The sequence below is a fragment of the Natator depressus genome, chromosome 13, assembly GCF_965152275.1.
Source record: "Natator depressus isolate rNatDep1 chromosome 13, rNatDep2.hap1, whole genome shotgun sequence".
Lineage (NCBI taxonomy): Eukaryota > Metazoa > Chordata > Testudines > Cheloniidae > Natator > Natator depressus.
In genome coordinates, this window is record NC_134246.1 from 17,650,837 (window position 1) to 17,939,194 (window position 288,358).

Here is a 288,358-nt window from a genome sequence, read left to right on the forward strand (position 1 = left end):
AGTCTTGTGTAAAGAGCCCACATCCATAAACAAACAGACACTAAGATTACCAGTCAGTAAAAAGCCCTGGATCTTCAGCTCAAAAATCACCAGCCTAGCTATGCTACTTGCATGAAAGGACTAACTCAGGCCTTCTCTACTTTAAATACATCAGTTGATTATGTTCCTCGGTTGATTAAGATGCACCTTGCAAAAGTATGTCCCTTGACTAATAGGGAAGCCATGATGGAGTTGAAGTACCCGATAACTTGTAGAGATAATTGATGGAGGCTCAATAGACAGAACATGCTGGCACAATCTGTTCACTGAACTCCGACAGTCGTCATCTGATTGATACCAGTGGTACCAGCAGTGTAGATCCCTTCATGACATAGCAGTAAAATCACCTGGGCCATCATGGCTACACGAGCACTTTCACCATTCCTGTCAGTTGCACCAGTGGTGAAAAATGGGCACCAAATTTGTAGCCTGGAACACAATCCGGGTCTCCTGAATCCCAACTACTGGCTCTAACGAGTAGATCATATTCCTTCCCTGTGAACCATTCAGTCCCTGCAGTGCAGCTAACCATATGAAATGTAACTCTCTCCCAAAACTTTAACATGAACATCTCATAAGAAATCCTCTAGAAGTGACTAAAAATTCCAGAATGAAAGCATTTTATTAGCACTTTGAGTTTTCCAGACACGGGTAACATCCCTTTAGCAACTGTAATACCTTTGTAAGGACACAGTCACAGCACTGCTCCCCATGTTAGCATCTAAATCAGGAAAGCCTTTGAAGCTGGGTAGTTCATCAGCAGCATCAACAAAAAAGGTAGCCACATTAAATAGTAGTTTAAATATTACTCAGCATTGCATCGATTGCATGACTTTCTCCTGCATCAGCATTTGCTAAAGGGAAATGAAATTCACTTTTGAGGTGAACACAGGAGACAAAATTGGCAAACTACCAACTTTCAAGCTACCAACTTTCTGGTTCAGCCACAGGGTGGGGGCGCAGCTTTGGGGATTTTGAGCTCCCAGGCAGAAGAAGCAGAGGGAAGCAATGTGATTGTAATTATGTCAGGAATCAGTGACTAGGTCCTGTCATTTGCCTGGAACAGAAAAAGTATCTGAGAGTATTTAACTTATGCAACAGGAAAATAAATAAATAAATGCCGCAGTGACTTTGAGACAGAAACATAAGGTTAAATTAAATCAGACTTGAAGAAAAGAGCAATTAACTTGAGGGTCTTATCAGATCCGTTCTACAGTGCTTGCTCTACACCTCCACATTCAGGCCTGCACTGCAGTTGTTCTCCCATCTCCTACTGTGCTCTTCTTCACAATGGCTTAGACCTGTATTGCAGTGTTACTTCCCTTGCTTTCCCATCTACCCTACTGCTCCTCTCTCAGACGGCCTGCCTATAGAGTTACAGGAGCTCTCCATCTTTCTTTCCGCTTTGAGCACTGACACTTGGGGGCGATGCACTTCAGAAAAGCCTGGTCTCTTAATATTACTATTATGGAGGCAGATTGTGGTGTCGCAGTGTATCAAGACATAAAACGTGTGTGTCTGTCTGTTTCCCTATAGACAGTCTAAAGCAGGTTGGCAAAATCCTGACAAAACATTTTTGGTAGGAATTTGCCAATTGGTGAAAATCAAAATGATTTGTGGAAACAGTTCTTTTTCAATGGTCTTCTGGTGGACGCCAGTCAGAGTTCCATAGAACCTGCCTGGTTTCCTTCCAGCTTGCCCACCTGGTTCCTTGGCAGCCCTCTGAGCCAGGAACCTTCCATTTGGGAGCTGGCACTTACAAGGCTTTCCCCACTGCCAAACACTAAATAGCAGTCATGAAACTGACCAGATTGTTATTAACTTGACAATGAGAGTCTCCACAGTTTCATGGCTGCTATTCAGTGGTGGACTGTGGTGAAAACATCAAAGATCATGTCATTCTCAACCAGTAGCTGCCACAGCTTCCTGGGTCCCTGGCTCCACTGCAGGCTACCAGGAGGGCAGCTGAGGGGTCCAAGAGAGCTCAAAATCCCCAAAGCTGTGCCCCTACCCTGTTGCTGTTCAGAAACTACATGTCCAAAATTAAATATTGTAGGGTTTCAGTGTTGCAAACATTTTTGAGTTTTGGGCCTTTTGTTATTATTCAGAATGAAAAATATGTCTGAATACGTGAAAATTTTAACAGAATTAAAATTCAGTTTCCTGGCTAACTCTAATGCACACTCTGGGCTCCATTTTCAATTGCACCAGAGCTCGTACACCTGAGGAAGAGCATGGGACACACCGGACTTTTTACCACGTTCCTGCCTTCTCCAGTCCCGGGGACAGCCATGTGTCAGATTGGCTGCTGGAACAAGTTAGAGAAGTTGCAGGGCTGCTCTAACTTACACTGGGCATAAAGGCCCCTGTAGGAGCCATTACATCTGACCAGGATTAGCAAGTACAGAAGCACTCTAGACAAACCTCCTGGGACAGCCCCTATGGTGGTGGACTATGAGCAGGTGGTGTAGTCCTTAGGGCTCACTTTACTTTGCTTGGGGATTTACTTTGCTGTTAGCACAGCCTTAAATCCATTTGTGGCACCATGATGGCACAAGGGGACTTACAGCATTTAAGGATTTGGCCTTCTGTTGTGTGCATCTGTGCATGTGTGTGTTTGATATTAAACTAAAACAAATGTTTTCATACTGTGCAGGCAACTTCTCAAACCAACATATCCCCCTATTCTCCCTGAACAATCCCCACCTCCTTACAATGGACATTGCCATCCAGCTAGGAATGAAAACAACAGAGATCTCTCCGTTATACCAGAAATCTGCTGCCAACTTCAACTGTATCTTTATTGGATAGATGTTTTTTTATTTCATGAAATATGATATGGACCCTAAATCAACCTCAGGATGACAATGTGTATCTTTCATTGGCATCATTTTTTGCAGCTAAACAGAAAATGTTCCTAAAGATTAGAATAAAGGAGCTCTAGAAAGAATAAAGCTTATTGTTAAAATTAAGAAGATAATGTCCATTTTGGTTCACCTGTAGATAAGCTAGATGGATTCTAAATATGTATCTAGTAAGTTTTCCTCCATTCTTCTGGTGGTAATATAAAGATAAATAATAATAAATAATACGACTACTAATAATGAATAATAGCTCAAATGAACATTTCTTCATTCTTTCATAATTTGTCCCTTGAGATGTTAAAATATTTTTAAATGGGGAATAAATATGTATTAACATGGGCAGCCCAGAGAATGCCTGGCTGTTACTCTGTTTTGTTATGGTTCAATAGCCATTTGAGACATTGAATCAACATAACTCCGTTAAAGTCAATGGGAATGATGCCAATTTGCACCCGCTCAGGGTGTGTCCCATTTGTGTGTGCTGTGTATGACCTGGCTCAACTGCCCAGTTCCACTCTGCACATACAATCACCTGACCAACTGTTTTTTTTAAAGAGTCAAATTTTGTTTGGTTCACATTAAGAAAGTATTTCCCCTGTGTACTGTGCTCTGCGATGGTAAAAGTGTGTGTCCACACCACAAACACGCCAAAAGTCGCAATTTTAAATGGATGATCTCTCCATGCGTGTATGTTTGTATATGTGTTTATCTGTTTGCATATATATATATATATATATGGGGAGGGGGTAGTTGTGTCTATCAGCGTGTCAGCTCAGCATTAGCTCTCTCTTCAAGCATGTGTATGTGTACGTGTACTCTAAGTGCTGCCTTTTGTGTTTCTGTGTTTGTATTTGCTTGTCTGCGTGTATTTTTGTTGTAATCTGTGTGTGTGCATATATTTATCCCTCTCTTCATATTTGTGTCCTCTCGGTGTGTATATTTCTTTGTGTGTGTGTTTATCTCGGCGTGTGTTTGTCGGTACAGATTTCTTTGGGTGTGTGTATGTATATTTCTCTGAGCACGAACACATTCCTTTACCTATGAGTATTTCTCTCTGTAGCTGCGTACATCGGTGTGCCCCCGTGTATTTGTGTGTAGTTCTCTGTTTGCGTGTTTGTCTCGCTGTACGTCTCTGTGGATGTACTGGTTAGTCTGTGTGTCGCTCCATGTGTATCTATGGGGATACTGACTTGTCTGTGGCTCTAGTTGTGTGAATTGCAGTCTCTGTGTGTCTGTCTCCCTCGCCCCTGCACTTGCACCATCGGCTGCGCCTTGCCCCCTCTCTCCCCCCTCCTGCGTGCAGCCCTCGCCTCGGGAGCTGGGCTCAGGCCCCCTCCCTCTCCCCTCCTCCGCCCGCCTCCCTCCCTCGGCGCTGGGGCTTCCCGTTCCCAGCTCCATTCAGTGCTGCTCGCGCCGCGCGCTGCTGCCGCTGTCCCCGCCATGTCCCGGAGCCGAGCTCCCCCGGGCAGCCGGACCTTGTAGCCGGACAGAGCGCCCCCTTCCCGGGGCGGCTGCACTGGGGGCTCTGTGCCCAGCAGCGCCAGGCACCGCACGGGGATGGAGGGAGCCTGAGCCGGCCACGGAGCAGGAAGAGCAGGCGGCACCAGCACTCGCAGCCGGCTAGGGAGGCGACAGCACCATGGAAGCGCAGCCACCGGGGGGCCCCACGGCCCCGGACCCCTCCGGCTTCCCTAAGGACTCCGACCGCCAGCTGCGCCTCCGCCTCTGTGTCCTCAGCGAGATCCTGGGCACCGAGCGGGACTATGTGGGCACCCTGCGCTTCCTGCAGTCGGTGAGTGCTGGGGTGCAGGGCGGGGGGCGCGGTCTCCAATGGGCACCGGCGCGGGGCAGCTGGAGCGCACGGCGCGTCCGGCCTGGGGGTTCCCAAGGCACCGGCGCGGGGCAGCTGGAGCGCACGGCGCGTCCGGCCTGGGGGTCCCCAAGGCACCGGCGCGGGGCAGCTGGAGCGCACGGCGCGTCCGGTCCCCAAGGCACCGGCGCGGGGCAGCTGGGAGGACACAGTAGTTCCAAGCTGGGGTCTGCCATGGGGCACGTGGGTGGGCGCCCCCTATGCAGCCCTGCTGTGCGGCGTCCACGATGTATGCACTCGCCTCCGGGGGGCAGCGAGGCGGCGAGTGGGTCCCCAGGATAGGGGGGCACTTGGCCCAGTGGACGCTGCCGCTTTCCGGTGTGTTTTTTACAGGATGCCGGTCGAGATGTTTACGCAGAGGCGCGTTCACAATACTTGAGCGGCTTGCGCAGTTAAGGGGGTGTGTGTGTGGGTGTGTGGTGAGGGGCGGCGAGATGTGTGTGTGGCGGGGCCGGGTGTGTGTGTGTGTGTGTGTGGTGGGGGGCGGCGAGGTGTGTGTGTGGTGGGGCCGGGTGTGTGTGTGTGGGTGTGTGGTGGGGGGCGGCGAGGTGTGTGTGTGGCGGGGCCGGGTGTGTGTGTGTGGTGTATGTGTTTGGTGGGGGGCGGCGAGGTGTGTGTGAGGGGGCGTGGGGGGGGCGAGTGTGGGTGTGTGTGGTGCGGGGGAAGGGGGGAGGCATGCGAGCGCTTCGGAAAAGCATTGCTATTAGCAGCAGAATTTTCTTTTAAACTAAGAAAACCCTTTAACGCAAAGTGATCTAAATGCCTCCTTCTGTAGCCCACAGTCACAGGATCTGTGAGCGCAGCTCTCCAGCCTGGGGTGGAGCGGGAGGGGGATTCACGTCTGGTGTCTTGTAGGATAATGACGGGGACCTGTAGAAAAATGAGTCGTGTCCCTTTCGCTGTTGTTGAGAAGTGACTGTCTGTTACACCCAGATGGAAATTCTCCCCCTGTTGCCTGGTTTTTACTGTAACGCTAAACATAACTAGAGGAGTGGGGCAGGGTGTGTCTGTCCATGCAGGGGCAATTACACCCTTCCTCTGAAATTATCCACCGACAAGTTCAGAAGTAAAAGCTCCATTTCTTTCTGTGTACGTTATTCCCTGATAACCAGAAACTTCTACGCTGTGCCGTTTTCTTTTTATTTTAACATCATCTTAATAAAATTTTTAAATCTGGACTTGGAATTCATCAGCATGCCACCACACTCCTGTGTAACTTAGTTAAAGGGTTTAATCGGTTCATGTAAATAACCAAAGAGAGAGAGAGACTAAATACACTGATTGCAGTAGATCTAGATGCAAAGCTGGAGGAAGAATCCCTGCAGAGACCTCTAACAGATTGGAGAGGGCAGAAATTTTCTGTCTGGTGGATTGCTAGCCAGGTCCTAAATCCTGGACTCATCTGACTTATACTCTGAACCCTTTCTCAGTTGTCCTTTCTGGCAAGCTTGGCGTTGTTTTTTTTTAATCAGTTTGGCTGCAGGGTTTTTCGGCATCTCCTAAGTGGCAAATTGCCTAACATAAAAGATAAATGAAAAGACTGTGGTTGCTTTATGAGCTAGTACCTACTTAAATCCTACTTTTCTCTCACAAGTGGTTGAACACAGGAAGAGTCTGTACATTTTGAAAGCTCCCAATTACAGTGTCAGTTTGCTTCATTTAAAAACACAATTCGATTTCAGTTTGATGAGCTTCTCTAAAATGCTACAAGTAGCAAAACTGCCCCCAGACCCAGACATAACAAAACAAAACATTTAGAGAAAAACTCCTCTGTCCTAAGTACTGAATTTGCGATTTTGTCATCTGCAGGCTGGAATGTCAGTCACTGGCACGATCCAGCTGAGTGTATTTTAGCTTCAACATGTACAGTCCAATGCCTGTTCAGTCTCATTAGTGGGATTTTCATTTATTTTTAAAAAATAGCAAATTTATTTATTGTCATTAGTTTTCAGGACAGCAGTAGTGATTACTATGACTTATGTAATGGAAGGGGGAAAACACTGACAAAGGCACTTTATTTAATGTCCACATTTCAGAACAGAGCAGCAGGCAGTCTCTGTCTTTCACCATCGTTCTGTGCCGTACAGGCTGCTGGGTGTTGATTGGCTTGGGTATTATCTTGGGAGGTTTGGTTGTTACAATATAATCTTACCCCACTGAAAAGTTTGAGTTGCAGTAATGATATTTGAATCCAGGCCTGGAGGATGGATTGGATGACCTAACAGGTCTTTTCCACCTGTAGGCCCTGATTCAGGAAAGCACTTAAGCATGTTCTTAACTTTAAGCATGTGTTTAAGTGCTTAAGTTCTATCCCGAGTAAGGATGATTTCCTGAATCATGGGCCTAGTTTTTATGGGTCAGATTCTGCCCTGGCTACCCCCTATGCAGCCCCCTACAAATATTTGAATGGTATGAGCACCTATAAGGGAGAAGAATTATGTAGTGTGGAGCATGAGGGTAAAACTAGGAGTAATGGGGTGAAACATTAAGAGGATGATTAGGAATGAATATCCTATTAGGCTGTGGAATATCCTCTCCAGGGAAGTTGTGGAAGTTCCATGACTTGGTACTTTCAAAACTTGACTGCACAAGCTCTAAAAATACAAGAGCTGTAATACTCTAATTCTGGTTGTGGGGCTTGGAGTGGAGGTGAGTGGGAAGTGTTTAGTGGCCTGTGATATGCAAGAGGTCAGACTAAATGATCTGATGTTCCCTTCTGGCCTTAAACTCTGTGACTGTGACTCTAGTGCAGGGAACAATCTGCACTGGTTCCCAGGGGATGGACGAGTGACCCATTCGGTCTTTTCCATCTTTAACATCTAGGATAATATGATCTGTGGAGTCAGTGGGATTGCATGGGGTTGTCGGGCAAGGATTGTGTTCTGTGGCTCTAATAAAAACAAGAGATGACCCTGTGCTCCCAAGTACAAATGCCTTGGTCCACTTTTTATTCCTTTTTTTTCTTAGCCCTTTGATAGTATTGCTTAAGAACTGCTACTTCCCATCTGTGGATCTGATCCTCCACTGCCTGGCACTTTGTGTGACCAGTCATTTACCCCTGTGTAAAGTGAGCATAAACTGCTCCCATTCTGAGGGACATACCCAGTAAACATTCAAGTATTGTTGAGGAAAATGTTAGGCTTCACTGGATGCTGCGAATTTTATTGCCATCAAGTGGATTTCTATATGCATTAGAAGTTATTGGCCCAATTGGAACAAAAGTCTGTGCAGTATTTTCACTGTGCAAACCCACAGAAACTCATTTCCCTTGTCTGAGGCCAACTTGTTCCCGTCAGTGCTTAAGAGGAGAGACACAAGGGCAGGGGGAGCACAGTTCTCTTGGTTAATGACATTAAATATTAGTTTGATAAATACAAGAGGGCTAAATCCTACCATCTTTATTCAGGCAAAATTATCAGTGGGAGTTTTTCCTAAATAAGGACAACACAGATGGGCCTAGAAGGAGGTTAGGCAGAGGGAGTCGGTGCCCCCTGTTAAACATTCGCCATTCAAGCCCTAGTTCTCATTTAGTATTCTCAATAAACAATGTTTTAAAAAGCAAACAACACAATTCTATGGGTTTATTCACAGTGTTGACACAGCCATCTACCAGCAACCTCCTTGTCTTCCCTGGTAATGTAAAGGAATCTCATGGGTATTTGATGTTATGGATTTTCCAATAAATCAAAGTAACTAAGAGCATTTTTATCTCTTTTAGAAAGACTTGTATATGGTCATGTAGCAGTAAAGGGAAAGGATTTTTGTTTTTTTGGTGCTTCGAGACCTTTTCCCCCTAAGCTAAGTGGGGGTCCCTATGCACACAGAGGCCCAGCCTTTATTTGTTTTGTATGAAAGATTCTATGGCCTTTATTTTGCTTCCATGGCTCAGTCAAGTGGACATCAAGGAAGTTATAGAATGGAGCGTCTTTTAGGTTCCCAACAAAAACTGTGACAGTCACCACAGAAAACTGTTGTATTTTTTTCTCCTGGGGAATAAGAAGATGTACGTTGAAAGGGGCATTTGATTTAAGTTGTCAAGCTTCAGCTATTTATGTATCTAAATAAAATATATTTAATATTTAAAGTAACTGACCCAAAATAATCATATACATGAAATGCCAATGTCCTGTGTTATTGATAATACTTTAGAATCTAAGATTATTCAATTTGGCAAGATATAAAATATTTAATGAATTTTTCACCAGTTAGCCATTGCTTAACTTTTTGCCTTTCATTGAGCTTTGGACAATGAAAAGAGTCTCTAGCCAGTTTTGTCCCTGTCTTGTCTTGTTTCTGGAACTCCTGTAGAAGGTAGCATTATGTTATGTTTCAGAATCCTGGAGGGGGAGATTTATATAAAACCAGCGACTTATCACATTTTTTTCAAGGTCTCACCAAAATGCTCCTATTCACTTTAATTCCAGCAATTTTTTAAAACAATATCTAGATTTTCAACCTATCCTAAATCAATAGCACCCCTTTAATGTCCTTTTAACTATCCTTCTGAGCCTGCAAAGCCTATAATTTCCTTAAACTAAGGGCTACCACCCCGAATAAAAAGTCAAAGTTTTCTTCTGGGCAATCCACCACTAATGAACTATGGCAACGGATTTTATCATGAATGTGGATATGTATCATTGTACCACCTTTCTTATCTGCCTATCTGCTCCTTACTCCTAAGCAGGCATGGCACTGCAATGTACAAGAATCCTGCTATGTAAGGCTACATCTGCACTACAAGCTAGAGGTGTGATTCCCAGTTTGCCTAGACATATTTGTGCTAGCGCTCACCAGGGCTAGCACACTGAAAGTAGTAGTGTAGCTGGGGTAGCCTGGGTGGTGGTAGCAGCAGCAAAGGCTAGCCATGCTGCATAGATACCCCTGGAGTTCAGGCAGGTTTGTACTCAGTAAGGCTAGTCCCATGCTGCTTCTACCCATGCCATCCCGGCTACTGTGCTATTTTTAGTGCGCTAGCTCAGAGGAGAACTAGCATGATTATGTCTACACAAGCTGGGAATCACATTAGTTCATAGAATAGATGTAGCCATAAGGGTAAAGCATTAGACGATCAGGACCCTACCCTGCAAATACCTACATGCATGAGTAACTTAACTTTACTTACACAAGTATAAGTTCATTGAAGCCATTTGTGGTGCAGATGGGATCAAAAGTTTCCATCAACAACTCTTTAAACGATCAGTGAGGGAGAAGGTGAAAATCTGAGGATGCCAATGTAGTTAAAGGAATATTGACCAACTAGGAGATAAAATGGAAAACATGTCAAAGGCTAATGGAACTTTACTGAAAGTTACCGATGGCAGAAGATGGGCTTCAGAGAGAGAATTTTATCCTGGGTGTCTGCTGAGATTGTAAACTCTAAGAATTTTCAGAGTCTCCAGAACCTAAAGATTTAATTAATTTGTTCTATCACTGCTGCCCGTTTTAACGTTCTTCACTGTGATTTGGAAAGGCTTCTCGAGGTCCTTTGCTCTGTGTGACAAAATAAGAAGCTGTGATCAAGGGTTTGTGTGAAAATCCAATGACAATCTCAATCCATTGCCCAGCTGGGTACATTCCAAACCCACCATCTCAGTTGACACTATGGCAGCCTTGCTGGCATTCCCACCAGAGAGGCCAAGAATGGAATAGATAATTTAGAATGGGCCATTGTCTTTGAGGCTGAGGCATGTTGGCTGGGCACTGCTATTGCCCATAGAATCATAGGACTGGAAGGGACCTCATCTAGTCCAATCCCCTGCACTCGTGGCAGGACTAAGTATTATCTAGACCGTCCCTGACAAGTGTTTGTCTAGCCTGCTCTTAAAAATCTCCAATGATGGTGATTCCACAACCTCCCTAGACAATTCGTTCCAGTGCTTAACCATCCAGATGGTTAGAAAGCTTTTCCTAATGTCCAACCTAAACCTCCCTTGCTGCAATTTAAGTCCCTTGCTTCTTGTCCTATCCTCAGAGGTTAAGAAGAACAATTTTTCTCCCTCCTTGTAACAACAACCTTTTATGTACTTGAAAATTGTTATCATGTCCCCTCTCAGTCTTCTCTTTTCCAGATTAAACAAACCCATTTTTTTCAATCTTCCTTCATAGGTCATATTTTCTAGACCTTTAATCATTTTTATTGCTCTTCTCTGGACATTCTCCAATTTGTCTACATCTTTCCTGAAATGTGGTACCCAGAACTGGACACAATACTTCAGTGGAGACCTAATCAGCACAGAGTAGAGTGTCTCATGTCTTGCTTACAACACTTCTGCTAATACATCCCAGAACGATGTTTGCTTTTTTTGCAACAGTGTTACACTGTTGATTCATATGTAGCTTGTGATCCACTATGACCCCCAGATCCCTTTCTGCAGTACTCCTTAATAGGCAGTCATTTCCCATTTTGTATGTGTGCAACTGATTGTTCATGCTGTATCTAGTCTGTGGATAAAGATAATGCTTCATTTGCCAGCATTGTCCATCTTAAAGCAGCGCTAAAATTCACTACCAAATTAAAAGAAAACGAGAAAGCTGTGTTTGTTAGAGTTCTGTATATTCACTTCCAAAAATCCGTAATCAAAGCTGCAGCATTGCAATTATGAAGGGCCAGATATTTGGTAAGGGAGACCTGAAAGCCGGCTTAGAAATGCATTTGCAATTCCATGCATGCTCATTTACTATGACTCCAAGAGCAAACCAAATATTGCCCACAAATAGTTAGCTAGACATCGTTATTTACATGTTCATTCGGCCAGTTTGCCAGTGTAAACATCTGATCTCCAGGTGGAACTGTGGTAACTACATGAACCCCATCTCCCACTGCAAATGTAGGTACCCTATTGTATGCACATTTCTGTACACACCTTGAACTTTGCTGAACATTGAGCCCTCACTTATGCTTTTAACTACCACAATTGTGCCTGAAATCAGGAAATTGCAAGGATATATGGCTAAGTTGTGCCCAACTTGTATGAAAATCTGGCTCCATGTTTCATCTTTGTAAAGTCAAATCACTAACTTGTAACATTTGACAGAATATACTTTCTGGTCATTATGAGCAACTGTTGTGTGTATTGCAGTGGCATGAGAATAATTTTTAATTTATACTGTCCCTATCTAAGGCAGGTTTCATGTAGGGTAGGTATTTGCACCTGGCCTATTTTTAGATCAAAGTATTACATAATCTTTTTTGATAGAATCTAGACGTCTTTCTCCATCTTATCATATCTTATCATTTGTGTAAACGTGATATGTTACGACATGTGCCATCGCATAAATTAGCCCACATCCTACAGACTCAAAATATTTTTGTTCCGTACCCTGCAGAATTTTCTGTTTGCTTTGCATTGTAATTGATCTGGTATCTCTGAATTCTGCACTCCACCCATCTCGAGATGTAACAGGCAGAGGTGTTTTTCATATTTTCACCAACTTGTTTGCATTCAGGATCAGTGCTTTGGGGTTCAGAGTCAAGAAAACAGGACATTTGTCTCAGAGGTGTGGTATGGTTTCCTGTCCTGCCCTTTCTACGCCTGTTTCAGGTTCAGTAGATGGAGATAAGCTCTGCTTGCAGGAAAGTGTACTCTGTGGTTTAGGTAACTGTTGTTTCTTTGCTCTGAGGCAGCTAAAGGAGTAACTGGGGAGCGGAAGGGAGTGAGGAAAGGAACTCACTGGGAAAAGATCTAAATTAGCATTGCTGGCCTCTAGTTTCTGGGGATCAGCGCCATGTGCTTCTGTATTGCTACACTGTGTGTGAGAGGCACTCAGGTTTATTTATTTTCCTTTCAAAAATCATTACCATTCTCAATATTGCTAACTCTTATGTTTTTTTTCTGAGTCATATTCAGCATTGTTTTTAAAGCTCCAGCTCCTGGAGCTGTATAAATACATGGGAATCTCCACTTTCATTAAAAAAAAAAAGTTTCTAGCCCTCCAGGTTGCGGAGAAAAGCTTGAAAATGTGAAGCGATAGCCCCCTTCCAGAAGGCAAAAGAAAAAACTCCCAAGTGTATTATTCTTTCTTAAATCCCATGATTTTTTTAGGGGCCTGACTCATGGTGCTTGAACGTTTGGGGTTGGCAACACTTCATTCTGTTAGTTAAAGAGATTTCCCTTCTCAGAAGAGTCCTCCCTTCCAGTCTGGGTAAGTTCCCAGCAAAACTGACTGTTAAGGACTAGGGCTTAAAATGCTACGGTGGTGACCACTGTAGTGGTTCACTATAGACACTGTAGACAGTATAATCCACTTTCCTGAGAGACGGTAGCTAGGTTGATGGAAGAATTCTTCCATCGATTTTGCATTGTCTACATGAGAACTTAGGTCAGCTCAGTTATGCTGCTCGGGGTGTGGATTTTTCACACCCCATGACTGATGTAGTTAAACCAACAGATAGAGAATCAGGGAGAGATTCAGGGCTGGTCTACACTGAAAACTTGGGGCGTGAGAAATCCACACCTCTGACAGGCATAGCTGTGCAGACCTAACCCCCGGTGTAGACAATGCTAGTTACCACCTGCTGGGGAGGTGGATTAACTACAGTGATGGGAGAATCCCTCCTGTTGCTGTAGGGAGTGTCTACACTGAAGCACTGCAGCTGTGCTGCTGTAGTGTTTTAGAGGTAGACATCCCCTCAGATCACTCTGGGTATGCAGAGAGAATATCTGTAGGCAGCAGCCGAGCCATGGGAGGCAGTTTGCATTTTCCACTGCAGAAAGCAACCTGAATGTAGGGAATGAAACAAAAGCAATTAAAACCTGACAAACCAACCCCAGTGCAAACCCCTGTTTCTTCTTCAGTCAGTATCTTAGCTGATGTAAATCAGTGTAGCTCAGTTGAAGTCAGTGGAGCTCCAGCAGTTTTCTCCTGCTGAGGATCTGGCTCATAATGTCCTGGCAGCGATGAAAGGGTTATTAGGCAAAAGGATAGGGTAAACCCTTCCCCTCCGCCCTGCTGAATTGGGGTACCAAAGATAAAAGAGGTGTACTTCCGAAGTGTGCACTAGCATGTCTGAAAGGGAGGAGAAAGAGAATGGAAGGGATTAGCTTTTCCCTTGGTATCTTCATGCCTTTCAGATGTTCCCAGTGCCTCCTGTGGAACTCATCTTTTGTAGTTCAGAGCATGGTACTCCAGAGGCTGAATTGTGTGGATGTTAATGACACTGAGCTCTCTCTATGTGTCGTGGAGCTGAGAGATCCCTACAGTTTTTACTTGTTTCGATGTGCCAGTAAGCAGCTTCCTCTCACCCTCCTTCTACAGCATAGATTAGAAGGCAACAGCATATAGTCTAAAGGAGAGGTAGTCAATTATTTTTTGTCTAGATCCAAATTTCTTGGTCAAGGTATAGGCAAAGTGCAGACTCCAGGGAAACATTTTTCATACAGCAATAGCAATAATAATAATAATAATGAGTAAATAAATAAAAAGATTTTGCAGTCCGTTCAAAAGCATCTGGGTCCGGATTTGGCCCGCAGTCTGCCTACTGACTACCCCTGGTCTAAAGGGTTAGAACAGGAGATTGTGAACCAGGAATCCAGGGTTCTCTTTTTGATTCTGCTAATGACTTGTTCTGAGGTCTTGGTAAGGGTGTCTCCATCTGCAAAATGGGGTGAATAATACCGACCTCGTGGGGTGCTGTGAGACTTTGTTAATTAAGAGGAGTAAAGGTGCTGCAGATGTCTTGGATGAAGGGAGCCGTGTAATTACCATGTATTATTACTGCTTTCTAATAAAGTCTCCTTTACTGCATAGACATGATGGATAGAATAGCAGAGCCCTGCCTACCGCAGAGCATAGATTTGACCAGCTACATCCTATCCTGTTCACTATAATCTGCCCAGAACTGATCTCAGACTGCTCAGCTCATGGCACTGGGGACTGCGGATTGGTCCATAAGGAACCAAAAAGTCAGCCAAAGGGACATTTAAACTGGGATGGGGGTTATTTCACAGAATGCAGCTTGGAAATCTCTCTTCTTTTTTTTATTTGCTGTTATAAACAGTAGATGGCACATGGATGGAGCCCTAAGAGCTTACTCAGGGTCTGATTGGTAGAAGCACTAAGCACCCAGAACTCCAGTTGAAGGCAAGGTGAACTATAGGTGCTCAGCACCTCTGAAGACCAGGCCATCATCTGTTAATCTGAGTAACCAAACGGAGCAGGCCCTGCACTTGAGATGCCATCTCAAGTGTGATGCAAGGGGGTGTGCCCAGCTCACCCTGCCCTACCACACCTTCCTGCATGAACAGGACTCAAGGGAAGAGAACTGGAACCCCTAATTCTACTGAGCTGCATACAGCCCATGGGACCATTGCATGCTAAAAACACCCCTGAACTAATTGTTGTGTACAGCTCATTTGTCACCAGTTTGCTACCAGACATGCTAGTTTGGTGGGGATTAACCCGTCATTTCTCTTGTTCTTGGTTCATTCCAGCCCAATGCAGGAATGACCCTTGTTGTGGTTTATCTCAACCCCACTGTCCTTGTGCTAGCCACCTCAACAGATCAAGGTGTCTCAGCTGAATATAGTTCTGCTGTGTGCCCGAAGACCATTATTTATCTCTCCCCTGAATTGCAGTAACCAGCAATCTGCCCTTTTGCCATTCAATCCTTCCCCTTGCTACAAGGATGCCAGTGGTTTGACCATGTGTCATTATAAGGGGGCAGGGAGCAGAGAATTGTTCTATGGTTTCCCAGCCACTCTGGTGCCTCTGCAACGAATCTCCTTTTCAGAAGCAGCACAGCAGCTGGGTGAGCGCAAGTGAGGGGCAGAGACCCTGGGCTCTGACAGGAAAGGACCTGTGGATAGAAAAATAAAACAAACCACTAATAGTGAAGATGTTTCTGGCTCCCTTCCCTGGCACATGATTTGAGTGAACCCTCTGCCTATATGGCTGAAGGCAGGGAACATCCAATCCCTGGCTTTGCATGATGGGAAACTGGTTGTTATCCATTAAGAATATTTTGCTTTCTATAGATAACGAGAGGGATTACATTTTTCCTACGCTTTCAAATGTGCTTATTATTGTTCATCTCCTGCCCTAAACTGGTTACGGTTGCTGTGTGCTATGAGCAGAGGTGATGCATATTGGGTGAGCTATGTGATCCTGTAATTTCAATCTCTCTGGGCACTCGATTACAGACCTAAAAGTGGCAATTCTTCAACAAAAAAACTTCAAAAACAGACTCCAACGAGAGACTGCTGAATTGGAATTAATTTGCAAACTGGATACAATTAATTTAGGCTTGAATCGAGACTGGGAGTGGATGGGTCATTACACAAAGTAAAACTATTTCCCCATGTTTATCCCCACCCCCCACCGTTACTCAAACGTTCTTGTCAACTGCTGGAAATGGCCCACCGTGATTATCACTACCCCGCTCTCCTGCTGGTAATAGCTCACCTTAAGTGATCACTCTGGTTACAGTGTGTATGGTAACACCCATTGTTTCATGTTCTCTATGTATATAAATCTCCCCACTGTATTTTCCACTGAATGCATCCGATGAAGTGAGCTGTAGCTCACAAAAGCTTGTGCTCAAATAAATTTGTTAGTCTCTAAGGTGCCACAAGTCCTCCTTTTCTTTTTGTAATTTTTATAGATATCATAGCAAATCACTCATGTTTTTAAAAGGCCTACTCTGTTTTTGTGGGCACAGATTTTGCATCTACAATTTTAAGACAGTTTATTGCTTGTGCCAGTGCTAGCATTGTAGATGTGTGAGTGTCTGGTTTGCAGCAGCATTCCAGTACTTAGACATACAGGGTGAGATTCTGTGTTGTGCTGCTAGGTACAACATAGATCTCACAGCTCCGGGGGAAGGGGCTAAGGCAACTTTAAGCCACTTTTGTTCTCTCCTGATCCAGAGGTTGGAGGGGCCCTGGTGTAACTTAGTCTGGGGGTTGTCCATATTACAGCAGCCTCCCGGGGGCTGCCCTATGGGCTGTCGCCGAGTGCAGAATGTGTGCAGCACTGTGGGCTGTAGCCTGTAATGGAGGAATCGTCCCCTGACTTTTAAGACCTTTTTATGCTGCTCCAGCCCTTCCATCTGGCATGAAGGGGCCAGAGTGGGGAGGAAGATTTCATCCTGAACTGGGAGAATTTGCAGCCACAGTGAAATGTGGTCAGAAAAGCACATCTGCAAAAGTTGGGTTCCCTTTTCAAGGTCATCATCACCTGCCCTCAGTACTATCTGCAAAACCTAGCATTTGACGTTTTAAGGCAGGAGTGGCCAACCTGAGCCTGAGAAGGAGCCAGAATTTACCAATGTACGTTGCCGAAGAGCCATAGTAATACGTCAGCAGCCCCCCATCAGCTCCCCCCTGCTCCCAGTGCCTCCCAACCACTGGCAGCCGACCAGCGCCTCCCCATCCCTCCCCGCACCTCCCGATCAGCTGTTTCATGGTGTGCAGGAGGCTCGGAGTGAGAGGGGAGGAGAAAGGCATAGCAGGCTCAGGGGAAGGAGTGGAGTGGCGGCAGAGCCAGGGGTTGAGCAGTGAGCACCCCCCGGCACATTGGAAAGTTGGGGCCTGTAGCTCCAGCCCCGGAGTCGGTGCCTATACATGGAGCGGCATATTAACTTCTGAAGAGCCGCATGTGGGTCCGGAGCCACAGGTTGGCCACCCCTGTTGTAAGGAGTAGAGTGCTCCCCAGTGAAGTGAGTCTGAACTCATCCAAATGAGTCTGGGTGAAAGGTGAAACCTGTCAAAGTAGCAGCTAAAAAATAAACAATTTCTGTTGTTTCCCTTCAGGCAGTTGGAAGAAAATACAAGAGAACTGAAAACAAGGATAGTTTCTGAAATTCCCTGCTCCTCCTGACATCTTGGGTTTTTCTCTTCATCCTGGGAGCTGGGTTCTTTATCTGAGCTCAGTTTTTTCTTGGCAGATGCCTTACAGCAGCCGTCACAACCATTTTTCAAATGTGAGATGTAACTGCTGTGGCTCTTGGAATTTGTTGTCCAGTGTCAGAAGGTCTATGTGGGTTGCCAGTTGAGAAATTAGCTGAAATGCATTGATGGCCCAGATATGTTCTGCTACTCCCCATAGCTTTGACCTCCACCAAGGACCATCACCACCTTCACCACCGCAAAAATTAAATCCAGTAACGGAGAAGAGCAGAAGTTTTGCAGAGACCTCATTTGACCTCTGAGTTCTTGCCTGATCCAGGCCCTGCCGATGGCAGTGACCTGGCTCATTTGCTCCTCATATTCTTCCAGTTCCTTGTGTAAGAGCCTTAGCAGATAAAACCATAGGTGCCGGCTTCCAACTTTCCCTGAGGGTGCTCAACCCCCACTCAGTCCCAGGCCCTGCCCCCACTCCACCTTTCCCCCAAACCCTCACCCCTGCCACGCCTCTTCCTGTCCAGTTCCACCCCTTCCTCCGAGTGTGCCCCGTCCCCACTCCTCCTCCTCCCTCCCGAACAGCGCGGGCGGGAGGTACTAGGAGAGAAGGGGAGGAGTTGATCAGTGGGCCTCCCCACCCCCGATGAGTGGGAGGTGCTGGAGGGAAGGGGAGGAGCATGGCTGCTGGTGGCTTCCACAGACTCTGCTATTTTGGAGAGACTTTTGATTTGCAAGTAACAGTTTTCATGATGGCAAAAAAAATCTGTCTTGTCAGGGAAATCTCTGTAATCGTCACAGGCTGTTCTCTCTCTTCATCCCTCTCTGGCTACATGGCATGATGGTTCCTCTGCAGCTGACTTTCAGCTGTGAAAAAGCCAGAGCCTTTTGTTTTGTGCTTTGGATGACAGGAAAGAATGTGCAGTTCATTAGTGCTGCCCGCTTACTCCCAACCTCTTTGTATTGTGGTGGGACACTTAATCCATGTTTACACAGCAGTATTTCTGTTAAATGCCCTGAATTGACAGAATTGTTAAATGCCTTCATTAATATAATCAGTTAGGTGGTGCTGGTTTAGGGCACATGAAGGCCAGTTGGATTAAAGAGCTAAAAAGCAGGGGCAGGGCACAGTCATCATCTTGGATTTTCACTGTTGTTTTCATCCTCTGGGGCTGGGGTGGTTCCTGTCCATCCATTTCCAGTTTCCCCCTGTAATTTACATTCTGTGCTCCAGCTCACACTAAAGCAGCTATCCTTCTGTCCACAGAGCATGGGCTGGGACTATGATCCCCTTCTGGAGCTCCCTTCATTTCAATCCTTACTTATTTGCAAGGGTTGCCTTTTAGTATCTGAAGTGTTCCTGGGGATGAGTGCAACATTCCCAGCCCCTACGAGTCAGAGGCTGGGGCAGGGGATTGAAATGCCCAACAATGTCAGTTCTTAATCAGCCACAAAGCCAGGAGCAGTGCCACGTGGTCTCTCTTATGTAGGGGTTGAGTTTGCTGTCTCTGCAGCTCTCCCATTCCCTGCTGGACCATAAGCTGAGGCCTGGTCTCTGGAGTGCATCCAGCATTGTAGTTGCAACCTGAGCAGAATCGTGAACTTGCATCTAGCTGCAGATCAAAGGCCTGACTGGGACCTCAGCCTTGCCTCCTGTGGACGTGAGTGAGTCACGCTGCTAGGGAGAGTCAGACTGGTGGCAGAACTGGATGGCGAAAGAACTCCCAGGAGGTGTCATTGTTCAAAATGCCTTGCTGATGATCATTCCCTCCTTCTCCTGCTGTAGAAGCCACTTTCTTGGTGAGGCCTCAGGAACCCTTTGAACTGCAGATGCCAACACCAGAGTGAGAGAAAACAGCTCTGTGGCTGTGGTTCTTCCCTCTTCCGCTGGGAAATGCAGAGCCCTCCTCATTAGGAGAATAACCCCCTGCTTACACAGCTGATAGCCAGATGTCAGGCCATAAGATAGTGATTGCCAGCGGCTGACTGGCAGCTCTGATAGGCCACTGGAAGCCTGATGAGAGAAAGACAGGGTCTGACCCCTCTTCCCCAGCACCACTGTGCAGCACAGGGACTTATGAACTGGTTGGCAGCCTGACTGTGCAATGCAGAGCACAGCTGCAGCCCTCCACTTCCTTTATTGCTTTGATTGTGGAAGAGGCAGTCGATTTCTGCACCTCAGGCATTTTTGGATTAGGCCAGGTTTCCCAAGGCGATGTTGGAGAGGGCGTGGAGTGTTGAGCTGTGGAACCATTTATGTTCATTTAAGCCTTTGGTTGCTTAGTGGACTGGAGCTTATCAACTTCCTGCAGCAGGTCATTACTGAGGGACCATATCAACTACACAGAGGAGAATGATTCATCCTTGCTGTAACTCCACTGACTTCAGTGGCGCAGAGGGTAAAATTTCAGCCAGTCTCAAGCTGGCCTCCATTTTTGCACTCCCAGTTTTGCATGGGCAGATCCCTGATCTGTGCAGACAGGTTGTGTTGTGCTTCCCAAAGTGCCTAGTTTGCCTGTGTAAAATGGATGCACATCCATTTTTTCAGGCACTGTCATTTATCCCTGCAAAAACAGAGGCTAATTGCTGTTCAGCTGGCCCCAAAAGCAGCATTCAGCAAAGAGAGGGGCTATGCTTTACATCCGGAGAATTGAACTTTTTTTTTCCCCTGTGAGTCACCAGTTGTTCAGTTGCCAGTGTTTAGGGACACATTTTCCAAGGCTCCATATAGGCCACTTTAGGTGCACAGCTATCTGATTTGGGCATGCAATTAGATGCATGAGTAAATGTTTTGCTTGCACTAATCAGAGTGCTGGAGGAAGTGTAACCCACACACCTCCTGGGTGTGGTGTTCTGTCCCGTCTAGTGGCACCGAGACCACTTAGAGAGATAAAATGAGTCTGCTCTGCAGCCTTAGCTAACAAGCAGTTGGCTTTTAGCTTGTGCAGTATCGTCTCATGCACTAAGCTCCAGAGGCCCCAGGTTCAATCTCGCCCGCTGACAACCGGGGTCTGTTGGCATTACAGAAGCACTTGATATTGCAGGACCGCATGGGTTGAGTGGCACAGGCCCACCTCCTTCCAGTTGCTATATCCTGCACATAAGTGCTACTTCTGAGAGTGTTCTGCCAGTGTGCCTCAGGCCCGCCCAAGAGGGACTACTTCTACATAGAAGAGGATAGCTCAGTCTTTATGCCTATTGATCCTCACTGCTGAGACTGCCAACATGATGCGGACATGAAACAGACTGAAACCAAACCCATTTTACAGAGGGGCCCCTGAATGGCCAGCAGATGTTAACTACAGAACTGGGTTTGAACCAGGGTCCTATAGATAAACTCTAAATCCCCTGAGACATTGCTTTGGGAAACGCTTGTGGTACCTCTTGGTGACCCCTGATAGGATATAGGAGGGAAATGCTTGTCTGGAAAGACAGAGAGTGGCATGAACAGTTGTGCTGTGGCTTTTCCAGCAGCCTGGATAAGGAAACATGAAGGGTCTCCAGAATGGGTTGTGAGGGTGAGGGGAGTGGATAATGAGGGCAGTTCCCTGTTCTTGAGAGAGGACTCTAATTGGTAGGTGCCAAGGCTTAGGAATGGAGTGCTAATAAGGGGTCTGCACTTTACTGCCTTCTTATCTCAGCTAGGTGGGTTAGTTTCAGTGATGCAGCAAAGAGCCTCTGGCCCTATGAGATTCGCTGCCTAATCTGACTACTTTGAATTCATCACCTCACTGGAGCCATTTGCTCCGAGTGTTGTTACTGGGTGGTGAGGGTAGCCCCCCTCCTTTCCTTTGGAGGGGCAGATACAGAAGGTTGTAAAACTTTTGATCTTGCAAAAATGCTGCGTTCTCTGTGGGATGTAGCTAGCAAAAATCTCGTCAAAGTTGTTGGTGGCATTCATGGAGCAGCTGCAGACAGTGGAGCACTGCCTCTCAGACCAAGAAACAAGCACTGAATGGTGGGATCGTATCATAAGCAGGTTTGGCGTGACGAGTAGCGGCTGCAGTACTTTCAGATGCAAAATGCCACATTCCTGGATCTGTGTGCCAACCTCAGCCCAGCCCTCCAGAGCAGGGACCCCAGAATGAGAGTCGTACTGACAGTAGAGCAGTGAATGGTGATTGCACGTGGAACATTGCAATGCTGGACTGCTGCCAGTCAGTTGGACATCAATTTGGAGTTGAAAAATCCACAGTGGATCGGGCTGTTGTAACGCAGGTGTGCAGGGCCATTAATCATCTCCTGCCAGGCAGGACTGAGGTGGAGCAGCTGTCTGATGCATTTTAACAGCCAGGCACAAGGGCTATTAGAAGAGCTCAATACGGCACTCTGCAGCCAGCAGCCACAGTAATGTGGTGTAGTGGGCTGTGCTCTACCCAGGCCTGAAGTTATGGGGTCTGCTAGGAATTGTGTGATGCTTGTTTAGTTGCATGAAACAAGCATTGGGCAATGGCACCGAATGCTGGCACTGCTTTCCACAGGCTGTGGTGGCTTTGGCTGAAATCTCCCTCTTGAGGGTAACAAAGCCACAGAGAGCACAGCTGCTGCTGGCATCCCAAAGCCACCTGGGCCCATATGTCGCTAGCCTGTTTACTGCAATGGTGCCTGCCGAAGTGATCCCAGAGTGGCATGGGAAAGTGTCCTACTGCGGCGGAAGAAATAAGACAGCCCTCCCCAGAAACCTTTGGCGCCGGATTGCAGAGTACCTCCATGAATGTTTCATCGAGATCTCTCAGGAGGATTCATGGGACATCCCTGTGTACATAAACAAGCTACACAGCATGCCCCTTCCCCCGTCTAACTCTACAAGGGAATGGAAAGCAGATAACAGCTCCACCTCTCTTTGTTGTACCCGCTGCCTCTTCTAGTAGGAGTACATTACTGGAAAGTTGATAGCTGTGTCCTGCTGAGTTGGCGTCGGGCGCCATCAGTACATTTAACGTTGTAATGAGAAATGCCTTCACACATTTACCCGAGATCCCTTCTCCTGCATCAGGCTCACCTGTGCTTGACTGACTGGACGGCAGTGGAGTCTCAGACAGGTCCTGACTCACATCATAGCTGGACTCCCCCAATCGCATGACCCCCCCCCCCCCGCTGTTCATGGCAGAGGCCTGGGAGGTATCCATGGGGGGGGTGATGGGGTCTCCGCCAAGTATGGCAGGAAGCTTGTTGTAAAAGTGGCAGATCTGCAGCTCAGCACCGGATTGACTGATGGCCTCCCTGGTTTTCTGCTATGCCTGCTGCAGTTCCTTCACTTTCATGAGGAACTGCTGCTGATCCCTGTCATACTCTTATGCCATCTGCTCATAGATATGACTGCTTTGTAGCTGTGCCTGCCCAGCCTCTTCTCCCCACAGGCCCAGGAGAGCCAATACACAGGCAGGACCACATCTGGAGCATGTAGCTGGCATAGTCCACTGGGAAGTTGCACAAAACAAGGGAGAGCTCCTAGGTGTGCTCACCAAGCTGGGCAATCAGGAAAAAGCATTTCAAAAATTCATTGGTTTTTTTTTAAGGGGGTGTGTGGCTTCCGGTCTCCATAACCCCTGGGCAGTGTAGTTCACAACTGTGACCAGAGCGGTCAGTGTCGGGCATTGTGGGACAGCTGCTGGAGGACTGTTAGGGTTGACATAAGTCACACCCTGTCTACACTCGCACTGTGTCGACCTAAGTATATCAACCCTGGCTTGATGCCATTCAAGGAGGTGGTGTTACTGAGTTGCCATAATGGGGTGCTTTCATCGGCGGGAGACATACTGAAATGTAGACATATGCACAGCTAGCTTTATGCAACACAGCTTACATTGACCTAATTTTGTAGTGTCAACCAGGCCTGAAACAAGATTGGGATAAACAGACAGGTCTGCTTTGCCTTCATGGTTCATAATTCTTCCCCTGTGTGACCTAGAAGTGAAATAGTCAAGGTCCTTTGATAAACTACATTGGGCTCATCCATTGTGTCCAATCTGCCCCCCACAAAAGCATCATGTTCCCTGCTGCGGTGGTTCTTCTTGTGTCTCTGCAAGTACTGGCAGATCATGCGCCCTGTGTTTGCAATTCTCATGACAATAGTGCAGAGCTGTGCAGACTCCACTCTCCTGTCAGGGATGCCTGACAGCGAGAAGGGCCATGTGGGTTTGTGGGATTTTTAAAAAAGGTGCAAAAATTATGGGATAGGGAAAGTTGCATGTCGGAAACTTAACCCCTCTGTCCCAGTCACTCCTGCACAACTTGTTTCTGCCTCACCATGCATTGCCCAAATTTCCCAACAGACTGTGTACTGGGTGAGGGTGATACTTACCCATGGTGCAGCACACTGGCATTGACACAAGCACCCCTGGTGAGTACAGTGCTGGCAGAAGGAGTCAAGTGTGCACACACACAAGTGATAGACTGACTGTGGCGGCTTTATGCCAATGTAACTTGTGTCAACCAAAGTTTGTAGGGTAGACATGACCTTTTGTAGCAGTGGTTAATGCTCTGTATTGCTGAGTAAGAGGCATAAGTTCCTTTCCCAGCCTTGGGGTGTTTTGTGAACATAGGACGAGCAGGACTGGGATTATTTCTCAGAGCCCTATCTTCCATAACTAGTCCTGATCTCCGCTTGTTCTGCGGCTGGTATTATTTCCATGGCTGTGTTGCCATGTGGGAATTTTGGGTTTGAGTTCTGGTCCCCGGCTGGAGGGTTAGGTTTTTCCTGGCTTCCATAGCTAATTTCTGGCATTACTAACACTACCACCTTCCTCCTCCCAGGGGCCAGGTCTCTTATTGATATGCCTGGGTGAGAGGAGATGGGAAGAGAATGCAGATGATCTGGGCCAGGGCTAGATCAGGACAGAGTGAGAGGGACCAGATTCTTCTTTCAGAGAGTTCAGATTGACTGTGGTTGGCTCGTTCTGAAAGTCATTACCAGTGTCTGTGAGCTGGGATGTGGGTCCTTCACATCAAACTCTGCCTGGGAACATCTGTCAATTCCCCATCCCTTTTATTTTATCAAGGGAAATCAGAGGCTTTGAATGATCATTGCTGGGCATCCACATGTTGTCACTTGAGCTGGATGCCCGAATGGGGGCTCTGTGTGTCATCTCACCAGCTGTCTGTGCTCAGACGTAGGGTGAGCCTGGGAGTGGCTTGGGGTGAGGAAGGGGTTATGTCAAGATGCTTACAGAAAAAGGAAAGAACAACAAGGGAACATTTCCCAAGAAAGCTTCAGAGTTGTGCCTGATGTGAACTTGCAACGGATGGAGGCGTGATCCTTCAAGAGAAACAGAAAAGGGGTGGATCAGAAATCCCAGGACTTGGCCCCTATGCTGCCTTCAGATATAAACAAGGCACTGCATGTGCAAACATTCCTATAGTGCACCCTATCTGCGCCTGTGCCTGGCTATTGGCCAAATGAAGCTGAGAGGCCAAGTGGCCCGAACAGCTGAACTGCATTGAACAGAGCAAATCAGTGTTGCAGGCCATTTGGGCAGGAAGGTGCTCTCCTCTCTAGACACTTTGCCTGGGTGGTGGAATTCACTGCAGGGCACAGGGTTTGTACAAAGCCCTTTTGGACCATTTAAGTCCTATTAAGCCCTTAATGTGGATCTTCAGTGTTGCACTGAGACTTATGCAGGCCCTGTACACAGGGCTGAATTTCTGCCGTGGGGTACAGATTAAGCACAGCTCACCTTTATATTTAGAATCTTCACAAGCTGTGTCCGGGGAAAATCGCAGCAGGTGTCATCAGTCACTGCAGCCTGGAGGGTGAGGTGAACTGTGCTGATACTGCACTGCAGGACACAAAACCAAATGCAGAATTTCATGTCACAGGCTCTGGTTTAAAATGCATCTGGACTTGTAACTGGGCCAGACCTACAGCTTTGCCTCTAGGCTGAGAGTCTGAGCTTTCCAGTGCATCCAAACTCCAGGCTTACCATTGCCTCTCCAGTAGCCTGCAAAGACTTTGCACAAGTTCTGAAGGAAGAAAGTCCCACCCCACACATTTTTTACATCTTCTTACATTTCTCCTTTTCTATGCTTGCCATCAGTACCAACACTATACGCAGGACATTCCAAAGTAACCATCGTTCAGAGATAGAGGGCAGGGGGAAGAGAGATTTTGAAAGAAAAATGAACCGATGAAGCTGCAACAGAGGAGAAAGCTCTGGTACTAAGAGTAACCAGAAAGGAGGTTGATTCTGGATGAATGGAAGGAGTAGGAAGGGAGAGAGGAGATCTGTGAGATTACTGGAGTAAGTAGATGGATGGCAACGGAAGCATTTAATAAAGCCTTTTGCTATTCACTTATTATTATTGTGCCCTATAAAAACTCAGCTGTGAGCAAGTTCAGGTATTACAATCTTAGAAGTTGCATATGGTTTTTCTATTTTATTACTTTATTTTTTGTACGTTTGCCAAGCCGGATAAAGCTCTGTATAGTTTTACACAGTGAACAAAACATTCCCTGAAGAAAGACAATTTTTTTTCAGCTGTCAAATATTTAAAGGAAGACAGTCTTAACGTGATCAGCTGCAGGTTGATTCTGAGCTGGTGAGCAGCTCAGGTTGACAAAGCTTTTCCTTGTGGGAGGGTCTGTGTTGGAGTGAAGGGTCTCAGAAATCTACTGAGGCTACATTAGAAGCAGCAAAAGAAACAAACAAACAAACCCCCCAACAATGTTTTGGATAAAATCCATCTCTGAGACCAGCATGGTAGAACTTATCCCCATATTCTGGTCTCCCTATGGGCTCAATCCTGAGCAGTGTGAAAGCCAGTGGGAGTTGAGGGAGCTCAGCCCCTGTCAAGAGGTGCCTAGCACCCTTCAGAATCATGTGTGCAGATGGCAAGCACTGTAATCTGCAAGGCACATCAGACACTTTTGCTTTGAACTGTGTTTCCTTCCGCCATTTAAAAACAGCTTAATAAGTATTTTGACATAAAATACGGCCAGAAGCAACAACTATTTGTCTGACTGTGCCTGTTGTGGGTGTCATGGAGGGTTTCTTTTGCACAACAAAGGAACACTACATCTTTCGTAAGCGATTGCACAAGAAAAAAGCCACAATATTTGGAAAGTAAAGTATGAATCAAAATTTTACTTCAGTACAGCCAGAGGAACTGAAATTTGCAACCCAGCAGCAAGAATTAAATTGCAGTGGCAGCAGTTGCTGGGTCCAGGTGGTGTGTGTTTGGAGACAGTGCTTTATGACGTCGGTTTTCCTTTAATGTGGTTCTGGGTGTGCTGTCAGGCAGAGTGATACCAGGAAACAGTTTAGCCCAGTGGAAAAAAAAAATCCCAGAAAAGTCACTTAGAGAAGAACATTTGGCTTTGAAGTACATTAAAGACAGAATATTGCTATTTTGCATTTATGCAGCACTTTTCATCTGTACCCCCTCCATGGTGCAAAAGCATTGAGGAACAGATAGAGAGACTGAGGCCCAGACAGGTGAAGGGATTTGCCCAAGAGCCACACAGGCAGGCAGTGGCAGAGTTGGGAATAGAACCCAAGTCTCCTGGCCCCTTGTTCCTGGACCCTTTATAGGAAACTAAGCAGAACAAACAGCAGAACACAAACTTTTGCCCCATTGATTGAAAAAGGGTGAAGAAGGAACTTTAACTCACTATTCTGACAACCATCTGACAGCTCTTTGGCAGCCCATGCAAAATGAGCTGGTGTTCCCAGAGGAAGTGTCTGCATCACATTGACCTTAATTGGCCAGTTTATTGACATTCTCAGTGGAGACACCAAGAATTGATGGGGCCAGAGAGATTAACTCCTTTCTCACTTCAGGAATTGTCTGCCCGGTAGAATTAAGGCACTGTTGTTAGGGTGAAGTGGAAAGTTTACCTTGCTGCAACCCTGTGGAGTGCTCTTTGGATGGTTGAAGGAGGACTTCATTCTCCAGGGCTGTCAGTTGCTGCCGCCTTCTTGCTCTTAAGTGAATAATAAAATAAAGTTATGTCTCAAATTAGCAGAATTGCTTGATCACAGTTGTGTGAGCAATTGTTGTGATTAAAGTGCAATCCTAGCAAATGCTCACACAACCAAGCAGTTGGACATCTGGATCTTTACCTGTTTGCGTACTCACACGTGTTGCGGAAACGATCTGACCTCAGTGCTAGAGGGAATTGCTTATTCTTACTAAGAGGTGAGCACACTCCTGAAGTCTGTAACCAAGTCTGACTTGCAGAATGCCAGTTGCAAACTGCACATGTCAGTGGCTTGCCTTGTCAGGAGATCTGACCAGGATGCCCTCTGTGTCCCTTGGGGATGGGCAGAGCTGTTCTAGTAAAATATGAGCTGACTTGGACCTGAACTGAACCTTCTGTGAAAAAATCTGGGGAGATTTAAATTTAAAAATAGAGAATGCTTCATTTGTGTGGCTTCCTCTGCACTTCCTGGTTTTGGCTAGTGATGTAAATGCTGAGATGCCACAAAACAGAAGCCTCTTCTGAGGAGATTTCCAGCCTAGAGGTACAGGCTCGGGAAGTTTGGATGAGGAGTGGAGAAGTAGTTGAGCTTTTCAGAAACAAACGCTGGACTCTGCTGTGAGTCTCTCATCTCCGGTGTGTTTATGAATCTCTCTCAACTTCTCTGTTCCTCTCAAGGGTGCATCCTGTTCCTGTTCTCTTTTGCATTGTTCTAAGGGTATGTCTTCACTTCAGAGTTCATTCAAGCTTTGACTCAGGTGTTACCTCTAACCCACCTCCTGTCCACACACTCACATCACTCTTAACCGTGTTTGGTGGCGTTTTCAACCTCTCTGACCTGGCTGGACTCAGGTCCACTTTCACTTGAGGCTGGTAACTCACTTTTGAGTGAGGGTGCACTCAAGTGTCGATAGTCCTCCAGTGCCGTCCCACAGTTCCCCTCATGTGCCCAGGACAGACAAGTTCTCCCAGAATTCATTGCGAAAGAATCAGAGTGGCTCAGCTTACTGCAGCACATTGGCTATGCCCCCAAAAGCCTTAGTCACACACATGGTAGACTCCAACAGCAGTGAGAACACGGTAACTTGGGTCGGGCTTTGTGGTGTGGATGCTCACACCTGGACTAAGTTAACCTGGACGCTCATGCTCAGATTTGGGTGCTGGTTACCTGGGCTAACTCTGCAGTGCAGACGTACCCTAGTACAGTGCTTGCTTTCTGGGACCCAAGCCCTTAGCTTTTTCTTTTTTCAAAGGTGAGTGCAGAAGATACTTGAGAGATGGCTTCAAAAGAAACAAATATGGGGGGGGGGGAGAGAAATCTTGCTGCCTTTTACTTCTGTTTTATGAACTCATGATGACATTGGTTACGTTTGCTGTGTAAACAGCAGTTCCAGCTGAACTGATGAAATATGGTCAAATGGTTGAGGCTTTAACAAGAAACAGGAACAAATGCCCCAGGGTTGTAAATGTGAAGCAGGATTTGGGGGTGGGCCTATTCTCTCTCTGACCATAATAAGACTCAAATGTATACCAGCCCTAGCAGCGGTGAGACAGGGGTCTCTTGGTTTTTCCATTGCAAATCTTCTTCTTTAGGGATTGATAACCCAGCCATTTTCATATGCGTTAATCTTAAATTGCACAAAGTGAATCATTTCCAACCTCCCTCCTCCTTGGACAAAGCTGTCTTTTCCTTTTATATTTTTTCAAAGGGGAAAGGTCTCTTGTGCATTGAAAGAGGCCTCTTTCCCCCAGCATTTTACACATCAATCAATTGTCTTGAGCCTTTTACAGTTCTCCTAATCCTGTTATCTCCCTTGATGTTATCCTCCTCTCAACCTTTCCTGCCCCTCCCTGGATACATCTGAGGATGCCCTTTGAGACTGTTGGGTAGTTTGCATAATGACATCCATCAAGACCATCCCTAGGCCTAGAACCCATGGAGCCCTGATATTGTTATCAAATCACATCTCATTTGAAGTTCTATGAGAGCTGCAAGGAATCTCGGGTGCATCTGTGCAAGAATGGCTGACTTTAGTATGGCAGGAAGAAAAAGGATTGAGACCTCCTGATATATGGCTCCCTCTGAAGATGAGGGCTCTGTTTGTTCGGGCATGATGAATCCGTGCTGGTTCTTCACTCTCTTTTTCCTTGTTGATGGAGATGTTTTTTTTCTTTCTTTCTTTCTCTTAGAGCAGGGGAGAAGGAGAAGCTACATATCAGTTTCAGGTTAGTTTTAAATATGGACTCCAAGTTGTGACAAGGAGCGAAATCCTATAGCAAGGTCTCTCTCCACATCTTTCTTTAATCAGCACTGAAATGAGATCTACATTAGGTGTGCAACATTCTGCATACCATTGAAGAGGCTTTCATTGGTTTCTGGAAGAACATATTTCAGTTGAGAGACTGTGAAGCCAGAAAATGCCAGTTTCGCCACATGTTTTCATTTCTTGTTCTGGAAGAGTGTGGGGGTTTTAGTCTAAGACATTAAAACATGCAACTATTTCAGCTTATAAACTGACCCTTTTGTAGAGCAGACACGTTTTCATAGGGTCAAAAATGAAGGCAAATAACTGTTTAAAGATCCACTGATGTTTCGTGGGGAACTCAAAAAAACAGCCCATTTGGAGACAAATTCTGCTGTTACATAAAATGGGAATTTTTCTGCCTCTGTGTTACTGTTTTTTGTTATTGCTGGAGATATCAGCATGAAAGCAGGTTCCTTATTCCTGACTTCATTTGCTTCTTCTGCTTATTCCCTAGCAGCAGCCAGAATCCTGTGTGTGTTGACACGTGTTCCGGAGTGGTGGATAGGGGAGCAGGTGCTTTGGCAATGACTGTGGTGCCATGCAGGGTTTCAATCTCAGGGGAGGTAGACAGGAGAAGCAGATGAACTGCTAGGAAATAGAATATTCCCCGCACCCCCTCTGTATACGTCCCCAGTGATACAAAATAAAGTATTACAGTAAATACTCTAGAAAGTAAAGGACCTGGGGATAGAGTGGATTCTAAAACGAATAGGTTTCAGATGTTTCTATGTGGCTTCAGCTCCAGTTGGAGGATACATTTGTGTTCATATTAACCAAGGGATACAAAAGCAGGAGCGATACATTTCTAAAACGTGGATTTTCTATGCAATATATAGCATATGCAGATTACACAAGAGATATAAAAGGATAAGGGATAAAATCTGACTCCGTCTGTGCACCAACACAGGGAAGGAAGACTGTCCCATAGACACCTGCTGCTGGACTACCTGGACTTTAGGTCCAGGCACATAGGCGTAAGGGGTGCTCCATGTCTGCTTACTCCTCCGTCCCAGAGACAGGTGGATGGGGAAGGGTGAGGAATGGGCAGAGCTGAGCCAGAGATGATAGGAGGTGTAATTTGCTCCTGGTATAGGGCAACAACAATGACCACCTTCCTGAAGTAAGAGGGGAGCAGAGAAGAAATTGGGTGTAACTTAGACATCTCATATGCATGCCACAAAAGCTTACGTACCACACCACGCCATCGTATATTTCATAGTTTGTTATGTTTATTTGGTATTTCTAAATGCATTCTAATACATCAGTAACTCTGAATATTCTTTCCATCTATCTATCCTTATCTCCTTGACAATGACAGAATTATGGTATTCATCATCGTGCTGGACAGTGAATGCTCGGATGTTACTGAAGATTAATGTAGAGCTCTGATGAGTTTACATAGCAGTCATAACTCCAAATGCATAATCTATTGATGTGTGGCACCAACTGTTAAAGCATGCACCAGCTGCAAATCTAAGCAGAGTCTGGAGTGAGTTATGAGGCGCATTCATGCATGGAGTGTGTGAAGTTAGTATTATGTGATGCTGCTCCTGCCCAGTGGTTCACATGAAGCACATGGGCTTGCCAGGTCTCCAGCTGTTTGCTTGCGCAATGGCTAGCTTTTAAACAACAACAATAACATCACCAAATGCATTTTTATTCATAATAGAATTGTGTTTCATTGACTAAGAAGTCAGAGGGAGATAAGTTACTGCTGTTTCCCTTCTCTACCCTCTAGGAGCTTGGATTAAGAATTAATTTGGGACGGGGGGGGAGTTTTCTGACGGTCCCTTTAAAACGAACAGTGAAGCAGTGATGGTGGAGCCTGGTTTGGATTTTATTAAGGAAAAATGAAAGATACAAATGCAATGGTGGAAACTGAGGCAACAATCTTGCAGAGGGCGGGAGTAATTAGAACAGGGCAGCATGCTCAGGCCTGGGGGAAGGACGAGGAAGCCCCTCCTCGCATGTCTGAGTGACCAGCACACATGTGCCTTGGCTGGAGAGCAGCTTGGCCTGAAGCACAGCCTACAGCAGGGAGAGTCAAGCACGGAAATGTCACTGGACTGCCTCTCCCCTGAAATAAAATGGGAAGAAAGGATTCAAGAAAGAGGGAACAAAGACTAAACGCTCCAATCCCAGGAATGGAGAGTTGAGGGTTGTTGGTTTTTTAAGGCAGGTAATCAACGGGCTGAAGAAGAAATGCCAGTTGGCCAACACATTTCCTGCTGCCCCCATCCCACTGCTGCCTCTGTCCTGAACACTCACTTCAGCATGAAGCAAACTCAAGGCTCCCCATCTGGGCACCTGATTTGGAACGCACTAATTCGGGGCTGTGCCTGAAGGTGAAAGCTGCCCTCTTTTTTTCTGGGAGAAGCACGAAAGGAGATGACCCCAACTGTGCCCAGTGATTCCTTGAGTGAACAGGTGAATGGCTCTGTCTGGTTTTTGTTTGGCTGGATTGGGGACAGAAGTAATCAGTCACTCTTTAAGGGTATGGATACGCTGCGATTAGACACCTGTGGCTGGCCTGTGCCCACTGACTTGGGCTTGGGCTACGGGCTGTTTAAATGCAGCATAGAGTTGCAGCCCCAACTCTGGGACCCCCCCCTCTTCATAGGGTCCTAAAGCCTGGGCTCCATCTGAGCCCGAACGTCGATACCACAACTAAACAGCCCTTTAGCCTGAGTCAGCTGGCACAGGCCAGACATGGGTTTTTAATTGCAGTGTAGACATACCCTAAGAGGACAACACAGACAGAGCATGTTGCTGGGAGACAGACAGCACAAACGAGTGGAGAAAAGCCCTATGGGTCATAAAGCAAGGCTAATATATAAGACCTCTTATGAATGAATGGGACAGGAAGTGCCTGCTTAAAAATCACACACCGTTAATAAAACAAATTCCCTCATCTGTGTGCAGCTAATATGCTATTAAAACGGAAAGAGTTTTAAAGTCTGATTTGCATTTTGTCATTGAAGCTCTTTGTTTATACATTTCACTCAGCATGGACATTCCTTCTAGGCAGCTTCCCTTTCTGGTTACCTGATCTGATCTTATCCTATCCCTGTAGTCTCACTGAAAGTCAATGGGACTTAGGTGCTTTTGAAAACTTTACCCTGTCTTTTCTAAATCAAAAAAGCATATTTTTAAAAAATACCCAAATGTAGAAAGGCTTGGCCTTTTGATGTTGGGAAATCTCAGGGTAAAGCAAGTGGAATGAAGGAAAGTTTTTAACTGGAAGTTTCCCTTAAGTTTGTGTCAAATGTTGGACTGCAGTTTTAAAAATACCACCACTAGCCACAGGTGCAGAAACAATCTTGTGTGTCACATGCTGTGACACTGGAAGGATATTTCCACATCTTGAGGTGATTAACTGGGTAAATATTTTGCCCAAGTTTTTCTGGAGAGTGAGTGTTTTCTGCTAAAGTGATACCCAGAAGTGATACCCACCTAGATAAATTGCAGGTATTTCCTGCAAATACTATGTCTTAATAATTCATTAGCAACCCCTATGTGAGTCTGTTTGGTTCAGGGAACCCTTGCCTCTTAGATACATTTGGTTGGCATTGGTTATTATTATGACACTTACTTTTTAAAAATGTGAATGTCCCAGACAGTTCTCTCCCTTTCTGTCTTGGTCTTACTGACAGATGCTTCGTTTACAGCATCGCCATGTGTCTTTGCTTTTTATCAATGAATTTGTTGCTGTTTCTTGGGTGAGGCACAGGGAAAGCTTGCCCCACACAGCTTTCCTAGTGCAGTTTAATCTAGACCCTGCTGTTCTGTGTCTGGGATCCCCCACGTAGCTCTGCCAGTTCACTTCAGCTGTGTGCTATGCTACAGCTGCCCCAGCTATTCCAGCCTTCCTCCTAGCTCTGCCAGTGCATTTCAACCCCAATCTCTAACTTGCTACTCCAGGCTTGAACTTCTCCTCAGCAGAGACCGTGAGTGAATTTGCCAGTTGTAACGAATTGTGTGATGTTACTGTGTAGTCTAGTTACTAGATAGCAAGTGCCTATATCACAATTAGCACTCCTGCCCCATGGCATATGAGAGGTTTCCTGTGTTGCTACTGCAGATGCTTCAGCTATTCTGTGCACAAACAGAGGAGTTGCCCTACCTCCAGCACCTTCAATGAGAACTAAGTTCACTTTGGGCCAGACTCTGCCACTCTTATGCCGAGTAATTCCCCCTCCAAGTCGTCTCATTAAACAGTAAAGTGCTACTCAGTGCAAGGGTTCTGGCACGATGGGTGCTGGTGTGCAGCAGCACCCCCTGGCTTGAACTAATAATAGCAATGGACTGCATGGCTACCGTCATCTACAGGGTTTACAGTTTGGTTCAACGGCTTTTAGCAGCCGCCACTGTAAAAATTGTCCCAGCTCCCCTGACTAAGTGTGAGTAAGGATGCCAGAATCAGCCCCTTAGAGAATATAAGTTATTTAAAAGAATCATCTGACAATCCATGCACGCGAACTTGTGACTCTCGTTCCCTGGGATGGTTAAATGCCCACGTCTGTCTCCGACCCATTCATCCTCCCACCCATCCAGCTTCCTGAACACTTGTCATTCAGTTCCCTTTCACTTCTATGCCTGGGAAAGATCATAGCAGAGAGATAACTCGAGAGAAAAGTGTTCAGAACCGTTTCCCTAGGTTGTCAGATGTTGTTTAAGGAAAAATTCAACTTGCTGCTGAAAGGTGAATCCACATTCGGAATCAATACTCCAGAGAGGTAGCTGCGGCACTGGCACAGGAGAGAGTCAAGACAAGATTAGCTAAAACACTATGGGGACTATTGGAGGTCAAAGTCTGATATCATTCACTCAGGATCAGATGAGGTGAGATCTGAGAGGTGTCCTGGTTTGACTGTCTATGATTTTAAAGGCAGGTTTCAGAGTAGCAGCCATGTTAGTCTGTATCCTCAAAAAGAAAAGGAGTACTTGTGGCACCTTAGAAATAAATTTGTTAGTCTCTAAGGTGCCACAAGTACTTCTTTTCTTTTTATGATTTTAAAGAATTTCCAATGAACGTGCTATAGATTATAAACGCCTTGTGATAGGGATTTGCCACTTGGAGTGTTTTTGTACAGCACCTTGTATAGCCATGATACTGAATACATTAATAATTACAAATCATTCATGGTAATCTTCAGGTTCGTTTATGAAGGTTTCCTTCCTTCCTGGCATTCTGTGAACCTTTACTATACTTGGAACATTTTCACCTCCCAAATTCAACATGGTTTTTGACCTGGATTTTCAAAGTTGCGCATTCATATAAACTGGTCATTGGCATGTGCAGGGATGGTAATTCTGTGCACAAATTAGGCTTGACATTCTGAAAAGTTGGGCTCTGGTTTACAACGTTGTGCCCTTGTACTGCACTGTTCACAGTGTCTTTGGAATCAGTGTAACGGTTACTCAGTCTACAGTCAGTGGCCCAGCCTTTGTTAAAAGTCTGTTTGGGTAGGGGTGCCACCACGAACGATTTCTCCTCGGGGATAAAAGAATGATTCATGCTGTTGCACATTGTGGTGCAAGGCTGGGGGTGATGTCATTGTGCTGGGTCTGGAAGAAGTTCCAAGCACACTTTGGCATGTAGCTGACCTGGTTTAAAGGCTGTGGAAATGTCCCATCAGAACTGGGACAATCTTACTAAAGTTGGGACAGGTGGCAAAGTGACAGCCTGTGCTCAGTAAACAAATCAGTGAATGGCTCAGAGATTTATTACATCAGGCAAAACTATGCAACGCAGCTCTCTACATCTGCTAAACTGATGAGGCTGGAAACATACCGAAGTTACACTGGAATCCTCTTTGCACTCACCCTGCAGTCATTTTTGCTAAGGCTGGGATCTAATTTAGAAATGCATTAAAGGCCCAACTCCTCATGGCAGAGCTGGACTCTTCTATTGTGCTCTCCTTACATGCCTGGGTCTCTGAGATCTGCACAAGTAGGAGGAGAAGCAGATCAGAGTGAAGCTTTGATGGGCAGATCCCAGAGAATTTTGCCCATAGTTTGTAAATAACTCTGGATCCAGAACTTGGGTTTTGTCTTTGCTCAGTGTTCTTGGCATCCCTCTGCAGCATTTCCAGTATTCTTTATCCTGATCAGTATCACTACTCTTTGGAAGTGACTTCCACACACAATGGTATAGCTGTATTTTTCACTCCCATAGACAGTCCCCCCCCCCCTTAGTGCTCTTCCTCGTCAGCCTGGTATTCCCACACTTTATAAATACACTTGCAGAAGTGCTATAAGCCAACCCTCCTTATTTATGGACAGAGTTGCAAATTCAATCCAGATGGTGCTGTTTTCCAAAGTCTGCTTCTGAAATCTGTTTGCAAGATATGATCTGCACGAGCATATGCCCCATCGGCTGCTTTCAGGAGATCTCATTTCAGGTTTCATGGTTAATTGTGCAGTATCAAAATCACCCTTCCATAAATGCCCAGAGTAGGTGGGATTGGATCCTTTTTGGTTGCCACAGCAGCTCAGTGTCTAAAAGTTGCTTAGACTCAATTGTTATTTTAAAAAGAGCTCTGGTGATGACGTACCAGACATAACCATTTCCAGGAAATTCTTGGGCCTTTTATCTTGGTAAGAATAAAATGTTTTTAATGCTAAAACAGCAATTAATGACACAATTAATAATAATGATTAGCTTTGCACCAAGAAGCATATGATTCTCGTGCACGCTAGAGACACATAGGGGATGTGGTTTCTCAAAATGCCAGCCACAAAGAGACAGTCACATTTATTTAACAGTGCATGTTCTGGAGAGCTTGTGTTCAAACTACTCACAAATTTTTTGTTCTGGACTCAGTCCCTGCTATCAGCTCACATCATATCCATTTCAGTTTCCCAGGCTGATCTCTCTTCATATTCATCTCCCTCTCTCTTCTCCCTCTTTCATAAGAACTGCCATACTGTGTCAGACCAATGGTCCACCTAGCCCAGCGTCCTGTCTTCTGACAGTGGCCAGTGCCAGATGCTTCAAAGGGAGTGAACAGAACAGGGCAATTTATTGAGTGATCCACTCATCGTCCAGTCGCAGCTCCTAGCAGTCAGAGGTTTAGGGACACCCAGAGCATGGAGTTGCATCCCTGACCTTCTTGGCTAATAGCCATTAATGAACTTATCTAATTCTTTTTTGAACCCAGTTATACTTTTGCCCTTCACAGCATCCCTGGACAATGAGTTCCACAGGTTAACCGTGCATTGTGGTAAAGACGTTCTTCCTTATGATTGTTTAAAACCTGCTGCTTAGTAATTTCATTGCGTAACCCCTGGTTCCAGTTATATAAAGGAGTAAATAACACTTCCTTATTCACTTTTTCCACACTATTCATGATTTTTTAGAATCTATCATATCTGCCCTCAGTCATCTCTTTTAAAAATTGAACAGTCCCAGTCTTTTTAATCTCTCCTCATATGGAAGCTGTTCCTTACCCTTAATCATTTTTGTTGCCCTTCTCTGTACTTTTTCCAATATCTGTTTTGACATGGGGCAACCAGAACTGCACACAGTATTCAAAGTGAGGGCATGCAATGGATTTATATTGTGACATTATGATATTTTCAATCTTATTATCTATCCCTTTTCTAATGCTTCCTAACATTCTGTTGGCTTTTTTGACTGCTGCTGCACATATTGAGATGTTTTCAGAGAACTATCCATGATGACTCCAAGATCTCTTTCTTGAGCGGTAACAGCTAATTTAGACCATATCATTTTGTATGTATAGTTGGAATTAGGTTTTCCAATGTGCATTACTGTGTGTTTATCAACACTGAATTTCATCTTGCCCAGTCACACAGTTTTGTGAGATCCTTTTGTAATTCTTCGCAGTCAGCTTTGGATGGAACTATCTTGATAAACCTCACAGTTTATCCCCTTTTCAAGATCATTTATGAATATGTTGAATAGCATTGGTCCCAGTACAGATCCATGGGAGACCCTGCTGTTTACCTCTCCCCACTGTGAAAACTGACAGTTTATTCCTTCCCTTTGTTTCCTATCTTTTAACCAGTAACTGATCCATGAGAGGACCTTCCCTCTTATTCCATTACTGCTGACTTGCTTAAGAGCCTTTGGTGAGAGTCCTTATCAAAGGCTTGCTGAAAGTTCAAGTATGTTATATCCACTGAATCTCCCTTGACCACATGTTTGTAGATTTGTGAAGCATAATTTTCCTTTACAAACATAGTGTTGACTCTTCCCCCAACATATTGTGTTCATCTGTGTGACTGAAAATTCAATTCTTTACTTAGTTTGAAGCAGTTTGCCTGGTACTGAAGTTACGCTTACCAGTCTGGAATTGACTGGATCACCTCTGGAACCCCTTTAAAAAAATTGGTGTCACATTAACTATCCGCTAGTCATCTGGTACAGAGGCTGATTTAAGTGATAGGTTACATACCACAGTTAGTAGTTCTGCAATTTCATATTTAAGTTCCTTCAGAACTCTTGGGTGAATACCATCTGGTCCTGCTGACTTATTACTGTTTAATTTATCAATTTGTTCCAAAACCTCCTCCACTGACACCTCAATCTGGGACAGTTCCTCAGATTTGTCACCTAAAAGACTGGCTCAGGTGTGGGAATTACCCTCACATCCTCTGCAGTGAAGACCAATGTAAAGAATTCATGTAGCCTCTCTGCACTAGCCTTGCCTTCCTCGAGTGCTCCTGCAGCGCCTCCATCATCCAGTGGCCCCACTGATCGTTTGGGAGGCTTCCTGCTTCTAATGTACTTGAAAATATTTTGCTGTTAGTTTTTGTGTCTTTTGCTAGTTGCTTTTCAAATTCTTTTTTGGTCTGCCAAGTTATACTTTTATGCTTGACTTACTAGAGTTTATGCTCCTTTCTATTTTCCTCAGTAGGATTTGACTTCCCTGTTTTAAAAGACGCCTTTTTTGCCTCTAACCGTCTCTTTTATTCTGTTGTGTAGCCATGGTGGCATTTTTTGGTCCTCTTACTATTTTTTGAATATGAAGAATACATGTAGTTTGAGCCTCTTTGTGGTGTTTTAAAAAGTTTCCATGCAGCTCGCAGGCATTTCACAATTGTAACTGTGCCTTTTAATTTCCATTTAACTGGCCACCTCACTTTTGTGTAGTTTCTCTTTTTGAAGTTAAATGCTACTGTGGTGGCGTTCTTTGGTATCCCCCCCCACCACCCCCGAGAATGTTAAGTTTAATTACTTTATGGTCACTATTATTGACCAGTTCATCCATATTCACCTCTTGGACCAGATCTTATGCGCCACTTAGGAGTAAATCAAGAATTGCTTTCTCCCTTGTGGGTTCCAGGACTAGCTACTCCAAGAAGCAGTTATTAACGGTATCTAGAACTTCTATCTCTGCATCCCATCCTATGGTGACATGTTCCCAGTCAATATGGGGATAGCTGAAACCCCCCATTATTATTGGGTTTTCTGTTTTTGTAGCCTCTCTAATATCCTTGAGCATTTCACAGTCATTGTCACTGTCCTGGTCAGGCGGTGTGTAGTATATTCCTACTGCTATACTCTTCAAGTATGGAATTTCTGTCCTCAGACATTCTGTGGTACAGTTTGATTCATGTAAGATTTTTACTATATTTGACTCTATAGTAAAAATCTTCAGTGAATCAAACAGTACTACAGAAGCTCTGTGGATAGAAATTCCATGCTCTCAACACCCACCTCTTTCTCTCTGCACCTCTTCCCCCTCTCCCCGCAGCCATCTCTCTCTCCTTGCTCCTTCCTTCAGTCGCCAAGCTAGATGAGGACCATCATCAGGACTAGCCTTAGCAGTTTTTTGCCAGGCCTGCAACCATCCCAGAGGAGCTCAAGGGTTCTTGAACAGTTTAAGTTTCCGAAAGTTATAATCTCCGGAAGACACAGTCCGGAAAACGTGCAGTGTAGCAGCACAGGGGTGTGAGTAAGTCTATCGCAGCCCAGGCTTCATAATATGATTCAGACAGGCTAGTGGGGATGAAGGTTTAAGTATCAGTGTTGCCAACTCTTGCGATTTTATGGTGCGTCTCGCCGTATTTGGTGTTTCCCTTAAAGCCCGAGCTCATGTGATTACAGGAAAATCTCAGCTTTCATTTCTAGGAAAAGCTTGAAAATGTGAAGTCAGGGCACCCTAACAGCTCAGAAACTGTAAGGCAAGTAACGGGAACTCAAAGGGGCTGGCAGTAGTGTAGCCCATATCATTTGTCTTGCAGCGCATTGGTCAGTCCCTAATGGTCAAAGTCAGGGGGATTATTTGTTTCAGCCATTGGTATGAAAGCTCTACAATAGGACAAGCCCTAGCATTTAGGGGTGGGTCTGAAAAACACTCCCCCCCCCTCCCCCAAAGCCTTTCCCCCCTTCCCTCCATTTTGTAAAGTTTCTTGTCTACCGTGATTGCACTGCTAGGCACAGTGCCAGCCTGAGAATTTGGAGGTGGCTTAAGGAGAGGGTTCTTTGGCATACACCTGAGTCCCTTGCTCAGTTCACTACACCATATGGCCCCTCATGCTATTGAGCTGTCTCTCCGTGTGGCCAGAGGTCATGATGGCTGCTGTGCAGCAAGCGCTTGAGATGTCCCAGTGCCATTAACGGTAGCCTGGGAGGCATTGCCTCTACAGCTGTAAACCTGAATTGAGGCCTTCCCAAAGGTCAAGGGACCCATAGCTCTGTCTTGTCCAGACATAGGTGGCTGTGACTGGACAGCAGATAACTTGTGATCATTAGGAAAAATCTACGAGACGCCTTCAAGCCTAGTGTTCATCTGGCACTGGCTACCTTTCCAAAGCACCACAAAGGGCTGCAGAACTGCGATTTCCCTTTACGCTTCTTGGTCCCCCACATTCAGGGTGGGAAACTTGGCAAAAGCTGGTTTTGACCATTGGTACCAAACAGATCAGAGTCTGACCTCAAAGTCCATGTTGGATAACAGCCTCCCTAAAAATCCTGCTTTTTCAGGGAACTCCCAGTGGTTGCTATTTACATCTGCCGAACAAAAACATGCTTTGATGGGATGAACTATTGAGGTGATCTGGCTTCCCTGCTCCAGTACCTACAAAACCTTCGTACTGCATTTAACAGGTGTGGGAAGAAAGAGAGTGGGCAGAGGGGTGTGTGAGCTGACTAACATAGGTAAAGAGCAGGAGAGATTCTACTGTCTTCTGCTGGTGCCACAGACTTTTGACAGTTTTTGACACGTTTAACTTGCCCTTAGCCATTTGCTCCAAGCTGGAGATTTGCATAGTTCTTTTCAGGCAACCAGGGAATAAGAGCAGCTTCTGAAAGAGATGGTGGAATCAAAATTCTTTGAAAGACTTGAGTCACATCTTGAGGATCAATTACTGGAGTTAGTGCAGGGCAATGACACGCAACCTTCAACAAGGGCAAAAGCTACCTGTGTGTCAACGAGTCGCACAGTGAGTCACAGTCCCTACTCCGTCTGCAACAATGCACGTAACAAGCTGGTGAGAGTTCACCCACCAAAACAGCAAAATAAAGGTCACAGAGTTATTTAGGGCTCAGGGAGAGATTTAGCATTCACAGCCTGTCATCAGAGGAGTTTGGCTTTCTCATTGTTATGACCCCCTATATGTGTCTGTGGGTGTGCATCTCTGTGTCTGTCTGCCAGTCTCAGTGTTTTTGTTCTAAATAGCCATTGTGTGGACTGACTCAACCTGGAGAATGAGCCACATGCTGAGCTATGAAAGATCACATGCACCTCATGAGTATTCCCGGTCTAGAGATATGAAAGGGTTGTGGAAATAGCAGCGGGATAGACCGGATCTTTTCCTGTGCCTCCTCTTTCTGCCTGCAGTTCTGTCTATGATCTGGGAGCTTTTTCACAGCTCAGAGTGGAACACTGAGGCGGGTAGCTCAGAATGTGGACTTGGGCTTCCTTTTCTGAGTGTGCGTCAATGTAAAACAACCAATTGATGAGCACACAAATCTTTTCACTATTTTAAAAAATGCATGTATTTGTACAACGGCTTTGGGCTATGCATTTCCATAAGCGGGAGAGTGAACTCACTCCATGGTAGTCGTGGCTTGTAAACAGAGAGATCCACCATTACAAAATATGGCAAGCTCTGTTTTCACACAATGGGTCATTCTCTGCCATGCTGACTACTGGATACATTTGAAAAGAGGAATTTTCTCCCGTTGCTTTTATTTTGCATAATCATAATGCAGCCAATAATTGAATAAATAAAATGAATAAATTAAGAAAACTCCCCCCCCGCCCCGTTTCCCGAATTCATATGATTATCCAGGCACTTAATCCTCACTGCCCCTAGCACATTTTTTCTGCTGTCTTCCTGGAAGTCACCACTTTGTTGAGCCTTCTGGGAGGAAGGGCTGAATATTTTGCAAGAAAAATCCCCCTTTCGAAACTTTTCAACCAAAAAATTTGGGGAATTTTTGAAACAAACTGTGTTCTGTTTCAAAATGTTGATTCCAAGCAAAATCTTTTGTTTCAGACTTCCCAGTTGGAAAATCAAAACATTTTCATCAATATTGACATTTTCCTGTGGAAAATTTCAGCTTTCCAATAGGAAACTTTCAACCATCTCTGTGTGATATGTCCTCTGTCAGGTGACCCTGTGACCCTGGCAGAGGGAGGAGTGAGTAGGTCCTTTTCCTCCCTAATTCTGTCACGGAGCAGACATTGGCTAGTGCAGGGTATTGGGATTGCAAAGACTGAAGGGGAAATCCTGGTCCCATTGAAGTTAATGGGAGTTTTGCCATTGTCTTAATAGGGCCAATATTTCACTGTAGGATTCTGTTCCCAGCCCTCTCAGTGACTTGGTGCATGACCTGGACAAGTCAGCTTACCTCTCTGTGCCTGTTTCTATAAAAAGGAGATAATTATAGCTAGCGAACACAAGGAATTTGAAGCTTAATTCATTAATGTCTGTAGAACGCTTTGATGCCATTGGAAGGTACTGGAGGACAGTAAGTATTTATCTTAGTATTATCATCCTATAACAAATAACATGAGTTGTGAGCCAGGAACTCAGTGAGCAGAGATCATCATTTACAGAGTGCCTGCAGAATAGGGCAGTAACGATACATGGAGTCAGGCTTTTAGGTTTTGAAGTATGAATTTTGCTTGCACCGTAAGTTTGGCTGCATGAACCCAGCCGGTGGAATCATGACTCCATGGATGACTGCAGATGGGGGAAGAGGAAGATTGATGTGAGGTTTTTGGTTAACATATGTCACAATTAGCTCTTGGAGTCTATGTCCCAGGTGTCAGCCCCCCTTCCCTGGGCTCAGGCTGCTGTTTAGCTGTGGCTTTTGGTTTTGGCACCAGCTCTTTGCTTTTCCCCTGTCTGAGACAGTAGCTGAAGTGTGTTGAGTCCAGCACACACTTCAGCTCCTTCCAGTCAGGCACCTGTTGCCCTGTTCATTCCTTTGCGGAGACTCCACAAAGTCAGTTCATCCCAGTGGGCGAGGGACGGTAAGTCAGAGCCTCACCATGGTCGGTACCATGCGTGTGACTGGGAACGCTCAGTGCTGGTGGAGTTTTACACTTTAAATCTCTGTGAGTTGGTATGTAACTTGCCATATGTATGTATGTGTGTGAGTGCGTATCTGTATGTGAGTGAAGCCTTCCTTACTGCAACTTCTCTAAAGAGCAGACTATAAGATGAGGTAACCTTCACAGAAGTCACACCCAGGCCCATACATCTTCCTTTCAGGATTTGGTCTATACTCAGGGTGTAACCCCACCTCTGCAGATGGACATTATGCATCTTGCTGATCTCAGTTGCTTGCCATCTAGCCATTCACATCTGTTAAACCAAAGTAGTGATTTAGCATGTGTTAGACCAATGTTTTGTTTTGTTACGAACATTGATGCAGACGGGAAATTCCAGCAGAAATCTGGGAACAGGGAATTCAGGAAACAGGTAGTCGGTGTTCTAAGAGTGCCATCCTCCCCCCACCTTCAAATTCAGCTTCCTCTTGAGCAGTGTGAATTAGACGTATAGGGAGAGTCAGAGGAAGAAAGGGAGAACAGGGAAAGGATTGGGGGAGAGAGAAAGAATTGGAGGGGAGGGACAGAGAAGGGGAAAAGTAAGCAGAGAAAGGAAAAGGAGGGAAAGAAGAGAGGGAGGGAAGGAGAACAGAGAAAGAGCTCTTTCTTTTTTTTGAGGAAAGGGAGCCTTCAAATCAAGATGACTTCGTTCAGCTGTATAGGCCACTTAATACCCATGAACTTGCAATTAAAGGCGGAAGTGGCAGACAAGAGACGAGCTAAAAGAAGATATTGTTAAATGCTCAGCCGCGAAGGATGCAGGGAGAAACTCGGAAAGCCCGACAGAGCCCAAGTCATGAATAAACACTCAGTTTCCTGGGATCTGCTGTGGGTGGGAGGGGTGCTGGAGGCCCCTGTCATTCAGAAACGCTGCAGTGGCAGAGGCCCTTTGTCCTTCTCTGCTGGATGCTGCCACAAAGGGAGGTTTTATTCAGTTTCACAGCGCTGAGCCGCCAGGCCCCTTTCTAGCAGAAGGGTTTCTTCCCCAGGCCAAGCTCTCAGAGAGCTTTGCAGAGAAACTCTGTGAGCCTCAATTGATGTTTGCCTTGGAAATGCATTGTTTGCAGCTTGAATTTTTCTTGATCTTTTGCCCAGATAACCTCAACTGGTTCCTATTTTGCTATGGGAAATGACACGTACCCAGTGAGGGTTTTTTTTCTGGATTATTTTACAGAACGGAGACACCAGAAAGAATCAGGATTGTTACTTTGTGGGTTTGCCTCAGGGCTCCTGGAGTGCCCTTGTTTTTGTTCAGGTCAGAGGGTGAAAGCTCAGCTTCTCTCCTAATGATAGTCTGCTCATAATTGTGTGTGTCCATAGTAACCTTTGCTGGCTGGTAAGAGAGAACACCCCCGCCCAGTGCTCTAAGCCGTCTGCCCACCTCTCAGTCGCTAGCCAGACTGGACTCTCTCATAGTTTGGACATCAGCTAAAGTTTGCAACACATACTAGAATTCTTTGGAGTGAAAGATCCTGTATGTGTCTCAGATCATTCTCAGCAGAGTCCCATCTTTCCTGAAAACCTGGACTGATTATATACAGCCTTGCGCCTCAGAGAGCTCCAGCATGTTTTACATGTGCCTTTCATAATTATGACCATTTGCAAGCACAGTTACCAGATTTGCATGTTTCAGAGTAACAGCCGTGTTAGTCTGTATTCGCAAAAAGAAAAGGAGGACTTGTGGCACCTTAGAGACTAACCAATTTATTTGAGCATGAGCTTTCGTAAGCTACAGCTCACTTCATCGGATTTGCATGTGAAGTTGTGGTAACTGCACTCACAAATTACATGCACAATCATGCATGAATTTTGCCCAGGCAATTGTGCACCCAATTTTTAGGAAAATCTGGGTCTAGAGAGGAGGTGTTCACTAGTGGTCTAGGAGACAAGACTTCAGACTCCTATTCCCAACTTCACTGTTTATTTTCAGTACAACCTACAAGTCACTCTTCTTCTCTGTCCTTCAGTTTGTCCATCTGTAACGCTATAATTTTACCACTGTAAGCCTAGTTCTGATGTCTCTACCAAGGGCTCTCTACACACAAACGTTGCACTGGTATAGCATTTATTGGTATAGTGCAACTTAGGCTAGGTATTCCAGTATCCTTTGCACTGCTGCAGGCTCACTGTCTTGTTGGAAATGTTTTCAGTGTGTTATGGGGTACCTGCTGGCGTTGTGGGAGCTGGGGGTCAAATGCCCAGATTTCTCTTTGATCTGTCCCAAATTCCATCACTCACCCACATGGCATTCTGAACTGCTTACCACCAACACGGATGAGGCATAGAAGAATGTAGCGCTCTTGTCCATCATTGGGACAGGGCGTACGATCCTAGTGTACTGGAAAGGACCCTGTGAGCAGATGGACTTGACAAGATAACTCGCACATGAAGGCGGTGGATGGACTCCTGTTTGATCTGGTTGCGGAGCAACTGCACTCGATGCAGTGATGTTTAGGGTTGTGTCCAACAAGCACTGAATAGTGGGACCTGATTGTTATACAAACCCAGGAGGACAAGCATTGACTCCAGACCTTCAAGATGCAGAAGGCCATGATCCTGGACCTGTGTGCTGAGCTAGCCTCTGCTCTGCTAGTGCAGAAACCACCGGGATGAGCAAGCTGCCTTTAATGGGGAGAAGCGAGTGATGATTCAATATAGAAGGTTGCATGCACAGATTGCTGCCAGTCAGTGAGGAACCACTTCAGCATGGGAAAACTGACGGGCAGTTGTCATGGAGGCCTGCAAAGCAATAAAGTGTGTGCTGCTGCACAGAGTGGTCAGGCTGGGCAATGTGCAGGAAATAACAGATGGGTCTAACTAAGCAGTTAACTGTGATGGAGCTATAGATAGCATGAATATACCAATTTTATGTCCCCCTCCCCTAGAGAGACTCAGAGAAGTTGAACTGAAAGGGGCATTTCTTGATGGTTCTGCAGGCCTTTGTGGATCACCAGGGACGCTTTGCTGACTATAACAGTAAAAGCCCAGGACAGCAGAATATTCAGAAATTCAGGACCCTTTGGCAGGCTGAAAGCAGGATTTCTCCCCCAGACCATCAATCCTCATTCTGGAAAAACTCACTGAAATCAGTGGAAATTTTGCTGGCATAAAAATTCAGTGGAAACTGAGTAAGGTCTTCAGGACCTGGCTCTCTGTCATTGATCTGTGAAAAGCTTTCTGAAATGCATGTGCGTTAAACTTGCTCGGTAAACGAGCTGTTTTTTATTACTCTGATTAGAGCTGGGGCTGGGTTCAGAGTAGGGCACATCTAGTTAAACTGAAGTGATTCCATTAATAACGGGAGTAGGATGTGCCCCTGCTTCTGCATCCAGGCTCCCCTGTGCTGTTACAATTCAGCACCAGGCTTTCTCCACATATGAACATTGGAGGGAAGCTACAGAAGGGCTATTCCATTAGCCTCTTAGGCTGATACACTGATTTGATGCTCCCAATCTTCCTTAACCAACTTTATGATTCTGATTCCTTTCCTTGTTTCTTCTTAAATGAAGCACCGTAGCAAGTGTAAGCGGGGGAATAGTCCCGCTATTGTGGGGAACTTTCCTGGCTTCTGCACTACCCCGGTGAAGTGGGGTAGCGAAAGGATCTGAGTCCTCGCTCCCACTTCCTTTACCCAGTGGCCTCCCTGCCCTTGAGTACTCCCCTTCCACTCTCCTGTCTGGCAGAGTCCTCGTAACCCCAACAAGGCTGGGCCCAGGATTCCTGAGGTGCTCGACCCCCAACCCTGCTGTGGTCACCTAGGACAGGGGCTAGTGTCCCCACTCCGGGGTACTCTCTCTGCAATCGGCACTTCTCTGACCCACTGACCATTACGTACTAGTTAAAGCAAATGCAAGTTATTTAATCAACAATTAATTTTAAAAAGAATAAGGAAAAATGGGAAAGGTTAAAGGAAACACATCAACCCGCTCTGTGGCAGGGAACATCACAAACAGTGTCTCTGGAATGTCCGGACAGTTCACAGTCTGTTCCTTGTAAGTCCCAGGCCTTCTTCTCAGGCCCTGGCTGTGCTGCAGGGATGCTGTGGGTTGGACACTTGCTCTGGTGGTGGCCACACGCTCTCAGGCTCTAAGTGGTAGGACCCTTCTTCCCAGTGTCGCCCCCACCCTGTTGGGGTTATGATCCAAGCCTGGCCTGCAGAGCCTCTTGGCTGAGGCGTCTCCCTGTGCTGGTCTGCTGCCCAGGGTCCCCCTCGGTCTTCCCAGCTGCTCACCGCACCCAGCTCCAGACTGCTCCAGCCCCAGCTCCACCACTCTGTCTCTGCACTGCTCTGCCTCCAGCTCCCTGGGCTGCTTCTTTGGCCCCTCTGGCTCTGGTTGCTGCAGCTCTGCTCCCAGGACAGGTCTGCTCTGCAGGCTGCTTCTGTGACTCTGCTCCCAGCACTGACCTGCTTCCTGGGCTGCTTCTCTGGCCCCTCTGGCTCTGGTTGCTGCAGCTCTGCTCCCAGGGCAAGTCTGCTCTCTCTGGGCTGTGCCTCTGGCTTTGGGGCTGCAGCTGTGCTCCCAGGACAGGGTCTACTCTCTCTGGGCTGCTTTTCTGGTCCTTCTGGATCTGGCCCAGCTCTGCTCCCCAGCTTAGCTTGGGCCCCACTCTGTCTGACCCAGGCAAATCCAGCTCACACGGAGGACAGGACCTCCCTGGCCTCCTGACTCCCTGATTAGCCTGCTCGTCCTGTCATTCAGGCTGACCTGGAGCAGTGGCCTCTCCCCATTGTTCTGGGGGCTGTCAGTCTCAGGGTCCTGATTCCCCATCGACCCTTCCCCCTTTTTAGTACTGGGAGCTAGCAACTAAAACACCCCCACTGAATGTTAGTAAGGGGGCAAGAGTCCCCTTACACAAGTTACATTAGTTCTTCTGTATGTGTTTGCAGCTGTGTCTCAGGGGATGATCTGAGCTGGTGGCAGGGGTAACAAACACACCATTCTGCTATCATTGAGCAGGGAGGAGACCCAGAAAGCTGCTGCAAAGCCAATGGTTTTTTGTTATTACAACCCTGTGTGAATTAGTCATCGTTTAAAGGAGACATTTGGCTGCCTGATAGCAATTGTCTGCAAATTATCTCCACAATGTAAATGTAGATGTTAAATAACTCTCTGACATGCATTTGTGACTTTGCTCCAACCAAACATTCCTATTGATTAAAAAAATATACAGGGGCAGGCTTTTAAATGGGTCTCTGACTAACATCCACAAATATCAGGCTTGTGCACACCGTGTATGTGGACATGCTGGGAAGCTGTGCATGCATTTATCCACAATAACAGGTGCTGAGGTGCACCCATAAATTTTGCAGGTGCATTTTGGGAGGCCTGGTGGAAATTTGACCTGCTATGTCAACGTAAGGCTCTGCTTTGATCACTGGCCTTGGAGTGGCTGGAAGTCTGGGGATCACACACAGGCCAAAAGGGTCTTTAATGAGAGGATTCCATGATGCACTGAATGTTTTCTGATGAAAGCTCACTACAGTCTGCGAGTTTTCCCTGCCTCTGTGATTTGCCAGAATTGCCATCTCTCATGATTTTATCATGCGTCGAGCTGTGCGACATGTTTTCGACAAATAGCAAATTTAACAAAAGATGTATTGGCGGGGGGCGGGCATCAAAACCATACAATGAGAAAAACCTCCCCAAAAAATTAGTCAAACTGAAGGAAGTCAGAATGTGTTACTTTTAAGACAATCTCATGATATTTTGGGACCTGAATCATGATTTTTGAACACTTGGGGTTGTCAATAGAGTTTCTCAGAAGCATGGCTCTGTATGCATCAGTGGGTCTAGGTGGGAATCAGTGCTCTGGCCTTCGTAAATTGCAGCTCTGTGTCGGCTGTCCCACTTTGGAAGGGGCTCATTGAAGTTACCCCAGGGATGTATTCGGCCTACAGTCTGATAGATGCCAGGTATGTGAAGGGCTTGAGGGCCCAGTTCAAAGTGGAGCCCTGGTGACGAGACACTGCTTAAGGTTTAGTTTTAAAAGTCTTGGGCTACTTGGTTGAGCTATACACCTCTTTGGAATATTAGGTCTTGGCAATATATCCCGTCACTTTTTCATGAATAAGAGCCACATCCTGTTCTACTTTGCCTGGACATGTGGAAAGAAAGGTGGCCAGAATGCTGCTTCTCTCACCCCAGCGACTCTATGCAGCAGAAGGGTAGGATACCTACCTACACTCAGGAGAACACTTCTGGGAGCCAGTCGTACATACTGGCACAGCACCTCATCAGTGACTATGCTCTGCTGGTTAGAGGTGCATGAAGACACCCAGGCAACTGGATTGTGCAGCACACATAGCTGGGAATGCAGGATGTTTCTTTTAACAGCAGCTCTGTGCATCCTATCATGCAAGTCTCATTCACATCCTTGAGTCACCTTGCACAGGTAGGATAGCTCCAGTGCCTTCCAAGCATAGCTTCTGCAGGTCAGGGCAGAATTCAGCCATGAATGGCTAAGATTTAGTGCTGGGTTAATGTCAGAAGGTTGTGAAGTTTCATTTGGTTTAGAGAAGCATAAATTCTTCTCTGAACCCCCTGAAATGCTTCGGTCTGCAAAAAAACCTGCCCTGGAAATCTGTTGAGAAGAGGATGGGTCAGAAATACCCCACACAAAGCTCTTCTCGGTGTATTTTACTGCTTGTTGCCAGCACCAGGCTGCTCAGAGGGACTCAAAAGTTAAAAAAACAAACAAGCAATCCTGAACTGCTTGTGAGTCTCCAAAAAGTTTCCATTTGTGTTTGAGCAAAGAGTTGTTGGGCATTTTACCTAAAGCGGCTCATCCCATTGCTGCTCAGACCATTCGTCTGGCTGCTCCGGCTGGTGTTTTGGCCTCAGGCAAAGCTTGCTGCTCAAAGGGAGGTTTTCTCTGTTTATAATTTTTGTTCCTTTCCTCCTTGTTTATGGTGACGTGTTTTTTCATCTGCAGGAAAACAGTGTGGAAGAGGTTTGCTTCATACAGCCATCTCCGTACCTTAATCACAAAATAACTGGGGCTGTGTTGTCCTTTGCCTGGCTGAGCCTTTTATCTTGCAAGGCCTTTCAGGCGGCTGCAGGAATTGTCTTTGCAGCCTAAAACAAACCTCTGGAACAGATTATTACCCTGTGGCATCCAGCCATTTGAGAGTTAGCTTTTTTTAAAGTAGCCAATCCTAATGGCTGTGTTAAAAGTGTCACATAAGCTCAGGGCTCCAGCACTGTCATTCTATGGCTTTTGTAAGTGTGGGACAAGTCTGGTTTCTCTTTACTAAACGACCTCATGCTCGTGTGCTTTGTCTCCAATACACAGCATAGCCATGATTACAGCCAGACTGGGGCTGGCCCCTGTGTGGCGGCATTAGGGACGGGTGGGAAGGCACAAAGAGACCCGCTCTTTGCAGTCCCTGTTCACTTGCAGTTTCCATGCTCCCCTAAGTGCAAGCACAAGGCTAGCACCCTAACAGGAGCGAGGAGGAGGCAAGGCTAGGTAGAGGCTGACTGGCCATGGAAAGGAGCACCCATTGCACTCCGTTAAGAAGTGGGCCCATTCCCCTCTGAGCTCCAGTGAGCGTTTTGCATCTTCGAGGTCCTGTGTCTCGCAAAGTCCCTGCTGGGATGGGGTGGCTCGGTTCTGCACCCTCCTTCCCCAGTGTTTCATGTACTGCAGGCTGGGTAACAACACAAGGGCACTCCATGCTTATAATACTAAACTGGACCTTTATTAAGAGAACTATTTACAGTGGTGCAGCCTGCAGCTGCTGTTACTATTCTAACCATGTGCCCACAGATTGACTTTATGATGCCTTCCCCAAACTCTTCCCTCTTGCAACCTGTCCTCCTTCATCCAAGTTCCAGGTAGGTTGCTACACCCAATTGCAACTGAGCCCGCAACTGGGACTGTTACCAGGGATTAGTATCAGTGAAATCCACATAAGTGACTGTACACTGGAGATATGGCACCCCAAGCTTGTGTAAGTAGTGTGTAGCCTATTCAGAGCTGTGAACTGGTGTTTCCAAGCGTCCATTTCCCACTGGGCAGCCCGTTGTCACTTTATACTGCTTTCCTGCTTTTTGTGACTGTTCCATGACTTGGTTTTATCTTACTCTGGGGCAATATCTTCAGGCAAAACTCCCATCAAACTCAGTGAGTGAGGATGATGATAAGTGGTAGGTTGGTCCCTATTTATTTAACAGTTTACTTTACATTGTGCTAACGTTTAAAGTAAAATTGAATTTCTCACAGCTCATTGCCTCCCTCTTGGCCTCCAACTATCAAAATGCCCCTTAATGGTGCTTTTGCCAGGCTCTGAATTGGGCCTCTGGTGCTTAATTCAGGCCACACAGAGAAGCCATCCTCTCGCCCTGCAAGAGCAGAATGTCCTTCTGCAGAATTTTTACCTGTAATCCTTATGTCCAGCTTTGGAAAAGACTTCCATAAACCTAAGCTAAATTCAGCCCTGGTGCTGCTCCTCTGAATCTGACAGAGTTACACCAGGGATAGATTTGGCACATTGCATCCGGACAGTGACAGGTGGCTGTGAAACCTCAGGAACAAAGACGCTATCATTTTACCTTCGGTGGTGGTTTTCAGTTCAGAAACTGCTAATCAGACATCACATCACTCCTGTGTTGAATGGATTAGTGGTTTGTGCGTATTGGTAGGGTTGGGGCAATTAGCAGAGTCTCCTGGATGCAATCACCATCCCTATTCAATGGTCCCAGGTTGTTGCGAGCTGTCCTATGCGAGGTTAAGTTGCTGTCACAGAAGGCAGAGATGTCAAAGGCTGCTCTCAAAGTGCTAATTATCTTGTTCAGCTTTTAGAAGCCACTGGAACAATTGTTGTTTATAAGACAAATCCTCTTCGGGGGGTGGGGGTGGAGAATGAGGGATTTAATCAAAAATCTATTTCTTTGCAGATTAGAAAATGAAATAAATGAGATGACTGTTCAGTGATGTACCTCTGGGTATTGCCGGTGCCCAGCAGGTGCCCTGTAGTGCTCTGCTTGGGCACAAACTGAGACCGATGGGGACGGGTGCAGTTTATTGACATGGGGATGAGGCTTTAGAGTCACGTGGGAATCGAACAGGGGCAGGGGAAAAACAGATTGATTGCATGTTAACAGCTGGAATTTACATGCATCAAAGCCCACCTTTATGGCTTTCCCACGCCAGCAGCCATATGGTGGTACCAAAGAGGAGTGATATGTCAGACACACTCCAGCTGGGCTCTCATTCTCTTCCCCCTCGTCCAACCAAATGCTCCTTTCCGCTCTTTTTCACGTTTTATTCAGATTTGAAATAAACAGTGGGGGTGACCCCTCCTGGCTTGGGTAGAGTCTTAGGTTCTTGTTGAACATGAAGGTGATAGGGACTCAATGGGAATAAATAATTACACAATAACAACTTGCTGTATATTAACAGCTCCTTGCGAACAGGCCACTGTGGCTCACACAAATGGAAACAACTACACCACCACAAAAACCTAATACCTTCCCCCCATGCCACCATCACCACCGAAAATACCAACACACTAAAACAAAGGAGGGGCAATTTATAAAGGAAAGACCAAGGGTGGAAAGACAGATTAATTAATATGGCCCAACACCATGGAGAAAGTTAGGGGGAAGCATTAAAGTTGGAAGGGATAAAATGACATGGGGCCAGATCATTAGCTGGTGTAAACTGTCATCGCTCTTTCTATTGGCTTCAGTGGAGCCAACTGAGTATCTGGCCCAAGGTTTTCAGGAGGGAGCAAGTTCTTCACTGTGAGAACAAAGCATAGTTGTCTGGTGGAAGCCATAAATAGCATGTGGTATGTGAGTGGAGATACATGGCACTACAGGATCAGGTATCCAATGTAGCCAGAAGCAATGATGTTGGAAGGAAGATGCTGTCTGCTCACTGAACACAGTATAAGGGGCATGCTTGCCTCTTGGGTTGGGTATCTCAGAGCCTGTATAAGCTGTGTATTGGGCTTTGCACTTAGCTCAGATGTGGATTTGTTGGGGGTGAATGGAACCACGAGTCTGTATGTGTGTTATACATTTTGTGTGTTACTCATGTTTCATATCCAGCAAGTTCTCCATACTTCTTCCTGGCATCCAGGGGTTTTGCATCCCTTTGGGTTGATAAGTGAGATGAAGGCGCACCCAAATAGGGTACATCGATGAAAACTATCCGCCCAGGTCATTAGTGGTCGATAGCTGTTACCATCTGATGCCTGCTCAGATGTAGCCCCATGTGTAGCATTGAGCTTAGCTGTCTTAGTCCAGTTCTCTGGGAAGAGGTGGCCATCTTATCAGACCTCCATCATAAATGGCCCTGATTGTCTCCCTTGTTGGCAGTTGCACCCGAGAGGCCAGGCATGTTGTGGGCATGGAAACGAGTAGCCTCCCTTCATCCTGAAGTTCTGATCAGGGTTGCTGCAGATTGGCTGGGCAATCTGCAGGGTGCATGCCATGGGTATGCTTATAACAATGCTGCCCTGGCTATATGGCCCCTGTTATATGGGCAATTAGAAGACGTAGTCTCCAGAGTTGTGAATCCAGCTCCTTTCATCGACACTAGAATTCACTCAAGAAAAAATAATTGGTGAAAACTGTCTGTGCAGCAGCTGACTTGATCGGGTACAAAACAACAGAGCAGAGAGTGGACCATGAAAGCAGTCCTGAAATCAGGGAAGTTACTCTGGACTTTTGCTGGGGTAGTGGGAGCAGAATTTGGCTTGGAGAATTAGCTCTGTTCCAGTCCTTTCGGAGCCATCTGACATTCTTGGCTTTTATGACACATGCGGTTTTTTTTAAAAATGATCTGAGCCTTTCATGTCTAAATCTGTGTAGTTCTAATATCTCAAATCCACTTCTGAAAACTGAAGCCAGGCAGAGGGTTCATTTAGCCACTGTCAGATGGAGCTCCCCTGGCACCCACTGTCGCTCATCTGTTATCAAATGTTATTCAGCGGCAGCGCAGGGAGATGCTTTCATAGAAATTCACAGGAATAAAATGGGAGCAAATCTCCAAGAGAGAGTTCTGGCGGATAGTCAGTTCTCTCTACATGGACCAGGTGCAGTGCAGAGCTGCTAAAAGGCTTGGACTCTCCTCAGGTTTCTTTTGTCATGGACACCATATCACAGTGCATTCAGGAACACAAGGGGGGGATTTTTTTAGGAACTTGTTCTGTAGCGGGCTTGGGTAACACACACAAAGCTGGAAGCTGTGTCGGCAAAGATATTATTGTTTACTGAGCCCCCACAGCTTAGTGCTCAACTCCTGCCCATCGCAGTTAACAATCTATGCGAAATATAGACAAAAAGGACAAAGGGCTTACCCCTGATCCCACACTGAAGTCACTAGGATTTTTGCTGTTGACTTCAGTGGGAGCAGTAACAAGTTTGAAGGTGATACATACAGTGAAATCCTTCTGTTGTTATTTATTTCTGTACTTATAGATTTCTGTTTCTCTTTATGTTTTACACACACACACCCTGTCAATGTGCCTCAGGTCCATGGCTTATTCAGTACTTCGCCTCTATGAAGGAGCTTTGGTCACTATCCAAGTAGGCTTTGGTCCTTAATAGAAAAAGGAAGATTACAGCTGAGTGCAGTGAGTGACCTAATCCAACACCCACTGAAATCAGTGGGAATCTTTCTATTACAGTGTGCTGGACAAGACCTTAAATGTGTCCCAGCTTCTCTTTAGACTGTAAGTTAGGGCAGGGAATGCCTTCATACTCCATGCTGTACAGCGTCAGGCACATCGTAGGTGCTAAACAAACAAAGAATGATGATGACGTAACTGGCAGACGGACACACAGCACTAACCTAACATGTCATTGTCATTTTCTTACAAAACTTCTTTGATTTTTACACTTAAAAATTGCTTTTAGTGGGAGAAAAATGGGACAATCACATTTCCCCCGTCATTAACCTGTCAGTTCACCGACTATCATTTCACTGTTTTCCTAGGGTTAAATGAAATCCCTGATAAATGGGAGGTTGCCCGTACATCCTAAAGAGCCCTCTTTCCCCTTTTCTCATCCCATTGCTCATGTACATGGATGATGGATCCCAGGTTTTCATGAGCAGTTTCAGCGCTGACCAGTACAAAGAAGGTGTTTTGGATTTCCAGTAGCCTCGCAGCCTGCAGAATGATTTTGTAGATAGCCTCAATTCCAAGCGTGCTGACATTCAGCACTTCTCTGGCTGGTGTTTGTTGATGGTAGGAATGAATAATTAATATTCCTTGGTATCGTGGAGCTGTACTGGCCACGACACTGGGGGAGGAAGAAGGTAACCTATTAGACCTTTCCTGTCTATAATCTCTATGATAAAGCCACTAGGTAGTTAGAAAGGCGTGGGGTCTTGTGGCTAATTTAGTGAGACTGGCAGCCAAAAACTCCCGGGTTCTGTTCTCAACTCTGCCAGGGAGTCACTAGGCATCTTGAGGCCAGTTATGGTCCCTCACCATGCCTCAGTTTCCCCCTCTGTGTAGGGAGGATAATAATGCCCCCTCCCCCCCAGAAGGGGCATTTGAGAGTTCATCAATCAGTGTGTCTAGAGGAAAGTGATTTGAGCTCTCTATGAGGAAAAGCAAGCTAGACGTGCAAAGGATAATTTTACAGCCCTTGGTGTTTAACCCTTTTTGGTTAAATGTTTATTTTCTCCTCTGCCTCCTTCTTGGAGCAGCCTGTCCATCCTGCTGAGGAGGACTGGATATTGCTCCCTAAGAAGCCTGTAAATGGGGCTTAGAGCATTGAGCGGTCTAAAGCTTTTCTGGCACTCTCTTTCTCCACACTGGGTTTTTCTCTCCCCATCTCACCTCTGCTGATGAACCTAGTGTCCCTGGAAAGGAGCTGCCAAAGATATGCTGCTCCTCATTGGCATTGTAGATTTCCCATTGAGCCTCCTAGGTCAGAGTTCACAAGGGGGTGGGGTAAGATACACACGGCCACCATCAGATGGCTCAGCACCTTATCAAGCAGGCCAGAGTGGCCTGATTGCTGAAGCAGATGTGGTGGGTGGTGCTGTCCTCAAAGTGCCTATGCTTTAGACTCACATATGCATATTTAATGCCACATCACAAGCGAGATAGAAATAGAAGGAGTTCTGGTGCCAGAGCATCCTAAGCAGCTAACCCTAAATTAGAGGTGTGGTTCCTAAGGGCTGCAAAGCAGTTCCCAAGGGTGTAGAGTGCAGGAGGGAAGGGGGGACATCTGCAGTGCTTATTCAACTGATTAACCCTGGAAATGCTGGTCAAGTTTGTTTTGTTCGAGTAAATTAGGCACAGAATACAAGGGATTTTTGTCAGATTTACTTTTGAGGGGGGTTAAAAAGACATTGATGAGTGGGCTATAGGCCCTAGATATCAAACTCTCGTCTACATAAAACCTTTGAGAGAGAGGATCAGGGACAATCCTGAGGTAGTGCAGAGGGAGAAATCAGCAGGCCAGACAACCACCTCTCTCTATAAGATGGGAGCCTTTGAAAGGTGTTCAGGGCCTAAACTACTCTTTATCCTTCGGTTGTAGAGGCTAAATTTTAAAGAGTCAGATTTAGTTCTCAGTTGTAATTGGAATTACTCAGATTTACTCCAGCATAGGTGAGAGTAGAATCTGGCTCAAAACATTTAGCCCAACCAGCGTTTGTCCTTTTGTGGTGGGAGAATATGTATTATTGTCCCTCCCTGTATTTCTAATGGAGCAAGAGCCGACGTGGCTGCTTTATGTTTACTATTAGTCTGTCAGTGATCATGGTCTGCATGGGGAACAGAATATGCAAGACATGACTGACCACTGCATTACTCCAGTGTGACTCCCCTGGGTCAACAGAGCTTCACTCGTGTAACCTGGAGCGACCTGGTGAGGAATCAAGCCAATTAGATTTTTGAGTAGTACATGACAGTGGAGGTGATTTTTGACTTGCTTGGCTGTAAAGAATGCTGAAAGCAGAGGTGAGACCAGAGCAGTTGTGTTGCAATGTGTGCATGGTTGCTATTCACTCTGGCGATGCTTCTCCACTCCATGCTGTCTGCTTGTGCGCTTAGGGCTGTGATGCCCGGTGGGCTGAATGCCTGGCTTGGTTTTTACAGGTGTCACTAGAGTGACAGCTTTTCCAGAAGTGTTAAATTCCACAAAATATTGTAATTCTAGCTGGGCCTGGAAACTTAACTCTACAGCACCATTAAGGATCAGCATGAGCTTCCTTCCCTCTGTTTGTATATGGCTTGAAAGCAAACACATTGCTGAAATTGCAGCGGCTTTAAGAGGTGTAGTATTAACTGCAGGAGTTAGGCAGTTCTTTAATAACTCTACGGGAGTGTGTCAGGCCCAGCTCAGAAAACATCTCCCTAAACAGACAGTTACGGGTTGTTGCTAACTTCACCATTTCATATCCCTGTATTCAGTGTGGGTGGAGGTGATAGATTGACAGCCTTGGAGATGGAGGTCCTCTATCCCCACACCAAGCACAGCACAGACAGTTTAGCAGAACAAGCTTCCCCTCACCCTACCAGACCAATATACCTGAACTCTGACCTCCAGGGGTGATCTCTAAGGATGACTCACTTTCCATAAAAAAAACAGCGAGTAGTCCTTGTGGCACCTTAGAGGCTAACAAATTTATTTGGGCATAAGCTTTCGTGGTCTAGAACCCACTTCATCGGATGCATGGAGTGAAAACACAGGAGCAGGTATAAATACATGAAAGGATGGGGGGCTGCTTTACCAAGTGTGAGGTCAGTCTAACGAGTTAAATCAATTAACAGCAGGATACCAAGGGAGGAAAAATAACTTTTGAAGTGGTAAGAGCGTGGCCACTCCATGCATCCGATGAAGTGGGTTCTAGCCCACGAAAGTTTATGCCCAAATAAATTTGTTAGTCTCTACGGTTGTTTTTGCTGATACAGACTAACACGGGTACCACTCTGAAACCTGGCACTTTCCATGGCTCGTCCAATCCTTGGTCTCTCTGCTGAGACTACCAACACAATTGCTAATTAGTGCCAACTGCGGTGGTGGCTTTGGAGGAACTGGGTTGAGACCCACTCCTCTCTTTTCACACAGGACACCAGTTAGCTGTCAGACAATAAGTTTCGGGCACTACCAATCTGAGCTGGATTCAAATTGGTGACCAGTTGTAGAGTTGTCTACCATCACCAGTCCCCTGAACCATCCAGGCCCCTCTTTTGTGTACTCTAATTGATTCACAGATGTAGCAACATACTTTGTATGAATGGTAAATAGCAGGATGTATCCGCCCGTATTTGTTACTTGCATCGTGTGTAGCCTCAGGTGAGTATTATAACTGCTCTGCAGATAAGAATGGAACGTGACAGGAAATCAACCAACCCTTGTTTCAGAACAATGCATGCCTCAAAGTACAATATGTGAAGGTGAGACGCTATAAAGCAACACTGAATGTTCAGCCAATCGGCGCAGTTCCAAACTGATCAGCTGGTCATTCTGATACGATACTCCTTGTCTTCGCCTGCGGGATGAGCCCTCTTTGGAGATCTGACTGTTATCTGTGTCTCTGTCCTATCAGAGAGAGCTGCTCTTCACTCTACCTCCCGCTCATTTTGGTCTTGCTGCTGGGGAAATTCTAATCCAAAATGAGGCACCTGACATTGTCTCATTCCCATTTCTCCATGTAATGGGGTTCTCCCATGTGTTCTTAAAGCAACAGGAGCATGAAGCAAAGCTGGGCACTTTTGTGTGCAGATCCCTGTCAAGAATGCGATTATGTGTGATATCGCATGAGGGTAGATACTTTCTGAGGACTGCATCTGCTCCTCGGTGGGTCTCTGATGCTCTCCGATTTCCTCTGGAAACGAGGTCCCAGGAGTTGAGTCTGATTTTGCTAAACCAGTGGCAATGTTCACAATGGACAGTGATTTGAATGAGACCGTTTGTATGGGTGCAACATGAACAAAGCAAAATGATAAAGTGACATGAGCACATCTGGCTTCTTCAAAGGATAACTCGCAATCTTAATTACTAACCGATTTGGAGGATATATATATAACATTCGTATTGTGTGTCCAGCAGCCCTTTATGGCAAGTCACAAGAACGGAGCTTGGAAGAGTATCATCACCCTTTTACTCTATGTTCTACCCTTGCTAGGCAGTGTATGAAAGGGATACTGCCAGGTAAAAAATCCAGAACCTTATTCTGACCTCGCATACACCAGCATAAATCAGAAATATCTGCTGAAGTCAGTGGAGTTATACAATGTAAACCCAGTATAAGTGAGACCAGAATCAGGTCCCATGTTTTAAAAAACAAAAACCAAACCAAACCCCAGCCACGATTTAAATCCATATTTGGGTACCTGCCTGATCTTCAGAAGTGCCCAACACCCGTCAGCTCCCATGCTAAGTTGCTGGTTGCTCAGTACATTTGAAAATCAGGTAGGTGTTTAAATAAGGTCTTGGCAACCTTAAATTAGGCTTCTGTTTTTGAAAGTCTTCACATCACTTTCTATCCTATGTAATTATTATTTGCTTAGCTGTTAATTAATTGTAGATTATTAAAACTTAAAGACTATTAAAATATAATGTACCTGTCACTGTTTATACTTATTGTTTATTTTTAGCATTTCCCTGATCTTTGCAATGAGGTTAGCATATTGAAAATAACCTAGTCAGTTTTACTCTCTGGCTGTCATGCACCTGGAAAATAATTAATAAATAATAATAATAATAAATTGAACATTGGGATTGTATTGCTTTCCAGTCTGGTATAGACTTAAACTATTTTCAACTAAATAAAAAAAATATGGAAAAGTTTCTACTGGTCTTAGATTTAGTGAAAACCTGGTTTTTCTCTTTAAAAAAACCTACCTATTTTGAGGCCTGACAATGTTTCTTTAGACATGGAAGTCTTCTCTTGCAGATATGCTGAGCGTGCATTCATGCAGAGCACTACAAGGCAGCGTGTCTTCCTCTGCTTGTTTTACAGAATTCAAGTTTCATTCCAGACTAACCTCATTAACCTCACTATACAAGCCTCTCCTCTCCCACAGAGACCTGTCGGCCATTGTCAAGGGCAGCTGTATTTGTTTATTACAAGAACCTCAGTCATTAGTAACATCAATACAAAGCTCTCATCAGAACCCCAGATTACAATTATAAATCAATCTAAATCTCTTTTCAAGTGCAGTTACAATATATATTGCCAGTCATCATTCACCTAAAGGACTGCTGCAAGTTTCAGTCAATACACACATTTTTAACAGAGATTTTTTTACCAACAGATTCTTGGACACTAAACTCAATTGGTCTCCACCATTAGATGGCAGGTTGAAGAATGGGCAGTATTTCATGTTTGACAAACCCTGTATCCAACAGCCTTGCAGGTTTCCCTGAATGAATGAACAAATCTGAGAGAGCCGCATCTCTTTCTAGTTCAAAAACATGCAATAGAGTATTGTGATTGTGCAGACTGAGGGGCTTCCCCTTTCTGCGGGACATTCCGACAGTTCAAAATTTCCTTTTGTCCCAAACCAGAATGAAAAAAATCAATTTTTTAAAGTTTCTCAGAAATGTCAAAATGACCATATCGAAACACGTCTTTCCAGTAAGGTTGACGTACTTTGTTTCTATATTATATTATATCAGAATAAGGTCAAAATGCAATACTTTGACTTATTGAAACAATTCAATAAAGTTTCATCAAAAATGGTGACAAAAATCAATATGTTCCTGTGAAATGTTTTCGTTTAGTTGAATCACCATTTTCTGATGAAAAAACTTTTTGTCGGAAAATTTCCAACCAGCTCTGCTTATGAGCCTGGGGAGATTTGGATTCTAACGATAATGGTGAGTCAGAACTCCTTTTCGCTCAGTGTGGGGATAGCGGCCCTGACCTGAAGGCTCTGCAGGGGCAGGCATTGGACACAATGGCCTTTGCATCATAATTCTATGTTGGTTTTTAGGGCACAGTTCTGTTTTTATTTGTTTTTATTTTTCACAAAGCCAGATCTATTGCCATAGATAACTGATGCGCAAATATAAATAAGTTTTGGGGCAGACGGTGTGACTACAACAGCTGAGTTTCAGAAACAAGCAGCACAATATAGACAGTTGGCCTAACTCCTGGACTGTGAATTATTGTGCTAAGGCAAATATATGAAGTATGTGGTTATTACACCATCAGTCTGGGCCTAAGGGACTTAGCTTCTTGCCCATTGTGGCTAGTGGTGGCATGGTTTCTTCCACCCACATCCCTCAAGTCTTCCCATGGATTTATATTCCTAGCATGGTGATTGAATTTTCGATAGCCAAGCAAATCTCAGTTCCCTGGAGATGGAGTCTCCCCCCTCCTTCTCAGCACTGGTTACAAGCCTTCTAGGCAAGCTTCCAATGCTTGAGAGTCCCTGAATGCTTTGGGAAGGATTCAGAGCTGACATCTCTCAGGGAGATGTTAATGAAAGGAAGGGGATGAAGGGGTGGTTTCCTTAGGAACAAAGACCTTGATCATTGCAATTCTGAAATCTTTGCATCGGCTGCCTGTAACATTTCAGATTGATTTCAAGGTTCTTTTAATTACACCAGGCTGCAATGACTTAAGAGCCTCATATGCATCTGACAAGCATTTTTTTAGCTGATGTACCTTCTTGTGCATTGTGATTAGAATCACCAGGTTGTTCTGTAGTAGGTTATAACCTTGGGACATTTTGTAATCATGCCTCTTGAGAGCAGAAATTCATTTCCCATTGACATCTGTGCTGTCCAATTTTGTGTCCCATTTAAAATGAAATTTAAATATACATAATACATCTGCTTCTGCTTTTAACTGCTCTGATCTGCTGCAAATTTTGCTTGTGTTTAATTGTCAGGCATCCTGTGGCTTTTATGTCAGGGCTGATCTGTAAGTACTTTTTGGTTGATATGCCTTTAAAAATAAAGTGAAGCATGTGAGCCGCCAAAAGAAGTTTCCTATGTGCAGACACGCTGCTAAGAATAACGCCTGCACTAGGAGACCTGCCTAGCCGTTCTATAGTTACTGTAATGTAAAATTGATGCTTCTGGGTCAGTGAAAGCTAATGCTGCTGGGTGACACTTTGGTAATGGAGCTTTTCTTTCTTTGTGAAGGAGACTTACAACTGCTGGTGTTCCCTTTAGCTGATGAATACTTCTCAGGAGGAGATTGGGGAAGTAAGCTCTGATAGCATTGTTTAATGTGGCAGCTTCTTTAGAAGCAATCAGAAATCCCAGAGTACCAGTCTGATCTTGTCATTATTTCTCCGTCAGCAGGAAGAGAGAGAGATACAGTGTCTTTAAGAGCATCCAAACAACTGGCAAGGCCCCCTCTTAAAACAGTTTTGGGGAGTTTGATTCCAGATACAAGCCCAAGGTCCAACCCTGTATCTCTGACAATATTATTCTGCAAGTGAAATGAATGAGAACAAAGCTTTGGGTGCCCTACAGATTCCAGGAGTGAGGCAAACTTGCACTTCATTGCTTACAAGAGGATGGATCCTCAGCTGGTGTAAGTGGAGCAACAGCTGGCCCTAAATGAATAACAAAACAGCACTGGGAAGAAAGGAGGAAACAGAACTGTATTTTTATTGAGAGAGTTTGTGGGTTGCGTCAATTAGGGTGACTGCTGTTCAAGAGCAAGGATTTGCGTTGCTCTGCCTATGTTGACGTTTTTGACACTGAAGCATTAAAATCATGTACCCTGGCGGTTTAAAATACCTTCCCAGATTTCACCCCATGCACAGAGCAAGCCAGTGTCTGAGTCAGTGCCCTTTAGGAGTCAGTGTCAATGCAGTCAGTACAGGAGAATAGGTTAATGCAATCATTGAAAGGGCGCCTAAAGCAGGATCCTGAATCAAAAGAGCTGTAGGTAATGTTATGCAAATGTCAGAGAGTCTAACAAAGGTTCAAAGGAGCTGGCACTCTGACTGAGACTTGCAGCACAGATTGACAGGATGAGCTGGGGGTGGACCTAGTCTGGTTTTTTGCTCATTCCTATGACCCTGAAAGAAAATGGTATACGTTTCCCTCCTGAATTGTTTCCCTCCTCCCTGTTTCACAGCCTCTGGGTCACTGCTGACTCCCTCTCCACCTCCTCACACATTCACAGAGTTGCACTGGTCTAACCTTAGGTGTGACTTTAACCAGAATCAGTTAAATTGGTGCAATCCCTTTTGTGGACATGTTGAGGGCAGGTCTACCCTAGAAGTGCTACAGCGGCACAGCTGGTGAAGACACTCTACGCCGACAGGAGAGCGTCTCCCGCCAACATAATTATTCCACCTCTGTGGGAGGCGGAAGCTATGTTGGCAGGAGAATGTCTCCCGCCAACATAGGGCTGGTGTGGATAGTGCTTAGGTCGCTGTAACTTGCATTGCTCAGAGGGTGTCTTTTTCACACCTCTGAGGCTAGTCTACACTACCGCCAGATCGATATTCTGGTGATTGATGCACCAGGGATTGATTTAGCGAGTCTAGTGAAGACGTTATTCATGTAGCTGGAGTTGTGTAACTTAGGTCGACTTACCCTGGTAGTGTACACATAAGCTGCAGTGTAGACCTGCCCTTAGTTTGCTCTGATTTCGGTTTAGCTTAAGTCTACCAGGGACAAGTCTATGAGCATCCACTCAGAGGTTTGCACCTATTTAATTAAATCAGTTTAACTTCATCCCTTAGGTTAAACTGGTGTGACTTTCCTGGGTAGACCAGGCCTAACTAAAAAAAGTTAAAAAATCCATGCCCCTGTGTGACATAGTTAAGCAGGCCTAGCCCCAAGAGGTAAAGGTGGATTACCTACACTGACAGGAGATCCCCTCCTGTCAGCATAGCTACTGTCTACACTGAAATGCTCCGGTTGCACAGCCATGCCCCTGTAGCATTTCAAGTGTAGACAGACCCTAAATCTTGTCCCTTTCTTTCTCCACATTTGAAAAATCTGACCCTTCCTCTTCATCCTCAGGGTCAAAACACGTGTCCTTACCTTGATTACTGTAACTGCCTCATCTCTGGCCTCTTTGATCTTCTCATCACTATGCACCAGTTGTCCAAAATTATCCCCCTTGCTCATCATTCAGACCTCGTCACCCACCCCCTTTGTCTACTCACACACACTTTTAATCACTCCACTCCCTTCCTCTGCCTACTGGATTAAGTTTAAATGTCTTGTTTTCATGTATGACTGTATGACCGCTTCCCATCTCACCTCCTCTTGTGTCTCTCCTCATCTTGCCACTCCCCCAATGCCAGCCTCGGACCTTTCTTCTGTCCCTTCTCCAAATTATCAAAACAGTGGCTTTAGCTCACAGTCAGGGAGTACAACTGGGATGGAAACCTTCTATCACCCTAAATGTACAGTACAAGGAGCTTCTCCACGGCCAGCCAAATCCCAGCCATTGAGCCTGTCGTATTTTCTTCAGTGATATCCTTCTTCACCAGCCATCACCACACTAGCCACACCTGACACTCTTGCTGGACAGCAGGATTGACAATCTCCGGTATAAATCCACTTTTCAACCATAGCTACTCCAGTGCTTTGAAGGGGGTGCACCCTTCCCTGCACTGTGAGACGTCAAAGTTTAACCACAACTCTGTGTTTCCTGTAGTTGTGAAATCTACTGAGCTCTGGGGTCAGTCCAAATAGATTAGCTGGCAAATCTTCATTTTTATGTTTAATGGGTTTCTAAAGGCTTGTCTAAATGCAGAGATACACTGATTTAATTTAGGGTGTGATTTTAAAACAATTTAGTTAAAGTGGTGTGAGGGTCTGCATGAACACTCTGAATTAGTTGTACCACTTTAACTGTACTATAATTAAAGCAGTACATAATAATACAGTTAAAGCAGGATAATCTCCTACAGTCAGGGTTCAAGGCCAGAAGGGACCACCAGATCATCTAGGCTGACCTTCTGTATGTCACAGGCCACTAAACCCTACCCAGTTACTCCTGTAATGCTTTTCTGGCTGGAAATTGTATGAAATCTGTTATTTCTTGTGGTATTGCCATGTCCTTTCACTTCTATTTGGAACCCCAAAGAGCAGAGATGTGTGAACATGAAAAATAATGAGAAAAAAATTAACTAAATGCAGTACAGAAGAAAGTTTCAGCTCAGGTTTTGGCCAAAGGATCAGGTTGTTGGTGGTGTGGTTTTATTTTTACCAAGCCCTGGTTTCAGTGTTTCTCTGTGTTGCTTACTGAGAAATCTGCACTGTAGCTGTGGCTAATACTTGGCAAAGAAGCAGTTATAAGCAAAGTTTGCTTTCCTGATATGCTGGTCTCTTCTTGGCATTATTAAAGTTAAATCAGACTCTTCTGAGATTATCAAAGGGATTGTAAGCCTTTAAATGCTTCTCACAAAGCTGTTCCAACAAGGCATTGAAGCCCTTTGTAAAGGCTGTAATTTTTTTTTTTTTAAAGCAGCATCTTTTTGGAAAGTTTAATACTCTGGGACCGATCTGTCCATCAGACCACCCTGTAAAAGTGTTGGACTTGAAATCTACCCAGCAGGTAAATTACTCTCTGCATTTATCTTTGCAAAAGAACAACCAACAGCTTTCAGTAACTTTCACCTCTCCTATAAAACTTTTCCTTGGCAGTCTAAGCATCTGCTTGAGTATTATAGGGGGACTAATTGGCTGTGCAGCTGTTGGTTTTGGAAGATGGCAGTTGATTGCATTGTGTGTGTGTTTGTGTGTTCACTCCACAAATGAAACCAAGAAAAATATTGAGGTTTGCACACACAAACACTCACACTCACCCGTTACACTAAATAGTGAAGAGAAATGATTTAGAATTTGACTTTCTCCATCTTTCTATTGTTTTCCACTTTTAAAAATATCTAAGCACGGATTTTGGTTTTGGTTTAAAAGGGAGAGCCAGAGAACCCTAATGACAGGTTTCAGAGTAACAGCCGTGTTAGTCTGTATTCGCAAAAAGAAAAGGAGTACTTGTGGCACCTTAGAGACTAACCAATTTATTTGAGCATAAGCTTTCGTGAGCTACAGCTCACTTCAGAAAACCTGGATTAGTGCTGGAAATGACCCACCTTGATTATCATGCGCATTATAAAGAGAGGTTTCAAAGAGGGATGGGCTATTACCAGCAGGAGAGTGAGTTTGTATGTGTGTCTGTGGGGGGGGGGGGGAAGGGTGAGAAAACCTGGATTTGTGCTGGAAATGGCCCTCCTTGATGATCACTTTAGATAAGCTGTTACCAGCGGGAGAGTGGGGTGGGAGGAAGTTTTGTTTCATGGTCTCTGTGTGTATATAATGTCTTCTGCAGTTTCCACGATATGCTATGCATCCGATGAAGTGAGCTGTAGCTCACGAAAGCTCATGCTCAAATAAACTGGTTAGTCTCTAAGGTGCCACAAGTACTCCTTTTCTTTTTTCTTTTTACGAATACAGACTAACACGGCTGTTACTCTGAAACCTGTTCTTTAGATCAGTGGTTCTCAACCAGGGGTCCAGGATGCCCTGTGGGGCCACGAGCAGATTTCAGGGGGGCCACCAAGCAGGGCCGGCATTAGATTTGCTGGGTCCCAGGCCAGAAAGCTAAAGCCCCACCACAGAGGGCTGAAGCCCATGGCCCCGAATCCCACCACCTGAGGCTGAGGCTGAAGCCTGAGCAACTTAGCTTTGTGGGGCTCTGTGTGGCAGGGGCCCAGGCAATTGCCTTGCGTGCTCCCCCTAACGCTGGCCCTGGCTTATATATGCAGAAAAACATTTGTTGTGGCACAGGTGGGTAGTGGAGTTTTTATAGCATGTTGGGGGGGGGGGAGGGTGCTCAGAAGGAAAAAGGTTGAGAACTCCTGCTTTCGACAGCACTAAGGTGCTGAACAAATGGACTTGCAACTGTGCAGGCTGAAAGGTTTGAGTCCAAGATTTCTAAGATTTTTGTAATCCATTAATATTATCAGCATTTTTCTGCACTGGGATCTGTTGATGTACCTGTAGAATACTGAAAGAGCAGGTTAACGGGAGTCTTTCCTAATGGTTATATCAGGGGACAGAGAGATGAGACTCCTGGGTTCAATGTTTAGCTTTGTCACTGACTTGGTATGTTGCTTTGGGCAAGTTGCTTAACTTTTCTGTACCTTATTTCAATCGTATCACTTACCTATTATTACTGTTTATATTCCAGTAGCACCAATCCTGGCCCAGGTTCTCACTGTGCTAGTTTCTGTACAAACAGAGTTGGATCTACATCACAAAATTGTTGTGAGATTTAATTAAATGCTTGTGAGATGCTTTGATGAAAGATATAATATAAATGCAACTTTTTTTTGGTAGTGCCATCAAATTTGAAATCTCTTCTGGAAGTGTCAACACAGGGTACAAAGTCCCAGTAGCTGGTATCACCTCTGAGTCATCATTCTATCTTGTTCCCTCCACATCCACTTAGTATGCAGTCAGGATATTTCCATCTTCATTACAGTGAACAGGATGTGAACTAAGTTAAATAGGACATTCCCCTCCCACTGACAAACCTTTAGCAGGAGAAGACACAGTCGGCTCATCCTTTCAGTAGTCAATGATCTGAAGGTCATAGTATGAACAATGGGCCAGAGGGTGAATATGGAACCGGTGATTGTAATAGCCTTTGCTTGACATGGTGAGAGGAGCCATAAATCTCTACCATCTTTGATGACATTGTCTAATTATTTTTTTCTGTTCCTGGAATGTGACTTGCCAAGTCCCTGACAGCAGAGCCATCTCAGAAGCATGGCAACAGCTCTCACTATTGGGGGGTAGTTCATGCAGGCCAACTGCTGAGCAGTTCCTATCAAAATGGTGAAAAAGATCAGCTGTTAGAGAATGCGGTCCATGTAAAATATCAGGCATCACATACCCGCAGCGAGACATCCACAGCCTCTTTTTTAGAACCTCTTTTAATCAGGACAGAACATTTTGAGATGGCTGAAGATCCATGCAATGAGAGTCTGAACGCTTAGCAGGCCACTGGCATGACTGGTTGGCATTGCCCGGCATAAACACGTTCATGGTTAGCGGTCAGCTAGGCTTGGGACACAGGGTACCTCTCTTATTATTTTGGTTGGGACTACACTCTAGAACTACAGAATAAACATAAGTCCTTCCTCCCGTCAAGGCAGATTTCCATGCTGTTTACTCCGTGGGGGTGCGATAGGATTGCGGCAAAACGTTCCCTCAGCGAAGGAGTTTGCCTTTAGTGTCCTTGGACAAAATATCCACATATGTCAGTGGTGGATCATCTGCCTTCCATTGGTTGGCTGCTGCCTCTTGCCCTAAAGGTAGCTGCATAAACAGCCCTGTATGTATACAGTGTGTGAGGTTGGTTCCCTTCAGGTTTTAAGGCATAAAGGAAATTCAAATGATTATTTATTATGAATTCTTGGTCCCCTCACTTTAATGAGAACCACATTCACCGGTGAAAAAGAAGGAAAGGAGCAAAGAGCTGTTTCCAGGTTCAGTCCAGCACGAAACCTGCTCCTCATGTCATGAGTAAGCAGCTTTCTCCAACGGCATCTGCCTGCAGAAGGGCTAGTTGTGTTTCTCATTTAAAAGTATGTAGTAAATCCCAGGAATGGAAGGATCGTCATGCCTAAGCTTTTATATCTCCACCAGCAGTCAGCTGGCAATTGAGGGATGTATCTGTCCGTTTCTAGGGATCTGTGAGTTAAAAGGACTTGTGCCCCCCCCACACAGCACTTGCCTTGATTTAGTGCCTATTTGATAAAATTTGCAACACATTTCTCTCATCGTTAGCAGGTAACAGGAGGTATGATAGCCTCTGTTTTCCTATGACAGACTCATTTTCTCTCTTCCCAGATACTTCCTTTACTTTCCCCATACAGAGTTCCCTTTCATACCAGCAGTAATGAGTTACTGAATGTAAAGGATGTGTAGTTTTAGTTTATTCCCAAACCAAAACCCTTCACCATCCAGTCATGCAAGAATACAAGTCATTCAATCAGGGAGCACGACCTAGTGATTGGAGCAGGCTTCTAATAAGAACTCGAAGGTTCTTAACCCAGCTCTGCCCAAATTTACAAAAGTGGCCTTTACATTTGGGTGCCTTCATTTTTAATTATTCGGTGTTAGCTAAACAGGGCTTGATTTTCAGAGATGATGAGTGTTCATAATTTCAGTTCAAGTCAATCTGAATTTCGCCCAAGTAAGGACTGCAGGATTGGGCCCACCCTTGGTACGCTCAGCATACTCTGTCAGTCAGAATGTAAAAAACAACATGGTTTGAGGATATTTTCTGCTTAGGATTCATTTTTGGCCTACCATGCTCTCTCCAGCCTTGAAGGCCTCAGATGGCTCACATACTGTTACACTAATTATATTAGTCCGTTTGACGACTCCACCCTAAAAGCTGTCTGAAATGTAAACATTTCTCAACTTATATCCAAATATTTATATATCATTTTAAAATTCATAAAATGCATCTAATGTGGATACTCAAGGTGCTTGGTAGTAAGTGGGAAAAACTACTAAAAATTTGATATGTTCACTAGAAAGAAAAAGGCATTGAAACAAAGTGGAAAAAAAATCCATCAGTGTGTTATAGTTGATTGCACAAAGGGGGCATGGTCAGAATACTAGAAGCTTCTCAGAGCTTGGGCTGCCTGTTTAATGCTCAATAACACATATGTGGTGAAATCTTGGCCCCATCTAAGTCAATGGCCCCACTGACTTCAGTGGAGCCAGGATTTCACCCAGAATTTTGCTCTCAAAATCAACTAATGCATCCTCACAGTGAAGACACAGGCAAATTATATTGTTCCCATTTTACAGATGGAGAAGTAAAGGCTGAGAAGTTATGTGATTTGCTCCAGGTTACTGATAATGTCCTTATAAGGATAGAATTAGATCTCAGGAGTTTCTGGCTCTTCATCCTAGGTTTAAGGCAAACAAAAATAAAATAGATTTTGACTTGAGAACAATGAAAGCTAATCCTTGACATCAAAAGAGAATGATTTCTAATCAAACCAAAAATACTTCTCCCTAAACAATTCTTTGTGCCCTGGCCCAGAGTGAGTAATTGCCATGGTGGGCTGGGTGTGTTGTTTTATGTAGCTGTAGGAGACGGTCTCTGGAAACAATGTACAAAAGAGACAGAGTGTAAAAATAAGCAGGATTCTCTAGAGAGAGGCAAGGGAGAGAAAAGTCTCCTGACATTTCCTGTGCAATTCTTTTCCCAAAGCAAAACTATTGTATTGGGTTGGACAACTGAAGAGAGGGGAAGGCTGGGAGGATTATTGTGTATAGCGTACGTGTGTGTGCATGTGCGCACACACATGCAGATGTGGGTGATTAAGGTACATAACAAGTAACAATGCAGAAGACCCTTCTTTATCAGCCATAGGACATCTTTACTTAGCTGAACAATGTTGCCTGCCAGCCTTTTGGGTTGCTGTTCATTGACATATCTGACCTACCTGTGCTGTTTCCAAATACATTGGCTTCAACTTGTAGTTAACTAAAAAAACACCCTCAGCTGATCCAAGACAAACTTGGCTGTGACAGTTTCTTAGGAAGCCATGTGGCCACTGATCACATGGGTCAATGCTGGGTCATTCCAGGAGCTTCACTGATGGCCTCTAGAATGAGCTACATCCAGCCTCCCTTGCTAATGGGGAGCCCGTGTAATGTGGGTCTTTGGAGAAGCAAGTATCAAGGGGAAAGTTGGGGGGCTCCTCCAAGCTCTGGATGGGCATCAAAGAACCTATGGGTTGTTGGGGAGAAGGGAAAGTGCAAGGGGATCCTGCCAAAATTTGAACCTGTGGCTCCAGAGAATCTAGTATTATTATAGTAGACTAGTAGGGAGAAAAGGCACCTGAAGTGTCAAATACTAGAAACACAGGCATCTCAATAATGCAGACATTCAAATTCCTATCCTGAAGGACTTCTGAGTCAGCCTTGTGTTGTATAGGGTGCACCTGGGAGCAATGCAAAGCAAAGGAGTACAGCAGTCAAATGCCTCAGCTGCCTGCAGAGACCTCCCTGAACTGACTGTGTGGAAGCGGTCTGGGGTGCTCTCTGTGTGAGGTCTGTGTAGAGACACTCCCAGCAAGAAAGCAATTTGCTCCTGACTTCCCAGTGCCTTGTTAACATTACCAGATCCAGGAGCCGTATAGGCCTACTTCTCCCCACCATACAGCAGGGGGATAAGATCATACCACACAGTGGGAGTACACAAGTGAGACCTTTCAGAACTGGGACAATCAAAGAGAGAGATGACGACGATGAAATACAGAAATCTTGGCAAAGATGTGTGATTGTGTATTCCACACAGTACAGATCCGTATTGCTGTAGTACCTTTCAGACCATGGCCAAGATCTCACTTAGCCCAGATTTAGGAAAACATCCCTCTACAGGACAGTACTTAAACATATATTTAACTTTAAGCTAGTGCTTAATTACTATTGAAGCTAATGAGATTTATGCTTAAAGTTATGCATGTCCTTTAGTGCCTTCCTGATCCTTGGCCTACATAATATGTGAAGCTGTTCCTCTTTCTTCCCCTACCTTTTCCCTCTAACCCTTCTGCTATTCCCGGAGGAGGCAGAGGACAAAAGAAGGCTTGAATGTCACGATAGACCTTATATATCATCTTGCTTGGCTGTTGACAGACCATCTTGACGAGTTGCCATTGTCCCCAGAGTAAGCCATTTAAGTGGGAACATTTAGGTAGGATATGATCAGACCAGTTTTTGGTGGTGGTGGTGGGGGGGGCGGTAATGGGCTACAGCCTCCCTTACAGTCCCCTCCCTTTGTTCTGCCAACTATCTGTACAGTGATCTGTAACTTAGTTTGCTAACAATGTATGGATGCATTGCAATCGATTTTCTGATCAAGGTTCCTCTCAAAATTCCACTTCAAAAGTGAACTAACTGCAGACCTTTTTAATATGAACCATAACTGTAAACATTTGGTTTACAATGGTGCTTGGAAATATTCTAGCACTGTTTAGATAGGTTGCTCGAGCCCATCAAATCCCTTCACATCTAGCAGGATTTCAGACATTCCCTCCCCCACCATGTTGCAGAATTATTAAGGGTTATTTATGAAGGATTTGCAGGAAAAATAACAAACCCAAGGAGCACTGGAGACTGGTTTTCCCCAAATCCAGGTTATTTCTGTGGCTTGAGTGTTCAGATCTCAAAAATGAATTAGCCAAGCAAAATGAAAATGATTATTATATAAAGTACAACAATGGAATATTTAATCATTTCCCATGGAGGAAGAAGGATCTATCTTTGAAGGAGCTGATTAATTAATGCCATACGGTAAGAAGAATTGTGGTCTATTTTCTTTTAATTAAAAAAACAAAGCAAAAAAACTTAGCCCCTTTTTAAAACAAGTGAATACAGTGATAATGGGAAGAGGTTCTAGGTACACACAGTGTAATTCATTACCCAGGCTGAAATTTGGCTAGACAGCAGGATTAGCACACTGACTCTTGCAGAATGTGCCAGGGGATCTGTAAGTAATAACTACAAATGATCAGGACTGTGAATTCTGTCTCATCAGATTTCTGACATTCCTCGCTTCTTGGTGTATGCCTTTTAAGAATTCTGCCCTAAAGAAGAAGTTTGGTTCGTGACAATCCCTCTGTAATTAGAAGCATTGCTGACAGCTCCAGCATAAGGGATACAATGAAGGAGAGGTAACAGTCTGTCTGAACATTCAATAATTGACAAGGCATCAGAAACAGCACGATTAAAGCTGTGTAAATTAACACTATGATAACGAGCCTCTGACACTGTCAAAGGCAACGGAGCTGTCACCTTAGGGATGGAGATCTGCATTTTTTACATCTTTAAAATTATCTCAGTTCAATCAACATGCACATTTCAAATAAAGATCGATCATCTATTGTACAATGCATGGAGCCAAGGAGGGGAAAAACAACAGATAGCAGGTCTAGTGTAATTAGGGTGATTAGCTGGGATTGTGCTGCTGGTTTGTTACTGTCTCTGATATGCTAACTCAGCCCAAACCACTTGGCTTTTACAGATAAATAATATTTTAGATTTCTGTGACACCCCTTCTCTCTAAAGGGGCCCCACAAAAATGTGTGTGCACCACTGACATGCAGAAACACCTGAGGAAGGAGAACATCAGTGTGGTCGAGAGTTAGCACCCCGCACATCTCACATCCTGTAGAGAAGGGAAACTCTGGCTGGGGAATCTGGGAAAAGAGCCTGCTCTGATGAAAGGTGCAAAGGGATCTCTGTCATCCATACATCACAGACAGAACCTTGTTTTTTACATTATCTGAAAGACACGCCCAAGCAGTAAGCTGTGCAGAACTCCCATTTATCTATCTCTAAATGCTGAAGGGCTAAGAAACCTTAGTGAGATTAGAAACTGGGAGTTTGCAGATTCTACAACTCAGAAAATATTGATCAGGTGTCTTCACGTTCCTCCAAAGTGTTCTCCCGCTCTGTGTCCCTATTTTTCTCCCCTGATCTCCTTATTTATTACTTCCAGATGTTGGTAGGATAGACTAAGCTCTCCCCTTCAGGACATCCACTGCAGATCCCTAATGGGAGCTGGTCCACCCGCACTGACCTTTAAAGCATTTCATAACTTAGGAGACCCAAGGTTTTTTAATAAATAAAGAGGTACTAGAGTGTACGTGCATCTGGCATACAATAGCAAAATGCTTTGGCTTTTCAAGTGTTCTTTCTGCTCCAGTTGCTAAAATTCATACAGTGAGAGGTTTCACAGGGACGTCTCCTATGCGCTATTGCTTTTTTCCTACATCTTGCTTTTAAACATGGCTAAGCTGACCAGCAAGCCTTTTGGATTCCCTGGTGGAAAAGACCCAAGATAAGCCGGTAGAGCAGTCATTAGGGAGTCTGTGGAAGGCTTTTTAGCAGGTTAGTGCTGGCATACCAACTGTCAGGCCTGTCTCCCTGGAGTCTTGCCCCTTTACCCAGGCCCATCACGGGGATTCACACTTCTCCTGTAACCCTTCTAAGTTTTTCCTGCTCTTGCCAGACCTCCTTCCTAGGAGAGGATCCCCAAGGCCTATTTTCCCCTGACACCTCCTTCCATAAGAGACAGAATCAGGACTCCCAACCCCTCAATCCCCTTTTTCCTTCTGTCTGGAAGCCCTTTCTTTATATTAGCCACCCAGCTCTTCCCCACTTGGGGCTTATCTTTAATTGAGCCTGACACTCCCTGTAGTTGCCACCAGGTGCCCCATTAGAGGGAGGGTTAAATAATAATTATTGACTCACTTGTGGCATCACATTATTGTTCTTCCCTAGTTCTTGTTCCTGGTTTCCTCTGAGCTTTGGGTCTCCTATTTTCTGTGGTCACTGATTAGGGTTGCCAGCTTTCCACTCACATAAAACCGAACACCCTTGTCCCGCCCCCGCCCGCAACCCCACCCCTCCTCTGAGGCCCTGCCCTTCTCCAAGACCCCGCCCCTGCTCACTCCATCCACCCCCCTCTGTTTCTCGCTCTCCTCACCCTAACTCGCTCAGGGGGTTGGGGTGCGGGGCGGGGGAGGAGGGAGGGCTCTGGCTGAGAGTGCGGGCTCTGGTGTGGGGCCAGGGATGAGGGATTTGGAGTGCAGAAGGTGGCTCTGGGATGGGGCTGAGGGGTTCGGAGGGCAGGAGGGGGATCAGGGCTGGGGCAGGGGATTGGGGCTCAGGGTGTATGTGAGGGCTCTGGCTGAGGGTGCGGGCTCTGGGGTGGGACTGGGGATGAGAGGTTTGAGGTGCGGGAGGGTGCTCTGGGCTGGGATTGAGGGGTTCAGAGTATGGGAGGGGGATCAGGGCTGGGGCAGGGGGTTGGGGCACGGGAGGGGGTGAGGGGTGCAAGCTCTGGGTGGCACTTACCTTAAGCAGCTCCCAGAAGCAGTGCCATGTCCCCCCCTCCAGCTCCTATGTGGAGGTTCAGCCAGGCGGCTCTGCACACTGCCCCGTCCACAGGTGCCACACCCGCAGCTCCCATTGGCAGTGATTTCCAGCCAATGGGAGCTGGTGCTTGGGGCAGGGCAGCGTGCAGAGCCCCCTGGCTGCCCATACGTGTAGGAGTTGGAGGGGGGACATACCACTGCTTCCAGGAGCTGCATGGAACCACAGCAGGTAGTAAGCCTGCCTTATCCCCACAGTGCCACCGACCACACTTTAATGGCCCCGTCAGCACCGCTGCCAGGATCCCTTTTTGACTGGGTGTTCCAGTCAAAAACCAGACACCTGGCAGCCCTACCACTGATAATGTTACAGATAAGAGCTTGTCTATGTTTCCTGCATGTCACTACAGTTGGAGCTGGGAGGCAGAGGCCCAACCAGGTCTCTTTCCACAGGACAGTATATTGTCTAATCTAGGTTTTGTTCAGTGTCTTCAGGGCTCTTCACTCAGCTTTCCAGATGCTTCCCCCCTCTGTCAGATGGCCCAAGAACTTCTTTGCTAAATGCACCTGACTGAGTCCCTGACCTCTCACTTTCAACAGAAGCCTATGGCCTTGCTTATGCTGGGGCTTTGTCTTAGTTACAGCCTTTCCTGACGAGTCATTGGTGAAGCTGCACCTGTGCAAACTCCTAGTCAAAGCCACTAGTTGCACCAGTACAGCTTACAAAAGCGCAAGCACATTGGTGCCATTTGAGGCTTATAACAGTTTTCCCTGTGTACATGAGAAATTTACACTGGTACAGCCACACTGGTGACTTGTGCCTAGCCACTGATGGCTGTAGTCAAAGCCAATCACTGTGTAGGCCAGGCCTTAATTATGTCTCCAGAATTTTCCTATGGGGGAAGTGGGAAGAATGAATTGGGCATTATTGACCCTTTGCATGCTGTCCTCTGTTCTTGCTCATGCAATTCTAAAGTGGGACTCTTTCTAAATTCCAGTAGTCCCGTGTACACTATGAACAGGGTGTGGGGGAGAATAGGGAATAAAACAGGGCATAAATAGTAGGGAAGCCCCAGTAATTAGAGGCAAACAACAGTTTGTCAGGAATTCTAGAATTCTATCTTCTTGTCTGTAAAGCCACTTAACTGCCCTTTAAAAAATTCAGTTTAAAAACAAACAGGCTGCCATTGTGACAGGAAGTCATACAGAGTTGGCCTGAAGTGAATAGGGAATTCTTGAGTGAATAGGGAAACCTGGGACCAGAAGGCAGTTTTCAGGCAAGTTTCCATGCTTGCAACATATTTTCTAAGTGTAGGCTTAGCCCCCAGCCCTTAGGTTGCCCTTGGACAAGTCCGTTACTTAGGCCTAGTCGTCACTGGCAACGCTAAAGGGCTGCCTCGGCAGCGCTTTAACATGGCTTGTGTGGTCACAGCGCAGCGCTGGGAGAGAGCTCTTCCAGCGCTCTAAAAAACCCACTTCAACGAGAGGCATAGCACCCAGCGCTGGTGCACGGTTTACACTGGCTCTTTACTGCACTGAAACTTGCTGCGCTCAGGGGGGGTGTTTTTGCACACACCTGAGCAAGAAGGTTGCAGTGCTGTAAATTGCTAGTGTAGACAAACCCTTATGTGCACTTACCACTCAGTTAACACTTTTTCCCTGCACACACCAGCAGTGGTTGGATGCAGGATGTTATAGTAAAACCATTATGCCTCTGCATTTACATTACAGTCCAAAGGCTGGTCTACACTACAGTAAACAAATGCAGACAAACCATGAGGCCTTATCTATATGGACTGGCCAAATCATTTTACTTTATCCAGACTAGGATTTAAAGGTGTGATGTTATCTAATTACCACCTTCTAAGCTCTAGTCAAGACAAACCTTTCTAAACTCCCCCCTTCCCCTTTAAACTTGAATAGTTTAACATGTTCTGAAGTAGAATTGCTTTGTATTGACTTGTGTTTTAGAAGGTGTTAGAAGAACTAATTCAATCTACTGTCACTCTTTAAATCCTAATCTAGACAAGGCTTTAGAACTGTGTTTAGCTGCAGCAGTGGTAAGAGCAGGTTGAAACAGAAGTAGGTTTCTCACCACATTAGACAAGTGTGGGGAGGAATTGTGTAGAAGCACTGCTTCTCCATGCAAGGGAATGGAGGAGGCCATTAAATTGACCTGCATGATAATTGTGGTTGGAGAGGCAAATTGGGTGTGTTGTGTGCCCCGTAACCCTGTGCAAATGCACCCAATAGCAGAATCTATTTCTTACAAATCATTAGGGTGACCAGACGTCCCGTTTTTATAGGGACAGTCCCGTTTTTTGGGACTTTTTCTTATATAGGTGCCTATTACCCCCCACCCCCTGTCCCGTTTTTTTACAGTTGCTATCCGGTCACCCTACAAATCAGGATCTCACACTTAACAGCCAGTCTTATTTATTTTATTATATTATATTTTTATAGTAAAATTGGTTACTGTTTCAATTCAAAATGCTGATGAAAAGAAGGAGAATTAATTAAACTGGCAGGCCTTGAAAGTCCATTTTTATATAGGGAATTCTGACCATCTCAGCAGATGCACCACAAGTCACTGGCAATCTCTGAGTGTTGCTTTTATTAAATTCTGGGGTCTTTTTTCCACTCTCAGCATCTTATTGCAAATAAAGTCTCTGCTCTGTTCTGTGTGAGCCCTCAGTGACTGGCACTCAGCTGAATTTACAGATGCCGTTAGGACTCTTGCAAAGACTAAATTCAATCCAGTGTGTAAACTTGGTGGATGAAGTGTTAAATGAGCTATTTGCCTTGGCCCAGGACACTGTGGTGGGAGACCTGGGCTTTGGCAGCACATTCATGAGTTTGTTCTGTGGGCTGGTAAGGAAGGAGCATGTGGGGAATGTAGTGCAGGCAGCATTTGGGGTGGCTGAGGATGCTTGATAGTCTTGGATGGAGAGCTCCCACAGTGACAGATAGGATGAATGGCAGGGGTGTCAGCTCCAAAGGGAACTCCTTGTGTGCATTTCTTGGCCAGAAATTAGGTGCTACTATTCAGCAGCTAATGAAAGGGCAGCTCAGGCGGGAAAATGGCAGCCTGAATGAATGGGCTGCTTAGTACAGCCAGTCAGTTCATTGGCACATAGGCTGAATGGTCAATGTGCCTTTCTTAGCAGGGGCCATTCTTAAGGCTTCATATTTTGGGGTCCCAAAGCCCTGGATAATCCTACCTTCAAATCTAGGTTGTCAAATAGTCTGTTTTCATAGTGGCTGTCCCAATTTCAGAGGCCTGTCCTGGCAATAGGTGCCTTGAACCGCTGCTGAGCTATTCCTACCAGCAACGTGGATAGTACAGAGGCGGATACAGCCAGCACCACTGCTGGGAAGAGCACTGGCTGCAGAAACGCTAGCCCAGGGAGGAATCTCAGGCCCTGATTCTCATCTTACACTGGTGAAACTCAGTTGCCATCACATGAAGGAAAGAAAACTTGGTGTGTGTGAGATCAGAATCTGCCATTGGGGCTTTACTGAAGTATTTTATGAGTAGCATGCAATGTAATATAAATATGGAAAATAAGGTTATAGGGAAGGGGGGGAAAGAGGTCACTCTGGAATGTAGGAAGGCCTGGAAATATTAGGAAAACCCCTCTTCCCCATCCCCCCTGGAACCTGATCATATTCAGATTCACATCATAGCATAGCCCTCATGCCAAGGGCAGTGGAGGAAAATGCCCATGATGGGGCACTAAACACAAAAGGCCCTTAATCACCCTGACTGAACAATAAATAACCACCATCAGAGCCAGCTAAGTTTTTTCCATAGAGCTGGTTGAAAACTGAAAACTGCCAATTATATTGCACAGGACATACTGTAAAAACATTTTTTCCCCAAAATATCCAGTGCAAATTTGTTAGTTTGCCCATGAAAGACCAAAACTGAAAACCAAAAATATTTAACTTTTCAAAATGATTTTGGTTTCTTCTGTTCAGAAGATTTTGACCCAAATAAAAATGTTCTGGGAAAATTTCCATTTTGGTCAAAAAGCCATTTTTTGTCAATAAAATTTGACCAGCTCTTTTAATATATTTATTGACCTCTTTCTATCCGCAGTACAGAAAGTACACACAAATACCTTGGGGGCATGGTTAGAGCTGCATTTGAGGGTGCATTTACTGCAGTAGCAAGCCACATGTGTAGTATGTTCTCATAAATTAGGCACACAAATGCTTGCACATTTTTAACACATGCCTATGCATACACAGCACAAGGCCTTTAAGCTGTGGATTCTAGACTGCCTGGGGTGAGGGTGACCTCTTCATACAGTCTGTATAATGGCAGATGGAACCCCAAACGTCCTGTGGGATACCAAGGGTGGAACTAATACGCCCTGCTAAATGTTTGAATGTAGTCTGAGGCGACGGGAATGCTGGGGAGGGCAGCCGACTTGCTGGTGCATTTCAGGTAGTGGTGTGCATTGCATGCCCAGGGAAGCCCTGAATATGATTTCCAACTGGCTGTGCCTTCAGGACGATTCTGTCCGGTCCCCAAATGCACATGTAGAATTGCATGCCTTATTACAAGTGTCCCGGCCCGCCACTGCTTTCAGGTCAGGTTACGCTAGCAAGCTTCTTAACTTCCCCATTATGTTTAAAACATAATGGTGTGATTCTTTGCCCTGATTCAGAGGAAGTGGGCATTGGAGGCTGTGTGTGATATGATTGTGTTCTGCAAGAACATGTATGCAGGGAAGAAATGCTGCAATGAGAAGGAATCAGCAAGACAAAACAAATATGGTAAGGGGAACTATGAAACCTAGCTTTTTGTGGGTTTGGGGGAGTGGGGCAGCAGATATTTAGATTGTGCTCTTGTCTAGCTCTCTGATCAGGCAAAATGACACATTGTTTCCTGTTTTTTTTGGGAGGCACGGGACAGCTTTCTGAATTTGGGTCTCGGTAAGCACCCCAAATTGTACATGATTCTCTGAACAATCCAGACTTCTTAAATCTGTAAAACTGGGCAGGAAATCTCACAGGAACAAGCTTTCTTGTGAGATATGCTGGTGTGTTCTGTGATCTGGAGAACCTTGTAGATGAGCTTGTCTCTCACAGCATTTTGATGCTTGCTTTTTTATATGGAATTTAGGGATGCAAAGGCAGCTGTGAAAAGAGGAAAAAACCAATCTGCGCAATTCACCCCCAGGAAGATTTTTGGATTGGTTCAGAATTTGGGGCCACATTTCACAGTGTTGTGAGGATTTTATGCTGTCTGTTTGTCCAACTCTGCATTATTTTCATTGACCACATTATTCTTGTGGAAGTGCAGGCTGCTGACATGCACAGGCATCTTCCAGTCTGTGGTGCAGGGACCTTGTGCCAAGAGGTAAATAAAGGGCTGACTTTTGTGATAGTGATTTCCACATCACTGTGCCCCAGTGCACTCAAATGGCTAACTGTTCCCCCGAAGGCGAGATCTGAGACACTGCTGTGTTGGGCTCAGTAAAGAATGCAGCTCAGTTCAGTGACTGCACTAGCATCAGGCAGTTTTTCATTAGTGAACTGTTTGTTCCTGCTAATGACATCAAATGTGGCTTTGAGGCTTGTGAGGCTTGTTCTTTTAATTCCTTTTTTAAAACCTGCATATAAAGAAACTTATTTGCTGGAAAACTAAACCACCTCCAGGCCAGATTTTGAGAGGTGCAATTTTGCATGTGGCCTGAGTCACATGCATGCAAGTCCCAGGATCTGTATGCACAACTCACAACTTGGGTGCGAGCTTCAGAAGTTATGAGTATGCAAAACAGAGCCTTTCAAAATCTGGCCCTTTATTTTCTAACTCTGAAACTATAAAGAGATTATGTTTCTTTTAAAGATGATTTACATAAACAGCTTTATTGACAATTGAGTTTTAGTTAAACACAGAAGACTTCCTGTCTTCATTCTCTAGAAATGGAAGTACCAGTCCTGAACCCTACCTCCGTTGCAATCAATGACAAAACTCCCAATTGACTTCAGAGGAGCCAGGCTCACCGTGGGTGTGTTGGAATAGTGAGTGGAGTGAGGAGGCATCAGTGTTTGAAGAAGGGAAAGGGCTTGTTTAACTCTACCTAAGTTTTTACCTTATTTAGAGACAAAGATGTGATTTGATGGTCTTATCACAAGCCTGGGAATCAGAAACTTCCTATCTCTGGTACTAACTCCATGTGTGGCCTTGAGCAAGTCCATTAAGCTTTCCTCGTTTGCAAAATGGAGATTACTACTACTTGCCTCACAGGGGTGTTGTAGGGCTTACTGAAGTCAATATTTGTAAAGCACTCCATTATGTATATCTGCCCTTGGCTCCTACAGGCTTTGATTATTTGTCAATGACCTGCCTATCGCAGCTTGTAATTCAGGGTTGATCTTCCCTAGAGAAAAAGAAACAGTCCCACATAAATATATTGATAATTTCAGGTGAACACACTTACTGTACAAGGCACAAGCAAGGCTGGACATTTCTATGACAGGATATACTATATCCTATTTCTAGAAGTAGCTTAGAAATTAGTTCTATGTTGACTGGTGACATCTGATCACAGCAATGGATGGGTGAGACCCTGTAGCAGTAGTTGTGCTGCTTGTGAGCACCTCCTGCTGGCTAGATGTTGGGACAAGAACAACAAATGAGTGCTGTCCTTAGTGCCAGGCCTAGGAGGAATGGTGGGGAACTTCAGCTGAAGTTTGCCACAGTAATTGCCATGGAAGTGAGCAAATCTGTGTTGGGATTGAGAGCCGAGAACCCTGCCACAGGGACCAGTGGTTTGCAAAATAAATATGAAAAAGCAAATAAAACAGAAATATTTCACTGTACATTGAAATCTTTCAGACTAGCTGTTTGACTTGGCCAAAGTTGCACCTTAAGAAAAAACAACAACACAGTTAACTCTTTCTGTCCTCATTTCCAGCCAAATAAAGGGAGGGGGAAGCGGGAACTTTCAGACAAATTGTTGCATTTGTAAGCAAGCTGTAGAAGGGAGTATTAATTTAAACTCAGACACTCCTCCCTCCCTGAAAACCCTAACTAAGGATCCGATGTTGGGTTTCTTGAGTTCAGTGGGAGCAGGATCAGCCCCTATATTCTTAGCTCTTAGGGGGATTTTGATACGTGTCTTCCTCTGGATTCAGTTTCTTTTCCATTTATCCTGAGCAGGTTAATCCTGCAGCTGACAGACACACATGCACTGACTGCTTGTTTTATTTCAGAGTAACAGCCGTGTTAGTCTGTATTTGCAAAAAGAAAAGGAGTACTTGTGGCACCTTGGTTAGTCTCTAAGGTGCCACAAGTATTGCTTGTTTTATGAGCTGGAAGAATCCACAGCAGGGAAAGCTCAACATGCATTTTGCTTTTTGAAAGCAGCCCAAAGTGTATTAACTGCACACTCTCGGGGGCATAGAAGTGGAGGGGAGAGAGTTTATCTCCCAGATGCCAGGGGAGGCAGCCTATCCTGCCTTCCATATAGGTAGTTTGGGACTGTTCTAATCCCATCACACCTCCTGGGACTCTGTGGCATCACTCCTGCTTTTGCCCTTTTCACCAGATCACAGATTTTTCCATATGTCTGCACTTCTTGGAAATTGCTCACAGGCCGCAGAGAAACAGCTTCTCGTGTTAGGCTCTGATGGTGAGAATCCCAGCTTGTCATAGCCCTTTGTGGGGTTTGTGCTGCTTCCAAAGAAAGCTGAGCTCCCTGCTGTCACATCACGGCCGCTTAGCAAAGTTCTCCTGGCAGGATATTTGAAGCGCCGAAGACCAGAAGTTATAACATTTGTGTTCAGCACTGGAACTCCGGTCGCCAGCTTTGAAGGGACTTTTCAAATATCCCAGAAGTCTTTATAACCCTTGGTAGTGAACTGACAGATGCTGTGCCATGCTGACATGATTCTGAGGAGAACTAACTAGAGGGGCTGCTGTTACTGAAGAGATTTATGTTAGGATGGGCTAGTTCAGAAACATTAACTCCACCAATGTAAGTCCCATAGATACATTCCTGCACCACTGTTCAGAGTGTATACGGGGAGCAGAGGGTTGTTAACTTCAGTCATTAACACTTGCTATTTAAACTCTGGTGCCCCATATACCTTCATTGGAATTCAGCAGATTGTTTGAAGTGGATTCGTGGCAACTGTTGCCAAATTCTAAGACCAGCTCTCTGGCTGTAGAGGGCATGTACAGACTCCGAGGCTATCCTCTCTATATCAACACTAAAGTTTGACTAACAAGAACCCCTTGCACGGGTAATTGTGTCCTGGGGGAAATCCCTCCAGATGGAAATGTCTGCTCCAGTTTAAAATTTTACTTAGTTCCTTTTTAGCTTTGTAATACAGCAGCTCAAAAAATACAACAGAAACCGCGCTCTGTGTTCCATCATTTTATCTTTCTGGGTCCTTTTAAAATCTAGTACAAAGATCAAAGTACAGAACTGGTGGCCTGGTTTTTTTGTGTACCATAAAGGTGACCTTAGAACAGTACAGTAGTTGCACATGCAAAGTAGATGCACAAATGCATATGCATTTTGTGTGGGCAATTGGGTGCCTGACTCATAAATGTTACCATTTGGGCTTGCAAATGATAGAGCACACAAAACTGTGAATGCAGCTCATTACATATTTGCATACACACAAATAGAGACCAGGGTGAGGCCTCCTTGAAAAAATGGCTCATAGAGAGTATGCCCCACAGCAGGATCTCAATATTAAGATCCAGTTTGGAACCTAAGCTACTTCAGTGACCCTCTAACCATATGATAATTAGATTTGAGCAATATGTTCCTAATGAAATACAAAACCAGGTGAATGTGCTCCGTTTAGGATTTTGTTACATGCTTAAAGCATAGAGCTGGTTTGTGGGTCACCCAGGTTCATGAGACTCTGGAGCAAGCCTGCATTGAACGATGACTGTGCATGGAAACTGTGTAAACTTGGTGGTAAAACTGGTGGAAACATACAGAATCTCACCTGTTTCAACTAACTCTGAGCTTTCCTCTGCATTTGAAAATCAAAGTGAAACTTGGGGTGTGGGAATCTGAAGACCGATGGCCAGAGTCTCAGCTGTGTAATTTGGTTTTGCTGAAGTGGGGCTACAGTTAATTACCTCAGCTGCGCATCTGGCCCTTATGTTTGCATGAACCCCTGAACAACTTCTCTTCAGCTTTGAAATGATCAGGGAGTGCTTCTTGGAGCCAGAGCACAATGTCTGCAAGGATAGGCTGGGCTCTTTCACGGATTTCTGCAGGTTTTCATCTGGCCCACTGGTTTATTTCTGTTCAGCAGAAATGACCCTTCCACATTGTGGGAACACCCAGGAGGGTGAAATCCTGCCCCCACTGAAATCAATGTGAAAACCCCATTGACTTCAATGAGATAGGATTTTACCCTAAAAAAATTTCAGACTTCCCTGTGAAGTATTTGATATTCTGACTAAGAAAGAATCACTAGGAAGAGAAAGAGCAGAGGGGGAGAGAGAGAGAGAGAGAGATGTTGGAGACAGTCATCTCCCCATCATCTCAGTTCTTTAGTTAGGTCAGAAGTCAGCAACAGCTTTGCAATCAGAACATAAACTCAAGAGGGTCCAACAGTTTGGTATGCGTCAGTTTAACATCTGGACACTGCTGTGTGTGTGGGTCCTCCTCCAAACCTGACTTTAGCACCTTTTGATGTTTGTGGACACTCTGATGCTTGAACCTTCCCCTGGAGAATGGAGTAATGTAACATATACTGGAAAATGGTTCAGAATTTCTTGGTACCGATGGGCTCTGTTTAACTGAACAAACTTCAGTGGGCTAGAATTGGCTTTAGTCTGCAGCCCCCTTTCAGGTATGGGTTCAGTGAGAGTTTAGGTAATATGGGTCACCTCCTGAGATCTTTACGCAGTATTTACTCAGCCCTTACTCCCACTGAAGTCAGAGTAAAGGCTGAATAAACACCGAGTAAGGCCTTCAGGATTTGGCAAACTCCCACTGAAGTCAGAGTAAAGGCTGAATAAACCCCGAGTAAGGTCCTCAGGATCTGGCCCTATGGTGTCATAAACCACCTAAAAGAGGGACAGAATACAATGCACCTTTCATGTAAACGGCACCCTAAAGCACTTTGCCGAGTTAAGTGATGCAGCAAAAACATCAAAATAAACCAATGATAGAAGCATAGGGAGAGAGAAATTAAGAGGCCTTGGAAAGGGACAGCAGTTGTATGGAATTTTCAAAGGAGCCTAGGGAAGTTAGGCACACAGCCTCCTTTGAAAATACCAGCTGGTATGTTTTCACGTGAGATCAGAAATGAGCTGGAGTAGCAATGAGATGGAAATATATAGGAAGGCTAACCCAGATGGCAGGAGAAGGAGAAGACTCTTTCACCAAAGTGGTGAGATTACGTGTAGGGGTTTGAGTGAGTGATGTTAGATTGGTGGGGAGGGGAGGGACATGAGGTATGCTGGAGCATGTCCATGAAGGGTTTTAAAAATGAAGGTGGCAATTTTCAAAATGAATGGAAAGCCCTTAGTGCTGCCTGAGGATGGGATTGCTCTGGCCTCGCTTCTTTGTACATTGAAGAACATGGGCAGCAGCAGCAGTCTACAGACACAGCAGCCTGTGGAGCTGGGACTTGGAGAAGCCAGGTGGAAGCTGCAGTGCAAAGGCAGGAGGTGGTGACAGCCAAGAGGATTTCAGTAGAGGTCACGGCAAAGGTACAGAAGTGGCAATAAGCCGGTTTGCAGCAACAACTGTCTGTCACTTCAAGAAGTAGTCTTTATCATTTAAATGAAAACAAACTCTCCATAAGAAAGGAATCTCTCCCTCTCTCTGCAGTGTCAGACAGGCCACATGTTGCTCTCACTCCCCATTTTTTTCCTACCAAGGCATGAATGGCTTTTGTTCACTTTTTGCAGTTTTCAGGTGTAAACATTAGTATAATGGAAATGTAGACACACGCTGGGTCCTTTTCAAACCTGCTCTGTAAATGATTTTCCCCAGGAAGCTATGCTAGGTGAGATAACAAAAATTCACATGTCCTAGATCCAGAGCAGGGCTCTACAGAGAATGTCCATGTGTATGCATATTCATGTTGCAGGCATCACACTCCCAGTTGCTACTTCCAGAGCCACAGTGCTGTCACCCATACATGCTGAGAGACAGTGGATCATGGGTTGAGCTGATTCTCTTACATTTCACTAGTTGCCCTGGAATTTTGTACATGCACAAACTATGAGATTGGTACCATCCAGGCAAGCCAGCATTGGGTACTTAATGACTTGCTGACACAATCCAGACACGTCAGCTGAGATTTACAACTGAGCCTAAGGGAGTAAAATGGGATTTGAGTGCCTAACTCCCCTGAGCTCCACTGAAAATTCCAGCCCTATGCAATACTTATATTTTGCAATCCTTTTTATTATCTTCTGTTTTAGAGTAGCAGCCGTGTTAGTCTGTATTCGCAAAAAGAAAAGGAGTACTTGTGGCACCTTAGAGACTAACAAATTTATTTGAGCATAAGCTTTCATGAGCTACTGACTCACGTGACTCATTCGTGACTGAATGCATCCAATGAAGTGAGCTGTAGCTCACGAAAGCTTATGCTCAGATAAATTTGTTAGTCTCTAAGGTGCCACAAGTACTCCTTTTCTTTTTGCGATTACCTTCTGTGTTATACAGCATGATACCCACTTACAGTTAGACATGTTAGACAAGTCAGTCGTCCATTTTAATATTCGGGTGGTCCTGTTGATGCAGGATTAGTTAAGTGAAAGGATAAATGCCATGCTATCAAGGATTTGGCTTGTGTAAGCAGCAGCCACTTCTCACTTCCAAAATATAAAGAAATAACCCTTCAATTTATTCATACACTTCTGGATTTTAAACAGCTGTTCTTTTCCACAGTGCACACAGCCCTCATTGGGATTCCCCATATATTGCGTTAAAAAGTGGAAGCACAAGGTTTTTTGTAGCCAGTGTCTGGGCTTAATTCATATTTATCAGATTGTAGGTACCAGTGTGTGTTTTGTAATACATATAGACACAGTTATTTTTTACCGATCTGAGGAGGTAAGCCTGACTTGACAGGTCTCCGGGGAACCCTAGCAGTATTTACTTTACTTCTCCCTGTGTTTGTTCGGAGAGGCAGCTGTTGCCTCTGTTGCCTCTGGCGTTTGTTTTCTAGTGGTCTATCCAGTTCCACAGGAGGGCTACCTTTTAAAAATGTTCACACAGCCTTTCATAGGAGCAGATGATTTGTTCCTTAGGTTGCTCTTAGGGTTGCCAACTTTCTACTCAACACAAAAGCGAACACCATTGCCCTGCTCCCTCCTCACCCCTTCTCCAAGGCCCTGCCCCTACTCACTCCATCCACCCTCCCTCTGTTGCTCTATCTTCCCACCCTCACTCACTTGCTCATTTTCACTGGGCTGGCTCAGGAGGTTGGGATGCAGTAGGTGGTGAGGGCTCCAGCTGGGGGTGCAGGCTCTGAAGTGGGGCCAGAAATGAGGAGTTCAGGGTGCGGGAGGGGGCTTTGGTTTGGGATGCGGGAGGGGGCTTTGGCTCCAGCTGGGGGTGCAGGCTGAGACCAGGGATGAGGGGTTTGGAGTATGGGAGGGGGCTCTGGGCTGAGGCAGGGAGTTGGGATGCAGGGGGTGGGGAGGTGATGGCTCCAGCTGGGGGTGCAGACTCTGGGGTGGGGCTGGGGATGAGGGGTTTTGGGTGCAGGATGGTGCTCCGGGCTGGGATCGAGGGGTTTGGTGGGTGGGAGGGGGATCAGGACTGGGGCAGGTGGTTGGGGTACAGGAGGGGGTCAGAGGTACAGGCTGTGGGTGATGCTTACCTCAAGCAGCTCCCAAAAGCAGTAGCATGTCCCCACTCCAGCTCCTACAGGAAGATACAGCCAGGCGGCAATGTGCACTGCGTCGTCCGCATGTACCGCCCCCGCAGCTCCCATTGGCTGCGGTTCTCAGCTAATGGGAGCTGCAAAGCTGGCGCTTGCAGTGGGGGCAGCATGCCAGAGCCCCCTGCCTGCCCCTATGCATAGAAGTTGGAGGGGAGACATGCTGCTGCTTCCGGGAGCTGCGCAGAGCCATGGCAGGCACAGAGCCTGCCTTAGACCCACTGCGCTGCCGACCAGAGTTTTAACAGCCTGGTCAGCAGTGCTGACGGGAGCTGCCAGGGTCTCTTTTTGACCTGGCATTCCGGTCGAAAACCAGAAACCTGGTAACCCTATTTGTGCTAACGTCCATGTTCTTAAAATGTGCAAGAGGTTCATAATAGAGGAGACAAAGAGTGTACGTTAGCAAGAAAGAGACAATGTCCTTCTGGGTAGAATTCTGCACATAACACAGAGATCTTCTTACATGCCTGCAAAGGATGGTGAAATGTACAGCACAAAGCACAAGTGATTATTACTATTAATCCGCCTCATCACATGTCTAACAAAGCCCAGTGTTATGCAGGTGCTTTTACATTTGAAGAAAAAGTGCCCTTTTGAAAACACTGTATAGAAAAGCTGATTTGATATTCTACTGAGAAAAAAGCAGTAATGCCGGTCCTCAGTTCAGAGATCCAGGCACTGACTGGGCTATTGCAGGGTTTTTTTTAAATAATACATAGCTTTTATTCTACTTCTCCTTCTTTATCATTTCCAGGTCATTAGCATTTCAGTTCCTCTTCAGAGATTAGGTCAAAATATAAATATGTGCCAGTGAGGTTTGAGAGTTTGAAGCCAACGTAATACACAGGAAGCACACAATTAGGGCAATAGAGAACATTGTGAAGTTATTTCCTGTCACTAAACACCTCTGCCTCATTTAGCTGTTTGCAGATGAATTAATTAGATCTGAACCCTTTCTTAAAGCTTCATTCTTCCTTTCAGCTGTGACTGTTCATTGTTTCAAAAAGAGATGGAAAATGGTCTTCATATGGGCAAATGCTGCACATAAGTATTTCTTGACAATATGCTTGTATGATGGTACTTAAGTTCTTTTCTTCCTTTACCAGAAATTGCTGATTTTAATTTTCTCATGATGAAAGCCTAAATATCAGCAGTCAGTAATTCTGCAATTAACACAATAAATCGCTGCAGTATTATCTGCAATATAAGAGGCATGATAGTAAATTATAATAATAAATAGTTTTGATCTCACACCAGTTTTACATTGGCGTAATTTCATTGACATCAGTGGAGTTGCTCCTGATTTACACCGGTGTAAATGGAGTTGCACCATGTAAAACCTGTATATGTGAAAATTGAATAAAGCCCAATATCTTACATTGATATTCTGGCTTTCATCCTGAAGTAGCCCAAATAGTTTTACAAACCATACTGTCTATATATAGACAGGAATCACTTTATTCATTACTAAAATCCAGCTTCCTCTTGGGTGGAACTCAGTAGCTTTTTAACAGCACATAACACTATGGAAAAGTTTAGAAGTGACCAAGAGGAGAACAATTCCATCTCCAATTGTAATTACTTGATTTCTGATTGAATATGACTGGGAACTGTAGCAGAGTTTCTTTCATCAAAGTTCTTTCTTTAGGTTGTTTTCAATATGCTTAGAAAGAAGTACCCAAAGACCTGGTTTTCCTTAGACCTATATATTTAGTTTGAATGTGCTAATATGAAAATATGTCTCATATCAGATTGAAATATTTGGAAATAGCCCCAGTGCAGTCATTGTTTAAATTATCCTGAGATTATTTACTATGTTGTGGTTGAGACTTAAGCACAGATCTGTATATCACAGAGTGTTTGTCACATGGAGGATGAAGGATGTTCATGTTTCCTGTAATTTCTGCAGGGTGATTGGTTATGATTTGTGCATCTAATCCACACTAGAAGAATGTGAGCACTCTGCTGAGGCTGAGGGCTAGCAGTTAAGCAGCTTGAACTAGGATGCACCTGAATTCAAAGCCCAGATTTCACCAAATGTTCATTTGAAACCATCCAAATATTTTAATATATCCATGTTCCCAAAAAGGTTGTGAGCAACTGCATTGAAGACAATTGAGTTATAACAGTGTCAATTTGGTGTCCCAGTTGATCCGAAGCGCAGACCCAAGGGCAGTGGCAGTGCTCACCGAAGCAATGAGAAGAGAAAGGAGGTGTTGTACATTCAAATACAGGGTTTTTATGGGAATGAGAAGTTATTCCCAGCATTGCCAGGGCCAGATTAAGGTATAGAAACTGCAGGCCTGTGATGAGGGCTCCACTTTCTGAAAGCACATGATGAGATCAGAATCTCAACTTTCATTTGAAAAATGTGTTTCTGTTTCCTCATAGATGCAAAGAAAAGCTTGAAATGTGACCTGCACCAGAGGGGATATGTGGGGGGAGGGGTGGGCAGGGTCGCACCCCCGCCAGCCGCCTCCTCCCCTCCCAATTTGCTGCTTGGCTTGTACTGAGCATGCTCACATGGACTGAGCATGCTCAGTAGCACTGCTGAAGCCGGCTGCCCTCACTCCGCCCCCTCACTATTGGCAGGGCATGGGTCGCCCCTGCCTGAGTGTAACTGATGCATGTCTGAGTTTGCAGAAGCCTGAAACAATAGCTCCAGGAAGTGTGAATTTGCCCCTTTATCTTAACTCTGAAACTTGCTCATCTCCCCCCACCCCCATAGCTGGAGTGGGGCCATGAGGAGGCATAAGGAGTTGGCTAGGATGCTGGGTTGCCTTAATTCAAACCTGAGTATTACCAAAGTTAAAAAATAGTCTGTCAAATATCAATCCAAGCCAATATATGGCATCAGCTACCTGTCTAGGGAACAGGCTTCATAATACTGCACTTTCAGATACTGTTTATTGCTGATTTGGTCGTGGGCTGTCCCATGCCGTTTGGCTGTTTCTGTTCCCTTTTTCATTTCTCCCTGAGTTATGCACAGCTTCTCTTCCTTGTATTTACTTGGAAATCTCTTTCTATTCCTGAACATTTGAGGAAGTATGTTTTGAATTTTGGGTAGGGAAGTTGAGCATGTGTCTCGTTGCAATCTCTGCTCTGTTGTTTTGATTACAGAGTCATTCCCACTTTGTTTTCGACTGTGTCGTCCACTCCTTGTTTTTATTTCTAGTTTGCGATCACTGAGTTTAGAGTGGGTGAGAGCCTGTCCTTGCTTTGTATATTTCATGTAGTCATGTAACACTTGTTGTCACTGCATTATTAGCTAGAGCTATAACTCAAGTTTGACCTCTAACCTGACTCCCATCCACACACAAAAATCTGTAGTGTCATGTCTACACTACAGAGCCTATGTCGGCCTAGCTGTGTAGTTGCGTCTACCGTGGGGGTTCTGCCAGCATAATTATGTCTCCTATGGGGGTGTGAAGTTTTTACCTCCCTAGCCAACATAGCTGTGCTGGCAGAACTTTGTAGTGTAGATCAGTCCTAGCTCGAAGGAAGTGGTGCTTCAAACTGGAGCTAGCTGGCCCATCAGGTGTGGAGGGGTTGACATTCGAGTGCAGCTGACACTTGAGCTGCTAATGCAAGGGATGCAGCATCTGCTAATCCAGGTACTCTGCTAACTCCAAACACTGTGCTGTTCTTTTTAGGATAGGGCTAGTTTCTTAAGTGTTACTCAGTTTTGAATGTGGTTGCAATGATACTTTGTCTGGAAGTTAGTATTGTTGAGGGCTGGGAGTGAAAAGTTCGTGGAGTGTGGTTTTAACAAGCCTTCTTAGTGGTTTGTGGGGGAAAACGGGGAGATGGGAAGATAGCTGAGTATAAGGGCATGTACACACTAGGAAAATAAGTGTCCTTTTACCATGTTAGCTAACACCTTTTAACTAAACACTAAGGTATGTTTAACTTGACGTACTAATACATGTTAAAACTACAACAGCCTTGTCCACACTAGAATTTTACCATGTGTTAGTTAACACATTCACTAACAAGTGGTAAAAACACACCTTGTTTCCTAGGGGAGACAAAGACTAAGTATTTAAGCCCCAACAAGAACCCCTCAGAACCCATTTCAGAGGGAATCCAATGTGATTATCCATCTGTGAAAGACTCCTGTCTGCCAAATTCATGCCTTAAACTGAATGCCACATGCAGTGGAAGTTCTGAGTTGCACAATTCAAGGTAAATGACTTGCCGTTGTGACAGTAGACTGTCAGTGTAGTAGACTGAATGGCGTAAGACTTGCATGCAAAGGGAGGCATTAAAAAAATCTGGCCTGGTGAAAAGAAAATATCCATGTAACTATTGTTTGCATATTCCAAGAGTGTGTGTGCATTTCCCTGTGAGTCTGTGTAAGGATGGAGAGGACCTTATTTTTCCTATCCTTATGAAGATGCATGATGCAGCTTGCCCTGTGATGTAGTACAGAAAGGAAACATTTCACTTCATAGTCTCTTCTGCTTAATATAGCTTTTCACGAATCCTGCGAGGCATTTGCACCTTGAGTAAACATGCGTGATGTGTGGTGAATGAGACATGGCCTACTGTGTTTGGGGAGCGAGCATACCTTTAAGGCAACGAGTCACAGACTCATAGTGCACAAATAAATATTATGTTGATGCAGCAGCAGAATTTTAAACAAAAACAAATCCTCCATGGGCTGTTTTTCTGCCATGGGCTGTTTTCCGAGCAATTAGCACGCACACAGGGAAGAAGGAACCCTGAGTTTCAAGAAAAGCAGGAGGGGAAGGAAAATCTGCCCTACTGATCTGGCTTGTGCTATTGACTTGAGTGATTCTCCATTTGCTTCTAGACGTTGTGTAGTCCTAGTGTTCTGAGCTAGGCTCTACCTCTCTGTGCTGGTGTGCTACTATTTCCTCTCTCTTTTCTGTTGTGCATGCAGCAATCCACCACTGAGCTTGAGCTGTTCTAAAACCCAGCCTAATGATTGCACAAGACCAAGGTATATGGGCAGATAGAATAGGAACAGTATCTATCTACTGTCTGTCCATCCATCCCAGGCTCACTGCCATGGGACCTGAGCATCTTCACGGTTTAACTTTTGATTATACCGAGGGCTGCAGATTTATCACAGAATTTTTTAATCAAAAATCACAGAGCAGTCATGGGAAATTTAGTAGAAGTGATTTTTTATTTAAAAAAGTGCAATAACAAATGAGGAGGAGGGTTCTGGGTCTGGGGAGGGCTGGATAATGATCCCACCCTGCATGCACCCCGCAGTGATTGTTCCTGCAGCTCCTGTCCTGCAAGGTTGGGCCCAGATCCCCACTCCAGGTGTTTCAACCTGGCACATGGGGTCACAGCGCTGCTCAGATTTGGCCTGGCCAGCCCTCCATCATGACAGTGGAGAGGCAGCCAGGCCAAACCTGAGCAGCACTGTGACTTCACGCACCAGTGGCAAGGCACAGAGCAGGGAGCCAAAGGCATGGAACAAAAACCTCAGGAGCTGTTGCTGCAGGGTGAGTTTATTAAAATCATAGACACAAAGATGAGTCATGGACAAATGGGAAAATCACAGTATCTGTGACATGTTTTCCACCATGACAAATCTGCAGCCCTACTTATAACTTTCTTATACTGTATGTCTTAAGCTGCTCTCCCTTCCCCCACCATCCCATCGTTTTCTTTATAATTTGGGGAAGGCTAAAACAAGTCAAATAAGTGAGTTTTGCCTTTGATTCTGAAAGGGTGAGTTTCCTGGCCATCCTAGTGTGAATGAATTCCATCACCATGGAAAGCTCAGTTCCCTATGTTTATGAGTCTTGCCCTTGTGATTGATGGTTCTGCTATCCCAGAGAAGCACATCTATTATAGGTGAACATGACTGTGCTGAGGGAGACAGTTCCTCTGACAATCTGTCTAAGGCATCAGGACCAAACCCTTGAATTCACGGTGCAGCCAGTGCAGAGTGTGGAGCCGGGGCTCTTTGCAGCCTTGGATTCTGAGTAGCCAGTGGCTGACTTCAGAACCAACTGAATCTTTTTTAATTAAGTGAAGGGGTCACTAATGTTTGGCTCTTTGTGGCCAAATCAGAGTTGGATGGGATACGGACTCCCGGCCAGTCAGAGATGGAAGAGGCCATTTTTTGCATTCCCAGATCTTTAGGAATCTAGAAGGACGCCACAGCAGAAGTCTATTTGGATGCTGAGAGAGCGGATGCCCTTAATGGAGGGTGAGGTTATGGACATGGCAGGTTGTTCAAAGTGCTCCCTTCTTCCCACCAGCATCACCTTTGTCATGCCAGGGCTCAACTTCAGCCAGTTATTCTTCATCTCCAGGTACCAGGGTGATGGTACTGTTGATGATGTTGGATGCTAAAGAAGATATGTAGAACTGGCTGCCATCAGTGTATTGCGGGCACTTGAGCCTATGCCAACTGCTGAATGGGAGACGATGCTGGTGCAGATGTGGTCTAAGCCAGGTAAAAACTGGTAAGAGTTACCTGCAAAGGATGGGAAACGTTGACTCAAAGCATTTAACAAAATGTCTCTAGAGAAGGACTTATTTTCCCAAGCATATTTGGGAGCAGGTTGGAAGGAAGGCAGCATTGTCATGTGAACACAGCACGGAACATTAGCTGTTGGGCTGTTCTTTAACCACTTGGATTGTTTTCTTTAGTCTGAGTGACTGTTGCAAAAGACTTTGATTTCAGAAGAAAAGGGATTTAAAACCAGGGAACAGATAGTTTTGCATCCAGTAAGTCCAGATTTTTATGGTTACATTTTGAAAAGTTGGCTATTAGGTTTCTAGGACAAAAAACAACAACAATCTCATTTAACAACTGTCTTGTTTCAGAGACACTAGAGAGATTGTTGTTTATACGCATCAAGATGATCAGAAGGTTGGAACAGACTAGACAGTCTGTCTACAAAGCTGATTCTCTCTCTTCCCCCTAGCATGCCTTTCCCTCTTTCTTTTCTCTCTCTCTCCTTCTGTGTCTCGCTATTTTTTCATCTCACTTTCTCTGTGTGTGCCCCTCGCTCTCTCAGTCTCACACTCATATTAAATGATCTTTTCAGACAGGCGTCACAGAAAAGCTGTTTTTTAAATTAACACAGGCTCTGCTTTTTACTGACTAGACTGTAACAGCTAATGTGATTTGCACCTTCTTCTTACCAGCTTTCTATTATTAGAAATATACATTGCTGGGACTTAGATGTTGGTAAATATTAGTCACCAGTGGAGCTCGCTAATTGTGTAGATTAATTAATTATTCCAATTGGATTTGTTATTTCCAAACAGCGAGAGGAGCCTGTATTAAAGCAAGCCAAGAGTCCCTGCTTGGCTTATCGTTTTAGAATTAGGGGAACAGCTTTTCTGTCTCATATAAATCTGACGCCTATTAATTAGTGCTCAGATATCACACCCAGTGCTGGAGATGGGGAGGGGGGCATCATACTCCCCCTTTCCCCCCATACTTCCTGTCGATCCTGGTGCCGTTGCTCATCATGTTGAACAGTTCATCTCAAACAGTGCCAGTGGCTTCCCCAGTTGCTGCCAGGACATCTGGAAGCACATGAACATTTTGGGTGACTTCAGCAAACTTACTGGTTAAGGTTATTGGCTGGGTTCTTATAAACTGGCTCCTGGGTCATGTGGAAAAAAACGTTCTGTCCCCTAAAAATAATGGTTCTCAAAAACTTTCCCATCCTGGGACTCTGCTCCCAACTCCCCACAGCTAGCTGGGATCTAGCCAGGATCCTCTTCTCATGTAGCCATATGGGAAAATGTGACCCCTGACATTTCTTTGTGAACCCCAGCTTGAGAATCCATACTCTGGGAATTATATATATATGATGGGCCTAATCTGTCTCTCCATCCATCTAATTGTCAGTTGTGTACTGGGATCCATCCCTGTAGTGTCTGAACACCTTCTGATTCTCTTCTCCCTTGTGGTCCAGCAGTAACAAATGAGAGAGGGCCAGGGCTGAGCAGGAATATAGTGGTGCCCATGCAGTACTGAAGGGCAAATAAATGGCTCACGCTCACACTCTTCAAGCCAAGAAACTAGAGGCAGAGACAGTCACAGGCCACAGGTTTGATTCAGCAACACAGCTCCCTGTGGTGTTATGGGCAGTTGCCAGCTCCACATGAAGCCGAATCAATAATTAGCTGGGTCTGCATCAGTTGACATAGATGCTGCTCAGAAGGAGTCCAGCTTTTAAAGGCTTTTTATCGTTCAGTAACAGGACAGCTTTGTACCATACATACAAAGGAATGACACAAATCCCCCTCCGTCTCAGGAGGGTAAGAAAAGCCTCTTCTTCCCCTGCTTGCAACACTCCCCAGGGCTCAGCCCCTTGCATAGGAGGTGAGTATAGAAACCACTAACAAGGACAGACAGGCAAAACCCTCTCCCCTTTTATGTCTTGATTGCTTTAATTGATCCCAGCAGATTCCCTCCTCTGGGTTCCCCCTCAGTCAGCCTCCCCTGCAGGTGCTTGTCTGTGTCTGCCAGGATGCCTTGGAGGGGAAGGGTAAAATTCTCTTCTCCTCACCTTAAGGGAGGCTTTTAACCCCATCACTGCATCGCCAATGTCCTCTGCTAAATCCTTACAACTGGATCAAACATGTTGTGGTCATATATATTCAGTGTAAATACAGACGGTCCCTCACTAGCAGTAGCCTGAACAGAACTCTAAAGACAGGTATTGGAATCATTGTCCATTTGTATCTGGACCTGAGCTTTTTATTGGATTGGGACTTTTACAGCCAAAGATGTACTGAGTCGGGGGGCCTAGGCAAGGGTGAAAAGTTCTGACGTTGTTTTGACTGCACCTTTAAACTAGTCCAAGTAAAATGAAATGGAAATGAAAATGCAATCCAGGCACTATTTGCAGGTTTCCATTTCCCTTCCCCAAGTTGTGGGTATACTGAGATTGTCCATAGCCCAAGTTCCTAGCTCTGACATGCGCTCAGCTTCTGCAACATGAACATCCTTTGTTGTTCCTTGCAGTCCTTTTCCTTCCATATATCTTGATGGGAGACAGGCATTTTGCCTCCCAAAGTCAAGTCAGAGGAGAGAGAGGAAGCCTTCAAGAGAATAAACAAACAGTTCCTCAAGTTGGTCTGCCGGTGCTAACAGATATTTAAGTCAAAAAGAGTCAGTGGAACTTCTGAGGAAAGACATTTGCCACAGGGCAAAAACCAAACATCTTTAAGGAAATGCCTTTTACGTACCTGAAATGCTAAGCTCAGTCTAAGAGTCCTAGTAATGACATGAGGTAGGTTTAGATTCAAGTCTCAGAAGTGATGGGTTCGTTGTGTTAGAACATCGTACTTGTGTGGCTGGATGCTCGGGAAAAGCCAGAAGGCACAAGCAGTGAACTCAACCAGTATTAAGCCATTTGAAAATAATCCCTTTTTCTCTTCCTTCAGGCATTTTTGCACAGAATCAGACAGAATGCTGTGGACAAAGCCGAGAAATACATAACAGAGGAGAATATCAAGGTACTTCTCTCAGCTTTCTCATTTTATTGGCAGTTTTATTCATTTATGTTAAGTACTCATAATTAGCCGCATTAGAGAATCCTGGGGAAAATTATTCATGAACATTTCAATGAATGAGAAACCAAACATGCATAGGTCATATTCACATTTGTTTTTCATTTGTTCTTCATGAACATTTTGTGAGTGACATTTGTCTTGTAGGAATTTTAGTTAAAAACAATTTTTGGGACCCATAGGCAAGTGAAATTTGTGGCAGGCAGAAATGGAAGTACTTGAGCTTCAGCCATTAATCTAAGGTTTATAAACTGAATGGGGGCTTGCTCCTGTAGCAGTGAAATCAATGAAAGCTTTGCCATGAGGTTTAATGGGCAGAGGATCTGACAGTAATAGAACAAGGGGACAGCAGCAGCATCCTCATCATGACATGAACAAGGAGGTTAACACCCCCTGTTTTCCCCAGAGTTGGTTCCTCCCTTTCATATGTTAGTATTACTGTAATGTCTAGATACCCTAATCAATGATTTAGGCCTCTGTTGAGCTATTCGGTGTGCAGTCAGTAACTGTAGGCCTTGCTGCAGACAACTCACTATCTACATGTCAGACAGGACAGACGGGTGGCACAAACCAAGCCAGATGATGTGGGGGTGGGTTGGCAAGATGAGATAACAATAAAATGAACAGAATTTATCCAAAAAGTAGAAGTCACAGCTCATCACTTAGTCCACCTATGCCACATGGGAATGATTGAGAGGCATCAGGGTGGGTTTGAAGGAGGGATTTTAAAGAATAAGAGCACAGATTTTACCAGGGAGTTTTTCCTGTGCATCGGGGGGTCGGGGGGAGAAAGCACGGAGAGGCTTGAGAGAGAAGCGGACAGGTGGGCAACTGAGGCTGCCACTGTTGGCAGAGTGAAGGCAAGAGTTATCTGGAGTCCCTAAGCATTCCCTGTGCAGTCTAGCGTGGCCTATTGGCAAGGCAGAAGTGTCACCCATCAGCGGAGAGCGTGTGTTCAGGGGAATAACACATGCAGTGACTAGTGACTACAGATCCTGTGTGCTGCAAAATATGTAAAAAACTAATAAACCCACACACCAATTTGCAGATCTGACGAATGAACAAAGATGCTGCTGAATGTTATTCTTGCTGCTATTATTCATTTAGTACTAAAACATGTGCTAATTATGACTGTTCCATAATCAAATGCAACAACCACTGGCCCATCCAGAAAACTCCTCATTTTCTCTGCTGATTAAATGGATTTGTGCTTGAAGTTCCATTGCACCTCTCTGGAGATGCACCATTATATTTTTGGTTTATTCTTTCGCTAGGTGTCCAGAGGGCTTTCATGATGCAGTTTTTAAAGGCTCTTCCTTATTAATATCTTAACCAGCTTGCAGTAAAAGAGCTTCCCTTTGGAAATGAAAGGCCTGTTTACGTTACAGTGGAGGCCGGTTCATGGCAGCACAGTATGAACATCATTTCCTCCTTTCTGTTCCCACCAGAAGCAGTTTCAGTGTCTTTCCTGCAGCCAAGATCTTTTCCTTCGTGGCCTCCCCATGGTGTTCCTCGCTGGTGCCCTCTACAGGCACGTGCCCATTTGTGCTCTGTATCTCTGGTTACCAGGGAGCTGTGAGCTAGCTGGCTGGCTGGTGGCACGAACTGTGGAGAGTGTATAAATGGTTTGGAAGCCTTTTTAAAGATGAATCTCTCTCCTCCTCTCCCTCTTCCTGCAGTGGGAATGTCTAGAGGGAAGCTTAGAGTATTTTGACTGTTATTCACTGCAAAGCAAAGGAAGAAAATGTCTTTTAGGACCAGCTGGGGTAACACTGTCAGTACTGGCCCTGTAGATTTCTCCTACAGCTGGCATTTTAGGTGGTTGGAGAGTTCAGGGAACCTTGGGCACCAGTTGTGTCACCTCTAAAATGACCAGTCCCAGGCCTGGTTTACACACAGTTTTTGTACTAATATAACTATTTTGGTTCGAGGGATGATGTTTTACTGAAATAATTAGATTGATACAACCCCTAGTCTGGATGCAGTTATAGCACCATAAAGGTGCCTCAAATACATACAGCTTATTCACCTTTCCATATGGGAATAGCTATCCCAGTATAAAACACTGGGTATATGGCTATAACTGCAGCCACACTATGATGGTTGTCCCACTTTTACTGTACTCATCTAACTAAAGTGATACAACCGTCGTGTGTAGACAGGTCCCCAGCTGCAGATACCTGACATAGTGCTGGGAAATAGAAACTTCATATCAAACAAACAGACTTTTTAGCAAAGTTAGGGAAGGTCCCTCTGCCCCCTTTAGCCTCAGATGACCTTTGTTACCTAAGGCGCCTGGATCCCATTGACCATCACAGAACACAGTATATTACACAGCAGATATTCCTTGGATCATAAAATACCCCCTTGAAGACTGCTCCTTGTAGGGTAAAGTCATGCCTAACAGATGTTTTCCTCTTCCTTGCTAATCTCCTTCTGGCATAGCTTTCCTCCTGGCCATGCAACAGAGGCTAATATATCATAACATCAGTCACAGCTGAGCTGGAGAGCTGTGGTATGTTCTGCTAGGATTTGCACTGGGAATTTTCTGCAAGCAAACAAACAGTCCCTCTGTGGAGCGAGAAGCTTGTGTTCCTCTCCTTCTTCCTCTGCTTTCTTTGGTTGAGCACAGAGAACTGTTCAAAGGCCAACAGTGCAAATTCGCCATGTTGGACTGCTTGATTCTTTTTGAGCCAAATTGTGGCTTTAAGCCACAGGCCTGCATTGGGTATGGTGCAGGGCTACAGTGTTCTAAGTCAGTGGTTCTCAACTGGGGTCCGGGGCCCCTTGGGGGGCCGTGAGCAGGTTTCAGGGGGTCCATCAAGCAAGGTCAGGGTTAGACTCCCTGGGGCCAAGGGCAGAAAGCCGAAGCCCCTCCGCATGGGGCTGAAGCTTGGGGCCTTGAGCCCCACCACCCGGGGCTGAAGATGAAGCCTGAGAAATGTAGCTTTCCCAGGCAATTGTCCTGCTTGCTGCCCCCTAACACTGGCCCTGGCTTTTATATGCAGAAACCCAGTTGTTGTGGCACGGGTGGGCCATGGAGTTTTTATAGCACGTTGAGGGGGCCTCAGAAAGAAAAGGGTTGAGAACCCCTGTTCTAAGGCAAGCGCTGAGCCTCCTGCAGTGAAAGGGGAAAGCATGTACAATGCTGTTCCGAGAGGAGGATGTAGCGTGCTTTTCTCTGCACATCCAGCCAGCAAGTGTGGAGCGGGAGAGGACTATGGCACTGCCCCCTTGAGAACCTTACAGCACTGGTGGGCAACATGCGGCCCATCAGGGTAACCGCTGGCGGGCCGTGAGACAGTTTATTTACATTGAGCATCCACAGGCAGGGCTGCCCGCAGCTCCCAGTGGCTGTGGTTTGATGTTCCCAGCCAATGGGAGCTGTGGGAAGTGGCAGCCAACACATCCCTGAGGCCCGCGCCACTTCCTGCAGCTCCCATTGGCCGGGAATGGCGAACCACGGCCACTCGGAGTTGCAGGCGGCCGAGCCTGTGGATGCTCAATGTAAACAAACTGTCTTGTGGCCCGTCAGCGGATTACCCTGACGGGCCGCGTGTGGCCCGCGGGCCGCAGGTTGTCCACCAGTGCCTTAGAGGGACACAGTTGTGTCTATCCTTAATGTAGAGTGGAAGGCTCTTTGAATCCTCAATCTTGCACATGCTGGCAGGGGCCAGACACAAACTGGCTATAGGAGGAAATGGACTTCATACCTGTCCTGGGGAGAGTTAGGACTTGAGCTCAAGGTGGTTCCTCCTGTGAGTGGCTAATATCACATTAACTCAGGCTGAAGCATGTGATTTCATAGCCAATGGGTAAAATCCAATGCACAATATTGCAACTGAGAGCATGCCTGATAGCTAAAATGTGGGGTGGGAAGTGCTAGAACCTTCTGAGTCTCCTGCACTTCACCCAGTGAATGTTTGGAAACTGGAAGCCATTTCTCCTTGGTATTGTTTACATCACAAGAGTGTCACTTATTGATGAAGCCAGAGCTAGGAGGCTGTTTGCAGTGTGAGAAATGGCTTGACTTCACCGCATACCTTCCGTTTGACACTGGCCTGGTTAGAAGAAAGGATTGGAAAATATAGTGTAACACATATATCCCAGCTGAGGCTCTTGTATACAGCCTGCCTGCTAAGCCTGTCCTCTAGTGACTGCCAGTGCTTACAGTCTAGCTGGGTCACTTGTTTGTCGGGATTCCTTTCTCTTTATGGCAGCATTCCAGCCCTGCACTTCCACTCCTGGTTTCTCTTCCTTTTTCATATGGTGATTACTAAATATTATACAGCTTGCATGTTTGTAGCACCTTTCACCCAGAGAACTGTGTCAGCACACTACACCCCAGGGGATTTTTTTCAGACCTGAACTGAATGTGTGTTTGCACATCAGCAGTTGTGCATGCTCACTATCATAGATGCTCACACAAAGTCAGAAATTATGTTCACACATGGCTAGCAAGATACTTATCAAGTAAAAGAGTGCACAGATGCCCAACTTGCACCGACACACAGTAGTGCATATGCAAATTAGGGGGCTAATTCTCCATTACCCTGCAGCTTGTATGGCCATTTACATCTGTGCAAAATGCTACTATTCTGATTTGGCAGCATTGTTATATTGATTTTGCTCTCGTGTAAATGGCAACAAAAGGAGCAAGGTAATAGAGAACTGAGCCCCTTTATCTACACATGCACTTCTGTGTGTGTATGTGTATGTGCAAGTTGGGAATCAGGCCCTTAATGTGCAATTGTGAATATGTAAATACATGCCTAATTTTGGTCTGAAAAATTAGGTCCTGTGTTTGAAGAAAATGCTTTGTCCACTAGTAAAATACACTAAAGGTGTGGAACATGGCTGCTATTTCACAGCACACAGCAACATTGCATTGCAGGGTCAGACAAAATGGTATACATAAGTGAATAGTATCATAATTATTTAAAGGATAAGAATAATAACTCCTTCCAGTTTGCCTAGAAAATTATTGGTAGCCCCTCATGTTGTGCAAAAAGTACCACAGGATCCTTAATGACCACAAGTGCTGACGTGTTCAAATGACCTCTTACAGCTGTTTCCTCCAAAGATTGATTTGTCATGAGTGGGAGGGGAAGGCAGAAGACTTTTTTTGCCCTGTCTCCTTTAATGTGAGTTTGGCCTTTGTGAGCCCACATGGTATTTCCATTTACCTTCTCGAGAGTTTGTGAGAAACCTTCTATAGAACTGACAAAGGCCGATGATGATTATCAGGCCTAGATACTTGGAAAGTTCATCTTTATTTACATAGGTCAATGGCACAAGCAAAACTAAGATCCTCCCTGGGGGAATGCCGAGAGTGTGAAAGACACATAATCATTCATACCCCAGAGACATTTTAAAATGATTACTTCCTGGCAGCAGTAGATAGGCACCGTATTTAGGCACTTCTACTTTAATAAGACACCCCAACCTTCATCAACGGTTAACACTGGATTTCTCTTGGTATTTCAGATCTTGTTTTCCAACATCGAAGACATTCTTGACGTTCACAAGGAGTTCTTGGCTGCCCTGGAATTTTGTTTACAACCAGAACCTCAATCTCAGCATGAACTGGGAAATGTTTTCTTAAAATTTGTGAGTACAATGACTTAATGCTATCTGTAAATGCAGCTTCCTGTCACATGCTCCCACGTCCTAATCTCTTAGCTTTGGTAACGGTACCACGACAATGTGTATCTTTTATGAACGTACTATGTGGGGTGGGAAAAACCTTTGTGAATGAGACTGGAACAATGGAAACCAGATCAAACCCAGCAAAACAAGGAGGTATTTTTAGAAATTCTTCCTTTTCCTCTTGCATAGAATTTCTTTTTTCTTTTCTTCTCATCCAGCTGATCACATTTTACTGCTAAGAGTTTATTTCTTTGGTTCTAAAAATTTCAAAAGAACATCTCCATTCTAAATAGAATCAATGCAAAAATCTCTATGTTTTAATGCAAAATAAGATGGAGATTTTAAACCCACAAAAAACAGGAAATTCAAAACCAAGGCACCTACTGTAGCAGTTCTCCTTAATAACTTGGTTACACAATGAAGGCCCGATTTTCAAACATTTAGGTGTGCAATCCCATGACTAATTTGTGCATAAAATACACTAATTGTGCATGCAAGACAAGTAATTATGAATGTGTACAACTTGATTAGCATCTCACTCATGTGCCATTTGCATGCAGTCACCTGATTTGCGTACAATAACACACAATTGCATGGACATTTTGTGTGTGCAACTGCACTCCCAAGGCATTTGAAAATCAGAAACCTCCCACATAACATCTTTGCTGAGAACTCTAATAACTATATTCAACAGCAGCAACTCTCCATTCAAATCTATTCCATCATGCTTCAATAATCTGTGGTGATCCAGACTTTATAGCGTACCTGGGTTTGTCTGAGTGCACATAATTTATACAGCCATTCATTACATTCATAGAACCACAGCACCTTCTCCCTTTGCATATGTTTGTTTATTTATGATAAAAGAAAAGGAGTACTTGTGGCACCTTAGAGATTAACCAATTTATTTGAGCATAAGCTTTCGTGAGCTACAGCTTACTTCATCGGATGCATTTATTTGAGCATAAGCTTTCATGAGCTACAGCTCACTTCATCGGATGCATACAGTATGCATTCGATGAAGTGAGCTGTAGCTCACGAAAGCTTATGCTCAAATAAATTGGTTAGTCTCTAAGGTGCCACAAGTACTCCTTTTCTTTTTGTGAATACAGACTAACACGGCTGTTACTCTGAAACCTTTATTTATGATGTGACAATCATGTAAATATTATTACTAGTAGTATAATGTATTATTTATATTGTAGTAGTGCCCAGAGGCAATAGTGAGGAGTGGGGCCGCACCATGTTAAGGCTGTGCAAACACAGAGGAGAACAACAAATCATAGAAATGTAGGGCTGGACTGGACTTCAAGGGGTCATCTAGTCCACCCCCCTGTGTTGAGGCAGGATTAAGATAAAGCGGCTAGCACATCCCTCGGCCCATGCTGCTTCCTGCAGCCCCCATTGGCCTGGAGCAGTGAACCGTGGCCAGTGGGAGCTGCGATCGGCCGAACCTGCGGACGCTGCAGGTAGACAAACCGTCCCGGCCCACCAGCGGATTTCCCAGATGGGCCATGTGCCAAAGGTTGCCGATCCCTGGTATAGAGAGACAAGGTGGGTGAGGTAATATCTTTTATTAGGCCAACTTCTGTTGGTAAGAGAGACAAGCTTTTGAGCCACACAGAGCTCTTCTTCCAGACCTTACCCACTTTGTCTCTCTCTAATATCCTGGGACCGACACGGCCACAACTACACTTCAAGTAATATAATATAACAGTTGTTTTCAACCTGCTGTCTGCAGGCCCCTGGGGGTCGGCAGACTATGTCTAAGATTTCCAAAGGGGTCTGCACCTCCATTCAAAATTTTTGAGGGGTCCGCAAATGAAAAAGGGTTGAAAACCGCTGATGTATAATTTGTTAATGAAATGTTTAGTAATTAATTCTTAATCGAATACCCCTTAAAATATACATAAATGTGTAACAGAGAAATTATTAGACTAGGGCTTCTCAACCATTTTCTTTCCGAGCTCCCCCCCGGCTATAAAAACTTCACGGCCCAGGTGTGCCACAACAACTGTTTTTCTGCATATAAAAGCCAGGGCCGGCATTAGAGGGTAGCAAGCAGAGCGATTGCCTGGGGCCCCGCCGCACGGGGCACCACAAAGCTAAGTTCTTCAGGCTTTGGCTTCAGCCCCCGCTGGTGGAGCTTGGTGCCCCAGGTTGCAGTCCCATGCGGCAGGACTTTGGCTTTCTGCTCTGGGCCCTAGCGAGTCTAACACTGGCCATGCTTGGCAGATCCCCTGAAACCTGCTTGTGGCCTCCCAAGAGGCCCCGGACCCCTGGTTGAGAGCCACTGATTAGACAGTAATGCCAGATGGATGCGTGCTACTGCAAATTTCTCTTCTATTGGAGTCTAATGGACTGGCACCTTCTGCATCAGTTTGCACTGAAGCCTGTACAGTGCATTGCTCATAATGTCTACATGATTCTGTCCCACAGTCCCGCAAGAGACAAAAGCCTGCAGTCCATACACTGCAGTGAGGCAAACTCCTTCCATTTCAGAATATACAGTCAAGACTGGTCATAACCATAATTGCTATGTGTGTCCACCTAGGGCTCCAGATCGAAGGAGATGCAGAAATAATGCTGGGAGGCACTATAGCCACTTAGTTCCAGGCAAGCAAGGACCACGAGAAGGTTAGCAAAGGAGGAGAAAGCAATCTCTTAGTATGTGGAGTCCTGCTGGAGCTCAGAAGATAATATACAGCCTGAAGTGCAGCAATGTGGAAGACAGAAAGGGCTAATTCTCAGGGGTCTGTGTCTTGCCACAATGCAGATTTAAATAATGAGCCCCTGGCAACTGGCAGAGAGATTTCTAATGCAGTGGCCTGGGTTTAAAGCAGATCTCCAGTTCCCCTCTTTGCTTAGGGTACCAGTGTCCCATGTCTGTAATTGGTACTGTTCTAGTGAAGTGGTGGCGCATGCGAGCAAGCTGTACTGTGGAGCTACTGTTGTTCTCAGCAGTTTTCCATGGAGTCGTTGCATAGTTTCAGCAAAATGGTGGGCAGTATTTTGTCACAAGGAGAATAAAGGATGGAACACTCTGGGCTTTGAAGGGAAAAAGCCAACAGTGATTTCCAAGAGATGTAGTTCTGGGACATAGCTGTGGAGCTGATACTTTTGCCATAGCACATGTTGTTAGCCAGTCTGACAAGTGAGCAAACAACCTAGATGCAGGGAGGGAGGAAACCTTGAGCTAACAAATATTCTAAAAATAAATCTTGCAAGTCTCTGAGTCCCCCTAGCAAATAGAGTAGAATGGATAGATGGATTTCCCACCCTGGACTGCATATGAAAATCACTAAAGATTTTGTGGCTCCAAACATCACTCTCACCACATTGTTTTTCATTATGGTCAAGTCACAGCATTACCCAAAAGGGGTTAGTGGTGAGGAAATTAGATAAAGCCTCTGACCTGAATGTGCCCGTGTATCTTCATGATCACCTGACTTACTAGCAAGATCATCATTGTTCCTGATTACAAGTGCCACTTCCGTGTCACCTGCCAGATGTTAGCACAGATGTCCCCCTGCAGCAGATACCTATTTAAAAAAAATGCTCCTAAATTCAGCAAATAGAGTGAGAATCCCAGGACTCAAGGGCCCTCTTTCTGACATTTGCCTTGAATTTCTAAGCTCTAAACGTTTTCCCTGAGTTTCCTTGTCATAAAGGCTCTTTTGTGCAGGCCATGGAAACATCAGGCTGTCTGCGGACCAGAAATGCACAGAGCTGGCCAGAGCTTGGTCTCTCTGTTATTGCCAGAGCTGATTCATGTCGGGTGGAAGCAGTACAGGAAGTCTGTGTGCAGATTCCTGGATCACAGTGAACTACCTGCTGACAGTGATATAACCTCAGAGGCCAAGCAGCATCTGCCTCCATGTAACTTATGGTCTGAACAAAACACAGAACTCCCCTTCCCCACCCCAAAAAACCCCCCACAACAACCAGGTACTTTCATAGGACTTTAAGTTCTCTGTTTTTTTACTTGACTCCTCCCTGCTGGAACAATGGGGCTTCCCATCAATGACACAACAGTTAGGCACAAGTCAGCCAAGCAACATCTATTGCTGTATATCTGTGGCAACTGACCTGCACTGTAGGCCAGCCTTAGCCTTCATTCCACCTTGGATCAGGAGTGATGAGGACAAGACAGGTTGCTGACTAAGCGAGCCACTAGGTCTATGTAGGAGCCTTACTGGCTGACGGAAAGGAAGAGTATCAAAAATAGATGCACCACATGTAGCTCCAACCTCCAGTTCAGCAGTGCTGGTTTATTTGGTTCCATCAGCTTTCTGAGCTCTTATTAATTTGAATTAGATACATCTGCTGATTGCCTGGTGCTGTGTGAATATGATCAGACAATGCTGTCTCAAGGATGAGGCAAGTTAATGCAGGATCTCCCCAGTACACTGGAGTCAAGCAATCTCGAAGCATTTAAGAATGTGCTTAAGTTCCTGAATAAGGATGGAAAGGATCGCATGGTTAAAATTAAATGTGTGCTTAAATGCTTTGATGAATTGGGGCCAAAAACTGAGGGGCTCCTTTGAGGAGAATTTCTTTCTCTTCCCACTCCAAGGATTCCATGCAAGGCACAGAGAGAATATGGGGGAACAAGGCTTTTAGGAATATTCCAATTTAGAGCAGTAAAACTTTATTTTTGTCACTACAGCATCTCTGGTTCTGGAAGCACATGGGGAGCAGATCTGCTGAGTAAGAAGGTGCCATTTTTACATGGTCCCTTTTCTGACCATAATTGCACTTTAAGGTAGTGGTAACTGTTGGCTCAGCATTCCAGGGGATAACATCTCTAATTATGGAACTGATCATTTCTTCATCGATGGGGAGGAGGGAAACCTCAGCGTCACCCAGAGAGGAAATTAAACACTTCAGATACTGAGTAATTTAAAGCATAGCTCTCATACTTGTGGGTCTTATGCATGAAAGGCAGCTGGAAAGGACTGGATGAAAGCACTCTGCTGTGTGTATAATTATTATATTGAGTCAAGTTTAGCAGGGTGATTTTGTCATGATACAAATATAACCTCTCAGAATGTTGAACGCATGACGCTGCAGTCAGTAACCTGAGCAATGACATTTGCTCGTGTTGCATCGATACAAGCTCTTCTGATCTGAAACAGATGCTGTCATGTTAATGGACGCTATTTCTAGGAAGCTAGTTTTCAAGCATGCTGCTCCTGTGCATCTGGAGCTGCATGAGGGAGTCAAGAAGAGCAAATATTTGAGGAACTCACATGCCCAGCTTCTCCTTCTTTAACTTGCTCTTTTAAAGACACAATCAGCATGATTCCCAGTTCCCTCCATCCATGTGTGTCATGCACCCAGCCTGCCTTTTCCTGTGTCTGGTGGTCTGGAGCCTCCCTTTCTATTGAACTCCCCAGGATTAAAGCCATATACTGATGTGAGCCATGCAGCTGAGAGATAAAGGTCCAGAGCATCTACTTGCCAGCTTCTCACTGCAATTTCTTTGTGGCTGCTGCTTTGTTTGCCTTATGCCATTGGTATTATTGTGTTTGGGGAGAAATCAGTTTAGTCTTAGCTCTACACCCATCAATAAAAGGAGAAACAAATGCCCCATCAGATCAGTGATCCTTTGGAATAAAAACAAGCAGCACTTTACTCAGTTCATGAGCACGTGTCCAGCCCTGAAGCTGTTGACCTGAATGCTGAGTTAGCCTCCTGTATCAGTATGTAAACACAGTTTCTCTTCCATGAAGTCATAGGAAATGCAGCTGTATTTCTCCGGATCCATGTTACTTAACTGTTTCAATCAGCCACAGTTTGTACATGGATCTGTGCATATCTACATAAATAAAGCTGTTAAAGTCTGCAAGTATCTAATCTGCAGCTTGCACAGGAAGATCTATATGGACTAATACCTGCAAGATACTGCTTCTAAAAGTGCCCTTCTCATAGTTTGGGGCAGATTTTGTCTGGTCCCTGGATATGGGAGGGTGCATGGAGCTTTCGTCCCCCTAGGGCACAAGGGCCTTTAAACTGCAAGGTGCTGGAAATGGTTTTTATTGCTTTTCTGTAAAATATTCCATGTTGTTCTCCAAATAAGAGATGTTTGCGGTGTACTCAGCATCTCTAATCTATTACACTGGAAAAAATTCTACCGTCACTCTCACCCTGTGGTTTAAATAAAGTAGAACGTGGTACTACCAGCTGCTTCTTGTACTTTAACAAGGAGATTTCATTTCAGTTTGTGGGCGTGACATCATGTGTACGGCCAGAGGGATTGTGTATATTTACAGCACAGTAGATGAGAAATTAAAGGAGCACCTCCATTTATTGTTAATGTTGTGCCTAAACTCCGACTCCTTTGTAAAGTATTTAATTTGTATTATTCTGAGAGAAAATATGCAAACCAGCTCTGTCCACGCAATCACACTCTGAGTCAACATGTGTTACTTTTTTCTTGCAGAAAGACAAGTTCTTTGTATATGAGGAATATTGCAGCAACCATGAGAAAGCACTCAGGCTCCTAATGGAACTGAACAAGATTCCAGCAGTGAGAACATTCCTCCTGGTGAGCATCTTCTCTAGCATCTTGCACTGAACAATCCAACTTTGTACTGTACTTACAAGTAACCTTTCATGTCCCAGGGGCTCAAAGCACTTTACAGACACGAACCATTCAAGCCTTACAGCTGCTGGTAAGGTAGATATTAATATGCCCATTGTTTTGATTGGCAAACTGAGTCGCAGAACTAAATTCAGCCCTGGAACGAGCAATTTCAATAGGAGGTTGTTCCTATTTAGGCCAAAGATGTGTTGACCCACAGATGATTAAATGAGTTGCCTAGCAAGTCAGTGGAAGAGTTAGGAGTGGAACCCCAGTGGATCTGATTTCCCACTCCATGCTCTAGCCAATAGACAGAGCTCCCTCCCAAAAAAGTGAACTACACTTCTTGATTATTTTCTGTTTCTTTGGTGGCATTTCTTCCCTCCAACATCCTCCTCCCTTCTTCCTTGGTTTTAGGTCATCTCTCCTTTGTTCCCAACCATGGGCACAGACATTGGGAGTGGGAGTTGCCACCAGCTGATAGGGTGATTCAGGATGTTAGGCCAAGTTCTTACTGCATGCCTTGAGGTAGAAAGGAGGCTGCCATTTTGAAAATGTGGCCCTTCATATGGGGGCTTCATTCCCTTCCACTCCTGACTTGTCTCCTGCCTGCCAAAAGCCTAGTCCTTCCTGATTACATAGAGAAGCAGAAGCCCCTTATGAATGAATATCCCTTCCAGGTAGGCCCTTATCCTTTGGGCACTTTTCAGCCACAATTCCTAGACCTAACAGGAAGCATGGAGAACAAGAGTTAATTCCCTTAAATATTCAGGCCCTATTCACTCTTGTGAGTTTGAGTTAGTCCCATAATGTCACTGTGTTTTTGAAGCACTGAAGTGTCGTCTTCTAGCCTGTTTGCTCCTCTGTGTGTCACTGCAAAGGAAAAATTATTTGGGAGAAGGTCTAGACCAGGGGTCAGCAACCTTCGGCACGTGGCTCATCAGGGTAATCTGCTGGTGGGCCACGAGACATTTTGTTTACGTTGACTGTCCGCAGGCACGGCCCCCTGCAGCTCCCAGTGGCCGCGGTTCGCTGTTCCCAGCCAATGTTTTAGAGTGTTCTCTGCACCTACTAATTGTGCCAACAGAGAAAAAGCATTAGCTAGGTTGTTGGCCTCAACTGGCAAACTGGGCAGGAGGCCCAGAGTAAGAGATAATGTGCTGCCAACTGTCGTTTTCTGTAGCACCTGAATTCAAAAGATTCTTAAAATAGCTGTAAGTATGGGGAAAGCACTAAAGCCTGTGCTTTGCTGTGGCTGCTGTAATTCCTTCCACCCTCAATCTCCTATGAAAGCCCACGTTATAATGTCACTCTGCAACGAGGGCTACATTAGAATACAAAGCATTGCTTGTGTGAATGGATTTGGCCTGGGTGCCCCCTCACAGCTGGTGAAATATAGAGCCCAGCCTCAGAAGATCTGGGAATATATCTGAAAACTCAGTAAGAGTTAAATGGCAATTTTGATCTAGTGTTGGAGCGATGGGCGGAGAAGAGGCATGGGAAGGACTGAATCAGACGAGACTCTTGGAAAATTGAACTGAGAGCTTTGTGAGCTGGTAGCAAGCACCACAGATATAGAGTAGCCTGGAGAGTGGTTGTTGTGCAGGAGACTGTACATAAAAATATCATTCAGGGCTGTTGATGAATGGTGTCTGTGAGGGCTGTTTGAAAATAGAGAGATGATTAAACCTACAGCCAAAAAAGCACCAGTGCTCAGAGTGCTTCTGGGCCACTAGAATGAATGATGCACTGGGAAAATGTTCTCAATGAACAAAGCAGGTGAAGCTTGGCTTGTTTGGGGCTTCGTTACAAACTCAGTGGTTTGAGCATTGGCGTGCTAAACCCAGGGTTGTGAGTTCCATCCTTGAGGGGGCCATTTAGGGATCTGGGGCAAAAATTGGGGATTAGTCCTGCTTTGAGCAGGGGGTTGGACTAGATGACCTCTTGAGGACCCTTCCAACCCTAATATTTAATAAATAAATAAATAAATAAAACTTAGCTTTGGTTGACTGGAGGGTTTTGTGAGTCTTTCAAATACACTTCGAATGAGTTATAGAACAACTCTGACCCTTTTACCTGGACTTGGTTGGGTTTGGATTTACTTCTCTTACTTCTTGTATCAGCAATAACTATACTGACTCTAGAGTTTGTGTAGTGTTTATATTGTCCCTTTCATTTAACTATGTCTAACCAAAACTGGGTGGGTTTGCCCTATCCTCAGTACAGACATGCTCATGCACGCTTTTCTGTTTGGAAACTGCGGGGTCTCACACAGGGTAGACGAAACATACCCTGGAACCAAACGATGGGTTCACACATGATGCTTAGGCTGTGAGACTGTCTATGGAATGCAGTGGACTTTGATTTCCTGCACTCAAACTTTGGCCATAACTTTATTATACTGTTCCTAATAAGTGCATCCTATTTTCGCCCTTTGGGTTGGATATTTTTGGAGCCCAGTGGTGGAAGCCTTATATAGGTGAGCACTAACTCACATAAGAGGTCACATTAAGTTCAACAGGACTATTGAGTAATGACAGTAATGAGCTATTTGGGTTCCTTCTGTTGATTGCACATTTTTCCCTTCACATTGTTTGACATTTTCTGAACTTCAGGCAGTATAATGTTTAGCTTTGGATTCAGAACCCTCCACACTACCATCTTTACCCATAATGGCTCATCTCCTATTGGTGCCTGGAGAGCTTTGAGCATCGAACTCCCTCCTTTGTGTCATCAGCACTTGCACATATAAATCTCCCACCACGGATAGTAGCATCTTCATGGAGCATTTCCCATCCTTTCACATTCCATCCACTGAGTTTCAGCAAGACTTGCATGTTGGGGGTTTTTCCTGGTGTTGTCAGTGCGCCAACTGTGCAGGTAGTTTTAGGAGGTGAAGACCAATTCTTGGTTTCCAGAAGGAGCTGGGCTCCAACGCCCAAAAGGAAAACACTGGATAAAGGATATAAAATATGGCAGAACCCCCCCACCCCCATAATTGCAGAGGGCTGATGGGACCTGTTATGCAGGATTCACTCCCACTCAGTTGCTATTAGTATCATTGTTTCTTTTGGGTCAGGAACAATTTTTCATTCTTTGTTTGTAGAGCACTTAGCACAATGGGGTCCTAGTCCATGACTGGGGCTCTTAGGCACTACCACAATACAATTTACAATCGACTGGCCCCCAGCTCTGACTTGTCCTGAAAATTTATCAGAATTCCTCCGGCAACTCTTGACCGCTGTTTGGGAATGACATTCTGTCTCCCTGGATTTGTGCATGCAGTGTTCGTAGGGTGCAGCATTCCTCTGCATTCCTTGTTCTGAAATGCTATTGAGTGTTACAGCAGCAGAAAACCAGTTGCTGCCTTTCAGGGGGTGGCTGCTTTTCAATGGTGATGAAGTGCTTCTATTTCCTGTACAATATGGTGAGGGATCCTAATGTGTGAACAGTGCTATGGAACTATAAAGTCATTATCCAAGAATGTATAGGAGCTTTCTATCAATGATGATGTTTCTTTACCTTTCTGTTTACAGAGCTGCATGCTTTTGGGAGGCAGAAAGACGACAGACATTCCACTAGAGGGTTATCTGCTGACACCAATTCAGAGAATTTGCAAATATCCACTTCTCCTAAAGGTACCATTTAGCATAGAATTTCCCCAGCTGGCTGCTTTGTTCCTGGGTTGCTTCTGCAGATTTTCAGCCTTGGCTTGTGTGCACTCACTTCTGCCCTCCCAGTTTGCATATCTAAAAGTTAACTTCCACCCTGTGTGCTTGAATGACTTTTGTAGGTGTAGTCAAAGGCTGGCTCAAGTCTTAACAGACGAGTGATTACTGCAGTGGTTTGGGTAGGTGTGAAAAGGAGATGTACGGACTATGTAATGCTGTTCTGCTTGAGAGTCTCTTATGCTTACTCAGAAGAGTCAGTGCTATTTTAGCCACTTCCTGAAAAGCTGTGTTCAAACACAGGGTGTGTCTACACTACCCACGTGACAGCACGGCTGCGGCAGCGCGGTGACGTGGGCAGTATAGACACGCTTTATCGCCGGGGGACAACTCTCTCGGCGATAAAAAACCCCCACCCCTAATGAGCGGTAGTAGCTTTATCGCTGGGAGTGTGGCTCCCGGAGATAAAGCTCTGTCTATACTGGTGCTTTTCAGCGCTCAAACTTTTGTTGCTCAGGGGGATGTTTTTTCACACCTCTGAACAACAAAAGTTTTAGTGCTGAAAGTGCCAGTGTAGACACAGCCACACCATTATTCTGAGGGTGTTGGATGGTCTCAGGGGACAAGTAATGGGCTACCCAGCCTTTCATCTCTAGGTCACTGGTTTGAATCTACGTGTGTCTATAGGGATTACAGCCTCTTGTTGTTTGGCAGCTTGTCTGAAATGTGTTCAGTTGTCTCAGCTCAGTTCCCAATTGACAGGTATCACTGCAAATACCACCCCTGCTGTTAGCACTAATTGGCCTCCTTGTTGGCAATCCTAGCAGATGAGCCAAGGAACAAATGGGCAATGAGAACTGCACTTACTTCTCATCCCTAGCAGTGGCCCCTCTAGGTCAGGACTGAGGCACATAGGCAAAGCAGGCCGGCGTGGGAGAACTTGCACTGCCTGTGATGTACCTGTTTTTTTGGTTAAAACAGAAGTCGTGAGTCTCCTGGGCTGCCAGTCTCATGCCTTCTACTGGAATCACATTCATTTATTAATACAAAAAATAAAAGACACAACTGCCTTCCATCTCTAAAGAAAGGTCCCTTCGTGGGGAGTGAAGTAAGAAAATATATGTCCCAATCAGGGCTGGGGAAGCTGCCTTTGCCAGGCATAATGTTGTAGCGCCACTGTATGCCACAGAATGCTACTGTACTACTGTGTCCATTAATCCCAAATGCGTGAAAACTATCACTACCTAGGTGTGGACTCCTTGCCTTTTTTCTCCTTTTATTAAACCTCTGTTTGTTTATTTAATCCTATTGTATTTTCTCTACTTCACCTCCCCTCCAGACACTTGATTGGAGTTTTCAGTGTCAAGTGTTTCAAACACGCTTTCCATTTGTGCTTGTGCAACTTTGCACACGCCCAATCACGTGTACATGCTGGTTTTCACACACTATCATTTGTGGACACAACCGTTAGGATTTACACACACTGAACCAGTTTTGTGTGCAAACCAAGTGCGGGCTGAGTTCACATCAGGTTTGCATACACAAGAGAGTGTGAGCATAAATGCAGAAATGGAAGCCAATGAAGACTGCTACGAACATTTCTTCCTTACTAAAACAACGGGGAGTCCGGACTCCTCGTTGTTTTTGTGGATACAGACTAACATGGCTACCCCTCTGATACTTTCTTCCTTACTGCTAGCAATGGTTGGGAGAAGACAATAGCTTTTGTCCTACAGTGCCACCAGCTCTGGTGTATCTTTGGACATAATACTGGTCACATCTAAACCTTGTGAAGCCTGGTTTGAATGGTGTCTCAGCTCCTGCATATATATATATATATTTGTTCATGTGGGATACTTTAGGGAGGAATGGATGTCTGTTCAGTCTTTGAATTTACACTGGGACTGTGAGCAACATTACTGTGCATAGAAGGATGATTGCTGTGGTATCTGATAGGGTAAACAGAGCAGAGGAAGTGGGGATCTAAAAATGTGGTTGCTTTGCATTCCTGATCAAGGACCTTAGTAATATTTATGCTTCCTTGTTTCCACATTGTGGCTAGTTGCTTTATTGGTTCCCAGCTGTGTTTATCAGAGAGTTAAAATGCAGAGTGGTGGAGACTGAAAATCTGAGGTTTCTTGGATTCACTGGAGTTTCCAAAGGATTCAAAACACTGGCCACACACAGGAGAGTAGTGACCGGATTCTTGCTCCTGCTCCACTCTCTTTGCACTGCTCAGGAAAGTTCCTGCAGGTTGCCTGTATGGGGGAGTCCCCAGCAGGTGCAGAGCTTGTGGAGCTGGCTCCTACACCTGCCTTTGCATAGCATGGTGGGCATGTTGGGGACATGCTGGATGTGGATGGCCAGAGTGGCTAGTGTATGATATCGTCTAACTATCCCCAATTGGAGAATGATCTCTGGGCTGTTTTCACCTGTGACAGAGAATCAGTGATCTCCTCTACTGCACTTAGTGGAAGCTGGACATAGCAGAGAATCGAGCCTTAAAAGAGAATGAAAGATATTGCTTCTGGAAGGCCATTGGTTTTCTATGCCTAGATTTGTCCTGCTGTCTTCCTCCTCCCCCCCATTGACCTTTTCTTTCACTCAGACCACATGCTTGAAGTTTCTCTCAGACAGTTTAGAGCAGAGGTGAGCAAACTACGGCCCGCGGGCTACATCCGGCCTGCAGGACCGTCCTGCCCGGCCCTTGAGCTCCAGGCAGGGAGGCTAGCCCCCAGCCCCTCTCCTGCTGTCCCTCCTTCCCCACAGCCACAGCTCGCCGTGCCACCAATGCTCTGGGCAGCAGGGCTGCGAGCTCCTGCAGGGCAGCCTGGCGGCATGGCTGGCTCCAGCCGGGTGACGTGACTGCCAGGTCTGCTGCTCTGAGCGGCATGGTAAGGGGGCAGGGAGTGGCGGGGTTGGATAAGGTGCAAGGGGTTCCCGGGGGCAGTCAGGAGACAGGGAGCGGAGGTGGTCAGGAGACGGGGAACGGGGGGGGGGGGGTTGGATAGGCGTGGGAGTCCTGGGGGGCCTGTCAGGGGGCGGGGGTGTGGATAGGGGTCGGGGCAGCCAGGGGACGGGGAGGAGGGGGGGTTGGATGGGTGGGGGGGTTCTGAGGGGGCAGTCAGGGGGCAGAAAGTGGGAGGGGGCGGATAGGGGGCGGGGGCCAGGCTGTTTGGGGAGGCAAAGCCTTCCCTACCCGACTCTCCATACAGTTTTGGAACCCTGATGTGGCCCTCAGGCCAAAAAGTTTGCCCACCCCTGGTTTCGTGCCTTCTGCTTTTCCATCCATGTCTGGTAAGTCTCGCCTGCTGAGTCAGCCTGTGCTGACTGGGGGTTGGTGAATTCCTAAGTCTTTGGAAAATATGATACTTTAACGTGGATTTCTACTAGTCTGTGTTGATCTATGGAGATACTTATCCATTGGCTGCAAGTTAATGACATGCGAATAGAAGTCTGTGTTCTATTTTAAAAGCCCATCAATATATTAGAACAGCATATTCTGCAAATATTAAAGCGAATCCTGAAACCTCAGTGCCTTCATTCAAAGACAGATGGGATATGTGCCACTATTTAAATACCTTCGTTGCTATGGCAACATCTCAGACAGAGACAGACATTTTTGATTGTCAGATAGCAGTTCTAGTGATATGATGGAATTTTAGCACCCTCTCATTTCTGTTTCTCTTCTCTTCCATAGCTTTTGGTGCATGGCATTGAGTGCTAGTGATGGGTTCTATGCCAAGAGATGGCAGTGCCTATGAATGGAATTTCCATAGGGCCAGTTTTTCCTGCTTTGCTTTAATAAAGAATGTGTTGCTTTATAAATGGAGAAAAGCGAAAAGACATTTGAATAAATGCCTCTAAGCCACAAGTTCAAATCTAACCCAGCTCAGCTGCAACCCAAGTCATTATTATCTATTGACCATTTATTGGCCTTTTTTGAAATGGTCTGGTGGTTTCAATTCCTTCCCTCATACTCAGGTGTGTATGTGATAAAAATCCTAGTTGGCACTAATCTCCATTCTCTGAAGGCAGACTAAATACTGACTAGGCCTGGAGACTGAAATAGCCTCTCCTACCTAGAAATGGTCCCTCCAGGTCAATAGGAAGGCACACTGGAAGAATGGGGTCAAGCATGCACTGTTGATGTCCCTGTTATGCCTGACTTCTGGATAGAGGACACCAGTGTTGCCAATCTAGAACTCTTCACCAGTATTAAATCTACTTATGAAACAGTAGTAGAGTGCACTGTCACGCATTATCGGGAAAGATGTTCTGGGTGGAAATTCTTATTTGTTGCATGTCATTACTTTATGGGGTTCCTTTCACATCCCAGTTAAATCACTGTTCATTTCTTAAACTTTCATGGACATGAAATAGATCTACTGGAAAATGCTGAAGGCAATTCAGCGTCCGTCCAGCAACATGTCAGCCTCATCAAGAGAGTCTATGTCATTAGTGGAAATGTCTTTCAGCTCAGAAAATGTTCTTAATCTTCAGAAGCTACACGTGTTGATAGTTTCTCAGGGGATGAGTTTATGATGGATACATTGTGTGCCTTCCAAATCTCAGTTAATGCTACTGAGAAAAAATAAAATAAAAATGGAAAGTTTTAATACCAGTTCCTCAGAATTCAGAGTAACAGCCGTGTTAGTCTGTATTCGCAAAAAGAAAAGGAGTACTTGTGGCACCTTAGAGACTAACCAATTTATTTGAGCATAAGCTTTCGTGAGCTACAGCTCACTTCATCGGATGCATACTGTGGAAAATACAGAAGATGTTCTTATACGTACAAACCATGAAAAAATGGGCGTTTACCACTACAAAAGGTTTTCTCTCCCCCCACAAACCCACTCTCCTGTTGGTAATAGCTTATCTAAAGCGATCACTCTCCTTACAATGTGTATGATAATCAAGGTGGGCCATTTCCAGCACAAATCCAGGTTTTCTCCCCCCCCTCCACACACACAAACCCACTCTCCTGTTGGTAATAGATAAGCTATTACCTATTTGAGTGATTTGAGTGATTATAAAAAAGCTGACTGAGTAAAACCAACTCTTCAAACCCAAAAATAAAGTTGGTGTTAATGCAACTTCCAAATAAAATGAAAGTTGCTGAACTGCAGTGATTGGAGATCGGGCTCTGTTTTCTCTTACTCCGAGGCCATTCTGACACAAGTGTATTCCTGATGATTAGCAAAATCATAGGCCAAGAGTTATTCCTCCTTTCTCTTTTATTTTGTCTTTAACAAGAGCTTGTGAATTTCAGGATTTTCAGATAACCTAGACATGATCTTGGTATGGTCAGGTTTTACCCAATATTCTGTCCTCTCATTAGTCTGAGAGGCATTTTTGTCTTCTGATTAGATTTACAAACTGGGAATCAGGACTTCTGGGTTCTCTTTTCAGTTCTACCACCAGGAGAATCATCTTCATCACAGGAGGGTGCTGTGAAGTTAATAAATTATTTGCAAATTGCTTTAAGCTCCTTAGGTGTACGGTGCTATAGATGTTTTTGTAAGAACAGGAAAATAAAACCACTGAAGATGCTGAGCCTCTCCTGAGGTACTTGGCTATAGATAAGTAGTTAGTGTTGATAAGATGCTATGGAAATAGTAAGTAAGCAGATATCGCCAATATTTTCTATGATTCCCTATGTGTAGTAGGATATCTAGTGGTGGATCCTCCTATAGTTTCTCATCTGATGAGGCCACTTGGTGTCTGAACCAATGCATGATAGAAATAGAGATGGAAAAATGAATTCAAATGTTGATGATTGTTGCTATTTTAATGATAATTTAAAATTTCCTAGTTTGTCCATCAAATGCAGCAGCTCTAGAGATAAGTGTGAGCAGTTTTTTAATGTTTGTGTTGCTTTTCTTTTGAACTCTCCCCAGTTTGCCTATCCCAGGTGTGGAAAGGTACTCAAACCTCAACACAGATTTCCAGCTTCAGTGTATAGGTTAATGGCCCCCTTCCTCCCAATACTGCTTTTGCCTAACGTATAAGGGACTAAGCACAGAATTTGTTGGCTTGCACATTAATGATCCTCAATATAAAGTCTTTCTAATCTTACTTTCTATTCTTCTCTTTCTTGTTGGTCCTGCATTTTGGCAAAGGATTTAGAGTCTCTATTTGGGAGGTTGGCATTCAGACTATCCCACTATTCATCTGTCTGTTGACAATGAGTTTCATCATGTACATGAAATAACAGGGATCGTCTTTTAAGCATGGGATTGGGCTCAGTGAAGGCTTAAATTAAACAGGGAGAAATGTGCTGTCTATGGCAAGCGTTCTGATCCTTTAAGAGGAGAAGAAACAAAGACCCACACCACAGACCTTGGTAGCGCACACTCTGCCAATGAGGTGGAGTCCAGCATGGATGTGTCAGCTGGAAATCTCACTGAGTAAATATTAGTAGAAGATCTGTATTAAAGCAGCACTCTATCTGGCTGATAACAATCCTATAACTCTACATTAATTAGTGGGAACTGCTACACTTCTTAGGAGTAGAAGCAGCTCTTGTGCTAGCTAATCCCAGCGCAAAAATAGCCATTTCCCTCTAAGAAAGTGCATTTATATCAGTGAGAAGAGAACCTGGGGAAGTGGTGACCATGAGATAATCACACCCTTAGGAGGTGGGATTAGAGGCATTAACCCCCTTCTCCCCTACTTCATACTATATCAGGAATGTATAGCACATGATAACCACACCCCTGGAATCATCTGATCTCTGAAGGCATGTCACAGAGGTTATGAATGTTTCCTGTTTTATGCATATTCTGCTTAGGAGTTACTAAGTACCCAGCCAGACATTTACACTCAAGTCCCTGTCTATTTGTTTCTGATACGCCCCATAATATGCATAGCTATACAGAAAAGCCAGGGCAGTAATTATCTGTTGCCTCATGTGATGGAAGAGTTCTAGGTCCTGAGAGAGAAAGAAGGACCTGGAGGCAAAAGCTGAGCTGCCAGATTCATAATCCATTTGAAAGATAAAGCAGAACAATAAGGCATATGTGAACCCTAATGAATATGGTGCCTGAATTTTGAAATGGAGAATAATGAGGCCAATGATGCAGATACAGAGTGGGATGGAGCTAACTTCCCCTCTATTCCCCTCAGAGTTGTTTAAAAGACAGGACACCTCTAATTAGCCAGCATTTAATGTGTTACCATCTAACTTTCCCACTTTGGAGAGACAATGGGGTTGTATTTGGGTTCATAACATTGCATCAGACGTTTAAATTAATTCCCCTGTCCAGAATGAATTGAAATTTTAAAAACATGTGTTCATAAATGAATGATATACTGTTGTTCAGGGATGCTGTTCAATTTAAGAATCCCACCTATGCACGAAGTAATTTTTATCTGCTATTTTCACAAGTGATAACTAAGATTCCTATCAATGAAAAAGAGAAAAATTACTTCTCATGGTTAATGATTGTTCACTTTGTGGATTTTACAGCACTTCGTGTATAATCAGTGATATTGTTTCTCCCACTGTTTGTGAGAGTCTTTCACAGAGCAGAAGGGGGGAAAATACATTTAAAAAATAGGATTATAAAATCACATACATTGGCAGGCAGACTCAGGGACAGAAATGCAACCTGAAGTGACTTTTAACTTAATTAAAAAGAGACTAAATTTCAAGTTGACTGAGTGCAATATTATTATTATTATTATTTATTATTTATTATTATTTGAGTTACTTTAAGGAAAATAATACTGAATCACACAAACATTAAAATCATGGAATCGTTTCTATTCATATTAGGTTCTGCTGCAAACATACAGTTTGGAGCTGAATTGTTTATTAATGCGCCTTTCCAAGTAGATTAGATCAGGAAATCTGGTGTCTTTGTTATCTTTATCTGTTGCCCTAAGCTTTTCAATATGTAGCCCACAGGATTCCCACCTAAAGCTATATTTTACATGTGCACTAGTGGGTTGTGCAAATCTAGGCAACGATTTGCATCTGCAATGAATGTGCAGACTGGACATTCCAGTGTGGAAAATGTAGTGTATGGCCGTAAATGTGTGTGTTCTCGAACATATGGAGGAGGAAGCATGGGAATATTTTTATGTGGATACTTGTAATTTTCAGTTGCAAAATATGTGCTCAGCTTTCAGTTTACAGTATACAACTAGAGATAATCATTTTGAGGGTGGTGGAGAAAAGGCTGGCAGAGACCTAATAGTTAAAAAAAACAAAACAAGAGAGAACAGTTTAGCCGAATAACATCCTTTCTGCTAGGAAGTGTTACAGCTGGGCTTATATTTGAAAACCCCCATACTTCCTCTGTCTAAATAATCTACATTGTTCTTCCCCTCAGGGTTTGTACCTTCCTTTAAAACACACATTACACTGAGTCCTCGCCACCCTGTTTTCGTTTTAAGGTTATGGGGGCACGCACAATTAGCAGCGCATGCTTTTTCTGCTGCCCGATGTTACGGTTTTCATCCTGAGTGATTCAGTTTTTACCCTTGGATTCTATCGGATGTTTGCAAATCTTTTAGCTTTGAGCTATGTGACTGGCATTCATGACTGAAATGCTTGACTTAAGTCGGAAATCCTTTTGCGGTGTTGCATGGTCCATGATTGGCATCTCTGCTTGTCGGGCATAGAGCTCTCTGTTTTCTGGGGCAAACCGCTGCACTGAGCATGTGAAGAATATTCAGAGTACAATCTCACCGAAAGAATGGTACAGTTCAAAAGAAAATGCGTGTTGGGCAGCACGGGCTTTCCCTGTGTGCACATTTCTTAGGCTTTCTTCGGGTTGCCAACTTTCTACTTGCACAAAACCCGAGCGCCCTTGCCCCCGCCCCCTGCCCCACCCCTCCTCCGAGGCTCCACCCCATCTCCCTCCATTCCCCCCTCCCTCTGTCGCTCGCTCTCCCCACCCTCACTCACTCTCTCATTTTCACCGGGCTGGGGCAGGGGATTGCAGTGTGTGTGTGGGGGGGGTGAGGGCTCCGGCTGGGGGTGGGGGCTCTGGTGTGGGGCTGGGGATGAGTGATTTGGGGTGCAGGAGGGGGCTCTGGGCTGGGGTAGGGGGGCTAGGGAGTGGGGGGGCGTGAGGGTTGGCTGGGGTTACAGACTCTGGGGATGAGGGGTTTGGAGTGTAGGAAGGTGCTCTGGCTGGGACTGAGGGGTTCGGAGGGCATGAGGGAGATCAGGGCTGGGGCAGGGGGCTGTGGTGCGTGGGGGTGAGGACTCTGACTGGGGGTGCAAGCTCTGGGGTGGGGTTGGAGATGAGGGGTTTGGGGTGCAGGAGGATGATCGGGGCTGGGTTCAAGGGGTTTGGAGGGCAGGAGGGGGATCAGGGCTTGGGCAGAGGATTGGGGTGCAGGAGGTGGTCGGGGTGCAGGCTCTGGGTGGCGCTTACCTCAAGCAGCTCCCGGAAACAGCAGCACGTCCCACCTCCTGCTCCTATGTGGAGGCGGGCCAGGCAGCTCTGCGTGCTGCCCCATCCACAGGCAGTGCCCCCACAGATCTCACTGGCATAGGCGCCGACTCCATGGGAGCTCCGAGGCTGGAGCACCCATGGGGAAAAACTGGTGGGTGCTCTGCACCCACCGGAAGCTCCCTGCCCCGCCCCGCCCTTCCGCCCCAGCTGATCTCCGCCTCCGCCTCCTCCCCTGAGCGGCCACCGCGTCCTGCTTCTCCTCCCTCCCTCCCAGCACTTGTGCCACGAAACAGCTGTTTTGCGCAGCAAGCACTGGGAGGGAGGGGGGAAGGAGGAGGAACGCGGCGCGCTGGGGGAAGAGGCGGGGCCGGGGCGTGGATTTGGGGAAGGGCCCAATAGGGGCAGGGAAGGGGTGGAGTTGGGGCGGGGCCGGGGGATGGGGGGCACGAGCACCCACTGGCACCAACGAAAGTTGATGCCTGTGCCCATTGGCCGTGGTTCCCAGCCAATGGGAGCTGCAGAGCCTGCTCCTGGGAAGGGGGCAGCGTGCGGAGTCCCCTGGCTGCTCCTATGCATAGGAGCCAGAGTGGGGACATGCTGCTGCTTCTGGGAGCCACAGGGAGCCTGCCTTAGCCCTGCTGTGTCTCCAACTGGACTTTTAACGGAAATGCTATCCGGAGCCGCCAGGGTCCCTTTTCGACTGGACATTCCGGTCGAAAACCAGACTCCTGGCAATCCTACTTAGGCTCTGATATGTTTGCATGGAAATCACAAGCAAAAATAAGCTTTTAGAATCCAAGTACAGAAGCTGCAGATGCATCTGTTAACATGGCGCTTTTATGTTGTTTAAATAAGCACACAAATTGCCATTTCCAAATGAAGTGGTGCATATGTGCAGCAAAATAGGTTTGATTTCAGTTACATTGGGATCCAGTCCTGCTTGCATTGAATTCATGGAAGTTGTTAAATAGATTTCAATGAGCATCTGATCAGACCCTAACTCTTTTGGGGAGGTGGTTTTCAAGCATGGTGCATGGAGGAATGAGATTATACCCATGCACCACAAGCAGAATTCATTGCTTTGTTTATTTAGATATCTAACATTTGTTGCATGTACTAGCTTACACTTACAGTTCAGTAAATACATGGAGTGGCTAATCATTGTTTCCTCAGTGAGTTTTAAAGCAGTCTTCTGTCTCCACTGCTGTGTAGTCAGAACATGGTGGGCTGCTATGGGTGGCATATCTGTAGGGCCGTGCAACTGTGAAAGTGATGTTGGAGTATAGTGGAGGAGTGCCAGAGAGGGCCTGTCCTGACAGACCCAAGGGAAACAGTCCCCTCTGTCATCTCAATTCCCTTAAAGAGGGGAGGGGTTCTTTTCTTAATTTAAATTAAAATAATGCATTTGAAATGATAGTTACTTTTCAAATGGAAGACAGAAACCCAAGGTCTGTGACTCAGACAACAGTGGCTGTTGGAAAAGCTCGGGCTTTTCAGTTCCCCAGTGAAGGCAGGTTTGGGAGAAAGTTGGTGTATTTTTTTACTTTGTTTAAGGACTCCTGTGTGGCTGCATGCTTACTGCAAGCAGCAGCCTTACTTTCCCCATGCAAGGCCAGTAGTGCATAAATGATAATACGCAGGGCATTTGGCAGTCCTGACTCAGGCCAGGCAAAACATATATGGGATTTATGGAGGGCAGGACAGTCTATCCATGGTCGGACATCTGGTCACTGTCTCTAGAGTGCTTTTCAGCATGCTGGCAAACGTTTACTCTGTGCATTCATAAATCTGTTGCTAAAATAAAAAAGCACCTAGCTGCTTTTCAGAAGTCCTGGGCACTGCCTTTCCAGGGGAGGGGTATCTCAGAGCACAGGCTCAGGAGGCTCTCTCAGCTCTGTGCCAAGCTTGAGCGGGAGTTGCCTTTCTGTCAGTCTGTGGCAAGCCATTCCTTTTTACGCATATGCCGGCTGTGGAGATTGATCTAGCACACAGGCAGGCGTTCTGTTGGAAGAAGCTGAATTCCTGTTTCTGTTTAGTGTGATGGGAGTGGAGGGCCATTTTCTCCACCTCTCAATGGTATTTCGGAAGGTATATAGCCAGCACTAATGTATACGTATACATTTCCAAAGCAGCACTTGGGACTTTGAGCTGCAGAACACCTTTTATTAACTTTAATGAGAGTCATGCAACAAAAATGTCGTGCACCCCTTTGAATATGTGAGGCTGAGACAGATGACTGTAATGTATGCCCGTATTATCCTTTCCTTTCTTTTTGAACACTCATCTCCTGCCTTACGTGGAGCCTACAGGGAGTAAGAACAGCCCTCTCGTGGGATCTCCTTCTGTGAGTTTTGATTGACAGTTATAGGCAGGGTGAAAACTGGGGAGCCAGCTCCTTTCCCTGTTGCATATGTTACCCAGTCTGGAAATCACCCTGGAGCCTAGGATAATTAACTCTGCTCCCCTAATGGGACTCCTGGTTGTCAGCACAATATGCTTCCGCTCCATCATCCACCTGACAACAGCCATTACCAATCACCACTTATAATTTTCAGGAAGGAAAATTGGTAGCCGAGTGTAAGTTCCTAGAATAGCTTGTTCCATACATGATGCAAAAAGGGGCCCTGGCGAAAGGGCAATACGGGGTTTGATAAACTGAAAAAAATAATCCAAGGGAGTGAAATTTCTGACTTTGTTCTTTAAAACTATCAGTTTTGAATTTGATGGTCAATTATTATTGCAAATCTGTATAGCCCTGTAAATTTACCTTCTACTGTACAAAGATGAATAGTCTCATTATACAGCACCCAACATGTGAGCGTGAGAGAGAGCCCAGAAAATGCAATACCAATGCATCATGATTCTCATGAGAACAGTAGTTTAGCCTCAAGATGTGGATTTCATTTTAAAAGGTTACACAAAACTGATTAGTTAGTAAATAAGTAATGACAGTACTTTGCACTTCTGTAGCATCGGCTCTTAAACAATTTCACAGAAATCAACAAATTAAGCGTCTCAGCATCCCATGTGAGGTAGATACTATTATCTTCATTTTACAGCAGGGGAAAACGGGGCGCATCGGTTAAGTAATTTACCCATGGTCACATGGGGAATTTTGGGGCAAAGAAAGAAATGGAAGCCAGATTTCCCAAATCCCAGCCTCCTGCTTTATAATATCGTTATTAAATCCTTAGCAGTTTTTGAGAATCTTTTTTTAAATCTTGACATTATGCCCCTTGTTTAATTATTTTCTTTCATGTGCAGTTATCCAAATCTTTTAAACATCTCCAAACATTGACTCATGAACTTCCATATTCTGTCTCAGGTTCTTATCTGGCCCCCTTCCCATGTATCCGTATACCTCATACTCTTTAATGTATTTTTCCTCACAACAGCCCTGTGGAGTAGAGAGTGCTCTTATCCCCGTTTTACAGATGGGGAACTTAGGCACAGAAAAGACTAAGGGTATGTCAAAAAACCAACCAACAAACCAACCAGCCCTCACGGTGCTCGTGCTACAGGGCTAAAAAAAGCAATGTAGATGCTCCTACTTGGGCTGGTGCCAGGGCTCTGAGACGCAGCTTCCTCACCAGGTTCCAGAGCCTGAAAAGGAACATCTACACTGCTGTTTTTAGCCCAGCAGCATGAGCTCTGTGAGCCTGAGTCAGTGGGCTCTGAGACTCACTTCTGTTTTTTTTTGCAGTGTAGACATACCTTATATGACTTGTCCCTAGGTCATACAAGAAATCTGGAGGAGCAAGGAATTGAACCCAGGTCTCCTAGCCAATCTTCTACCCTAGATGGAAGACCATCAGTCTGGGTGTTGTAGCCCTGAAGTGACAGTTCTTAGCTCTGTTTGCAGCCCGCCCTGCTGCGCTTAAGCTCACTCCAGCTTCCTTTCTGGAAATGTGGAATGAGGCAGCTCAGCAGCAGTTTACCATGCAGTCACAGAACTTAAAAACAACCAACGTCATGTGAAAAAGAAAAAGAATATTGAGAGAACGTGAAATATTCCAGCTGGGCTCAAAATGTGGCTCTTAAACACCATATTATGTATCAAGAGGAAACAGTGAATCTCACTAAGGTTTTTTTAATTTTTAGTCTTTTATCCAATTGAGGCTGGCAATAAAATAATATTGGTCTGAAAAATGATGAATTATGATTTGACAGTGGTTACACTATTTGCCAAACCCTAATCACTGGTGATTATCATCAGGTTCCAAAGTATCCCCATGGCTGTGCCCCAGCAGGCAGTGGCTAGCTGGGCTGCTCTGATCTGAACCATGTGAGTTGGAGTCTCTCAGGAATTCTTTACAGGTGACAGTTTGTTCATATTTATGTTAATCAGTCCAGACAACACACGCCCATTGACTACACTTCATCCAGAGAAGAACTGCTGAGCTCTTGCTGTTATCTGGACCTCTCTCATTGCCACCCTAGGTTCTTTGGTAGGGTTTTCCTTTCTGGGACCTCTCTGCGATCACTGTGTGGTTGTCCGGGGGCCACTAAGGCCTTTGGCTCATCAGGGATTGTCTAGGGGTTATAGCAACGTTGTAAGAGTCAGGACTTTTTGGTTGTGCCACTGGTTGGCTCTATGACCATTGGTCAAGTCATTTAATCTTCTGTGCCTTGAATTCCCCTATGGTATAATGAGCACCTGCCACCCAGAAATGTTGGAAGGATGAATTAATGCTGTGTTCTTGTACAATGCCTTGCAACCCAGGATTTCCAAAGTGTTACTATCACTGTTATTTATAGTATTGCACATGGGGATACCCAACCTATTACCTGCATGTACAGGGCTAGATTTTTCAAAAGAATGCAGCTTCTGTCGGCTGCTGAGGGCAGAGCTGTTTTGAAAATCTGGACTATAGGTTGTTATCTCACACCACGGGAGGTGCACCACTGACTTCAGTGGGAACAGGATCAAGCCCATAGATAGGGCTATTGTGAGAACATGTCTGTTTGCATATGTGCAGCAGAAAATAATTTATTTTTTATGTAATTATTTAACGCAATTTAGCGTGGTTCTTGTTAGCACCAAACATGTGACACAGCACAATACGCTTTGTATGTCTTTCCTCTTTTGACATATGTGATAAATGAAGGTGGGGGGGGGTAGCTCCCTTTTAACGAGCCAGCCAGTTAGCTATAAAATCCTTCTTAGTAGCTGCTCTCTACTTGCTTTACCTGTAAAGGGCTAAAAGTCACTGCGATGCATAGGTAAAAGGAAGTGTGTGGGCACCTGGCCAAAAGAGCCAATGGGAAGGCTATAACTTTTAAAAATTGAAACAAGACTCCCCTTTTGTCTGTCTGTTGTTGTTCTCGGGAAGAAGGGGAGACAGGGCTGAAACTATGCTGTAAGAAGCTTGGTGCCAAGTATGAAAAATCATCTGAATCATACCTAGAAACTGTTCACTTGAAACCCCCAGATATGTAAATAGATCAGGAAATGTTGAGGAAGATGCCGTTAGGTTTATTTCTTTTTATTGCTTTATGGCTTGTGGACTCCTCTGTGCTAACCCCAAATGCTTTTGTTTTGCTTGTAACCTTTAAGCTGGACCTCAAGAAGGTTATTCTTGATGCTTAATTCTTGTAAATGGGGTTTTTTTTTTAATCTAGCAGTAGCCTGAGTTTTCAAATGTATTTTCTTTTTTTTTTGTTTTTAATAAAATTTACCTTTTTTAAGAGCAAGATTAGATTTTTTGTCCTAAGAGATTTGTGCACATGTTGTTTAATTAGCTGGTGGCAACAGCTGATTTCCTTTGTTTTCTTTCTCAGCTCTTCCTGGGAAGTGGGGTGAAAGGTCTTGAGGGTACCCCACAGGAAGGAATTCCCAAGTGCCCCTTCCTGGGTTCTCAAAGGAGTTTTGCACTTGGGTGGTGGCAGCATCTACTCACCCGTCAGAGAAAAACTGTAACCTTGGGAGTTTAATACAAGCCTGGAGTGGCCAGTATTAATTTTTAGAATCCTTGTGGGCCCCCACCTTCTGCACTCGAAGGGCCAGAGTGGGGAATCAGCCTTGACAACATATTTATCAGCATGCAATGGCTGCACTCATTTAGCAACATAGCAATATAACAATAACCCTGCACTGGCTAACAGCCTTTCAGAGACCAGCATTTACAGCAACAGACATATGATTTTCTTCAATTGAACAAGCTCCTGAGTGCTTTTCTTATGCCACTGCACTCGAATCCCATGCTAGTGACACGGCCTCACACATGTTTACAATTTTCCTTTTTTAGGAACTAGCTAAGAGGACACCTTCTAAGCATCCCGATCACCAAGCGGTCCAGAATGCATTGCAGGCGATGAAGACCGTCTGCACCAATATCAATGAAACCAAGAGGCAGATGGAGAAGCTGGAAGCCCTTGAGCAGCTGCAGTCCCACATTGAAGGATGGGAGGTACGGTGGCAGCTCAGTGGGGCTGCTAAATCCCCTGTAGGCAGTTAATTACGCTGCATAGCACAAAGGACTGGAGCGCAATGACTCACATTGTATACAGGTATCTCTGCATGTCTTATGTGGTATATATATATATGAGGAACTTGGAAGTCTAGAGGTTGAACTCGAAGGTGTTCTAAATTCCTCTTCCTACAAGTCTTGACTTTTCCTGGGAGCTTTAAGCCACCTGCCTTAATAAAAATTTTCTGTCTCCCCTGCCCTCTTCCCCCAAAACAACGAAGAGCTAGGGCTGCTATGTCTATATTTGCTGTGGTTAGGTAATTCAGGGAAGGGATTCTAGTGAAGTATTTATTAGTTGATGCTGGGGAAGAGACGGCGAGAGAGAGAGTGAGAGAGAGAGAATGAGAAATTTGGGGGGAAAGGCAGTCTGGAAAGGAGCCATCCAGTGGTAGATTCTGGCAGTAGATTTAATCCAAAAAAGTTTGTCAGTTTTGTAATTTGATGTCTTTAGCCGAGGCCATGGGATTAGCAGTGCTGCAAACCCGAGGGAGATGTACAATTTATTTTTACTCCACCATAGGGAGTTAGTGGTGTGAAATGGCTTCATGGAGAGATAGGCGTCAGGAGTTTCGTGTGCCAGACATTTAAAATATCCAGGCTGAGTGCTGCCAGCTAAGGATTCCTTCGCTGATGACATCTATCCAGAGGTCATGTAAACTTCCTCATGTTCGGACTTTTGGGTGTGCTCCAGGACTGTTTGTTTGTTTTAAACCTTGCTCATTTTCCCCCCGAAGGATGTTCTTGGCATCCAGCTGAAGACCTGAGAGCAACACAGATATCCAGCTGTGTGGTTTTTGGATAGCAAGCTCAGCAAACAAAGCCAGATAAAGTTCAGTACAGCAAGACTCTCAGAAGCAGTTAAAATCTTTACAGCGTTGATGTGATTTGGGGGTCAGTTAGTCCAGAGGCATGTCTTGAACTTTGAAGCCTCACTGGTGACTCTGCAAGTGTCCATGATGTCATATATAAAACAATATCTAAACCGCACATATTTTTTTAGGGTTTAAATAACCCACAGCAACATTGTAGGGAGGAGAACAGTTTGAGATCTGTTTATCTGCACTGTTGTACAAGAATGCTACCTAGGTCACTCAGCCCATCAGTTCGAAAGTTCAGAAGGCTCCTGAGGCTCCTACTGGTGGTTTGAAGGTTGCAGTACCTTCACATATTGTAGAAAGAAATCAGTATTGACCATGTCATTTCTTCTGATGTACATTTAAGCAAGTTGGAAACTGGTTTGTAGTCCCTTACCCTGGGCTTCCACACTGCCAGGGTCTCACAAATGATGTCACATTTGAGCAACATAGCCATCCCTAGAAGTGATAGGGACTCAGATACCATTTGCAGTTCAGAACCATGTCTTCAGTTACATTTCACAGTTTATTCCCAGTGAGAAGGGCTCTCAACCTGTGGCAACTTCCAACTTCTGGACTAAGCAAAATGTTTTCCTTTAACAATGCAGTGATATCAGCTCCAGGGTTGGGTGTGGAAAGAGAAAAAACATGGACAGGTTTTCCCCTTCATTTTCAGTTAACCTTTTAATCACAGTCTCATCTTTAAAATAGGAATTCTTCCCTTTCCAATGGTGTTGATGTGGCCCCTGAAATGTTAGCATCATGTATATAAGCTCCCTGCATCACTCATTCTAGATCGGGGTGGGCAAACTATGGCCTGCGGGACCGTCCTGCTCGGCCCCTGAGTTCCTGGCCAGGGAGTCTTGCCCCCGCACGGCTTGCACCCGCCCACCTCCCAGGCTTTCAAAAAAGCCTGGAAGGGGGCGGTCAGGGGACAAGGAGTGGGGGAGGAATGGATGGGTCGGGTGTCCTAAGGGGCCTGTCAGGGGGCAGGGGTGTGGATAGGGGTCGGGGCAGTAGGGGACAGGGAGCAGGGGGGGTTGGATAGGGTGTGGGGTCCTGGGGGGGGCCGTTAGGGGCAGGGGGTCCCGGAAGGGGGTGGTCAGGGGACAAAGAGGAGGGGGGGTTGGATGGTTCGGAGGTTCTGAGGAGAGCAGTCAGGGGGCAGATAGGGGGCGGGGGCCAGGCTATTTGAGGAGGCACAGCCTTCCCTACCCGGCCCTCCATTCTGTTTTGCAACCCCGATGTGGCCCTCGGGCTAAAAGGTTTGCCCACCCCTGTTCCAGATCAACAATGGCCTTTGCTTCTAGCAGGCTTAATCCACAGCACGTACATTGTCAAAAAGCCAGCAAATATCACCTTGATATACTAGATAGGCTTTTTATGATTACCAAGAAAGCTGCATGGCTCTCTGGAGAATCTGAGAGGAGCTCAGTTTAAATTTGTTCAGTTCAGTTTAAATCTGCACACCTAATTTGGGAGGAGCTCCACTTTTTCGATTGTTTCTAATTAAATAAACCAGGGCAGTTTTACTGGCATCCCTGACTCTGCCTGCCCTGCTGGATGTCCAAGTGGGGTCTCCAGTCTTCATCCCACTTGCAGTCTGCGCTGCCATTATTATTTCCAGCAGGGTGACATCTTGCTGCTCCTGTACTCTCTCTTCCTTTTCCTTCTAAGAGTATGGGTACCCACGCTATGAAATGCCTTCTTTGCTGTAGTTATACTGTAACCCTCATGTAACTTCAATCCAGGTTATCATTGGGTACTGTTTTCATTTTTTAAAAGCCTTTTCTCCCTTATGCCTCTATTTGCAACATATTCACCAAGTATTCTATGTTTCCACCACAGCCGTGCTCAGTTCCATGCACAGGACAGAGTCCTGGCCTAATGTTGTTTCAATCCATTTCCGAGACCTAATGTAATGATGGGATGCACTATACTATGTCAGGGACAGGGAAACAGCTGCACTTTGAGGGCAGGGTCTGTTTGCCAGGATTCCGCTCACATTCATTTCTCAGTGGGAACTGTGCTAAATCATGGGCAGTATAATTTATAATTTACATGGGGCTTTTGTTTAGCACAGAACCAGTTCATACACTGTTTCAATTTACTACATTCTGACAATTCTGTGGGGGAGAGATGAGGTGGGTGAGCTTTTTATCTTTTATTGGACCCACCTTGTCTCTCTAATATCCTGGCACCAACATGGCTGCAACAACACTGCAAAGAACAATGGAAGATATTCTACAGTAATCAGTTAGGGACACCCCATATAGACTGTTTTCCCTGTGCAATCACTACATGCTGATACCCTAGGTTCCCCCCAAATCTGATATGTGCAGAGAAGCAAAATTCCCATCTTAAAAGAACAGCAGGAATCGTAAGAGATGCGTTAATGCTGAGGCAGATCAATCATTTTATAATTGGCTCTAATTTGAATTCAGTGGGTTTTTTCATATTTTTGAGAGATAATATCAATGTTTATTTTTAAGCATTTTCTTCTGTTTTTATCATTTTACATTTTCACAGTTGCAGGAAATTATGAGGGGTGGGGTTAGACAATGGGAGGTTCAGACAATAATTATTTCATGACAGTAGGCATTGAGATTCAAAAAGTTAAAGGTTTACAACTGTTAAAACACAAATTGCCAACATCACGTCAGAATATACAAAGTAAATAACCGTAAATCAAACTAATAAATTCTCAAGCAGCATTTTTCTTACTTTGATTATTTGCAAATTTCAATTATCTATAGTAATATTTTTGATCAGTTTGTGTGTGTATGGTGAAATCGATGTTTACCCACATCTTACTGATAAAAATAGAATACTTCCAAGCCTATCGGTGCCTGTGAAATAATGCTAAACATAGGAACATAGGGCGAGACCCTAGGGAGTGGCCAAACTGCCCTTGGTGCAGGCTTAGGGGGAAGAAAAGGGAGTTATACCCCCTGATCATGGAGCTGGCTGGAACTGGTTCAGCCCCCAGTGCAACTTAGAACATTCCTACCACTTAATTTGTGCCAAATGCAGTGGTCCTCAAGGGTCTGTTTCACTAGGTGGGAATTAACCAAGTACAATGACACTCCAGCCATACTCTGTACAATGGTAGAAGGAGAGGATGGCCAGGAACCAGCTACAGTGGCCCTGTGTCTCCTAGGGACTCCACTGTGCTGGGGAATCCTTGAGCAGCCACCTCAGCCAGCTTTGTGATTGCTTTTTGTACACATAGACTGTCGCAGAGCACAATCTGGCCCATGTAACACACAACCATATGATTTTCACGGGTTTGTTTCTAACTTGGACATGTTTATTGAGAACTTGAGGAAGGAGAGCAGCTATCTATACTACTGACAGCAGGACTGAGGAGATGGATCTCTGGTAAGTTCATCTTCTAGAAAGATGGTTAACAGAGAACATGACAAAGCTGCAATATCAGGGAGGCTCCGTTGCCCATTCTTAAGGCTACAACTTGTAGTATTTGCATGCTGGGCACAGAGTCTGACTGATGTTCTGGAGAGAGTACACAGGTGCCAATACAACAGTCTTGGGACTCAAAGGGATTTCTTATGAAGAAAGGATCATTGATTTGAACAGGGAAATCTTATCATGGTATATAGGGTTTTCAATAAGGACATGTTTTAAACTCCAGGGAGAGGACAGTACAAATAGTCACATTCCAAATTAAGAAAGAGGAGATTTACCATCTCACTTATGATAAGTTCACCATTCAGTAGTTGTGATTAGAGCTGAGTAAATAATTAGTTTTTCAGTTCAGTGGCAAAACCAAATATCACAGAGCTGTATGCGTTACTCTCCCTTCTTTCTTTCTTTGCCAAAACTATTAGCCAAATCTGACTCTGATTCAGAAATAGTTTCAGTCAACCCGAAACTGCATTTTTGGGGCAATAAACTGTCTGAAAAATGTTGCCCAGCTCTAGTTGTGACAGATGTGATAAACAAATGCATAGATTATTAGTAACGATGTTTGAACCCTCGGAATAGAAAAGGTAAAATAAATAAAATGGTCTCTCTCTGCTCTAGGGGTCCAATCTGACTGATATCTGCACACAACTCCTGCTCCAAGGGACTTTGTTGAAAATCTCAGCAGGAAACATCCAGGAGAGAACATTTTTTCTGTTCGATAACCTTCTGGTCTACTGCAAGCGGAAATCCAGGTGAGCCCCATAGGCATTAACAGGCTTATGGGATAATTCTTAAATGTACCTCTTCCACCAGGGGAAAAACAGCAACAGCCTATGCTATCTCCCATCAGCCTCTAGGACTGAGTCACAGGTTTATTATCTGTTCCTTTCATCTGCTTTTACTACTGTTGTTCATTCAGTCGGGTGGACATACAAAGTGCTATACACCAGGATAAGTGTGCAGACCAGTAACAGAGTCCCTGCCCTGAAAAATGTACAGTCTAAAGGCATGAGTTGATACAGCACAGAAGAAACAGAGTAAGGTGTGGCCCTTACAGCTGAAAAGCTTCATAGAGCAGGTGAGTCTTCAGGAATGCTGTAAAGAAGGGCAATTCGCCACTATTCATTGGCAAGTTGTTCCAAGCAGAAGAGGGGCCAGGTGAAAGATGTGAAATCGGGAGAGGGCAGAGGAGACAAGAGGAGGAGTCCAGAGAGAATGGAAGGAGAAGACAGGCCACAGGAGTAGAGCTGGTCAGGAAATTTCTGATGGAACAGAGGTTTTTTTTGACGGAAAACGCAGATTCACTGAAACTGGAATATTCTCTAGAAATGTGTCGGTTTTGACGAATTTCCGCTGAAACATAGGCTTGGTGTCCATGGAACCCTGCCTGGTGGGTTGTTGGGGAGCATGGGCCTCAGATTTAGGGACCCCAGGGCTTCCATGGTCTATGGCTGTGGGGCAACATCCCTATGAGGACTGCCCCAGGGTCTGGGATCCCAGGGTTTCCAGGCTCCCAGCCACAGAACTGTATGCATTATTTTCCCTTCTTTTCCTGGTAACACTAACTCTCCCATCTTGCCACCTTATAGCCCTATTAGTATAAACTATTATTACTAATGTAGCATTGACAGTGTGCAAGGCTCTTCACAGATATAGCTACTACAGTAATTAGTCCACATTGTATTGATTTAACTCTCCTTTCAACTTTTATTTCTTCCTTCATGGCTCATATCTCATCCCCACACCTTCCCCTTTCCCTACTTTTCCCTTCATTCTTCGTTCCTTGCTTCCTATTATATCCCCTCTCATAACCCTCACCGATTTCTTCTCCTCTCCTCTCCTCTCTCTGTTAAAGGTGCTCCTTTTCCCCCTTTACAAATCATTCCTGAAGGAAGCCTCACACTCAGAATGTTGGATCTGACCTTTTACTGCTCAGTTTTGGCCTGCCTAAGAGCTTTCTCGCTCTCTGGTTCTCTTTGTAGTTTAGGTTGGTACAACCCGTCCCCTTTTGCACTCTTCCTGGAACACTAAGTTTTAGGAAACAAAATGTTCCACTGCCTTTTAAGCAAGTGTCTGTGTTTTTGCACAGCAGACATTACTGAGCTACTCTGTACTCTGGCGTGGGATCGGACCAGGCTGCTCCAACGCTTTGAGTTCCCCCAAAGGATCAGTGTTGTTTCTCTTTCTTCAATAACGTAACATGGACTGTCCAAATCTCCAGAATATGATTTCCATTAAAAAGCAGAGTATTCAAAGAAGCCTTTGGGCATTGCATAATATGAAAGATATATTTAGGGACTAAAAGGCTACTTTAATTTTGGATATTTCCCTTGTCTAGCTGCTATTTATAATTTGGTCCTGAGTGGAAATGAAAGTCTATGCAAAAGTGATAGCATTGTCTGTCAGCCAGCTGCATGAAAAACAACTGACACATTAATGGGATGCAGATTTTGTGAAAGTTAACACTTTCTACAGTGGTGCCTGGCTTAAAGCCTAATCACCTGATTCTGATCTCACGCTGATTTTAACTGGTCTAACTCCATTGGCATTACTCCTGATTTACTCCAGGGTAACTGAGATCAGAATCAGGCCCACAACTTTCAGTAAAATGTCAACAATAAGACAAAATGCTGCTGCTCTGTTTTGGAAAATATGGACTCTCACTCTGGTGTAAATCAGAAGTCGATCTGTTAAGCTCAGTGGAGTTACACCACCGTAAAATGGGTTTGGGATCAGAGTCCGGACCCAGATTTTTAAACACAGGTTTGCTGTTTGATCTTTTACAGAGGCCTAGCAAAGTCTGACAAACTGATGACACAGATTTTCAGGGCTGAGTATTGTTTTGTTACGCTAGAAGCTGCTTTGATTGCTGTTCAAATTGCGTCCTGATGTCAGGAACAATATGCCTCATTTGGGGAAATTGGCTGTCTATCCGAAGGTCTTCATCAGGGCTGTCTGGAGAGCTTCTCTTTTGAATCAACTCAGTCCCCTTGAGGAAATGATCTAATGACTCTAAGATTTCAACCCTTGTCAATCTGATTGCATGTAAATATCTGATCATCACCAACTTGTATTTATCACCAGTGCTAGCTGGAAAACAAAAGATAATGTTCACAAAAGTTTTTTGATTCTCTACTCCCCCGACCTCTGACACCTGTTTTTCATTTCAACAGAAATTCTATGACTAGCTCTTTTTATCGCAACATTATTTATGTCCCTTGGACTCCTGGCATGTCACGACGGCTGCCCCTTAATGTCACAGAGTTTGAACACCAGCCATCTTAAACGATGCTCATTTGGCCAGTTTTGTGCTGGTTCATATAGTGGGGTTGTTTTTAAATATGAGAGCCAATTAAAGCACAGCAGGTGCCAGCTGGATAGTTTTAAACATCTTCTATGCATAAAGGCCCAGGACATAACAGTGAAAAGGCCTTTCCTAGGTTTTTTAACAAGACACTTTAACAGAGATTCTTCTGTAAATTGAATGATCAGGGTACAAACTCTGATGCAAAGGTTGCATCAATGGGGCTGTTATACCAAACAATGATGGTATGAATGCAACATGCAAAGACTTTCAAAATGCATATAGCAAACCATGTAACACTAGCCTCTGTGTGTTTCACTGGCAGCTAGGAACTCAGAATGGAGGTTCTGAAAGTTTCCAAAAACTGTCAACCAAACAGAGGCCAAATTTAACATTTTACCTCAAAATCATGCGAAACTGGAGGTTTCATCAAATAACATGTGGAATTCAGCTGTGTCCACTGAAATCTGTGCTGACATTTCTGGTTGGTTCAAACCCACAACAAAGCAAAACTCAGAGAGGTCAAAGTGCTCATTAAACCTTGCAAAATGCAGCTGTTAGATCTTTTTGCTACGCTGACAACATGGCATGGTTATCATTGACATGTTGTGCAGTAGAATAATTGAATTACTATATTAAGTGGTCAGATCCCCATGAAAAGTGAAATTGGAATAATGTGGATGCAGTTGGCATGGTGGTTTTTTTTAGTCTTAATATATCTCAAACGGAGTGGAACTATTGTTTCTAGTGTTCACTAGATTTAAAGCAAGATATTTGTTATCAGCTACACTTGTTTATTCACATGTAGAATTGGTAACAATATAAATCCATCAGCCCCAGGTTTTCATTGCATTTAGTATATTATTTTACTGCCTTATTAATAGTTACTTTCCCAGCTCCTAATAAAGTAAATTGAAAACAGGATTACTACAAATTATTTTAAAGATATTTAAAAGAAAGCCAACACATTTACAAACTCCAGTCTCTTCCTCTGGGCAAAGATAAAGGAGAGCTATTAACTGCATTTCTGATTCCTAATTGCAGAGTTGCCGGGAAAAAGGCATCTAAACGTACCAAGTCAATCAACGGATCCCTCTATATCTTCAGGGGCCGAATAAACACAGAGGTCATGGAAGTGGAGAATGTGGAAGATGGGACAGGTAAGAGATCAGATTTCTCCCTCTAAGGACAGAGCAGGTCCATAGCCTCTCTTGGTAAACTGCAAAGTACAAAAGTACTGCAACTGGTTGCAGTTTGGGTCCTTCCCTGGGCCTTTGACTCAGGCCCCATGTGAGCAGCAAAAAGTATTATATACTCTTGTCATTTGAAATATTGTCAATTGTTACCCTGAGAATCAAGCCATTTATAAAGGATTTGCTGCCATGAATGAAATATGATCAGATATTATTGTCCTTGTGGGCTGGCACTGGAATTTGGCGTTGATAGAAAAGAACTAGTGGGTTTCATTTCAAATCCTCAGTGGCCCACCTCTTGCTATTGCACTGGGTCATGGGGTTGGTATTCTGTCCTTGAGGCCAAGGGCAGGCTAAGGGGACAATGCAAGAGTCCCTATGTTCTTAATGCAAAAATCCTCCCAATGTAAGTTGTGGAGGAGCTAGTGGATTCCCAGGAGGCTCAGAATGGAGAATCTTGACAAAGAGCAGATTCTTTTTCACTCAACATTTTAGATCCAGATATTTTCTTGAAAGGATTTTCATTTGAAAGCTTTTAGTACGATGAGGCCAAGCTATAAGGCATCACTAATTAGGCCCCTTTTGGGGCTGAGGCCATGGACATGGAGTATGGAGACTGAAAAGGATTCACACTATGGGTTGCTGTAGGTCTGGGTTGTAGCAGAGAAACCAGGGGATGGTTCATGGATTCATAGCTTCCAATGCCAGAAGGGACCACTGTGATCAGGCATTCAGACCTCCTATATAACACAGGCCATAAGGAGTGCACTGAATGAATCACTGTTTGAACTAGAGGAGATCTCTTGGGAAAACACGGTGTGTATATGTGTCCATGTGTGAGGGAGTGTGTGTCACTTCCAGGTGTGCACTGCCACTCCCTGCCATATGTCATTTATGCTGGGGTGATGAGAGAATTTCAGCCTCTAAAGCTGTACTTTGACACTTTTCACTTTCCTTGGCAGGACCTTGCACTAAGGGATTTGTCTAATACAAAACATAAATGCATCAGTGTGTTTTCACTGGAACTCAAGCCATCGGTGAGCCCACTGCGGACTTCCACTGTTAACATGGCTCTTGGAATGAGACTTGTTCAGACTCTTGCTGACTGAGGGACTGCTCCTCAGGCATGGAACTCCCACTGCCATCAGTGGGATTTCTGATTGTTGAGCAGTCACAATTTCAGGCCCATAATGTACAAGAAACCAAGTTTCAAACTTAGCACACTAAAGATAGGTACCTACATGAGTATTAGATTTTCAGAGAAGCTAAGCACCTTCAGTTTCCATTGACTTCCATAAGAGAGCTGCAAGTGTCCAGCACCTGTGAAATTCAGGGCATTTAAATATGGAAATTGTGGCCAAAGTTGTCCAAGGTTAATTTGTTTTCATTAAAGGGCCAGGCCTTCCATTCACTGTCTGGGCTGTGCTTTGTGTTTTTGCAGCAGATTACCACAGCAATGGCTACACGGTGACTAATGGCTGGAAGATACACAACACTGCCAAAAACAAATGGTTTGTCTGTATGGCCAAGACTCCAGAGGACAAACAGAAATGGCTGGATGCTATAATCAAGGAAAGGGAACAGAGAGAGAGTAAGTGAATGGCATATATTCTAACAGCACTGAGTGACTCACACAGGAGAGACACTGTGTATGTGAACACATGTGTAGGCATACATGGATGTGTGCGTACATGTTTGGGTGACTGTGAATGTGTCAGAGGGAGAGAGAAGCTGTTGTAGTTTCTTAAAGGTTTCAGAGTAACAGCCGCGTTAGTCTGTATTCGCAAAAAGAAAAGGAGTACTTGTGGCACCTTAGAGACTAACCAATTTATTTGAGCATAAGCTTTCGTGAGCTACAGCTTGCATCCAATGAAGTGAGCTGTAGCTCACGAAAGCTTATGCTCAAATAAATTGGTTAGTCTCTAAGGTGCCACAAGTACTCCTTTTCTTTTTAGTTTCTTAAAGTTTTCCTCCATATGACAGTGGCTTTTTAATGGCCAACTTTAATGACAAGAGAATCAAGTGACTGGAAGCATCTACTTCTTAATTTACCCCATGGCATTTTAATCCCCATGCATCATTATATTTACAGGAATCAAATTGTCAGTTTCTTTTATGCATTGAAGCACTTTGAAACGTCTATACTTAATCGATTTTTAAGTCTTTTATTTGTAAATAGAGTCTGCAAGATGGAAAAAACCAGCCTTTTGCCAGGCGGTGCTACAAACTCATCCTCACAAGGAGTCAACCTAAATGTTTCTGGGCTGTGCATTGAAATAAAACAATTCAGGGAGAACATCTTTGGGACTGTTTGGACTTCGCAGACTAGGAATGCTGACAAATCTGTGCAAATGTTTGTGTCGCTTTTATCTTTCTGGAACTGAATGAAACACATGATTGTCTGATCGAACTGTTCTGTAAGAGAGCGGTAAGGTCGATGGAGCCTAAACACAGGATGGGGAGCCAGGAATCCTTGAGTGAAAAGGTTCTGACACCAACTCCCTCTGTAGGCTCAGACAAGTTATTTGACTACTCAGCCTGTTTCCCTATCTTCAGAATGGGAACAATAACTCATTGGCAGAGGTGTAGCCAGTTAACGTTTCCAAAGCACTTTGGAGATTAGGAGCCTGACCTATAGAAGTGTCCTCCCATTTTGCAGGCACTGTTTTGTGGGTGCAGTTGGCCTCATTTGCAGCTGTAACTACCTACTTCTGCCAGGACAAACTGAGGTCAGTCTGAGACCCCTTTTTTACCTAAGCCGTATAAATGTTAAGTGATCCTGGTTTTCACTAGGAATTTCAAAGGATTTTAAGGAAGATGGACACCAAAATCCCACTGAAATTTAATTGGAGTTAGGTGCCTAAATCCCTCAGGCTGCTTTGGAAATCCCAGCTCTAATTATTATAATACAGTACTTTACGGCATGATAAAATGCAGTACAGAGTAGTGTAATACAATACAAATTCCAATATGGGCTGTTATCTTGGAATACAAGAATCATTGATAGCATGCCTTGTCATAGCTGAATGCCAAGGTACCTGCCAATAATAGGGAAACCACTTCAGAATACTGTCCAGCCATAGCATAAATGAAAGTGAACTCCTAACCTCAGGCCAAAATCAATACGAGAAGGAATATCTCTGAAGGCCAGTGAGAGAGTTCTACCTTTTTAAAGAATGTTTCTAACCATTGGAGGCTGGGAGGTCTCTTCTCACTAATCAATTCTGCATCACATTCTAACAGAGGGATCCTGCTGTGCTACTTTAGCATTTTTCATTCAAATGAAGTTCCTGGCTCCTAGGCCTATGCTCAGAACACTAGCCCAAGTCACTCCAAATCTTCATTGCAGTTGAAATTCTTGTTTTATGGCAGCTTGATGTTTTGTGCAATCAGGTTAAAAATAAAAAAGAGAGAAAGGTTTAATAAGAAACAAAAGAGAAAGGGTGAGACAAACAGAACCATGGTTAAATAAACGGTTGGGCAGGGGAGAGAAGAGACAACCATCGGTATGGTTGGGGACAAAGCAGAACCACAAGAACACTTAAAAATTAGAGTATTGTAATGATACAGGCTCTTTGCTGGTATACATAGGCGCGGGAACTACGGGTGCGGGGGGTGCTGCAGCACCCCCGGGCTCCCGGCTACCACCCCACGCCCAAGGTCTTTGTTGCCGCCCCACACCTAGGGTCCTGGCTGCCACCCCATGCTCTGCTGCTGTCCGGCGCCCGGGGTCCGTTCTGCTTAGACACGGACTCCAATTCTACAGCCTTGATTCAAAATTGTTGGTTACTTTTTGATAATTATGACCTCATCCACTGTGTGCCACGGTGTGTGCTCTGTAAAGCAGGGGAAACAATACTTTCCTACTTTGGGGCCATAGTATGAAATGTAATATTTGTAGGAATGCTTTTAGAGCCTCAGGTGGAAAGTTATAGAGAAATATCAATTATTATTATTGTGCCTTTCAAACAGAGAGTTCTGACTCAGGTGAGGAACCATCTGTTGGGATAGCTGAACTCTTAACAACAACAACAACAACAATAAAAATACACAACAAAATCCTTAGGAAAAAAATACAGAAAATCTTGGTGAAGGAAGCGAAATTATATTTAAACGGGAAATTTCTCAAAATTTTATGTGCAGCATCAGCCACTGTCTTTTTTTTTCCGGCTGCTTTTCATCATCCTGGTTTATGATGTGGCAGTCGATGACAGGAACTCTGGATAAACACGACTATCATGTCAGACATTCCAGACCTTATTGGAAAGCTTCATTTGACTCAGTACTTGCAAGGTCACAGAGCTATCAGTGTTTGGATTAGAAACCTTGGTGAGCTTCCCAATTCTGTGTGATCCTGGAATGAGCTGTGTAGAATGTTCATTCTAGTCTGCTGTTTACATCGGAGCTTGGGGAATTCGGTCATGTCAGACCAGAATGAAACATGTGTACTATTAGACTGGCTGTTTTCTATCACAGGTTCACATTGCAGATTAGCTTTGGCTACACATAACAGCATACATATTTGAATCAGATCATAGGATAGGGGAGGTAATACTAAGTCAGGAGGTCTGCAGAACCAAAACCTTTAGACAGATATTGGATACATGAAACATGCTACCTTTACAGAATGAAATATTGCATAAGACTCTCACTTCTTAAGCACATGTACCAAACCTATGAAACAAATGCAATAACCATTTGAAAAAACTCAAAGGCACTGTGGTGAATAATTGGTGGCTATCAGAGGTGTTAATTTTTGTTCAACTTTATTTCTTCAAGCATAAAATAAGGCTAGAAGGGGTCTTTAGAGATAATTATGTATCTCTCTATCTAACTAGCCTTTCAGGCTGTTGCTTTAGTCTATAAAGAGAATGTATTGCTGGTGAAAGGTGCCAGAACAAAATAACTGGAAAACGAAGTCCTCTGTTCATTTGCCAGACGGGTACAGCACAGACAACAGCAGTGTGTGCTACCTCCATGCTCTGTCCCACCCAAGTGCCTTAACCCTCAATGGCAGGGGCAAAAAGTTAAGTTAGTTTCCAGGGTCTTTCATAAGATAAGAAAGGCCAGCTGTGACATGAATGCATGTTCACTAGGAGCTGGAGTCAGACCAATAGGCTGATTTCAGACTAGCCATCTGGTTGTTGCAGCTTTCAGTCATGATTAAATTGGGCCACATGCAAACTGAGAGCTGGAAGGTGACACCCTTCCTATATCCCATCACCACTCGCCTAAGTCATCCAGTATCTCTCCAGCTGGCTGCTTGATATGGTAGCCACAGTGTATCGTCTAGCACAGGGGCATTTATAAACAGCTTATTTACTGGCGGTAAGCCGAGGAATCAGCGTTCATATCTAGATTGGGTTTAAGTCAGGGTCTGGATTTAGTGTCAACAGAATTTTGGCCCCAGTGATGGAAGTCTCTTAAAATCATCTGTTCTGACAAAATTTCTGTCATCTTGAACTAATGCTTGTGAAGGTTACAGCGGCACCAGGAGTGAATGGGGAATGATTTGTTTGTTTGTTTGTTTGTTCGTTCCAACTCGCGCATGTTCTCAGTGCATGTTTCTGAGAACATTCCACTATGTGAGATGTGATGGAAGCCTCGTGTTTGCGGTCCTTTGTTTCTGAGCTGATCTCCATGGGAAACTCAGAAGAAAGGCTGCAAGCTTCACCTGCGCACTGAACCACCCGTCAATTTTGCATCCAGATTGTGAAGGGGCCCACTTTCCCAATGCTTGTAAAATAAGACACTGCCATAAACTCTTATTGTCCCGTGTGGCTGCTGCTGCTCTGTGTATGCACCTGGCCTCAACTTTTGGCTTTGAGCGAATGCTTTGATGGCCAGGATCTGAGGGAACCCCTGCTTTGTATTCCAGGTCTGAAACTGGGGATGGAGCGGGATGCGTACGTCATGATTGCGGAGAAAGGAGAGAAGCTGTATCACATGATGATGACCAAGAAAGTGAACCTTATCAAAGACAGGAGGAGAAAATTAAGCACTGTTCCCAAGTGCTTTCTTGGCAAGTAAGTGGTGTTTGGTTTGAAAAGGCCCTTTCATGCCAATTAACCGAAGGGACTGGGTTTTCTGTGGATGGTATTGTGAGGGCAGATCAGCTGTGCTTTGCCAGGGCTTAATCAGAAAGGCCATAACCCCCATTACAGCTGCAGTTCATTAAAATTAATCATTAATTTCTATTCAGTGCTCTGTGCAGGCTGTACAATAGCAGCACATTCCACTGTGGAATATTTCACAACAATTATTTCAGATCGGCAGCAGGAGTAAGGAAAAGAGCCTAACCCCCTGATAGCCCACCTGTAGGGGATGCTTTATGAGCAACGTTTGAACCCAGTAGAGCTACGCCAGCCTCAGTATCAAATCTAGAGTGTGCTCATTTAGTTATTGCTCACCAGAGACAACGTAAATTGAACAGGAGACCTCATGTCTTGTAGAAGTAAGGGATAAAAATGACTTTTCTATGGGAGAAAACTCTCTCAGTCAGGCTAGACATTAGGAAATAATTCTTAACCGTCACAGAGATTATGTCTTGGAAGAGACACTGTGGAGCTGCCAGAGCGCCATTACAAGAGGCGGTCAAGGAGAGATTAGATAAGGCACTAGTGGGACTATTGTAGGGAAATGTCCTGCACAGCTCACAGGGAGTCAGAGTTGGTGACCTGAGAAGACTTTTCCACCTCGGCTGCCTATAGTTGAAATTATCAGCTGGGAAAAAATAATTTTGAGAGACAGCTTATCCAGATACTTCCCCTCCCTCCTGTTCCCAATCACTGTAGCGAGGTGGTTTGCATGCAGCAGCCTTTGGGTGTATGTGAAGTGGAAGTGATGCACTGTCTTTATGCCTGACAGACAGCAGTCTTGATGGACAGATTGGTATTCCTGGTAGAGTGAAAGTGCTTGACTCCTTTTTATTTTGCTACATTCACATGGAAAGCTTGGGCTCTGGACGTGAGGCAAGTTCTAGTATTTCCCAGTTTATGCACAACCAGAAGTGCCAGACCAAAAGGCTGTGTTCTCACAATAGAATATAAGGGTTGGAAGGGACCTCAGGAGATCATCTAGTCCAACTCCCTGCTCAAAGCAGGGCCAATCCCCAATTTGTGCCCCAGATCCCCCTAAATGGTCCCCTCAAGGATTGAACTCACAACCTTGGGTTTAGAAGGCTAATGCTCAAACCACTGTGCCATGCCTCCCTCCTCTGCTGAGTCCCTCTATTTTATCTAGTTTCAAGAGTCATGGAATTTCCTGGTCAAGCTCTTTCTTTTTAAACATACTCTTTTTGGTATTGTAAATGTTTCACACTTTCTTCTGCTCATTGCCCTCAGTCCTGCCTGGCAACAAGCCTGATATTCCAGTCTTGGAAACCTGATGCAGCTCTGCCAATGCCCCACAATCCTGATCCCTCCTAGGACCCATGACCTACCAAAGCACCTTAATCCTGAACTATTGTGTCCCTGCTATTTCATCCAGAATGCCACTCTTCTCCATAAAAAGTAGCTTTGCCAGTGCACTTCAGCCTTTACCTAAAGCAACTTTGCTATTCTAGTCCTGGGTCCCCAGTACAGCTCAGCCAATGCATTTCAATCTTAGCCTTTTTGCAGACTTGCCATTCCATTCCTGGGCTTGTCCTGAACAATTCATTTCAGTGGTGACCTGCACATTTGTGGGCTATTCCAGCCCAGGATCTCAAAGAAGAAGTTACTGTCGTGTTGAATTGTGTACATAGGCGCCAACTTCCCTGTTTTCCCCTGGGTGCCCCACCCCCTCTCTGCCCCTGGCCCTGCCCCCACTCCACCCCTTCCATGTGGCCCTGCCCCACCTCCATTCCAACCCCTTCCCCAAAGTCCCCACTCCAACTCCGCCCCCTCCCTGCCCCTATTCCAACCCTTTCCCCAAATCTCCGGCCCCGCCTCCTCCCCTGAGCGTGCCACGTTCCCGCTCCTCCCCCTCCCTCCCTCCCTCCTTCCCAGCACGCCACCAAACAGCTGTTTGGCAGCGGCCGGGGGGAAGTGCTGGGAGGTAGGCGGAGGAGCGGAGACGCGGCATGCTCGGGGGGGGAAGAGAAGGTGGCGGAGGAGGAGGTGGGGCGGAGAGGAGGGGGTCTTGGCTGCCAGTGGGTGCAGATCACCCACTAATTTTTCCCAGTGGGTGCTTGGTGGTTTTGAGGTACAGGCATGTGTCAGCTGAGAATAAGATTGAGGCTGCTAAACTCATTTCACTCTTGCCCTTAGACTATCTCGCAGGATCCTACTGCACTAGAGCAATAGCTCTAAATGAGTCAAGGGAGAAAGTGTGGCTGTGGAGGGAAAAGCTAACACGATGTGCTGTGAACTAGCCATAACTGCCTCCCACACTCTGATGTTATGAGTTATAGAAATATCAAGTGTATTTATTTTTTGGACTCTCTCTCTAATTGGATTCCAAGGAATGATTTATTAGAGAGTAAATTCACCTTGCTAAGTTCTCTTCAGGTGCACTGGCAGACCATCCAGGTATGCAAATAATCATACTCTGTGAAAGGGATGCTTTAGTGCCAAGAATGCATTTGCCACAAGGGTTGCTTTTTGTACTTTTTTTCCTGAGTTTTGCAATGTAGAGGGGTTAGCAACCCTAGAAAGTTTCAAATGTGTCTGGGCAGATTGGAGCAACCTAAATGGGTTGGAAAGATTTTTCTGTGTATTTCTTGAGGAGCAGAAACCCAGTAACTTCAGGAGTTGGGAGAAGTGATGTGGCTGTCAGAATTTAGAATTAAGACTAATCTAAATTATGCTGGGTACAAACCAGGGATCCGACAAGTGCCAAGGGGGCTTATGACAAACTTTACCCCATCTCCCAACCCCACCTGAGCCGAGCAGAGCTGAGTATTTGCCCGTGGTCCCTATTTAAGCTAAGGCAAAAGTGTCCAAGCACCTTCTTGCCCCCAGGACCTAAATTGGCCATCTATACCACTTTCCACCTATTGAAGTGACAAGTGAAATGAATGACCATATATTTAGGGCTTTAAAGTGCATTTTATTGAAATAGAAAGGCAGGATTATAGACAATTCCTCAGAGAGATTATGTTTAAATACCAAGGGCTAAATTCTTCCCTCACACAGGTGCATACAGCTAACACTGAAATCATGTATGTAGTAGAATGTGACTCTAAGGACATTCCCAAATAGCACCAAATTAACTAACACATTTGTGGTAGGCACTGGTTACCAACTTTCTAATTGCAGAAAACCAAACAACCCTGCCCTGCCCCTTCCCCGAGGCCCTGCCCGTATTCTGCCTGCTTTTTGAGGCCCCGCCCCTGCTCATTCCATCCCCCTCCCTCCATTGCTCGCTCTCCCCCATCCTCGCTCACCAAGCTGGAGCAAGAGGTTGGGGTGTGGGAGGGGTGAGGGCGCTGGCTGGGGGTGTGGGCTCTGGGGTAGGGCCGGGCATGAGTGTTTTGGAATGCAGACGGGGGCTCCAGGCTGGGGCCGAATGCTGGGAGGGAGTTTGGGTGCAGGAGGGGGTGCAGGGTATGGGCTCTGGGAGAGAGTTTGAGTGAGAGAAGGGGCTCAGGGCTGGGTTTGGGGTGCAGGAGATGGTGCAGGGTGAGGGCTCCGGGAGGGGGCAGGGGTTGGGGTGTGGGAAGGGGTGCAGAGTGCATGCTCCGGGAGCGGGCTCAGGGCTGGAGCAGGGGTTGGAGTGCAGGAGGGGGTTCGGGATGCAAGCTCTGGACAGCGGTTACCTCAGGTGGCTCCCAGAAGCGGATGGTATGTCCCTGTGGTTCCTAGGCACATGGGTGGCCAGGGGGCTCTGCACGCTGCCCGCACCCGCATGCACCACCCCCACAGCTCCCATTGGATGCGGTTCCTGGACAATGGGAGATGCGGAGCTGGCGCTCAGGGTAGGGGCAGCATGCATAGCCTCTCTGGCTGCCCCTGTGCCTAGGAGCTGCAGGGACATACCAACCACTTCTGGGAACTGCACAGAGCCATAGCAGGCAGGGAGCCTGCCTTAGCCCCTCTCCACTGCTGACCAGACTTTTAATGGCCCAGTCAGCAGTGCTGACCAGAGCCACCAGGGTCCCTTTTTGACCAGGTGTTCTGGTCAAAAACCGGACGCCTAGCAACCCTACCTTTAGGGGAAATTTTGCTGTGTGCTGGGCCTCTGGCTGAGCTCTAGAGTGGTGTACCCCATTCCAGACATACAGACCAGGGAGTGAAACCGTGTTTAGACACCAGGGGGCAGACCCTCAGTTGGTACAAATTGTTCATTGATTTGCGCTATGAAAATTTATACCCTCTGCGGATCTGCCCCCAGATCTGAGAGGGAGGCTACAGCCCTTCCAGCTCTTGCTTTTTTTGTGTAGAACTAGATCCCTGGAGTTTGCTGGGACTCCCCAATATAAAACAGTTCTCTTTAAGTATAAAACTAAGAACTGATGGAGAAAAATAACTGAATGCTGCTCCAAAGACCCTAAAGCCTTTAGCAAGTGAGATGGTTTTCTTAAGTGCTACTTTAAGATTTCTATGGCATTTGGTTCTCAAGCAAAATTAGTGCAGACTTAATAAACTCTGAGAAGTATGTGACCCAGAAATATTGGCAGCTGCTGGACTGTTGCCAAAAAAAATCTGTTTGAAGCCAAAGAAGGACAATTAGGGAGTTTACAGGATGATGGAATTTTAACCTCATGCATTTGTTAAGCAGGAGGGGGTGGGCATGCAAATTGCCAGGTAGACAGCTGAGTGATCATTTGCACACACAGTTACTTGATTTTCATGACTTCCAGGCACAAAGATAATAATATTGCAGGTAACTTCGCCTACAATTTAATTGCATGTTAATTTTTGAACTAAATGTGTTTTAACATCAGACCCTGAGTGTCTAATTCGGTCTCCCATGAGTCCCTGCGGCTTAGTTCCTCATTTCATTTGCTAATGACCCCTTCTGGCAGACAAGGAGTAGCATTGACTGGCTCAAAGAAAAGACATATCCTACCTTCTTCACCTTTAATCCATGGGGGAAAGCAAAGGATCGCCGGGCTACAAGAGGAGTTCATAGTGTTTGCCATAGTGGGGAAGAGGGATAGCTCAGTGGTTTGAGCATTAGCCTGCTAAACCCAGGGTTGTGAGCTCAGTCCTTGAGGGGGCCATTTAGGGATTGGGGGCAAAAATTGGGGATTAGTTCTGCTTTGAGCAGCAGGTTGGACTAGATGACCTCCGGAGGTTCCTTTCAACCCTATGATTCTATGTCTCTCCATACAGGAGTTATTTCACATACTCTTTCCCTAAAGTATTAGGTGCCAGTCTTCCAACCCTCAGCTTTTACTTGTGCACACACAAAATCATGCATTGGCAAGTATGCACCTGTACTTTGCAGCTGCAAACACCTCTGCACATTCTCATGTTTGTACATGCCCACTAAATAACCTAACACCTGTTAGCACACAAGTGTATCGTTTGCACCTGCAAAGCCTATTGGGAGCTATGTCAGAGAGATACAATGGAACATGCATGCGATTCTGCAGGCACATAATTAGGTAGCACAACTCCTATTCCCAGTAATGGGAGTGGAGCATCTGATTCCCACCCATCTCTCCGATAGTTTATTTCCTTATTCAGAATCACTGGGAGACCCTTCTAAGATGTTGGGCTTGATACATCCCTGTTTTACTCTGGTCTTTTTACAAACTGTTGGTTTCTATGAGATGACGCTGGTGTAACGAAGCAGTTCTGCCGCTTTCTTTTTGCCGTTACAATTCCATGGTAGTCCCTCAACAAGCTGAAGCTGTTTTTTATTGTTGTTGTTCTAAAAGCAAAACAGTTACACTACCTGGGCTGGGATGAGTCAGCCTGTGAAAACACAGAAAGACTAAAAATGCTGCATTAAAAGCCCATAATTGGAGGCATGGATGCTGGTTTTGATAAGCAACAGCCCTACACAAATTGGCAGGCACCCAACTGGTTTATTGAACTCAGAGTTCCCATATGTTGCTCTGCTTTCAAATATTCCTTTTGTTCTTTTCGATGAATTTTACACATTCTGGTGTAGTCCCTGATTAAACTGACAAACTTGCTAGGTCCCCCAACGGCACTGCCCGTGTCCCATTCATCAGGCTGGCAATGTTTATATTTTCTATACATACTGTCACTCTTGAGTCACACACAACATAGCTAACTGTATTCAGAAGTTTTCCTCTGCCCTGTTTGCAGCTCTGCCTTCATCATAGAAACAAGCTATGTGTCAAAGCACTGTGATTCACCTGCTCATTCAGAATTAGTATCCCACATACCACCAACTTTTAGTAGGGTAGGAGGGATTGATAATCATTTAATTATAAGACAGGCACCAGTTTTAATGCAGTGACCTTAAATTAGCCTATCAACAGGACCTGAACTCAGTCTGAGTCTACTCTAATTTACAATAATGTAACTCTATTAAAGATGATGGAGTTACCCCAGTGCAAAACCAGTGAGGGAGGCGAATCAGACCCAGTGAAGTAAGATGAATATATCTTTCAATTCAAGCCATGTATGTTGCTTTGATGGATACCAGGGTAAAAATATCATTTCCCTGTCTGTGATTTATTGTTTTTTAAGGGCATCAGTACACCTTCCTTTCCTGCTCTCATTTGGGAGTCTGGAGCGCTCATTAAAATAAGTCTCTGTTGTAGCCCTTTTTGAACCAATTGGACCTTCTTTCCCTCCAAGTCTGCTAGTTTTGGAGAATTAAGGGAAATGTTTCCCACAGGAAACATGCTTCATCTGCAGACCATTTCCCACAGAAATGTAGGAAATCCAGCTGTCTAGAAGAGGCGCCGTCATTCCCTTCTGTGTACTGTAGCCGAAATGTCGTGTAGCTGTTAATGCGGTGCTTCAAGAAGAGAGTCACCAGTGGTTGGTTAATGTCTGGCAGAGACATGTTTGCTTGCCCTTAGGGAGAGAGAGCTAATTGCTTTTGCTATTCTACTTCCCCTTGCAGTGAGTTTGTATCCTGGCTCATGGAGATTGGGGAGATAAGCAAGCCAGAGGAAGGGGTCAACTTGGGACAAGCTCTCTTGGAAAATGGCATCATTCATCATGGTGAGTGCTCTGTGTCATAGCAAGGTGCCAGATCTTAGTAAGACACTGGAGACATTGGTGTAAGGGCACTTGCAGTTGTTCACATTGTTACCTGCACACATTAGCTGTAACCACATGACATTCAAACAGCTTCCCTCACCGTTTGCTTCAAATCCTCATTGTCCCACTGTGAGAGGGCATTTAACTCCAGCTAGCATTAATGGGAGTTATTCCCATGAGGGGGCCACCTTTGTGGTAGCTGTGTCATCACAGTGACTCAGCATCCATCCTAAGGCAAGCCCGCATCTCTCCAATGACAGGCTATGTGACGGTCTTGTGAAAATCAAGGCCGTTTCTGAATCTAGGACTGGGTAACAACCCTAAGTGGCATATGGAGGAAAAGTGACTCTTGAGTTTGAGACAAATGCATTACAGAGTAAGTGGGTCCTTTCTCCATGCCTCTTAGCTGTTTTACTGAGCAAGGGAGTAGAAGGACAGTATTCCAGGTGCAGTGCCCTCATCTATGACAATCCAGGCACATGTCTTCTCTGAGGGCCAGATTTTCAGACTTTAGATGCACAAACACACCTAGTCGGCCATTTATGCCTGTAATTACTTGACTTGCGTGTACCATCTCAGTAGTTGCGCGCATGCGCGCACACACACACACACAGGCCTAAAAACGGTGTGTTCATTTGCACTTAGTATTTTTAAAAACCCAGCCTTGAGCAACACTTTCAGTCTTGATGTCTGCCATGGAACGCGAGCGAGGAGAGCCGAGTTGTGCAAGTCAGGAAAGGGCCAGAGACTTGAGTAACAGGGAGGGCTGTGGCTGACTGAGTGTAGAGACATTTGACAATTTCCCTTCAAAAATGAGGGTCAGCCTTAGGACCTGCAGAAGTTAGGAGTGTTTTCTGGTAGACATACAGTATTCTCCTTACGCCGTGAGATTCCTAGCCATAGAGTGAGGTAGTAAAGGGGGCGGGAGACTATTTGTCCCCTCCAGCTCACTTTCCAAGAGCATATCTTTTTAAAAGTGTCATGTGACTTTGCTGATGAAGCCCAGGAAATGTCCCTTCTACATGAAATCCTAGGGCAGATTTTTAAGGCTCTGAGGCCTCTTTGTATGAGCGGTTGCGTGAGCATTTGCACACCTGACTTGTTTGAAAATCTGACCCACTCCCCATATTTCTAGTCAAGCATGATTTTTCTCCTGCTTTTTGTGCCCTTCAAAACCCAGATTTCTCCTGTTCTTTCCCATTCTTTTTCCGTTTCAGAAAGCAGAATAACTCAGTCATGTGCAATTTAAACATCAGGTGCTCCGTTTCTAGCCATTAGGTGTATGTGGCTGGAAAATGCTCATCAAGGGAATAAGAATTTTTTTCCTTAAGGTCTTAAGTCACCAGTTGTCCATAAATCTGTGCAATCTCTAATCCAGTTTAAATAGGGGAGCTATTTAATTAGACTTGTATTGCTTTAGCACTAATCTGTTGGCATTACAGCTCCACAAGGGCTTTTTCCAGGTGATTATAACAGTGTTAAGAAATGAGGTCTGTTGTCTTCTCTTAATCAAAACACAGGGAAGCCTTTCCTTGCTGTGTGCTAATACCAGCAGCACCAGATTTCCCCATGCACATGCACTTCCACCACCAACGTGCAGACACAGTAATTCGTTTGCACTCACACGATGGGCCAGGCTTTCAAAAATGCTCAACTCCCATTTAGGCAACAAAATAAGTGGCCAAATTTTCAAAAGTGCTCAGTACCCAGGAGCTCCCGTTGTGACACCGATGTCTTATTTACTTGCCTAAATAGAAATGGAGCCCTAATTGTGGGTTCTGAGACCTTGAAACTATGGCCCCATGTGCATGTGCATACAGATATCGCATACTCTGCACACACACTCAATCACTTGCACAGCACAAGAAGCTCTTCTGAGGCTGCATGATCCAGTATTGATATTTTATTACAGCTATCCAAGCTGCTATAGCTGACCACCCTGGCATTGGTCTGGATGTTCTTAGATGTGATTTAGCAACTATCCCAACAAAATCTCCCAGCACAGAGAAACAAAAATAGTTAAATATTACATTCCACCAGAGGCCCCTGACAAAGAGCAGATCCCTAGAGTTTAAAATATTGCCTGTATCTAGAGCTCCTATTGTCACTGTCTCCTGGTGACAATTGGTATACTTTAGAAGGCACCTTGAACCCTATTTTTAGCTGAGGAAACATCCCGTGTAATTAGGCTATGAGTTTTACTGACATGAAAAGAGTCACAATATCCATCTCCTTATCTTGAATTGAGTTAAAACCAAAACACCACAATGTGGCCCCACATTAGGCAATGTGTCTTATCTTTTGTTTTTCACTTGGTATAATGTGACTGTTGGGAGAAAACTGCTGATTCTCCCAGCCTGCCTGACCTTCTCTGGGAACAGGGCTCTGTGCAAGGCAGAACAGACCCTGGCAGATCACAGACTTGCAGGAGTGCTGAGCTTTGTGCATTTTATCACTTTGCTTCCTCATCTCCTTTAATCCTGGCTCCTTTATCTGAGGCTGCTGATGTGTAAGTGACAGCATGGTACGCATAGCAGCGAGCTAAAGGAGTTTCATCAGAACTTTGTCCTAACCTGTGCCAGGCACAAAGGATCAAAGGGATCTCCCCGCAGGACCAGTTCTCAGTCAGATTCAGAAGTATCAGACCCAGAGCATTCAGACTCTCAATGAAGGAAGAGTCAGCAGCCATTACAGAGGGCATCAAAAATTCCCCATGTATGAAAGGACTTGAGAAACTTCTGAACAGGATTATATGATGAGTTTGCCTTCAGTACCAGGCAACTGGACTTGATGAGCCTACAGGTCTCTTCCGGTCCTATGTCCTGTGTTCCTATGTCAAAATGGTGATTAGATTCTGCAACATGGAACCAGCTTCACCCTTTGAAATTTTATACAATCTTTCCTCCCTGCCAAAGAGAGGAAGCAGCATTAGACACCCACAGGACAGGAGGTAGATTATAGGTAGTTCTGCCCCATCCCCAAATATCCACAAAAGAACAATCTTTGCCTTCTAAGGGTGGGGCCCGTCCACTATGCAGCTCAGACAAAAACCCGGGACTAAACTGGCTCAGGCTAACTCAGTTTAAACAGCTTTGGCCAGCCAATGAATCCCCATTCTTGTAGGTTGGCCAAATTGCATCTAAATTGAGCTAGTCTCAAGCAGTTTTAAACCACATTTTAAGTCAATTCATCAAGCACGGTTCCCAGCCCAGAATATAGGGCTTCAGAAAAAGGCATGGGGCTACCAGCTAGTTTTGGTCAGACATATGCAGGGGTGAAAGTAACATTCCACACTTACCGGTACGGGGGCCAGTTCCGGCCCCTGGAAGGGGCCGGGCCTCGGGCGGAAGGGGTGGGACTGGGGGTCAGCGTCCCCCAGCCAGCCCATCCACACTGCCTGGCCCGTGCCACCCAGGGTTCCATCAGCAATTTAAAGGGCCCGGGGCTCTGGCTGCAGCAGCCGGAGCCTCGGGCCCTTTTAAATCGTGGCCCTGGGGCAGCTGCTCCTTTTGCCTCCCACATCGGTGGCCCGGGGGGGTGGGGCACAAAAGGGGTGGCGATGTTAAAGCGCTGCCGCAGTAGCGCTTTAATGTCAGCTGACTACGGGCCAGTACCGGTGGCTACTTTTTACCGGTACGCTGTCCCGGCCTGTACCAGCTTACGTTCAACCCTGGTCATATGACTCATTAGAGATGACAAGGATGATTGGAACTGCTCACTCCCCTCCTTTATCTCTACCTGATGCTTTGGTTGCTCTGTTCCCTTGCCCTTCTCCTTCCTCTGTATTTGCTTTCAGTTTTGGACTCATCTTTCCATTTGGGGTGTGTCCCTATCCCCAATGAATCATATTCCGCTTCCTATGCTCGCCTCGAGTCACCATTATAATACAGCCAGGACCAATCAGATCTCACCTGCACCATTGCAGAACGGCCATTTTAGCAAAGTAAGTAGTGTCTGGAGAGCACCATTTAATTATATCAGTGAGCCCATTAACACCTTATTAAAAACAAGTGCTCTGGTGGAAGAATCCATCCAACATCTGTAGTTCATCTCACCAGCATGCTCTCTCCTTTAGGAATTGCAGCAGATCCCTATGTCAGAGCCTTGGGCAGCTGCAAAAATCATTTCATTCATGTTAGAATGACTGTTGTAGGGTTACAGAATCTGCAAGGGCGTGATTCAAAGCTGATTGGAAAGACTCCCATTGACTTCAGTGGAGCTGGTTCGAAAGCTGTAAACAACTGAAACAGGTTTGATGGAAGAGAACAGCATTTTGCAGGGTATTTCACTTGACTGAAATTGCAACATTTTGAAGAACCATCCCTTTGCGGCCAGACATTCAGAAATGTATCTGTGCAAGGTATGCACAACAGCAGGACTGGTAATTGTGTGTGGGCAAACCTGAGAATGTGAGCGTTTGTCATCAGAGGGACTGTAGAAAATGGTAGATTCTTTGCGTGGAGAAATACTGTGCTGTCATAATGCATGGCATGGGAGGAGGCATTGACTGATTATTAATTGCTGTGCTGGTGGTTTCAGTTTCAGATAAGCACCACTTTAAGAATGAGCAGGTGATGTACAGGTTTCGGTATGATGATGGAACGTATAAACCAAGGAGCGAACTGGAAGATATCATGTCCAAGGTACTCGATCTCCCTTCCAGGTTGGAGTCTGATAATAACTCTGAATAATAGTTATAAAAGTGTCTTTTTTACATATGTTTGGCTGTGACCAGCACTACAGCATACTCTCCGAAGCTAGTAAATCAATCTGCCACCATGGTAGTGTAGGAGACATTCTCCCTCTCGTTCCCCATCTTGCCAACTTATTTATTATGTATTTATTTATTATAAATAAATTATTTAATTACATTATTTATTTATTACTTATTTATTATTGTTATTTATTATTCTATTGATTAGGAGAGAAAGGGAGGCCTCGTGATAAATTATTATTATTATGTACGTTATGGTTGCACCCAAAGCCCCCAGTCAGGATAAGGGTGTTGAATTCTGTAAAAACACAATAGACTAATTTATACTAGCCGAGGCCTCCTTCCAGTTTAAGAAGAGAGGTGATGTAGCAATGGTGTGTAGCTATTTAGGTTTTTTTCCAGATACTTACATATATCTAAGGTGAGTTCCAGTGATCCCCATGTGCCCCTCAATCCATTATTAATTGGCTGATTTCTCATGGCTATCACTTCAGAGGTGGTTCTTGAGGAGAGATCAGGAGGAGGAGAAGAGGGGTAATTCCATGGGTAAGAAGCAGCATAGAAGAAGCTGAGGTGTTTGTGTGAGAAGCTGACAAGCTGATGTACAAGGCTGCTGTTGTTGGCAGAGCAAAGGAGGTGGGGTGACACAGTAAGAGACAAGAGTGGAAAAGCTGGGAGAGAGGTGAGGAGGTACTTGAAGGTGAAGGCAAGAAGCTCACACTTGGTAAAATGATACTGGGGGGCCAGTGAAGGGGGACTCAAACAGGGGTTTGATTCAGTCAGAGTGATCTTAGCAGCTGCAGTTTGCATGGGTTGGAATGGGGGTGGATGCTGGAAAGGAGGATATTAGAGGTAGAGAGCAGAAGTGAAACCTCAGTGCCAGGGATGGGAGAGAGATGGTTGGAAGTGGAAGGGGAAAAAGAGGAGAAGGAAAAGAGTTTCTAGAAATATTTGATCAGTCTAATTCCTGATGAGAAGATGTCCAAGGCCATGCTACTGTAGTTCCAGAGCTGCTATAGAGTATGGTTTTTAAAAAAACACTGGATCTGGTGCATAATTATAAAGCCACATTTGTTTTGTTCCTTAGGGTGTGAGGCTCTATTGCCGACTGCATAGTCTTTACACTCCAGTGATAAAGTAAGTTCCGCTTGTCTGTCTTTCTTAAGGGGATAACATGCTGCCATTTGAAACCTTCTCTCTTTCTCCCTATAACCTGTAATGAAACAGTTGGCTCAGTTTATCCGGGCTCCTTTGCTACCATCCTATCTCCACAGCTGGGAATAGCAGAGGTGCTTCTGCTGAAGGACTGTAGAACTGAATTCTGGAGGGCTGGTTTCAGGGCCATTCTGGAGTCTGCTCTCTCTACCCATTCATCACAACCCTTAGCTTCAGAGCATTTATTTACCCCAGGTATATTCCTGAGTTTGGGGTTAGAGTGGGCATATTAATAAGTGATGCCTGAACCAGAAGAGATCACGGAGGTGCATCTGTAGCTGTTGCTTGTTGCAGGCAGTACTGTTTGTTTTGTTAAGTTAAAGGGCTCATAAAAAACCACGAAGGGATAAATCCTGACTTTGGCAAAAAACTCCTACTGACTTTGGCAGGAGGATAGCTTGGCTAGGGGCTTTGGAATTTGACCCTGTGTAAATAAATATCAGCTCAAGGCATAGAACTAATCGAGGTGCACTAGTTAACCTGATTCCAAGACATGGGATTTTTAAACCTTAATGCCTTAATGGAACGTCCAGATTCGCAATTACTGAAGCCTGTGTCATGAGCCTATTTGAGGTTTGGAATGAAGCGTTTGGATGTCCTGTTCAGCTGCCCATGGTTGAGAATGTGACATTTTCACTCACAGGAACTTTCTGTTTTAAGGTTCATACAATTTTGATGACAAAGACTAACCCCTGGAAAAAATAAATATGGGGCCCGGTTGGAGTCCCAATTTGATCAGAGTTGACCTCCTGTCCCTGAGGTGCTCAGGAGATGTTCCAAGGCGAAAGATACTTTTGGCATGACAATGGTCTATCTGCAGAATGGACACACTTAATCAATCATAATTCTGCCTAACTGAAAAGACAATTACCCTGGAGGGTGATGCAGCTTTGAGTAGGCAAAGTGGCAATGTGTGTGTGCCTAATCCATTAAGAAAGTAATTCATATGTAAAGCAGAAAAAGCTAATAGTAACTTGAGCTGAGAAAAAAATGTCCCTTACCTCGGGGTCCCTACAACATCAGATGGACTGTGCTGGATGCAGCAGTCTCATGAGATAAGGATCAGCAAGGACGAAATAACCACTGTGGGTCTATTTTATGGCATTTTAACAATGCACCATTTTTGCTACCAGGAGATTCTCTAGCCATTCTTTTATTTCAAGATTAATCTACGTTTATGACAGGGATGGATTTAAACGGAGTATAACCTGGTACTGTGAAAAATTAGAGTCACTGAAAACTTTGGGCTCTCCATGAATAGACTTAGACCTTCAGCACTCTCAGATTCTTCTTTGAAACCCATTGTCCTTCAAACAAACTCTTCCTACCATCTGCCCAAGGTGGACTGATGTCTTCCACTCCTGAATCTCTGATCTTCCTGCTCAATGACAAGTCTCAGCCTGTCCCAGCAGGCAGCAGCCTGGCACTATTCAGCTGTTCGTTGCCCCAATACCCAACTGTTCTGCCTTTCGATCACTGTTCTGTCTGGCAACATCTGAGCCTACCGTTCCTGCTGTCATAAGCTCCTGGTTGAGGAAGCCCACTTTTCAGAGCATGCTTAGCATTCTAATAAGCTGGGAAACCTGCTGAAATTGGAATACTTGGGTGTAAATGCCAAGAAGTATTGGGGGGGGAAAACAGGAAGTCCCTGATTTTATGACTCTGTGGATATTCCCTCCATCACAATCCTAATCCATTCCCTTTACTGAAAACACAGTGGCCTCAACACAGCATCTGCCTGTGCAGTTTGTTCCCATCCACCAATGGTTTTACGAAGCCTTGGGGCAAAATATGATGGTGGCCCACTGGCAGCAGAGCATGTCATATTTTGGAGGGCATTGCCTCAACAGCAAAGTATGTGAGGAGGGCGTCTAAACAGAAAATTATTAGATTTGTGGAAGACCGGGAACAGGTGATTGACTGGCTAATGATGGTAAGGGGCATAGCAGGAGCATTTGTTTATTCCCCTGGCACGAATGTGTGAGTGGTAGAAAACACTTCCCTGTGTTATGAGGGCGGCAGGCATCGTGCTACTTTAATTTGTCGGAGGCAGGGCGACTGGCTGCGATTCAGACGTCACACAGATATGTTTCCATGTCGTGGCATCACCTGCAGCTGATGGGTCAGTGAGTTTAGGTCCAGATCTCCTTCCTGAGAAGTATTTAACTGGCAGCAGTGAGCAACTGGGCCTTGGACCAAGAGCCCAAAGCCAATGAAATGTTAGCCCTTTCATCCCAGTGTCAAAGCTGTCCCTGTACGCTGCCGGCCAACATTAAAATGCGAGGAGCCACCTCTGACAATCTGGAAAACCCTATTCATTAGAGCTCAATATTTTCATGCTCTGCTTTATTATTCTGACATTTCCAAAGCACATTTGCTCATGATAAGTGTGTGAGGGGGGAAGGTGCCCTCAGAACTCCCACAGCTTTGTGCTGGACTTAGTGCATTACTGGAAGCCAGGCCAAAAAATGTGTGTAAGCACTATGGGGAAAGCTTTTGCTCTGAGGACACACATTTCTGGAAATGTTACGTTGTGTTTTCAAGTTCTGGAAGTGCTACTTCCCCTTCTAATTTCTTACTCTCTGGGTTATGCAAACATGCAGGTTGAAGTTATTTAAAACAGCCAGACACAGCACAATCGCAGCTGTAGGTGACCAGTAAAGGAAAAATGTGGGTAGGGTGAATTTTAATTTTAGATTTTTCTTCTTTGTCTTCAAAAAAAACTTTTGTATAGTTTGGTGCTAATGAAAGGGGCTGAGTTGATAGCACCAGAGAGTAAAATCTTCTCTTGAGCTACAGAATAGGTACATCCTGGCAGTGATTGTGAAAGTTTCTCCCACAAAGCTGTGCCAGTGGACCTCAAACCTGAATTGGAAGGACCACCTCTGGGTTGAGAGGGGAATTCATCCTACATGGTCCATTCAGCAATTGGCCTCTCTGCTGAGACTGCCAACGAGAGCGAGCCAATTAATGCAAATTAATTGCAGTAATGGCTTTTGCAATGTGGGATTAGGAATTGGATCAAGTTCACCAAACTCATTTCACCCAGGCCAGTGAATTTCCATAAAATGGAAACAGCTTTCATTCACTGCTGCCCTGGGATGTATTCGATCCAGTGACCTAAAGGTAAAAGGCTTTATATCCCAATGACCTGAGCCACCTAATCCCCTTTGCTTTAGAGACTCAAGACAAATTTATTTTCATAAAGACCCAAAACATCAATTATTTCCATGATCTTGAACTGGAATGGACAAAGCCTCTAAGGACCATTGAGTTATAAATGTATCTTTTCTTTGTCTCAAGAATGGTGCTGGTCCATATTAGAAGACCTAAGTACTAGCAATTAAAAAGAACACACTGTATTTGACCTCTTCTCCCTGGGTATGGTGGGAAACAAAATCTAAATGCCAAGTTTTTAGAAAAATGTGGATCTGAATCTGGACATTTTGTTGATCTGGAATATGTTTCTCATCCAGGCTGTGAGATCTTCCCTAGTTTAAATCTCAGTCCTTTCTTCTAGAAGAGCAGAGTACCTTCTACTATTTTTTTTCTTCTTTTATTTCGTTACAATGCTACACAAAACAGGGATGGTCTAGTTGACCCCATAGGTCTTTCCCATCTATAATTCCTCTTCCTGCATAAAATACAGATTGCAATAATTTACTTATTTATCCAGCCTAATTGAAATGTGTATGTTTTTATACTGATGTTTCTTATTTTCTTTGACCTAAGAGACCGAGACTACCACTTGAAGACCTACAAATCAGTCATCCCTGCCAGTAAACTAGTGGATTGGCTGATTGCACAGGTAGGAAAATGTAGATAAATAGTACTTACATATATTGCTGTCATGATATCATTGACAGCTTCTGAGTAATGGCACTACAAAAGTGCCATGCAAATGCCTGTCCTCACTTCCTGATGACATAAATAAGAACAGGGCAGCATTATCTCCTGTAAGTGTAAACAAACTTGTTTGTCTTAGTGATTGGCTGACCAAGAAGTAGGACTTAGTGGACTTGTAAGCTCTGAAGTTTTACATTGTATTGTTTTTGAGTGCAGTTATGTAAAAAAAAATCTGCATTTGTAAATTGCACTTTCACGACAAAGATTGCACTACAGTACTTGTATGAGGTGAATTGAAATATACTATTTCTTTTGTTTCTCATTTTTACAGTACAAATATTTATAATAAAAAATATATACACTTTGATTTCAATTACAACACAGAATACAATATATATGAACATGTAGAAAAACATCCAAAATATTTAATAAATTTCAATTGGTATTCTGTTGTTTAACAGTGTGATTAAAACTGCAATTAATCACAATTAATTTTTTTAATCACAATTTATTTTTTTCAGTTAATCACCTGAGTTAACTGCGATTAATCGACAGCCCTAGAACCTGACTCTCCCTTACATAAAGACCCCTTTATTTTAAGTTCTCATTGATGAAAAGCACTATATAAGAGCTAGGTATCATGATATTGCCAAAGTGACGTAAAAGGGCCTTTGTGTAAATGAGCATTAGGCCTGGAATGTTCTTCTTCGGAAAGGTTCTCTTCAGTTGCATTTGACATCTTTTTATGTTAAGGAAACAAATGTGATTGAAGAGACACTGTGGGACCCCATTTATCAAATGAAACAGCTGAAAGAGGGGCTACCTATTCCCGCCTTTGCTAGGCGGGAGGAAAACAGGCAGTTTAGAGCTCAGGTTGTTGAATCTGTTCCATGTGGCTTAACAGGGTCCATGGAGAACGGGGGGGGAAAGAAGCTGCTGTGGCCAAAAGGGAGCAATTTAATCAATCTAATGCAGCCATGATTGTAGTTCATCACAGTCCTGCAGGCAAGAGGTTGACTCAGAGGTCAAAATAAAAGATCAGTCTTAGGTCTGGAGAAAGTGAACTCATTTTTTTCCTCCTTTTCCTCATTCTCTTCGGTTAATCCAGCCTGCAGGTTTGCTGTTCACTGAATTTTCCTTTATGCTTCATGCATTAGGCTTGAATCATCTGTGTATAGAGGCTAAATTGGTGTGTGTGTGTGTTATATGAGAAAAAATGTCTGATGTATTCAGTTAGTTAATAGGAACATTGTCAACATTTAACTTCTGCATCTTGGCTTGGGCCCAATTCCCATTCATGTCATTGGGAGATATTCCTTTGACTCTAGTGGGAGTTGGATTGAGTCCCAAATTTGCTAAATTAAAAATCAAAAATATGATTTTTTTTCTAACTGGTGGCACTACAAATTCTTCCATGGATATCAAAATCCATCAGGATTCTTCCTGCTACTTATGTCATTCCTTGCTTTACCAATAGGTCCTATGGAACTTCATAGTAAATTATCACTTTTCTATAGTTTTTTTTTTTTTTAACTTTCTCATAAAATTTAACAGAAAATTGCTTCCATGCTATGGAAACCTGTAGTGTTGTCTTCACTTTCAAAGCCCTCCATGGACTATCCCAAATCTACCTTTCATCTCTTACTCACTACTGAGATGTAGACTCCCACCTCTGATCATAGGTGCTGGAACTAGGGATGCGGGGAGGGGGTGCTGCAGCACCCCCTAACTTGAAGTGGTTTCAATTATATCCAGAGTTTACAGTTTGGTTCAATTGCTCTCAGCGCCCCCACTATAAAAATTGTTCCAGCACCCCACCTCCAATTGGCTCATGATGCCAACATCCATCACCCCCTTGTCAAATTTCCAAACAGGTACCTTTGTGCTCTCTCCCATGATGCCCCTCATGCTTGGGAGGAGCTCCCTGTGAACATCCCCAGAACTAACTCCTCCTTCAAAACCCTCCTGAAAACTCTCCTTTAGAGTGATGTCTACAAAAAAAACTTAGCCATGGTTTGGCCACTAGTGTATTGAGAACACTGCCTAACATGCTGGCCAACAGTGTCTCATTGTCTCCTTGTACTCTTGTCTGTCTGCATCTGTTGTCTCTTGATTTAGACTTAGATTGCAAGCTCTTTGGAATGTCTTTTTGCTCTGTGTTTGTACAGTGCCTAGCACTGTGCGGTTCTGGTCCATGACTGGGGCTCCTAGGTGCTACTGCAATACAAATAATAATAAAGGGATATTGGGCCTTATTCACCGCTATGTTAGCTCATTGTTTCCCGGGGTGTAGCTCCATTGAGGGCAATCTATTGATTACACTGGCATAAAACCAGAGTAACATGGTGGGGTGTTGAGTTTCATGTGCAGTTTCTGCAAGAGATGCATCTAAAATTATATGTAGAATGTTCAATGATGTCTCGCTTTAAGGTTTTTTTATTACTGCTCTTCTTGCAGTTGGAGGGATTACTATTTGGAAATATGCACAGAGGATCTGCAATGCTCTATTTTCAGTTGCCTCCTAAATTTAAAAGATGCTGGTTTTCAAGGGATGTGATCTGAGGCCACACTAACGTCAGCAGGAGTAGCCAAGTTTGCTTTAGAATCCCCACACTTGGAGATTTTAATGTGCAGTTGCCTGGAAGAGAACCAGATCCCAAAGGCTAATTTAAGAACGGTGTCAGAAGGCATTTCCCCTTCAATTTATTCACAATTACAGAATTAAATTAGATTTTAAATCCCAGCCCCTATGCAGAATGAACTATCCATTTAGCCTAAAAAATAAGTCATAGTGGTAGCTGGGAGTTGTCACATGGCAGGATGTTGAAACTGAGAAGAGCATTGTAAAGCCTTGAAATTAGTTTACAGTTAAAAAATGAGTTTAATGTTTATTAATACCTACTGCTTGTGTATCCTTGGGGGATTATGAAATAGACTCAGGCAACCCCTGGAGCAGTTGCACTGCATCCTGGCAGGGATACAGCCATTGCTTTTTGTTTTGCAGATACCATGGGTTTTTGTCTTGCTGTCAGATAGTGGCAGTCATACCATCTCACAGTGAGCAGCATATGCAGAAGATCAGGAAGTAGAAGGGAGGGAGCCTAAATGAAAATGAGTCAGGCAGGGTAATAGGAATCTACCCCTAAGCATGTCAGTCATTCTTAGCCAACTGCAGGGTGTGGGCTTGGGGAGGTTGGGACCTGTGCTCAAACAGTGAGCTTAATCTGAGTGCTAAATCCCAGGCTGCATGGGTAAAGTCTGCAGGGTGGAGACTCGTCATTCTTCATACATTTTTCATTTTTTGTTTCTTTGTATTTTTTCTTGAGAACAACCTCAAATGGCTGCAATTGTGGCCTTTATTTTGGCACCTCAATAGGGTCTGATCCTGAGAGATGCTGAGCACCCAGAATTCAGTGGGATGTCACTCAGAGCTGTGAACCATACTCGGCACCTTGCAAGGTCTGGCAGTGAGCAAGAGAGGGTGCAGCAGGCACACCTGCAAAAATCTTCCTTTCTGCATGCCAAATAAGCTATTGCAATGCAGAATTTGGGTATTTATTGCAAATAACCAATTTTCTGCATGCAAATTACTTTTTAATGATTTGTAACAGGCACATTTGCAGACTCACCTCTTGCACCCTACTTTGAAATGTTGGCTTGAGGGCTTCAAATGATATTTAACTGAGCAAGTCGTTTTTTTGCAGGTTTGGCTGTATGAGAACACAGAGTACCATAGAAGTTTAATTAAATGCAACCTTTGGGAGTTCACTTGAACTGATTATGCAGAGAGCGTTTTCCCTTTCTTGGTTTAGATATAGATAAAAATCTCTCTCTCCTTCTAAGAATGAGTGGTATTGTCTGTGGCTAATGGGTACTGAACTCAATCTTTATCATGATTGCCAGTAATAAAGAAAAATGTCTCCACACTGAGGTAATATTATGCGTCTGTGCTGGTAAAATAGCTGCTTTCCAGAGGCCTGGTCTTTTGTCCTCCCAATTCCTGTGGGAGGGAAGGGGTGCTATATATAGGAATGAATGGGATTTGGGCAAAGGGAGGCCTATTTTAATTGCTTGCTATTGTTCTCTGCCAGTCTGCTAATTTCAGAGCTGCAAGCACAGGGAGGGGAAATTGTTTAGATTAGGAAGTAGTCTGAGGTGTAACATTTATCCTCCTGTTTCTAGGGAGACTGTCAGACTCGGGAGGAAGCGGTCGCACTGGGTGTTGGACTGTGCAATAATGGCTTCATGCATCATGGTAATGTATCAATAACCCATCTCATAGCTAGTTAACAGAGCTCTCTCATTCAGTCTCATTAACTGGGGAGATCTGCAAATCCCTCTCCTATAGGCTGTGCCACACATGCTGATATACAAACAGCTGCAGAGGTCCCAGCAGGATCCAGCTGAAATGCAGCCATGGGGAATACTGCAGGCACTGAGCCTATACTGGGGTAATAGCTCCCCAACAGGGTCCCCATGTTGATGATGTTCTTGGTAAGCACTGCAGCACCTAGCCAGTTTAGAGGGGAGATGTTTTTCTCGCCATGTGTTTCAGTGCCATGACTGGGCCATCGGAAATGCTGCACATGCTAAGTACTGTCCTGAAATGTACCTCAGTGGGTCTCAGGAATAACATGGCATGCACTGGTCTAACCTGTGCTGAATCTCCAAACACTAGGCTGAGCTATTCTAAAGGAATTGCCAAATTGCTCAGTCCAGTTTCTGCCTCTTGGATCTGCCTTGGCAGCCCTCAGAGCTGAGCGGCTGGAGCTGCCAGATTCTCAAGCTCAGCCCTGTGTTTTGAGGTCTGCCCTGCTCTTTAATTTCTCGTGGCTATTTTAGATTGTTTTTGCACCCCTCCAGCAGTGAAGATTTGCTCTAAAATAAAAGCGCCGGCTATTTAATGACCCCATATTCTGCCATCTCCCATGTCCTCATAGTAATCAAGATGTGGCATGTGGGAAACCCAGCGGAAATATCCAAAAACCCTAGTGCAATATAGGAGTAGCAATTAGTGAGGGGATGTGAAGGAGCATCATTATAATTTGTGCCCCAAAATGAAAAGGTACCATCTCTCCAATGGGCATTTTAGATGGGCAAAGCCAATGGAAAAATCACATCGGTGGTAAAAGCATGGATTCTGAGAATTTGTGGCCATTTGGGGCTTTAGAGTTTGAATTAAATTCTCTGCCCCCATTGCCCATCCCTGAACAGACATTGTAACAAGTACAGCCTGTTCCCAGAGTCTAACTGTTAACCTCAGTTTATGGAACTGGGGGAACTCACCATATGGAAACTCACTAGCATGTTCGTTCTCTTTCAATTCAGCTGGCAGCTTTGGCCCCAGTCAGGAAACCTGGAGGAAGAGGGATGGGAGTGTCAGACTGTGATCCCCTTATTCACATTGCGTAGTCCCTTACTTCTCAAAGAGCCGCAATGATCCTTTCAGAGCAAGGTCCTACTCAACATGAGCAAGTGTCTCAGAATATGGCCCATCATGAAAAGGAGACAAGTGATGAGCAATCCCCAGGGAAGCAGAGGGTCCAAACTTTCATCCCTTCCCTCCAGCCTGGTGATTGGGTGATGGAGACCTGAGCTCAGAACTGGAAAATGTGCCTTGTAGAGCCCCCATCTCTGGCAGACCCTCAGGTAGTGCCCCAGCCATTGCCTAGATTTTGGGATACATTGCCTGTGACAACTGCAGGCTTTTAACTATATAGATATATTTTATACATATATAAATGAAATGGCTGCAAAAATTTTAATGAAATGTTCCTGGAAAAGGTGAGTCAGGGACTGGAGAGGAGGAGTGTGGCGAGCACCCAGTATTGCTGCTCTGGGCCAGATCAGAGGCTATCTGTAGATTTCTCTGCAGTGTTTACCCATAGGCTTTAATCAGAACCACCCTTGACCTGGCCCCAGAAGATGAAAGAGACATTAGGAAACAGACACCACGGCCAAACTGGTTCTGCAAGTCCCTGCCAGACAAGTGATTAACTTCTCAAGAAAGTCTCTTTCCTTCAGCAGCTTTTTAAATTTTCTTCTGAGGCCATTTTTTGTTGTGTGGAGCTGACTGGCCTTTGGAAGCCTCACAATGGGCCTGTGTTTATAGATGGGAATTTCTCCAGCTAGTGGCTGAAAAAGCAGCCACTGCATCCTCCCTTGAGTATTTCAGATTCTGCACCAAAGCATGAAAAGGTGTCCCATATCTGACTGCAGGGAGAGGCACACTGAAAATGAGTAAGGATTGGGCATGGTCTTAAAACTGTAAGGATAGGGATCATGGGGCCCAGCATGGAACTCTTTGGGCACTAGCACCCAAATTTACTCTGGTTTATAAAGCTATTGTTACACACATACAACAGCCTTCCTCTCTCAGAGCCATATGGTGGAACTCCACTTCCATTTTCAGCTCTCCTATCCATTCTTAATACCTTCATTCCACATACACGCTGAACCGTTACGTGTGGACTCCCTTGCTGTCCCTCTAACAAGCAGTTCAAGAGCAATATTGTTCCCAGAGCTGTGAATCTGCCCATTGTCTTCCTCCATGATGCTGGTGCCAAGACAGGGAAGTAAACAAATCACATCCATATGTGTTTCAGCTCCATTAGACAAACTGTCAAAGATAAATCAGCATTTGACCAATGAAGAAATGCTGATTCAGTGGGGAAGTAATATTTACTTTCCAGGTTCCAAGTGGTGTTTCCAGAGATGAGACCTCTTAATACATAGTTGTCTAATGCTTGATAATATACTACATAGCACTTTCTTCTAAGAGGACCCGATGGGCATTCCACATGCATCAGAAGCACGGGTGTAGTTTAGGGGTGTCAGAGAGGGCATTGCCCTCCCAAACTACAAGCCTCAGGCAAGCATGGAATTTTTTCCCCGCCCCCCCCCCCCCCCCCCACAGCCCTGTTGGCCTGACTCGAGCTGACCCCCAAATATAGAAGTCAAACTATGCCTATGATCAGAAGAACTGAAGATCAGACCACGAACCACCATGCAGCTTGGAGAGGTGTGCCCAAAGTGTGCTAAATAAATGATTGGCTGGAATTGGTGGTCAGGATTTTGTTTGGTCTCTGGTTTTCTAAAGGTTGGACAGATATTTTTAGATTTCCTTCTAACTCGCTCTCTCTCTGTCCACGTGTGTGTGTCTTCCACCTTTGGTTTTCAGTCCTGGAGAAGAGCGAATTCAAGGATGAATCCCAATATTTCCGTTTTTATGCTGATGAGGAGATGGAGGGTACAAGTTTCAAGAGCAAGCAGCTGCGTAATGACTTCAAGCTTGTTGAAAACATCCTAGCAAAGCGCCTGCTGGTAAGACAGAGCTGGTCTGGTGTTCGTTTCACATAAGGCATTGTGATCTTTCGCTTTCTAAGAGACTAAATTTATACTACAGTGTAGTAGAAAAAAACCAGGGTGGGAAATTACAGACAGTAGCCAGATATTGCAGCTGACTGATTCACTGCGAGACTTCTTTTTCTTGAGAGACAAGATGGGGGAGGTAGATTCAAAAGGAGGCCTTGCATCAAACGGACTGAAGTTAAACACTGAGTGACATAAATAGCATGGTAGATGTACTTAGGTAAAAGTCAGGTAACTCCCCAAGTTTCATATGTTTTTGGGAGTCACTGTGAGAGTGATTCCAAATACAGTAGATTCAGATAGGCTGGATTCCTATACAGAACATACCCAGTTCAAGTCTCAGTTCCAATATCATGGCTGGGATCCAAGAAAACCATTTTCCAGGCAATAGTATTGTTCTCCATGTTGATTCAAATAGTTATTTCCCATGATCCCCAGTCTGTTAAATACCATCACACTCTTGATTACATGTGGACTGCTTTACCCTTGTTTGGACTTGGATGCCATTTGTCCAGAAAACCTCATTAGTACCAGTGGCCCAGAGCCCAAACTCCTCTCCTGTTGAGCACTGGCAGAATGCAGGAGCAGGAAGAAAGCCCACATCATTAACAACAAAAAACAGCTTTGCTGGAAAGGATCCTGAGGCCCATTAAAGGAGGAAAGAGTTTTCCTGGTGGATGGCCAAAATTGCACCCTCCTGCTGCTATTCTACCTCCAGGGAGATCACTATTTGTCTTAATGGTTAATTGTGATATTTAAAGCACCATACAATGATGTCCCTCCCTCCTTCTCCATAAAAATCGTTCACCTGCGCATCCAGTGCTAGTGACATGTGTGTCTATGTTCATCCTCCTTTAAAATCATTTGATACAAAGAAGCTGCTAAAGGAATAATTTACTTAACTGCCAAGAACTTACATTCTGGGCTTGATTCCTGCATTTTGCAAAGCACTCAGAGATCATCTTCATATTCACTCATAGGGCACTGTCATCACTCAAGCTACTTTGATTTTCTTCCCTGTGGACAGAGGTCCCTTTTTGGGGGAAACAGATTAACCAGCATACATCGTCCACTTTTCTTCCCCCTTATTTAAAATTTCAAGTGTCTAACGACAGCATTATTTCTACCCCTGAAATAAGGTAGCCTTTTAAAGGTCAGCAGTAGACCTGGTTGATCCTACCTTCTGCTAATGCGTTGGATGTTTATTAGCATTCACCAAAGAGTTTATGTGAATAAATTTCAACCTCTTGGGTTGTTCACTTTGTCTTTTTGCTATTGATTACGAGTAGTTTATGACAGAGCACCTAAGTCACATCTACTCTCTGACTCTGGGTAACTGAAAGATTTAAAACAGAAGAAATATTTATTATATTATATAATATATATATTATATTATATTTATTATATTACTGTTATTGTAGTTCCTAAACAAACACAATCCCCTCCCAAAGAGCAAAAATGAATAACAAACGATGCATAGCAAATAACAAACAGCATGCTTCTTGATACAGATTTTCAAATGAATAATTAATTATTTGTGCTAAAATTCTGGGCTTCACTGCTATTTCCACAAACAAACCAAGAGCTACCTAAATACTTGTGAAGTAGACAATCCCACAAATACAAGCACTGGAAATGCATCACATTTATTCATGACAACATTCATGCCTCCCTTTTTTGGTTAGCAATAAGGAGCTGCTGGAATCCTTGTGCTTCCCTGTCTGCAGAACAACCCCGCCTTGCTCCTCTTAAACTGGGCCTTTGTACATCACTCCATTCCTTAGGGCTCCCTGTAAGCCACATTGTAGTTAGGGTAACATAACTTCCACTCTGCTGGATTTTGTATTGTATCGCTACAGTGTAATCTGCGTTGCCTAAGGGGAAAAAAACTCAACTCACTCACCAACTGGTGCTAGGTTTTTCCCCCTTTCCCTATCTTGGACAACCTTGCACTGTAAGGAGGGAAACAACAAGAGCTTTCTGGCCAATGAAAATCACAAATGCCAAAGGAAAGTGATTCCAGGCTGGAAAAAAATGCACTTCAAACAAAGTTTGATATTCATTTATTTATGCAGTTGTTTTTGATTTATGGACATAAATCTTGATGTGCTGAAAACATACACAAAATTCTTTGCATAGTTCAGAAAGAATTAGGGCTTCTGACTGCCTCCAGCTACAGGGATTGTATCCGTGTTGCAGCATTCCCCTGTTAACTTTTGTTCTACACTTCAGCTCATCAGACCCAACACTTAAAGAATCAAATCTCAGACAGACAAATGTGCTTGTGGAGATGGGCATCCATGAAGGATCCACCAGAAGTTTCCCACACTCTCAGTTCTGTCTATCAGTAGGGGACACCAACCAAGTCAGGATCATTTGTCTGATCTTAAATGGAAGGTGTCAGAGCTTTTCCCATCACTATGGAGATACTGCCTGCAAACATCTTGGGGAACAGCTTCTAAAGCACCTTAGGCTCTTGTAGGAGCTCAGGAGCCTAGCCACCATTGAAAGTCAATACCAACATGGCTGCCTTCTGGCATTGTAGGTGTTTTGGAGAAAGGTGGCATCTAGTGGTCTGAGCACAAGAATGAGGAATGTACCTGGGTCCTAATCCAGTTTCTGAAATAAGCTCACTGTATAGCTTTAAGCAAGTCACTTAACCACTCTGCGCCTCAGTTTTCCCATCCGCAAAATGAGGATAATATTTACCTGCTATCTCTATCATATTTAGAAGGGGCTTTGAAGATGAAAGGCACTAAATCAAATAATAATTAATAATAATAGCACTTTGAACTTACTCTGTATAGTGTAGCACCCTCCCATCCCAGGGTCTCAAGTGTGTAGATATTAGGTAGCATTATAACTCATTCATGTTTCTCACTACAGTTTTAAAAGAGCCATTTCAATTAATAAGGCAACCCCCTTAAATGTGCTGATAAAACTGTGGCATTGCAAAACACATTTCTCTTATTCAGAGCTTAAATAGAGACTTGCATTGTTAAAATAAAGTCCTGCTCACTCCCTAATAAAATCTCTTCACTGTTTACTCATTTCAGGGGAATTATTCTTGTGTCTTGTGCTAATATAAAATGATCTCATTCTTCACAGCTTCTGCAAAAGAGAGGCTGCCTCATTGCCTTTCATTAATCTAGCCTCCCAAAGTCTATTCAGGTTTCAGAGTAACAGCCGTGTTAGTCTGTATTCGCAAAAAGAAAAGGAGTACTTGTGGCACCTTAGAGACTAACCAATTTATTTGAGCATAAGCTTTCGTTAGCTACAGCTCACTTCCTATTCCTATTCAGGCTTGAGAATTCAAAATCATTGATTAAAAATACCCTCAGGAACAGAATCACGAATGAGAGTCTGTCCCAGAGGGATCTCTGAACTCCCAAGGAGTTGGGCTGGCAAGTCAATAACAAGAGGCATCTGTCATCCAGGTGTAGCCAGACGCCATAATAAGGGTATTTTTGAGTGGATTTGGCCACTAAAAACCCCAGCAAACACTGAAGTGAAAATAAGTCTCTCTTATACTGTAAATCTTTCATTGTTAAGTTATTCAGAATGTTCAGTTCACTGTGGAGGTCATGGATCAAAAGGATCTTGATTTTTGTTGTGTTTTATTTTTTGTGTTTAGTGGTTGGCGAAATGTAACACCAAAGACTTTAGTGGCTCAAAGGCTTCCTTGTCAAGGCTTACAGCAGAGATGGGTTTATGCTGCAAACATTTTCCCCACTAGTGTATGTTTCACATTTTCAATTAATTCAGTTCAACCATGTTCACACTCTCTGTTGAGTTGGATTTCCAATCATGCAATCAAGTTTTACTGATGTGTATCCTTAGGGGGATTGAATTTAAGATCACACACTTAAGTCAGGTTTCAGAGTAACAGCCGTGTTAGTCTGTATTCGCAAAAAGAAAAGGAGTACTTGTGGCACCTTAGAGACTAACCAATTTATTTGAGCATAAGCTTTCGTGAGCTACAGCTCACTTCATCGGATGCATACTGTGGAAAATACAGAAGATGTTTTTATACACACAGACCATGAAAAAATGGGTGTTTATCACTACAAAAGGTTTTCTCTCCCCGCACCCCACTCTCCTGCTGATAATAGCTTATCTAAAGTGATCACTCTCCTTATAATGTGTATGATAATCAAGGTGGGCCATTTCCAGCACAAATCCAGGTTTTCTCCCCCCCCCCCCCCACTCTCCTGTTGGCAATAGCTTATCTAAAGTGATCACTCTCCTTACAATGTGTGTGATAATCAAGGTGAGCCATTTCCAGCATAAATCCAGGGTTTAACAAGAACGTCTGAGGAACAGTAGGGGCGGAGGGGGGGAGGAATAAACAAGGGGAAATAGGTTACTTTTTATAATGAATCAACCATTCCCAGTCTCTATTCAAGCCTAAGTTAATTGTATCCAATTTGCAAATTAATTCCAATTCAGCAGTCTCTCGTTGGAGTCTGTTTTTGAAGTCTTTTTGTTGAAGGATAGTCACTTTGAGATCAGAAATCGAGTGACCAGAGAGATTGAAGTGTTCTCTGACTGGTTTATGAATGTTATAATTCTTGACATCTGATTTGTGTCCATTTATTCTTTTACGTAGAGACTGTCCAGTTTGACCAATGTACATGGCAGAGGGGCATTGCTGGCACATGATGGCATATATCACATTGGTGGATGTGCAGGTGAATGAGCCTCTGATAGTGTGGCTGATGTGATTAGGCCCTGTGATGGTGTCCCCTGAATAGATATGTGGGCACAATTGACAACGGGCTTTGTTGCAAGGATAGGTTCCTGGGTTAGTGGTTCTGTTGTGTGGTATGTGGTTGCTGGTGAGTATTCGCTTCAGGTTGGGGGGCTGTCTGTAGGCAAGGACTGGCCTGTCTCCCAAGATTTGTGAGAGTATTGGGTCGTCCTTCAGGATAGGTTGTAGATCCTTGATAATGCATTGAAGGGGTTTTAGTTGGGGGCTGAAGGTGATGGCTAGTGGCGTTCTGTTATTTTCTTTGTTAGGCCTGTCCTGCATGCAAGGAGCACAATGAATACATCTAAGGCACACCTAAAAATACAGTTTTTGGGCCAAATTCTGAAAACTGGAACAAAGTCTCAGTGAAAGTGATTTGCCCGAAGAAAACTGAGCTGAAGCGAAAACATAGCAGATGTGAGGGGAGAAATCTTCAGCCTTCTGCGTGCTTTCAAGCCTTCTGAATGCATAGCCACCATCAGCCAGCGACTGGAAAGCATGTGAGGGGAGTAGCAGATATAACGTTGCTTCCCTCCCAACACTGGTTTGGCCCATGTGCATTTGTGTACGGAAGATGGCTGAAATAGAGGTTAACTTGGGACAAAGGAAGCCACAAGCTATCCATTTGGTGTTACTGTTTATTCAGACAGACCATACTGCACTCTAATGTGCTGGCAACTGACAATGGTTTAACATGTGTTTTCCATGTTGGAGGAAAGTCCCTTACCAGATGATTGGGCAATTTCATAGTGCAGTAGGGATATAGTTCCGTGTTCACTGAGTCATCTCACTTGTTGTTGTCACCATTTTTTAATGTTGGCTTGTGGCCAAGTTCTGCTGGTCCATCGTGGCACCCAGACCCCTTTGATTTCAGTGGGGAGCTATCCATGGAAATCTGAGGGCAGAAACTGATCATTAATGACTTAAATTCTCCTTAGCTTAAAGCTTATACTTTCTGCCTCTCTATCATAACCCAAATAGCCATCTTCCCTTCTGCCAAGAGCCATCCATTAAATAGCGTGGCTTTGTCTGGAAAGATCAGCCCTTAAAGGCACAGTCCCTTATACATATTTACTATACTGATTACATTAAGTAGAGGGTCTACAATTTTTTCAGAGCCTGGACCATCTTTTAATAGACATTGTATCATGGACATCGCTCCACCATTCACAGTCATATGACTTCCCTGTGGCACTACAACAATTGCTTATGTGGGAAAGTGTCACACAAGAAATATTTAATTCAGTATTTTTAGCTGCCTTTTAATAGGATTTAGCAGCTAGGAATGAAAGAGGAGCCAGCATCATGTGACCAGCCTGCTCAGCATGGACTACTCTGCAGACCATAGTTGTAAACCTGTGTGCTAGAGTGACTAGCAAAACAAAGAACTATATAACTGTTACGATGGACATTGTGGTGGTAACAAGCTGTTATTGGGAAAGAGTTCAGTCACTAATAAATGGCGATACATGCGCTGGAACTCAGATCTCACTTGTTGCAAACAAAGCAGATGTGATAGAAACAAATATAATGGGCTATTTTTAGGATATTTCTTCTCCCTGTGTCCTGGCCAAATTCTATTTGAGGATGTTCTGCCTGTCTAAACTTCCCCTGCAATTTCAATTGAATATTCTTCTTTACATCCTGGACTGTATAATTGTGTGATGCTGCTGTTCAATATTAAGCAGCTGCCGTTTTATATTCCCAAAGTGGCTGCATTTCAGGGGTGACAGAAATGATTGCTGTATATGGAAAGTCTCTTAATTGCTTTGGGATCCTTTGGGATGAAAGGCTGTACTGTACTGAAATGCAAGGTATTACTGTTTCATTATGTGGAAAACACATCACCGCTTTCTCAAAGTGTTGCATAGCAGCAGATGAAATGAACACTGACTATAGTTTGCATAAACGTTTATAAAAGGGCTTTGGGATTCTTTGGCTTGAAAAGTGGCACAGAAATGTAGGACTGTTAGTTACATCACCATCACTTTCATTGAAAACAACCCACATTAAAAACTTTACAAACAATTCCGTTTGCCCTCAGTTTTAGAACTGAGAAGGGCAGGAAGGTCATTAGGAAATGACTGGGCATGAAAGAGATTTCCATGTGCAGTCATGGTATTTGCACACAAACTAGACATTCAATGGTGTGTAGCCCTTGGCGTCTCAGGTTTTGCAAATCAAGACCTCTGTGTACATCTACACAGTGAGCAGCAGCCCACAGCAGTGAGTCTCAGAGCCTGGACGGATGGGCTTGGGCTACAGCGCAAAAAATAGCAGTGTAGACATTATAGCTTGGGCTGTGAAACCTACACTTCTCCCTAGGCTTCAGAGCCCAAACTCCAGCCTAAGCTGCAATATCTACACAATTATTTTTAGCACCATGGTGCAAGCTCCATGAGCCCGAGTCTGATGATCTGGGCTTGACACTTGTGGCCACAGGCTGCTGCTCACTGTGTAGATGTGCCCTGAATGTTTAAGATACTGTATCATTTTGTTTTGCCATCCACAGCTGTCTGAAAGCTGAATATGGTCTTGTCATGCCACATGTGAATGTTCAGAAGCACCCAAGGTTTTGTTCAGAGTAGTGGTCATGGGTCATATAGAGTGGCAACTTTACCGTGTTATCAGGGAATACAAGGATGGTGAGTTCGTGTTGTTTCCAGTAGAGCTATCTGAAATACCACTATTCCCCAACAACCTGTCTCAGCGCTGTTGGTTGATTTTTTTCTCAAAAGGTTAACACTGCATTTGCCTTTAGCCGCGTGACTCCCATTAAAATAAATGGGAATTTTAAGGCTAACTCCCCAGTTGGTGCTTTGAAAATGTAGCCCTGAGCATGTTTCTCCAGCAGGAGAGGAACTGCACAGCCTCCTTGCATGGAAAATGACAAGTTGAATGGGAGAGCTGCCCAAGTAGTTTTCAATTGAATCCCAAACTTGAGGCGATAAAGTACGCATTGTGTTGGGCTGAAACTCATGCCACTTGTAACAATGCAAGGCCAAAATCTAACTAGCACTGTGCTCATTTTCTAATGAACTTTTTGTACTGAGTATGCTTGAGTAGCATTGTTCTCAAAGCATTTCGTTAGACAGAACCACCGCACATTTTCCACTGAATCTTCCCCCCTTGGTGTTTCCCTTTTTATCTGAACATCTCGTGAACAGGTGGTTGTTGGTTTTTTTTTTCTCTTGTAGGTGTCTTAGAGTAGTGAGTTATTTTGCACCTGAAGATTTTGGCTCCTTCAGGGAAGGAAGGTTCTATTTTCATAATCTTCTGCAGTGATGAACCACTAACAGGAGGAAATTGATACGTTAATGGCATTGACTGTAATAGAAAAAGACTAGTGCTTTTCAGCAGTGTAGAAGTCGGAAGGCTCAAGGGAGTAATCTTCTATAATTTTCTTGTCATAGTGGCACGTGTTAGATTATGGGCAGCTTTTCTTTTCATCTGATTTATTAGATTTATTTCTCTTATTAGATGTGTATTAAATGTGTTAAGTTCACGAAATGAGGCTTCTCTGATGGAACTCAGTACAATTAGAGGCTGAAATCACAAGTTATTAAGTTCAATACACTACAGGAGTAACTGGATACAATTTTAGAATCTGTGTTATGCAGGAGATTACATTAGATGATCTAATGGTCCCTACTGACTTTCAGATCCATGAATCTATGACAACAATGACTTAAGAAGTGAAAAGCCCAGCTCTGTCTCCTTTCAGCTCACCAGTTCCTCCAAAACACACTTCCATATCTGTAAGACGTTACCCTGTGCTCTTTTTATTTTTAAGATCTTACCTGGAGACGACGACTATGGGTTTGACATTGAAGAAAAGAACAAAGCAATCGTGGTCAAGTCTGTTGAGCGAGGATCTCATGCAGAGGTGAGACCTTCTGACAATTATAAACATTTCCCTTTTTGCAGTGGGAAGAAGCTTCTTCTTTGAAAAGGCACAGCAATATCCTTTATAAGCCTGTTTCATGTTAGTGGCAGCTAATAGGAAATTGGGGATTGTCTGCAGTTCCTCTGGTCATAAACTGCCTCTGTACATTGATACGTTTTTGGCTGCTTTGCATAAAACATTCTTGCTGAACATTTTTATTAAGTGAGAAGACAACAGACAGCTCCTTTTTGTGATGATCGCAAAGCTTGGACAGTGTCAGGAGATGCAAAGCTGAGAGCAGGGAGACAGTAGTTAGATTTACAGAGTGGGCATATTTGAATTCTGTTTCTTTCAAACATATATAAACTGATTTCTTCCTTGATCCCTGGTGTTTTCTAAAAGCACTAATCAGCTTTATTGGATTCTCACATATATTAATGAATCTATCTGAAGTAGTTATATTACCACAGTATCGGAGCACTTCACAACCTTTTGATGTATTTATCCTTACAAACCTCCCCCCCTCCCCATAGGGAAGTGCTATTGTCCCCATTCTGCAGAACGAAGGCATGGAGAGACTTGCCCAGCGTCACACAGGAAGCTTGTGGGAGAGCAGGGACTGGAACGCTAATCTCCCAAGTCCAAGCCTAACCTCTATCCGTGGGCTATCTTTCCTGGCGATCCTGCAGATTGCTTGGATGTGTACTGTTCTGGGCTACCTATGCTTCCTTAATGATCTAAGGAGAGGAAGCAACCAGATTGATTTCAACATGTTGAGAGAATCCCAAATAGGAACTTTAAGAGGCAGTTTAATATTAGAATTAAATGATCTTATTCTCCCTTGTTTTGTAGCCGCCAGCAAAGCTGGGCCCATGCCTAAAATCAAACTCAAATTAACATAAATTGGCCAATTTTTTATTAATGCAAACCTCTAGGGTAAACCATTGCCTGACAGATAATCCCTCGGTCATTTCTTTGGCCAGCTGCTTGTAGAACATTCTGCATTGAAAATCTGTTTGTGTTTTGAGACAACAGGAGCACACAATTTTCTAAGGAATCTTTTTCTTGACTGTCCAAGACAAACAAGCTGTGACCATCTGCCCATCTTTTCAACTTGGCTTTAAAATCTTGAAGGAACCAAATCAAGATCTCACTGAACTGGAAAGCTGTCAACTCCATTTACCAAGATTTGAAGCCTAGCAGTAATGCATTTCATTAATTGCTTTTTGATACTACATAGCGATATAGCATATGGTTCTGTGCCAGCTCAGCAGCTTTAGGCCATTTGGAAATCCTCTGCCTGTTTTAACACTCCAGGGACAAAACCAGGGCAAGGAGTTTCACTTCATTGTGCCCAACCACACTTCATTGGATTTTATTACCGATCTTTAGGCCAGGTTAGGATTTCAGATATACTAGTGTGAATCTGGAATAACTCCATCAACTTCAGTGGGGAATTACTCCAGATTAAAGGGGACAGGTGATAAAAGCCCACAGCTAAGTGTAAAAAAAGGTGACCTTAACATAGGGCTAGATATTGGGGGGGGGGGGGGCGGGGGAATGGAAAATTACAGTAGGGTCATAGGAGCAATAAGATGGATAATAATGGGTGGATCTACTCAGCATCTAAGATGTCTGTATACAAATGCAAGGCATATGGGGAGTAAACAAGAAGAACTGGAAGTATTAGTACATAAACTAAATTATTACTTAACTGGCATCTCAGAAATGCGGTGGGATAAATTCATGACTGGAATATTGCTATAGAGGGATATAACTTGTTCAGGAAGGCAGGCAGGGGAAAAAGGGAGGTGGTGTTGCATTATGCATCAAGAATATATACACTTGCTCTGAGGTCCAGAAGGAGGTGAGAGGCAGACCAGTTGACAGTCAGTTGGTGAAGATAAAAAGGGAAAATGAACAGGGGTGATGTCACGGTAGGGGGCTACTGTAGCTCACCAAATCAGAAGGAGGAGTTGGATGAGGCATTTCTAGAACAAACAACAGAAATATCCAAAACACAAGACCTGGTAACTGGGACTTTAACTACCCAGTCATGTGCTGGAAAAATGATACAGCAAAACACAAAATGTCCAGTGAGTTCTTGAAATGTACTTGGGACATTCCTTGTTTCAGAAGGTGGAGCAAGTAACTGGGAAAGTAACTTGATTCTAACTAACAGGGAGGAACTGGTTGTGAATCTGAAGGTTGAAGGCAATTTGGGTGAAAGTGATCATGAAATGATAGATTTCATGATTCTAAAGAAAAGGAAGGCATGAGAGTAGCAGAATAAGGCCAGATGGATGTAAAAAAAGCAGACTTTCACAAAATCACACAACTGGTAGGTAAGATCCCACCTAAAGAAAATCTAAGGGAAAAGGGAGTTCAGGAGAGCTGGGAGTTCAGGAGGGCTGGAAGTTTCTCAAAGAGACAATACTAAAGGCATAAAGAAAAGGAGTACTTGTGGCACCTTAGAGACTAACCAGTTTATTTGAGCATATGCTTTCGTGAGCTACAGCTCACTTCATTGGATGCATGTAGCTCACGAAAGCTTATGCTCAAATAAATTTGTAAGTCTCTAAGGTGCCACAGGTACTCCTTTTCTTTTTGCGAATACAGACTAATACGGCTGCTACTCTAAAACCTATTAAAGGCATAACTCTCCCAATGTAAGGAAAGATAGGAAGAATAGTAAGGGGCCAATATGGATGAATCAGGAGCTCTCTGATGATTTGAAAATCAAAAAGGAATCCTACAAAAGGTAAAAACATGGACAAATTACTAATAATGAATACTCAAGAATAGTACAATCATGTAGGGACAAAATCAGAAAGGCTAAGGCACAAAATGAGTTACATCTAAGCTAGTGATATAAAAGGCAATCAGAAGAGGTTCAATAAATATATTAGTAGCAAGAGAAAGATGAAGGAAAGTGTAGGTCCTCCACCTAGCGTGGAGGGAGAGCTACTGATGACATCAAGAAGGCTGAGGTATTTAGTGCCTATTTTGCTTCAGTGTTCACTAAAAAGGTTAATTGTGACCAGATACTTAAAACAATTAATATTAACAACATGGAGGAAGGAACACAAGCTAAAACAGGGAAAGAACAGGTTAAAGAACATTTAGATAAGTCTGATGTATTCAAGTCATCAGGGCCTGATCAGATTCATCCTAGGATGCTTAAGGAACTAGCTGAAGCAATCTTGGAACCATTAGAGATTATATTTGAGAACTCATGGAGAGGGGGTGAGATCCCAGAGGACTGGAGAAGGGCAAACACAGTATTTATCTTTAAAAGGGGGAATAAAGAGGACCTGGGGAATTATAAATCGGTCAGCCTAACTTCCATAGATGGAAAGATACTGGAAGAGATTATTAAACAATCAGTTTGTAAGCACCTAGAGGATAATAGGGTAATAGCCAACCTGGATTTGTCAAGAACAAATCATGCCAAACCAACCTCATTTCCTTCTTTGACAGGGTTACTGGCCTAGTGGATGTGGGGAAGCTGTAGATGTGATATATCTTGATTTTAGTAATGCACGATCCCATCTGACATTCTCATGAGCAAACTAGAGAAATGGGGTCTAGACTGAATTACTATACAGTGGTTGCAAAACTGCTAGAAAGACCATACTTAAAGAGTTGCTGTCAATGGTTCTGTCAAACTGGGAGGACGGATCTAACTGGGGTCCCACAAGAATCTGCTCTGGGTCAATGTTTTCATTGATGACTTGGATAATGGAGTGGAGAGTATGCTTATAGAATGTGCGGATGACACTGAGCTGGGAGGGGTTGCAAGCACTTGGAGAAGAGGATTAGACATCAAAATGACAAATTGGAGAATCTATCTAAAACAAACAAGATGAAATTCAATAAAAGACGAGTGCAAAATACTAAACTTAGGAAGAAAATATCAAATGCACAGCTGCAAAATCGGGAATACTAGCTAGATGGTAGTACTGATTAAAAGGAACTTGGGAGTATAATGGATCACAAATTGAATATGAGTCAATAATGTGATGCAATTGTCAAAAGGCTAATATCATTCTGGGTTGTATTAACAGGAGTGTCATATGTAAGACATGGGAGGTAATTGTCCTGCTCTACTTGGCTCTGGTGAGGCCTCCACCAGAGTACTGTGTCCAGTTCTAGGTGCCACACTTTAGGAAAGATGTGGACAAATTGGAGAGACTCCAGAGGAGAGCAACAAAAATGATAAAAGGTTAAAAAAACTGGGCATGTTTCATCTTGAGGAAAGAAGGTTGAGGGGAAACCTGATAAACAGTCTTCAAATATGTTATGGGCTGTTATCCAAAGGACAGCGATCAATTGTTTTCCATGTCCACTGAAGGTAGGAGAATTTGTTAGATATTAGGAAAACCTTTCTAACTATAAGAATAGTTAACCTGGAATAGGCTTCCAAGAGAGGTTGTGGAATCTCCATCACTGGAATTTTCTAAGAACAGGTGAGACTAACATCTGTCAGGGATAGTCTAGGTATACTTGGTCCTGCCTCAGCACTACGGGCTGGACTAAATGACCTCTTAAGTCCCTTCCAGCCCTACAGTTCTATCATTCTGTGATTAAAATCTGTGAAACTGATTCCAGCATGTGGCACTTTGCCTTCTGTATGTATCTCCTGTGTGCCTCATTATACCCATTCCATGTTTAGTATATTTCCAGCAACACTTGTTTCCACATGTTTGATCCTGGAGTTTGTTTGTAAACAGTACATTCAGACACATAGGAAGGAAACAACAGGGAAAAAATTACCCCATTGAGAGTTGTGCTTGCTATCCGACTTCGAACAGCCAACTGACAAGCAGATGTATGATATTTGAACAAACCATGTCTAACATACAACCATTTGGCCAGAGGCCATCTGATGGATAGCAACCAGTGGGCTCTCGCTCTTCAGAAAAACCAGAGGCCCATATCCAGACAACTGTACGGAGTTATCATAAGGAACATCCATGATTCAGGAAATGCAAGAGCCATTACAATGTAGAATTTTACTCTTAAAGAAACACGACTCCAAATTTTAATCTGCTTGAATTGTTATAATCCATGGAAGAAAATATCTTTTCCTAGTTTGTTCAATTTGGCATGAAACTTTGCACCTAATTTGTACATGGATTTACCATGATTGTCTAAATTGGTCTGTTGTGTGTATAAACAGACAATTAGAAATTTAAAGTAGTCATTTGCACATGGAATTAGCGCGGTTATGCATGAATTTGAAGTAACTGTGCAAACATTAAATGCAAAGGCACAATTCTGAAAATCTGAATTTATTTGTCTAACTCCTCCATCCCCTGTTGCAAACTTGTCAGTATAAATAGCTACTAATGACACAAACTTTTCCATTTAACTATAAATCAAAATATTAACAAAATCTGTCCTCCTCACTTTAGTCACAGAACTCTCATAGTTGATAATGATGATACACCAGTCGCAAAGGAGGTCAAAAGAGTCGTGTTCATTTCAGCTGTGTTAGAAACTGGGGGCAGGTGGAGGATTAGGCTGAATTAAAATTTGCCACATGGAAAGAAAAAGAGGAGAGGGGAATGAAATGCCATTTACAGGTTTCTAAAGAGATGTTATGAACAGAAAGTGCAAGTAATATAGAGAGCATTTGATGGTTTCTCCCTTTAATAATTTGGTTGAAAAAAATATATAGTAGGCAATAGGCTGCACCAGCTCCTGTTGTCTCTGTGATAAAAATGAACAAAACCAAGCACTTGTACTTCCTAAATTCTAATGAAAAAAATCAATGAACCCTAGACTATAAACTGAGCTCTGATTTCCAAAATCGCAGTGCTAATTTAAGATGAGCCAAACCATTCATAAGCTAAGGCAAATCAGGGCTTCCAACTTCCCTCATGCCAGAGGTTAAGTTTCACACCTGAAAGTGGATTTGTGAAGTAATGTGTATACCTCCTTTATTGTAAGTCAGTGAAACCATCTGTAGATTTCAAATGGAACATCGAAGCGCTCGCGGTCAGGGCAGCATAGCCAAGGTCTTATAGAGCCCAATTCTAGAATTAAAATTTGCCAGATGGAAAGATACAAAAGGAGAGGGGAATGAAATGCCATTTACAGGTTTCTAAAGGGATGTTATGAACAGAAAGTGCAAGTAATATAAAGAGCAATACACTTAAGCTGAGAACAGCAACCCAGTACAATCCCTAAGAGATTTTGCCTAAGAGAGTAAAACCATCTTCAGGTGTTGGAAATTTTTAACTGGCTGAGTTCAAAAGCATTGAACCTCATCAGCTTCAATTACGTTTTCAGTCAGAGAAGATATAGAACAAGACAGATGTTAAAATCAGTGGGAGTTACTCATAACCTGGGGGCTGAGTGGTAAATTGTACCCGTAGCATGTTGTTTTTCTTTAACTTCATTAGGGGGATTCTGGTTTTTGTGATTCTCAGTCTAGGTCCGGGGTAGGCAACCTATGGCACGCGTGCTGAAGGCGGCATGCGAATTGATTTTCAGTGGCACTCACACTGCCTGGGTCCTGGTCACCAGTCCGGGGGGTCTCTGCATTTTAATTTAATTTTAAAGGAAGTTTCTTAAACATTTTAAAAACCTTATTTACTTTACATACAACAATAGTTTAGTTATATATTAGACTTATAGAAAGAGACCTTCTAAAAACGTTAAAATGTATTTCTGGCACACAAAACCTTAAATTAGAGTGAATAAATGAAGACTCAGCACACCACTTCTGAAAGGTTGCCAACCCCTGGTATCTCACTTATTTAAAACGAGCTGATATGTGGATGGATTAGTAAGTGAATTGTTAAGGGTTATTATCTAATAGAGAATGAGGTTCTGCATTCTTTTTCTTGTTCTGCCTCTGACTTACTATGTGACCTTGGCCAAGTCACTAAGGACAAAAGTTTCAAACTTGGAGGACTAAAGTTTGGCACCTGAATAAAAATGGCCTGATTTTCAGAGATGTTGAGCAACCAAATCTCCTTTTGAAGTCCATGGCAAGATCTCTGCACAACTTAAAATCAGGCTACATTTATTTAGGTAGGTAACTATAGATTATATGCTTAAATTCAGTCATTCAAGTTTGAAAATGTTGGTCTCTGTGCCTCAGTTTCCCCACCTGTCAACTATGGATAGCAATACTTCCCTATCTCACAGGGGTTAGTGAGGCTCAATCTGCAATCCTCCAACAAAAAGTGCAGTAGAAATGCAAAGTCTTCGGAAGTAAGTTTATTCTTGGTATCCCCTATCAGTTCATGTTACTGTTGTTGGATAGAGATTCTTTTATTAGTTGTGGAAGTCGTAGGGTCTCTAAATGTAACTGACAAATGATTTGGTGACCTGGGGAAAGAAAAAAAAAACTTTGTGTATATCTTCTGGACATTAATAATCCTAGTAGCTTGCAAACTAAGGAGTATTCGAAGCTATCAATCCATACCTGTCAACTGCAATGTTTAGTGTAGACAGCACCACCAGCAAGAGGTGGCACTATATCTGTATCTTACTATTAAGTTGTTGTCTTGTATGTTGTTGATCTCACCTGTGGTGTTGGCAGGACATTCAGTTGTGTCTGTGTGTATTGGTGTTGATACTTGCAGTGTCCCCATAAATCTCTGTGACTATCAGTGAGTATCACAAGAGCCAACCCTCCCTGCATCCTGAACTGTTAAAGACCTTTCAAATGACCTAAAGCTTTGTGTGGTATTTATGTTTCATTTGCAGATGGCCAGCCTCCAGGTTGGAAGAAAGATCTACTCCATTAATGAGGACCTGGTATTCCTGCGTCCATTTCAAGAAGTGGAGGCCATCTTAAACCAATCTTTCTGCTCTCGGAGGCCACTTAGACTTCTGGTGGCCACCAAGTCTAAAGAGTAAGTGCCCAGAGGGACAGACATAGAAGGTTATCCGGAGACATTAACTTTTTTTACTACCTGTGGTTAAGGTAACTACATAAACATGTTACCCATCAGAAGTTGCAGTTCAATACGCTGTTAAAAGAGGTAGAAGTTGTGAATCATGCTTGTTAGTGATCCTTACATCTCTTAAAGCAGCTGTGGATTATCCTTTGTGCATCAGAGTTAACTTTTGGCCCTCATGTGCACAAATGAAATTGAGTTACAAGGAGTATAACTTTGTCAGCAGCAGAAAGCTTCTCAGCAGTAGGTCTTTGCTTGAGAGAAAGCACCTCAGTCTACGGTATCACTCTGCTTGTTGTTGGACTGGTCTTTCCATCTGAGTTCATACAGTTTTGTGCTCCATAATGAGAGCGTAGGCTGCTGGTCTTTCTCCCTAGTCCAGAAAGGATTGACACCACACCCAGACTCTTGGGTCAGGCCCTTCTTATCAGGGCCTCAAACTTTATTTCTTCTACACAAAAGACTAGTAACTCAAATTTCTTCCCGCGCAATCCAGGGTCTTCTTTAGGAGCTCTCTCTTCTCTGCAGATTCCCCTCTATATCCAGCTGTCTGAGAATCATCCACAACATGTGCCCTTTCCCCTTGTGACCCAAGGGCTTCCTGCCAAAGCCCCCTCTGCTCTTGGCAGCTCTTTTTCAATCCTCCTGCAAGCGATTTGCCTAGGAGTCAAGGGCCTGCCACAGGAGCAAATCCAATTCCTGCAGCTCTGCCCCTTGGGTTCCCTGCAGGAACCTTCCTACTCCCTGCAGGTTTGCAGCTCAGCTGAGGTACTTGCTGGTTGTATATTTAGCTGACTCCTAGCTAATCAGTCTCAGCTAAGAGATAGCTAATAAGTCACTGCTGGGCCCCAACTCCCCTTAAAGGGTCAGATACCCCGTGAAAGAGGGCCCATAGTGAATCAGGGTCCCGTGTATTATTGGATTACATAGCCACAGACTTTGCCATGTAATCTACCCCTTGATGTGGAATTATGGTCCAGAGTCTAAGCTTTTATTTAAAACAATTGGCCAGAACCTCAGCTGATGTAAATCAGAACAGCTGCATTGAAGTCATCCTGGAAATGGAATTTAATATAAAAATAAACAACATGGAGGTTTCTGTACTGACTGTATCATTCACTTTCAAGCTAAATACATTAAACACACCAATTTTTAATTAGCAAGACATAATTTTTATCTCCCAGACCAAATTGCTACAGAACCCAGGCTGGATGTTGGTCCAGCCCAATTAGTTGTGGGGTACATATTGATAACGCCATCTGTCTTTGTTTCTGGGGTATACAACCTGCAACTTCATTTTGAGCAACAGGGACGTGAGCCAACAAAACCTGTTAGTATCTGGCTCCTAGGAAAACCTCAGCAGAATTCATTTCTTTGAACTGAGAATAATAGGGGTTATGTCCTGTGTGCTCCCCCTGCACACTATGCTTAGCTGTAGCCTTCGTTAGACCTGGGTTTTGAGTCTGTCTCCATGCAGGGGGGCTGACCCACCATATGTTCAGCTTTCCTACGCTTTGCATTCAGACATGTGCAGCAGCTGTCTTTAGTTTTTAATTTGCATAGACTGTGATGACGTTCCAGAAAGAAACACAATCTGCAAAACTACTTAGTGACAGTCACTTCTGTGCTCACAAGAGCTTAACTACTAGGTGGTTTAGTGTTTGTTTCTTCTTCACTTTTACTGTCGCTTTAATAAATGGCATGTCCATACGGAGAGTTAATGAACAGCAAGCTGGGAAGTAAATCTACAGTGCTGTAGCACACCATGCATTAATTGACCATGTGGGCCCTACTACTGCACACTAAAAGTTCCATAGTGGACTTTGACCTACTGCTGTTTGAAACAGTTAGCGATGAGCATGCGAGGATGCTGTAGGTTTACATTCCAGCTTGCCATGCACTGGCTCTCCGTATGGACCAGCCCAACAAGAAACACAGACTAGAGTGGGTTATATTGTATTCCATTCAGGTCCTATGAAGCACACGCTCCTAGAATTAGCCTAATCAGTTGCAAAATAACGTTGTCCTGCATATGAGGATTAGCTGGTTCATCACAGGCCTCATTATTGCATACGGTACATATTACCACAAGGCCACTGATTCAAATCCAGTTCAGGGTCAAAAGTTGTTACCATCAGAGACTGTTTGGTGGCCTCCTATGTGAGCGTGGTGGGTCTCAATCCAGTTCCAAGAGCACAGATGTCCACAGCATAAAATCTACCCCCACCCCCGTTGGCACTAACTGCGACCTCTGTTGTCAAGTGACTGGGCTTGCCAGCTAATCTATCCCCTCAGCTCTAGAGAAGGTTCCTTCTAAGTCGGGCAGCATGGAGGAAGCTTGCACTGGTGCTGCCTAGACTGCACAAGTTCTGTGGGTACTGGGAAGACATCTTCATTCTCCAGGGTTGTCAGTCCGGCCATAACCCACATTAAAATAAAATAAAGGTCAAATTATCATCTGACAGAAGGACAGCTGAGGTGGTAAAATAAGTTACTGCTATGTGACAAGAGCTACTGCATGGTGTTAACTCATCTCTTATTAAACTTTTAGGGTATATTTAAAGCTGTTTGCAAACAGTCTAGGAATTTTATTGAGCCCCAAACACACAGAGGTATGATCTTACGCAAGAACTGATAGCAGTACACATGGGTCTAGCAGTCTAATTTGACATGCTGCTTTCTTTCTTTCATGTTTTCTGCAGAATTATAAAAATACCAGATTGTCACGAAGCTCTTTGCTTCCAGATACGGGGAACAGCGCCACCCTATGTCCGTGCTGTGGGCAGAGGTAAGCAAGGGGTGTGTGATGTAGCTATGGCGTGAAATATTGAAATATAGACAGCCAGGTACATCCCTCTGACAGAACAAGAGCCACATTATATTGTCCCAAGGTCCTAAAAAAACTCTGTGGAAGTCTCTAAGTTCCACAATCACAGAGCAGGACCCCTTGTGCTAGGTGCTATACAAACACAGAGCAAAAAAAGAGTGCCCTTCCCAAAGAGTTTGCAATCTGAATTCAGTATAAGTATTGCTTCACTATTAAAGCTGGGTGTTGGGTGGCTGTTCCCACCTACAGGAAGCAAAAAGTGACTTGGCTCAATGCCAGGAGAAATGTGTTGTTAGATTTGGAAGGGATGTTGAGGAAGCATCATCACTTGAGCCATTGCAGGCTGGATAAAGCACTTGAGAATGTACAATAGGAATCACTCTGATGCTCTCAGGTGGATGGATCATCTTTTCAATGATCATGAACTTTGCAATGCATTATATCAGATTTGGGGACTGCTTTTCCTTCACACCAGTTTGTACTGCTGTAACTCCATTGGCTTTAATGGAGTTATGCCTAATTTACACTAGAATGAGTAAGAGGAGAATTGGGTCCTTCGGTTCTTTTAAATGGAGAAAGCATAAGGTGTGACACAGAGATATTCATTAGTGCTGTGACTGCAATGTGACATACTCCTGGGAGAATTCTGTGCCACTGCGCATGCGCAGAATTTATGTCCCTCACAGATTTCTTTGCTTCCACACAGAAAAATGACTTTCTGACAGGGAAGCAAAGGGAAGCCACAGGAGCGGTCATGCGACCCTCCCCAGCAGTATATTTTGGAGGCCCAGAGCAGCCAGCAGAGAGGTAAATCACTGTGGGGCAGGAGGCAGGACTGGAGAAGATCTGCTGGTGGCTCCTAACCAGCTCCAGGCTCAGCTGCTAGTCCCGGCTGGGCTGGGGAGGATGGGACTTCCTCTTCCCTTGCACAGCATCCAGGGCTGGGTCAGACCCGCCCCCAGATTTCTCCCCTGGCTGAGGGAAGCTCTGCAAACTCCCCCTTCCCACTGCCCCCCAGCTTCCTGCACCCATCGCTCCTCAGCTGCAGGAGGAGGGATCCCTGTACAGGGAGCTGCTCCTCCACTGAGATACACAGTGATCTCCTACCTTTGTGCAGCCAGTGGCCTGTGCCTCCGCATTTCTCTGACCAATAAAATTTGCAGAATTTTGCAGAATTTTAATTTTTTGGCACAGAATGCCTTCAGGAGTAAATGTCAAATGAGCCACAAATGAAGCATTGCTCCTACCTTTATCTTTGGCAGTTACAAAGGGTAAGACCTTTCAACTGTATATGGTTTCCTTCCTTCAGTAGGATTGTGTGTATGTACAAATATATAATGTCAGTATTTAGAAACAATACAAAGACTTATCATCCCATATACAGGCAACAATACCCTACTTCAAAGCACCTTTTCATTACATACCTTCAAACAAGCACAAAATATAATTTTTAAGACAAAGTACAAATGCATTTCCTTAATGTGCTAGCTAGCATTTCTGAAGCCTTTACTAGAAAAGGGACTAATTACACTGACTAAAATTGTTTGTATCTTAGATAATTGAGCTTAAAAAGTAATTATGACTTTAATGTAGACTCATAGGGACTAAATTCTGATCTGAATTTCATTCATGTAAATCTACTCAACATGGTTGAATTACTCTGGATTTACTCTGGTGTAACTGACATTAGAATGCTGTTCCTAAACTCTGGCAAATTGCCTAATGGGGAAATATTCAGCTTCTTTCAATTAACACGCGACAGTCTGCAAACTGTATAGTTATGCAAATTTAAACAACATCTTAGCCAATTAAGACTAGAAAGAAAAGATCGTCAAAGATTCCCAAAAGATAAGTTTCCCCCCGTAAGAATTTCATTAGCTTTCTGCTGTGACTGTATCCAGGTTTATATAAGAACGGCCATACTGAGTCAAACAAATTGTCCATCTAGCCCAGTATCCTCTCTTCTGACAGTGGCCAATGCCAGATGCTTCAGAGGGAATGAACAGATCTGGGCAATTATCAAGCGATCCATCCCCTCTCGTCCAGACCTGGCTTCTGGCAGCTGGAGGTTCAGGGACACCCTGACCATCTTGGCTAATAGCCATTGATGGACCATGAACTTGTCTTATTCTTTTTTGAACCCAGTTATAGTTTTGGCATTCTCAACATCCCCTGACAATGAGTTTTACAGGTTGACTGTGCGTTGTGTAAAGAGGTACTTCCTTTTGTTTGTTTTAAATGTGCTGGCTATTAATTTCATTGGGTAACCTCTAGTTTTTGTGTTATATGAAGGGGTAAACCTTAAATTCATATTGATTTAAAAGTGGTCCTTAAATAAAAAGACATTTGTCTTTCAGTCAAAGAGAGAAGGACTCTACATTGTTAAATGGGCCTGATTCCCCTCTCTCACTTAACTAGGACATTTTCCAAAGGTCACTGAAGTGAATAGCAGATTTTCCATTGGTTTCTAAGAATTTTGAATCAGTAAATCAGGATTAACTCCACTGAGGCCAGAGGCAAATCATACCTTATATGTCCACATGTGTGAGTTAGAGGGAGCTACCTGTAGCTGATCTGAATTTTCTGTAATTTTGGAATGAATTACTTTAGACAATGATCCAAAGTGCATCGATAACATGAAACAATTGTTACATACTTGCTGCCTGCCTATAATTTTTATTATGAAAACCTGGTTTGATAGCTAAAACCACTAACTTGCAGTGATAAGTGAGGGGGCGGGTTAAAATAAACGTTTAAAATGACTTGTGGAATTCTTATAATTTGCAAAATAAGATTGAAAGTCCCAATTTCAGTACAGTTGATAAAATACTGTGTTTGACAGAAAATCTGCATAAAGTAACCAACCGTTCATGCATTGTAACATCAATATTTTCTTTGTACTAATTCATTGCTTTATTATGGATTCTGTTTTCACTGTAGAACATTGAAAATTGGGAAACAGGCTTGGCAAAACAGGGACTCTATGGGTAGGTCTACACTGCAATTAAACACCCGCGACTGACCCGGATCAGCTGACTCGGACTGTTTAATTGTGGTGTGGACATTCAGGCTTGGGCTGGAGCCTGGCCTCTGGGACCCTCACCCCTTGCAGGTATTTAATTGCTGCATAGACATACCCTACAAGTCTTAACATATATTCTGTGAATCACTGTGTTTTAGGCAGACACAAAGGGCCTGAATCTCTTCTTTCAACAGTGTATATCAGAAATCACTCCAGTGAAATCTGTAGGACTTTTCCAGAGTATAACACTCCAGTCTAGCCCTTTGATGTATACTTTGTGCCCTCTAGAATGAAGCTAGACACTCTGGACTCAATGTGTAAATGAGGGCAGGGGACCTATTTTTCTGTTCTCTTGATCCTGGGCCAGCCAGTGCTTGATAAGTTTATGAATGGTATTAGATGATGTAGGTGCCTGTGATAGCAGGGGACTGGACTCAATGACTCAGTAGGTCCCTTCCAGTCCTAAATTCTTAGTATCCACATATGCATGTGCACTGGAATAACTGACTAGACAAAGTGCAAAGTACTAGAGAATCAGACAGACACACAGCAACTTACCAGAGTGTAATTTACAACCTCATCTTGCACATCACCTACGATGTAATAATGTGTGCACTGAGGGCCCAAAAGAAAGGCTCTGTCTGAAGGTTATATACATTTGCCTCACATGACAAAGCTCTTCCAGAGCTCTTTCACCAAAGCCAGCAAAACCACAAGATAGCTCCCAAATATCCTGACTCCCCACACATCTCAGCCAGAAATGCTTTTCACTCCCTCTGTTCTCTTAATCTGCTCCATAGTTGGGCTGCTGAGCTGTTTGAACTCCCCTCTGGTCTGTCTCTGTTTCAGGCTCCAAGGCTGCGGCTGTGGGACTCCACTCAGGGCAGTGCATTTTGAAAGTTAATGGGAATAATATGATGAATGAAAATTACACAGAAGTTCTGGAGCACTTTACAGCGTACAGGAACAGGCAGCAGGAATTGCTGGTAAGTACACAGATGTGAGGCCTGGATGGAACTTAACATAACGTTTTGAGAGGGAAAAATAATGTAATAGTCTTATACACACGTGCTCCTTAAAAAGTGTGTTTTAACTTATCCGCCCGCCGCCATGGGACCCTACTGTCATTAATGGAGATGCTTGGAGTGAAACCCTGAATAGAATTTACCCCTTAGTTGTAAAATGTGTATGAATCACAAGTATTCCAGTCCATAGACTTCTAAAGATTGCTTCCCAGCTAATAGCAGAGGTAGATTTGCACTACAAAATTTAAACCCAGATTCATATTTCATACACCTAAATTTCAGGGGGGATCGGACCTGGATTCTACTCCAGCCCACTTTGGAGATAGGGATGAGCTGCAAAATTCACATATACATCCAGGTTTATACTCCAAACCTACACCCCTTCTTCAGAGTGTTCAGGTGTTTGTATCTAAGTTATTAATTCTTAGGTTATGGTTGCAACAAGGTTCCAGTTGCCAGTAGACTAAACTCAGCTCTCACATACATGACACAGAACCCCTGACTAGAGGACAAAAACTTTTCACAGCCATCATCAAAAGGCTTAAAATCCATGCGAGAAGAGAGTGTGAAATCCAGGTGTATCCCTGATGAAGTTGAGGCAGCTCTTCATAATGTTCCTGTTCTTTTGAAAGGGATTGTACCAGTGGGTGTACCGAACACACGAAGACGCTGAAGAGGATAGAGCTCAGCAGCCAACATTTAACTCGTACCTGAACGGCAGCCATCTTGAGTCAAGCGAAGGACAGCTCTCAATGGAAGGAAGTACAGAACTGGATCCCCTTTATAAAAGCCAACAGGAAGCAGGTAAAGGAAAGCCCATCCAATTTCATGAAGGAAGGAAATGTAGGCAGGCAAGCCAGACACTTTCTGATTACTCAGGAGAAAAGGGGTGATGGAACTGTGAAATGTAATTATTGCTGTAGAAAATCTCTCATTCTAGCAAAATGTGCAACAAGCTGCAGCTTCCCAGGTGAAATATTATCATGCTCCAGTTTATTTGGGAGGAACATGAAATTGGGATGTAACATGGAAATCTTGCTGTTGTGGCTCTCAACAGAGAGGAATGTCCCCTGCTCTGAACAGAAGAGACAGCATTAATTAATTGTGGAGTTTTAGAGCCTGTTTCTTGCTGGCGCCTTCGGGAATCTCTATAAGTACGAATGTCACAAAGCTAGGTAGGGAGAAAACCCTCCTCTTTTCAGTACATCTGCTTAGTATTCTCTCTTGCATGCCATGCCCTACAGTCAATGACTGGGGCCCCACGTGCTGAGAGAGTATGTACTAATAGGAGTTGTATAGTCGGTAGCTGTGACGTCAAGCCACAGCCCAGCATAATTACACGGTGTCTGAATTTTGGGTCAAGATGCATCACATTGGAAAACACTTTTCATGAAGTGAGCCCCGCCCCTGTGCCACGTGTAGCTCAACTTCTTTGGATAGTTCTCCTAGCTCTTGCTCAGTAGAAAGCAGGGACTGATTCACTCTTGAAATATGGGATACTCAACAAGCCCTGTAAGGGGTCGGGTCTCAACTAGAGTAAGGGACCATGGGATATGGTTTACTGGCCTCCATAGGGTGAGCTAAAGCTGAGAGATGAAAATGAAAGGCTAAAATGACAGGAGAGGAGGTTCTTCCTCTGAGACATCTGGCCCCCATTTGGCATTTTGGCCACATGGCTCCCATCGTGGGCATTAGATTATGACTAAAATAAATATGGTATTTATACTTAACAGAAAACTTAATCCAAATGTAACAGAGCTCTGGGCATGATTCTTTGGCATGGTACAATCTAACCTTTAGGGGCAGATTCTGATAGCCCCATTCACACTGAGCAGCCATCTATGCCATATTGGCTTCAGAGGTACTCCTGACATGCATACAGTGAAGGATGTGCACAAATCATTTGCAAGACTAGGGCTTAAGCAAGACTCAGGCCCACCATGTTTATCTCTTCCACATATTGTCTGTGTTTCTTAGCCTGCTATGCCAAATGAAACCAGATGGCAATATCCCCCGTCTTACCCCTCCAGGACAATTGCTCATTATTAAAGTTTCTGGAGTGAGCACTTCTGATAGCTGTGTGGTATCATCTCCCACAAAGGAAGGGCTGGGTGATGGCAGCAGCAGGAGGAGGGAGAAGTGTTCCCTGGAGCTGTGTGGATGACATGGCTGCAAACTAAAGATCTGCAAATAACTCCAGCTAGAATAATGTCTTTTTTTTGTAATTCAAGTGACTTTGATATTCCGGACCAAATTTTCAGAGGGTGTGCAAATTGTGTCAGCAACATTTCTGGGCACATCACTTTCTACAGGCAACCCTCCCCTTAGTCTAAGTATAAGTAAAAAGACTGACTTACTTCATATTAAGATATTGATAGAGAAAATTAATTGATGTGGGAGGACATTCCCAAAGAACACTCCAAGGGGTATGCAAGTTGAATCCAGACTCACTGGACCCCTATTAACAATAGATCTGGGATCACGTGTACAGCAATGCAAGTTGCATGCAGACCCTAATGCACCAGGGGATCTGAAGCCAAACACTGTATCTCCTAAACAGGGGTGTGTGCAAGGGGGGGCAAGCAGGGGCATGCCCCCCACCCCAATAATTGTTGCAGGCACAGAACTTCTCCAGCTCCAGGGCTGCAGAAGCAGGGAAGATTGAGCTGCTGCTGGGGCTGGGTGGGGAGGGGGGACAGCAAGTTCCTCCTGGGGCTGGGTTGGGAGGGGGGGCAGCAAGCTCCTCCCCGGGGGTGGGAGAGCAGTGAGCTCCGGCTGTATGGGGGATGGGGGAGCAAGCTCCTCCCAGGGAGGGGGGGCTGAGAGTTCCTCCTGGGGCCAGGGAGAGAGGGGAGGCAGCGAGCTCTGGCTGGGTGGAGGGGGGGCAGCGAGCTCCTCTCGGGGGTGAAAGGGGGGCAGCGAGCTCCGGCCTGGGAGGAAGGGGGGAAGTGACCTCCTCCTGGGGCCAGGTGGGGAGGGGGGGCAGCAAGCTCCTCCCAGGACCGGGAGGGGAGGGAGGGTAGCAAGCTCCTCCCGGGGCCAGTGGGGAGCGGGGAGAGAGATCTTCTGTGCCCCCCCCCCCCCCAGAAGGGGTCAAATTTAAATTCCTGCGCATGTCCCTGCTCCTAAAAGGTAGGGGCTGGTCCAGAAAAAACCAAGGATAGGCCACTGCAAGACGCACTGCAGCACCTCTGGACTGCCTCTGCTGGTGAAGTTCGTGCTGAGTGGCATTGACAGCTGCCTTGGAGAGGAGGTGGTGATAGCACTGACTGCCCTTCCCTGGGACGACGCTCCCTCTGGCACAGCTGCATGTGAAGTGCACTCACCAGGGTGAACCTGTAGCACTAACTGCAGTTTGGAGTACAGTGGTGACAGGGCTTCAAGGGAAGTCAGTTAGGAACAGTAAACTGCTTCGTGTTTCATCAAGGACGTTGAGAGCTAATGTAATTTACCTCCCATTTGAGAGTCCCTGCCAGGTACCATGATCTGTGCCATAAATGTATGCTGGGCATACGTGTCTCCTGAGCGTGTGTGTGCACATGCACACCTGCGTTTGTGCGTGTGTGTGTTTCTGAGTGTTGGTTCCCTAACGGCTTGCCTTTGGTTCCAGACTCTCCATTGATCATGAGCGAAGACATGCATCTCATTAGCTTGACTGTGGACAATGTCCATCTGGAACACGCGGTGGTGTATGAATACGTCAGCACTGCTGGGATCAAGTGTTATGTCTTGGAGAAAACCGTAGAGCCAAAGGGTTGTTTCAATCTGACTGCAAAGGTACCCGCCACCATACATTGCCAGCTTCCTTCCCAAGCACAATAAGGGAAACCAATGAGCCAGGCTTACCCACTTTGTCTGTTTGGTGACACGGCATGTTATGCTATTGGCCCTGCCTGGAGCTTAGGCTAGTTCATTAGAATGCACCAGTGTAGAGTAACTAACTCCTGTTTGGTACAGGCAAGTTGCACTGACTCTCCCTTCATTTCAACTCTTGAGGACTTGAGTCAAGACACTCTTGCAGGAGGGTCCTCAGCTGGGAAACTCTCCCAGTGAAACTCTCCCATTTTTGTCTGTCCACTAGAGCAGGAGTTTGCTGCTTCTCAGGGCAAATGTGAGGTTCATCCTTTCAGGCAAACATTTGCTGCCCCTTGGGGTAAGACTATGGAGGTTTTCCCCATCAGATGCGTTGGGTTGGTTGATATGAAGCATGGGTTTGATTGCTGCCTAGTGTGGGCAGGAATGATTGGTATTATGTTTTGGTGTGCACTACAATGGACAAATAATAAATGTCTGCATCAAGTAACAATAACATTATTGGCATGTCCATGCTGGGACAAAGCAGAAATAACAAGACAGAGCAAATGTGCCAGAGACTGAACATTCCCTGTGGCAAAATGACTGTTTTGAGCACATCCAATATATTTTAAAAACTTCTGGCTGAAGTTTTGAAGTGTTGAGATTAGGCATGACAATGATTCAGAAGGGCTAATTAGGGAAGAAAGAGGGCTGGATGTGTGCTGAATGCCACTTTCCTGAAACATGCCAAAATGTGGGGTGTATACTGCAGTGGAAGGATATTGCAGTATTCCTGGCTCTCAGCCTTTACCATTGGAATTTTGTTTCCTTTTTCAGATTTTAGAAGCCTTTGCTGCAGATGACAGTCACTTTGTGAAGAACTGCAAGAAGCTCATCTCCCAAAGCAGAGCTGTGGAGACCATGCCAGAGTATGATTTCCGGCAAACCTGTGACACTAAGCTGGAGAGCATCTGCAAAAGATTCACCAACTACCACAAGGTGCAGCGTTATTAGATCTCAGTGACGTATCTAGACAGTCCTATACTGTCAAGATAGTGGGGTCTGAGTATTCTTTGCTGTGTTTTCTCCATTAATTGCTTTAGAGAGAAGTGTTCTACTGAGCTGAGCACAGAACTAGAAGTTATGTAGATTGCAAGCTCTGTGGGGTAAGGACTTGTCTCTAGAGCATCTACACACTGTTGTCTCTATGGGCTGGAATGCATGCCTCTGCTGACAGATCCATCCTGCCCATCCAAATGAGGAGCCCAACCCCGTTCTCCATCAATGACAAGAGCTGTCACATGTCTGTGTTGTGCACACAAGTTACTATGATTGCTTGAGCACATTGTATACCTGTATGCACAAACTAAGTATGCTTTCGGTACAGTTATCTGATATGTTTGAAATCTGACCCTCAGAAGAACTTTTTAAAATAATTCTCAAGGAAATTAAAATGTCATTTTTTCCAGTGATATTTTTGGAACAGTACCTTCCAGGATAGCAGAGATGATATGGCTGTGGAAATGGGAGGCTGGCAGGGAAAAATAAGGATCTTCTGTGTTGCATCATCTTTTTTGCAAATGAAATCTCACAAACTTGCTTTATCCCCCAGTTTGCAGATGAGCTCAAAATGAAGGTGAGCCCAGCCTTCAAACAAGCCACATCGGAGCCTCACCCCCTCAACAGCATGGATTTCTGCCCCACCAACTGCCACATTAATCTCATGGAGGTATCCTACCCCAAAAATACTACCTCAACAGGAAGGTCATTCAGCATTCGCATTGGACGGAAGCCATCTATAATTGGTCTTGATCCGGAACAAGGTGCTCATGAGTGCTCCAGTGGCATTATTTTAGTAAAAACAGGAGTTGTATTTTCAGTGAGTTCAAGACAAATCCAAAGAAATGTTGCCTTGACAATATACTTTTTTTCTTCTTTTTAAAATGCTCATAGTAAGATGGCAGGCAGTATGCAGTTACTGTAAAATAACTCAATGCCTTGGGCACAGAGTATGGCTTCAAGTCAAACATCTTTAACTGCGAAGTAATGTGGCTTTCTCATCACACCTAAAATGCCCTGGGGTGTTTTTTCCACTTAGAAGAGTTGTCTTATTGAGTGGAAGAAAAAAGTGATGGGGCTAAGTGGTTCCATAATGTGAAGTTGTATCATAATCGCAAGGGTGAGAAACCTCAAGTAGCCAATCAGATAGTAGTGCTCTTCTCTCTGAGCCGTTACTAAACTAATCCCCCACATTGGCACTAGGCGGCTCTGTAATGTTGGAGGTGCTATCTTTCAGATATATGGCTACTACTTAGGATTTCCTTGCCAGGCAAATCCTTGTGCTGCAATGTTTCACTGTTGTACCTCTCACAATATACTTCTGAGTCATTCAGTGTCCAACAAAATGAGTGTGCAAGAGGACTTGGGACAGCCCCTTGGAAATCTGGACTATCCCAAATATTGAAGAATGGTTGGAGACCCTGTTCAAATTAGGCCAACGAGAGAAGCCCTGCCCACTAGTACTTTTTAAAGATCCCACGGCACTTTTCATGAGAGTAGGAGGGGATAATCACAGTATCACAGTCATGTTCCAGCTCTGCTGTCGATATTCTCCTTGCCACCATTTGTAAATGAAAATAATTATTCTTTACTTTTCCTGACAATGATAGTTATTTTCCCAGGGGTCAGTTTTCCCATCTGTAAAGCTGGGATAATACTGACCTAACAGGTTTGTTTCAATCTTAAATTCGTTAGCATTTTAAAAATGCATCGAGCTCCTCAGATGGTCAGTGCTATGAATGGGCAATGTACTATTATTAGTTATATGAGTTACCATGATCATGAACTACAGTAATGGCAAAAAACTTAGTTTGCATGCCATGGAGAAGTCCTATAGAATAAATAGAAAGTTATATTTTTGCCACAGTGTTTTAAAGAAGGTTCAAGATTCCTATAGGGAAGCGCACATTCTCTATTAAACACTGTAGGATTTTAGAGCAATTTCTATAGACTAACCTATTTAAATTTCTGTATGAGCCTATTGTTTTAATTCCTATTAAATTCCATAGAAACCTGCTCTAAGTATTGAGAGGTAATACATACAGTCACTAGAGCCATACTAACTACTTCCTTCAATGTTTAGTAGGTACTCTGAATCCAGTCTCATACACTCAGCATTGCATCACCACCATGGCTGCACCATCATGGAAGTGCCTAACCCCAGAAGATGGAGAACTCAACCCACATGAACAATATGAGGGTAGCTTTGGCCAGCAGAATGGGGGAACAAACCAGGAGGAAAGGGGACTCAGCTTTCTGCTGAAAGAAGAAGACCGGGAGATACAGGACTCGTACCTTCAACTTTTTAATAAACTAGATATTGCAGTGAAGGAAATGAAGCAATACGTCTTTCAGATAAATAAGTGAGTAAAGAGACCCCTGTGTGTGCGCTGCTGAGGGCACGTCCTAAATAAAGGGACACACTATCTGAGAAAATGGAAATATGCAACCACAGAAATATATTCTGTGTCCATTAGCACAAATTATAATATGTTAGTATTTGTGTGCATACCCCCGCCCCCCGCACTGCAACACGGCCTTTTGCTGGATGGAGGCGGCCGGAGTTGCTCAAATGCAGATCCATCTACCTATATGTCATTTCCACTTACATAATGAGCTAGTGTAGCTGCTCTTTGCACTCTCTGGCTTGAAGTCTATGTTAGAACTAAAGGTTGTCCATTCTGGTTCTGATTCCTATTATTTGTTAAACTCCAAGAGTGGGCTAAGTGCTGTACAAGACACAGACACTGGGAAAATCCCTGCCCCGAAGAGTTTGTCTATAAGACTGACATAAAAATACACTGGGAGGCCCAGATGAGGGAGCTATTTTAGATCGGAAGTCAGTAGTCAAAAGGGATTTGAATAAGAAGGGCCTGGCAGACTAGGACTGAGAGTTCATTCCATGGAGAGGGGAAGCATGGGAGAAGGTACAGAAATTGGAACAGGAGAAGAAAGGAACAATGAGGCTGACATTGTTAGTGGAATGAAGAGGGAAGGTGGGATATGGCAGGAGTTGGATCAATTACAAAGGCCACTGTTTATGCCCCATGTGTGTGCATTTAACTCGTGACCGTGGTGGTTGTGTGTGTGGGTCAGGCCATAGACTGTTATGATACATGCCCTACTTGGGTTGTGGGGGATAATGTTTTCTTATTCTAAGATGAACAGCAGAAGGGGCTCAGTCTTTGCCTTCTATCCTTCTTTTTCTGGCTTTAACCATGGGAGTCAGCTTAATAGGTCAAGTAAAAAGGACTCTTTATAAATGTGATTGCAGTTTGGCAGACTCAGCACACAGGAAAATCTGCAAGGCTTTGGGCCAGTCTCAGCAGGATGAGATCTCCTGAAAGAGTTAGCACATACTGACTAGAATTCTTCCTCCACTGGCCAATAAAAGGCAAATTTATGATGTATACTCTGTGGTTTTTGGAGTGCCAGTTAGTGTCTAGAGGAAAAATCCAGCAGGAAAAAGGATGCAAACGTGGGGACGTTTCTTCACTCTTGATGGAAGTGAGACTATTTGTGCAGAATAATTTATTTTAGCAAATAATTACACTTTAAAATGTGCCTAAGAGTCTCACAGTATTTTGCAGAAAATCGGGTGGATGACTATTCCTAGCATACTGCCACAGTTCTGTGTTGCTGTCTTTTTTTATTATAAACACTGTATTAATGAGGAGGGGATCATCTACACCTGCACAAAACTTTCATAACCAAAACTCACCTGGTTTTGAGAGTTCTTGCAGGGCATGTTTGATTAGGTTTTTGAACCTGGGTTGATATTTTTGTACAAGCTATCTGAAAGTCAGTGCTTTTAACCTTAAACTAGTCAGAACTTGGCAGTTTTAGCCAAGTTTCATGTTGCACTTTAGGTTCTGAATGAATGCAAAATTCACCTATTGTGAGTTCACATGAACTAAAACCAAAAAAAATTTGCATGCGAATCAAACTGAGTGAGTTTCGTGTAGCTCCCGTCTACATATAGCTGAAGTAATAGAAATGTTGCTTTTGATTTCAAGTGCACTTGAGTTCAGATCACAGTAGTGAATGCATAACTCACAAGATTACTCACCAGTCACTGAGAGCAATGTGTTTTACCTTTCTAGGCTTCTGTCCACCATAACAGAACCCACTGGCACATGTGAACATCTGTCCAGTGAGGAGACATCCCCACCTTCCTTGGGGGCTGAAGAGAGCGACACTGACAAAGCTGAGCATGGTGGGAGTAAGAAGGTTTGTTTCAAAGTTTCTGAGGAGGACCAGGAAGACTCAGGACATGACACAATGAGTTTCAGAGACTCCTACAGGTGTGTTCAAAGATATACATGGCTCTCCATTCTGGTCGGCAGAGTACTTTGAGGCTATTTAATCTTAATATTACAGTGCTGGATGGTAGTTAGACAGATCAAGACAGATTAATAATCAGAAAGTCAAGTAACTGATACATAGGATAATGCTGTTGAAATTCATAATACTAATGAATTAGTACCTCGTACCATATTAGTACTAATATGTGGTAGTTATACATTATGCTTACACTTTAAAAGTGCCGTACAAACTGTAGCATATATCCTGAAATCCTTACTGCTTACTTAGCAAAACTGTCCTTGAAGTAACTTCAATTTTTATTATTGAGTAAATGCTTCAGTGTTCCCCCCATTACCTAATTAATGGGCCTATAGGTCTGGACACTTAGGACTTGATTCCATTCCCACAGAAGCCTGTGGCAAGACTCCCATCAGCATCAGGGAATGTAAGAATGGGCCCCAGTTCCTGCTCATATGGTATGCATTTAAGTGTATCCAGTACAGGATTCACAACGTCTCATCCATTTGACATGGCTCACATGTCACACAGGCTACCACAGGATCCATTTACTGCAGGGTCAAAAGATCAGACAGTCATCTAAGGTCAGAGAGAAGGCTGTTCTCCAATGAAGTGCAGCAGCTGCAGGAGGGAATTCTCCAGGGTTTCAGGAGGTGTAGCCCATTGCTTTAAGACCTACTCAGCAGCTTCTGTATCTGATCCTGATGGTTCAGTGCCTCATGTGTACAAACACATTGTCCACAGAAAATGCAGACTAATTAGGGTTTGGGAGTGATTATGCTGATGGTTGTATCTTGGCTCCAGTCTGAGGTTTCTAGGCTAAACAATGTTAATGTAGCACCAGTTGTCAGGAGAGCTCACCAGCAGGATTGTAATGATGCTGTATTGTTCTCTGTGATTTTAGGTCTTAAGCAGAACAGTTTCTAGGCAATACATTGAATGATAAGGAAGCAAAGGAAAAGCATGTACGGGACTGTAATTCCTGATATTAATATGGGTGTGGTGATTTGCTACAAGGATAACCACTCTTAGTATAGTTACCCACTGTGGGCTGATTAACCACCATGGGATTTCCCCTGGTAAACACAGACATCCAGATTTATCCCTGGTGTATCTCCAGTCATGTCTGTAGAATTACACCAGGGATGGTTCTGGTCCCAAGAGTGTTTCTATTCTTGGGAAAGTTATAAGACCTGTATAGCATTTAAAGTGGAATGGTATTGGAATATTCCCCATCAAATTACTCCATTGAGGATCCTCCAATAATGCTAATTTTTGCCTGCCTCAGGTTCCCAAATACCTTGGGGTTCACTCTAGAGTTTATCATCTATTAGGACAAAGCAATAAGACCTACTATGGGCACCAGAAGATCTTGCAGGGGTCCTCACTTCAAGCAAATATTAAAGTAGTGTGTTTCTCATGGACTTTCAGCAGGTGCAAGGGCTCCCATATGATTTCTTGCAGGAAGTCCTGTGAAGCCTCTGGCCAGCTCTTGGGAGTCCCCTTTCAGGTTTTCAGAATAGAATGAAGAGAGACAGGGTTTTTCTCAGGTGTTAGCACTCTGAACCAGCTTCTGGTCTGAGGTGTACAGCCCAGCATAATTACCAGTGCCACAGTGAGTGCCCCTAGAGAGAGACAGCAATGCCCACTACTGCTAGGATTTTTAAAGGTGCCTAAAGAAATTAGGCACCCAACTCCCTTAGGTCCTTTGAAAATCCCAGTCCATGTGTTTTGGGATTAGAACCCAGCTGTGCAGCTCAAGGTTAGAACTAGGTTCTCTGGGGCTTATTTCTCTTAGGAAATAAACAGCATTATTTTCAAGTCAGTGCTTTATTTTGTAGTCAGTTATACATTATTAAGCTCAAGTTATCTCACTGCTCTTATTATCACACAGATAAGCATAGCAAACACTCCTTCCCCCATCCCCCACTCACAGCCCCTCTAATTCAAGGCTTTTAGAAAATTTACTTATCTTGGAACATCAAAAAGTTTAATGTGACTTTTCCCCTCCTATACCATATAACTGTGAGCCACAGAAGCTCGACAGAGTTTGTAGACTGCTTGATCTTATAATCGATGCTATTGTAAGAGGATTTTTCCATTCAAGTCTGTGAACAATTTTCCCAGAAGCCTAAAACACTGAGAAGCAGAAATGGACATCCCGCCTTTTTTTAAAAAAATGGGTCTTTGAAACCACAAACTCAAATATTTGCTCAGGTGTCTCAAAATCTTGTTTTTGAGACAAGATTGACTTGCTGCTTCTCCTGGAATATTTGCCGCTGAAGGAAATCTCACACACTCCACAAGAGCCGTCTTTCTTGGAAGAGTACATTTTTAAAGGCAGGACTTCAGAAGAGGGTAAACAAGTTGCCTTTTTCATCTTCTAATGGAGAAGAATGTGCATGTTATAGGCCTGCTCTAGTACAGAGCAGTCTTGTCAAAGAGAGTTATAAAAATCAGGATAATTCAGTCTAATCACACATCACTGAAGCTTGTGCAGTATGGACCTTTTCTCCTTGTTGCTATTTACATTGATGCAAATGAGGTATAAAATGCTACTCTATCAGAATGGTAGCATGTTATCTTCATTGTGCACTGATGTAAGTGGCAACACAAGATGCAAAGCAGTGAAAAATCAGAAGCCTTGCTTTAACTGTTTAACCTTTTGGCATCTGCTTATGGGCTAGGTTGGGATAAACTCTCGGAGGTCGTGATTTGACCATGGGTGACCCCAAATGAGAGTTAGCACATGTTTGGTTGTTCCTGGGCCTGAAGCATGAAAAGGTCCAGATTCTGATCTCTGTTACACCAGCTGTCAGTGAAGACAATAGTTATTCCAGATTTAAACCAGTGTATCTGAACAGAGCATCCAGCCTGCAAAAACTGTATTTGCAATTGTAGCTTTTTTGCATTAGATGATGCTGGCATCTGGAATTCTTCACAACAGTCCATATGATCTCTTCTTGCTCTGTGTGGTAAGGCACGTAGATGGCTTTTAGATAGGCTCAGCGTGTCCACTGCATTATTGGCCATGGAAATGTGGCTAGATAGAGCTTTGCATGAGTCTGATAGCAGCAATGACTACTGAACACTAAACGGTACTAAGAAACAGCCCTGAACTGGGTAGTGTTCATGCTAATTTATGTGAAAGCCTCAACGTATTTTAGAATCTACAAAGTAAGGGAAAAAATAGGCCACAACAGTTGATTAGTTGATTAGAAGTGCTATTTCTTTTACTTTCTTGTTTTAAAACAGTGATAGCATGAGCTGTAGAGTCTCATTCACAGGAATTAACATTTATTTCCTCTAACACTGGAGCTTTTTTACAAGTAGAAAAATGCATTTTCTTATTTTAAACCCTGGTCTAGGTACCAAGTAGGGTGACTTTGGTGGGTTCAAACTTGTTCCTAGGAGACATTTGCCCACCCCAATATGAAAACCTGCTTATGTGCTTTGAAGGTCTTTTAATGAAATGCAAAGAGTTGTCTCCCTCTTTTAATAGGAAGCCCATTTCTGAATCCTGTTTTACTTACACAGATTCAACAATTGAGCCTAATCTATTATGGGTAACACAGTGAGATCAAAGATAGAGTCTCCGTGGGGCTGTCACTTGCTTTAGAATTTTACACATAAATGTAAAATAGGAAAGATTATTCTGTCTTATCTTTATGAAATAGAGGCAAACAATTAGGTACATGTAACAGATATGATAGTTACCCAAGGGGGAATCAAATGTATTTTGATAGTTTTTGATCCAGAAAATGGATACTGAGGAGCTACAAAAATGAGCAAATTACAGATAAGAATATGCCTTGTTTGCATTAACCAGGCTCCTTTTTCATTGACTGTTGGGAGAACTAGTTCAGAAGGTTTCTCCCAAAGGGTTTGTACTTCAGTTCAACAGTACTGGTTATCTCCCTTTAAACTTTTTCAAAAAGAGGAGAAAACAGACCTGACTGATAATAGCTCTTACAAGGGCAAACAAAACCCAGTTCAGGGAAATAGGACTCTGTAGGTCCTTTTTATTAATGAGGGAAATTACTTTCATTCTTACAATCGCAAAGTTCAGAGCCCTTCTGGTTTAGGTTTACATTTTTTAAAATCAGTGCTGGTAAGTTTCCAAAGCTAAGGTTTGAAAAATTCTAAGCCAAGGCTAGATAAAAACAGTGAACTGGATTCTCCAGTCCATCCAGTTCTCTTTGCACCATGAGTATGGGGCAGTGAACTTGAAGCAGGAGGAGACTTGTGCTGGAGAATTCCCCCTGTGTACAGGAATCTCCTCTGCGGTAAAGCTGGTTGAAGTGACCCTCCTGCTTCTTGTGCCAGCTCTGAAGAGAGGCATGGCAGGGGCGGGAAGGGAGGGAGTGTGGTAAGGGAAGAGAAGGGAGTGGGCATGACAGTGCAAGGCTCCACTATGCTCAATTCTCCACTGGCGTAAGGTCCTTAAGGTTCCCTTCCCTTTCAGCTCTGCCCCTGCAACTTTGTAACGTATGCTGGAGTTAGATGGCTGAGAATACATGACCAGGCCCCTGTGCTTGGGCTCAGTGGAAAATCAAGCCCACAGAGTTTAATTTTGTATTGGTAACCCTCTCTGGGTGTTCCAGGAGCATCTTTAATGAACCCTCTGTGCCCTGATAGTGATGAGACACTCACTGGGAAATCAGCGTTCATCCTTTATAAGAGACTTGCTCACAATCATGCTTCAATAGTCCCGAGAACTGAAGGATGTCCTCTGCAATTAAAACCCACGGCTGGCCAGAGCCAGCTGACTTGGGCTTGCAGGGCTTGGGCTAAGGGGCTGTTTAATTGTGGTGTAGACCAAGCTCTGGGACCCTCTCACCTCGCAGCGTCCTAGAGCCCCAGCTCCTGCCCGAACATCTACCCTGCAATTAAACAGCCCCCTAGCCCGAGTCAGCTGGCACAGGCCAGCCATGGGTTTTTAATTGCAGTGTAGACATACATTTACTAGCCAAATCAGGAGGCCTCACTTAGTATTATTCAGTCCCTACTCAAGTCAGCTCACATTAATGAATAAGGACATTTCCCTGAGGGACTGTAGGGTTGAATATAAACCGAGTAATAACTGAGTCAAGGCCCCGGATAAGGAAAAATATTCAACATCTTCCTTTCTTCTCCTTCCAGTGAGTGTAACAGTAACCGGGACTCTGTGCTCTCCTACACCAGTGTACGGAGTAACAGCTCTTACCTGGGCAGCGATGAGATGGGATCAGGTGAGTGAGTGCCTGGCTATCAACCAGGCATAATAAAAGAGGCTCTCCAACATCAGATGGCACAGCAGGCTAAACATCTACAGCTTTGCTGGTTGTTATTACAAGGATGTTTAGCTGCAAAGGCGGTTCATTCAAAGGAACACAGACCAAACTAGTCACATGATAATTAAGGAGTTAGAGGTCTGCTCTTTCCTCAGTGGACCATTGTACTCTTGGTGTGTGGAGGAGAAATTAGGCCAGATTAGAGTCCTTTGTTGCTGATTTGCTTACAGAGGGTATTTGCATAGTCTGAAAAATATTTTGATCTGTGGACTGGGGAAGGAGAGCTCGCAAGCCACTCAATTTGTCTTCACTGATCTCTTCAAGGTGATTATATTGCAATAATACTCTTCATTGTGAAAATCACGGTCACAGTGCTTTTTTGGTTGTGCCATAACCACATCACAAGATGTGAGAGACCCAAATTGATGAGATGGTTTATAAAAAAAAAAATTCATCTTTCCTTTATTAGGTGACGAACTTCCCAATGACATGAGGATTCCTTCAGACAAACAAGACAAACTCCATGGCTGTCTTGAGCATCTTTTTAACCAGGTACAGGACACTAGCACAGTTACATGAAGCAGCGTACGCTACATCACAGAACAAGATGTCAGAAATTTCAGAGTCTGCGTTATTAAATCATATCTCAGTAGAGATCCAGCTAACAAGGTTTTGGAATAAGATGCGAGGAAGTGGATGTAAGATAGTTTGAGGAAACAGTTTTGTCTCCACCAACATTCAAGTCGCTCTGTGTGATTAGGACAAGGGTGACCTGCAGCTTTGGATTCATGACAAAGAGATTTGAAAACAGATGAGTGAAAACCAACAATGAGTGAAATCTTCCTGTTATGAGTAGTCAGAAAAGATCTCATGGACATAATTTTTGGAAAAACAGTCTCCTATTAGCGGAAAAGAATGTAACCAAAAGATGTCTTTACACATTTATAACCTCAGCTAAATTGTTCTTCTCTGTCCCCCTTGTTCACCAGAGCCCAGCTCATGACTCTCATGCCGATACTGCATACACATAATTCATACTAGGCTCCTGGGGAGAGATGAGTGCTGGAATGGTTTAATTATGTTTGCTAAGGATGAGACTTCCATCAAAATTAATAGCTCTAGACTGGTGCGGAGGCATCCAGCTTAGCTTAAGTGAATATGTTAATGCCAACATGCAGCAAATGCAACTCTTTTTGCACTTTTCCGCAATAAGTGGCCTCTTCAAAAATTCTCCTGGAGTTTTACTAAGAGTGACCTAATATAATTCCTGCTCCAGGTGGATGCTATCAATGCGCTCCTCAAAGGATCAATCATAACCAAGGCCTTTGAAGAAACCAAGCACTTTCCAATGGACCACAGTTTGCAAGGTAAAAGAAAAACAGTTTGGTTGCATTAAATGATGTAATTTCCCAGAATACAACAAGCCCTTAACATTAAGAACTAGAGGTTCAGAAGTCAGTACACCCGAGTTCATGTACAAAATTGTGCACAGATAATTTGCACACACAGTTACAACAGTTATGTATGCAGTCACAATAACTGGACATATAAATGACCAGTGACGTGTTGACCATTGGTATTCTGTACTGTTCAGTGGGATCTCTACACATGCTGGAGGACTCACCTCTGTAGCACAACCCTAACAAACTGATGGAGGGTCAGGTACTGCAGCTCTGTGGCACCCAAAAGTTCTGCATAAGTTTGCTTAAGGAACTACTCCACATCTTTTTGGGGATGGATAATTGCCAGAGTAACACCAACACCAACACACATTCTGGAAATCAACCCATTCCTAAAGAGAGCACAAATGATGCTGTGTTTCTTTTCCTCAAAGAGGATGATGGGAATTTGGCCTCATGAGTTTGGTGACCAGAATGTGTTTTTTTCTCTCTGAAAAAGAGAGAAGTATATTTCCTAAATATTTGCTACATTTCCTTTTCCTCTTGGAACCTAAACTCTTCTGTTATCTTGGCTCATCTTCAGGTGCTCTGGTCAAGGGCTCTCTCTCTTTCTTTTATCTCCTATTTTTAGCTACATTGGCAACTTGCATGGTCACTCTTCTTCAGAGTTAGGAGAGGCTCCTGTGAACGCTGTGGAAATGTTTTGAAAAGCCATGTTCCTGTGACATTTAAACAGCTGTAGAGTACCTATCACTGCCCTCACGTTCTTTGAATGCAGTAAGGAAATAGCAGCCACCCTGCATATATTTCCTTCAAGTTTTATTTTGTTTGTTTCACTTAAACACAGACTTGTCTATTCAAACTGGATCAATTGCACTGAAAGAGCCTTTCAGTTCACTGCAGCTTCAGGATGGTCCCATATTAATCACTGGGAATCACACTACAGGAATAGACAAGCCCTGATTATAGTCAGCTGGAATCTTTTCCCAAATTACCTTCTTAATGCAGTCCCGAGTTGGAAATAAGCATGAAAAGGAGAGCTTGCCATGGTCACATCTCAGTGATGGGTGAGAATTTGCAAATCATTCTGTCTCTTTTTGGAGACAGTAATTTGGCACGCAGTATCACTGACACCAGAGTGTTTGGCTAAACTGCATAACTGCATCATAAGGAAGAGAATTTACCCTCTTCAGTTCAAAATACATAGATTTCTACCTGGTGAAGCAAAGCAGAATATTAACTAGCTTATACTTTCCCAGCAGCCGCAGCCTTAAGTAGAAAGAAAAGGAGTACTCGTGGCACCTTAGAGACTAACCAATTTATCTGACCATAAGCTTTCGTGAGCTACAGCTCACTTCATCAGATGCATCTTTATGTATCCGATGAAGTGCGCTGTAACTCACAAAAGCTTATGCTCAAATAAATTGGTTAGTCTCTAAGGTGCCACAAGTACTCTTTTTCTTTTTGCGAATACAGACTAACACAGCCGCTACTCTGAAACCAGCCTTAAGGAGGTGTGACAGTCAATCTCAAGGTTGGTCTGATTTCCCCCAGGAGGTGACACAGACACACTTGGCTATACATTAGAAGAGACAGAGAGAACCAGAGGGGAATGCTGAGCTTAGTTCTGCAGCTGTGGTGCTCAGGGATATATTTGTAATATATTGCAAAAGAAGTTAATCACACAGTTCCAGTGTATTGTGCATGTGAGTCGCATGCCTAATTTTTGTGTATGATGCTGAAAATATAACAAGCTAGGACTCTGTTTTTGACAAGACTATAGGAAATAGCAATCTTTTTTTCCATCTGTATCAGGCCCATTTAAGAAATTCCCTCACTGGTGATGGTTGCTGTAGGTGGTGTATTCATTGGTTAGGCCTATATGAAAATTATATAGCTAATGAGCTACTCTGAGGCATCTCTCCACTGGCTGGACTAATTTCTCTCTTTTGCGGCAGAGTTTAAACAGAAGGAAGAAACCACGATAAGGTGCCGGAATAATATTCAATTCAGTGTCCAAGAAGATCCCTGGAACCTTCCACTCCGTATCAAGAACCTTGTTGAAACCATTCAAAAACATGTGGAAGGTCTGTGAATGCGGGGTGGTCATTTATCAGTTTCAGTGTTAAAGGATTGTTTTGTTTCTAGAGATGAGCAAAACTGTAAAACTCATGGAAGTGAATAAAAAGGGGGAGGGGCCTGATCCGACGTTTTTGTTGAAGTTCATTAGGGAGCTAAAAACCAGTTGCAGACTTTGGAGCCAAACATTTCCACTGGTTGGGGTTGCTCTGACATTTGGTTTTGGCCCATACCTGATTGTTAAGGTACAAATTGTATCTATGGAAAAATCTTCCTTCCCTAAGTGCCCAGCAACTTTGCAAAATATTAAAATGGAATGGGTTTGAAATATCCAATTCTTGCTTTATTTTTGCCCTCATGCTAAAGAGCATAAGCCAACATCTTAGCTATCAGGGTCAGGAGGAAACATTCCTAAGGGGCAGGTTATTCTGTAACTGTCTAGTGCACAGTTTTGTTCAGTGTTTAATTTGTATGAAAGAGGTGCCAAGGCTCAAGCAATAAGGTGCTAGGGCTCAAGAATTTTTTCACTTTCATAACTGACACGGCAAGCCCAGAGGTGCTGGGGCTATTAACTGTCAAGCCTAGAGGTGCTCAGCCCTGGCAAGCCCTGGCACAAATTAAGCACTGTTTTTGTTGCACTTCCCTTGGAAGCTGCTGATAGGGGCCACGTCAGAGACAAGATGCCGTGCTAGGTAGACTTCTGGTCATCCAGTCTGGCGGTTAATTTTGTCCCCTAAATTTAATATGGTAATTGAAATATAGGTTATAAATAGACCTGGATTTTAGAGGGAAGTGGGGAGAGTGGGTTATTATTCTTCCCAGTGATGATGTATTGCAGCACCACAACTGTGACTGAATGATCATGAGGAATTTTTTCTAATTCTCTTAGTCTACTTCCGAAGTCTGTAGGGACTGAATTGTGTCAGAGTGACTTACTTGCTGGTGTAATTTTAAAAAACATTTGAAGAAAATGAAATAGAAAAAAGGCAGATTCTGAAAGGAGATGAGTGAAGAAGATGGGTGTAATCAGTCCCTGTAACTCCCTGAACCATTACATTTAAAAAACGTCTTGCTTAAAAAGCACCAGTAGGATTCAGGTAGAATGACTGAGTCTGGTGGTGTCTACTCAAGTGCAAGTCCCAGCACTGAAGTCACCTCTGTAGGGATTCCTCCACATGTGCAATTTGTTCCCCATAATTCATGGTAGTCGACGGAGCATTTAATCTATCAAGGATCCTGATTTATTCCTCACTCCCTGTTTTATCAAAGGTTTTTAGTGAGGATTAACTCTAGACAAAATAGAAATGGAGAGAGGTGTCAGCAGGGTACAATCAAATCCACCTTTGCATCATGTTTATCAGGTCCTTCCTTCTCTTTACTCTTTTAGATGGGAAGAATCAACTGCTTCTGGCCTTGCTAAAATGCACAGGTAAGGGCTTCTGGTTTGGGGTATTGGTGGAAAACTTTGCCATGCTGACAGATGTCCTAAAGTGTGTAGTTTGGCCGGCACGTGTACATGCATGCCTATGTCTGAATCGCTCTCTCCTGTTACAGAGATCACAATACATTATCCAACTAGTGGTGTGCTTGCAAATCTGGTTCAACCGCACTATTGATGACATTATGCCATCTCTTGTGCTCCTCATGCTGGGCAGCTTTTTCCTACTTCCTTTTTGCTCAGTCTTGCTTATGCTCCTGTATCACCAAGCATGCTGTAAATGTCATCAAACACCATATCCCTTTGCCCTTTCTTCATCTTCTTCCCCTTGTGTAAGCCTCATTCTCAGTAAGCTTCATTCTCAGTTCTCCACTGTTTCTTGATGCAGTGGAGACATGCAGCAAAAAACGAGACACTGTTGCACAATTCATGATGAGGTTGTGGGCCTGTCATTCTTTTCAAGCAGACTACCCAGATAAGGAGTTTGGGTTTTGCCCTGTGTATAATTTCAGGATGTGCATTTCCTCTTTAACCAGCTCATTGTTTCCTCAGTGCACCTATATAAGCTCTTTTAGTGTTAACAAGAGCCAAACTTACATATCAAAGTCCTAAGGGCTTGATTCTGCCTTACTGAAGACAATGGGAGTTTTCTTATTGATTTTAATAGGAGCAGTCTAAGACCCTAAGGCTATGTTGAACAGCAATCTAAGCCCAGGGTTAGAAGACACTGAGGTAGTAAACCCTGGGTTTGTTAACCTCACGCTTGAGAGTCTACAGTCATTTGTAACCTAGGTTAGGACCTGTTGAAACGTGGGGCCCCAGCATCTACACTGCATTATACGGCCCTGAGTCCAACCACCCATATCCCAGACTTCCTTGCGCCCTCCCAAAATGGGACCACTCTAGTTTTTTGTTCATGGTGTAGTGTGGGAAAACTTGATTGTCCACCAAACTTGATTGTCCACCAAACTTGACTGTCCAGAGGACAAAATAGTCAGCCCTTGGGATTGGGGGACACTTTTGGCAGATTCCCAGAACATGAGTCCAGTGGGGCTGTGTATACACTGCAAATAATTTGGGCTTGAACTCTGGGACCTGACTTGACTCAGGCTTGGACCCTCCTCCCCCCTATATTGTCCTGGGACCCTGGCCTGAACCCTTGATTAGTGCAATTTGTGAGCAGATGGAAGGTGGGGGTGGGATTAGGCATTGAGTCTGAATCTGAACCCTGGACTTACATTGCAGTGTAGACGTACCCTAAGTTTGTATCAGTATACATTGCAGGCATCATTATTACAAGGGGAAAAAACACACACTGGCAAATCAGATAACTCTCTCTCCCTATTTATGCAGTTACTTCATTGGCACATTTAAATAGCCATATTTTGTATCTGTAAAAAAGGCAATCCATAATAACAAATAATATACCCTCATCATTTGCTGGATCATTTTAAAAGATGGCTGAAAATCTGAGGCTTGATTCTAAGCTGCTCCAAGTGAGGGTGGGAGGCAAAGGTGGCTCTAAGCCACCTTTGTGCTTCCCCCAATCCTGAGGCCGGCTGGGGTCCAAACCGACCCCTGGTATAAAGTACAGCTATAATGGCTTTGGCTCCGCCCCATCCTATCCCTCCTCCTCAGCCCTTTATGGAACACCCTTCACAGAGGGTGGAGGAGCAAGTGGTGTAGAGCTGGCTGTGCCACCTTTACATCATCTACAGATTCCGTTGTCTGCAGAGCAGCTCTGAGCCCTCTTTGCTTCACCTCTAGTGATGCAAAGGAGACTTGCCCTGTGCTGAGGAACTGGCCCTTGGTCTTGATTGTCTTAGTTCTTTCATTGTTGCATTCCGTGCTTTATAAAAATAGTCTGTATCTTCAAAGCCTCGGTGTGATGTATTCAGCTTCGTTCTGCAGAAAACACTTCCTTGGAAACAAGAGAGGCTGCTATAACCTACCTACTGCATATCAGGAGAAACCCAAGGTGCCTAGGAAGCCTCTCTTCATTTATTCATGTGCTTCCCTTTCCTGCCCTTTGCATGTTCTTTGTACAATCTACAGTCCCCTGAAGTGTGACACAGTTTATCTGGCCAGCATAAGACTGACTGGCAAGCTCAGTGGAAGCACAATTAACACTGTGGAGATTCCCCCAGGCAAACATGAACCAAATGGTACCATTAATGGACGGTCATGTCTGGGAAACCTTCCTAACGTGGGAGGTAAGGGAAGTGGCATCGCTAATAGTGGAGACCCTGCTTCATGAATGCAGTTGTCAATGAAGGGGATCAGGCCAGGTCTGGCATTGATGACACAGGGGAGCCTCATCTAGCCCTTGTAATCCAGACAAATGGATAAATAGGCCCAGGGCATCTGTCTGGGAGAAACAAAAGGAAGACTGGGCTGGAAAATCTTCTCTCTCTCACACACACACACCCCCCCTCTACCCACTCCCAATAGGAGACAGATAACAGGAGCCCGTGCAAGGTGACAGCTCAAATCAAAGGTCATACAGAGACTGCCTTCTATTCCATCTCAGACAAACTCCCTCTGACTCCTTTGTGACTCTCTTCCCTTCTCTCTGGCAGATACTGAGCTGCAGTTGAGACGAGATGTCATTTTCTGCCAGTCCCTCGTGGCTGCTGTTTGCACTTTCTCCGAGCAGTTGCTGGCTGCTCTCAACTACAGATACAATAACAATGGGGAGTATGAAGAGAGCAGCAGGGATGCCAGCAGGAAGTGGCTGGAGCAGATAGCGGCCACTGGGGTTTTACTCCACTACCAGTCCCTGCTGTCCCCCAGTGTGGTAAGAGAGATTCTAAAGAGTGGGTTTCACAGTTCCCCAGTGAATGCTGGCTCTCTTGGCCTCTTCAAGGTCACCTAGACACTTTCCTCCTACTCACCTCCTGGCCAGGTTTATCTATATGGAAACTCCTACCCCCTCAAGGAATCCGCTGTTATCCTAATGTCCTACCCATCACACACTGATCCCCACAAATGCTAAACTACTGGCCTGGGCCAGGTGAACACATTTCACCACTGAAAGATAATAGACAGCCTGCCCAATAGAGAAGGGGCAGGTTGGTATTTTGCCAGAGAGGTTTCCTTGTCTGGAGTAATGCTGCCTTCTTTACTGTGGACTGATTTCACAGTTGCTGGGAAAGTGTGTGTGACCTGACCTCTGCTGGTGAGAAAATGAATTTCAACAAGCAGACAAAAGTGGTTCTTGGTGTTCCCAGAGCTAAGAGCAAACTGCAGATCTGGTCCTTCCTCCATGTGCTGAGTGAAGGGGCAACCCAGGCACTGGTATTAAAAGCTTCCTGTCATGCTGCCCTAACTATGTGGGCCAAGCCTGACCTGGAGGCACCACGTCTAGGTCTGAGAAGGGCAGGACTCGTAAAATCCACTGGCCTGTGTTGAGTAGGAAGCTCTCAGGCAAATGCCACCAACTTCTGCAGGATCTAAGCTAAAATAATAATTTTAGAAGGAAAATGAGTGTGAAGCTATGAAGGGAAATCAGGTCTGACAAAAGCAAGAGCTATGAGGGAGACACATTTTATGCCCATTGTTAAATAGAAACATGGACAATGTGTTAAATTAAATACAATCCAGTGCACAGCTGTGTTATTCCTTGAAATTGCAGGAGATGTGAGAACACAGATATTTTTCACCCTAACTAACTAATTGGCTTCATCCTCAGGGTAGTATGCGGGGAGGGGGGTACATTTTGGAGAAGGGAGTTTACTCTCCAAGATCCGTTCATTGCTTTGACTTCCTTCAGAGTCTACCAAGAAGGGGGCCAATATTACCAATAGTGGTGAACCCCTGTCCACTAAGAACTGGGCTGAAGCAACCGAAGCTCATTTCACACAGTTGTCAAATGGAAACAACCTTCATTCATTACTGACCTGGGCTGGATTTGGTGAAAGATTCGCTCTCCCCTCCCTGTTCTCAGTCTCTTGAACCATGCAGTTTTCCACACCTCTAATGTCTCTGCTTTTCTGCCTCAACTCTCCCTTTGGATAGATTACCCATTCATGTTTGTTTCTCTCCACCTCAGAAAGAAGAGCGCATCATGCTAGAAGACATCCCAGTCACTCTGTCTGAGCTGGATAAGGTTGCCTTTTATTTCAAGCAGCTGGACGAAAGCCTCGTAGCTAGTGAGATTTTTTAGGTTTTTCTATGAACTCTTCTTTCTTGCTTGTATTCCTGGTTAATTTACTCCATGATATTAAATCCTTCAGAAGTGCTCAATCCTGAAAGGTGCTGAGCATCTCTTGTGAAGTGCCGCACTCCCACAACTTCCACGGAATGTAATGGGAGTTAAAGCCACGCAGCACCACACCCAAGGGTACATTGCGTGATGGGGCCCTAAAATGGTCACTCACATCCGCTCTCCCTGTTCTCTGGACCAGGTAGGAAAGCAACATAGCCAATCAGCTTTCTTCATAACCAGGACTACTGCTAGGACTTGCCTCATATGAGCAAGGAGGAGAGACTTAGTGAGATGAGTATCCCTTGCTATCTTTTATCAGACTGACTATCCATTTTGGAATATCTAGATTCAAACCTGCAGGTTCAAATCCCATCTCCTTAGCCCCTTATCCTTCTAAGTCTGACATTTGGAATAGTAAGTATTTATGTCTCTGTCAACTGTAGTGGCTAAAATGTAACAGAAATTATAATCATAACTGCGGGTAATTCCTGAGGACCTTGCCTCCAGACCTGTTAATTGACTGCACGATAGTAGGGCTAGTAGTGTCAGCCTCACTGCCTACATTCATCTAATGATGCCACTTGTAAATTCTCTACAGTTGGGAACCACTGGGCCCTGCCTGTGTTTCTTGCCCAGCATGTGGAAAGACGACAGCTGGGGCAAGCAGCTCCAGACAGATGTTTATAATTCACCAGCCTTTCGGCAAGGGAAAGGACACACACTCTTGCCGTGTTTATCCAGTACAAGCTCACATGACAGGATTAACCATGTTTACTGCAGTAGTGCCTAGGGACAAGCTAAGAACAGGGCCCCGTTGTGCTAGGTGATGTACAGATACAGAGTAGTAGACAGTCCCTGCTCCACAGTGTTTAGAAATCTGAGAGGAGAAGAGACACACAGTGGGGGAAAGGGATCTGATGTACAAGCAAAGCAATCAGCGTGATGGTATCAAACATCATGTTAATTGATGGCATGTCTTGTAAACAACGTGCTTCTTCTGAGCACAGCATCTCCTTCGCTTACTACCACTTCTAACATTTCAGTAACGAGATGTTATTAAATGGATTGACATGCGCAGACACTGCTAGTCTCTCACAGCTGTTTTGGAAAAACACAAACGTCTTTATCTTTGTTTCCCCAGATACTCATGTCTTCTACCACATTGAAGGAAGTCGGCAGGCCTTGAAGATTATCTTTTACCTTGACAGCTACTACTTCTCCAAACTGCCGTCTCGCTTTCAGAATGGGGGAAGCTTGAAGCTGCACACGGTGCTCTTTACAAAAGGTGCCCACGAAATTCTTGACCAAGAAAAACAAGTGATGTGAATCTAATTAGGTGCTAAACATTTTAAGGTTCATTATTAAGGAATGACTATAAATTTGTTATTGAAACAAAACTGACAACTCCATTGAAAATATTTTAAGAGGCAAAAATTAACTTCTCCCCAGAATAATAATCTGATACTCTGGGGTGGGCGGTTAATATGCTGTAAGAAGGTTAGGTTGAGATGTTCGTGGGGAGCAGATTATCCCCACAGATGCCACTGTGGGGTTTCTTGTACCTTCCTCTGAAGCATCTAATCAGAGACAGGATATTGGACTAGACATACCATGGGTCTGATCTAGTCTGGAAATGTCCATGTTCCTATGCTACAGACTGGGATTTCTAAGGGACACATTTTCTGTGCACACATATGTGTGTATTCATAGAATCATCTGGGTTGAAAATCAAGGGACCTCTTGTGGACCAGCTAATTCACTGTCCTGCATTGCGGCATCCAGCATAGGATACTTCCTTCAATGCAACAACACTATGACCATATTCCAGTGATCTGGTACCATAGTACCTCTTGCCCTTTGAGGAGTCATAATGAAAACTGTGGTTCACAGAAGACATCCCCACTGAGGGAAATAAATTCATCTTATTTTTCACATGGTTGGTCTTTGACATGTTTTGGCAGCTACCTAGTAGGGGGATGAACTAGAGAGACAATCAGAGTAATATATTTATTAAAAATCTTGTCTCCTTCCAGCTCTTGAAAGCCCAGATAGCCAGCCACAGCCAGGTGACTCATCTCTAGAAGAACTCCCGCAACAGATTAATGGCGTCTCACTTGAAAAAGTGCAGCAGTATTACCGTAAACTCAGGTAATGTGCCTCTCCGCCCATCCCCTAATAAAAAAAGAAAAGGGTGCTGTTTGTTCAGGACCTTTCACAGACAGATTTTTCTTTCCTGGTGGCCTCATGTCTTCTACACAGTGATTATTTGGAGAAGCCAATGATATGGAAAGGAGAGTTCTAGGAAAGAAGATATTCCATTTAAGTTTCACATGTTGTTTTTTAATCAGAAGGTGTTTTTTTTTAATCTTTGGTGTATTGAAAACTTCTTAAATTATTTAGCAAAAAATAGCCTTAATTGTAAACTCCTCCTGGAATATAGGAATGTGTCAGAAACAATTTCCATCCAATTGGGACTTCAGATTTTTGACTGGAGCTAAAGTTAAACTAAAAAGACTTTTTGTTAGTCTTCAATCACTATAGAAAGAAACAATCCAAGTGTTTCAGTAAGAAAATACACCATCTTGGACTACAGGACTTCCCTTTCATATCCATCTGAGATGTTATGCAGTACTTAGTGAAGTGAGATGCTCACCAACTAATCTGATTCTTAATGGCTAATTGCAGGACATTTTACCTTGAGAGATCCAACTTGCCTACTGATTCCACTACAACAGCAGTGAAGATTGACCAGGTATTATTATTATTATTTATATTGTGGTAGCACCTTACAGCCCCAGTCATGGACTAGGGCTCTCTAGCTCTAGGTGCGACACAAACACAGAACAAATAGACACACCCTGCCCCAAGATCTTGAATCAGCCTATCTGAGGATCAGTTAGAGTTCTGTCACCCAGAAATCTGATGCCTGCAATCACTTTAGAAATGATCACTTAAGTCTATTTTTTTGAGAATTTTGTTCACAATATACAGTACAATAAAAGCAACATCTCCCAGGCCCTCACCTAAAGCTTAATTCCACAGTAAACACAGTCGTATTTGGGGCAGATGCTTCATGTGAATGTTTGCGCATGCTGTAGAAGCAAACCGAGATTTGGGTGTTTTTATTATAGTGGAGACAATTCAGGGACTCCCCTGTCAGTGCAGTTATTAACATATACTGGAAAGTAGATTGATATGATTTCTGTTCACTTGCAACAGACTGTTTCAAACCCTTGCCAAGTCCTCACTTTTTTGTGCAGAAAATCATATCTACTGTGAATAGTCGTTACTTTAGATCTACCAAGGAGCTGTTACCATAGAGTATTAGACATAGGAAAAAAATTCTTATAAGAGTCTATATAAATGAAGGAGTAAATATGCCACTGATGCATGTGTTCACTGTTCCTGTGTAGCTTATTCGCCCCATTAATGCAATGGATGAGCTGTGCAGACTGATGAAGTCCTTTATTACAAAACCCACCCAGTCGGGATACTCTAGTAGTAACACCCCAGGAGCTGGGCTGCTGCCTATATCCTCAGAGCTCTGTTACCGCCTCGGAGCCTGTCAGATTGCCGTGTGTGGCACTGGGATGCAGAGGTGAGATTTAAGAAACCCTCCGTGGTACTGTTGTGATACTAACTTTTTTTCTGTATAAGAATCTAAGCATCTAAGCAACGCATCTGAGCCAGTTACATACTGCTAGCGAGAGATGGGCCCCTACAACTGAGAATGAAAAAAGCCCTTCTGTTGGCAAGGTTTATTTTCCGGGGGTTGTGACTTCTAGCACTGCCGTACAGTGGTTGAGACTCAATGTCCCAATGCAACTACTAAGAACCTTTGCTGGGTGGGCATAGAGCAAATGTCTTTCAGTCAACACAGTTTTCGATCACAGAGGTGACCTCCTCTAATAAACCGTTTTAAAATCTTTTTTTGTACATGCTAATAAAACCATTTTATTAAATGGCCCAAAATTTCTGTGTTAAAAATAACTCATTTTCAGAAGATTTTTAGCTCATGGAAGGCACTGATGTGAACCACCAGCAATGAGACACAGCCATGTGATAGCGCCATCTGAAATCACGACAGTGTAGCTTCTTGAGCTTACCTGGTGTGGGAGAGGTGTCACTGAGCTGGGCTGCAGAACTGGTTATATATTTTTATATGGGAAGCCAGAAAGTAAACATAAAAATGGTGTAGTGGCCAAGTTAATTTGCAGTTACTAGCCAAATAGCTTTGTTAAAAGGCGTAACTCGAGACTTTGTTAAAACTCATAAGTAATTTTAAAAAATGGTTTGTGGATTATCATTCCCTTATGTACCCATGTCCAGAAGTACATTGAGTGTGTCCCTGGAACAAGCAGCCATACTGGCTCGAAGTCATGGACTTTTACCCAAATGTATCATGCAGGCTACAGACATCATGAGAAAGCAAGTGAGTATTTAGGTTCTTCCTATTACTACTTCCTTAGTTGGATCACCTGCATGCCACTATCTTAATCCCTGGGATCTCTTTTTGTGGAGATACCAGTTAATTTCTCTGTGGAGATGTGTGTTGTGCATATACACACCCACATCCAGACATTGTAAAATATGTACAACTGCATGCATACTTTGCAGGAGCAAATTCTAACATTTGCATGTGTGGACATTAGGCTATTTAAAGTGCATACCTAGGGTTACATTATTTAAATTGTGTGCACAGATGTTCGAAAAATGTACAGAATGTGCAGGCATATGCCCTTGTAAAGTATGTGTATAAACATGTACAAAAGAAAAGGAGGCCGGTGTTTGAAATGTAGGCCATATAGTGTACTTATATACATCCTGTATATTCCATAATGTGTTCTCATGCATACAACGCTATATGGTGGCAATCTCCTAGTGTTAGACAGTAGTGCTTGTAAAGTGCTTTGGGACTTCTGTCATCTTAAGTAAACGCAGATGGCTGATGTACCTACCAAGTGGATCCCAGAGCTACTAAAAGTAGTTAATGGATTGTCAGATAGAAATCAGACTCCTGTTACAATATTTTCCCTTAAGGGTCAGATGTTTTATTGATATTATCAATGCCATAATTTCTGTGTTTCCTTAGGGACCCAGGGTTGAAATCTCTGCTAAAAATCTCAAAGTGATGGATCAGATGCCGCAGTCTGCACCCCGGTAGGTTATATACAGTATGTGTTATCTGAGTATTTGCAATGCATCTTTGCACCCAGCTGTGACATTTCCTTCTCAAATTGACAAGTTCTTCAGCAGCAATACACAGAACTATCCCAGCCATCACTATACTAAACCAAGTGCACCAGTATTTAAAAAAGCTTTGTTTCAAATCCCCTGTCACTCACCATTAACTTGTTTTGTCTAAATAAAACATCACTGCTGATTTTTTTGACAATGGCAATGCGTTGCTAAAGCTCAGTGGCTGTCAGTTATCTGTGGAATGCTGAGGAGCAGAAATTCTTGAACGGCAGATCCGACTGCAACTATGCAAAGATAATTCATGAGCGAATACTTTGGCCAGAGCGCCCATGAACTGTCTGGAGTAGCCTGAGTGTCTCATGATTTACTGCAGAGTGGGTTTAAGAGCAAGCAGTTCAGATCAGAGTGAATTTATGGTGATGCAATTTCTAGAAGAATCAATTGCCCAAAGTTATTGCCATTCTGTTGTCTGAGGGTCAAATCTTGAGAGGTGCTATACACCTGCAAATCCCACTGACTCCAATAGGAGCTGAAGATACTCATTGTGTCTCCCTGAAGGACATAATTTCAGGTGGTTTTTACTATCTTTATTTCTGAGAGGGATTTTTTAACCCATTTCCCCTCTCTCTGTCTCCCGCACCTCCTCCCAAACAGACCCAGGAGAGAGAGGAGGGTTCCATTATAGCTTCATTGAACATTCATAGAATGCTAGGGCCGAATCCTGCTCGGCTAGGCAAGTAGCCAGTGGAAGTCATCTGCTCCTATGGAAGTTAATGGGATTCATTTGAGTAAAGCAAGTCAGCTCTGGCCCTTGAAATGAGCAGTGGAAAAGATCATTTAGGTATACAGCATTCCTCCTGGATAGTGCAGGTTTATTCTGTTATAGTGTTTTATCTGATCCACTTTTGAAAACCCTATGAGATGGGGCTTAGATCATAGTATATTTCAGTGTCAGTTTTTCCTTTTCATCCAGTTTCTCTGACCTATACCCCATTGGACCACCCTAAATAATTCCCCACCTTCGGTGACAACTGCACCCTTTAGGTCAGTGGTTCCCAAACTAGGGGCGCCACTTGTTCAGGGAAAGCCACTGACAGGCCGGGCCGTTTGTTTACCTGCTGCATCTGCAGGTTGGCCGATCGCGCTCCCAGTGGCCGTAGTTTGCCGCTCTCGGCCAATGGGAGCTGCAGGAAGCGGCGCCGGCTGAGGGACGTGCTGGCCGCCGCTTCCCACAGCCCCCATTGGCCTGGAATGGTGAACCGCAGCCAGTGGGAGCTGCGATTGGCCGAACCGATGCGGCAGGTAAACAAACCGGCCCGGCCCGCCAAGGGCTTTTCCTGAACAAGCGGTGCCCCTAGTTTGGGAACCACAGCTTTAGGTGCTTGTAGAAAGTTATTTCAAGCATGTGGCATCAAAACAGTGGTTGAGGTGAAGTTGTCTGTAACACAGTTTGGCCTGGTTTTGCTTTCTCAGAGACCTTTCACAGGGAACAATATTTTGGTTCTACGACATTCGCCCCCTCTCGGATTCTGAGTACCAGCTCCATAAGGGATGAATATGCACTGTCTAAATGTGACTTTGTGCCATATCCCAAATGTCAAGCATCACAATTCAAGCAGCCGTGACATTTCCCCCTTTTAATGAATATTCATTACCTATTATCCATTTTTATGATCCTAAAGGTGGAATGTGTTTGAAGTAATTCAGGATAAATAACACTGGAGCTGTACTTGTGATTTACAAAGTAGAGTGAAGGAGAGAAAAGCCTCATATTTGATTTTAGGGTTTTAAAGAGCCATTCATTTTAGAAAACTTGCATTTGAAAAGCCTAGAGACACAGGTTCTTATTTGGTTTTATCAGTGTGAAGTGCATAAGACTAAATGGAACGAAAATGAGCAAAAGTACATTAATTTCAGGTAAACTGAATTTGGGCTAAGTATCAGGAAACATTTCCTAGCAGTGAGGCCTGTTAGACTGTGGAATAATCTTGGAAGGGAAGTTATGGAAGGCCCCATCATTTGAGTTATTTAAACTTAAACTGGCCAAAGCCCTGGAAAATACACTACAGGGAACTGTCATATATTTGGGAGCTAGACAAGATGCTGAAAATGGGGATTTTTTCATCTCCAATTTCTAGTATTTTTAAATGTCTCTGTAAACAAGAGGAAATCAAACCCTATTGACAAGTACATTGAATGGCATCACAGTGGAATGAGACTTGTCTCGGTTAAAAATGTCCAGGAAAAATAATAAAAAACTTAGTGAAAATCATAATTTATGGATTGCCAACTGCTAAGGGCCAAAATCTGACTTGGGTTGCACAGGGGTGGAGTAAGGTCTCAAAAATAAAAGTCATTTTTTAAGATAACACCTCTGTGGTTTAATTAGCAATTCTCTAGTGGCACATTTAGTTTGTGAAATGATTAATAATTACAACGAGCTGAATCTTTCCTGTCAATCCGGTCAATGAGTGCTTTTTAGAGTGATAAAGAAGCTGAATGTCACATGCTAATTCTAACAACTTTTTATTATCATTATTCCATGTAACACCAACTTTTAATCCTCCCTTATAGACTCTACAGGCTGTGTCAGCCACCTTTAGATGGGGACTTATAAAAATGAAAGAGACACCCATGTTATGGAGTCAATAAAATGTTCAGCTGAAAGCAACCCTGCCCGAGGACCCATGTCAACTGACACCGGTGGTGTTAAATGGAGATGGGAGGATATGGTGCTGGGTGTCTCGTGTTCGGTGAGAGATGAATCTGCGACGCCCACCTGCTGAGAACTCCTACAGTATATGGGCAAAGATTCTTACGGTTCCTTGGCTTATTGGAGAAGTTCTCTAACCATAAACACTCTTGAGCTGAGACAAACGAACTGCCTTCTGCCAGAATGCCCAGAAGGAATAGCAATTCCATGTCAAGAAACTGCAGCTTTACTAATGACTCAGCTGCGCTACTGGCTGAAAGTTGTGGCCTTCAAGTTATGGATCCGTAAAGCAAAAGCAAGACGAAGCACATCTACTATCCCAATAATGTATCCGGCATCCATTTAATTGCCAGCATAATTATGGTCAGTGGTCTTGAGTAACAGCATCAGAAATACCACTGATTTAACATACTGACCTGCACTTTTGAACCATGAGTAGCTCAAGTTTCTGGTTTATTTCCATATGAATATAAAGTATTTCTTCTAGAGTCGTTTTCCTCTTCAGCCCAGTGAGAACCAATCTCTGTATGCTGCAAAGTATACATTCCATAATACTTCTTACCATTACTTCCTCTTACTTACTGTAGCGTTCAGGTTTGGGATTAACATTTTTTACTAATGGTCTATTATGTATTCTGGAAATACAATAATATTTTACAGGAGAGTTTGGCAATGAAGGATTTTTTAGGAGAAATTACAAAGAAAATAAATTGCAGTCCTATACTCTGATTATTTGAACAGATGTAGTTTTTAAAACCAGGTCAGAAGAACTATAATTATTTATGTGGAGTAGAGTATCTGTTTTGGATCATGTTATTATATATACAAGATTTAAATAAAAATTATATTGTTTAAAATGGGACCAATATGCTGGCAATTACACAGCTAATCCCAGTTTACTGGAAACAATTCTACATTATTTAAAATCTTTCAATATTTAAGTAGTCTTTAATACAGTTATTAAATGTATTAGGAAGGCTTTTAAGTTAAAAGAAAAAGGAATCATGTATATAATGTACTTTATTTTTTTCCTATTTCAAAATTGTTCTCCATTCTATCAGTATTAGCATTAGTGCAGTAATTTTCTCCAAATTACTGGCTGATACTCATTGAGAATGTCAGCAGTCTCAGGCCAGAAATAATGTTCTTTTGGAGTGAGTGCCTTAATAATGATTCACCTATATCTAACAAAATTCCACAGCAGTGGGGGAACCTAACATTATTATTGTCTCTCGCTATAGAAAAGCCATAGTCTCTTTTAAAACCATTCATTGTTGGGAGACTCCAGGAACTGTTTGGCATGATGGACATTCTAGAGAATGAAGGTTTTCTTTTGTTTTGTTTTTTGTGCTGAACGGGCATTAATGAACTCCAGTTTTATTTGGTTAACAATCCAATCCATCCCAAATATAAAGTTAAAAATCATCTCTTCCCACCTGACTGTGAAGGTTTTTTTAATTTGATTTCTTCAACTAGCACAAAATAACTTACTACGAGTTTTGAGGGGTTGTGTTGGCTTCCTGAATTATTAAATGTTTTTAACATTTTTGTTTCTTTCATTCTCAGACTGATTTTTTTTGGGGGGGGGGGGAGAGGGGTAGGAGAGAACACACTTTTGTTTGTTTTATTTACTTTTCAGTATTCCTTCTGACCCACCTCAGTCCATAGCTGAGGCTTATGTGAGTCAGTCTCCTGTTACATCTCAGACACAGGCGTCAGTTACTGTAGAATCTATTGCACTGCAGTCAGATCAGCAGAACGTTGTTTCAAAGCAGTTTGTGCTTCTTCATAATCTTGGAAGACTTAATCTTGCCATTTGCTGTTGAAAAGAATGATATTTCTTGAAAAATCCCCTAACTTAAAATTAACTGTAATGATATGTAAAGAAAAACTATTGAAACACCCAAGAAGTAAAAACATAGGGGCCAGTATCCTCTCCTGGGGTAAATCAGCATAGTTTTGTTGACTTCAGTGGATCTGATTTAAACTGCCAGATGAGGATCCTGACCTACATGTATGCAGTTCATACAGACATTAAAGGCGCATAGAAGATGATCTAAGGGCATTTACACTGTGCACTGTTTTACATTAAAATGTATGTGTTATTCTCATTAAATACATGCTAGAACATTTTATTATTAAAAGTTGGTTTATATTACAATGAAAGAGGATATGATTTTATTTATATAAATTATCCCTTTAGTTCTTTGTTGTTAGACAGAATTTAGGACTTTGCAGAGCTATGAAAGGTCAAAAGTTGAAGGTGTTTTTGATATCTGATCAAACTGACTCGGCAGTGCTGAGCTCTTCCTGTTTGTGCAGTACCACCTACAGATGCGGTTTCACTTCAGAATTCTTATTAAAAATAGAACAGAGCAGTTCTGAGGCTGAATAATTGCAAAGTTTGAGGCCAGGCCTGAAAAAGTGAGCAGAGTTAGAGTCAGAAGGTGATGCTCATGCTAAACTACAAGTGAAGTCAGCAGAGCAGGCTCAGGCTATAGAATCTTCAGGACTAAAACCAAAGTCAGAGTCAAACCCAAGGATATCCCTGCAACTGGGCCACATCTGTTCTGGCTGGCTATGATGAGCAAATAGTTGAAGTCGTCTCCTGCTTTGTCCATGAGGTTTTGCATTGTGTGTGCAAGCACTGGCCAAGCAGCCTCCCTCTCCATGACGCATCATAGAGAGTCACTTTACAGTATCAGTGTGTGTGTGGAGGGGCGGAGCAGGGACCCCCTAAATGGACTCTGTTTGGAACTAAAGAAACAAACTATTACTGCTCATTTGATCCTAGCTCTTCTGAATAAGCAGGCATGGGATCTGGATTTTAGAGTTGGTGGGATCCATCTTGCAGCCTTTCTGCAGGTATAACTCCCACTGAAGTAGCGGCAGTTCAACATCTGAAAAGACTGTGAGATCCAGCTTAAATACTTCATGGGCCCAATTTTAAGGTAATTCTCAACCTAGCCTTTCATTCTGTAGGCACAATTCCACACTTGCAATTTAGCATTCACAGCAAACTACAGGCACAATAGGTAACACTTGGACATCTGCTTGCTTTGTGCCTGTAAACAAGCCATTCAATGTCCAATAAGCTGATATCATTGCATGTACAAAATTGTTAGTGCAAGTATTTATGGACACAGAGTTACAACCACAAAATTAGAGGACTACTGCCTTTCAAGCCTGAATTGACATCTACAATTTCCTTTGGTTCCTTTAACCCTGGAACCCTGGTAGGTGCTAGACATACCCTCAAACTAACCTACATGCTTTAATTTAACTATTTATCCTTCAGTTCATCCCAAATCCCCAAAGAAATGACAGCACTCATCACATCCCAAGGCATCACCTGATATACTGCAGGCTAGTAGTTAGAGCAGTGGAAATACAGACTTACTGGGTCCCTATAGTTTACTCCCAGATGTCACTGATTTTATGCATCACTTAGCCTCTCTGTGCCTCATTTTAGACATCTGTAAAATGGGAAATGTAACATTTCCCTATCTCCCAGGGGGCTTGGGAAGCTTACTTACAGTACATAATGTTTGCATGGCACTTTGAGATCATCCCTATTGAGGTGTTTATTTTTAGCAGCATACACCTGCACATCTGAAGAAACTTCTGCAGGCTCCCAGTAAGGGGAAGCAGACTGAGAAGGAGTCAGCTCTTGTAAAAAAATCTCCTGTATGCCTCTGGCCAGGAGCTAACAGTTTAGTTCCCTGATATTCATAGGAGCAGAAAGAAATGTTGCCCAAAGAGAACTGCAGGTCTCAAGGGGGATCCTTTGTGATGATGGGCAATAAAACACAGTTCTGTTCCATTACTGCACGACAGAGTAGGGCAGGAGTCTAGCTTTACTCAAATCTAGCCTGTCAAGTGGTTTAGGTCTAAAATTGTAATTGCCTGCAAATTGTGAGATTTTTAATGTTGGTATGTTTTTACCATTCCCCACTCCATTTGCAATGAACTTAAATGTGCACATAAAAAGCCTATCATTATGCTGCTAAGTCATGGGCTCCGTAAAGAACAATGCTCGGGCTCCTTCTGCTGAAGCTACAGAATATCTGCACCTGAACAAAGGACCTTCTTTAGTCTGCTAAAAAGTGTTCTAAGGGGTTGTTCCAGTAAACATGTATCAGACAAGTGAGTACAACAAGGCTGCATCTGCCTGGGTGTATTTGCCACTAAAATTCCATAGGTAGCATTAATAAATAATGGATTAATCTCCAGACAGTATTGTTTGCTGTGGTATATGAATAGAAATTAACCTAACAGAGGTTGATGAAGATAACACACACCTCCTCTTCCCCGCCAACATACTAGGTGAAGCTGTGCAATTGTTTCATCCTAAATTACAAACTACACTACATTAAAAATTAGCCTCAAACAATAAGGCAAGCCGGTTTAGAAAGAAGGAAAAAGGGAGGGAAAATGAAAAACAAGGGATAACAGGAGTTAGGCATTTGGGTTCAGCAACAGAAAATTCAGTCAGCAAGTTTCCCTTCTCAGGGCTTTGTTGTCAAGGATTTATAATAGGTAGGTAGCAAGGAAGACACAAAAATAGGCTAATATAATTCAGAACCACAAACAACCTTCCTCCCTCTTGAGGTACAGCTTAGCCCTGTAGCACTTAGGTGGGGAACCCTGCCTTAATAGAAGCATTTCTCATCTTCTGCCTCAGCGGTTGTTTTTATAGAGTTCCCTGCCTTTCCTGATTGGGCCCTTTTGCCCCAGCCCTGCTTCATTACTCCTGATCACCTAAGTAGAGAACTAGTAATTGAGCAGAGAGTTAACTCCTTGCTTGTTGGAAATCAGGTAAGGTCTCTGTAGCTTTTCACAGTGTTCTCCAAAAGAGACAGACTTTACTGAGCCAGTTCTATACCTTAGGCCTTCTAAAGCAAAGGGCCAATATGACAATGGTACTTCTAAATAGAGAGTGGTATCAGAAGGCAAGCCTGAGGTTCTCAAAGGTATTTAGGAGCCTAACTCCCATTGATTTCAACAGGAAGTTAGGGACTTAAAACCAATGAAGCTCTGGGGTGAGGAGTTTATACCAATAGTCTACCAATACTGCACACAATTTCAGACTAGAATAAATGAATGTGATGTAGATTAATATCCTGTCTTCTCAGAGCAGCAACAGGAAATTAGCAACTGTTTCCATTGTATGTTGGTAATAGTCAGACTCTTACAAAATGCTGGAATTCTCACAAGTCTGCCACTGTTACAAGAAATTAGTAAACAGCAACACATAACAATGTTATTTTTTCCCCCTTAGTTAGAAAATTAGCAAAATAACTTAAGTTCCTCTGCATGTTTGTTTCTGCTTGCCCTAGATGCAACACGGCAGAAAAAAGAGGTCTGTGTAGCAGGTGTATTAGTGTATAGATACACACACCTGCAGAGTCTCTGTCTCTCTGTGTGTGGTACAAACCATGTATAATGGCTTCATCTCAGTCCCTAGAGAGAAATATATTCCTTCCTGATGATTCTTCACATTTCTTTCAGGATTCCTTGTGTGGCTTCCAATCCCCTTCTGAGGGACAGCTCTTCCAGCATGTTAGTTATTAGACTATTTATTCCAGGAGTCTTCCCCTTGTTTGATTATATTCTGTTGTATCATATTTGATGTCTGTGTCTGAAATATCAATGGTGCTTACATCAGCCTGACTAAATGTGCCTTTTGGCAGCTCTCTTGCGCTCTCTTGTTGCATTCCAGACCAAGCCCTTTGTCTTGTGCATCAGCTGTGAGGCCCAATGCACATCAGTGCATTTCTCATTAGCCCTTTCCATTAGCTCTCTCTTCTGTTTATTATGTTTATAATGTTATCAGTGATTTCTAATTATTTCGGCCCAGATGTTCATCTGTTCTGTACAGTGTGAGGAGGACCAGACCCATTGAAATTGGCCAGCATGCAGAGAAAGTCAGTGACATCATAGCATCTTGCTTTGAGGCCCTGTGTGCTGAATTCGCACATGAGAAACTACACAATAAATGGGTGATTGAGGTGTGCCAGGAAGAAGCAGGGGGCAGCCATGCTAGGATGATTATTCCCTGCTCCAAAACGTAGAAGGAAAAACCAAATCCAGTTCAGTGCAACATAGATCCCTCCTCACAGGGAGCAGTGGGCCAGACAGGAGCCATGCTGCTACAGCTAGTGGGGACCTTTAGGGGAGCATGACTGAGTGGCTCACAGATCTTGGGTCGATCAGGTTTTGGATGTTGTGCTTCCTGCACACTCCTCAGTCTCACTTTGACTACAGCAGGGGCCAACTTGGCACGTGGCCAGCCCAGCTTCAGAAGCATCCAAAGTAGGGTGACCAGATGTCCCAATTTTATAGGGACAGTCCTGATTTTGGGGTCTTTTTCTTATATAGGCTCCTATTACCCCCAACCCCATCCCGATTTTTCACATTTGCTATCTGGTCACCCTAGTCTAAAGGCCATCTTCTCCCCCACTCTACCCCTCAGCAGTGCAATGCTCTCTTTTGCCATAGCCAAGAAAAGGGTCTTAACTTTCGGTTTCATTTCCTTTCCCTTTCTGAGTTGCCCCTGTGCTCCCTCAAATACTGGCAATCCCCTTGAGTCAGTTAATTCTCTTTTCTTATGATTAAATTAAATGGCTGTCTGTTTTGTGCAGGTCGCTCTGTTTTACACTGGCCATTCAGTTAACACATTGTGTTTTTTCTTTCTGAACTATCACCTTCTAATTACTATAGAGACCTGGCCGGGTTGCACTGATGTTTACACAGAGTCAATAAAACCATGTCATGTGGTGCTATCTCTTGTTACATTTATGCCCAGAATGGCTATGTGTGGCCAGTGAGATTGATATAGTTGAATTATCAGTTTCTACTTTTGTACATGTTCCTTGTGCCAGGGTTTGGTGAAGTACAGAGAGCACTTTGGGTCAATACAAAACAGGTTTTATATGTAAAGCAAAATGGGAAAATGCAGCTTTTTGGCTGGTTTTCTATCATTCAAATAATTCCTTTTGGAAGGTGCAGTTTCTCTAGTATCCACCATAAGAAGCTTGACCCAGTTCTATCTCTGCTTATCATGAGTTCTATGGGGAAAGGAAGGGAGAGGAAAGGCGGTGAAATTCACAAGTGGAAAAATTTAAATTCAATGTTAAGAAAAACTGGCTAATGGTGAAATCCATTAACTTTGGTCTTTTAGTCTCCCAAGGGAAGTGGTGGAAGCCCATATCACTTGGTACTTATAGCACTAGATAGAGTGTACAAATACAGTTAGAGTGATCTACTTTAACCACATGTTAGCTGAGTTAGATGCAAGAATCACTGGGAGAAATTTATGGTTTGTGTAATGCAGGAGGTCAGACTAGATTGTTATAATTCGATTTTTATTTTTTTTATAATTTCAACTGATAATGGTCATTTAAACATTTTTTTTTAGATTTTTTATTTATTTAAATTTGTACAGTTGTGTGAAAGTGTGAAGAGGGGGATCAGACAATAATTATTGATCCCTGGCATTACAACACATTTTATACACATTCAGATGGGACTCTGATAAAGTCTCAAGTAGCATTTTTCTTACTTTGCCTATCTATAAATTCCTGTTATTATCAATGGAAATATTTTTGTCAGTTTAGGTGTGTACAGTGAAATTGATGTTTACTTACATTTACCAATAGAAACTGAATCCTCTCAAGCCTAACCATCATGGTGCCTTCTTGCCTTAATATCTAAGAGCCTATTACTATTAATTATCAGAGTGCCTAGGAGCCACAGTCATGGAGCAGAATCCCACTGTGCTAGGTGCTGTACTATCACAGAACAAAAAGATCTCACAATCTAAGTATAAGACAAGAGACCACAGATGGAGACAGGCAGACAGACAGGGGAATGCAAGGAAACAGTGAGACAGTCTTGGTCAGCATGATTGGCATTGGTCTCAGCACATCGGCAGCCTAACCATTGACAAGTTTTTTTGTCGGTATCACGGCAAAGGAGAGTTTTGAGGAGGGATTTGATTGAAGGAGGATAATAAGAGAGCTTTAAGGATGTTTACAGGAGCTCATCCCAAGCAATCGCAGCAGCATGGGAGAAAAGCACAAAGGTGTTTAATTGAAAAGTTAATAAGTGGTCCATGGAAGCTGGCATCACGGGCTGACTGGAAGTGAGAGATAGTGAACAATAGGTAATGTGAGCCTTGAAAAGTGATGACAAGCAGCTTATATTTGATGCGCTAGAGAAGGGGAAGCCAGTGGAGTGATGCAAACAGAGGGGTAACAGGTCAAAGTGATGGGCTAGGAAAATGCTCTTTGCAGCAGCATTCTGACTGGACATGAGCACAGCAAGATTCCATTTGCCAAGGCCAGAGAGAAGGCTGTGGCAATAATCGAGACACAGAATGAAAAGAGCCTGGATGAGAGTTCGAGCTGTATGGATGGATAGAAATGGCGGTATTCTGGAAATGTTATGCAGAAAGAATGGACAAGATTTAGACAGAGCCCAGATGTGAGGATCAAGAGAGAAGTCTGAATCGAAGCTGATGCCCAGGTCGTGGGCCTGAGTGACAGACAGACAGGCTGGTGGTGAGAAAGTCGATAATTAATTAGACTAGATCAAAACCCATAAAATATATCACAAGGACCAATCCTTCACTTGTAAGGCTAGATAGTGTATGTCCAAATCCTGAAATCCTTACTAAGTTTTAATTCCCATTTCAGGTGATGGGAAAGATGGAAGTAGAAAGACTCCTGACTCCCACCCGCATACTCTCTATTTCTCTAGGACAGGGCTGTTTGCTCCAGAATAAAAAGAAATGACTCACTTTAAGAAATGCTGATTAATGCCCCGTAAACTCTGCAGGGAGAAAATAGGTCTGTTTTTTAATGAATTAGGATTAAAATTAGTAATTAATGTTTGAATCAAGTCATCATTTTCTTGATCCTTCTTAAAATTAAATTTGGTTAAAAGCACTTTGAGGGCAATGAGCAGAGAATCATTATTATTTAATCAGCTTTAAATTACGTACATAATTAGTTACACGAGTGAGGCATTTTTGTCTTCAGATAATTAAAAACAATTAGCACGGTTTTATCGCAGTTTTAACAAATTCGCGTAAAATCAAATTCATATTATTAGCAGAGCTTGAAAACTTGCTTTTTTTGGGTTGAGAATTCCTTTTCAAATTATTGCATGAGAGTTAATGAAGCCACCACACGAACACAGTGCTTGGAAATGAAGGATTTGCAAAAGATGCATCGTATATCTCTGATTGCACATGAACTCGGCCCTCTTTTATTTTTTTAATTTGTTTTTATTATAGTTTTGTGAAATAATAAGCAACATTATAGCCATACAAGCTCTAATGTATCTTGCTGCATGGGATAATATGCAAATTGGGCCTTATTTCCTTTCGCTTATAGATTCATAGAATAGATTCCACAGCCAGAAGGGACCATTGTGATCATCTAGTCTGATATCTTGTATAACACAGGCCAGAGAACTTCTCCAAAATAATTCCTAGAGCAGATCTTTTAGAAAAACATCCAATGTTGATTTTTAAATTGTCAGTGATGAAGAATCCACCACAACCCTTGGTAAATTGTTCTAATGGTTAATTATTCTCACTGTTAAAAATTGACACCTCATTTCCCGTCTGAATTAGTGTAGCTTCAACTTCCAGCCATTGGATCACGTTATACTTTTCTCTGCTAGATTGAATAACCAGTTATTAAATATTTGTTCCCCTCTTATAGACCAGGGGTGGGCAAAGTACAGCCCATGGGCCGCATCTGGCTGGTCAGACATTTTAATCCGGCCCTCGAGCTCCCACTGGGGAGCAGGGTCTGGGGCTTGCCCTGCTCCGTCGCTCCAGCCGTGGTGCGGGGTCGGGGGATTGCCCTACTCCACATGTGCTGTGGCTCTGCATGGCTCCCAGAAGCAGCGGCATGTCCCTCCTCCGGCTCCTACACATAGGGGCAGCCAGGGGGCTCCACACGCTGCCCCTTCCCCAAGCACCGCCCCCGCAGCTCCCACTGGCAGGGAACCGTGGCCAATGGGAGCTGTGGGGTGGTGCCTGCAGAGTTGCCTGGCTGTGCCTCCATGTAGGAGCCAGAGAAGGGGCATGCCACTGCTTCCGGGAGCTGCAGGGGGCTGCGCCTACGGACAGGGCAGCACGCAGCCACCTGGCCGTGCCTCTGCATAGGAGTCAAATGGGGGACATGCCACTGCTTTTGGGAGCTGCTTGAGGTAAACGCCGCCCAGAATCTGCACCCCTGAGTCCCATCCCATCCCGTCCCGTCCCTCCCTGTGCCCCAGCCCTGATCCCCCTCCTGCTCTCTGTACCCCTCAGTCCCAGCCCCACCCCAGAGCCTGCACCCCCAGCTGGGAGCCCTCCCCCTGCCCGGAGCCCTAGCCCACACCCTGAACTCCTAATTTCTGGCCCCACCCCAGAGCCTTCACCTTCAGCTGGAGCCCTCACACCCTCCTACACCCCAACCCCAATTTCATGAGCATTCATGGCTTGCCATACAATTTCCATACCCAGCTGTGGCCTCGGGCCAAAAAGTTTGCCCACCCCTGTTATAGACTGTAATCAAGTAACCCCTTAAGGTTCTCTTTATTAAGAGAAGCAAATTGAGCTCCTTGATTCTATCACTATAAGGCAGGGTTTCTAATGCTGTAATCATTCTCATGGCTCTCTCTGAATTCTCTCCAATATATCATGAAATTGTGAACACAGAACTGGACACAATATTCCAGCAGTAATCGCCCCAGTGCCAAATACAGAGATTACCTTAGAATAAATCAGGTGTTCCTCCAATTAATTCAATGGGGGTCACAACAGTATGAACAATGTCTAGCTCGGGCCCAGCAAGAATGAAGCAGTGGTTCTCAAAATTCTAAACAGTGTGGATTGCACTTTAGTAGTCCAATGGAGCACTTGCCCTTCTATTTGCAATTACACTAATCCCCTTCCTTCCCCTTTGTAACAGGATAACATCATCCCAGATCAATTGCTTACACAGAATGGTAAGAGCTATTACTCTGAAAAAAGTATTTAATGTAACTTCATCTGCCTTTTAATGCAATTTAATGCAACAGCTGAAAATAAGGACGAGGAGCCAGCACCATATGACCAGCCAACTCTTCACAAATCAACAGAATGTACTCCTTGGACACAATTATCTAAATTTTGGATTAAAGATTGACTCAGTCTATAAAACTCAGATCTGGATTTTGAGGTGTGATTCGTATTCATAGGTTTGGTTAGGCCCGTTACACAGACAGAAAGTAAGAGATCTGAACCTCCACAAAGTCAATGTTGTCTAGACGTAGGGGTTGTTTCAAGCCCGTTTCACTTTACAATCTGCTTCTTATCCAACACCAGTCCACCCTCTGGTTTTAACAGTCAGTGAACTTCTCATCTAAATCTTTTGCCGCTGGCCAATCAAAACAGGGCAGACTCAAGTCCCTATATCATCTCCTGATCTCAGATCACTGGTTTCAGGTGGGTTTGTACAAGGCATGCATGGCTCTGCCATGCCTCCACTGTTGCTACCAGAGCTACTGTGGCTATACTGCAACTTATACTCATGGGAGCTTGATAAGCGCTAGTGTGAGTATGTGTATACAAGCTGGGGAATAACATCACTAGCTCACAGTGTAGACATAGCCTAAGTGACTTGCCCAAGGTTTCACAGCAAGTTTGTGGTGGAGCGGAGACTTGAACCCAGCTATTCTAAGCCCTAGGCTGGTACTAACCACTCTCTCAAATCTAATGAACCAGATGCTGCTGCCCTTCCTCAAACATGTGCTTCTCATGGTCAGCTCTGAGCACCTCCTCCCATCTAGTATGTTTTCTTTGCCTTCACCCATTAAGAATCCTCAGAAATATTGTTCAGAATCAGCTTTTATTATCAGTAGTTTCAGAGCCACATAAAGCCTTCATAGCTGACTAATACTTTTTCATTTTACTCCTCATAACCAGAGAGTTTTAGTTGTGGGCACTAGTAAAACTATAAAATACATTAAAGAAATCTATGGAACTACCTGTTGCTAGGTAAAAACCCTGTTGGTTTCAAGTGAAATAATAGGCTTTTTTTTCAGACACTAAAGTAAATAAGTGCAAAGAATTCATAATAAGTTGATGCCACTTGCACAAAAGCAATCCCATTTTTTTATGACCCTTCTCAATAAAGATTTTGGAAACGTACTGGCTACACTTCCCAGTCAGTAACCGCTGCACAGCTGTAATTTCATTAGAACTCTCTTTTAATAATCCTTAGCAACCAAATAGTGCTTTGCATCTGCAGGCAGCTAAACAGTGCAGAGAAGGTAAGTGGTTTGTGTATGTCAATGGCAGAGGTTGGAACATACCCCATATTTCCTCCTAGCATGGTGCACTGTCCCCTCGCTCCCTCCTTATAGATCCCATTAAAGCCCATATCTTTCATCACACAGTTCATGTGGCGGGTGCTTTGTCTCCATAGTGCTGTGCACTCGAATATTATCTGATATTCATATTTTTCTACTTATTCCTTACTGTTAAGTTTATACTGCTGGACTCCTCTCCAAGGAAGGGTTGATTTAAAGTGATAACAGGGTGTGTATGTTGATCCCAAACCACACATTCTCTGCTCTTCCAAATGGGGGGGGGGAGGGGAAGAGAGGGGAGACCCTGAACCTAAATAATTGTTCAGCAAACACTTTTCAGTTATCTCCTGAAAAATATGCATGGAAATAGCTTTACAATAATGGTGCCCAGGCATAACACAATGATGGGTGCATTAGCAATTCTGCCTTAGATTTGGCTATGGATATGAATCCCCAATTCTTATTGATTTTAATGGGCCACAGCAATAATGTAAATATTGGGCCAACTCTTCAGTGGGTATAAATCAGCTCTTGATTTCAATTTACACCTGCTCTGGATCTGGTCCATTATATACGTGGAATCATCCCTATGCATACACAGCCAGAGTTATAAAAGGGTGAACTTCCTCAACCGAACACATACAGCACCAAAACCTCTTCCCAGCAAAGGTAGAATGAGACCTGGCAGGCATTTTAATACCAAAGCAAGGTGAGTTAGTTGCAGCTACCTTAAACTGGTTCTCCCACAAACTGTTACATTCTTTACCTGTATGACCCTCAAACTGGTCTGAAATTGTTTATCTTTGAAAGTCAAAGAAAATTAAAGGGATCACTTCCACTCTGCTCCTTCTGAGTACCCCAGTTTTAGTATGAGCAGGAAGCAAAATATCAGCACTTCCAGGGACTGGCTTTTAGAAAGCAATTTTTGATCAAAACAGCTGAATGACCAGTATTAAAGGTGATTATTAAAACAAATTTCACTGTATATAACTTTCTGCATGTGATGTCATTCATGTGATTTGTTGTACAATACCATTATGGTAATATTACTTTTGTTCCACTCTTGCTCATCTGGGGGAACCACAGCTGATGGATTACTCTTGTGACTCAGTGTAACTAGTTTCAAAGATGTTTAGCCTCGTTAGTTTTAGGTAGACTGTAGTCCATAAAAATTTTCAGACATGTTGAGAAGTTCCACATGTGCAGGAAAGTGCATTCTTTACAAAACCACAAAAATCACTCAAAATAGATTTAAAATACATAGCACAACCCCCCAATCCCAATCCTTTCACATTATTGCATGTGAAAGGCGTGTGTATATTTAGAGCAGTGTCACCAGTAATGGAAGTTGATGCTAGTAGGCCCTGGAATGTAATGACTTTTCCATACATTCCAATTAAAGTAAGATGGCTCAGGTCTTGGAGAGTCAGATTGTTCAATTATTGATTGGCTTCTCAATAGACCATATTTGCTTTTCAGGTTTCTAATTTTAACTCTGTGTTCCATTACATTCGCTGAGAATAAATTGCATCTTGGAAGATTAACCAAGTCAGATGGTAAAGCTAAGTGCACAATCCATCCTCCCTCTTACCAATCACTAACAGGTCGTCACTGCTTGTAATAAAAAATGAGACTGTTAAAAGCCTCAGCAAGAACAGCGTCTAAAGGCCACGCTATGTTTTCATCACCTTGATTTTTTTTTCTTTACTGTGGTTGCACATCGTGGAGAGTTTGGAAAAGTTAGAGTGAAGCTTGAGCAGCTCTTTCATTTCCTGTTTGAAACCACAACAAGAGGCGATTGCTTTATTGGTTTCTCTCTGGATGTCCTCTTTGCCTCTCTAACCAAGTGTTCTCCCAGAAGGAATCACCAGTTGACACAAACATAGAGCTGGGCTACATTTTTTGGCTGAACTTCTTTTCATCAAAATATGCATTCAGGTCAACTGAAACGTTTTGCTAATTGAAAGTCAAATGTGAGCTAGGTGCCTAACTCACTTAGGTGCTTTTGAAAATCCCCTAGGCTACCTTTGTAAATCTGGTCCTATATAGCCTGGAATTACACCTAAAATCGAGAGCCCACCTGTTATCAGCTCATGGATGCTAGTCTTAGATTTTGCCCATCTCAGTTCTTTTGGCTAAAACCCCTGAGAAAGACTTCTTGTAAGGGTGATAACAACAATGCTATTTTTCAGCTGAAAAGCACCTTCTTGAGTCCTGTTGTAGACATGATGACTCCCAGCATGTTTAGAGATTCAGATAAATATAACATAGCCAATGGATGAAGCCAATGATAACAGCATGATTCTCTCACCTTTCAGAGCTGTTGTCAAACAGAAGCAGGGTACTTTTGAATGAAGTAAACCAAATGACTAGAATAATCCTTCACCGCTTCCCACCCGACAGAGGTCAACACCTCGTTTTGTGAAGAGAGGTGGAAGGTGAACTACAAAGCTAAAATGAAACCTTAAGCACCTCTCTGATACCCTGAGTTTCAATTGTGGTGTCACAAAATGTGTTCTTTGGATGTTTTCAGGGAACCAGGAAGTAGCAAGTGGATTTCACAGAGGGGGGTAAATAATCACGTAAGAAGAAAGCTTATTTCTGAGCTGAGTGCCTACCCCGGCCTGTGGAGCACAGATGTTCAGTACATAAACCCATGTTTAACTCCACTGCCTTTTTTGCTTTCCTGTTTACCTTCAGCAGGCTTTGTTCCTAAAAAGAATCAAAACTCTAAACTGGGTTTATCTTTTCTATTGAAGGTCAAGAAGTAAAATGGCATGAAGCCCCATCCAATACAAAGCAGAAAGAACCCCCATTAATTACTCACTGCTTGTAAAGTGGTAGGAACATGAAAAAAATATTAAAGGCAAACCCCTGTACCCTGCAAGTCCTAGCTCAGTGCACAGCATGGTGCAAAGGACTGTTGCACTTCAGTGCAAATGTACATAGAGGCTACATGTAAGCATGAGTAAAATTGAGCACTAGGCTTAATCCTGTGTGCTGAGCAGAACTCTCAAAACCCTGAATGACCACTGCTACTTGCATGTGGGGTGGGTCAAGAAAGAGGTGAGATTTGGGCACCGAACTGATGCATCTATAGAGGACATGGATTTAAGCATGATCCTCATTAGGCTAACAAGGTGCTAGCTATATACTTCCCTCTCTGGACTCACTCCTGTAATGAGATACAAGTCACACTCTCATAACACAGAATTGGTGTCCCCTGCATTCTCCTTCCTGTCCATTATTCTGTTCCATGTACTTAGATATGCAACATTCCACACTTGCACTGTAGACAATCAACCGTTATTTATTTTAATTATTACTGCAACATTTTTCAGTGGACTGAAAGTACTAGCCCCAGGGCTTTGGTTAAATTCCACTTGGGGTAAAGACATCCACATTCCCTAAATTCCCCCTGCAATTTCAACTAGATACTGAATTCTTCACTGTGCATTGGCCTAAATATTTTTGCAGCAATGCTGTGTGCTATTGAAAAGCTGACACATTCCACCCCAGAGATGTCTGCATTTAAGCAGTAGCTGAAATAATTGCTGTATAAGAGCTTTGAGATCACAGTGAATGAAAGATGTTGAAGGGTTAAAATATATGATACTTCATTTTTTTGAAAATAAATTTTTGTGAAAAAATTCAAACATATTTTGAAACAAATTATTTCAGCTGGCCATGGGCAAGCCAAATCATTCTGATAAAGAACAATCACAGAACTAATGCTACCAGAGATCATACTCTTGAGGGACACATAAATACCTTATAGAAATGATCATATCCTATAAATCAAAAGCCATCTCTTTATCCCCTTTCATATGCAGTGGCAGGGATGTTACTTAAGCAGTAATGACAGCACAAGGCATTTACGGGCAATAAATGACTAGCTGAAAAGGGCTGACGACCCTCAGCTGTTCCTCCAGCCGTTAACCCCGGTTGGTCTCTGAACTCCAGGATGTTGTGTGCTGAGGTTGTGATTGGTGGGATGAGCTGGACATGAAAAGGCAGATTTTGTAAGGGGGTGATGCAGTTGCAATTGGTCTGTAAGGACCATTTCTGTCTATTTTAATCTATCTATTTTAGACATGTAATAATGATTAGCTCCTACACAGTACTTTCCATCCAGAGATCTCAATATACAGTAAAAAGGAGCATAGGTATTGTCATCTCTATTTTATAGAAGGAGAAGCGGAGGCAAAGAGAGGGCGAATGACTTGCCCACAGTCACACATTGAGCCGATCACAGAGCCAGATACAGCACTCACATTTCTAGTCTGGGGCCCTATCTGCTGGACCATGCTGCCTCCCCTCTATAAAGGGAATATCACCTTGGTATCCAAGTGTCACAGTGAATAGCCTGTACTACAGCTACTCACATGCTTGAACAGCCTGCAGTGTGAAAAGGAGGAACAATGCTGAAGTGTGCTTCCTTCCATGGGAGGGAAGTTTTGCTATACCGAATGAATGGATGTATTTTTCATATGGCCAGTAGATGGTGCTAATTCTCTTTGCATGTGAAAGTTTCTTGAAATAATGGCCATCAGTATGGTATCGAGCCATTTTAGTTGTGCGGTGTGCAGGAAATACAGCATATTATAGCCACATTAAGAGAATTAAATTCCATGCAATTAAAGGGACATAGCTATACTCTTTTTCTTGGTGTTCTTTTACTTTCTCTTTGTGTCTAAGAAAGAGACAAATTGGTGGATAGATACAGGATTCACCAGGGCTGTCAAGTCAGGGTTTCTCATGAGCACTAATCACACATTCACAGTACAGAAAGAACAATGTTTTTTGTGTTGTGGCTATGGCTAGCTATAGTGCTTTCATGGTAATACAGCATGTAGGGATAGATGCTATACAGCACAGTGAGAGCCCTGGGCCTAGTTGCTTGAATCCATTGGGGTGTTCAGACATCACAACCCCTCCCCATAAGCAGATTTACCTCAGGAACTGAAACTTATTTAATACTGTTCTATGCAGTGCAGTTATAGCCATGTCAGTCCCAGGATATCAGAGAGGCAAGGTGGGTCCAATAAAAGATATTACCTCACCCACCTTGTCTCAAAGTGATTTGACTTCATATGGGTAGCTGAGCTTTTTAATTAAACATGAATTTATTTTTCCTAGCTGGACATTTTTCATTGATTGCCTTTTCTCATTTACCTGGAATAGACAGGGTCAATTATTGCGTGATCCTCATGTGTGAGCCTGTGATATGCTGTCTTATCTCTACTACAGAGTTACCCATCCTTCTTGGATCCCTCCTGAACTACTTATCTTCTAAAACAACCAGTAGGAATATTGGGCCCAATCCAGTAGCCCTTATGTCCTGAGCAAATGCTGCATCTACTGTATATATATTTGTGTGTGTGTATGTATGCACACACGCACACATGCGCACAGACACATAAACGTTCTTTTGAATTTCTGTGTTTACCCATCTTCCCCTTTTTTTGTTCCATGTCCACAATATTCTAATGAAGGAGTAACCAGGCAGGGCTGTTCACAGAAACAGCGAATACTCTGTGACTATTAGAGCGTATTCACAGAAAGCATATTTCAAATTCGTATTTGTGTCAGAAATGTTCAGTCACAGGGACAGATCCTAAGCTGGTGTAAATTGTCATCGTTCCATGGACCTCAGGCCAGTAGAGCTATGCCAATTTACACTGGCTGAGAATCTGCTCCAGCGAGTGAAAATCGCCAGGGAGTGAACATCAGGAGTTGCCTGTCTGGCTGTGGCCCTTGGAGTTGTACAATGGCTGGCCACACCTGAGCCATGAAGGTGCAACCTACAGAGACAACAGGTCTCAGCAACCAATGCGCCCCCTTCCTTTCAGCAGGCTGAGCAGCTCAGTTTTAAGGCCACAATCCAGCTCCCATTGAAGTAAATTGGGGGGTGGGGGGAACGGACTCCCATTGACTCCAAGGGGAATTAGCAAAAAGAAAAGTTTCAGAGTAGCAGCCGTGTTAGTCTGTATTCGCAAAAAGAAAAGGAGTACTTGTGGCACCTTAGAGACTAACCAATTTATTTGAGCATAAGCTTTCGTGAGCTACAGCTCACTTCATTGGATGCATTCAGTGGAAAATACAGTGGGGAGATTTATATACACAGAGAACATGAAACAATGGGTGTTACCATACATACTGTAATGAGAGTGATCAGGTAAGGTGAGCTATTACCAGCAGGAGAGTGGGGGGGTAGGGGGAGCCTTTTGTAGTCATAATCAAGGTGGGCCATTTCCAGCAGTTGACAAGAATGGGGTGGGGGGATTAGATTAGGGTTTAAGGACCCAATTGTGTGACCCCTGTAGTAGTGAGCATGTGAGTAATCCCAATGACTTCTATGAGTCTATGCTCACGGGTAAGTGTTGAACAATTTGGTACTAAGAATGAGGGCAGCTACAGCTTGCTATGCAAATTAGGTGCACCCCTAGTCCCCTGGCAAATTGAAAATGAACCCCTGGGTTGGGCACTTTTGCATGTGTCACCTGACTTCAAACATATGCTGCCATGATCTTAATAAAACAGCATGAATTGACTCCACATTAGCTCTCTGCTGGATTTATAGCCTCCTGTCTCATTAGAATTCAGTGAGAGAAATGCCAGAGTTTGCATTAATATTTATCTGGTTTATAGTGTATTCTATGCACTTTAAAAAGTGTTATTGTACATTATTTGGTGAATATATAGTGCTCATATTTTTTCTCCCATTAGCCTGTATTTACCTATTCTGCCTGTTTTCAGGAAGTTTTTTTCAATAGCTTTTACAATCTTTTTGTATATATTTAATACTGCTCCTTGCTTATTTTCTTCCTCCCACTGGGCTTTTGTTGTCATTTTTGACAGTTTAATTTTGTTTGAATGAACACAGGTTTTTCTTCTCCTTAGTTTTTCTTTTAAAGCTGGCTCCGTCCTCACAGCAAAGAATGTGGGATGGGAAAACAAAGGAGCTGGTAAACTGGTGAAAACTTATTTTACATTAGTGAACCATGGATGCTATTTTCATCATGGCTTTATAGTAAAAAGAATGTTGATAGCAGGTGCTTCTACGATCTCACAAAAGGACAGGCTATTGTAACTAACTGGTGAGTGTGTGTTACAGCTCCTCTTCTATACCCAACCCTCAGAGGATGTGAGTTTCTTATAGCCCCATCTAGAAAAATTAGTTCAAGATTTTAGTTCTGGAGGATCCTAAAATTTCAGCCAAGATATTAGCCATCACACCAGGACTCAAGTGGTTGCATTGTCCAATAGACAAGTTTATGGCCCTGCAAAGCACCCACACTGCATTGAAGTCAAAGGGTGATCTGGAATTCCAGGGGCTGCCTGATTGGGGCCCAGCTGTGAGATAGTGCTGCTGGGACTCACTTTGTTCACAGTTATAGGAGATCCTGCACATCCTTGTATGGATGCTCAGCAGGGAATGTAATGCTGCTGTGCTCGAGCGTAAGGCTGAGTGGATACTGCAAGTGGGAGCAGGCAAGGTTAAAAATTGTGCTTTAGAAGGGTGAGGAGAGATAAGTCCCAAGACCCATGTGCACCTGCTCCCTTCCTCTCAGCAATGCAAGGTATAAAAGGGATGGAGCATGGGCAGAGAATGGGCATTTCTGAAGAGTGAAGACATAGAGGCCTCAGTGTGCTACTGGTTTTGCAGATGAGGCTCTTAACTACACACTTCCCTCTCTGACTTCTCTCCTGGAGATGGCAGTGTTCATGCCAGCACTTGTTTAAGATAATTGAAGATGAAAAAAGACCCACCTGGGTCACGGAGTCCTTTTCCAGTCAAGGGCAGGACAGAGAGCCCTGAAAGAGGATGTATTGTCCTTTGAATGATGCTCAGCTCATCCAAAGGCTACAATAAAAGTAAAATGAAATAACAAGGTCCTCCAATGTCCTCGTGCATTTGTAAATCAGAGGCAGACTCTTATTCAATACCAATTTCCTTTTGTCCTAACCGCTGACTGACTCACTTCGAATCTGATTATTTCAGTCAGCAGATGCTTCCCTTCGCCTATCTATTGCAATTTTTTCCAAAGGGCCTCTGATTTCGTTGGCTGCTGAGAACGCAGGATAAGGAAATCTGTCAATAAATATACCCTCTGCTTCCTAAATCCCTCCATAATTCTCATTCCAGTCAAAGTCAGAGTAATTGCACTCTCCTATGATCAATGGTCTAAACCTGGTACAGTCCTCTATCTGCATAAATATTTCCTGATCTGTCTTCTCACCTTGCCCTGGGAGATCAGTAATTGTTTTCTATTATCATTGTTTTACCATGTCAGTGTTTAGCCTTGAGCTCAAGGTGTCTTCAATTTACCATCCAGTGTGAATGTTATTTCTTTCTTCAAACATAATGTCCTTCCTTGTTTATATTATCATATCTCCTCCTGCCCCTCTCATTGAACTTAGCCTGTCTGTGCACTGTGAGTCTTGGTAATGTAATATTACAGCCTATTTCCTGATTCAGCCACATTTCAGCTACTCCAATTACACCAGATTTGTCCTTAAACGGCAGATGCCCTCACTTTTGCAATCTTGTTTGCTGGGGGTTTTTTCGTCTTCCCTGTCCTGTCATGCGCAGCCAGCGCTCAAATTTTTCACCTTCTGGGCAGTGACAGCAGTTAGTCTGCCTTATTCAGAGAGTTTCCATACCAGAATTTCCCCCCTGCTTGAGTTCAAGGTAAACTCCACTAGCGCAAATTGCAAGTTTTCTTATCTACACTATGAAATTCCACCAGGGTAACTACACTGGTGGCTGGCCACCACGAACTGAAAAAGGGGCTAAACCCCGGCACAGACAGTGCCTCAGAGTACTTATATAGGGCACAATCCAAAACCCATTGAAGTCAATGGAAAGATTCCCAAGGACTTCAGTGGGCTCTGGATCCAGGGCCGGCTCCAGGCCCCAGCGTTCCAAGTAGGTGCTTGGGGTGGCAGTTAGAAAGGGGCGGCAGCGTTTCCGCAGCGGCAGCAATTCCTCTGTCCTGCCGGCTGTAGCGGCAATTCGGCTGCAGCTTCTTTGTTTCGCCGGCTGCGGCAGCAAATCGGTGGCAGCTTCTCCCTTTTGCTGACCACGGCAGCAGGTTTTTTCACTGCTTGGGGCATCAAAAACTGTAGAGCCGGCCCTGCCTGGATCAGACCCATAATGACATGCCTGCCCATGTAGGGCTGCCTTTGCTTTGAATGGGCATGTTTGCAACTGCATGAAGACCACTGCGTGCTGGCCCTGTGACAGCTATAGCCTATTTGCCACTTAGCCCTTTACCCACGAAGGAGGAATTGTACAATTCATCTCACATTTTCTGTTTTGCATCTCCCAGAACAACAAACATAAGGTCCTTGTACACTGCAACCCTAGGTGCCCCAGGGCTTCTCGCCCAGCTCTAGGGGAATGCTGCTTTATGCATAAGCTCATCAACCTTAGCAATAAAAATGGCATAAGTGTTTTTAATGCACATTTAATTTCATTTTATTTCCACTGAATACATACATTACTTATGCATTAAACAGGCTGTGCCAGGAGCTTCATTCCAGAAGCATATTCAACCCGACAGCCTATTCAAGCAGAACAGCAGTGGCACTCATTACACAGAGGATTAAAAGTTCCTTCCTCAGAGTGGAGACTTTCATTGCCTAGTTCTACCCCTATCAAGGACAGGAGGATTTGCTTTTCTCCCTGCCTTCCTCTCTGTTTACTCTGCCTCAATCCTGAGTAATATACTGCAGTCTTAGACTCCAAACTAAAAGAGACAGTATCCCGCTCACAGACTTTCCAGCCAAAGTATGTATTTCCTTCCTCCTCAGATAAAGCACCATTTTGATCCTCGGGACATGTTAAAAGAAGTAAAATCACAATCAAGTGCACACAAAGGTCAATGAAAGAAAAAGCATATTCTCTGTGCATGTTTGAAGTTCACCATGTCAATTACTATGGGTTAACTACATCCCTGATGTAACTTCACTGAAATCATAAAGCATCACCAGAGATTAATTTAGCCTTCTGTATCTTCTTAACAATGGTGAATCCATGTTTGTTCCCTTTTTCTGAACTTACAAAATTAAGGACAGTCTGTATTTAAAATGCCCATATACCGGTTAATGGGATACTGAGAGCAATATATGTTATAAACATGAGAAAATACAAAAAACACTCTGCAACTGAAAACCATAAAGCAACAGAACCATGAGATAAATATCAAAGTAACACCAGAGGCTTTTCACTGTGGCATTTCTGTGGGAACAAGAAAATATTTTGGAGCTCTCGGAGAGCTTAAATGTAACCACTTAGAAACTGGCATTCAAAATAAAAACATTAAAGAAGATTTATTACGACAAAGATTTTACTAAAAATAATTTTTTTTTAAAGGCTAAGTGCTATCTGCTCCAGAAAAGTCTCATCAATTTATGGGCTTGGAGAGAAGTTTATGGGTCCAATGAACAAATATATGCCTCGTTCATTATAATACTTGGCTCTTCTTTGCTGTACTAAGAGTACCTAACTGATCCTCACAACAATCCTGGGAAGTATTACTAGCCCCATTTTACAAATGGTGAAATAGAGGCCAAGAGGCCCAGATCCTCAAAGGTGTTTAGATGCCTAAGTCCCATAGATGTGAACCTTTGAGGATCTGGGCCAGAGAAACTAAGGCCAATATTTTCAAAAGTGTTCATCAATTTAAAGTATCCACCTTGACACACATAGGGCCAGAGGCACTGAGAATTCACAACTACCATTAGTGGGGGAGGAGTTTCAATATATTCAGAATAATGAGCCATTCCATGGATTTCAACTATCATTACCAGAACCATTACCAAGCTATTTTTTGTAATACAATGTACCCAATTCATCCCTGGTGTGATGCCACTGAGATCAGTGGAATTTTGCATTGGGGATGAATTGGTCTCAGCATCTGCAAAGTGTATTATGAAACCTATAATGCAACAGCAAAAATATTATACATTCTTGTTCTTGTTGATTAATCAGCAGGTATCTCCCGAGCATAGGGGAGTCAAATTCAAAAAGTGGAGGCCATGCAAGCCTGTAGTTTACTATTATTGCACTGTCCAACTACCATCATTAATGGAGCAGGCAAAGGTGAGCAGTATAATTCTGGAGAACCGTATACCAATGCCCTACCATTCCCTTTGACTGTTCCCAGTGCCATATCAGAACTGTGTGCACATAGTGTCTAGCACAACGGGCCCCTGAGGTTTTGGGGCCTCTAGGCCTCTGCAATATGATCCTCACCTCACCGTAAAGCATTATGGAATATCTCTTCATGAACGTGAGTGCTACCCCCGTGCCAGCTAGCTTCAACCTAGAGGCTTTCGTCAGTTTTCAGTTGACCCAGCTTTCTTCACCAGGGCCTGACCCATATCTATTGATGTTCAGAGAAATATTCCTATCAACTGCAGGGTGCCTGGATCAGACTCTATGTAAAGAGTTTCCTGGCAAAACCGAGCACTCAGACATGCTTTCCTTAGCTCTAGCAAAACCTGCCTAATGTTGATCTGCACAGTTACATTTCCAGCAGTAACAGAGGAACTATTACTGCTGTACTCCTCTCCCATCATTGCCGTGGCAACAAAACACTCCCAGAACCAGCAGGCTATTAAGAACTATGCAAGGCCCACCTGAGCCAAATGAGACTCTCCAGTGTAATTTTATATTTATTTTGTAAATCCTAGAGCCAGACCAGGAAAACAAACTATTTCCAGCAGAAACTGGTACTGTCCTTCTAGCTGATTTCACCACTCCACTTGGGGTGGGGTGGGGGGTGGGGAGGAGACTGACGATGACCACCAGCTGCCCAGGAGGTCAGACATGATAAAGGAACATTTTGAATCACCTATACACAAAGTGCATTCACTATCAACAACCACAACAAAAAATGCTCATAGAAAGGATTAGCCAGCCTGCCCTAAGGGTTATGATGGCCATCTTCAATCTTAATTGACCAGAAAATAGATGGCAAGTATCATTTTTATCTCGAGTCCCAGAAATAATTTGTGTTGCTACCCAGAAGATGCGCTTACTCCCCTAAGAATAGATGGTTCCTTGGTTTCCTGGCAAGAAGTGCACATATGTTTAATACTAAGATTATTAGTCAAGTTTATGTTGCCAAACATTTATGTCCTAGAAATACTGCTCTTTCCAGTTAGTGATTATACCAACTACGTGTAATGCCATATGGCCTTAATAACACGCCTGTCACTTTTCAGAGAATAATTACTTCAGTTCTGGCAGGATTCATCTGCAATATTTGCTGTCTCTTTAGATGACATCATAATGGTGCAATGCAAAAGTGATCCACATCTCTGTGAGACGGGAAAGGCACTAGCAGCGCAAGATGCTGGGCTGTGATTCAAGTCAAGGGCAAGGACGTTTTTCTGAGAAAAAATAACCAGTTGTTTTCTCCAGTGGTATCTGGGGGTGGGAACTTTTAGAGAAAGAAAGAAAGAAAGAAAATGGACCATTCATTACATACAACATCTCAAATCCTTTGGGGTTAGCTTCAGAATTTCAATACTGAAGATGTCAGAAAATATACTGATTATTCCTGGATTGCCCCAAATAGCTGAAAATTTAACCACCCAATATGAAAAAGTTATTCTTCTTTCTGGTTATGACTACAGTTTTAGATCAATGCACCAGTTAAGGAAACATATGGTCACCAGTATTTTTAACTGGTGCACTGATTTCAAACTATGCACCAGCCTGATTCTGCAGGGCATATGAGAAAGATGCCTGGGTTTCTCTATAAGACTCAGAAATGCTCCTGGACTGAACCACTTCATAAAGTAGTGAGACAGTAGTTCACGCATGACTAACCACATATATCACAAATGACATATGATCTGATTGGTCTCATTGCTCATGTAGTAAAATGATGTCTGCCACTATTTTAATTACTTGCAAGCCTGAAAGTGCAAACAGAAGAAGTCAGAGCCTTTAAGCTTTTCACAAAGAACAAGTGAAATTAACATACTGAAAATAATGCACTAAGTGCTCACGTCACCCTGCGCTCACATTGGCTCCGATCCTGCAAAGATTTATACATGTACATATGAGTACTGCCACTGATTTCAATGGAAGTAAAGTTAAGCATGTAAGTACAGCTTTACACAGGATTGGGAGCAGAAGGAGTCAGGCATGTAGAATAACAGAAGGGAGGGAGCTGTTGGAGGCTTAATCTTATCCTCCTTATGAAATCAGCTATTAGACATGCAGTGGAACACCTGTATCAGCTGTGACCCTGATATAACTCATTATTATTAATTATTATTATTATTGGAGAATGCACAAGTAGTGCAATAAAGATGGAAAAAAGTTCAAAACACAAAATATAAAGTAGCGAAATAAAACAGGAGTGAAAAACTCAAAAGTGTCAAAGGGGGGTCAACAGTGTGGAGTCTGGAAAGTCCTCCTGATAGACCAGCATGAGATGAGCAGCCATTCAGTTGATGCGTAGCATCTTCAGTCACATTGTAGCTACACAGAGAGCTGTTCCTGAGTCCCCAGGTGTGGTCATTTGCAGCACACCTCAGGTCGAAGCCAGGTGGTCTCTCATCAGAGTGATGAGGAAGGAGTTCCTTACAGAGGGAGCAGCTCGTTCCCATACTGCTCGCCACAATATGGCATCATCTGCCACAGAGGTGGACAGTAACATAATACAAATTGGTTTTCTACTGAAGAGTCAGTGGCGAAGTGTTTCCTATATATATATCTTTGAAAAGTGACAGTTGTGGCATCTCCCAGAATTTCTCAAGGGGGCTCTTTGCTGCAATATAGCATCTGATGTTAGGAGATGGGATATTAGAGAGGACTGGTAGCCACTTGATGTTTGTCAGTCTCATAGTCCCTGTTATTATTCTCTTCATTTGATTCCGTTTTATAGGAATTAGCTTTTATGTGGGAGGAGTTTAACCACACAGGAGCGCAGTATTCTTCACCAGAGTAGTAAAGATAGGGTGCCAAGCTGTGCAGTGTTTGTGCACTAACTCCCCAAGTTGAGCCTGCATCCTTATTTAAAAGGCCATTTCTGCTTGTAAGCGCCTGAGCTACATTGGTGAGGTGGTTTTTGTAGGTAACGTGTGAGCTAGAATTACCCCTAGATACACTGGCTTTGCGTTTTGTGCCAGTCACTCTTCATTCAAGAAGATATTGAGTTCTCATGAAGTACTGGCATGATTGAGATGGAAACATGTCACTGGGCTTAAGTCTCCACTTCTTGAAATAGTCACTGATAGCTGCCATGTCTTGGTTCGGGTTTTTCTCCATTTTTTTTGAAGTCTGACTCTTGAAGCTCAGCCAATATCTCCTGTATACTTGATTGGTCTTGAAATGTTGGAGACAGATCATTCATAAATACACTGAAAGAAGTTGAAGCACAAACAGCTCCCTGAGGGCATTTGCTCTTCTGGATCCTCCACGTGCTCAGTTTACTGCCTAGCATCACTTGGGATTGTCTGTTTCAAAGTATCATTTCCATAGCCATAATAACCCATCAAGGTAACATCTTTGACATCTTGACCAGCAGACCAGTGTGTCATACAGTATCATATGCTGCTGTCAAGTCAAGAAACACAGCCCTCATCTTCTTCTGTTGAAAACAATTTTCTGTAAAGGGGGTAAGAGCAAGAACTTGGTCACAAGTGTTCCTATTAGGTCTGAAGCCTGTCTGGGCAACACTCAGAGCATGCTCTACTGTAGGCATGATTCATTGTGGAATTAGTCACTCCAGAAGTTTGTAAGCACAGCTCAGAAGCGATATTGGAAAGTAGCTAGCTGGAAGGGTGTAATTTTTTCATAGTTTTGGTATAGCTACCACTCTGGCTTTCTGCCATATCTTAGGCATCTTGTTCTCTTGGATGACCTGGGATATAAAAATTGACAGCCATTTTATGATCTCCTTACCAAGGAGTAGTAGCATTTCTGGCGAAATCTTGGTAAAGTTGCCTGCTTTTCCTGCTTTCATGTGACTCAGTACTCTCTCCATGTCCTCACTGGAGAAAGGCTAGAAGATGTCTTCTTCACTCCAAGGTGGGCCCAATCTATATCTGCACCATTCTCTGTATACTGATGCCTCAAAAAACTTGTCCTTGTTGACTTTTGCCATGTTAGCTGTGTGGTGATGCTTTTTGGTGACACTTTAAACTGACATATAGGTGGTGACTTCTGTGCTGCTCCCGTCTTCCTTATAAGTGACCATGCTTTCTTTCTAGATCTTGTCATGTCCATATTTGATGTACCTTCTTCCCAACGTTCCCTGCAATAGGCATTGAGTCCATCAGTGAGGTGCTTTGCTATCTCTGAGTCACCAAATTCATCACACTGCTTCAAAAGTTCTGCATATTCCTCTTCTAAGTAGGGTATGTAAGCCTTTTGTTAGCCATGTGGGATGGATTTAGTGGCTGCTTTGAAGATTGCTTTGGAGAAGCAAGTGTAAGCATTTTCTATAGCGGTATCATGTGGCATGCACACTATATACACATTAGTCAGCTTGAGTGTTTCTCCCAGTCTGCTCTTTTAAAGTTCCAACACAATTTAGGAATAGTGGTTATTTTGGGGATCATCACTCCTCCAATCCTAGTAAGAATGTGGTGGTGCTTTTTCTACAGCAAGTTTTCAAGAACTACCCCCACGGTCATCTTGAATTGATGGGTACAGTGAGCAAGATCTAAGCCCTATCCTGGTGAAGGACCTAGAGGCTTTAATTTCCCAACCCAAAAGGTTAAATCCTGCTGACTTTACCCACACCCAGGCTACTCAGTCATGACCCATGGACCCAATACCTCCATGTACCTGAGCTCTTGCACCAATAGCCATGTATTTGATACCTATACCCTTGACCCACACAGCCAGCACCCACATCCAGTTCATTCACACTGACTGTGCCCACAGCACACACAGCAATCATTGGCATGGAACTCTTCCCTGTTATGGGAAAGCTTTCGTTTTCTTCCATATTTCTGTAGTTATTGTTCTGAGTATATCTGGATGGCTCTCTGTGGTATATCTCACTGATGTCACTGCAAGTTCCACACAGACATCAGTGTGCCCCTAACAATTGCACTCATATCAGTGTATCTGCATGGGTGTCTCATTGAGACAGATCAGACACACAGCTGGAATAAGAGTGACTTGAAGAACACACAACACATAGTTCCATTGATGTCAATGGCAAAACTCACACTGACTTCAGTTGGACCAGGATTTAGCCCTCTATGGAGTCACACCTATCTGCCTGGATGAATGGGTTCTAGAGTAACAGTATCATGCAAGTGAACATAGTTTCTTCACATCAGATTGTGAAATCAGTAAACGTCTTTTTTTAAAAAATTCAAACAAAGATTTGTCTTTGCTGGCTAATGGTAAGATTAGGGCTGGTCAAAATTATTCTGATAAAGTGTTTTTGACAAAAAATGGAGTTTTACTGAAAATAATTTTTTTCACAAAAAATAAAAAATGTTACGACAGTTCGGCTTTCAAAAAATTTCACAGTGACAAATTTCAAAATGGTTTTGAATTTTTCTGAATTTTCCATTTCAAATGAGTGGGGAAATTCCCACTCTTAGGCCTGGGCTACACTGCCGGGGGCGGGGGGTTTCAAACTAAGATACTCAACTTCAGCTATGCTATTCACGGAGCTGAAGTCGAAGTATCTTAGTTCAAGTTACCTGGCTGTCCTCATGGCAGCAAATCGACCGTGGTGGCTCCCCCATCGACTCCGCTTACTTCTCCTGCCAAGGTGGAGTACAGGCATCGATTCGGGGATCAACTGATCACGTCTAGACGAGACGCGATAAATCGATCCCCGATAGATCAATCACTACCCACCAATCTGTTTTTAAACACACACTTTTTTCCCACTGGGGGTGGGCGGTAAAAATGTTAGAGAAAGTGAAGGAAAAAATTCTACTTTTTCTTTTCCTTGTTGACTTTTTCCCCACTAGGAATGATGGAAAAAGTAAACATTGGAAATGAATTGGAAAAAAACCATTTTCTCTCACTTTTATTTTTCTCTTGTCCCCTTTTTTCTACTGGAAAAATGTGAAAGCAGATTTTTGTAATAGTAAGAGAAAGTAACTCTTTGGCTCCCTTTTTTCAAATTTATTCACACTTTTCCAGCAGAAAAAATAAGAAGTGAGAGAAAGGAGAAAAATCCCTGACATTTTAAAAAGAAATATTTCTAAATTAAATGAAATTTTCTAAAAAATAAAAAAAGTTACATTTTGAAAATTTCCATTTTGATTTTTTGTTGTTGTTGAAAGATGAATTAAAAGTGAAACATTTTGAGCTAAACAAAAACTGTTTTTTTTAAAAAAAAATCACAAAAAACACCCCAAATATTGGGGCAGCTCGACATATGATCCATATAAAACAGGCCAGGAAAGTCAGAATCCCTTCTCCTCCTCCATTAGTCAGTTGGACACGTATGTAGCAGACACATGAAACAGGAGGTAATTACTCAGACAAAACTCACAATATCTCTGAATGGCTGGGAAAGGCTACCTATTATTCAACAATTTTCTGGCGTTTCTAACAACACAAGCCATCTTGGATTTTAAAGAGCTGCATGGAGAAGGGAGGATGCAACTTTCCATGACCCTTTTCCCCTTCCCCCTACAGAACAAGAAAAGGGAAAAAAACAGATCTGAAAAGTACAATTTCAGGCTTAGTCTGCTTTTGTGAAAGATACCAGCTTACTTCCAGGCCCTGCTGGGATTGCCCACTTGCGCCATTATCATTATGAGGCACTGGTACGTGATGTTCCGTTGTCACTATCTGCCATATATTTCACAGTAAGTGCAATGGATATTGAGATCCTGTTAGTGTAATCTATAGTTCTCAAAGCAGCGCTCTTATTCCTGACACTATCATTAAGAAATATGGGTTTTTTAATAGAACAGAATTATTTATTACTTTTGTGATAGTCTACAGGCTGGTAAAATAAAAGCAAATGGTGTTTTGGTATAAAAATACCAACCCCAGGTGGGAGCAAGGCAACAAAATAAAAAGTCATTTAAGAATCTGAAATCAATGAAAGTTAAAATGACCAATTCCCATGATATAAAAATAAGCTTTTCTATGTACAGTATGTATTTAACATACTGTACCCATAGATAGATAGAGAGCAATAGAGGGCCTGAGTCTGTTTGCTGTCAAAACTCCTATTGACTTAATTGGAAGCCAAATCAGGACCAGATGAAGGGCTAATGGAAGTTCTCCCCTAGTTCAAGTGATAGGGGCTTGTGCTCTTCGTGCAGAAGAATAAGAATCTGGTCATTTCTGCCAATGTGAAGGTCAGTCTGCCATAGTGTGCAGCAGTCCCTGGTGACTACAGATTTATTACAACATGGTTGATAAGATATTTCAATCTGGTTTCCATCTCATACCAGCACTAGACTGCACCAAACGCTAGAAAACACACCATAGGTAAGAGACTGGGTAATACAAAAGTCTTTTTATATTTCTAACATCTGTAGGGGTTACCAGCTATCAGAACTGTTCTGTCTCTAAGGCATGTGGATAAACTTTATGGCAATGGCAGGTTTCAGTGTACATGTAACACTGAGTGATAAAGCTGCACTGCTAGGAATCTGCTGCTGCTGAAGAAATTGAGAGGAAAGAACCTGCAAGAGGTTATTTTCTGGTAATCTAGAGCTTAATGGCTCTGACAAGGTCTAGTCGTTTGGGGGTGAAACACATTCCAGATGTTGTCAACAAAATAGTTCCTCCAGCTGAACCACTTGCCCAGAGCTCATTTCAAGAAGGGTGGAGGGGACCATCATCTGCCAAGAGGAAAAGGCACAATGAAATTTCATTTTCTATTTGCTACACTGTTTACAACCACAGAAGATGGCAGCAGGTGACTAATGATGTCAAGTTTGATTCAGAAAGGGTTCTTGCTAATGCAATAATGCAATGGGGCAAGGTAGGAAAAGATTAGTATCGGGTTTTTTTCAGATCATTTCATAAAGTTCTCCATCTTCTGACATTGCAACCCCAAACAGGAAGCTGCTGTCCTTTTTTAAAGTTAGTTACACCGAATAAATGCATCCCCATCAAGCTCACCTTTCTTGTGCTAAAGATAGTCATTCTGATTGGCTGAATCCCCTCCTACCTGACTCTCTATGGAGGTCAGAGATAGAAAAGACTTATTGGATCATCTACTTAAGTGGGCACATCTGCACACATAATTAACACACTTGTGTGGTGCAACTTCCCACCTCACCCTTTTGTTTTTTAAATATGACTTCTATGTACTTCCAAATATCAAGGTACTACAAAAATTTAAATGCTCCTGGGTGGGAGACCAGACTGTGTAGGTGTCCCTTGTCTCTCTGATTCTATTGCCCCATTACTTGAAATTTCTTAAATCACAAACATATAGGCATTAAGTTCTTTTACCAGTAATGAGTAGCCTTCGCGCAGACTGAAATAAGCAGGAGAGTTGTCTGTTTCAAGGCTGCTATTAATCAGTAATATCAGTGTAGTAGATGAACCTAGTGACTGGTAGTACCTAGATGCATGTTACAGTTAATAATATTTAGGTTTATTGGCCCATGCATTTTCCACAGCCTGCAATATATACCTATAATTTCCCAAGATAGACCTGCCATCACACACACTAGCACAGTGGGTGCAGTTATCAGAGAGATTTAGCAGCACATTGATAAAAGACCTGATGAAGAACAAACAAATGCTGCCCTCAGAGAAATTAAAATTTATGTCATTGGCATAGCTGCCATATTTTCACCAAGTCAGTTTGGATTGAAACCAAATGTAAGACATTTTAAAATCAATTAAAGGCTCACCAATAGGTCAAAATGGGGTAGGGGACCTGAAGAACTTGTAGGTAGCTTGGTGGCCGAGTAAGATGGGTACACGGTAAGGGATGGAAAGGCAGAAAAAATACTTAAAGATTACCAGCATTATTAAGGCCCCATGTGTTCTACAAAAAACCTTAGGGCATCAATAGTGCGTATCCCTGACCACAATGATCATTCATAACATCAGCCGTAGAGTAACCCTAAGGAGAGTCAGTCTGTCTTGGCATGTAAGATCCTGAAATATTATTTCTCACCAACCATGCAGGTTTCCATTGCTGATGTGTAAATGGCTCACAAAGGACAGGCTGGCTTGGTGGCACCGAGTTTGGACTTTAATACAGCTGTCTAACAAGCTTAGGAGCAACAACATTATTTTTAGTGGGCTTTCAAGTTGGTCTTTGCAAGCTCATTCTAAGTGATTGGGCAACAAAATGGCAAATAAATTTAATGTGGATAAATGTAAAGTAATGCATATTGGAAAAAATAACACCAATTATACATGCAATATGATGGGGGATAATTTAGCTACAACTCATCAGGAGAAAGATCTTGGCGTCATCGTGGATAGTTCTCTGAAGACATCCACGCAGTGTGCAGCAGCAGTCAAAAAAGCAAACGGGATGTTAGGAATCATTAAAAAAGGGATAGAGAATAAGATGGAGAATATCTTATTGCCCTTATATAAATCCATGGTATGCCCACATCTTGAATACTGCATACAGATGTGGTCCCCTCATCTCTAAAAAGATATACTGGCATTAGAAAAGGTTCAGAGAAGGACAACTAAAATGATTAGGGGTTTGGAACGGGTCCCATATGAGGAGAGATTAAAGAGGCTAGGACTTTTCAGCTTGGAAAAGAGGAGACTAAGGGGGGATATGATAGAGGTATATAAAATCATGAGTGGTGTGGAGAAAGTGAATAAGGAAAAGTTATTTACTTGTTCCCACAAAAAAAAAAAATAGGGGCCACCAAATGAAATTAATGGGTAGCAGGTTTAAAACAAATAAAAGGAAGTTCTTTTTCACTCAGCGCACAGTCAACCTGTGGAACTCCTTGCCTGAGGAGGTTGTGAAAGCTAGGACTATAACAGGGTTTAAAAGAGAACTGGATAAATTCATGGAGGTTAAGTCCATTAATGGCTATTAGCCAGGATGGGTAAGGAATGGTGTCCCTAGCCTGTTTGTCAGAGGGTGGAGATGGATGGCAGGAGAGAGATCACTAGATCATTACCTGTTAGGTTCACTCCCTCTGGGGCACCTTGCATTGGCCACTGTCAGTAGACAGGATAGTGGGCTGGATGGACCTTTGGTCTGACCCAGTATGGCCATTCTTATGTTCTTATGTTCTTATTCTCCAACCAAATTATAAAATAACATAATATACAAGATATTGCTCCCAATAGGAGCCCATCTACCCAATAGGAAAGGAGGAGCATCCAGAACTCAGAACAACACAACCCTTCAGATTCTAGATCAATACATTATGTCCTTCAGTTCTAAATTTCTAATGCCCCTCAAGTTATTTGTGTGCAAAAATACAGACATAGTTTCTACAGCTGGAAAATTGACTTTCATCAGGATTTTGTGAAGCAAAACTGGTTGTTTCCCACAATAGCAGCGTGGAATGGGCGCAATTCAACTTAAAAAATCCCAATTCTCTTCATGGGTATCTGTAAATCCATGTCCTTTAGATCAAAACCTTTGTGTGTCCCAGCTTGCTAAGCCCTACTGATTTAATGCCACACATTTATTCTGAAATACTGTTGCAGAACAGCTTTAAAAGAATTACTGAGGAGTTACTACACACTAAGAAACGATGGTGGTTTGGGGGTCTTCTGGCCTAATTAAATTCCATTTTGTTCAGTCATCCTCAAACGAAACTTCCATTTTCAAAGGGTTTTGCGAGCAGTGTACTAATGCAAGAGAATTTATAGTATTTATGGGGCAACAGTATAAATGGAATTTAATAGCCAAGCGTCAGCAGGGAACTGTCTAATCTTTATCAAGTACTGACTAGCGACCAAGGATTTCTGGTGGGATAATGAGCCCCAGCCTGGCTCCTTTCCAGTTTTTGACACTGGCACTGATGTACATCTGTTAATTGCTAGAGGAATACATACGTTAACTGAACGTCAGTTAATTAGTGGATATTTAAATGACTCACTGAAGTTTATGTTTTTGAAATTTACAAAAATATTAAAAGTCAGACGATCTCTGCAGGCACTTAAGGTGCACTGTAGCTTTTCCCATGCAAATAAATGAAGAGCTGTATTGCTGAATCAGATTCAAGAGCAATCCTCAAGAGACTTAGCATAGAAATGTACAGACATTGCATTGACTTTTATGAAGCCAGGCCTAGGAAGGAGAAATGGACCCAAGCTAGAACCTCAGATCTGATCTACCCCAATGTGAATGCCACATATGAAATTTACAACCACATCCTGCCATTACAGTGTTTCAAACCAACCATTCCTGAACTATGGGGATTTTAAATCCAGATCCACATTTTTGCCATCTTAGTTAAACACTTACATGCATAGTTAGGCACCTAAATAAAAGCAGCCTCATTTTCAGAGGCACTGAAAACCCATAGTTCCTAATGAATTCATTTTTGGGTGACTTCCATTTTCAAGCCCTGAAGTCAGTGGAAACTGCTAACATTCAGCACCCCTACAAAAATTCCACTTAAATATAGGTGCCGACATATGTTTTCGGTCCCTAACTCTAGCTACTCAGGTGTGAAAGTGATCACCCTACAGTCTCTGTTTAGGTTTGCCCAAAGCTCTTGAATGAATCCAGCACCCCATATTACATAGCTTTACAATGCAGCAGACTGCGATAACCAAAACCCTCTGTGTAAGCTAGTATAGCCCTTCAGAAGCTTCAGGAATTCCTACACCTTTTGTGTCTAGGTGATATTGTAGGAGACATGATTCCTGTAGGGCAACATCCTTATAGTGTCTTTCAAACTCTGTCTCCCTGCAGCACTTTTCACAAAAAGGTAAAAGACTTTGAATTTTTTCCTTTATGAAAAAAAAAAAGGTACTATATATTTCTGATGGGAATGGCAGTATTTAAAGACTCTCCCAGCTGGTCATTAATCCGCAAGGAAGGCCCTTGCCTTAATTGTTATTGTTCCCATAACTACTTATCTGTTCCACACCAGACAGGTGTTCTGTATGAAACTAGGAAGTGCGTCAGACAGAGATATAGCATGACTTGCAGTAAATACTCATGTTTATTAAAAGCAGCAGGAAACCTTAGCTGAGAGGAGAGAAATCATTTGCAGCTGTCCCTGGTACCAGCATTAACCTGTGTGCAAAAATCAGATGGGATTTTATTGCAGGGATGGTCACAGTTTGGCCCAGAAACTATTTTTTTGGGGGAGCTATACAGTGCAGCCTGCAGCTCCTTTCATCCTTCAAATCAATTTGTGTCCCCTGAAGACTTCAGTGACCAGCATGCAATTCTCCATCTTGTTCCAGTAGCCAGGTCAAACTGCATGATGAGACCTATAGTCTCGATGGACCTCAATGCCAAGCCAGACACCATAAAGGAATTAAGTTACTTAGGGAGAACTGGGATCTCTTAACTTTAGAGTGGATTGTGTTTTTTTCCTCAAGGGAAAATGGTATTTGAAAATTATTATATCCTTCTATCAACTCCTGGCTCTTTGCAAGATTTCCCCTCATTCTCTTCCTGCTTAGATAATAAGAAAAGGCTATAGAAATTAGGAAGGATGTTCCTCTCTGGAAGGATCCTTGGAATTTGGAAGAAGTGAAAACAGGTAGAATAAATGTGTTCAAAGTAAAGTGTGTTTAGCATCCCATAATCTGGGCAAAGTAGGAAGATACACATTATGGATCCCTGGTATGCCCATCCTCATATTCTTTGTTTCTAAGACTCTTTTTCTTCAGTTAACCAGGGGCTGCGACCCATACCATTGTGGAATTATTAATTGATTAAAGTGGTTTCTATTACTACTTTGTTTGCCAAATGGTTTCTTGCTCCCCTGCCCTCCCCCTTCTGCTAATTTTAGTCTGCTGCTTCCCTTTACAGTCCATGTACATATGCAACAATCTGTCTGTTTTCTCTTTGAAATGCAGCAGTCACATCTGTAGAGACCGCTGGGAGATCCAAAACCATCTTGGGAAGGAGAGATTGACAGGCAGCACCTTTTTGGTTTAGCAGGCATGTCACTCATTGAGAGGAAAAACGTATCTATTATGTTCTTCTACTCCAAGCACATACACAATTGCAGTATCCTGCATGTCAGCTCCTCTGCAGAGGATTGCTTTGGGAATCTTTTGATGTTAGCTAGAAATGGCCAATTATTTATTATGTCCAGAAATAATTTATTTCCCTCGCTCACATGGGTATTTCTCTCATCAATGCAGATTCCTGAAACCTAGTTCATGCCTGGAGAGTTCAGAAGATGTCCACATAAGTCCTTTCCTTTTTATAATTCAGTAACGTACAATACAAATTCTACGCATGTGTGAATAGTCATTGGTAGCACTGTGCATCTCCTGCAAACTGTTTTTAATTAATCAAGCCAGGTACAGGTCTGATCAAGCCATGTAAGGAACAGAAGGTGACAATAACAGGTTACTTCATTGGGTTTGGAGTTTGTTTGTTTTTGGTTATCTGATCACTGTGTCTCTAGTGAGAAAGCATTTCTGGGGAGAAAGCATGAAAAGGGACATACATGTGAGACACTCTGCTGTGCAACCTTTGATCTTTGCATGAAAGCAGAAAGCTGGAATAGATCTTGATTGCACAAAGAACTGGAAAGTCTCTATTACCATCATACTGCTGCTGTTCAGACCCTGAGTGGTATTTTCTTCCAGATTCTGTTTGGCAGATTCAAACATTAACATAATGCCACTGCTATGTTCAATCTGTAATCCCAGGCATGTTAAACATGACTGGAATAGCATTAATTTAAAATTTTTTCAAATAAAATAAATTTAATTTTAGCATAATATAAGGGCTAGATTCTGACTAAGACTATCCAACTGCAAAGGGGTGCAAGGAAAAATTAGAACACCCTTACAACTCTGTGTGAGCTACCCTGACCATGGGTCCAGCCGTTTCAGTAGTAAGTCAGCAATCCAGGCCCACTGCTCTGCGCCTTGCCCAGAACAGGTGGGAGTGGTCAGGGAGGAGCAGGGAGTGGGCAGAGCTTTTTCTTCTGCAACTTGCAAGCCAGCACAGCTGAGTCAGCATGGGTGATGTCACATATGATATAAGCCAGCTACAGCTTACGGCCACCAGAGCAAAAGGGAAACAGGGAGGGAACTGTGACTCAGTTTCCCAGCAGCTCAGCCACCACCTCTTGCTCACAGTTGTGCTTCAAGGCACATTTGAGCCTGAACAGACCATGGACCTGATTTTACTCTCACTTACAGCAGAGTAAATTAGAATTAACTTTACTAAAATCAATGAAATTGCAGTAGAGTAAAGCTGATATTTTGGGGAGAAGAGTCAGGGGATATCCTGACTGTAAGGCCCGGATTTTTACATTGCAAACACAATTATGATTATTGCATATACAACTTATATGTGCAAATGAATGGAGTTTTGTGTGTGAATTCCTTAAAATCATGGTTTAGAATTAAAATAGTAATAATTGTATTTTCATTAGACACACACATTTAATTAATTGCACAAAATTAGAGATGGGTCCCAACAAGATGTGAACTTTTCTCTACTTTGGGGGCATCTGGATCTGGGATTCTGGTTTGACCTAGTTTAGAGATAGAGATCTTCCAACATTGAATATAGAAACTTTCTCAAAGTCCATGGATGTCTGGATCCACAGTTTTGAGTCAGACCCCTGCCTTTTCTGAACAGGACATTTGAAAACCATTTCCTTCGACAGTTAGCTGTTACCGTTAAAGAACTGAGCTAAGGGACTGTGGTTTCCCCTGCAAAAAACTGATATTGTAAACACATCACACAAATTGAAGAAGTGCAGGAAAGGGCTCTTTTTCATGTGCTTCGGGGCCTTCTTATTATTAATAAGCTATCTAATAAATCAGAGTCTTTGCCTGATAGTAAGAAACCTATGGAAAACATATGCCAGTACCAATGAGGAAAGTGCAGCTGATCATATAATACTATCTGCTGCCAAAAGACATTTTTTGTAAAATACTCCCAGAGACTGAAAGCAACAACAGAGCCCATGACTGATGAGAAGCATAACACACCACAGCCATCTCAGCATGCAAAACAATTCAAGACAAGGAGACCCCAAACATACAATCACTGGAGCCTAATTTTGACTTTGCTTAGCTTAATAAATAACTTGATTATATTTCTAAACTGCAGAGTGTGCAGACCCATTAGATGCCTGAAACAGTTGGCCTGCGATGAACTACACCCTTTGGCACCTAACGCTGGCACTAACAGTTGTTGGTCACAAGCCACAGCCTGCCTATGCTTTACTCTGAAAGCAGATGAAGGCTATTCCTGACATGAATCACACATTGGGGTATATTGCATTGCACCTAATTAAGACAACCCGAAACCTCATGACTAGATTGCTTTTCATCAGTGCTGTGTGACATACATGTGCCAGAGATGTGGGGAAATGTGGCCAATACACTGAAGCAAATGGTGCAGGGTCATTTCAAGGTGAACTTGGGAGTAATGAACCTTGGGGACGTAGCTGTGTCCTTAAGAGCCACTTGGTGCCACCTGACAGAGGGCCCAACATATTGTAGCTCATATGAGGCTTGACACACTCATTAGTCTCAACACACTGTTGTCATAATACGTAGGGTGACCAGATAGCAAGTGTGCAAAATCGGGACAGGGAGTGGGGGGGAATTGACACCTATATAAGGCAGAAGCCCTATAAAATTGGGACATCTGGTCACCCTAATAATACGTATCTTAAAGGTGTCTTGTAAGGTATCATATGTCAACTGGTGATACACTGGTCCCGAAAAATCATTGCATGATGTATGTATAGGTTGAGTACAAAGAGTTATATATGTGGGCTGGAAATATGTTCTTAAAATGTGCTTCGGAGGCAGCGCATAAACCCAGCCTGCCCTAGGCAAAGAAATGTGTATTTACCTGTCTGACCAGCTTGATTACTGGCAGAGGACAAGGAAAGTACATTTACACATATGGTAAATAAAGCTATCAAGTTAAGAAGCAGCAGTTTAGCAAGAACACTGGGGGGGGGGGGGGGTCAGAGTCCAGAAGCCAGGAATCCTTCCAGGGTCTTGAGGCAGACACAATGGACTTTGAGTAATATAAGGGGAGCAGAGAGACATTATTTTTATCCCTCACTTAGCGAACAAAGGGCCCACCACCCTTTGATTCCGTAAACATTGGGTCTCCTGGGTTGGAGATGCGGGTAACAATGTACAAAAACTGCTTGGGCAAAGCCTGTAACTTGCTAAGATTAAGTTTTAGAAAGCATGTTTTATTTTGTTTGTAACCATAACTCTCTCCTTTTCTCTTGCTTAGTATCACTTAACTCTCTGTTCTTTGTTAATAAACTTATTCTTCCATTACAAAACCATCTCAGTGCTGTGTCTTAAAGTGTGAGTTTTCAGCTAACCTAACAGGCTGATGTGCCCTTTGTGAGCTTGGAGGCAGCAAACTTAACAGTTTCTCTGTGTGTGTCCAGTAAGAGGGACTGGACACTGCAAGGGGATGTTTCTGGGGAACTCAGGAACTGGGGTTCACTGGTTGTCTGCAAGGCAAAGTTTAGACTCGCAGAGTCTTGAAGAGTTTGTGAGCACGGCAGACAGGCTGGTGTGTCAGAGAACCTTCCCAGCAGCAATGCTCTCACTCTTGTTAAGGCACAGGGGTAACACAGTGCTCCCAGTTCTGTGTGTCTGAGCAGGATGTCTCACTATCGGTGGGGGAAAATGCATTATCTGCAAAATTAAGACTTTCAGACTTCTGCTCTGGCACTTCATTTTCCAGACTAGTTGGAGACTGCCACAAAGTCAGCTGTGATGTGAAAGAAAGAAAAACTACTGCAGTATTGAGAATTTACAGGGTGGACGTAATAGGGTCTGTAGGCTTTGCTGGAGCTCTAGGCATGGCTAAAGAGTATGAACCAACGGCTGTGTATTAGTGTAAGCGGGGGAATAGTCCTGCTCTTGTGGGGAACTTTCCTGGCTTCTGCACTACCCTGGTGAAGTGGGCTAGCGAAAGGATCTGAGTCCTCGCTCCCACTTCCTTTACCCAGTGGCCTCCCTGCCCTTGAGAACTCCTCTTCCACTCTCCTGTCTGGCAGAGTCCTCGTAACCCCAACAAAGCTGGGCCCAGGATTCCTGGAGGGCTCGACCCCCAACCCTGCTGTGGTCACCTAGGACAGGGGCTAGTGTCCCCACTCCGGGGTACTCTCTCTGCCCTGGGCACTTCTCTGACCCACTGACCATTACATACAAGTTAAAGCAAATGGAAGTTATTTAATCAACAATTAATTTTAAAAAGAATAAGGAAAAATGGGAAAGGTTAAAGGAAACACATCACCCCGCTCTGTGGCAGGAAACACCACAAACAGTATCTCTGGAATGTCCGGGCAGTTCACAGTCTGTTCCTTGCAAGTCCCAGGCCTTCTTCTCAGGCCCTGGCTGTGCTGCAGGGATGCTGTGGGTTGGACACTTGCTCTGGTGGTGGCCACACGCTCTCAGGCTCTAAGTGGTAGGACCCTTCTTCCCAGTGTGCCCCCCCTGTCAGGGTTATGATCCAAGCCTGGCCTGCAGAGCCTCTTGGCTGAGGCGTCTCCCTGTGCTGGGCCTGCTGCCCAGGGTCCCCCTCGGTCCTCCCAGCTGCTCACCGCACCCAGCTCCAGACTGCTCCAGCCCCAGCTCCACCACTCTGTCTCTGCACTGCTCTGCCTCCAGCTCCCTGGGTTGCTTCTCTGGCCCCTCTGGCTCTGGTTGCTGCAGCTCTGCTCCCAGGACAGGTCTGCTCTGCAGGCTGCTTCTGTGACTCTGCTCCCAGCACTAACCTGCTTCCTGGGCTGCTTTTCTGGCCCCTCTGGCTCTGGTTGCTGCAGCTCTGCTCCCAGGGCAAGTCTGCTCTCTCTGGGCTGTGCCTCTGGCTTTGGGGCTGCAGCTCTGCTCCCAGGACAGGGTCTGGTCCCTCTGGATCTGGCCCAGCTCTGCTCCCCAGCTTAGCTTGGGCCCCACTCTGTCTGACCCAGGCAAATCCAGCTCACACAGAGGACAGGACCTCCCTGGCCTCCTGACTCCCTGATTAGCCTGCTCGCCCTGTCATTCAGGCTGACCTGGAGCATTGGCCTCTCCCCATTGTACCTGGGGGCTGTCAGTCTCAGGGTCCTGATTCCCCATTGACCCTTCCCCCTTTTAGTACTGGGAGCTAGCAACTAAAACACCCCCACTGAATGTTAGTAAGGGGGCAACAGTCCCCTTACATTAGGGTAGGCCTTGTTAGAATAGTAATGCTGGATGTCAGCTAAGCAAGTAAGCACATTCCTGACCTGAGAGGATGGTGCAGAGACACACAGAGTTCTCAGATAATTACGTAAACACATTCTCAAAAGATGATACAAGAACACACCGACCCCTCATGATGATAAAGAGAGGAATGACAGGATAATGGATGAGGATGTTTTGTTCAAACTACCAGGCACAAGGATAAGGGTGGTAACTAACAACATCTGGAGTGTAATACATAACTTGTTTGTATCAATGAATAAAAGGAGAAATCATAGGAGGGGCATCTTTGTACTAGTCTGGGAACAGGGTCCTAGTGTGCTGACCTAACTGGTACCTTGTTGTGGGCATACATGAGTTAGTGTACCTGCAGCTCCTATGCGGCACTACTATAGTGGTTTGTCAGTAATAAACCTGGCTGAGTGCCTTCACCACTGAATTGAGCCTGGAGTCTTTCTTTATGATTAACATTGAGGTCTGCTGAATCAACATGCTGCACTTTCCGCTAGTGTAGCTAACGCTGGAGGGCCAAGAAAAGCTGCACTAGCAACATTAACAACTATGAAGCACTAACAACAGGGTCTGCTATAGTCAGATCATCTTATAGAAGCTTCTTAAAATATAATTTGGGGGATTTGGAATGTGTACCATACACAAGCTAAAACTCTTCCTAGATCACTGGGTTTTGAAAGCTATATTATACGGCATTAGATGAGTTTCTCCCACTTAATTGGCAACAGCGTTTCAGTTTTTGCATATATGCACCCAGTATCATAATCACTTGACCATTCTGAAGGTCACCCTGCAATATTCCCAAACTATTAGAAGCTGAATGTTATATATGCTAAAAAGGTGATTTCCTTAAGATTTGCCATACAGTCTCAGTTTCAGCCTCTCAGCTCAATGCCAGAACAATCTGGAAAAAGAAAAGGAGTACTAGTGGCACCTTAGAGACTAACCAATTTATTTGAGCATAAGCTTTCTGTAGCTCATGAAAGCTTAAGCTCAAATAAATTGGTTAGTCTCTAAGGTGCCACTAGTACTCCTTTTCTTTTTGCGAATACAGACTAACACGGCTGCTACTCTGAGAACAATCTGGATAGTCTAAGTATACCCACTTATCTAATGGGTCCACCTGTATCAGAGTATAAATCTTATAGCTGGAATCATAATTAATCAGTGTGGAATGAACGGGGCCAGCCTTGCACACCAAATTTATTGCTTACTGTGAGTTTGGATCAGCAATCCTCAGGTACTCATCTGAGTCACACTTAAAAGTTGGTTCTGTTGTTAGAGATGTTTCTGGTTTCAACAACATTCCCTGTGTTAAGTTTAGGACATGTCACTCAAATGTGTAGAATCTTTCAAAACTGAATGAACTTTTTCAGTGTGACGTTTGTAAATAGATCTGGTCCCCTTATGACAAATTAGTTTTATGAGACGCAGACTTTGTAATTTTGAAAAGGTGACATTTATATATACAAATACTCAAATGTGTGATAGCATGTATGCTGACAGGAATGCTTGAAAACGACCCAGGTGCCTCTTTGGAGACCCTTTGGAAATGTATTCCTTTATAGTAAGAAGGCCATCTTGCCCAGATATTTGTTGAGAAGACAAACAACAAATGTAATCCAGAAGTATAGAATTCACTATAAAAACAGAACAAATGAGTATAACTCTATTCTATTCTCCTTCTTAAGCCATGGCCATCTCCATGGTATCTAAGCACTTTCCAAAAATGCATTAAGCAATGTGACTAACATCTCTCACATCTGGTTCTCTCTTTCTACCTTCTCTAGAGGGAAAATTATGTGAGAATTTTTTTAATGTTTATTTATTTTAGGCAAGGTTGAAGAAATTAATCTGGCACTTTGATGGACAGAAAAAGGGGTCATTCAATGAAAATGAGAAATGACATTCAAAACTGATGAAAGCAACTACCTTTTTACATTATATGTAATTAGACAGTGAACTCATTGTCACAGGATATTGTTGAGGCTAAGAACTTAGCAAGATTCAAGATTCCATATAAATTTGGAAAACTAGACTATGCAGCGTTATAAATAGTTAATGCTAAAATTTTTAGAAGGGATATAAAACCTCGTGCTTCCAAGTTTATGCTAATTCTAATTATTAGGGATCCTATTGTGGCAGATTATCCCACATCTGACGGTTTCACAGTTTCTTGAACTGTCCCCTGTAGCTGGCAACTGTTGGAGACAGTTGGACTACGGGTCTGATCCAGTCTGGTAATTGCTATGGTTTCATGTTCCTATGTTTGAGGTTGTAATAAGATGGTAATGAGGACTTGAAACGTTAACTGCAAGACATACTAACATAGAACATAAAAAAAACCAAGGAAAACTGGGATTCAGGTGATATTAAAGAAACAGGTATTTTTTTGGAGATTGGGTTGTGACTTTTGTTTATTTCATTATTTTAACTCTATGTTACTAGTTAGTCAAAAATCACCTCCTGTTTTAATTGCATAAATATGAGGAAGGCACAGTTTAAGATGATGGATACTGGCCCAGTTTAGCTTTGAAGAACTGTGCTATTGTCTCTATGGTTTTCTTTGTAGTGTAAGTTCATCAATTGCTTTCCCCCAGTCCTTTCTGCAGCCTCTATTGAGAGCAATCACATTACAATCTTGACTCTCACAACATCAATATTCTTTTTATACCCTTTCCTATGCTTGTTAAATCTTTGCCATCAAAATGGAGAAACTGTCAAAACAATGGATTTCTCTGTAGAGTTTTTTGTTCTTGTTATAATCAGTGTTATAAAAATGCGTTATTTCATGAGTGCGTAATCACAGGTATCGTCTTGTTCCCAAAGTATATTATTATGACAACAGCAGAAAAATAGCACCTATAATATTCTATTTCACGGGCATACTGAAAACTATACAGAAACAAACTGAACACAGCCTGTTTTAAAAGTTGGCTGTCACAACCCTCTAGAGACGGTGGAGCCTTTTATCCTTTGCCATAAGTTCCAACTTTCACAGCTGGTTGGACAAATGCTTTTTGAAAAGTGGAAAATAAATTTGCTCTTGGTGGTGCTGTTCAGTCTTTCAGAGGCTCTCCATTTATTCACCTCCTGCTCTTTCTTTCATTTCTTTTTCGTGGTGGGGTGCAGTATGTATCAACTGGGCCAAGTTGACACAGGATGGAATGTCCAAAATGTTCCTAAATCATTCAGATGCTTTGAAAATCCCACCCAGACTCCTTCAAATTATGATTTTATTATTTGATTATGACTTAGGTCTCCTGTATATTCATCTTAATTCCACACCTGAAATTTACCAATATCTTCAGAAATTCAGTGGTTAAGAAGTTAGTAGGTTTTTGGACTTTAACTACACTGTTTTATTTTTAAACAGCAGGCTTGTATTGCTCTAGTCCAAACTATTTTGGTTACCTGTAGTTCAGACACCTCATTCAAAATTATTTATGGCTGACATAATTTCTCGCATCATTAAAATGTCGTCATCTGAAAGAAGGCTGACAAGGCTCAGTCTGTCTCTCAATGAAATCTCATAATTGACCCAGGGTATACATGCTTTAGAGCTGTAATTTTGTTACCACTATCAACGTTTATCTCGCAATACATTTTATACTTTGTTTTAGTGGTTTGCTTGGCTTCCTTACATTTGCCTGGAAGCCCTGGGGAAAATCCATAATAGCTACTAGTGGGCAAACCTCAAATGTTTGACTATGCCCCTCAAAAATGAGGATGTTTATTGGACCTCTTCTTTTCTGCACTTTTCATTCTTCCAATTCTGCTCTCCACTTACAGGGATCTGATTTTGAAAATGTTACAAACGCAGGGCTGCACACAATTACGGCAATGGCATACCCAAATTGGGTGTTGATTTGTGCACACTAAGTGGCCAACTGAATGTCCAGTTGCATGTGTAACTGCCCAGTTTGCTCATACAGGTGCAGTAACTGTGTCTGCAAATTAAGCACACAATTGCATGCAGCCATTGGCATGAGATGTGATGAAAATCAAGGCCTTTGATTTTAAATTCAAGTTTCTATCTGAGCTCCTTGCTGTGGTTTATTCCCTCTGACAAAGCATCTTTGGCCACAAAAGCATGTTATGTATTATATTTGTTGGAGGTCTGTCACATAATACATGGAACCCATTTTTCTTGTGTTGTTAATTTAAAAACTAATAAGGTATTGCTCTTTCAAATAAGCCACTGGTTTCTCATAGTCTCTACCCATATATCATTTGTTCAGCAGTAATTTATTATTTCTATAGAGCCATCAATGTACATAGCAACTTACAATCACCAATTATATGACAGGAGAAAGATTTCAGTCAATCACAGCCCAGAACAAAAATGCCATTGCTCCAACAAAAGTGGATATATTTATTAGCATTGGGCTGAATTCGTTCCTGGCATAACTACAGTCACACTATCTGGAGTGGTTCATGACTGTGAGTGCCAACCTCAAGCCAGACTGTCAAAAAGCAGGGCAGACGCACCAAACTGGTCATATGTTCTATCATTAGATTTCACCAACCCAGTAACAAATGTGAACTTCCAAAGTACTACAATAGTATTATAATGGCATCACAGACTGTCCTCTTGGACATTGCCGTCTATCTTGCTACCCAGGCACGTCTATCTTGCTACCCAGGCAAGCTGCACTTAGTCATAAATGGTCACAAAATATTCAGATTGCTTCCAGTCCCAAGAGACTAGTTGCTTATCCCAGATCAATTTGTACCTTAGCTCTCACACCAAAGACAACACTGGTAGCCAATCCTACAGTAAACTAATTAAGAATTTAATAACTAGGTAATAAAATTGAAAGAAGTATTTACAGGTTAAAGCAGGCAACATATATACAAAAATGAGCTCAGTCCATGGTTCCAAAAGGTGACAGAGATGTAGTAATCTGTTAGCACTGAATGTCTTTTTAGGGCTAACCCAGGTTGACCCTGGGGAATCTCTACTTCTTGTTTCTTAGCTCCAGCCATGGTCAGAGTCCAAACAGGGATTTTTATCCCCTCCACTCCAGAGTCCAAACTGATGGGATGAGTTCATCCATAGGTCTCTCCTTCCTGTAGAGAGTTAGGAATGCAATCAACAGGGCATCTCTCCTTTGATGCTACACAATACCTCATTTGCCTTCAATGGACCAGCTTGACCACGTTACCTTAACTAATGTTTCTTTTTCTATTTGGTGAGTTACACAATTACAGAGGTTTACAATGCAAACACTCAATGTGACTTTATATCTTGGGCTATAGAGAGTATAAGTGAAATCAATACATATAGCATCCTACAAGCATTTTGTTCAGTCTAAACACTAAACACATTCTTATTAACTTAGCATTATCAAATAGATAGATATTAGATGTTAACACACAGGCAAGCAAGACTAATTTCAGCTATACATTTGTTAGAGATCAGAAAGGCTTGCAGCCTTGGCATGGGCTGGCACCTGGTCTACCAGCATCACAACTACATTGATTTCAATGGCTTTAAAACGGGGATGAATTATGTGCCCAAATACCACCATTCCTTTATTCACACAGACCACTTTCTCAAAGAATTATTTACTGTTTATTTCTGCCCTTTTGCAATTAGCCATCAAAACTTCATGGCCAATGCCATGAGAAGAAGGATGGTACAGCAATTAGGATAGACTCAGAGACTTCAAGGCCAGAAGGAACCATCATGATCATCTGCTAGTCTGACCTCCTGCACATTGCAGGCCACAGAACCTCACCCATACCCTCTTGTAATAGACCCCTGACCTCTGGCTGAGTTACTGAAATCCTCAACTCATGATTTAAAGACTTCAAGTTACACAGAATCCACCATTTACACTAGTTTAAACCTGCAAGTGACCCGTGCTCCATGCTGCAGAGGAAGGCAAAAAAATCCAACCCCAGGGTCTCTGCCAATCTGACCCAAGAGAAAATTCCTTCCCAACCCAAAACATGGCAGTCAGTTAGACCCTGAGCATTTTGGCAAGACCCAACAACCAGACACCGGGAAAGAATTCTCACTAGTAACTCAGAGCCTTCCCTCCCCACCATCTAGTGTCCAGTCACTGGGGATATTTGCTACTAGCAGTTGCAGATTGGCTACATGCCATTGTAGGCAGTCTCATCATACCAACCCCTACATAAACTTATTAAGCTCAGTCTTGAAGCCAGTTAGGTTTTAGTCCTCCCTGCTTTCCTTGGAAGCTGTTCCAGAACTTCTCTTCTCTGATGGTTAGAAACCTTCATCTAATTTCAAGCCTAGATGCTAGCCTGGTAATTGGAAGACCTTGGTTCAATTCTATGATCTGGCACAGACTTCCTACATGAGCTTAGGCAAGTTACTTAGGATAAGTCTCTACTGCACAGACTCTGTTGCAGGCTAGCAACCCAAGTTCATATTCACGGTCCCTCGTGAGCTTGTACTGGGACAGTGAGCCCGCACAGAAACCTGTTTCTCCAAGCCTTCACTACGATTGTTACCCCTGTAGCTAGATTAAAGTTAGCTTGGATATGCCTACCTGCTCTACAATTACACCTTAATTTGTGGTGTAGATGTACTGTTAGTCTCACTGTGCCTCATCCCATCTTTAAAATGGGGATAATAGCACAGTGTGATAGGAATAATGTTTGTGGAGTGGCGCTATAGTTTTATTTTTGGTGTTTAACCAAGTACAAAAGCTATTAATTTCCTATTATACTCCCCTACTACAATTACTATCTTAAGTAAGTGACTCTCAAAAATCATGACAGCGCACAGAAATCAACTGGACAATGCTGTTCCTTTGGACTGGTCTTCTAATGGGTTGTCCTTATATTAAATCTAGCACTGTGAAAAAAACATGATTTCTTTTCAATATTAATTTCCTGCTAATTGCTATTTATATTTGGAATTCCTTCCCTATTAAAATTTGCTTTGCTGATGAATTGTTTATAGAATCACTCTGGGTGGGTGAAAGCAAAAGTCAGGACTCCTATATTCTGCTTTTGGAACAAAGGAGCATTACAATATCTTTAAGCTGGAGGTTTTTGTTCATCTAAAGAGGTCTACAATACATAAAGGGCATGCTTATCCAGCCTGCTTCTTTAGCAATGAGATATCCAGCATCTTGTCTTGTACAGTGAAGTTCATCACTATCTGTCTAACTTTATTTGATTAATGTAAATGATTTACCTGCAGCAATCAGACTGTTTGCCAGGGTAGTCATTATACAGTGACAGAGATTAGTCTAGTACTTAATCAAAAAGAGCAGTGATTGATACTCTGTCAGGTTTGGTCTTTAATCAGTGAAGCTTTCCTCCAATCATCAGCCATTAAAGACTCTCATTCATCTGATTACTTTAGGGGCATTGGACTTTAAAAAAAAAGAAAAATAAGCTACAGAATTTTTGTCACCATAATCAGAAATATGACAGCTGTTGTTTTTCAGCTTTTTGTGACTCCACAAGAATGTATATGGGAGTGGAGGACTCTGGGGTTGGCAATGGGACACAGAGCCTTTTACTTCTACTGTAGGCCACTGATTGAACTTAGTCTCAGGTCAATAGCGACCAAAGTCAGAACTATCTGATGGTTCTTTGGAGACATATTTGAAATGAGATGGTGGTCTCAGCCCAGTTCCCAGAGGACAGCAGTGTTGCCAATAATTTGGTCCCCTTTTACTCATGTTCCCAACATCTTTACGGACGCAAAAAACAACACACCAGCAGAATAACCCCAGGGATGAACTTGATGCAAAGACTATATGCCATGTAAGAAGACAAAGTTTAAAAACTCCTTAATGAAAAGCAAGTATCTGTAATAAATTAAGTATATAAATGTATGTAGCAGTGTACACATTCACGGCTTGCTGAGTCCTCCTGCCTTTGATGAGTCAGGCCAACTATTTGATCCTCCAGATCTCCGTCCCTTGCAACAATAGGAGGACTCTCTAGTTTCTTCTTCTTCTGAGCTTCTAGTATTGTTGAACTTTGGCTATATAGTCACCCCAATACCGCTGCTCCTCAATCCAAATTTCCTCCATGTCCAATTCCTCTGTCAGGAATTGGAAGATCCAGCTCCACCCTTCTTTGACTTCCAATATCACATCGCTATAAATCTACCTATTATCACCTCGTGACCATCATCAATCTCTGTCAACCTCCTTCTGAAATGTTTGCTTGGGCTTTCATTTCCTCTCATATGGGCCATTGTAAGTTTAGGCAGGGGTGAACCAACTGGGTAAGATAACTTTTCAATTTCTTTAAGAAGGAGATTTATAATTTAATGCATGGCACATAGCAAGAAAGCCAGCACACACATTATTTCCTGTGTCAGCTTGCTCTGCTTACCAGGAGTTTTCTTATTCAACAGGAAAACAGTGGAGGTCTCCCATGCTATATGCCATGAAAGTATACAAATTCCCAGCAACTCTTCAAGAGCTTCCAGTGTCCCCAGCACTGATGAATTACGGTATCTGTCGAGCCTAAATTGGACTGTCAGGTAGTGTAGAATAATTACAGAGAAGTGCCCACAAAAGGGGAATACAAGTGCAGCTGCCATGTACGGTGACATATAGTTCGGTAAATCTAGACTTCTATTTAGAACCAATATTGTATCAGTAGCATACATTTTAAGTAGTTCTTTGCTCTTGGAAGCATTTACATGAAACACAAAAATGTTATAGGCCTGAATTTTGCTTTTGTGCACTGAATCATGCTGGGGATGGGTGAACACCCGATGGTCCCCAGCAGCATGGGGAGTGGCACTGAATAGGGAGGTCACACCTTAAATGGTAAATGCCTCTAAGGATCCCAGGGGGAGCACAGTGTTCAGTGGCACTTCTATTTCTCTCAGGACTGAGTCTCCTTTCACTTACATCAGTGCAAATCAGGAGTAACTCCACCATAGTCAATGGAGTTGCACGGGTGCAAAACCAGAGTGAGTGTGAAGAGAGCTTGTATTCATCACCAGCTCAAATTCCACTAGACTTACGTTGTGAGGGCTCTTGGGACTGGATTAGCAGGGGATGCTGCTGGCTAAGTGTGAGGTACATTAACATTGGTGCAGGGTTCAACCCCCAAGAGTGGAACAGCATTGTGTGCTCTAGCTTGGGTTTGAATACAGTGATGGAGCTATGCAGGATTGCCACACTGGAAGAGGTGGGGCTCCTGCAGATCAGGAGTGTGGTAGAGTTGAGCTGAAATGTTTGGACAAGTGTAGACTGTCCTCACCCCTGGTGCTTGGCAGTGTGGGGGGGGGGGGTAGGGCGGCAAGGCCATGGCCATACACACTGCAGATACACCCCCTTTCTAATGCTGCCAGCTATGTTAACCTCCCTTATAGACCCTCAGTGCAGCCAGCCAAAGTATTACTGCTGCTTTCCCAAGCCCCCTCCACAGATGTATTGGGAGGAAGGGTGCCTTGTACTCTCCCCATTCTAGGACACTCATTCAAGTCCAGCAATAATTTGGCTCAGAGAGTGCACGGATATATATAGCAAACAGGCATTTCCCTAGCAGAATACAAGTTACTACTCTTGGGTCTGTGCTAATGGAGAAAAGATGTTTGGGCACCCCTGAGACAGGTAGGTCTGGGGCTTTAGAGGGGGGATTTGACCGGGGGGCGCAGGGGCAGATCCAGCTGTAAGATTGGAGCTGATCATTTTGAGAGTTGATATATGGCAGATAGAATTTATTCACACCAACCATATTCCCACTGCTGGGATAAAAAGGTGATTATGTTTAGAAAGGAAAGCATGATTTTTCTATCATTGTAATTGCCCAAAACAATGAATATAAATTGATTTGAAGAAACCAGCAATATTTCTTTAGCCCAGAAAATAATATAAGAAATGTGCAGGTCCCCTAGGTGCTGTCATTTGGACTAAAGAATGGGCAGGATGAAAACTGAGTGAGTGGCTCTGCTGAATGGTGCTCATTCGGTGCTAGCTGGCTGGTTGAACCCAGACCGAGACAGCAGTGACGGAACATTATTTCCTCGCGATACTTGCTTGAGGACCTCTGTGAAATGAAACTGGTGAGACTCAATCCAGCTCCTAGTGGGCAGGGGTCTGATCCTATGCTCCCTCACACAGGTGTGGGTCGGGAGCAACTCCACTGAAGTTAGTGGATTTATGCTGCAATAAAACTGGTACAGAATCTGAATCATCAGCTGGAAAATGCTGAAGTCAATGGAGCTAGGCTGATTTATACCAGCTGATGATGTGGCCCCCATGCCTACCTGTAAAAATTAAAACCCACTACAAACGATTATTATTATTTATTTGTATTGCAGTAACATCTAGAAACCGCAGGCATGGACCAGGGCCCTTGAGCTAGGTGCTGTACCAACACAGAGCAAAAAGACAGTCCCTGCCCCAAAGTGTTCATACTCTAAATATAAGACAAGAGGCAACAGATGGATACAAACTAGTGAGTGATAGTAAAGTCCTCGTATTTTTCTGTCTCTAATATCCCTAGAGGTATTGCATCCATGTGAGGATATGAAGCAGATATGCAGGTAATGCATGGGACGCTTACATTACAGTTGCCAGCACTGTACTACTGTGTAGATATAGAGAACACTTTAGTCTCTAGGCTTGTCAGGCTAGGCCAGACACAGCACGATGCATATAGTCCATGTTCCACTTCTACAAACTCAGTGAGGTATTTTTCTCTAAGGTTCTCTACTTCCTATTAGCCATCAAATTGTTACTGCTTCCCACTTCTCAATCAGCCAGGGCCAAAACATAGGATGTATGACAATATTCAGAATGAGGGACACAAAATAATTATTTATGCAGGAAACTTAAAAAGCTGTGGGAATCCTCCCTTTCTTGTAAATTAACACTTTCTATAATCTCAGTCTTATGATTCTTTATTATTAATAATACCTTGTTCTTTTATAGCACTTTACATCAGTAGATCTCAAAGCACTTTACAAAGGTTAGCATCCTTATACAGCTGGTTAAAAATTTTCCAACTGAAAGTTTTTCTTTCAGGGTGGGGTTGCAAGTGCTTTGGAGGATTGGATTAAAATTCAAAATGATCTGGACAAACTGGAGAAATGGTCTGAAGTAAATAGGATGAAATTCAGGACCAATCGATTGCACACATACAAAATGGTAAATGACTGCCAAGGAAGGAGTACTTTGGAAAGGGATCTGGGGGTCATAGTGGATCACAAGCTAAATATGAGTCAACAGTGTAACACTATTGCAAAAAATGCGAACATCATTCTGGGTTGTATTAGCAGGAGTGCTGTAAGCGGGACACGAGAAATAATACTTCCATTTTATTCTACGCTGATTATGCCTCAACTGGAGTATTGTGTCCAGTTCTGGGCACCACATGAGCGCAGGGGACTGCACTCGATGACCTCTCAAGGTTCTTTTCAGCCCTATGATTCCCTGATTTATTGACATTTCATGTGGGAAGTATTGATTTTGTGCAAAATAAATATTTTTAAACTAAAATTGATAAAAACATTTCACTAATGTTGAAATGTTCTGTTTTTATTTTTTTGGAATGGAATATTTTGATTTTTTTGTTTTGAAATAACTTATTGTTTAGAATTTTCTTTTATATTATTAAAAAGATTTAAAATACCAACACTGAAACATGATATTTCAGTGTTATTGAAACAACACATTTCAATTGACTCAAAACATGGGGTATTTTTTTTCAGATATTTCAGTTGGTAGCAAATTTTGAAATTCTTCCTTTTCCTTCTGTTTCAGGACAAAACACATTCTGAAATAATGGAATTTCCAGTTAAATGGAACACACAGCTCTAATTTCTAAAGTAAATAATTGTAGAAATCAAGTGAGGGGACATCAAGTTTGTGTGGAAGATAAATATCTTTGGCACTAAAATGAGCACTGTCTTAACGGGAGGGACAACTAAGAGGTATAGATTACTTGAGAAACATGAATGATAGCAAAACATTTAGGCACAGATTTTTCAGATGTATGCACCCGAGTGCACAGTACTTTAGAGCATGATATCCCTGATACACATGTGTAAGCCCAGGGCTGCATGCGCATGTACTTGTATTGCATGCCATGGTATAAGCCCAATTTACATGTGCACAGTAGCCCAATTTGCATGTCTAAATTCATAATCTGTAAACGTGCACACACACTTAAGGTGCAGTAGCAAGGCCTTGTGCCTTAGGGGCACATGCATGTACTATAAGCATCACCATGTACCCTTAAAATGGAGAGCTTTAGTCACAGGGCACATGACTAGGAGCAAGCATGTGACCTACAGTAAGCCAAATCTCTCTGAGACAGGGGGAGCAGATCGGAGAGATCCAGGGCGACCCATAGTAACCAGGAAGGCAATAGTAATCCATTCTACCCCATGTGATGGCAGGATTCATTTTATTATCCCTCTCCAGATCTAATCTTTAAAAATATCCCCAGTGATGGTGGTATCACAACTGTCCCTTCCATCTTATTCCATTGCCACAATTTAGTTATAACATTTTCTATACTGTTTAAACTTAATTTATCCCTGGTGCGTTTCAAGCCCATTATTTCTCATACCATTGGCTGTATCAGCCTATTTACCATGTTATGCTTAATATGCAGGTAAAGAAATGGAATAAATTCAGAGCTGTGTTCGCCAGTATTCCACTAATTTTGACATCAAACACTTTACGAAGAAAAGTGATTTTAAATAAGCTGCTAGAGCCAGTAAGAAGAGGGTTTATTTTTCTTTAGGAGATGTTGTAACATGCATGGTTAAAAATAGCATTAGCAAATTTTTCCTTCAGCCCTCCAAACACTTTGGTATTTATTGGTATTGGCACCAAATCTTGATTTATTTTCTTTATGGCTGTCACTTACATTTATGAAGTTTTAGTAAAATGCCTCTGAAAGAGTAAAGGCTTCATCGCATTCCAACATGTTTGTTAGTAACTAGTTAAGCAGGCTGAACAATTTGCAGTGGGGCCCTGATCTCAGCTAGGTCCTCTTGGCACTAATCTAATAAAAATAAACAACAATAATAAATGGGCCCAATTCAGCAAAGCATTTAAGCACATGCCTAAATCCCTCCCTATTAAGCAAAGCCACCAGGGTGAGATATTCAATAATATTCAGCACTGGTTTAACTGCTTCCATCAAAATCAATGGTAAAAATCCCATTGACTTCCATGGGATGAGAGTTAGGTCGGTGCTGAGTGCTTCTGAATCTGGGACAATACCAGTACTGCAGGCTACAATTAACTCAATGTTAGGTGGTTGTATCAGGAAATACCAAATCTGTAATTTGTCTTGCTGCAAATAGAATATGCTGAAATTTGAAAGGAATGGGAGGGATAAACTTCATAAAAGTCAAGTTTCAGAGTAACAGCCGTGTTAGTCTGTATTCGCAAAAAGAAAAGGAGTACTTGTGGCACCTTAGAGACTAACCAATTTATTTGAGCATAAGCCTTCATGAGCTACAGCTCACTTCATCGGATGCATCCTGTGGAAAGTATAGAAGATCTTTTTATACACACAAAGCATGAAAAAATGGGTGTTTACCACTACAAAAGGTTTTCTCTCCCCCCACCCCACTCTCCTAGTCAAGGCCACCTAGACTTTCTAGTATCAAAAAATCACAAAAGAAACCGACTTTTTGAAAATTCTCTCCTGTTTTGTGGTCCTTCAAATGCCACCTTTGTACATGGACAAGCTGACAAACATTTTTGTAAGCAGACATGCATTATGTATGGCTGCATCAGTGACACTCCTACCATAGTCAAGAGTAATATAATTAATTAGCTTGCTAACCCTGGTGGAAAGGAATGTTTGTGATAAGAGTGTCACTGAAAAGAGGAACTGAGTGATTTTAGCACTTGATCTGCAAATGAGACAGTACTCCAATTGTATTACTTCTTCTGACCAAACAGTGAGTTACAAAACTACGCAGAAGAGTTATGGAAATCATTTCAGTTTAAAATAAAGGGCCAAATTTCAACCCGGGGTAAAAGGGATATAGCTCTCTGATGTCAGTGGAATTTCACCCACTCACAACCAGGTCTGAATTCAGTCCAATAAGATTTTTGCTCTTTCAAAAAAAAAAAGTGGGGGGGGAGTAAAAGAAAAGAAAAGAACCACCACACACCTGCAAGCCGATTTTGGGACTTGCAATTTGGTGAGAGGACTTTAGCATATAAAATAACCTGACCTACACCTTCTGAGTTTTGCCCTTCATTATGTACCATGCAATTAACTGTTGAACTCTTACCCAACAAATCAGTGGGACTTACAGATCACATATACCTTGCAACGTGCAGCACGACTCATGAATTCAGGATCAATTTTGCAGGTCTTCACAGCTCACTATAAAGACTAGTCTCAGCATATTTTATCAGACAAATGTAAGGAACCTTAGGACAAGTTAAGTTTCTTGGAATTGCTGAGAAGATGATAGATTATGATACGGTGGAGCATCTACCAATATACAATCACAAATTTTCTTTTAAACTGAATAGATAAATATTGTATCTACTGTGCATCCTCGGACTGGTTTTCTAACTCATGTGGTTCTAGCAGAGAAAGAATAAAAATGCATTAACAACTTCCCCTAAAAACCAGCAACTCACGGGCATCATAGAAATTGCATTATTAAATCCTGTCATTCTAGACAGAGGCATCTGTTCTTGGTACCCTGATGGATTCCTAATAAAAGTGAGGTGAGAGACTTTTCCATAGCTCCATCCTAAAGCACAGCAGGTTAGTAAATTATTGCTTTTAAGTGCAATGCTATGTGACATAGTTTGGATTGGAGCTGTTGGATCTTGCACAGTAGCAGGCATACCAATGATGCAGACAATCTTCTGAGTTTGAGAGGAGCTTTTCAGGGAAAACTCACGATTTTCATTGTGGCCTGAGGAAAAAAAGTACAAATTGAAACCTCAGGGCACCACAAAATATAGCTACATGTCCCTGACACCATAAAGCACTAGTTCCACTGAGGAAATAATTGAGGTTACTGCACAGTTGGACTGTTAGTTTTATTGATTGGTTTTCTGCATGCATTCTAAATGCAAAGGAGGTGGGGTTTTTTGTTTGTTTAAAAATTACTGGGGACAAAATTCAGGATAACATATTTACAACTTTAAAAATATATACATAAAACAAAAAATGACCCTCTGTTGTTATTACTACTCATAATTTTTGAAATGTAGTAGTCATTAAGATGCACACAATAACAAAAAAACGTGAGGAAGTATATAAAGGAAAAGTTTCAGCTTGATTTCAGATCACTTAAACTTGGGGCACAATTATGCTAGTACAAATACAGAGTCAGAGGAGCAGGCTGCTCACTGCGGAGATGGGGGGAGGTGGTGGGCATGCCATAGAGTAAAATCTTATGCGTTCTGACAAGTCCAGCATTTTTGTAAGTGACACTGTCATTGTTTTTCTAAAAGATATTGCCAGCATGAATAAGTTATAAGCTAGATACCCAGACACCATAGACACAGGAAGAGTGTCCACAGACAGAGCCCAAACTACTAGCGCAGTTTAATAAAATGAGTCAGCACCAAACAAAAGGGAGAACACCAAGGACATTTAAAAGCAGAGTTTCAAACACATACAAAAGATTGACGAGGCCATATTTCCAAAGTCAACTTCAAAAGTGGCACCCAACATTTTATGAATGCATGTTCAATGAATGTTATTTCAGTTCTGGATGAGATCCTTACTCCCCCCTCTTTATGCCAGGTGAAAAGGAGCAAGGGGTGAACACAGGATCTAAACTCTCTGGATCCAGCTGGAGAAAGATTTGCCCAGTGCTAGAACTGAGGAAGAGAGCCATAAGGCTGTCTTTTGAGGATCCCCTCATAAGCCCTGGCATAGGAAGCAGGTGGGGAGTATTGGGAGCAGATCCACAGTGCATACCACTCAAGAGATTCCAGGCATTAGTTCAGTCCATAGGCAGCCAAGGACAGGCTGTGTAATTATCACAGCCACCTTCCACCCATGGCAGTCTAAATTACATTAGGGGCCACAAAACAATACAGAATCATACAGGGGCAAAGATGGCTTAAAGCCACTTTAGCCTCCACCTCTCCACCTGGACTGCTAATTCTGTGTTTCACCTCTTAGAGAATCTCACCCTAAGCATTTTGCCAGCTAACACAACTGAGCTGAATACACAAATGCAGTCTTTGCATGCACAACTACTTGTGAACTTAACACTTGAAAGCACAATTTTGGAAGTTGACAAATTCTGTGCCCTTAAATTTTGACAATTTTAAAGCAAATGGATGGCGTGTATTTTGGTAAATCATGAGGACATGTTTTTCTGTGAACAACTGAGCTCCAGCTGATGCTAATTTTGCCATTTTCTGCACTTTAACACATTTGTATTACTAGTGTAGAACATTTGAAGCTTGAACCTGCAAATATTGAAGTCAGTGGGAGTTTGGCCATTGCCTTAACTAGAGCAGACTCAGGCATTTAAGATACACAAGGGTTTGGAGAGTCAAGAGAAATCTGCTTTCATGGTAATACCAAAACTGGGTCTAGAGTTCAACTGGACTATAACTGATGTTGGTTTCATGAGCACAATACACGTGTGTGTGTGTCAGGTGTGATGAAGTCAGTGGCTTTAGACAGGTTGAGTATATAAATTAGATGAGGATACTGATTTGTCAGATGGGATGGTTCTTAGGAAGAGGCATCAGAAAGGGTGCCTATGTATGAAATCTCAGCTTCTTTAGCAGTTTGAGAGACTCAGATGCCGACAGCACTTAACATCCAGGTCAATGGAAGTTTCGGAGCTCATACATTTCGAGAAGTGATTGTATTACTAAGAGCAGGAGGGTCTGCAGTGTATGACTTGGAACTTGGAAACTAAGTTACAACTGACCTAGGAAAGAAGACGAAGAAAGATATAGTAATGCTGGAAGAATGGAAAAGAGGTTCTGAGTTTTCATTGGCTAGTGACATTATGACTATCATTGACATCTTCTGGATCATGACTAAAAATATATGTATTCATTTACCCTGGTTCTAATTGGTATCTAGATACTTACAGTAAATGGTCCCCATAACAGTAGTATCTGAGCACCTCCCAAACATTAATGAATTTAACCTCATTGTAGTGTTGTGGGAAGTACCATCATCCCTGTTTTACAGCTAGGGAACTGAGAATTTCAGTGATTGCCCAAGGTCACCCAAGAAGCCTGAGGCAGAGCCAAGGATAGAACCCAGATCTCCTAAATCCCACCCCAGTCTCAAACCACAAGGCCATCCTTTCTCTCAATTACATCAGTTAAACTAGTGGAAATGGGGAAGCAGTCAAGGGTAGACTGTAAAGAAACCAGAAAAAAATCCAGGGAGAAACATACAGCACAAAAAGAAATGGCTAGACAGGGAGGACATAATTAATGAACAACTAGCAAAAAAGTAAACATTAAAGAGAATTTAGAAATAGCTGAGATTAGAGATCCTGGAAGACCTAAGCAATAGATATAATTATAGCTCAAACCTACAGGGATATGAAGAGAGCAAATAGATAGCAGAATTTCGTACATACCATCTCAGCAGAAGGATTTTAACACTGAGATGGTAAATTGAATCCCAAAAGGTTAAAAACTTATCAGTGCAAATAGGAAGATTTCAGCTAGCTAGACACAACCTGAGATTGGCTGGGCCAGATTCTCATCTATGGATACATTTACATTGCAGCTAGGAATGTGCTGCTTAGCTTGGGTGGACAGACTCACATTAGCTTTGCTTGAGTTAGCACATTGAAAACAGCAGTGTAGCAGGGGTAGCACGGGCAGAAGCTTGGCTCGCTGCCTGTGTACAAACCCACCTGGACCCTGGGTACTTACTCGGATGGTGCCTGAGCTGCCGTCTGAGCTACTCATGCTGCACTGCTATTTTTAGCACACTAGCTTGGGCACAGCTAGTGGATGTCTGAACTCCAGCGTAGAGAACGTGGCAGTGTAAGTCCCCTTTACAACGCTCTGGCAGTACAAAGGGACTACACAGTGACTGGAAATATAAGGCTTCTGTACACTGCCATAAAATTATAAAGGGACTTAGTGTAACTGAAAATCATGTCCTTTAAGTAGTAAGAACCTCATGCTGCAAAATAAGTATGTGGCTGTATCATAGGATTCATTACTTAGGATGTATCCAAATACAGGAGTTTAAGAGTTCATTCTGAATATAAGAGAATCTGACTAAGCAGCTAAAGAATTAACTGGGTAGAAATTAGACCTAGAGAGAGAAACCAACACAAATCCCAAAGAGCAAATTTTTCCACTGAGCAAATTTTGGTAAGATGTGGGAAATGGTGAAACGAAATGAACAAAGCAGTCAAAGTGAAAAGAAAGCGCGTGAAGATAAATTAAGGACTGCGCTAGCCTCATGTATCGCACAACCAATAATAAATATACTAGGATTTAAAAAAGATAAATATTTATGAACAGCAATGTACAAAGAGTAATCAAGATTATGAAAGAGGCTGTGGGGAGGTATAAAACATAAGACAGCAAGAACTGGAGAGGTGACAGAATGGAGCCCAGAGTATAAATATGATAAGAAAGGCTAAGGTGGAGAAAGAAAGGAAGATTGCACATACATTTAAGATAAATAGTAGGACATTTGTCAAGCACATGAAGAATGAGATGTCAATGAAAAGGGGAATAAAACCCTTGAGACATCTAGCATAATTTATCAACAGCACAAGATAATACTGTTAAAATATAATTACTTAATTATTTGGGTCCGTGTTCACAAAGGAGGATTTGTAGAGAACTATCAGACAGACATATCACCCATTGGAATAAAACAAAACTCTGAAGGAGGTCATCTATAAAACCAAAACATATGGACCTCAATCCTCAGCTCTGGCTGCACCGCAGACAGCACAGGATCTTATGCAGGAGAAATGGGGAAGCATTTAAAGGTAGCTATAACCATGTTTGCCCTCCTCCAAAGTCCCCAGCTGCTGGGAGCTGATTTGGCCTCCAGTGTAAATTAGAGCTATCTCAGGGCTGCTGTAACTTAAGGCAGACTGCAGCAGATCTCAAGGGGACATTGAGAGAACCAGGTATCAGAGTACATTAGGTCCTAGCCACATCTCTTCCCACCTACTATTCCATTAAGAATAGCATGGAGTGGTATAGAGTCAGATATACCATCTTTACCTCATCCAGGATTCCCCTATGCCAGGGGAATCTTCAGCTAGCCAGACACTTAGGCCAATTGAAGCAGTGCAGTGCAGCCTCATTGGATCCCAAAATCTGGCCCATTAAGAGTCAAAATTCCATGATCAAGAGGAAGCCACCAAAAAGCAACAAGAACCTTTAAGAATCTACATCTTCCTCTTTGGGAAAAGAAAATGTACCAAATAGTATGGTGAAGTCTGAGTGTAGCTCTGGTGTTAACAAGTTAATTTCAAACACATCTGGAAGGAGACTAAACTGTGATAACATGAATTTCCAATGTTATCAATGGAGTAAACACTTCCTCACTGTTGTGAGTGTATAAAAGTTACAAATACAAGTAAATAATTTGCAAAAAATAATTTATCAAATTATGATCACAGAATGTCCACAAACAGATTGTTTTTATTGTATGCTTATTTGACAGAATTTTGTGTAATTTTCATTCCCTCTATGGCAGTGGTGCGCAACCTGCGGCCCGAATGCAGCCCGTCAGGGTAATCCGCTGGCAGACAGCGAGACAGGTTGTTTCCATTGACCATCTGCAGGCACGGCCACCCGCAGCTCCCAGTGGCCGCAGTTCGTCGTTCCCGGCCAAGGGGAGCTGTGGGAAGCAGCGGCCAGCACATCCCTGTGGCCCACGCCGCTTCCTGCAGCTCCCATTGGCCGGGAACGGCGAACCACGGCCACTGGGAGCTGCGGGCGGCCATGCCTGCAGATGGTCAATGTAAACAAACTTTCTCGCAGCCTGCCAGCGGATTACCCTTATGGGCCACGTGCAGCCTGCAGGCCACAGGTTGCCCACCACTGGCTTAAGTGCTTTGCTGAATAGGGATGGACTGCTGCAATGGGGCCTCCAGCTCCTAAGGACTCCAAAAATATTATGCCAGAAAAGGGGGGGAAGGGGATTGGGGAAGGAGGCAGGAGATTCAAAATGTTTTCGTGAAGAAAATACCATGAATATAATTAACATAAATAAATGAAGCAAATAACATTTAAAAATAGGCATTTAAAATAAATGATTCTATTCAGATGTTTATATTAATAATAAAATGTATTAATAATTCAAAATGTCACCATAAGAAGATAAAAATTACAAAAGAAGAAGAAACAAGTAAAATTATACTGCAATAGGTATTTCAAAGAGTAATTGGATATATATTTTAATAATATTTGAAGAGGGCGCAGGTAAAGCATTCTATCATGAATCAGAATGCTAGGCTTTTATATTTAGCTGACTGTTCCCTCTGCCCCCATCAGAAACAGTCCCTGCCACTTTGAGTTCTTAGGGTACAAAACAGATCACTGTTACTGTGACAGTCACAGTTGCTTAAGGACTTGCTCTCTCCATTGTTTATTTTGCAGGATGCTAATAAGCCCCACCATTTCCTGCTGCTTTCTACCCCCCTGTTGACTGCTGATTTTTAAAGCTTCCTTCTTCCCCTCTACCAGAAAATCTACATATGATGCCTGGAAAGTGGGGAACATCTTGGCCTTATTAGATAACACAAGAGGAGGGTGAATAATCCAGCAGTGAAGAAGTGTATTGAAAGGAAAAAGGGGAAAAACATCCACTTTGGCAAGAAAAGTGTCTCAAATGCAGCACAGCAATAAAGAAGCCACTTTCTCCCTCATCCATCCAGTGCTGATTTTATTGCTGTAGTAGGGACAGAGGGTGGTGATTGTTTGAAGAGACCACAATTAAAGTGAGAAGTTGCACAGGTTGTCTTTGTATGAATATATCTTCCTACTTAGTTGGGAGCCTAGTCAGATGATGGTGCCCTGCGCATACAGGAGAGAAACAACAGAATTTGAAACTTTGGTAATTGCAAAATATTGTAGGCAGGTTTTTAATGCTCAGTGACATTTTTATTTCCTCCTGTGCCTTAGGGACTTTAGTTATCCCTATACATAATAGTATTTACCTACCTCACAGGGTGTTTAGAGCAGTGGTGGGCAACCTGCAGCCCACGGGCCAAAAGTGGCCCATCATGGTAATCTGCTGGCGGACTGTGAGACAGTTTGTTTACATTGACTGTCCGCAGGCACAGCCCCCCGCAGCTCCCAGTGGCTGCAGTCCGTCATTCCCGGTCAATGGGAGCTGCAGGAAGTGGCAGCCAGCACGTCCCTGTGGTCTGTGCCACTTCCCGCAGCTCCCATTGACCAGGAACAGCGGATTGCGGCCACTGGGAGCTGTGGGCAGCCGTGCCTGAGGAAGGTCAATGTAAACAAATTGTCTCACGGCCCGCTAGCAGATTACCCTGATGGGCCGCGTGCGTCCCTTGGGCTGCAGGTTGCCCACCTCTGGTTTAGAGGATCAATTAATGTTTCTAAGGCACTTTGAAAAACTAAAGTACATCTAGTCAGAGTACTAATTATTGTTAGTATTGCAGTACCTGGGTCTTATGAAACAGATCCACCATAGGGAATTACACATTTTTAAAAACATAAGTGGTGTTAGATCTCTAGTTTTTCCTATGTAAATAGCTTAGAGCGTACATGTAAGAAAGCTGTCAGGGCTATGCAGTAGGGAAAAATAATTGACCAATTCAGGAATAGTTTCTGCACCTGATTTACATTTCTGTCCATTTACCTAGCATAAATAACTCGCCCATAAAAACATAATAAGTGCATCCATTCTGGTATATCGATATCATCCTTTTCTACTGAGGGACGCCCAAGCTGTAAGGCTGGGATGATCTGTGATAATAGTTTCAGGCTAGGTAGGGTGCAGTATGTCTTCCTACCATACAGAAATGAAGACCTGAGGCAGTCTGTAAATCTGACATGCTCTTGGGTTATGAGCAAAAACTGAAAAGGATTGAGCAGTGTCAATTATTTAGTGCCGACTGCAATGCTCTGGGTATAAATGTAGATGATACATGGCAACTTTGGCAGGAGATGGATTATCAAACAGTTCAATGGTTACACTTGTCCCAATGAGGGTTCAAATATGGTCCATAATCTCTCATTTGCATTACAGATTTAACAAGAGGATGGCCAAAGGGAAATTTGCACCCAAGACAAGTTTAGCAAAGTTCCTGCTCCCCTCAACCACAGGATGTTCCTTTTTGGTTCTCCAGGCAGGGCTAGCTACCTACAGACCTCAGGGGTCCCAGTTTGAATCTCAGCTGTGGCAATGTGTAGGAAAAACAAAGTGGACCAGATACTCTTCCCACACCATTTGTATGCCAGGACCATAATAACTTCAGTGGAATAACTCCTGATTTACACTGCCATAGTAGAATGGAGAATCAGGCCTCAGAGCCTGGCCATGAGACTCTGTAATAGGTTAAAAGCCACTCAGGAGTCTGGTCACCATGTGGCATAGTGAAGTTTTAAGAATTTTTAAGTCTGAGAGACTTCATTTTAATACAACACCACTCTCCTTGTGAATTTAAAATAGCATTTTTCATGTTTAATTTTGTTTGCATTCCCAGGCAGGCAGACATTTGGTTGCACAGCTTTTCCCTGTAACCCACAGTTCCTCAGGCAATGGAAAACGCACTGATGCATGTGCATATCCCAGAATCTGATTTAGCAGCACTTTCAATGGGAGTTTTCTTGAGTAAGAACTTCAGGATTGGACCCTGCAAAGGAAAGAGTCTTCATTTGAAACATAAAACGCAACCTCTACTGTACAGCTCAAAGGATGCCTTGGGGTTGCAGTTTCTAGAAAGGACTCTCCCTACAGATGTATTCAGATTTCTCTTGAGTAAAAGAGACTGGTCACAGTGCTTCCACTATCCTCCTGTGCTTGTTTGAACACTGCCCAGAGAACTGAAAAATCCCAGTTTCTCCACAGTTCTTGTGCCTTTTGCACTAGGATTTTACCACATAACACCGCAAACAATAGACTTCCCCATTCACCAGTCTGAAATTAGAGTGCTGTCTTTATGAGGAGCTAATGTTCAGCTATAGAACAGGCTTCTATTGTAGACTGGTCAGGGAAATGTCAGACTTCTAATTTTACCCTTACTTTTCGAGTAATTGGCTGCAGGTCACAAAAGGTTATTGTTCTTTATTACAACTGTCATCAAGACCTCAGGTAAATAACATTCTGTCTGATACCCTCAAATTCTAGGGGAATTTGGGATTGATCTTGGGTAGAAATCCTGCATTTCTGAAGCAGCTCTAAGCCTGCCTTCTTATTGGAGTCTTTCCCACACAGAAGCCTATGATGCACATTG

The 288,358-nt window shown here is 43.6% G+C and overlaps 1 protein-coding gene across 3 annotated transcripts; it reads left to right on the forward strand.

The window, feature by feature from the left end:
• The first annotated feature begins 4,283 nt into the window (after positions 1-4,283).
• On the forward strand, positions 4,284-225,476 carry PREX1 (phosphatidylinositol-3,4,5-trisphosphate dependent Rac exchange factor 1). 3 transcript variants are annotated; one of them, XM_074970042.1, is made up of 40 exons: positions 4,284-4,695; positions 97,485-97,556; positions 103,098-103,220; positions 109,705-109,809; positions 113,382-113,483; positions 129,175-129,336; positions 134,295-134,428; positions 138,025-138,140; positions 139,618-139,764; positions 144,052-144,199; positions 151,149-151,249; positions 155,828-155,931; positions 157,090-157,139; positions 160,950-161,025; positions 165,246-165,318; positions 168,244-168,386; positions 176,978-177,070; positions 184,796-184,944; positions 187,692-187,777; positions 191,688-191,824; positions 192,496-192,667; positions 195,474-195,640; positions 196,496-196,657; positions 197,271-197,481; positions 198,801-199,080; positions 200,821-201,021; positions 206,183-206,271; positions 206,783-206,865; positions 207,590-207,680; positions 209,672-209,800; positions 211,180-211,221; positions 213,810-214,027; positions 215,282-215,381; positions 216,579-216,722; positions 217,471-217,585; positions 218,123-218,189; positions 218,851-219,035; positions 219,767-219,869; positions 220,530-220,597; positions 223,211-225,476. In XM_074970042.1, the coding sequence occupies exons 1-40, from the start codon at positions 4,543-4,545 to the stop codon at positions 223,251-223,253; spliced, it is 4,944 nt and encodes a 1,647-aa protein (XP_074826143.1). In that variant the 5' UTR covers positions 4,284-4,542; the 3' UTR covers positions 223,254-225,476. The 3 variants fall into 3 exon arrangements, with proteins under 3 accessions (XP_074826143.1, XP_074826142.1, XP_074826141.1); XM_074970041.1 differs by having other exon boundaries at positions 139,615-139,764; positions 198,804-199,080; positions 223,211-225,475; XM_074970040.1 differs by having other exon boundaries at positions 4,285-4,695; positions 139,615-139,764; positions 223,211-225,474.
• The last annotated feature ends 62,882 nt before the right edge of the window (positions 225,477-288,358 follow it).

What these genes read in the sequence shown, in the direction of transcription:
- PREX1 (XM_074970040.1), top strand. Translation starts at nt 4,543, where the DNA reads ATGGAAGCGCAGCCACCGGGGGGCCCCACGGCCCCGGACCCCTCCGGC. An exon ending in TAATGGCTTCATGCATCATG is followed by an intron (nt 165,319 to 168,243) that starts GTAATGTATCAA and finishes TTTGGTTTTCAG; the next exon opens with TCCTGGAGAAGAGCGAATTC. An exon ending in GTGGCCACCAAGTCTAAAGA is followed by an intron (nt 184,945 to 187,691) that starts GTAAGTGCCCAG and finishes TGTTTTCTGCAG; the next exon opens with AATTATAAAAATACCAGATT.